The sequence below is a fragment of the Falco peregrinus genome, chromosome 2 (assembly GCF_023634155.1).
Source record: "Falco peregrinus isolate bFalPer1 chromosome 2, bFalPer1.pri, whole genome shotgun sequence".
In the NCBI taxonomy this organism is placed as follows: domain Eukaryota; kingdom Metazoa; phylum Chordata; class Aves; order Falconiformes; family Falconidae; genus Falco; species Falco peregrinus.
Window position 1 is genome coordinate 96,341,499 of NC_073722.1, and position 211,776 is coordinate 96,553,274.

The 211,776-nt window shown below is 45.6% G+C and overlaps 6 protein-coding genes and 1 long non-coding RNA gene across 37 annotated transcripts; 4 read left to right on the forward strand and 3 right to left on the reverse strand.

The window, feature by feature from the left end:
* Window positions 1-862: 862 nt before the first annotated feature.
* On the forward strand, window positions 863-7,713 carry OGFOD2 (2-oxoglutarate and iron dependent oxygenase domain containing 2). The gene is made up of 7 exons (XM_055794525.1): window positions 863-1,052; window positions 1,133-1,189; window positions 3,135-3,245; window positions 4,246-4,345; window positions 5,485-5,609; window positions 6,109-6,366; window positions 7,032-7,713. Exons 1-7 carry the CDS (start codon window positions 930-932, stop codon window positions 7,305-7,307), a joined length of 1,050 nt encoding a protein of 349 aa, XP_055650500.1. The 5' UTR covers window positions 863-929; the 3' UTR covers window positions 7,308-7,713.
* A 1,148-nt stretch (window positions 7,714-8,861) lies between these two features.
* Window positions 8,862-15,005, forward strand: ARL6IP4 (ADP ribosylation factor like GTPase 6 interacting protein 4). The gene is made up of 6 exons (XM_055794526.1): window positions 8,862-8,982; window positions 10,720-10,922; window positions 11,280-11,627; window positions 12,096-12,213; window positions 13,683-13,752; window positions 13,955-15,005. Exons 2-6 carry the CDS (start codon window positions 10,733-10,735, stop codon window positions 14,009-14,011), a joined length of 783 nt encoding a protein of 260 aa, XP_055650501.1. The 5' UTR covers window positions 8,862-8,982; window positions 10,720-10,732; the 3' UTR covers window positions 14,012-15,005.
* A 71-nt stretch (window positions 15,006-15,076) lies between these two features.
* PITPNM2 (phosphatidylinositol transfer protein membrane associated 2) lies at window positions 15,077-156,491 on the reverse strand. 16 transcript variants are annotated; one of them, XM_055794498.1, is made up of 27 exons: window positions 156,136-156,488; window positions 140,190-140,289; window positions 86,712-86,885; window positions 70,077-70,291; window positions 68,328-68,449; window positions 66,413-66,646; window positions 58,806-59,129; window positions 55,679-55,774; window positions 51,572-51,676; window positions 50,626-50,696; window positions 47,225-47,469; window positions 46,550-46,739; window positions 45,368-45,487; window positions 44,792-45,003; window positions 39,786-39,961; window positions 39,218-39,388; window positions 36,356-36,505; window positions 31,186-31,347; window positions 29,162-29,365; window positions 27,234-27,382; window positions 24,196-24,312; window positions 23,336-23,452; window positions 22,802-22,950; window positions 21,784-21,933; window positions 21,512-21,695; window positions 19,798-19,926; window positions 15,077-19,517 (listed from the first exon to the last, which is right to left on the reverse strand). In XM_055794498.1, exons 3-27 carry the CDS (start codon window positions 86,787-86,789, stop codon window positions 19,173-19,175), a joined length of 4,215 nt encoding a protein of 1,404 aa, XP_055650473.1. In that variant the 5' UTR covers window positions 86,790-86,885; window positions 140,190-140,289; window positions 156,136-156,488; the 3' UTR covers window positions 15,077-19,172. The 16 variants fall into 16 exon arrangements, 14 of the variants coding, with proteins under 14 accessions (XP_055650473.1, XP_055650469.1, XP_055650470.1 ...); XM_055794494.1 differs by having other exon boundaries at window positions 31,186-31,350; XM_055794495.1 differs by lacking the exon at window positions 156,136-156,488 and adding an exon at window positions 144,960-144,980 and having other exon boundaries at window positions 31,186-31,350.
* On the forward strand, window positions 152,625-158,259 carry LOC114010434 (uncharacterized). The gene is made up of 2 exons (XR_003551854.2): window positions 152,625-154,809; window positions 156,902-158,259. It is a non-coding gene; the product is annotated as an uncharacterized LOC114010434 (long non-coding RNA).
* Window positions 158,260-158,784: 525 nt separating this feature from the next.
* On the reverse strand, window positions 158,785-190,466 carry MPHOSPH9 (M-phase phosphoprotein 9). 9 transcript variants are annotated; one of them, XM_055794511.1, is made up of 25 exons: window positions 190,335-190,465; window positions 189,107-189,463; window positions 187,734-187,866; window positions 186,710-186,860; window positions 185,288-185,377; window positions 181,746-182,248; window positions 179,689-179,812; window positions 177,325-177,415; window positions 175,965-176,071; window positions 175,410-175,535; window positions 174,155-174,591; window positions 173,062-173,220; window positions 172,012-172,099; window positions 170,996-171,211; window positions 169,845-169,892; window positions 169,410-169,474; window positions 167,517-167,621; window positions 165,779-165,916; window positions 164,875-165,050; window positions 163,887-164,051; window positions 163,433-163,553; window positions 162,543-162,646; window positions 161,511-161,722; window positions 161,012-161,080; window positions 158,785-159,862 (listed from the first exon to the last, which is right to left on the reverse strand). In XM_055794511.1, exons 3-25 carry the CDS (start codon window positions 187,838-187,840, stop codon window positions 159,761-159,763), a joined length of 3,504 nt encoding a protein of 1,167 aa, XP_055650486.1. In that variant the 5' UTR covers window positions 187,841-187,866; window positions 189,107-189,463; window positions 190,335-190,465; the 3' UTR covers window positions 158,785-159,760. The 9 variants fall into 9 exon arrangements, with proteins under 9 accessions (XP_055650486.1, XP_055650487.1, XP_055650489.1 ...); XM_055794512.1 differs by having other exon boundaries at window positions 189,107-189,279; window positions 190,335-190,426; XM_055794514.1 differs by lacking the exon at window positions 189,107-189,463 and having other exon boundaries at window positions 163,980-164,051; window positions 190,335-190,466.
* On the forward strand, window positions 190,276-195,725 carry MTRFR (mitochondrial translation release factor in rescue). 3 transcript variants are annotated; one of them, XM_055794527.1, is made up of 5 exons: window positions 190,761-190,816; window positions 191,520-192,629; window positions 192,972-193,279; window positions 193,995-194,236; window positions 195,362-195,725. In XM_055794527.1, the coding sequence occupies exons 2-4, from the start codon at window positions 192,536-192,538 to the stop codon at window positions 194,205-194,207; spliced, it is 615 nt and encodes a 204-aa protein (XP_055650502.1). In that variant the 5' UTR covers window positions 190,761-190,816; window positions 191,520-192,535; the 3' UTR covers window positions 194,208-194,236; window positions 195,362-195,725. The 3 variants fall into 3 exon arrangements, with proteins under 3 accessions (XP_055650504.1, XP_055650503.1, XP_055650502.1); XM_055794529.1 differs by lacking the exons at window positions 190,761-190,816; window positions 191,520-192,629 and adding an exon at window positions 190,276-190,406; XM_055794528.1 differs by lacking the exon at window positions 195,362-195,725 and having other exon boundaries at window positions 190,759-190,816; window positions 193,995-194,377.
* On the reverse strand, window positions 195,665-210,897 carry CDK2AP1 (cyclin dependent kinase 2 associated protein 1). Of its 6 annotated transcripts, none has more exons than XM_027777942.2 (4): window positions 210,878-210,897; window positions 200,287-200,393; window positions 199,282-199,408; window positions 195,665-196,491 (listed from the first exon to the last, which is right to left on the reverse strand). In XM_027777942.2, exons 1-4 carry the CDS (start codon window positions 210,885-210,887, stop codon window positions 196,424-196,426), a joined length of 312 nt encoding a protein of 103 aa, XP_027633743.2. In that variant the 5' UTR covers window positions 210,888-210,897; the 3' UTR covers window positions 195,665-196,423. The 6 variants fall into 6 exon arrangements, with proteins under 6 accessions (XP_027633743.2, XP_005231221.2, XP_027633744.2 ...); XM_005231164.3 differs by lacking the exon at window positions 210,878-210,897 and adding an exon at window positions 209,924-210,331; XM_027777943.2 differs by lacking the exon at window positions 210,878-210,897 and adding an exon at window positions 209,311-209,610.
* Between the last annotated feature and the right edge of the window lie 879 nt (window positions 210,898-211,776).

Consider the following 211,776-nt stretch of genomic DNA (forward strand, 5'->3'; position numbering starts at 1 on the left):
TGTGGGGAAGGCGCCTCTGCCCCCCTGCTGCCCCCACAGCTCCCCCCACCCAGCCCCTACCCCCCCAGCACCCCCCCCCTCGGCCCCGCTCTCCTCAGAGGGAGGCCAAGGGCAAGGCAGGCGCTGCCGCTGTGCCCCCCCAGCCCCCGGCTGGCCCCGGGCGGGCTGTCCCGCCGGGCCCCCACCGTCGACGATGAATTTCTGGGCGCAGCGCTTGAGGTTCTTCCTCTTGATGGAGCAGAAGCTGGGCGGGAAGCAGCCCTCGGCCAGCAGCCGGTAGATGTCCTCGAATTTGCTGCTGGGGCCGCACGGCTCGGCCGCCACCACCTCCTCCTTGGCCACCAGCAGGGCCGAGTCCATGGCCAACATGGGCCGGGCCGGGCACCCTCGGGGCCGGGCTGTCTCCGCTGCCTGCGCGTCCCCGGCCCAGGCAGGGGAGGGAGGGGCGCGGCGGCGGCTCTCAGGGACGGTCTGCAAATAACCTTCGGCGCGAGCTACCGGCCCCGCTGCCTCGGCGCGTTCTCCGGTAAGGGAGGGGGGGTCCCGCCCACGGCCGCCGCCTTTCCCTGCGGTGCCAGCGCCGGGCCCGCGCCCCCCTCAGCACCGAGCCAGCCACGGGGCGAGTGTGCCTGTGCTTTGCCGAGGAGCGGGGCGGCGGGGGCCGCAGGGAGGCTGCAGGGCCCGGCCGCACCGACGCCACCGAAGTTACAAAAACCCGAAATGACACTCCCCCCACCCCCACCAGAAGCGTCAACCCGGAGAAAACGGACGAATTTCGCCTCCCTTCGTTTTTCTCCGTGTCCGGCACTTGCCGACGCGCCCTCACTGGCGCCCGCCCGGCCGGAAGCGGCGCTGCCTGCTGCGCGGCGGGGCCATTTGGCGGCCGGACCCGCGCCCGGCGCCGCTCCTGCCCTGCGCCGGCGGGAAACATGTCCGCGGGCCGCCCGTTCCTGACCTGCGCCTGCTTCTTTTCGGACAACATCTTCGTGGGGCGCTACGGGCTGCACGTCCGGTACCGGGACGAGGCGCAGCTCCGCCGCGAGCACGGGCGGGTAAAGGCAGCCCCCCCCGCTCCCCCGGGCGCGGCGTGGGCCGAGGCCGGGCGGTGTGTGATGGGCCGCCTATGTTGCAGGCGCTGCGGGAGCGGGGCTGCCGGAGCGAGGAGGCGTTCGGGGCCGTGTTGCGGGAGGTGAGCGCGGGCCGCGGGGGGGGCGGCTCCCGGGGGGCACCGAGGGCCTGACAGCGGGACGGGCCTGGGCAGCCCCCGCCTCAGGGAGGGGGCACCGCATCGGGGCTCCTCTCAGGGGCTCCCGCCTTCGCCGCTGCCACACAGGCGGGGGGCTGGGTGGCAGCGGGGGGGGGGGGGGGGGGGCGGGGGCACTGGGGAGACTTGCTGAAGCCGCAGGCCCCGGCCCTGATGGGCAGGCACATCTCCCCGGTGCCTCATCCCGAGCAAACCCGGTGCTGGGCCACGAGCGAAGGGAAGAAGCCCCCCCAAGGTGGGGGGTGCTGGCTGTTGCCTGCGATGTGCTTCCACCGGCGACACCCCCCACGCAAACGGTAACACCGCGTTAGCAAACGGCTGCCTGTGCTGCTCCCCAGCCGACCCCCAGCACCCTTCTGCTTTGTCTTTCCTCCTCCCTTCTTTTGTCAGGTGTTTTTAAAAGGTGCCTTCAGATGGATCACCCAGGGACCCCACAGAGCTCCCATGAGATCTGCCCGCAGGACCCCCCCGCCGGCCACTCCACAGGGAGGGATCCGTGTTTCTTTCCAGGCCAGGGACAGAGATCTGGCCTACAAACAGCTCCAGTTCCACCCGGGTTCTTTTAAGGATTCTTGGCAGAACAATGATGGCACTAAATCATAGTAACAATTAAAACTGTATTTTCTTAACAGGATATTATTACTACATCACAGAATTTATGATTAGACTGGCTCAGGATTTCTACAAGGAGAACCAATGTGGCACAATAAGCAGCATAATACTGAATTTATAATACAACTTAGGATTTCTAGATCCTAGCTTAATTATAACTTCTAATCGTCACCCGGACCCTCTGTACATTACGTCAGATCTTAACGCATGGTTTGCTGTAGCAATATAACCATCATCACGTAGACTCCAAAATCATATAAAAGAAAACAAGTCACTTAGTCCTTGGAGGAAGCAGACGATGGCGGAGGTGGGGGCAGACACGGCTCTCACTGCCCAGCAGCAGCAGTTCCAGTCCAAGTTCCCCACGTAGGACTTCCAAGTGCTTGATTTTACAGACAGTGCTCTGGGTGCTGTCCCAGTGTTCTGTGACTCTGTCATCAACACCACCGGGCTGGCTGGGTGCCTGGGGCCTTCAAGGCCAGCAAGAAAATCAGCCTGGCGCCCAAGAACATTGAAGCTGGTAGGGAGGGGAAAAAGAAATATGTTTGGTTCATCTACTTGGTTCACAGGACTGTCAGGGCCTGATAATAAGGGAAAGGGAATGAATACATGACCCGCTTGGTCACAGAGAATGGCTGCCTGCCTTACAAAATGGCATTAGTTATGCTAACCACGTTACCAGGGGTTGGGAGCAGGAGGTACAGATCACACCCCCCTTCCTTTTTTGCCAAGAAACGTTATAAACTAATCTCACGGGGGGGGTATTAAATAGAAGGAGCTGCCTGAATCAGTTTCTGTTTCCTCTGAAATGACAGATTAGCATGTCCCCACAACACTTAGCAGTAATCCCTTCATGACAAGTCCTGTCTTCCTCCCAGCAAATGTCTTTATTTTAGACAATACTTATATTGTCAGAACATAAGCCAGACTCTTTAAGCGTATGCTGGTGATTCATGAGGCGTCAGAATGCCCGAAAGGACTGAAACCTCACAGTTCCACTTGACACGTCCATAGAAAGACTTCAGTTATTATTTTAAGCCATCCATAATGAGATCATGTCTCAAATCCCTCTTAGGCATTTGGCTTTTCAGATATTTATTGGACTTGTCTTAGTAACAGAAAAGCAAAGGCATACACCCCATCTCCCAGCGGTGCCCGGAACAAAAATAACTGGTTTAAAACAATGAGCAAATTCCTGGAATTGTTTTTAGTTATTCCTTTTGATTTTCTAACAGTATGCTCTATTGTTTACTTGTAGATTGAGGCAGAAGTGCAGAGGAGAAAACAGTGGATCCATCAGTCAGTGGAACGCAAAGCCATCATCTCAGAGTGCTACAAACGAAAGCACCCAGAAGTGTACATTCTGCAGGTAGACACAGAATCTGTTTTGCAAAGAACTGCCTGAGAGCTTCTTTTTGCGGTAGCAAGCCATCTTCCCCTCAGGGCTGCACACAGTGCTAAAGCTAGAGTGAATTAAAACTAAAATGTAGCATATTAAACCTGAATTTAAAACTTTCACAGCATAGTGTATCCTCCAGGCAAGATTCCACCTGGCTTACAGCCACGTAAGGGTCGTCCTATATGGAAGCTGCACCAGCACTTGGTACCGGCCTCAGAATACCATTAGTACTTTAAACATAAAGCATCATTGCAGCAAACAGGGTTGGTGAGGTCTAACGAATATCCGCAGAAATCAGCCTGCATGGGCTTAACCCACAGACTAGGTACTAGTTACCATCAGCTGAAGGGGGGCAGCAAGGCTGCTTGCATGTCAGCACCCCACCACAAACACAGGGCAGCCCTTGTGGGCTACTCTGAATTTTCTGGTGTTTGCCAGACCCAGTACTTCCCAGCTGGGTAATTACCACAGATGAGCAGTGACACACCAACAAGTTCACACAGATTTACTGCTCTATGAGCCTTTAGTAATGAGTTCTGCCGTGGTCTGTTCTACCATTGCCTGTCATGATCTGTGTGGAGAAGTGCTTAAAGCAGAGCGGAGTCACTCTTGTTGTGCCAAGGCCATGACAAGATGCTGTATCTAGTAGAAAAGACATTTAGGACGTTAGGAGCCCATAATGCGACCAGGCTCTTTGCTGTCACGCTAATAATAAATCTGACCAGTTATACTTAGAAACCCACAAACCAGAGCAAGCAGCAACTTTACCTAAACCACCAAGAAAAACACCAGTAACATTCTGCATGTCCTGCCACAGAAGTAACCCAAATGTGACCATCAGCAGCCTTGCTCCCTTGACTCTACATATTTTCCTGTGACTGCCTGAAGTCCATTTCCCTCCTGGGCTGTAAAAGATTTTGCAGGCTAATTGTGTTTCTGCGTATTTTTATCATCCTTCCCTTGACACCAGGATTCATTCCTGGCCCCAGGCTTTCTAGAAATCGTGAGATACTGCACGTCGCCGGACGCTCACCTCCATGGCCTCCTGCACTTCCTCGAGTCCTTCTCAGGTAAAGAAAACAACATGTCAGCCCCCAAGGTCTCCCCATGTGACACTGCAGCTTCAGTGATGACGGCTGTTTTCAAGCCCTGTCTTTAATAGCTCAGATTTGATACACGGCTGAGACAAACAGGATGTTATTTTCTGCTTGACGAGAGTCTCTGGAGAGGTAGTATGGTGCAGCAGTTACGCTCAGGATGACATACTGTTTTCCATTTTTCCAGTCCCAGCCTGCTGGTGTCTCATCGGAGCCTCTAGCTGCAGCAGGGCTGGGGTTTTGGTTGTACCACAGCCTCACAGGGGAGCCTGCTGGAGGAACACTTTTAGCCTTAGGGAGCTTGGTTTTCCCTCCCCAGGTGCTTTACCATTTCAGACAATCCCTGCTGGTTAGTCTGAGCTGAAATAGTTTCAGTCTAGGTTTCAGTCTTTCAAAAAGAGATCTGGGTTTTAAGCTTCCCTGGAGGCATCTGTGAAGCTTGCTCCCTACCAGAAATGCTGACAAAATGCAGAGGGGAAGCTGCAAAGTTGCCTCCTTTTCTGAAGGCCAAAAGAAAGACACAAATGTTGTCTGTGTGCAGGGCTCCTGGATTTGTCCAAGGCATGATTTCCAGACACACAGCCTTTTCATGCTGCATTTATCTCTATATCCTGTATCCTTCTATATCCTCAATACTGAGCTCCCCTTACACAGACCTTTAGGGCTTTACCTCGAAAGGCAGCTCAGAAGGCCTGGTCTTCTTCCCAGAAGGTTGGCATTGGATGAGTGAAGCCTGCATCCCCTAAACGACCTTGAATCTCCTTCTTCCAGGAGGCTGTATTGGGACCTTCTGTGATAAGTCATTGATTCACCACCCTCCCTCTATACTCTAAAAACATTTCCTTGGCACTTACAGCAGGCATTTAAATCAGTGCCAGATCTCCTGACTGGATAGGGAAGCCTGGAACTGAGGGGCCAATATAAAAAACAACAAATATATCCCAGAGCTGATCCCAGGGAATGGTTCCAGCCCTTTGAGCAGCCTAACCACAAAGTGAAGCATGTGGGCCTTGCGTTCTCACACCAGCACAGTATAGCTAGACAGCACAACAGCCAAGAACACTCTCATCTGTTACCTTCCCCAGCAAATGGTGTCTCCCTTCTCTTGACAGATAAGAGGATCTATCGGCTCCCAGTGTTCACAGAGGAGTTCTGCCAAGCATTTGTGAATGAGCTGGAGAACTTTGAGCAGTCGGATATGCCTAAAGGCAGGCCCAACACTATGAATAACTATGGGGTAGGTTTCATCATCTTTTGTGCTTCTTCAAGGGGAGCGTTCACGAGCAGACTGTGTTTACCTCCTTGCTTCAGAATCCCTTCCAAAATGCCTGTAATTTGAGCACAGCAGTTTGGGCACAGCACAGTTTGATTACAGCCCCCTTGAAGTGAAAGGGTTGAGGGAGTCTGTGTTACACAGACAAAAGGACAGGGGAACCCAGAGAAAAGGGATGGGAGCTGGTATCTCAGAGCAAAGAGCGCCCTGTATTTAAGCAATACACATTTAAATCAAGGAGTCAGTTTTTAAAGAACACTCAGCTTTTGATCTTACTCTGTCTTTTCCCCAATCACTTTCCACCTTGATCCCCCTTCCTTTGCCTGTAGCTGGAGCCTTTGCTCTAAAGTTCTGTAGCTAAGCAAGGAGCAGGGTTGGAAGAGAACAAGGCAGCTCTGCAGCAGCTCTGATGAAGCAGCAGATGTAGCTGGTCAGCTGTTCCCATCTTTTCTCTTTGAGACAGGTTTTGCTAAATGAGCTTGGGATGGATGAAACTTTCATCACACCCCTACGCGAAAAATACCTGCAGCCCATAACGGCACTGCTTTATCCCGACTTGGGGGGCACTTGTCTGGACAGCCATAAAGCATTCGTTGTTAAGTACTCGCTCCATGAAGACCTGGATTTGAGCTCTCACTATGACAATGCGGAAGTCACCTTAAATGTTTCACTGGGAAAAGACTTCACCGAAGGCAACTTGTACTTTGGGGATTTCAGGCAGGTAGGGAGCATATTCCTAATCTGGACCCTGATTCTATTCCCCTCTACCTCCTCACCCCCCCGAGTTTCAAGGCATTAATTGTGTTCCAAAAAAACAATTATTCACTCCTGACAGTCAAACCGTCTTTGTTCCTTCCCCCCTTTTTAAAATGTCTTGATTACACAGATTTTCTGCTACAAGCACATTACCAATATTCAGGCTTCAAAGAGAGGACAGACAGCTGTTGTAGTAGAACCTGGAGTGAAACAAACCAGTCCAGCTCTCCACAACTGAAATAGTGAGCAGGAAGGTGCTGAGAGAGAGAGAGAGAAGAATTTTATTTCAGATGAGACTTGTAGCCCCTACTTCCAGGGGACTCCTCACATGAGAGGGGTGAAAGCTCCCATACACCGGTGAAATAGTCTTTTTGATTGAAACTCTGTCTTTAAATTGATTCCCTCTGGACCTGGCACTGGGAATGTCTTACTGGAAAAAAAAAAAAAAAGACTTGTACAAAACTGCTGCCAAGCCCCCACTGAAGTGGCTGCATTTCAGAGGTGCAGCGAGTCCTCTCCATGTTGCTTACTGGGTGCTGTGGGTGAAAAGGTGACAGGTTTCAAGTATTTAAGCATTGCTCTGCTAGGGACTTTCTGATGTAACACCATATCCACCTCCCTTTGTTCCAGGATCCTACCCCTGTGCCAAAGTACATAGAGATCGAGCACGTGGGAACCCAGGGGCTGTTACACCGAGGAGGGCAGATCCACGGGGCACTTCCCATTGCCTCTGGGGAACGCTGGAACCTCATTATTTGGATGAGATCATCTGCCATCCGCAACCAGCTCTGCCCCATGTGCAACAAGAAACCTGAGCTGGTGGAAGCAGAGGGGTTCGGAGACGGGTTCACAGAAACCCTCGAAGATGATGTGCCCGAGACTGTGAATCTCTGCTCCTTGTGGTAGCAGACAGTAGAGCCTGGTTTCTTCAGACTAACTTGCCTAAAGCTCCTTTCTGACGCCTCAGACCGCACTAACAGACTCTAATGGATGCACAAGTCATGGAAAAGGTAGCTGGTGCCTTGGAAGGGGATGGAAACCCATTCCTGCTGGGGTTAGGGAAGCCAGCCACCGGGCAGCTGAAAGAGCCGGTGCTCAGCTCGCCAGGGCTCACACTTGCTGGCGAGCTGGAGGGCTGCTAGTAAGATGTAGAAAGCCTTTGCTTCACTGCAGGGGCTCTAAATATTTTCCAGGTGTACAGGGAAAACAGGCAGAGCTGCTTGGCCTTTGTGAAGACCTCTGTGCCAGCAGCAGCAGCACGGGGCCTGTGCTGGAAAGAATGGTACAATAAAGACCTGCATTTCACACCTCTGCTGTTTGCAGGGACTCCTGTCCTCTGTCAGGGGATGGGGAAGAGTTTTTTGTTGCTGAGTGATACTGAAGGATCTGCTCAAAAGTGATCCTCAACAGGCTGCTGGGAATAACCTGGAATTACTGTTGCAGCAGGTTTAGCTAGCCCAGGCTCAGAAAAATCCACTGGGAGCAGTGTAGGGAGAGCTGATCCCTGGGAAGAGCTCTCAAGGGCTCTGTCAGCTCTTTTGAGCAGAAATTTCCCTGTCAAAGATTCTGTGGGCTCTATTAAGGAGAAACAGGCTTCAGAGACAGAGCTCTCGGAGCCCCCTGCTGCACAGCAAAACTTTCCAGAGGAAGGCAGGAGTGTACCTTTAACTCCCTTGCTTACGCCAACAAGTGAAAATATATAAACCAGCTCTGAGCCTGGGCACCACCGGTGGGCCTGGGACTGCTTCATTTGGCACCGCCTGGCAGCTGGTGTGGTGGAGGGTCAAGCGCTCTTCTCCCTGGCTCGCTGCCAGCTGGCCGAATTCGTGGGCATCTACACAAGAAATGAAAGAAGCCAAGTGTCTCTTGATTTGGTGGCCGCATTTGGCTCTATGGGAAATTAATCGTATATATTTGATAGACATGTATGCCACTGCATATATAAGGGGCCGTTTCATTCACTTATTCAACTGCAGTAATTACAGCGTGCGGACTTTGCCTCGTTGCTAATTGGGAAAGGCTGGCTGCACTGGTACAGCTCGCACAGTGCTGATTTACGCCTTCCCAGCAGATCTGCTGCATTTTTTGGGTGGGTGCCATTAGCACACAGCGCTGATTAGCTTCTCATTAGCAAAACCCCTTAAAACTGCATCTCGGGGAAGGATCACAGAGAAGAATCACAGAATCATTTAGGTTGGAAAACGCCTCTGAGACCTTCTAGCCCACCAATTCCTGCAGACTGCCCATCCACCCCGCAGCCATGTGGGTTTTAAATACCCCCGGGGTGGTGGCTGCCCCGAGCCCCGCCGCTCCTCACCACACCGGTGCTCCAGGCCCTGCCAGCTCCCCGGCCCGGCCACCGGCTGTCGCATCCGTGCGCGGAGCCAGAGGGCGGCCGTGAGGACACCGGCCCCGCGGCCTCGCTGCCCGCCTGGACCGGGGTGGCCCCGGAGGGCCCCGGAACCAACGGGCGCGGCCGCGCTGCCGGCCGGCCCCGCGTCGGGCCGGAAGTGGGGGCGCTGCGCGGAGCCGGCGGCGGCGCCGCTCGGGGCCGGCGGGGCGGGAGCCCGGCCCGGCCGCGGTGAGTGCCCCTCCCCCCCTCCGCTCCCCCACCCCCCTGACCTGCGGCGGGGAGCTGCCGGCACGGCTGAGGGCACCGGGGGGGGGGAGGGGGGGCAGACGCATGCGCGGGGCCGCGGGCCGCGGTGCGGGGGGGCTGTTAAAGGGCCGGACACGCGGGGCCGCGCTCTTAAAGGGGCCGCGCCTTGCGCCGGGCTCTTAAAGGCCAGGACAACTGGTACGGAACTCTTAAAGTGCCAGCGCGCCCTGCGCAGGCGGCTGAACGGTCAGAACGCCCCTTGCCGAGCTCTTGAAGGGCCAGCGCGCCTCTTGCCGAGCTCTTAAAGGGCCAGCGCGCCTCTTGCCGAGCTCTTGAATGGCCAGCGCGCCTCTTGCCGAGCTCTTAAAGGGCCAGCGTACCTATTGCCAAGCTCTTAAAGGGCCAGCGCGCCTCTTGCCGAGCTCTTGAAGGGCCAGCACTCTGCAGCTCCCTGTGTTCGGACAAAGAATGCGGGGCGGCCCTTCCAGCTGCAGCAGGGGCAGAGCAGCAGCCAGGCCCCTGGCTCCCTGCCGAGGGCCTGGCCCGGCTGGTGGCCAGGAGGAGCCGCCCCATGGTGGCCACGGACCTGGCAGGGTGCGGGCGAGACCCCAGTGTTGGGGCGCAGCCAGCCTGGGGTGCTGCCGCCATGGATCCGGGGCTTGTCCCCTTCACATGGCCTCGACCCGTGGTCACCGGGACGCTCCTGCCTGCGCCCAAGTTGATGAGGGACTTTCATCCTTAGAAACTTAATTGTGTCCTTAATTGTCTTGATGTTGGTGGGTTTTTTTTTCTGATCAAAATTTCTGTTTGGAAGTCAATCAGAAAGTTGATTCCCTCGGGAGTGGATCGCGGATTGGGAGTGTCGAGGTGATCAACGTGTGGTTAATTAAATGCGGTAGTTGGAGGGTGGCTGAGAGAAAACATTTCCCGGATACTGCTCTGCCCATGGTGCTGGTTTGTTTTTTAAATTAATGACTTTAAAATAATGCCGTCTCTGGCCTGTGGCTGCCAGCAGCCGGTTGGGCTGATGGACGGGGATGCCAGCTTTATGCATAATCTGTTTTCAAAAAGCAAATTGGAATATTAAAAATTCATCCCTCCCCTTGGCTTGTGCCCGCTCTTGGCGCTTTAAATAATGGGGTGATTGACTCCGTGTTCAGCCTGGGGAGGATGGTTTCATGCTGCTGTCACCACAGCATCGATCACACCTTGCCAGTGTCCATCTGTGGGTGCCGCGTCCTCCCGGCCGCTCCAGCCCCGGGGGGGTGCCCCATGGTGGCAGGTGGCTCAGCCGTGGGGCATCACAGACACCAGCATCCAGCCCCCAAGCAGCCACCCACGGTGGGGATCAGCCCGCGTCCCAGTCATCACATCTAGGGACAGATAGGAGCACGGAGAAGACCTGGTGGAAAACCTGCTTGGGGGGTGGGTGTGGATGAGGGCTGCCCGGGGGCCCCTGCGTGACCGCAGCTCTCCGCTGAGGGCCCTGTTTCGTGGGACGGTGGCGTGCAGTGGGCACGGCTGCATGGTGGGTACCCCCAGCTCTCTGCGCGGTGGGAGCTCGGCGAGAGCGGAGCGTTAACAGCCCCGTCTTCCAGGGCTGGTTGGGTCGGAGTTGGATTTAGGGGTTTGGGGGCTGCTGGACATGTTGCACCGAGTGGGGGTGGTCGTCCCCCCCCCCCCCCCCCCCGTGGCACTGATGTAACCTGTTCCTTCCAGGGGCTGCTGCACGATGGCCCACAGCCAGGCTCGGAAGCGGTCACGAAGCAGGAGCAAAAGCAATTCTCGGAGCAGACAGGAGAGGAGGGAGAAGAAAAGGAGGAAGAGCAGCAAGGACTCACAGCAGGGCAGCAGCTCCCCTCCGAGGAAGCAGACCTCTGGGTCTCACAGACACAAGTCGAGCTCGGTGGCAGCTGGGGAAGGTAGGGGAGAGGCCCACGACCCTGTTTTCCTGGGGCAGGTGCACGGAGGGGGCGCAGCTGGGAGAAGAGGATTTCTGCTTTTAGCTACGTCGGTCTCTGTCGCCTTGCCGGCCCTTTGTGCCCGTTATAGTCTCGTTCTGACAGGCGTGGAGCCCTGCAGTCCCCCTGTGTGCTGCTCTGGCAGCGTGGCACCGCACACGATGTGTTAGAGTTGTTGGCACAGGGGGGTCTTTGCCCCAGCGTTTGGGGGCTTTGGTGTTGAGGCAAGAAAGGAACCAGGCTGGGAGGGGGAGAACCAGCATCCCTGCTGCTGGGGGGCCAGAGCTGCTCTGCTCAACATCTTCCTGTGCATTACAGAGAAGAAGAAGAAAGGAAAGGACAAAAAGAAGAGGAAGGCAAGTCCCTCCTCCTCTGAGACAGCATCTTCATCCAGCGGCTCCTCGTCTTCCTCTTCCTCCAGCTCCTCTTCTGGTGACTCCAGTGACAGCGACTCCAAAACAAAGAAGAGTCGACACAGCAAAAAAAAGCAAGCAAAAGAGAAAGACAAAAAGAAGAAGAAGAAGAAGAACAAGAAGAAGAAAATAAAGAAGAAATCAAAAAAGAAGTCAAAGGAAAAGGCTAAGGAGAAGAAAGCCAAGGGAGAAGCAGTGCCCGGCCCCTCGCTGGAGCAGTGGCAGAAGGAGTCGCTGGTGGACACCGGCCCAGGTAACGGTGGTGGTTCCCTCCGGCCGAAGCCAGCGCACACAGGCCTGGCGCTGGGGAAAGGCGCTCACACGCTGTTCCTGGGACCCACGGGAGGTGTCTGAGGGAAGCAGGGCTGTGTGCAGGGCTCCAGACTCTCCTCCTTCGTATGTATCGTGGCAGCCACACCGAGTAAATGTCAGGAGCCACACTGAAAGATTCATTTGTGAAGTGTTTAAATGTGGTTTATAGCTGTGAGTGGGGAGCAAAGGTGGCAAATGGAAGGGCACAGGCAGCAGTAACACCCAGGCAAAGCTGGTACAGGCTTTGGGATGTGAAGTGACCATTCCTTTGCATGGTTCATCCCTGAACCCTGAGTACCGCTGGGAAACAGGTGTGACCCGTGTGTCTGTTCACCGCGGGCGTGATGCTGTGCCCCTCAGCCAGGAGCCGGCCCCACAAGCACGGCTCTGACTAACTGATGCATTCCAGTTCTGACAGACGAACAAAAATCGCGAATCCAGGCTATGAAGCCAATGACAAAGGAAGAATGGGACACAAGGCAGAGTGTCATAAGGAGAGTTGTGGATCCCGAAACAGGGAGAACCAGGTATGACCTCTGGGCAAAGGGGAGGCAGGTGTCCATCCCCGTCCATGTTGTGTGGGTTGGAGTCCTGGAGGGTGCCCGGCCGTGGCACTGCAGTGCCATGTGTAGAACCAGGTCCCCTTCAGCAGCAAAAGCCCAAGGCAATCCCTCGCAGCTCCCCTCCCGTCAGACCTGGTGTAACTTACCCAGAAAGTGACATGTTTGACACCAAATTATCCACTTGTGCTGGGGCTCCACACGAGGGGCACCAGGCGGTGTTCCAGCCGGGAGCTGTAGGATGCAGACACCAGAGCACCCTGCTGCTGGAGGCAGAAGGTTTGTTCCTTGTGCTGTGAAGGGTCCAGCCTGTCCCCGTTAAATGGGACTCTGCAACCAGGGGCAGGGCTGGAAGCTGAGCGGTGACTGATGCCTCCTCACCCCACTGCTCCGTGCACTTGCCTTGTAGCTCTGAAGCGCTCAGCCCCAGTTATCACCCGGGTGCGAGGAGGGAGCGCGTGCCACTTGGGGTCACAGACAGCAATCAAACCCAAGTTCATTTAGCTGCCCAATAGAAATGACCCAGTTTTTAATAAACTGCATCTTCTCAGCAAAGCAGAAAACATCACGCTGAAGAGAATTGGGGATGACAAGCGTAGTCTTAAAATAGAAGGCAGCCTGCAGGGCTCGGGGAGGTGTGGAACAAAGGTCGGTTCCCTGTAAGGCACATAACAAAGATGATTAAATTTCTGTTCACGTTTGGAGGTGTGAGCCACCTCGGACACTGCTTGGAATTTGCTCAGCAAACTGCTCCTCAGGCTGGCTGCCTTTTGGGCCCAAACTGGCTCCTGTCCTTGGCTCTGTAGTGTCCTGGGGCAGCCAGGGCCACGCCTGAACTCCCGGTGAAAAAAGGAAGAGTTTTTGCTGGGGTCGGGGCTGCTGCTGTTGCCAGCGCAGCCTGCGCGTGGTGAGGTGGCAGGCGATGCTTTTATTAAGTGCTTTCTCCTGCCGTGTGCAAGTGTGGCTGGCTCTGCGCACAGCAGGCAGCGCCCGCAGCCTGGGGCAGGGACGGCTGGCCCATGCAGGGGGTGCTCATTTCTCAGGGGACCCCACCTGTCCTCGCTGCGGTGACATTCATCCCACAGGAGCAGTGGGGAAGCCTGCTGTGCTAGAGATACAGCCAAAAAAAAAATACCACAGGATGGACCTTCAGGGACAAGCCGGGCTGGTCTTGCCTAGAGGCGCGTCAGCCCAGCACCGGGTCCTGGGCATGTGTCGCTGTGAGGGGGCTGTGGGCTGTGTGTGGGGGCTGTGGGCTGTGTGGGGGGGGCTGGGGGCTGTGTGAGGGGGCTGGGGGCTGTGTGCCGGAGCTGGGGCACACCAGCAGCCTTCGGGGTGGGCTGAGGGCTCAGCTCCCTCTGTGGCGGGGGAATGGCACGGCTGGCAGGAGCTTGCCAGTAGCCCTCACAGCTCACGGGCCTGTGTTTGTCTTCCAGGCTTATTAAGGGCGATGGAGAAGTACTAGAAGAAATCGTCAGCAAGGAGAGACACAAGGAGATAAACAAGGTAGCAGGAACGCGCCAGCGGGTGGGCGCAGCTGTGGAGCTGCTGCACCCAGGGGTGTTGCCCTTCCCCCCTGGGGACCCCGCTGACCCCAGCAGGGCAAGCCAAGCCCTGGCAGCTCCACAGGGGCCCCGACGGGTGGGTCCTGGTGGTCCTTCATTCTTGGGCAGGCGCTGCTGTGAGCACCCACTCTCTCCCTCTGCAGCAAGCCACCCGGGGGGACGGGCTGGCCTTCCAGGTGCGGACAGGGATGCTGCAGTGAGCACGCGGGTGCCAGCCGTGCCAGGAGCCTGTCCCGCTGCTGGTGCCAGCCCAGGCCTGAGCCTCCGTCTCTGGACCACAACGGTGACCTGCGCCAAGACACTTCCCCAGGGGCAGTTTCCAGCCGCTCCGTAAGTTGCTGACAGGGAAGGAGAGTGGCTTTAATGGTTCATCTCCCAGTAAACAGCTTCTCTCCTCCCTCTCCTGAGGCCAGCGTGGCTGTAACGCACGCGAGCCCTGCTGGCCCCAACACCCCTCTGGAGGCTGGTGGTGCTGGGCAGCACCCAGGGGACAGGCTCGTTGGTGCTGAGCACCTCAAAGTGGTGCTGTCCCATGGCTCTGGGTGGGCAGGAGCCAGTGCTGTGGCCTGGGCAGTGCACGTACCAGGGCTGCAAAACACAGCTGGCTGCCGTCGTCCCTTCAGGGGCTGCTCGTGGCCCCTTCCTCGCTGGATCTGCGTGTCCCCTGCTTACCGGGGGCTGCAGCTCGTGGGCCCTGGGCACTCGCTGACACCCCAGCAGCCATGGCCCTGCTTGGGTCAGCTCTCCTCTGCGCCTTCAGGTGCCACCCTCCGCTGTGCCCCGCGGCTTTACTCAGCCTTTCTGCAGCTTCATCTCATCAGGTGGTGCTGGGGGGGGCACTGACCGGGCTGGCTGTACAGTGGGGGGGTGGGCAGGCGCTTTGCAGAGGGGGGGCTTTACCTTGCTGTCTGTTCCTGCACGCAGTTTGTGTCCCCTTCCGCACAGCGCAGGCCCTGGGCAGCAGTGGGGCTCAGGGCTTCTCGGGGCAGTGCCCGTGGCCACTGAAGCAAACACCTGGCCCTTCCCCCACTGCAAAGTGGATAAATTTACAAACGGTAAAAAGAAAAAAAGTGGGGAAAAAAAAAAAAAGGGACAAACACATTAAAGGACAAATGGGTCCTGCAGGACCGATCTGCGCAGAAGGTTTCCACGCCCCGTTCGTTGCTGTAGCCCCATTAAACTGGTGTCTGCTCATGTCTTGGATTTTGTGCCTCGTCTGTTTCTAGAGTCTCCCCTCCCCCCCAAAAAGACCAAAAACAGCCAGAGAAGAGCCTTCCCATTTCTTTAATCTGTGTAACTCACAATGATACTGTACACAAAGCACACCCAGGCATTGGAACGATGCACTAACAGCAAGGAGGAGAAGGAAGTTGTACAGAAGGTTTGTCACACACAAGCAAGTCATCGGCACGGTACTGTACACACAGGGGCGTCCCGGCCTCCGCTGGTTCCCCACACACCTCTCTTACCCCTAAAGCAATTTTTTATAAATAAAATATTGTTGGAATATAAAATCGACAGTTGAGGGTATCAACAGGCAGAGGGTGCTGAGGAGGGGGAGGGGGCTGTAAGGCTTCTAGAACTAATAGGAAATGCAGCAAACAGTGGCGATACCTGAAGAAGGGGCTGCTGCAGCAAGCGTGGTGGCTGCTGGGCGGCGCAGGAGCTGGCCAGTCACCCTGTGGCTAGTGACTGCTCTCGGCTCGCGTATCGGACACTGTAAACGTTTTTTGGTATTAGAATTTCGCCTCATCTGACTGAGTGATCTAGCAAACCCAGGAAAACAACTCGGAGGGAATGCACGGGCTCCTCTTTTTATTTTTTAAAAGACTTTAAAGGGACAGCGTCAGGTAGAAAGTCTGGTCTGGTAGCGCAGTAATAGAAAAAGCTGCTTTTTATAAAAAATCTGAGCTCCACAGCAGAGTTTGATTCCCATGGAAACAGTTTTTTAAAAAAAAAAATTAACTACTGAGGCAGCCTGCGCAGCGCGGGCTGCACTGTGCTAGTGTGCGAGAGCGGGACGTGGGCTGCAGCAGAAGCAGTGCGGCCACGCCGATGGCTGCCCCGATAACGGCAACAGGGAGGAGGACAAGAAACTTCCTATTCCTGCGTTTCAAAGCAAACGTGTTATTAGTAACAAAGGTAAATGAGGTCTTTAACCTGACAGTGCCCCTTTAGTAAGGATGGAATATACATTCATCTTTCCCTCACTGCATCCAAACGGATCCTCTTCCATAGAGGTGGAAAGGCATTGGGTCACATGCATTGCTCTCCAGAACAGCTCGGAACAAACAGATTATAAACACAGAGTTAAAACTATTGCTATTGTTCTTTGAGTGAGTAGCACGTTGATCTTTGCTTCGGAGAGATGAGTGCCAGATGGGGGCGGCTGAGGACAGGTTGATGGAGACTACGATGGACTGAATCGGTGGAGAAAAACTTACTGGCATATTTCCTGGTACCTACACCCACCTCCTCTAGTATTATTGCAGCAATAACGGTCCTGCACTACAATTGCTTCTCCGCGTTGGATCCGTAGAATGGCAACAGATGGGGGGGCCAGGGAAAGAGCTCGGGCAAGTGTCAAGAAGCTCAACAAAGGATGAGGACGGAGGCGCTATGATTGTCAGTCTAACCGGTTAGTAGCTGTTTAAAACATGAAGTGATGGAGAGGTGAGTAGAATATTGCACTTCTGCATTCATTGACAGTTACATCAAACTTGGTCCATAAAATAATTGCTTTGTACATAATGCCTGAAATGAAAAGCTACATTTTAAAATATTAATAAACCCTGAAGGTTCCAGTCCCTCCAGACATTTTTTTCTCCTCTACATAAATAAATAACTTTCAATTCTTATATCCACTTCTTATGTTGAACATTTACATTCGCCTCTGTTTTACACTATCTACACATAAGAAAATGTGAACATCTCATCAGCATCGGAAAATGTACAGATCATGCCTCGGTGGTGGACTTGGAGGGAAGTTGAATTTTGCAAAGGCCATATCCAAATTTGTAGAAATTATTTTGTGATGTGGTTTGGTGACTTCACAGGATGGATTGTGGCTTGGCTTCCTACTCGGATGGCATCTGTTTGATACGACATTCGACTAGCAAAAAAGCTGGGACAATTCACATTGTTTTTAAACCCAGTAAGCTCTGGATGTACATTCAGAGAGCTCAGGTGAGTCGGCAGAAAGGGAAGTCAGTTTTTGGTAACAAAAGTCATCGGATACATTCTGTAATTGAAGAATTATCAAAGAGAAGCAGTGGAACGTTTTGCAGTCGGGCTGCACAACGTGGGGGCTGCACTGGGCGGCGGGTGGGCAGCGGGGTTTGAGTGTGCCACCGGCTGGGCTGCTGGCAGCACTGTCCCTCCTCTGCCTCCGCGTCCACCCTCCAGCGCCAGGAACACGGGAGAGTTCCCTTGGGTGTCTGAGGAGTTGGATTTGCCTACCGTGGCCCAGAGCCCGTGAGCAGAGCAGCGTTCACAGTGCTGTGTATCTCAGTGCGGCCGTCCTGCACTTCGTATTGAAAGGTAATAAAATGAAGCAGCCAGTCTAAAAAATTCTTTTGTTATAAATAAGATCCTCGTAAGTAGAAAGTGATACAAAGACAGGAAGGGGTAGGGGGGGAAGCAGGGTTACACGCACTGGGGGAGCTCGGTAGGACTATAAAATCTCCACGTGAAGAGGCCAACGGGAGTCTGGAAACGGGCACTCCAGCTGCGCCGGGGGGACCCCCCTCTGCTCGGGGAGGTGTGTGCCAGGGGGGAACCTGCCCCGGCAGGGCCAGCACTAAGGGGCTTTCTGGCCAGCCCTCGCTCTAGGCACTGCTCCCCTCCGCTGCTGCAGAGCGAGGTGCTCCCGTTCCTGTCCCGTGCACCACGCGTGTCCCCGTGTCCCTGGGGGGCCAGCCCTGTGTGCCCGCAGCCCCCCTCTGCCACGCACCCAGCCCTGGCTGGCTCCAGCAGTGCACAAACCATCCGCCCAGGCACATCCACTGAGAAACACACCAGGAAAATTAAGATATGGCCTTTTCTTAAGGTTGCCTGACATTGTTGGCACACTTCCTTACAGTCTCCTTACTGCTGGAAAAACTTCTGCGCAGAATTTTTTTTTTTTAAATATATACATATACATATATATACGTGTGTGTGCATATGTATATGCATATATGTATATATATATACACACACACCCTGGCTTAGCAATATTTCATTGTCATGCACTACAAACAGTTAGGTGTAGCTACATGAGATGGTAACAGGTTTCCATTCTAAAAATCATCAGTGCAAAAAACAATGAGGTTTTACAGTTCAGTAACTACAGGTAAAAGAAGCGAGTCTAGTTCCCATGAAAGCTGCTACTGAACTTGGAGAGAACCTGGGAAGAAGAAAACGTCTCAGAGGTGGGTATTGAGAGAGTCAGACCCTGCATTTGGATGAGAACTGCAATGCGATATAGCTGCTGAGTGCCTTCAGCTGCTTCCAAATATACGGTGGTTACTTTTGGAAAGAATATATAGCGAGGATATTTGGAGACTTGAACAGCAAATTAAGTGTCTGAGGTTTGTAACAGCTGAAACAAATAGCTTGTATTCCTCTTTTAATCAGACAATGCATTAAATTCCATGGGCTTCTAAAAGGTCTCTTTAAAAAATAACAGTAATAACAGTAACGACCCCACTTTCTCAGGCGTGAATCTGCTGACGTTCTGCCTCTCCCAACAGCATCGATACATCTTTACGCTTGGCCACTGCACGTACTCCTCCAGCAAGAGGCTGAACTTGAAGCTCTTTGTACAGGTAAAGCTCCCGGTTGCTCTGCCTGGCACAGCCCACAGTGAATCCCTCGCCTGGGGCTGCCTGTGCATGCTCACCGAGCCCCACACCCGCCCCGTGCCGGCAGCGGCACAGCACCTCAGTCTGACTCCTGGGACAACCAAGAACAAGTTCCCCCAGCCTCATCCCCTGTTCCTGCAGCTCTGAGGACAGCACTCGGTCACGTGGATCGGAGCGATGGCTAACAAGGCGAGGAGGCACGTATTTACAGTCACTAAACCTGGATAAGAGAAGGAGGCAGGAGAGAGCGCGACCTTCACCTGGAGACTTCCCCCCCGCCCCCCCCCCCCGCCCTGATTTCCAGCTGTTCCTTGGGCTCCTGCTGCACAAACCTGACGCTCCCGCTGCAAGGCCTGCACGTTCTGCGTGGGAAGCATCCCATCTCTTCCCAGAATACCATGATGTTATTAGAGTAGCACCATATTTGCCCTTCCAGCCCGTCACGCTGGCCTTGTCCCTCTTTCCTTTTGTCTTCTCCTCCAGTGGCTGCAGCTGACAGTCGCTGGCTCTGGCCCGGCTACTTCTGCCCCAAGAGGCCAGACTCTAGCCGGGATGCGGCGCTCCGACCCCAGCACCCTGTGGCGATGCTCATGCTTCTTTGGTTTCGTTCCCTGTCCCTCTCCTTGTCGCTGTCGGACTGGCTTTGGGTGCGCTCGGGGCGGTGGCCGGCGCCGCCGCTGGTAGCCGAAGGCTGGGAGGAGATGGTCCGCAGCAGGTGATTCCTCTTGCGCAGGAACTCGGTCTGGCTGGGCAGCCCGAAGCTGCCCTTCCGCAGCGCCATGCGCGTGGTGTTCTTGGCCGGGCGCGAGCGGTGGTTGTACTCCAGCTGGGCCAGGTGGGCTGCGTACCCCTCCGTGATGAACTGCAAGACAAGAGGGAGCAGGGCAGGAGTTAGGAGGATGGGACACATTTCCCTGATAGCCACCGTCAGCTGAACGTGTTTGCCATGCCAGGTTCTCCGGGGTGATGCCCAAGACAGACACAGGCTCGCTCAGCCAGATGTGGTCCTGCTACACAGCACCATTCCTGCCCTCTTGGCAAACACCAGCTCAGTCACCAGCCTCAAGATGACCAAATTCCCACCGCCCTCCCATGGGAAGCCCCCGGCAGCGCCTCCCAGGCTCAGACAAGCTGGGTCCTACCTGACACTGGTTCTGCAGCTTCTTGGTGGGTCGGCCAACGATGTAGATGTGTGTGGGCGGGAGGCTGATGGAGCTGTACACAGAAATGTCCTTGGTAGATCCATATGCCGCATGGATCCTCATGTGGAGCTGCAGGGAGACAAAGCAATGTGCCATCAGAACATATGGGCGTCCCGTGCTGCTTCAACAGGCACGGCTTTGTGGTTTTTTTTTTTTTTTTTAAAGAGCATTATGTGGGAATCTCATGTCAATAACTTATGTAAGTTCCCAGCTGGATAACACACCGCTGTGCACAGCGCTAATTAACAAACCCAGGGATGTTTACAGGCCAGACCAAGAGGAGTAACAGCAATACAAAAGCAGATCTCTGCTTGCTGAACCACAGCCTTTCCTTGAGGTCTGCGGGGGGGGGGGGGGTGCGGGCGGGGCGGGCAGGGACGCCGCACACTCCACTGTCTCCGTGTCGCTGGGGGAGAGGAGCAGTTTGCAGGCCCCCGGTGCAGTGATCACTCTGCCAGCCATGCTGCCACACACAACCCTGCCGCTGAACTCTGCTGGGCAGAGGGAGAGGGGACAGGCAGCCACATGTGCTGCTTTGCAGGGATGCGTCTGCCTCCAGCGCAGGCAGAGAGCAGCTCCTGGCCCACCCCTCCCTTAGCAGGGTGCAGCAAGGGCGGCAGGGAAGGCATGGGCAGCGGTGCCACCACAGACCAGCCGGCTTTGGCCCTGGAGCCACAGGCAGGCCAGGGAAATGGAAAGGAAATCACAGAATCACAGAATGGTTTGGGTTGGAAGGGACCTTAAAGACCATCTAGTTGCACCCCCCTGCCACGGGCAGCGACACCCCGCACCAGCCCAGGTTGCTCTCAGCCCTGTCCAGCCTGGCCTTGGGCACTGCCGGGGATGGGGCACCCACAGCTGCGCTGGGCAGCCTGGGCCAGTGTCCCACCACCCTCGCAGTGAAGAACTTCTTGCCTGTATCTAATCTAAATCTATGCTCTTCTGTTTTAAAACTATTACCCCTTGTCCTATCACTACAGGCCCTACCAAAGTCGTCTGTCCCCATCTTTCTTACAAGAAAATCTCTGACCCTCGTGACAGACTTGTCCTTCTGGAGGACAAGGGGGAGCCGGCCGCAAGTAAAGGCCAGCTGCTCCGGCCAAAACCAGAGCCCAGGAGAGTTCATGACGGCTTTGTCCTGCTACTCAAGGCAGGGCACAAGCGCTTGGGACATTGGCAGCTGACAGAGAAAACCTTGGTTTATTTGGAGCTCCTCTGAGGCTCTGGGCTGAGCGGCATTAAGGGTCAAACACTTGGGAAGATGCTCTGTGGAGCCTCCCATCAAGGCTGTGTGGTGCAAGGCCATGTCTACAGCAGCTCCAGGCTTGCTTGGACCTGCCGGTGATGCCACAGGCAACCAGAAAGCCACCACGGAGGTGAAAAAAGTGCACACGTGGGGCGGAGAGGCACTGCTGCATCTGCTTCCTGAGGCACTTGGTGTTGGAAGGACCGGTGATGAAACAGTGCAGAGCAGAAATGACAATTTAACAGCGCAGACACTTTTGTAGAGCAATAAAAGGATGAAAAGAAAATAAAGAGATTAATCTTCCACTGCAGGTCACATCCTGCCAAGAGACTGGTGCTGACAGGGGCAACTGGAGAAGGAGCAACTTAAACCTGTGCTACGGTTGTATTTCAGCAGGGCCAGGCTTACGTCGGTGATGAGGGATTTCAGGAAGTTGGCCTTGTGCCGCAGCGGGTCGTGAACGAGCCCATCGCAGAAGGAGACGATCCCATGGGGGAAGTTGTGCTGTGCTAACCACGCCACCACCCTCTGCTTCTGCATGTCGGGGCGGCCCGTGACATAGATAATGAGGTAGCCGAGGTCTTGCCAGTGCCTGGAAGGAAAGCCACACGTCAACGGATGGCGGACCTAGAGCAACACCAGCGTCAATCAACCTGATGGCCCCAGCCCCGGCCGCTGACCTTACGACGTCGACCGCTCCGGCGCGGACTTTGGGGTCGCTGCCCATGATCGATACGCTGGCTGCAAAGGAGCCGTCGATGCTGAACACCACGAACTCCGTCCCCTTCGGCAGGACTGTGATGTAGCTGTCTGCGTACGTGTGGTCACCCCTGAAAGGGATGCAGGTACTTATAGGCATCGAGATATTCAGGAGGCATCACCGAGTCCTGCTGTGCACCACAAGCCCAAAGCAGCACCCAAATCTGGCCCGAGGGCTCCAGCAGTGATGCCCCCTCAGTTACAGTGGTGACGGGCACTGTCGTGTATGATGTGACACATCATCACTACTGTCTTCTTGGAATTCTGCTTGCTTTATAACACTTCCAGTGTGATTCTGTCGTATTAATATATCAGTTAATTCAGCGGTGTTAACAGGAGCTTTTAGAAACAACTGTTAGAAGAATGTCTTTATCCCATTATAGTCATTGCATGAGGGCCTCTCTGTTAAGGTGGGGATGGAAACAGCACTCTGTGTTTGAGTCAATGACACTAGGGTGTCATTGACTCAAAAAAGCCCTGCAAAAACGCATTGCTGGGTTCACCACTGAGAAGATGCTCGCCTCCTCCCCCTTCCAGAGCTCACCACCAGCAGCTGGAGCTGAGCTGGAGCCCCTGCGCTGTGACTTATCACAAGTAAAAAGTTTTGTCCTTCAAGGACAAGTTTACAGTCTTTAAAATACACCCAGTTGTGCAGTTTTGCAGATGATGGTGAGGCCATACATCTGTGGTGCAGAGGCTTGCTCCTGCAGCGGGAGCTCAACTGCCACCCTGTTGGTGATGCAGGAGCCAGAATAAAACATAGATCTTCCCCTTAGCAGCTGAAGAACACAAATGGGTTTGTCCCTGTTGCTGGCAAACCAGGCTCTGGATGTGCCCAGCAAGCAGAGCTGCCCCACAAGGAGGGACCATGATCTACAGTCGTCAAACTCCTCTTTCGTTGCTCTTGCAAACCAAGCCCCGCACCCCGAGGTACCGCACCTGACCACCATTTTGACAGGGTACACGCCAATGCCCAGGCGCCGGTTCTCCGGGATGACGTAGGAAATCCTGCCGCTGCTGTTGCTGATCTCTGTGTCAAAGTAAACCCACTCTCCCGACGGCGGCTGGGTCATGATGTGGATGTCCACCTGGGAAGACAGCAAGGCTGGGTCAGCAACAGCATTAAAGACACAGATGCGTAGAACAGGCAAAGCGCGGGGGTCTTCCACTCAAGCCTCTTCGGATGGCACCAGGTTTGGGTCCTGCCTCCACCCTCGGCGCTTCACGGATCGGAGCTGGGAAGCTTCCAGGCGTCAGGATGCTGGGAAGGGACCCGGCTCGGTGGTGAAGGCCTCCGTGGGCAGCGCTGTTGCTGGCAGGAGGCACCACACAAGCCTGGGCAGGGGAACCTGGCCAAGACGCCAGGGTAGCAAACCCTGTCAGGGACCAAGGTGGCACCGCTCAGCACCGCCTCCGCCCCTGTGCCCCCCACCTTTCCCCACAGGGTGTGCTGCCCCACAGCAGGCAGCGTACCTTCTCTCCTGTGAGCGTGACCATATCCAATGGCCCGTACATGAACCTCCCAGTTAAGGTCTGGGGCCCATCTTCGTTAGCGATGGTATCATTTATCCGGTGGTTGGCTGTGACGTTCTGCACAAGTCAAAAGGAAAAGGAAGGGGGGGGAGGAGAAAAAACAGAGGAGGAGGGGGAAGAAAAAGTTTGCCATGCTGGACAGCCTTACAGGGAAATGCCAAATATAATGGGACAAACTGGAACACGGGTTTCTCAGGGCCCTGACTCCACCAGGAGCAGCTCTCAGCTTTGGGAAGAGCATGCCCCATGGCAGAGGTGAGGCTCCGTGCCTCACCGATGGGGTGGGTCCGAGCGGAGGTGGCTGAAGAGCCAATTTTGATGGCAGTTTGGATGTGCAATCCTGATGCTATTAACTCTTACGCTTTGGATTTATGAGGCAATACAAAGAGCTGCCAGAGAAATTTGCTGACACTGTTTCAGCTGTAGCAGAAAATTGCCCTCTTTTGGGAATTTGAGACATTTACTGGGAGCAAAGGGCATTTACTGAGCAGAGAACTTGCATTAGTGGCCTTTGAAAGATGTTCCAGCTCTTTCTCTGACCCACAGCTAACGCTTTCTGTATTTTACGTGGACTCAAGGCCAAGAGGAGATCGTGCTGGTCCAGCTCGTTTGGGGCACTGTCACAGCCACATGGGCAGGGTGTGATCGCTAACTTACCCCAGCTAACGGGATGCTCTGGCTCTGCTGTGTACAGCCACAGCCATGCCCACGCTGGCTGCTTCAGCGCTGCCCTCGCAGCCAGATGGAAGCCCCTCTGCACTCCCCTCCTGCCCCCCAGGCAGCCCCACAAACCCCCTCACCCGCAGCTTCACATGTGTCCTCTTGCGAAGCCACTTCTCACGGGGCTTGGAGGGGGTGAAGACAGACACCTCCTTCCCATCCAGCTCCAAAACACTTGAGTTCTCGTGCCTCATCACCTGTGGGAGGACAGATCCCATCAGGACCATCAGCTGCTTGTGAAGTGACCCCCCTCCTCCTGCCCACGCTGCTCTGCATCTCCCCAGGCAGGGGTTGGGACCGAGGTGGCCCCATGGTGGATCCCACGTTTGTGTGGCGGCTTGCAGGTTTTACAGGCAATCTTCCCCTTAGCAGCTGAAGAACACAAATGGGTTTGTCCCTGTTGCTGGCAAACCAGGCTCTGGATGTGCCCAGCAAGCAGAGCTGCCCCACAAGGAGGGACCATGTTCTACAGTCGTCAAACTCCTCCTTTGCTCCTCTTGCAAACCAAGCCCCGCACCCCGAGGTACTGCACCTGACCACCATTTCGACACGCCAATGCCCAGACAAAAAAAAAATAAAAAAAAAATCCCTGCAAGGACAAGTGGTCTCCTTTGAACCAGCAAAGCCTGCGCTCATTGCTGACTTCATCCTGGCTGGGACACAGGTTACGTATTGTCAGGAGGTACAAAACTGACTCTAAGACACCAAGACGAGCTCTGCACGTGATATCTGCCCTTCCTCCAGACATTCCTTACTCCCTTCCCAGGGTCTGCGAGGGACCAGTCTCCCCATCTGACCACGAGTCTTCTGCCGTTCCCGTACCAGATCCAGCCCCAGCTGGTGGGACCGGCGTTGTGCCGACACGCCGTTCCTTCTGCTCAGCTCTTGTTTCTATTTAAACATTTCAGCCTACTCTTGTCTCATGGCTTTAGCTCCTCTCACTGATGTGACCTCGGCAGAGGCACACGTGGGTCCAGCTTGGCCACGTGCGAGGCAGCGCCCAGGGTGCCTGTCCCTCCTGACCTCCCCGCTGAGGCTGACAGAGCTCCAGGACTTTGTGCCGGTGGGATGTCACCACACCGGCGCGAGGATCAGGGAGGGGGCAAGGGGATGCCTTTGGGGGCAATTCCTGCCTGTCTCCCTGACATGGGCAAGGATGGAGAAGCAGGAACCTGGAAAGAGGAGGGTTAGATCCTACCACTCTTAAGCTCTAGAAGGGAAAAGGAAGAGTAACGCCCCAAAGCCAGGGGACATCTCCAGGACTGCTCTAAGCCTGGGAGGTGATGCTGCACACAAACCTCGGAAATGGGCAGGAGTCCTTAGTGACCACGTCCCGGCAAAAAACTCAGAAGCCTCTTAGAAGTGGACTCTTTTACAAGGTCTTGCGCATATTTTGTGTGGTCACGGCTCCCCAGCTGACCTAGGCTGTAGTGGTCTGACACGGGCCAGCTCACTCTGCGGAGCTGGAGGTGGTTTTCTCCCAGGGAAATGGAAAAAGGACCCCAGGGAGGATGAGCTTGCTGGCAGGGAGCTCATGGAAATCCAAGATAAACAAAACAACAAGTTTTACTGAAAATTGTTTCAATCAGGAATCTATTTCAGGTCCTATTTGGGCTTGTTTTAACAAGATTTAATCTTTGGAGGCTAAAACTATTCAACAGCTTACTCTTACATTTTGTCCAGAGATGACTTTCAAAGGCGATTAGAAACAAGTCCTTATTAGGGGAAGAAGTGGCACGGTGCTCTGGAAGGACAGCAAGAAGACGGAGGACAAGAGAAACCATGGTCTCAAGGGTGAGCAGGGAGAGGCACGGGGAAGGGGGGTGCTAGGCTACCCAGGCTACCACAGGCTTGGAGCCGCAGGGCAAGCAGCACCACAGCGCGCTGCAGACCCAGCGTGGGCTGAATCCTGAGCAACTGGCGCGTTCTGTGCATGAGACCATCGTGCCTGCTCCCACTCCTGCACGATTACAGCTCGCTGCCTGGCCCGTGGTTCCATGTGGGGCTGGGCTGTGACAGCAGCTGGTGCAGCAAGGTGCGTGCAAGCACGGAGGTGGCTCGCTGGGCTGGGTACAGCCCAACAACCAAGGGTGTCACCGGATTCCTGCTACTGCTCAGCTGCCACCAGCGCTGACATCTCTGTTGTTCATGATTGCCACACTATTTGGAAGATAACGCTGAAAGAAAGTTTGCCAGCAGAATTGTAAATTATCGAGAGCTGCAGCTGAGGAGGCTGGAAGGGAGCGGGGACGGCTCAACAGCTGAGCTGGCACGAAGCAAACCCAAGTGCAGGGATGGGCAACACAATCCACAGAGTTGCTTTTAGTTTTGTTCTTTGATTCCATCCTGCTCTAAGTACCATTCCTTGGGGGGCTCATACTTTGTAAGGCAAATAACTCCCCTTCATCCCCAAACAACAGAAGGAAAAATACTTCTTTTAGGAAAAACACATTTTAAACAGTAGATTTAAATCTCAGGCCGCATGTAGGTTGATAGAATCTGAGGTGTCAGACTCCAGACACCAGCAATCCCTATTTACCTAGCCCCAGCACTGCTTTGTACTGGAGGAATGAGGACTAGATCCCCATGGTCTGAGTTCCTAGAGGAGACCACCATAAATTAGAAAGCCAAAACAGAGAACCAAACTCTGCCTATCCACTCCTGTCAAATTCATACAAAACTCCTCCTTCAGTTTTATTGTATTTTGGGGCTACTTTTGTTTGTACATCAAGAAGTTTCCTTTAGTTTCAGGCTGGAGAACTCACACAGAGAACAGCTCACTTGAAGAAACAAGTGGACCTGACTTCTGCCCCTGCGATCTGATAGGGAACGGCCTTGGGCTCCCTGCGAACCCATCTGCAACGTGCTCCGAGGACAAAGCCTGGACCCAAAGGAGCCAGGTATGACAGCACGTTCCTGAATTTCACCGGTGTGCTGCTCCCCTAACACCGCAGGTGAGGAACAAACAGAAGGGGAAGAAAACAGATCGACAGAGGCAAAGGGTATTTTTTAATCTCGATGCATTGATGAGCGTTATGGAAGGTGCAGTGGAAAAAGACCAAAGAGCCTGAAATATTTTTCAGCCCAAGGGAGACCAGGGCAGGGAGGGTGACCGTACCTGTCTCAGCAGGAAGGAGACGACGTCTGTGGACTCCCAGTAGCTGGCATGGAAGAGGTGCGGCAAAGCAACCGTTGGGAAAGCCGTCAGAGCGTCAGGACAGTAGAGAGCGTAGTCGATCCTTTTGGTTCCCCACCATTTGGCAGCAACTAGAAGCAAAAGACGGGTTCAGACAAAGGGGGTTCACACGCGTGTGCAACAAACGGTCTGTCCAGGCTCTGGCTCCTGGCTCCAGGTACACCGGGAGGTCACTCCCTGGCTGGTCACGCTGCTAAGAGGAAACAACCGACCCAGGGCTCAGCGTCTGCTCAAACCGGAGGAGGACACAAGGGCACCCGCACTTGAGCTCTCCTTTAATTAATAAATAGGAAGGCACTAGAGGGCAGGTATTTACCGGCCGTTAGCCCAGACCTTGGGGAAGGGGTCCGAGGCTCATGTGCAGTGAGCATGGGAATCCACGTGCCAACACATAAGCAGAAACGCGTCTCCCTGGAACCGTGGGAGGAAGGATGCGTGCGCTCTGCCCACCACAGTACACGCCCACCTCCGGCCCCGCTTCCACCTCCTCTAGCTTTCACCAAGGAATAGCATCCAGATGTTGGCCACACTAAAGAGGATCTGAATACTGGAAGCCCACGTGAGATGAGAAAAGGCACCACGAGGCAGGGTACATGGCACACGCTGCTGGTATCGGCAGTCCCCAGCAAGTCCTTTTTGCCCTCCCAGGCTACCACACTGCAGGCAACTGAGATGTCCAGCCCAGCCTCCCCGGGAGCACAGCCTCTGGTAGCCAGCAAGGCGAGAATCTGGGAGTTCTGGGATTTCATAGCACGGGGGACTGAAGAACACACTGGGGTTTGGGGTGGGTAAGGTTACAGACAATGCAGAAGGGTTTCTCCCTCGGGGAGTCAACAATTTTCACACGAGTGTCCGACAGCCACCGCTCACCCAGGGGGTACCAGCACACTTCAGCGCCACCCTGAGCGCTGCCCACGCACTCATCCTTTCCACATCCCTAGCAATGAACACGGCTCGGACCCCAAAGGTGTGAGCTGCTTTCCCAGCAGTGAGGAGTCCTCAACCCCGAGATGCTCCAGCCTGGAAAAGCAGCCATGGAAAGAGAAGATGAATCAGATCAAGAGAGCAACAGGAGGAGCTGTGTTTGCATGCAGGTTGCAAGCTGGAGCTTTCACAGGGGCCTTCTCAAGCTTGTTTTTCCTTTGTGACAATAATTCCCTTTTTATGGGCTTCCAGGAAAGCTACCAGGTGTAAGGTATGATCCAACAAATCCCTCTTGTTAAGGGAAATCTAGCTGGTGAGGAACACAGATGATGAACTGGGGAAAAAACGGACCCACCAGCTCCTTCCAGAGACCTGCAGCAAGCTCCCACCACAGCAACATGCGGAGGGTTACGGGACCAGCACATCCCCATGACCACGGGAAGGTGCCCAGGTCATCCTTATCCCTATGGTCCTTGCTTTTCTGAAAGCCACGTGAAAAAGGAGGGTGTTGATGGATCAACATGGCTTTTCCAGAGCACAGAGGCACCTCCTCGCAGCCATCTCTGACTCCCTGTCCTTCAAACTGGCAGCTTCGGGTCGTGTCCCAACCTTTCATTTCTCATGCAAATCCCCAGCTTGGGTTAATTTCAGATTCTCTAGGAAGCAGACAGGATTTACTCTTCCATGCTCAAAAGACAGAGGTGGAGGCAGAAGCACCAGCCCCACAGCTCTGCCCAGAAGAACTCCTGCTCTCGCCAAGGTGTTAGCTGCGTTACTACCGATCTTCAGAGCAAAGGGACAGAAATACTTGTTAAAATGCCACAAGAAATTGCAAGTGCCTCAGTGAAAGCGCATAGTTTTGTTGTGAAGTTCTGTGACTATTGAATGAGAGAGGAGCTTGACCAGAGCGGATCTCTCCAGAATACCTGTCTTGATGTCCAGGTGGGGTATCCGAAGGGCACAGCCTGCAGCCTGACTCCGCGGCCCTTTCAGCTTCCTTCCCTTCGAAGGGATTTCATGTTTATGCTGCCTACAGCTCTTGGACGAGGTTTGGGTAGGGGATTTGTGAGGGAGGGCAAGCTGGGACAGAAGGCTAAACCCTCTACAATGATAAAGGTGGTGTTTGGTTTCTAAAAGGAAAAATAAAATTAATAAAAAAGCAGCAATCACACTTCTTATTATGGCAGGTAAGATGGATTTCGTCCTCCAGAAACGCAGAGCACAAGGGGAGCGGCACCCCACGGAGGACTCCCAGGATGGAGCTGTGGGTCTGTGGCACCCTCCGGACCTTCTCCGGCTCTCCGCATGGGATAAGCCCGGAGCACATCCAACCCTCGATGCCACGGCTTCACCACACTGATAGGGCTGGGCACAGGAGCTGCGAAGCCAGCGCAGGGCTCAGAGGACACGTCGGCACGTGGGAAGCGGAGGAGGGATGCACAGCCCCAAGCCCAGGCTCTTCCTCGCTGATCCCAGAAAGGGGTTTTGACGGCTGTGAAGCACGGGGAGGAATACATGACACGAACCAGAAGCTAAACAATCGCGAGAGCATGGGGCAAGCAAGGAGAGGCAAGCGTTGTGTGGGCCCGATCCTGCCATCAGCTTGCAGGGGCAGGATCCCTCCGTCGCGCCATGCAGGTCTTTGGGCATCACCTGGGTATAAACCCCTCCTGGCAAACAACCCCCAGCTCCCACTTCCCATCCTGGCTGGCCCAGCCCGGCAGCTCTCCGTGGGTGTGCAACTAGCACGAAACACCTTCTCCCCCAGGACCATTCTTCCCAAGCAGATCAGTACTTGGAGAAACATAAGAAGGCACATAGGGAGCGTGGCATCAGCTCTCGGATGTGCTTCGGGAAAGAAAACCTTGTTTGTCGGAGCGCAGGTGGTTTGTTCCTGGCTGCTGAGTGCTGTCTCAAAGAGGGTAAGAAGGTCGGGCAGCCCCTGGCCAACGTCCGCAGCACCACAGCTAACGCTTGCCTTGGGGAGCATCATTAACCTCAGCACCCAATTTTGAAGTGAGCTGCACAGCTCTGTCATCTAACGTGCCAGGAATGCAGCACCTCTAAATTTCTGCCACCTTCTGGGACAAGAGTTTGGGCTGAAGGTTGGTTTTGGGTATTTTGGGGGTTGGCGGCAGTATTTTTAATTTGTTTGGTTTTCAGCCTTTGTTGGTCTGGGTTATCAGAGGTCCCTGAGGACAAAGACTGGTAAAACTCACATCTCAGCTGAAATGAGGAAGGGGCTGAACTATTAACAAAGGCTGTTGTTCTCCGCTGTATTAGCTGGGAAGTTATACAGGTCTTGGGAAAAACAACAAGAAACCCCCTTTTATTCCTCATTCAGCTCTGGGATATGGACCATAACTGGCTGACTCTCTGAGCTGCCCTGTGGGCTACAAAAGAGCTGAATTTCTAATACAAATAATAAATAACCCAAGCCTGTTCTTCCCTTCCAGCATTACAGAGGGGCTTACTCATCCCCATTTCTGTGGACCACATCTAAGCGATCTGCATCAAGCCACATGCCACATCCTGCATTATCAATCTGGCAGCTGATCCCTACCAGTTCTGCACAACTTATCAACGGCAGCACAGAAACAGCCCTTCAGATTAACTCTTGCCACGCACAGCACCCAAACGGTGCTCAGAGTTATCAATTATTATATTTTTTGGGCACAATTTATCACCAGCGTGGTCCAACATGCGTAACACAGCGGGGGGCCCTGTATTAGAATCAAATATATTCCTCCAGGGGATATGAAAAGACGTGGCGCTGACTATGGCAAAACCGGGTGAAGGCAGGATTAATTCCAGCTTTTTCTAATGAATGGGAAGCACAGCCCCAGACAGACAGACAGACAGACAGAAGCTGCGTGGCTCTGGCCCGTGCGTGGTGCTGCAGGAGCGATGCGGCGGCGAGCAGCAGTCTCGGCGGGGGTGAAACACTTACTGTTGGCTATGTTGGAAGCAGTGTAACTGTCTGCCATTCCTGAGACCTGGCTGGCAATGCTGATCTCACTGGCTCTCCGGAAGCCCCTGAACTGAGGGGCTGAAATGGGGGTGGACAGGGACGCGTTTTCCATGAAGACGGCACCATGAGACTGAACAACATCTGCTACAAAGTTGAAACAGGGAAATCAAAATATTAGACCAACAGACAAGAGGCTGGGCAAGATGAACTCGAGGGGAGGGAAGAGGCAAACAAGGCTGGTAAGTGCAAAAACCTTTCAGAACCGATTGGAATGAAAAAAAAACAAACCACCATTTCATCAGAATTCTGATTTGAAAAGAAAGCAAACACCACGGCAGGCAGAGAGACGTGTGGCTGGAGCAGCAGTCTTAGATTGAGAGAAGCAAAATAAGTAGCTCAAAGAACAAATCCAAAACCCCAAAGAAAAACCCAGGCAGATTTACTCAAGCAGCGATAACAGAAGCATGTGTCACACACAGAGATGTGAATATAGGCAACTTTATATATTCGCATCCAGACAAAATTACCAAGGAGAACAACAAAAAACAACCTCAGAACGGGGATATTTGTTTTCTTGAAACGTTTAGTCTTAAATGAACATCTCCAAGATAGAAGCATTAATGCACACACACAAAAAAATCAAGAAAACACTTTCATGCCTGGTAGGGACTAAATTTGAACTCGTATTTTATTGCTAATGGATAGAGCCAACACTCGTTAAACTAAAGTAAGGGCTATCAAAAGAAAGGAGCCTGGTGCTGAGCACTTGCATCTCCAATTGGTGTTGGCGGATCAGGGGGTGCTCAGTCTTTGTGAAAACAGAGCTGCTTTTGTACAATGCGCAAGTCTGGATTTTTAGATCCCAGCCTGAGGTTTACCAAGTGTGGCCTAACCCTTTAGTACATAAATACAGAAGAGGAGGATTTAAAGTCATGCTCACATGGACCTTATGCATGTATGGGAGGGAAATGGACCTAAAATGTTCAGGACTGGCAAACTGAGAGATGCTGAAAGTCACGATAAAATCTCTGCATTTCAGTTTTCTCCCTAGAGCAGTGCTAAGAGCATCCACCTTTCTGCAGATGCCACGTGGCCACATTAATTGCCTCTGCGACATCCCAAGATCCTGCACTGCAGAGGGTTTGCAATGCCAGGACCAAGTACTTCATAGCAGGCAGCACCCGTATGACAGTAACGTGCAAAAGCAAAGGTACTTACTATCGGTTTACTGTTGCCCATCCCTGCTGCACCTGAGGGGCAGCACCTGAACTTTATTCCCAGGTACCAGACAGGGCGCAGGTTTGTGCCCAGTCAGGCAGTAGATGCCATGGGGAATGCAAGTACATTACTCCCACACACACCACCATCCTCCACCTATTTCAGCTGGTTTAGATATCCTTGGATTTAAGCCCAGTACGCGGCTGACACAGAGCGTTGTTTTGGCAACTGGTTTATTTTAATATCAATCTTTTTTTGCTTGGGCTACTGATTTGCTTCCTCCCATCTCTCAGGTCGCAGCAGCAGTGTCTGTGCCCACACAAATCCTGCTGCAGCAGAGGCAGAGGGAACGTACAAAGCCAAAGACGTGTGGCCAAGTGTGGGGAAAGAGTTCTGTTCTCCGCAGGGAAAATCAGGCCACAAGCTGCTCTGGGTAAAAGCTTTGCGGGCTGCAGGATCTGAGCCTTAGCAGGAGTCTGACCTGATGATGAGCTGCCCACGCTGTCCCTGAAAGGCCATTACCAGCATCACTTTCTCAGCACTTTCCTCTTCTTCTCGCCTCACCTTGAGCTACTGGCTGTCAAGGCTGCTACCAGCATCCACAACCCAGCCAGCCCCACCAGGACAGTAATTTTTCACTGCAGAAACCGCCAGCACAAGCAAGAGGAGGCAATTCAAGTGCAGGCTGCACTTGGAGAAGAGGAGCCGAGCCAGGAACTGCAGTCAACTCCACAAAGGTCTCAAGGGTAAAGGTTCTCATTCCCATTGCTGCGTGACCTGGGACAACCCTCTCATCCCTCCTCTGGTTACCTCTGCCTCTCCTTGCCCTCACCTGTCAGGATGGGAGATGCTTATGGACTTGTGCCCCACCAGGGGAGTGCCCCCCATAACACAGGAGACCACCACCGCCTTCCCTCAACCTGGCCAGAGGCAAGGAGCCGTGTGGCTCCATCCGTGCTAGGAAAAACCGCCAGGTTCAGGTTTAACTAACACTTCCCAGTGACGTTTAAACTTCTTCCTCTCCCTTAAACATAAACCATCTGTGGCTTGAATTGGGAAGCAGCTGGAAGACACACAGAAGAGTGTCACAGTGATGCTACACCGGAGAAAAGCCTGGACCAAATGCGGTGCTGCCTGGGTTGATCGTGGCTCCGGCTCTGTTAGTATGTCCTCACTTAGCGCTGTCTGAATTTTATCTCTTTTGAGAAAGTGGAAAGCAAATAAAGGAAGAAACAGTGGTATTTCAGGCTTGCTTTTTTTAGCCAGTCTCGCTTTCCTGCGCCTGACAGGGGATTCTTTTAATACAATGAGTTTGAAGAAAAAATACCCAACCTCAGCAGCCCTTCTAATACCACCCTAGCTAGTGCCACCAGAGGAGTAATTTTCACTCCTACGAAAGCCTGAACTGTTCCAGCGTTACTGAACTGCTCAGTTTAATAGCACCCATGTTGGGGGCAGGGGTTTGCTCTGCAGGGGATGGAGTGCCACCTGACAGCAGTGCTCCCACTTGGGTGGCTCTCGTGTTTCTCCCTTTTCCCAAGCTACACACCCCGTGTCCCTGAAAAAGGACAGTTTCTAAGACAAATGAGGGCCAGGAAAAGGGAGGGCAGGAAGCATGTGGACAGAAAACCTGTTTTATGTATTACTGCCCCTTTTAGCCATGCTTTCTCCACCCCAAAGCTGCAGTGACAGCGACTTCCAGGTAAAACCCCGAGACCTGACTTGCAGAAAAACCCCCTCTAGCAACCTATCTCCTAAAGTCTGTGTTTTCTTTGCAGCAAATCCCCTGTGCAGCACCGCTCTTGCAATTCTGAAACCAAGAGGGTTTTCCTGGGGAGTGCAGTGACCAGGGTGGGATGTCACAGATGCTGCCACGCTGGCACAGACTGATCCCAGCACCTGCAACCGCTCCTGCTCCAAAAGGGAGCGATCTAAAGCCTTCTGTGTTGCAGGGATGGCATCCCTAGCCACAGCTCAGGACCCAGCAATCGTGGGGAAGTTTTTAAGACAAGCACTTCAAGCCCAGGGTAAAACTGGATGGCTGGAACAGGCTCGGCAGAAGCAAGACCTCCATCAAGATCAGCCCTTCCTTGATGTCCCCAGCTAAGGACAGAGGTGCCCCTGGTTCACTGCACTGGCTGAGGCATACTTGTACCACGTCAGAGGGCTGGCTTTATCAGGACAAGGAGACTTTAGGAAGAGGAGACCTGGCTCCAGCGGTGCCCTGAGCACCCCCTCTCCCAGCAAAGGACCCGCCGCTGCTCAGGCTGTAGCAAGCATGTGTCAGGACAGTGCAATGAACTGAGATTTAACTGCACTTCCAGAAGAGGTGACGTAAGAAGCAAAATAACTTTTTTTCCTCCCCCCCCCTCCCCGAAACCTACCTCTGGATCTCTAATACTTATTTCAGTGCTGTGCCTTTTCATTTATGGACTCGTTTGTCAATGTTCTTACCAATTGTTTCCCACTAAGTGAACGGCACGGGGCCATCCTCCTAATGTACTGTTGACACTGCGTTAAGTCCTTGGGGTATCTGAATGGCAGATTTCAGTATGTGCTATTTTCAGGCTGAGCTGTGGCACCGAAGTGGGAAATGCTGAAAGCAATCAAAAATACGTAAAGTTCAATTACAAAAATAAAATAAATAAAAAAAGCAGCCAGCCAGCTGCTCAGCACAGGCCAGACCCTGCTTGCACTGGAGGCACTGGTAAGTGCTAGGCACTCTGCAGTTGCTATCCTGAGATCAAAAGCAGCATCAATTTCTATTGTCGATACTTTTTTTACGATTCTGGAAATTTCCTGCAGTCCAGTGGGATTTTCAGCACTTGCCACAGTCAAGCCAAGCACTGCTTGGCCACACTGTGCTCTTGACACACAAGGTAAAAAGCAGAGAACCTTCTAAAGGCTCTGTCCTGACAGCAGGAACTATCAGATGACAGCTAAACAGCATTTCATCAGTGACCTCCAAAGGGATTAATTAATAGTACCAGATCCTTTCCCTCTGCTTTGCTACAGAACAGCACAGGCAACATGGCAACTGCATACCTAAAATCACCTACAGCTTCAAAAGAGAGACTATCTGGAACAGTCAGCAACGTTGCCATCCTGGGTGACCACGTAACGGACCGGACTGCTCATGAACAGCAAGGGTCAGCTTGTTACAGACAAGGCAGCAGAGCCAAACTCTCAGTGCAAAACACTGAAAAAGGGGTGAGAATGGGCAAGACACACAGCCAAGAAAAAAACTAATGCAAAGTCAAGTCTCATTAAAATCACAGACACAGCACCAGCCACAACTGGAATAAATGAGGCCATGCAGCATTTAGGATGGAAACTAAAGCAAAAAAACACCCAAAAAAACAAAGCATCAAACTTTGCTTTTAAGGCAGAAGTCAAGAAATAAATTTTAAAAAGCCAAAATGTGTAGCCACCTTGGGGTCTGAAAGCCTCAGTCGCTGTATTCAGCAGAGCCACAAGAAGTGTCCAAACACAAGATCCTCAAATGGACAAAATCTGGTCTGACCCAGACGTTGTGGCCAGGGTGCAGCACGGCTGGGTGCTGGGGAGCCACCCAATGAGGCAGGCAGCCCTCTCCCACGGGGTCCTGCACAAGCAGGGCCACCCAGGGACTCAGGCTTTCTGTGCCAAAGCCTCTTCCCAGCAGCACAGCCACCACGGATGGAAAAGAGTCAGCCCGTGGCAGCAGTCTCCCCTTCCAGCATCGACACCAGAATGGGACAGTTTGCAATCCCAACTCGTTCTTTGCATGGTGGGTCTCCCAGACCCAAGCATGATCCCAAGTGGATATTTCATGTGGCACAGCCTGAGACACAGCACGAAGATTTCGACTCCAGGAGGCAACAGCGTGATCTCCAAAAAAGCACCCCAAGTACCCAACACCACAGACAATACAAAAGTGTAGATTACACACACTCAGCAAAACCAGCACTTTTATTGGAAACATCTTGCCAATTCAGTACGGGAACGGGGATACTTGTTTCCATGAAGCTGTCCTGGTGCTGGAGAGCACCCAGAGGGCTACTTTCCATGAGGAGGATGGGATTGTTCTGGATTGTCTCAACTAGAAGCAGATGGGAAAAAAAAAAACAACAAACAAAACAAAACAGGACAAAGAACAACAGACGTGCGGCCACGAAAGTGTTAACGTACAAACAGTTACAACCGAGCACTTCAACTATGAGTCTCCAATGAAAAGACAACCTTCAAATAGAGTAAAAGAAACAAAACATGGGTGACTTTCCAAATAGACCCACATCAGAGATTAACTGGTAGCAGAGGAAAGCACGATGGTGTTTCAATAACAAAAGCAAAGGGAGTCCTCTTAACCAGCTTCTCCAATGAGCCCCAAATCCATAAATACCCAGCAGATGAAACTTTTCTACTATGAGGGGAAAAAAAATTATGCTGTAAGGGGAGATTTACTTGCATCAGACTCACAGCTTACACAGTGCAAAGCACAGGAGTAAGCAGGGATGTTAATTTGATTTTACTCTGCAAGTTGGTTGTAATGAAACAGAGATCCAACATTTGGTACAGATGGAAAAAATGAAGGAGAAAAAAAAAAAAAGGAGTTTTTTTTCTCCCCTCCCCAGAAAAGAGGCTTTCTGAATCATGGACTTTAAAAAAAGCTACCTATCTGCATGAGGAAATGTGCACAAACAGTGTTACAGAAGGTTTTGTACATAGCTTATTATAATTGAGCACCTGAATTTTACGTGCTCACCAAATCGTATAGCTTAATTATAGCAGCAATTAACTTTTCTGGAGCACCCTACAGTGAACACTAACTTCAGTAGCAGCTTTGCAAATCATGGTTAGAAAATTCCTTCTGGGTAACGTGTAAATCACAACCCTGAAATTTTGACTAACGGAAAGGAATAGCTGGCTCCTTCATCATAAAGCGATGAAGAGGCTTCGTCTTACGTGAGAAGAGAATTTAAAGCTGCTTTTTTTTGTCACTTTTATTCATCAAGGCAGAGCAGCATCAATTAAAACAACAAAGCTCAAGCCTGGAGAGGGTTTCAAAATCACTCTACCCTTCTCATGGTCGAGTTAATTGCTGGTTAAGTCCTCTCCACGACATAGCAAGTGTCTCGGTGAACACAGCCCACTCAAAGGCTTGGGAGGCACAGCCAACTAATAAGATCCCTGCTGTTCTTTTGATTCTGCTGATCCCTAATCAGGTTGCTCAGTGTCAACGGGGCTTCCACCTCGGGCTTCAGTGAGAACAGGGGCTTGGAAATGTATTTAAGAGGAAGAAGGTAAGATGTTTAGGATTTTTTTGGTTTTTTTTTTAAGAAGCCACTTGCAGCTGATACTTAGAATACACCCAAAAAGCAAATTACTTTTCAAGTTGCTATAGATTCTCTCAGCTGTTGTAACTGGACTGGGTAAAAATGTAATTGTGGGTGGATCCATTCTTGAAAAGTGTTGCTGCAAGATCTTTGCTAAATTTGACAAATGAGCAGGGCCTGCTGAAAGTATTTTATTCGCTTTATTAAACGTGGGTCTTAGTTTATGCCCATTTAACACATCAGACCTCTAGATTCAGCAATTGCAATACAATCTTTAAAGACACTGATTCACAGAAGATCACTGCTTTGGATTTTCAATTTAAAAATGATGCAGGGTGTCACCAGAGTCGTTCAGCTCTAGATACATATTCCTCTTCATGTAGTCCTGCATGATTTAAATATTAAACAAATGGCAAGCTACCAGAGCTTGGGGAAAAAAAATAATTAACCACCAAATCCCAATCTTTCTAGCTGGTGGCTTTGATATTCCAAACTCTGGTTTGCCAGCATGATTTCTTGTGTGCTGTAAGTCTAGGTCTGTAGTAGTGACTCTTAGCTGCAACGTTGACTTTAAGTGGCTGCAGACCACTTAAATCTTAAATCTTTAGCAAGGGAAATACTGTGGTGCAATTGTTCTTCCTGCCCCAAAGGCCTGACCCCACAGGGAACCAAAGCTTTAGGTGAAGCAGAAAGGTCAAATTTAGTTCTGCACAGTGGTGAGCTTCCCCCAGAACTCCTTGCAATGAGAGCCTGCACTGAAATGGCAACAGACCATGAGAGTCTAGGCACAGAAGTGAGGTGAAGATGGTAGGAAATATATAGATTATTTTACTAGATCAACTGCAAGAGCACTGATGTAATGGGAGCTGAGGCAGGGCATGGTCAGGACACAGCTGCTTCAAATGCAACCCAGTAAGACAAGCGGGCATGCACACAGCCATTTTCCATTTTGTTACTGCTGCAACCAGGGCAGAGCAAGGGAAGAGGCCACTGATGGCAGAGTTATCCTAGGAAGGCAAATCGTCTCATTGGCAAGGTGGCCAGGGCAAGGCACTGTCACCAGCCCACCGATCTGCAGCAGCCTGTCCCATGAAAAAGCAGAGGTTGCAACCAAGTAAATCATCTCATTATCTCCCTGCTGACTCTGCTCCTTCCAGCCCGCACTGACCCTTCCGGGGACTGAAGCCCTAAACTCTGCCCAGTTATTCGTGTTTCACTCAGTCCCTCAGACCTTCACAGAGAGGTCACCACATCACAACTCTCAGCAGCTGACGGCCTTTGTGTGACAAACAATGGGCATAAGGACAAAAAAAAGGCACTGATTTTGGTGGAAGAGAACTACTTTTCTGGTAAACGGGGAATAAGGCTAACATCACAGGGTCAATCGTCTTTCTTGAAATTATCAAAGCAATCAGGAATGACATGCCAAGTGTGGATACAACCCTTTAGACAGCTAATACGGATCTGAAGTGACTTACCTAGAACAGCAGAATTGCCATCCCCCAGCGGGAACCTCTGGTAACGGGGAATATTAAAGGGGGGCAAAAGGTAGAACTTCCTCTCCAAAAGAGGCTCAAGGCGCGAAGCAGATGGGTCTGCAGGGTGGAACAGGTTATAGACCTGCTGACAAGCTGGTCTGAGCTGAAAGACTAAAAAGATGAGAAAAACCCCTCAAGTATCGAAAAGTTATTTATTAGAATACTGTAAATATTTGTCTCTAAAAAGGACAACTATTGTGTTAAAAAAAAAAAGTGCTAAGGATTTATCATCTCCCTCATCTTCCAGTTCAGTCGATTGAAACAATTTATTACAATATTTATAGACTCAAGAATTGCCCAGTATTTTTAATGTTTGGAAGTGCATTGCAAATAAATTGTATGATCAGTATTGGCTAGAACACACAGTGATCTGCTTCCTTATGGTGCAATAAGTGTTATATATAAATGTTTGGGTTTTACCAGTTTGTCTCATCAAATTACTCCATTTGTAGCAGGAGGTCTTTACACCATCCACTAAGTGAGCTCAGCAGCTTACGTCAGGACTTACTGTCAAGAGCTGGAATGACTGTTTTTCGCAGTGCAAGAACCAGACCCAAGGGAGAACCAAAGAGGAAGAAGTCAGTGATCTCAAATTCAAACTTCCCAATATTTCCTCCATCCAACATAGTAGAGCTACTAGATCGCCTGGATCCTGGGTCATTTCTCAAAACACTAGAATGTAAACTGGGACAAGAACAGAAAAAAAAAGTCAAAATTTTATTCATGCTGCGTTTTTATAATTGAAGGGTGGATTAGTGAGTGACACTGAATATAATTTCTATCTCTTTAGTGAAGGAACTATGCCAATCAACCCACCATGCCTCAGTGCTGTAGTTTTACCAGCCAGTAAAACATTCCCCCCAAAAAATTACCCCGTCACACTGGCAGAATTTAGACTGTACAAATCCAAGCCTCAAGCCAGTTCATTTACATGCTCCTATCTCCTCAAAATGTTATTAATTTGAGGAGTCAAATTCTTGATTGCTGCTGGTAGAAGAGTCACTTGCAAGATAAAATAACCAGCAAGCCAAAACTGCTGAAGTAGCAGGGAAACAAGCAGGTTTACAGTGATTCACTCCATGACACTCGTTACTGCTACGCTTTATGGATGTCATCATCTGAGTTCCTTCCATCACCTTATTCTCAAATGTTACAGAAAGCTGTGCTTACCCATTTCTTCCTCGTGGAAGTAGGTGAACAAATGTTATAGGATTGAAAAGGAAAAAGAAAAAGAAAATGGGAGGGGAAAGAGAAAAAGAAAGATCAAAATCTGCAAGAGGGTTTCTGATCTTTGTGCACCAAGTTTGCACCACAGCTTCCATGGGAATGAGAATTCATGGTAATTAACTCAAGTGGCTGTGTGGTAAATTGTATTTATCATGCACCCAGGACTCTCCCAGTTCTCCTCTGCCCATGAAGCTACATCTGTTGAGCTATTACCAAACCACCTCTCAACCTCAGCCCAGCAACTCCAGATAACTGTACTTAAAAAGAATAATGATATAGAATGTGCCTAGCTTCCCTTCCTATCCCCTTTCAGGTGCCAAATCTGTTTGCAAAATTCAACCTGCGTGCAGTGCAGGATGGACAACACACAGGTTTAACAGAGAGATTTAAATGCAAAAATCCCTTAGGCACTGAGGAAGAAACAGCAGGAAGCCTCAGATGAAAATCCCAGGAATCCACCCCCATGTTAGAAAGAGGTGTTTCTTTGCAGTCTGGCTCTGGGGTTAGACAGCAAAATGACAGATGTGTAACATTTGACCTGGTTCTCAAAAGGGTTTCTGAGATTCTTCTGCTACCATCCAAAAGCAATAAGCTGCAATTTCTTTTGCTCTCCCGGTTCTACAGATTCAGATGGCAGCCTGGCTGGGCTACCGTTGCTCTAATTAGAAGCAGAGAGTTGAAGACAGAGTAACCAGCAGTGACTCAACAGGGTTTTTTTTGCAAACATTTGAAAAAGCATCTGAACAGGTTCTAGAAAATATGTAGGATAAATGGATACCACAACAGTTGGGCTGGAGAAAAGCTTTACTGGCCCGGAGTTGGGAACGATGCAAATGCAACAGACTCTTGACAGCTCTGTGGCCCCCAGGCAAAAACCCAGGTGGTCACCGGCACTTGCTGTGTCTCCGTGTGCAATAGCACTTGCTCATCAAGGCCACAGCGTGCTGAACACCCGAGCAGCTGGGCAGTGACACCCCAGCACTGCTGCGCTCGTGCAATCGGGGATGCTCACTCCCTACTATCTGTAGCACCGGAGCAGTTGATTGTGCACGCTCCCCCTCTGGGAGAGCCATTTCATAAATGACCAGCTGCAAACTCACACATTTGAGAAGAAAAAGGGGTTTCACTCAGACTTTTGTCTTCCTGCTTTGGTAAATTAATGTGCCATCCCAGAGACAGTGCTTCTGCTGGATGTCATTCCCAAAGGATGCTAAAGTACCTTCTTCTCATGCTGCACTGCCACATATTCTCTAAAGATGCACGCGTGTATATGCACGGCGCTATTCTCCCGCTTTCCAACTGCAGGGAAATGACAAGCTCACTTATGCCAGACATACGTATCGGGGAAAGTCGAAACAGTGATGTCAAAAGTGAGAGGAACAGGAGGTTACAGCAGTGACAGTTAAAATGAGCATGTCCCCATTTCTGTGATGTGAACGAGCTTCCCTGAGATCGATCACACTGCCGAGACACGCCATGCTGAAACACGTTTCTAAACAAGCCCCCTTCAGCCCTTCAGCGAGGCTACAATTATTTTAGCTGACAGGACTGCAACTGATTAAGTTTGCTGTGTGTAAGGAATACAAAGTTATTTAGAAGATGTTCAGTTTTGCCAGTGACGGGGTGACAGCAACGTAATTCCAACGAAGGCGCAGAAGGAAAGACTATCCCGAGGCAGATGTGTTTTCCCAGGACAGGTGCAGGGCATTTTTGGTGTATCCACCCATCTTCCCACAGCATCTCTTTGTGGGGAACAGCAGACAAGAGCACTCATACTGCTAAGCGATTTGGACAGCTTCTCTCCTTTTGCTGGGAACTCGATTGTCTTTTCAGCAATCAAAAGAAATAAGAGCCAAGGGGAACTCTTAATCCATCACGCTCCGAGCAACCTACAGTGCCCCGCTCTCCCTTTAAAAAGCAGCAGATGTACTGTGTGCATTAATTAAACAAGAGCTTATGGATTTCAGAAGCAAATCAACTCATTTTACAATAATACAAGTACGGCACAGCCAGAAATAATGTAGTTGTGCAGAAGGACTGAATTTTAAAATAAATGTGTGATTGTAATCTCTAGATGCTGCTCTGGCTCACTGGGCATTATCCCAGAGAAGCGGGTAGGTCTGATACATGAATAAAAATGAGAAAAATGAGTCTTTGGCACAAGCTGAGCTCCACAGTCGGCACGGACAGAAAGGCCCCCATATGCCAGGCTGCCTGTCTGCCGAGCCCGTTAGGAAAACTTGGCTCTATTCTACCCATCTCCTGCACGAAGCCACGTCACACCAGGGCTTGTTTTCTGTATGGGAAAATCATTACTGAAGTGACAAAGAGGCCAAAGGGACATTCTGCTGTTGGCTGCGCTGCTCAGTAATGACGGCTGTAAGCACAAGGTCCAGGGACAGCCCCTGTGTGATGCCCTGCTGGCATATGGGGGGGCGGGGGGGAAGAGGTGAATCACTGCACCCCAGCGCGGAGCAGGAGAGGTACGGAGAGAGCTCATACAGCAGCTTCAGCCTGCCCCTTTCCCGAGGGAATCTTGCTCTTCGGCTGTGGGAAGAGAGACGTTTCTCTAATCTCTAACTAATTTCTCAAGGTCTAACAGTAGATTAAAAAGATAAAAAACTCTAAAAGAAAAAGATGCACCAATCCATCAGCGCGTTGAACACTGACAACCCTTGCCAGGGACCCCCAAGTTCTTCATGTTGGGAGTGGGCAGAATCCTTTGGAGATGGAGCAGGAAGGACCAGGACCAGGACAAATCTATTTGAAATGATAAACTGTGCAATCCATTACCCATGTCAGGCCCAGCACTTAACTCTAAACTAGATGTAAAACTGCATCAAGATGCCAGCCCCCTTTCCTTAGCTGAGGCTGTGCCCCTGGGGTCAGTAACAAGGAGGAGAAACAGCACATTTCTGCACGACTCATATTTTCTCCTGTAATACAGGAGGCTGTTTTGGTAAGGTAAGAACAAGAAACTGATTGCCTTTTATTAACCTGCTGGAAATAGCCAAGAAGCTTATTGTGGTTTTTGTAAATGCAGCTGTCTTTCTGAACACAGTATCTCTGTGCAACAGCTGCATTCCCTTTGATACTTCCTCTCTCCCACAAATCTTTTATATAAAAGGGCCCCTGACACGGCAGGACAACACGAGTCCCTGCGCTGAAGCAGTGATTCCAAGCAGCAAAGGAGGGGCAGAAGTGTGGGACAAGCCTTCAGCTTGGCACAGGGCAAAAGGAACAGCCTAGGGGACAGTTGCATTGCCTGTAACGGTGTTCGCTGGTGGGGGGACATGCTCCCCAGTACCTGAGACATGGGGGAAGAGGGGTTAAGAGGATGCTGCAGTTCCTCCGGGCCTGCAGGAGGAAAAGGTCTGGGCTGTCCAGTTCCACAGGCTGAAGATGATGATTCAGTCAGAAAAAGCCTCTGGGCTTACAGAAGTAATCCCTGAACAACCAGCAGCAACGGGAAGGCTGCTATGAAAATTCTATTGGTTATGTTAGCGGGTAAGTTCCTGAAGGTCCATTCAAAAACGCTTAGGATTACAATACTGGGGGCTTCAATAGCAAGTGACAAATTTGAATCGTGGCCTTGGTACAACCCAGCAGCTGCGGCAGAGGACAGAGTACAACCCCCTGTCCCCGCTGCACACAGAGGGCTTGGGCTCCTTTGTCAGATTTTCCATAAACAGAACAATCCTCACGTGCAGCTGAAGGTTGCTCCATGAACCAGCTGAGCAGCTAGGGTTCAGGGTGTCCCATCCAGAGTATCCTGCCACCAGGGCAGCAGGAAAGGGCACCACAACTCAACCTCACACTTGAACTGGGCCAAAATGAAAGGCTACTCAGCTCACACCCACCTTTCCCAAGAACAGGCCAGCCAACTCAAAACCACCTTTCGCACACGCTTTGAAATAAATACAAAGTCCTGCTCCACCGCCTCCCCTCACACCACTTCTGTGTTTGCTGTATGACCTCCATCACACGCTTGTGGCACAGCAAAAAAGCCGTGACCTGACTGCCTTGGCTGTCGAGCAACAGGGTGAAGGTGTGACTGTAATACAGATGCAGCAGAGCAACTGGATTCTCTCACTGCCACTCAGCAAGGCAGCTGTTAATTATTTTTTTTGCATTCACAACACACCGAGATCTATACCCCTCTACTCTAAATTAAACACTATTTCTTACACCGTGCTTGTAACAGGATGACAAAGCAACGTTTGGGTTTCACAGATGCACCGATCTCAGCTCCAGAATATTGCTGGTTCTGTTCCTTCAAAATCTTACCTTGAAAGAAAGGCTTGATGCTGCTTTATCGTGTCCAGTTCGTAGGTTGATGAATCACTCCTTTTCCGTGGCAGCTGCTTCTTTGGATCTTCTCCGTTGCTACGGGGAATATCAATGTTACTCCTGCTGAGGTGTCTGCTGGCTTCCAAGTTAGAGCCACTGGAACAATAGCTGTTGTTCACCGTTATTCCAGGAGACAGGAGGTCAGTATCCTGGGATTTGAAATATACAGATTTAGCACTCTTAACAGCTGAGTCAGGAATACACCTGCATCATAACCTTCTCCTTCCATCCTCCTTTCCCTATCTACCCCAAGATCCAGTTCAGGGCAAGACGGTATCTCAGACCAAACCACTTCCTAAGGGTGTGGGTGACACTTCACACCAGAGGGTGAAGCATCCCCATTCAGAGCAAACACACCCAAACTGAGACATATATGCACCTTAAGAGACATGTTTGCCACTGGTAAGGAATAGTCTTTGTTGCTTGGTGAAAAGATCCTTACTAAAACGGGGGGCCATGGAGGCGCTGTGGCCAGCAGACCCATTCCCAGTTCACACTGGGAGCCAGCATTACCTGGACACTCACAACGCTCCCTCGCCGACTGCTGTTCTGGCTCTCGGACACAGTCTGATTGCTGTAGCATAAGGCATCAAATCCCAGGATTCCTCCAACACAGTCCCCTACCAAGCAGACCTGAAAAATGCAACAGAGGCAGGGGAAGAGAGAGAGAGGGGGGGAAAAAGGCTCCTTGATTTCAGTTCAGAGCTGACATTTAAACGGGATGCTGGATGGTACCTAGGAAAGCTGCAGTAACAGGATGCCCAGTGCTTTCATCAGTAAAACTATTCAGTCAACAAACATCCCGTAATACCCTGCAGACTCTTGTTATCTAACATCGCTGATACTGATGGACAGACAGAGTTCTGGCTGTCCTCACCAACCGACTGAAGTGAAAGCACCAGAGCACCGATCAGAGCACTAACTCCAGCCTCAGAAAACCAAGCTTGATTCCCTCCTTGCCAGCTGTCTGTGCTGCCTCAGGCAAGCTCCCCTGTGCTTCTGCCCCGCATTCGGACCCTGAGGAGGTAACACTGTCCTGCCTCCAAGGGTACCGGGCAGGTAGGCACCGAGATCCCTGCGTAGGAGGGGGCTGCCTGGGTCCCTGGGCACAGTGCTGGCTGGGAAGAATCTCTGGGTGGATACATGACACTACAGCAGTGCAACGTGACAGCTAGTCCGACGGCTCAAACCTCGTGGGGCTAGAGAGTCACTCTGCTCACAAAGGTGTGAGGCTCAGTCAGGGTCTTTTATGGGGTGCAGCGGCCACACGGTGTCAAAAAAAGAAACCCACTTCTGCGAAAACCCCAGCACAAGCTGCTGAAGGTCCTTCAAAGGTGGGAATGCTTAAATGGGGTTGGTTTGCAGTGAGAGCAGAGATCCTGTGTAGTAACAAAGGTAGCATTCCTGATTCGGAAAGGTGTGTCAAGGTGAAAACTGATTAACTTCACAGCTTTGTAGCTTCATTTCTGAACGCAAGCTCAGGCTTTCCTTGGAATCCCAAAGGTACAAGACAGAGCATAAGCAATAATCTCTCTCTCAGAAAGAAAGAAATGGAAACGCACCACCTTCTTATTGCAGCCCAACACCGTCATGTTTCCATGCCTCCTGAGAGAATAATGGACAAAGAGAGCTTCAGGAGGAAATTGCTTCACTTGCTCTTCCTTTCCCTGTGGCTATCAAGAGCTGCTGGCTCACCTGGCCGTTGAACGACATGCCCTCCTGGGATTTGATGAACTCGCTGTAGGCCTGGTTGGCTCTGACGATGACTGTGGCTACTGCTTCTTGGTACTGTGGGGATGATGTTGCTAGCAGAGGGAGCGCAGCGAGGGGAATGTGATCCTGGCTGTTGGACAGGCAGCCTTCGTCATAACTGTATGGGCTGAGGCTGAGTAGGGCAAGAGACATTGAAAATGTTCAGCCTAACATACAGATGGGGAAAACCATTTGCAGACAGCGCAGTCAGTATTGTGGTTCATTAAAAAAAGCCTCAAGATAGAAAGGCTATTTATTCCGCTGTGAATGGGTGAGGGCTTAATAAATCTTTCCCTCCCATCAAACCTAAGTCTTCAAGGACAACATATTTACATTGACAGAACAACCCTCAGACAAGGAATTAAAGCCTTAGTATTTATTGAATTAATTAGAATAAATCAATCTCAGAACTCTTGATGCATGATTACTGTATTCACTACAGCTAAGTATGAAATCGAGATTGAATGCCTCTCTAGTATATTAGTAAGTGCATTCTCAAAGTGTGGTCAGAGCTTTCAATACTACATGCAGAACATTTCAGAGTAGCAAATAAAAAACCTAAAAACCAAGACTGAAATTTTATACGTGTATCTCCGTGACAAAGTAGCATCGACTTACCTGGACACCAGCGAAAATGCTTCGGAGCAGATGGCTGGGCAAGGGACTAGCCTAATGGCAATGTGTCCAAGAGCAGCTGGGTAATGTACCCTCATCACCGTGTCAAACACTGTCGTGATGGTGTTGACATCCCCTTGCTTAGAGCTCTGGTCACCGCTTCCTGAGTCCAAGATGTTCCCTCCATGGAGTACCAAGAGGAGGACATGGATTTTACTTGGCTGCATTAGTGGCTGCACCGACTCATCCTAGGTGGGAACGAAAGCACAGCAGAAAGGCTTATTTTGCAAAGAGGGTTTATATGATCCAAGTGCATGTTATGCAAATGTTATCACCTTTTCTTCCCCAGGCTCACACATGGTGCGTACAAGAAATGCACTATCCACATCGAGCCTAGTCAGGGATGAGACAAAATCCCTGAAGCGAGGTATTTCCAGCAGAAACAGTATCAGCCATGCTACAAGGCCTTGGAAGCAGCATGGAGACTTTCTGCAGGCAGACTGAGATGCCTGCTCTCAAACACAGTAAAGAAAGCTAGGCAGGGGAGAGAGGCACTTCAGTCAAAGGAAGTGCAGGCGCAAGCACAAGAGTCTAAACTGATCCTGAGTAAGTGCAAACCAAAAATCAGGCCTCTAAACACAGGGGATGGGAGGGTTTAGCGTAACATCTGCAGGCTTGTGGGTAAGAAATTAAACTGTCTTCAAGAAGGAGTATTCCTACTTTATGGAAACTGGCATTAGATACGCCTGGATACAACAGCCGAGAACCTCACTACTCCTGCCAGGTCTCTTACCCTACACATGTGCATGCACAAATGCACACACACCGCCTCAGCCTCAGCGTAACCGGCTGTCCTAAGCAGAAGGAATGCTGAAAGTTAAAAAAAAAAATTTGCATAAAACTGTATCCAGGTGAAACACGGCAGCAGCAGAGACATTACTTGTGTGCATTAGAGTGGAAAAATAAATAAAAGACGGGTTTTGCTTTCTGTTGGGGTGCCAAGCTCAGCTGCGGCAGTTGACAGTCAAACACATTCAGCACAATTAACAAACAAGATCAAACAGGTCAGCGAGTGGCGAGTGACTGGGGAAAAGCTGTAGGAAGAGATCAGTCACTACATCTATTTGCCTGCAAGAGAAGTTGTAAGTAAGACCCCACATTTGCTTATGCTACTGCAAAAGAGGGACTGAAAAGATAAAACTTCAAGACCCTGTGACCCAAGGACTGACCGACATCTGGCTGGGAGCCTGCTGCATGAACACAGTGAAGTTTTTACCTTGGCTGTCCAAGACATTTGCTTATTATGTTGAATAGATTCCTTGCCTAACGAGACAGGCTGTAGTTTGGGGGAAGGAGGGAGTTGTACCTGCAGAGCGGGTTACCATCAAGTGCCCTGCCAGCACGGCAAAGCCCAATCCGGATGCCCAAGGAGCAGGGACAAGAGCATCCATTTGTACTGGTCGCATTTGATAACACAATGGAGCAGTAATTATTTTTAATATCTATCTGCTACCAGGGTTTTCAGTGTTTATGGCTCCCATACGGACTCAAATCCCCCACCCAACACCTCTGAGATACGTGACAGCACGTTCTGATCTTTCCCCCTGTGCCTTTATCCCTTGCGCTAGCAGAGACGGTATCTGAGAACATCCAGGGCAACTCCCTGTGAGGCGGAGAAACAGCCACTGGGAGGGGGGAGGCGGGAGGGGTGGAGGGCAGCAGTATTTTCCATTTGGCAAATTTTTCTAATTTTAGCATCTTTAGTCACCTGTTGTCCCTTGAGCAGTGACTGAGCCCCTGACAAACCTGCTGGTGGGAGGAAAGCATGCCCAGGCACACATTAGCAACCTAACAACTAGCTTACATTTTTACCAGATAATGTTAAAGCATGTCTTAATACACAGCCCACCAGAAGTATTAAAATTCACATCCAAGTCGGTAATAAAGATTTTCCAGACCTCCTGCATAAGAATGGCCTTTAATTATTTAGTACCATTACACCGTATTAATGCCTGCTCTTTAAACCTTCTGCGATTCCAGTTTACAGCACCTGCAAAGTGAACTTCTGCCTGGCTGGAGGCACGGAAGGAGCACTCTCAGCACTGCTTTTGCTTTCAGCCAAGTGTTTTAAGTGCTCATTCGGAGAACAACATGAGTCACCAAGCTCAGGTCATCCAGAAGTTTATCAGCAGTCATTTGGAGGCACCTTTCCCTTTCAGTTCATTAACCTCTGCTCTTGAAGGAAGTAGGGAATGGTTAGTTTAGGGGTGGAGGTGGCTATTTAGAACTTTCTTGTAAGATCTGGAGTCTCTTAAAGACACCTGATTCCTCAACTACCTTTTGGTGATGGAGGCTCTTCACCTGAAAGTCACTGCAATGGTGGCTAGGAATTTCATACTATTTTAGTAAACCGTGAACAGCTACAAATAACGGTCTTTTTCACTTTGAAGTCTGTTCTTTGTCTAAAACAAAGGCAGAAAAGGAGGGGGTTGAGTTTGTACAGCCTTCTGACGAAGACAACAAGTTCTCCACACCATCCTGAGCTCTACGAGAAATCTTCGGGCTGTGACTTGCTTATCTTGAGTTGACCAGAGCTGTTCCTGACCGCAGCCACCCACTCTCCCCGTGGCCCTTGAGCTCTCAGTCTAATTTGAAAAAGCCAAACCACCAGGAACTTACAGCCTGGCACACAGAGTAATACCAAAACCAGGCTCATGGTCTTTGATAGACCATGACATAACTTAAGGCACTCTGCAAGCACCTACATCATCCCTGCAGCACAGACAGGCCGATGCTTTAAGGGCAGGATGAGGACGGCCGCTCCAAGATGCACTGTCTCGCTGGGACGCCAAATTGCAGAAGCCTGTATCTGCAAGCCTAGAAAGCTGGGGTAGGTGCGTGTGTCATTATTTATTTCTCATTTCACCCAGAGTGCTCGTACAGGCTCTGCTGTAACTGGTTTCCAAACAAGACCCTGAAAAGCTCCAAAGAGGGGGCTACAGCCGAGCTGTGTCACTTGGACCACCGCAGCCTGCACCTTGGTGCTGCAGTGATGTGGCTCCCCCTCTCCCACGTCCACGCCAGCTCGTTTGGCATTAGCAGGACAGCTCTACCCATCAGTGCCTCGGGCTGCAGCTATCCCCACAGGATTAGTTTGGGGTTTTTTTTCAGCTGGATACATGGAACTGTCTGCAAACTACAGAGTATTTTCTGTATGCTGTTCAAAAGACAGGTGAAATAATCCCTTAAACCTAGCCATGAAGTACACAGCACGCTAGCGTGGCTCAGAAGGACACACGAAGACGAGATAGTGCTCACAGCAAAGGGAGGCGTTTATGCCACTTACCCCACACAGACATCATCCAGCAACAAAGGATCTCACTGCAAGAAACGGAACCACTTACTTCAATGATGCTGAGCCTCTCCACGCTGGAGCCAACATGGTACTCTGCTGATGTCTCGTGATACAAGTCACCTGGAAGCACAGAGGTTTAAAACATCAGCACTGCAAGATGTCATTTGGCACAGGCACTGTTTGTGCCAACACCCCTCAGCCTCTTCTGCCTCATTGCCTTAATTATCTCATCAAATTGCCCTCTCCCTCCCCCCCACCTCCTTCCACCTGAGAAGCCTGGGCAACGCCGGGTCACTTATTTTCCAGCAGTTTATATCTCATAACCTCGGTAAGCACTGAAAACATTAGTGAGCTCTTCTCTCATTACAGCAATCCGCTGTCATCACTTTATTAAGGATGGCAACAATGGGAAATCCCTGCACAACTGTCAGGAGGGATTGGTTTGTGGGAAAATAAAAAGAATTGCTTGAACTGTGCTGGGGGAGCAGAGATCTGATACGTTCATACGTCTGCGCCTACACAGATAGACTTTGTACCAGAAAGCCTGAGTGTCATCTTCCACCGTGCTGCTATGTGAATCAAGCCGGCTGAGGAGCTAGCTTCCTTTCACAATTTCATAATGATGAGCATAACATAAAACTGAGGCAGATACAGACAATAACAAAGGATGGAGCGAGAGGAAAGAAGAGTCAGGAGAAATTCAAGTCATTCCAGATGGAGCTGGAATATTTCATCATTATACAAGAGAAGCCTGGCTGGCACATAAAGGAGCCTAAACAAGGTGGAAAATAAAAGAAAATCAAGTGTTATCCCAGCTCCTACTGGGCAATTCTTTTTTGGCAGCACTGAGCAGTCATTTTTATGCTCAGTCTCAATTTTTCCTTTTGTGAGATGAGGATAACAAGTTTTACCTTCTTCAGATGGCAGCTGTAACAACTGCCTAGAAATACTGTGAAATATCGCATGCAGTTTTTACTTAGAAAAGACAAAATTACCCTGGACATCATCGCATTCGGGGGTTTCAATTTTATCCATCAGATCATTGGAACTCCATTTGGTTATTTCTTTCGGGAACATTTCCTCATTGTCAGACAAGTCCTCTTTAAAAAAAAAATAAGTTTTTTTCAGAGTCACACACACAAAAATATGTATACATACAGGAGCACAGAACAGAATTTTAATTAAAATTAAGGCCCCATGACTGTGAAATTTCATAAACATTTGGATGGCTTAAGTCATAATAAAACCTGATACTTTACCAGCTTTTGTTATATAAAAAACAAAGCACTTTTGGAAAAGTAAACAAAATGTTTTAGTTGCATGTTTTGAACAAACAAAACTCCTAAAGCCTGGAAAAAATAACATGGATTTTTAATGTTACCATTGCAGGTACTGAGTTTGACCGTTTTTTTGCCATACTTTCTGATGATGCTAAAGCAGTCGGAATGTTCCAGGTACAGGAGAGGACACAGCAACATTTGCCCCTGGGATCCTCCCAGAGCTGTCTGAAAGCTGCGGGATGTCACCGGGGGAAGCAGGAACAGGGATCACTATTGTTAATAGGACTGAATACCTAAAAAGGCATGAGTAATAAAGGAAACGTGAACTCCCTAGGCTATCTTTAGCCTGATTGCCTTAGGAGATGAGACTTTTTTTGATCATACTGAGTGCACATATCTGGCACTTCTGTCTCAGGATCTTCTGGATCCTCTGGCTCAGTTTTGCTACAGTTGATAAAGAATAAGGATCCCCAAAATATTATGTTCCTAGAAGTGTAATGAAAAGGAAGAGACATATAAAGGAGAGACCCTACAGAACACCCCACAGGAGTATCCAAACATAAGAAAGATTGCCGGCCTTGCTCTGTAGCAGACATCAGAGGAGTTATCCAGGTTAGGGGAGACAGGAGGGCTATGGGGGGGTGACACTGGAAGCCAGGCTTGTGCTCTGTGCCCACAGCACACAGTGCTGGGTGGCAGAACCCCAGTTCACTGCAGCGAAAGACTGACACAGGCAGGGTCCAGCCTGGCCCGTCCACGGGCCTTTGCTGGTACATCCACATGGGAACAAGCAGCTGAGCCCCACGGACACATCACCGAACAAGCGACGAGCAGCCACAGCGCTGGAAGAATTCATCCCAGTGCCCAGGCCCCCCCTACCCCCCATGCCTCCTGGCCAGGGCTAGGCTATCCATCTCGTGTGATGAGCTCACTCCCAGCCCAAGCCTGAACGCAGGGCAGCCAGCCTGGAGCTGAGACAGGGCTTGCAGGAATGTTTACAGCAAACCAGAGGTTCTCTGGGACAGCAGCAGCCTGATGGAGCCACCTGTGTCGGGGAGAGCGCAGAGCCACTGTGAGCGGGGCAGGGCACCAGGCAGCCTCTGCGCCTCCTGCCCAGTCCTGGCAAGGTCCTGGGAAGGAAACAGAGCCCCGCAGCTCCTGCTTGAACCCACAGGAAAACAAACAACGGCAGTGCCAGTCCTACAGGATCAAAACACCTTTGGTTTGGGTTGCTGCTTCCTTTCTTTCCCCCCTTCCTTTCTCTTTTTTTATACTGATGACGCATCTTTTGTTACAGAAGTTAAGTGCTTTCTAATTTATTTATTGTTCCTGCACTTAGTATTTCTTCCCTGAAAATACTGGGCTTGTAAATTTAATAAAGAGTTATAAACATAATAATAAACAGCAGTAATTACAGATGTCTTATAGATCTAAAAGCTGTAATTCTTCAGAGTCCCAGCCTGGGATTCCGCTTGTCTTGTTGCTGTACAGTTACTAAAAATGATTAGTTGGAAGAATACTAGGATGGGGAACAAAAAGGTTATGAAATATATCCATCTTTCCAGCAAATCTGAGCAATAGCTTAAAAAAATAATATATATATGAAGGGAGCTAAGTGCAGAGCCAAGCAAAGACCAATTATTTTTAGGAGCTTCTATTTACACTTTGACCATAAAAAGCGAGCAACCTGGAAACTTTGCATCAGCACGCCATTTCCTTTCTCAGCTATGGAAAAAAAATCTGAGTAAATCCCCATTTCCCTGCACAAGGGAGTGCAGAGCTACCTGTTCAGAGCAAGTGGAAAGCACAAGCATGCAACACACAGGCTGGCAGAGAATTAAGAGGAAGATTACACTCAAAGCTCCTCCAGCAACTTAATCTAAATATTAAACTTATTTCCTTGAGAGGTTTAATTACAGCCCTTATGGCTGCTCAAGCGATCACCGAATGGGATATTACTCCCATTATTAGCATTTATTACAGGATAGATATTAGATATTACTGTATTTGTCACTATCTCTACCAGAGTATGCGAGTGAATGAAGATGAGGGGGAAGCCGACGATGAGAAATCTTCCCGGGCCCAGGTTACACCCACTGCACGGCAAGGAAACGTGCGTGTATAGATGGGAAGCACTTCCGAGGAACTGTGCTTGGTGTCGACTCACATCCTGATCTGTGCCAGTTCCCATGGCACCGACCCTGCCAGCCTGCCTTGCAGGATGAGCTGCAAGCAGTGCTTCATCCCTGCTCGCAGACCCAGAGCTGGGCCATGTCCCTGGGGGCCAAGGGGCAGTAAGAGGTCCCTCCCAAAGAGAGGGCTGTGTCAAACAGCACACGCATCCAGGCTTCAATTCACAAGCCAAAATCTCATCAGACCAGGCAGGCAGACTTTTCAAACCCACTAGGCGGACTGCAGAGGACAGGCTGTACATCAACGGAGACACGCCGTGTGCTAGCAGAGGAGGAGCTGCTGCTTCTGTTAGCAAGCTCCTAGAAGTATTGCAACAGAGGTGCTGATGCTAACTGTGGCACAAGGCTCATTTTTGTTAATTCTCCTTCCAAGGCCTGTTAGGAGCACGTAAGGGAGTCCCTGGGGCCCTGGATGGAGGCAGAGCCGCCTCTATCTCAATTTTATTACTCAGTAATTAAAAAGGCAAAAAACAGTGTGGATAGCAATGATGCCATTTTGATGACTCACTCCTCTTTTCTTGTTTGTATATTGCTACAATAAATTCCTTACATAGTTTCTGTAGATGCTACGTAAGTTACTCAAGAGAGACACTTAAAACTAAGTTGGCCCTTCTCCTTCCAGGTGAGAGAGACAATCATTCCTTGCCTTGCACACATCCTGGCCATTTCAGCTGCTATTGTGCAAGTCACTCTACAATAGCATGCCACTTTCATACCCCAGAATTCGAGATGCATGCCCAAACACTTGATGCAGGAACTCCTCTGGAACACGATACTATCAATTTTTTGAGACTGAACTCTAGCTGAACATCAGTGAAGTTCCGCTTTACAAAACTGGGGTGTCATCTTCTAACAATTGCATTTCACAGAAAGGTCACCAACTTCATCAGCACGCACTGCGCATCCAACTTAGATTAGCATTACAAGCCAAGAGAAGAGTCCATCTGTCGTCAATAGAGACAGAGCCCTTCAGGCTGAAATACGTATTAAGTACAATATATAAAATGAGTGCAGTGGAACAAAGCTTCTTCACATGCACAGAGGAAAAACAACAACACAGTTTCTCCTAATACAGACAGTCAAAATTACTTGGAGAATTCTGGAATCAACACTGATTAATTTTGGCACCTGAAGCACCCTGTTGCATTCACTACTGTATTTCTTGGAATGGGAGAATAAGGAGTTAATAAAGGCAAACTTGGGTTTTTTCAGGCCCAGACAGGGCAATGAATCATACCTCCTCCTGATTAAAAAAATAAATGAGAAAAATAATCAGTCATACTGAATCAGAATCATTAGGACACACCCACAATCCAGTTCGTATTCCTGAATTTTACCCACACTCACTTGCACCAAAGACAACACAGCTCCAAAGGTTAAGACCGTTCAAGACCCCTTCAAATAGATCACACTGAAACTGAAATGTTGCTGCATTAAATATAAGAGTCTGCTAGGTGATGCTGGAAGAAGCTGCACTGATGCTGCACGTCTCTTGGTTAGAAAGGAAAAGACTTCAAACAAAGCAAAACAGGTCTCGCTTCCTTCCCCACTTACCCCCCACCCTCGTGCCTTCCGTTCTCTTACCCCACCGTTTCAAGAAACAAACGACGGTGATTTAGGCTCCACATACCATGTGCATCAAAGAATTCATCATCTGAGCTGTCATCTGAATCTCTGGCAATGCTCTGCATCCTCCACTCGGAGATACTATGGCGTGAGGGACTTGCTGGAAGAAACAAAAAAGCCTTATGTGATACGCTACATCGACAAGACGGAGAGTTCCCAACATGATCCTGGCTGGAGGAAGAGTCGTGTGTTCTCTATGAAAATTCACTGCTGCAATATCAAAAACACAAAACCCCGATGATGCTGGTGTGATGTCAGCGTACCGCTTTACAGATCCTGTTTGTTTACTGTTGTTAGAACCTGCCAGCAAGATGCTACATTAAAGCAAGCTGTTTGTATCACTCTTATGCTATTTTGAATGGCAGCTATTTATAATTGTTAGTAGGACGTGCAAAATCAGCTGGGTTTTAAAGTTTGCAATTAGGAAGGAAGCAGGCTGATTGGAAGCTTTCTTCGTGCCTCTAATCAGCACACAAACCATGCCTCTGCTTCGCTAACTTTCGGGTGGGTAGCTAAGCAGAGCAGCCTGGATAGAAATGATCTGTTTTCTGGAAGGAAATTGCTTCCACACAAATTGGATTAGAGATCTATTTAAACTTTAAACTTGAATGATTTAAACAAAGTGCTATCCAACTACTTCATAGGGAGCTGTCAGAGCCACTGTCCTGATGGAGTGAAGAGAAAACCCGATGGTCCTTTTTGGTTTGTTTGCCCTCCTGTTCTCACACCTCCCTGTTCCCTTTCATTTTCGCCTCCAGAGTTCCCTGCACTAAATATAAATGTATTACAGCTTTTTTTTTTGCCTTTTTTTTTTCCCCCACCAAATATAATTTAGCCATGACCCAGCCCGAGCTCTTGGCTGAACCTATAACAGAACAGCCGCCTGCTGAAGGGAGCACTGTCCAGAGAACGACGAGAGAGGTTTCTCCCCTCTTTCAGAAGGCTCTGGCGTGCCACACAGTGCACACAAAGCACTTTCAGCAGCCACCCACCCCAACACAGCAAAAACCCGAGGAGACTGACAAATTCTCGTTTAGCATACACAAAGACACTGAAAGGCTCTGGTTACTGTGACAGCTGCATGAGCCATTTCATACTATTGTTGTAGCAGCGTTAAATAGATATAAATAAAATCCTTTTCATTTTGCTACCCGGTTGTCACATGGAAAGAGGATGGAGACCCCGCGTGGAGTCCTCTCCTTGCAGCTCAGCGTTGGCTCAGCAGCCCCCAACCACCCCACCACCCACCCTTCAGGGAGCAGCCAGCAAGGAGGTTGGCAGAGCAGAGCTAATTCGTGCTGGAGTGACGTCAAGGCACTAGCATAATAGTTGCTAAAAATAGAGCATATAATAACATATGGGATGGTGACAAGGGTCCTGCTATCACCAGAGGTCTTGCTCAGATGGTACAGAAAGGACCGAGATCTTTTGGAGAAAAGACGTTGCTTTTTTCAGCTGGAGGTAGCGCTAAGTGGAGACAGCCCTCCTGGCTTCCATATGTTAATATGCTGCCAGCATGAAGAAGGATTAAAATATCTGCATGACGTACTTCCCAGCACATCACAATTCATTTCTTTCATTACTTTTTCTTGTAAAAGCTGAGACATTCTGCAAGTTGTTTTTTTTTTTTAAATAAATAAAAAATTCATGCTTTGCTACCAGCAGAAAACCTTCAAGCGAAATCCTGAGAGGTCTGAAAACCACAGCTTCCAGTGAACATGTCAGCAGTGGAAGAGGGGGGTCATAACCAAGAGCATAATGAGAGATGGGCACATCAACATAAAATCCTGGTGCAAGCAAAGCAGCCAGCATTTTTATCTTTATACAATGATTTACGAAGCATCTGGTAGGTTCTTCCCTGGGGCTCACTCCAGTGAGTCATCGCAAGGTACAACTACTGCTCATCTCTCATTCACCCCGCGATGAAATCCGTGATGGAGTGGTAAATGAAAATGGAGACTCAACCCACAGCATTTAGTGCGTATGAGAGATGAAGAAGCTTCACTCACCCAGATGTCCCCTTCCACCGTCACTGGAAGAAATGCTGCCTCTTGGGGTTTCCAGAAAAAAAATCAAGATTTTTTTTTTTTTGCCCTCTTGCTGTGAGAGCTGCTATTACCCTGTGATCAGCTGTGCTTAACTAAAAGGAGAGGGAATTGCTGAGGGTTCAAGCCTTCTGTCTGTGCCTCGCTGGGGATTCACCCCTTTGTACAGAATGGTCCAAGGGAGGGAAGAGATTAGTACAGCAAAAAAAGGTGACTGCCTAGGGAGAGGTGCATGACAAAATTCAGGACTGAGCGAATCCCTAGAGGGTATCCACAGCACAGGGCTTTAACAGCAAAATCCTGAAAGCTTCCTGAATGGTATGTCAAAGGCAACATAAACGTAATCCATGGTCCCACCTAATCCCAGACTGCAAGGTCTGGTCTCCAAACAGCTACTGCATGTTATCACCAGGGGAAGGCAGTACCCCCACTCATTTTTTTGGGGGTACCTGCCTTCAGCTCCCCAGTAGCTAAGGGGGTTGCTTTGCTGTGTGAGCTGCACTGCAGCACCCACGGAGCCGAACACCCACTTTTGAAATGAATGGCACACAGCAGTGTATACGCCTGGCCAAGGAGCACGGGGTGCCTGCTGCAGCTGCCTCCTGCAAAACCAGAGGCAGTTAACAGCGACCCACAGCCCAGCCGGTTCTGTGACACAGCAGGCGTGCAGAAAGGGAACCCTGCTGAAGGGCCAGTTCTCAGAAAAGCCACCAGTGGTTCTTAGGTAACAGCAACCAACTCTCCCTGTGCTGCTGTTTGTCTTCTTCTGAGACCCAACGCTCCAGCCAGCTGCTACCTGCTCTTCTACTGTTTTTTCATAGGTTCTCCGCTTTTGAGATTGGCAAGAATTCTGCCACGTGCCACTGAGTCACAGTTAGGTGATGGCTAGAAACATTCCCAAATCCCTAACAGGTCACCTGAGAAGCCTGAGCCTGCCACACCAGCAGAGAAGGCCTCTGATTTAAAAGGACTTCCAGGAGATAAATGCATTGTCCCAAAGGTGCCAGCCAAAGCAGACACAGTCCTACCCCCCAAAAGCCCACCTCCCATGCAGCTCAGAAGAGCAAGTCATCCGCAGCATCTTACCTCCTCTCTTTGAAGACCGTGACGACTTGGAAGAGGTGGACCACTGTTTGGTGAGTGATCTCCCAGAGACTGTTTCGCTGTTACCAGCAGCATCTTCTGTGTCAACAGGTGAAACTGCTTTGGCTTCAACATCCTTCTCACCAGGAGCGTCTTTGACGCCGTGCTGTTCAGTATCATTTTCACTGCAGAACTGGGCCATCTTCTGAGCCAACATCAACTGTGCCTCCTTCTCCAGCTGCCGGATATCCTCAATGGTGAGCCCGTACCATTCATCCTGCCAGCACCAAGCCTGCCGATGGGCACGGACCATAACCTTCCGCAAGCCTGCAAAGCCAAAATGCCCCTGTCACCAGCGCTACAAGCTGCAAGAATCGATGTGTTCCCTTCCCCAAAACCTCAAGACACCATGGCAAGGATATTGCAGTGGCATCAAAACCACAATGCTATAAGCTGCAGTGAAGGACCTTCATATAGCATCAGGATGGCAACTGGTCACTTTGTGTATTTTTATCTCCTCAATTCTTGCTAACCAACCATGCACTGAAGAATTAGCCGGTCCTCTGCAACTGCTTTTAACTTGGGAAGGGGTTTCCTGAGTCTGGATGGAGGACTTTGTGCTGTGACTGTCTGTTCCACCAAGGACCACAGCTGCAAGTCCCACGAAGTTCTAGGAAGTTGCAACATTTGGATCTGGCCTTCAGAGTCAAGTATGTTCCCCCCCCCCCCCCCCAAAAAAAAAAAAAAACCAAAAAAAACCCCAAAAAATAAAAAACCACAAAACCAACATCATCAACAAAACCCACTGATTTTTTTTATCTCGGAGAGTTTCAAGTGGTTCCTTGATGAACACTACATAGCTCATCACAATTGCTGCATGACAGAAGCACATCCCACATCAGCAGCACTAAGACTAAAACCTCTCCTTTCCTTGGAAACCTGGTTTCTGCACCTGGTTTCTATATATTGGCAAAACAGCACCACAAATATGAGTGCCTGAGATAATGGGATGGGAAGCAACGTAAAGGAGGAAATAAAGGTACTTCATTTTGCAGATACCATCTGTCTTCTGCTGCATGAGAAAAATGGAGTGGGTAAAGCCAATTGAAAATACTTCAATGCATCACATATCTGAAAGGAAGAACTGTCTTACCATCAACACACCATGCTCCTGACCAGGCAACAGAAACTGTCCTCCAAAAATTAAACTTGTTGGCTAACATCACCATACCACCAAGACTTTTAAGACAGTCTAGTCACTCAGGATTTTCAACCAATATTATTGCTTAAAAGCTCACAACAGGTCAAAGCTCCAAACTGGTCTTTATTACTGATGGGAGCACACAGCAGTAATGGTGCTTTTAAAAGCTTCTATAAATACCGACAAACTAGTCCTCAGGAGCCCTCGGGGGGGGAAGTTAAAAAATCAATGAATATTGTCCTCCCTTTAATGACTGAGAAACTGAGGCAGAGATGGGTTGAAGGACATGCCAAAGGCAGCAGTGGTATTTGTTGTCAGTGGGATTATGGATCCACAATCCTCCGTTCCTAAGCCTGGAGCAGAACCACGCTGTGCCAAAAAGCTGTGCCCGTGCTCCAGTGAAGACCCTGGCCGAAGCCTGCAGGTCACAGCCATTGCTACAACGAGAGAGAGAGCGATCAACAGGCTCCATTCAAATCATTTGGGTTTTGGGAACTGCAGATCAAGCTCTCCAAGCACCACCAAGAGGAAATCCGGCCCTCGTCAGCCACCCTCCATCTCCAGGAGCGTGGCCAAAGCTGGACGGTCCCACTGTGCACAGGGTTTCTAAGGTGTTTCCAGCAACGTGCTTCACTGCTGTACTGGAAATCTTCGAACCCACCACTGTCACGGTTTCTACGATGTTCAGCCTAAATATCCCTTTTGTTTTCAGCAATCACTTTTTGTTTTGGTTTTAAACGTACAAAAAACCATTTCCTTCTAGGTCTGGGTACTTTCTCATCTGCTCTGCTCTTTGGTTAGTTCTTAATGCCACCAGCCTTCGCAAGTCAACCCACCGGGAGGGAACAGCCACTGAGCTCAGCAGCTAATGCGATGGACCAGCCAAACCTGAACTTCATTTGCAGAGGAAGATTAAACCTATTAATATTTTATGTGTTTCTCTGCCTGCTTTTCAGAAGGGAGCTCTGAGTAGGAGAGGCAAGTTTGAGCCAGCCACCTGTGACCTTCTGGGGGCAGAACAAGGGGCCTTGGCAACTCGATTCTGTTCAACCTTTGCTGAGATTCAGAGTTATTTCCCCACCAGATTACTTTTTGCAGAACTACAGGAGAATGTTTTAGCCTCTTCACCTCCTATTACCACTGACAACCAGCAGAGCTTAACGACAAAGATTAAACTCCCACCACATCCAGGCCAAAAGCCAAGAAAACATTTCCCTTGCTGGAATTCAGTCTCCATCACCACCATCCTTTGGACTTCCACATCCACAATGTCAACTTCTACCTTGCTTGAAACACCTTGAAACCAGACTGCGATCAGACAGAAGAAGCGAACAGCCCCCTCACCCTCATCCCAAGGTTTCCTCTGTCCCACGGCTCAGCAGCCTCCGCTCATGCTCCTGGATCCAACCTTGACATATCAAGGCACCAACTCCTCAGAAGTTCTCCGTGTTAAGGCATGGATGCCACCCACCACGTACCTTTGTTTTAACGGACTAACATCACAGGGGACATGAAAACCACTTGGGGGTAAAAAAAGCCTCCTGAAGTTCCCTTCTGCCTTTTTTCCCCTTAATCTTTTAGATAACAAAAATCGACTGTACTGCTTCCTCCCAACCCACAGACTGCCCCATCTCCACTGCTCACATCACTTTGATCAGACATCCCAAACCACACTTCCTTAAAGCCGCCTTCTTTTGAAATCAGGAGGGTATCACAGTGCTCCACAGCTGTTGTGCCTCTATCACTCCAGATTTGTTACCAAGTCAAAAAGACGGAGATTATTTTTCTGGCCTCTGGCCTTCACCTGGAACATGTCAGCAGTGCTGCATTTCTCTTTCTTAAACACTGGGAGAAAACCTGGGAAAGAATGAGGCTGTCCAGGTATGAAAGAAATGAAAAAATAAAAGCCATGGCTTGCAGAAAAACATCTTCACTGCTAAGGATGGAAAACTTGAGCAGTCCCTGAGTGCACAGCAGTGAATATATCACTGAAATAATCTTCAGTCTGCAGTGCTGAAGCCTTCCAGTAGGCAGCAGAGATCCAGAGGACACGCCGGGTACCCCCTGCAGCTACATGGATTCACCGTACAGCAACAAATGACTGACCTCACCTACCCAGACACTGCTTCCCTCCCTGTGCAATGGAGAAAAAAATAATCAAGTCTTCAAGTGTGTGTTTTTTTTAATCAAAATGTTAGAGAAAACCGAGCTTTTTATTTGAAAAATGAAAAATTAAAATTTTATTTGGAAAATGAAAAAGAGTAGACTGGTCAGACCCAGCACAACTGGGAAAAAAATTTTTTAACAGATTACAGATGCCCATCAGCACAGTGGTTGAAGGCATCTGTGGTCCGGTTTGTTTCATTTTTCTCTGTGGAAGGAAGAGAGGTGCAAACATCTCCTCCTCTGCCCGAGAAGTCCCTGCCCTGCACCCAGTCCCACACGCTGTGCTTTCCAGTCGTGCCCCCCAGCTGGCTGCAGCCCACGTGCAGTTTGCCTTGCAAGCCTGCAGCATGCTCGCCCTGGGTAGGGGCAGCTGGCCGGGGGACAGGCTGGGCACAGCATCCCACCAGTCACCTTACTCCAGGTGGGACAGAATGCAACCAGCCCAGTTGGGGAGAGGCTCCGGCAGCGTGACACCCCTCCACCCCCTGCCACCTCCTGCTGTGGGGGTGCGTGGTCCCTTCTCACCCCCAGAACAAACCAACGGCGCAGCAGGGAAGAACTGCAGGGTAGGAGACGGTCTCAAAAATAAGTGACTCTGCTGTGAGGAGACAACCAAGTGGCACAGGAGAATCAGGGAGAGTTTTAGAGGAGGTTTTCCCCCTCCACCCAGCATGTACCACAGTCATCTGAGCCTTTGCTCCCAGAACCGGAGGATAACCCGGCCGTCTCAGCAGGCAAGTCACCAACCGAACTCCATAGAAATAACAGGAACGTTTTTTGCATAAGGATGCAAATACCAGCTGATTTCAGTAATATCAGTAGTTAACAAGTCTAGTATTTCTCTAGAGCATGCTAGCCTTTGGTTTAAAAAAAAAAGCCCAAGGAAACCACACACGCACACACGTACACATGCAGATTGAGTTCAGAAGTATCTGTCACTGTTGCATTCATTTAATTACAACATTTCCCACTGTGCTGCACAGAAAGATCATCTGTGAAGAGTCTAGCAGGGCGCAAACATTTACATCACTTGCCTTTCAAACTCACCACCTCAACAACTCAAAGACTGGTTGAATCCATGAGGTGCTGATTCTTGTAAATGATTTGCCTGCGGACTGTGGTGTTGAAGTTAACCTTACAAAAGGAAGTGTGAATGACCATGAGACAAGCCAGGACAGTATTATAATAATGATTAGCTTAATTTAAAAAGCTTTTGTCTGTAGTTCCGGGTTTGGTTTTCAACATGAAGTAAAAACAATAAACGTAACAAAACCTCAATGCACGTAAAAATCCAAAACCAATTAAAACCCCCACCATCAAATCCTGCCCCCAACCCCCTCAACTACCCATATAAAGCAACTGTTCAGATACCTATCGACTATGTACCCAGTGGCAATATCCCGAAGCATTTTGTAATGCACTCCCACAATTCCCCAGCAGCAGATAGAGGATGCCTGGTCTTCCCTGTGCAACACTCTTTCCTTGACAGTCACAACAGATCCCATAATCTCGTCAGCACAGTTCTGGCTATCTGAAGGTATCCGATCAAAGGCAACCCGCGGTTATATCTGCTTGCTTCCTTACCCTCCCTTGCTCAGACCACTCACAGAGAAAAGCCCGTGCTCACATCCACATCACTGCAACCTGCCTACCCTTGAAAAGACACCACTCCACCTGCAGCCCCCAGCAGGCAGTGTCCTTCTGGATGAACCTTCTCATTTGAATGCTTTAGTGAAGCAAAAGTTCGGCAAAAGAGCTTTCTAAAACCACTTCTTCTTCACTGTGCAAGAATTGGAGTATATTTAGCTTAAGACGCAGTGGCTTAGACAAAGCTCCAGTTACTGGGATGGGAACACACTTTGCCGTAGTATATAATCAATAACCCATACACAGGCAACACACTTGTTTTAACAACAAAAGAATCATAGCCCACGTGCACCATTACGAAGCAAGTGGGAGCAGAACATTATGCAGTGCCAGTCCAATTAAACTTAAATTCTATGGGAAAGGAGTAAAAAAGCACACAAATATTACAGCCAAGTAGACTAATAGCCCACAATTTTAGTCTGTGTCTCAGGCTGTCAAAGCACTGAGTAACTGTCCAATTAGTCATCAGAAAAAATGGCTGTTGCACTCAGCAAGACTGAGAACATTTTCAACACCATCCCCCAGAGTTACTCCCTCCGTGCTCAGTAGCCTCTCTACATATCCTAATCCATCCATCACTTAACCCAGATGTGTTCTTCTTTCAACTCGTTCTCCGATTGCAGTTTGTGCTGGGAAGTACTGCTCCCCGCCTCGGCCAGAGTTTGGATCCCACTCTTGGTTTCTGCCTCCATTTTCTGACCCTGCACAGAGCGTGGCAATGCCCCAAGAAACAAACCTGCAGGAGCCGGGAGGAACAGAGGAACCAGGAGAAGAACACCAAGGAGGGGCTGGCCCACGAGACCACCTCTAGCACCTGCCAGCTGGGTCTACCACTGGCTACACAATGCACCAAGGTCTCCATCTGCTTTCGGTCACCAGTTGAAACCCCAAAACTGGTGTCAGCGTATAAGCCTGATCAGTCATGTTGTAGCCCACATCTTCCCAACATAAAACATTCTCATACCTTGCTGTCTCTGGTGTATGTGGCACTCTTCCCACTCACTAACGGCTTCCCCACAGCTATCCCATCGCAGGGGGAGGCTACGCATCTTCTGTAGTTACCCAAAGCTTTTGCTTTCACTTTTCACTCACTCAACTTTGTCTTGCCTTAAAGACTTTTCTGATTTTATGCATCTTAACCACTCTGAAAAACAGTATTTGCCATCATTATAACAGAGTGGAAAGGCTTTTGAAAGGCAGACAATGAGCTGGCTCGGCTCTCTGCAAAGCCTCAATCAAGAGGAAAATGGCAGGCAATCTTTCATGAAATACAAAAGAACTGTTTCTAAGGGACCACAGTTTAATCTATGCCAAACACCTCTGAACAACTGGAAGAGTCACATGCTTCCTTTTCATTTAACAGATACAATGGAGTTGTTATTCTGCCCCCATGTTTTGCAGTATACACTAAATTAACCCATGTCACCAAGACACCAAGGGAGTTCATTGCAGAGAGCCACTTGTAATACATTCTGAAACAGGTAAAAACTTCCATCTGTGGGTAAAGCAAAACCAAAGGAGCTTTAGGCAAGCAACCTGTGACTATTCTGAGAGCAGCGCACACTATTCTCCACTGCTCTATCAATGTTTTCCACATTAGCTCTCAGGAGCACAGTATGACGGAAAAGAGCTATAAAATTACTTACGCTAGCATGAGGCACTTCAAAGAAGCTTTGCGTACAGAAAGGACAGCTGTAGAGGTCACGCAGGAGGATTTACTGTGTACAGACAGTAGGTAGCATCCTTTACACAGCCTTTCTTTGGCCTTTTCTTTGCCAGGGGACAGCCATGGCTCTGCACTTTTTTTGAGATACTTTCAAGAATGCTTCTTTAAAACATTCTTCAGGTTTTCCACCTGGCCATAGATCCTGTCTCTTGTGGAAACTGTATCAGTTGTGTTACAGAATTTCTGCAAAGAACAAATTACGACCTGCACTGCCTCCCCTTCGTTACCTCTGGGACACAAACAGGACCTCCTTAAATGCACTGACCTAAGAATGATGGACTGATCAAAGCAGCACGTTTACTCGTTAACTGAGAGCTGTCAGTGGGTGCGTCATAGCACAGTGACATGGAGAGCCCTGACCACCACAGCCCCAGGGACAGAGATGTACGGCCACACAGAGAGCCACCAGCCCTGTCACAAGGCAGAGAGAAACTAGGGATGCTCCAGGGACTGGTTTTCTGGAACCACTTCGGGCTCAGAAATGAAGCTTATTTCTTTGAGCAGCATTTCAAGACTTTGTTCACAATAAGAAAACTGGCAGATTTTGAAAATGATCTGGCAAAGTTTAACCGACAAATACTTATCTAAAAAAAAAAAAAAAAAAAAAAAGAGAGAATGCGAGATCTTGCCTACACAGCACTTCAACCCCTTTCACCGGCTACACATGTTTGGATTCATACATACCACAATCATAAGTGACAGAATTTTTTCTGAACCGACTCACAGCTCTGAAAAAGAGTGGTCAGATCTGAGAATCTCTTCACAGACGTCCTGGGAGATGATACATTGCACATACCTCACCTTTGTGTTTCAATTCAGAAATGACATTAAGGAGTTGAGAGTGAACTTCGCAAGATTATAAATGCTCACCAACGTCATGGATAAACCGCTCGATTTTCGACTGCATCCCCCAGTATCTGAACTCGACTTTACACAGTTTATATGCACACATGATGGGGTATTTCCCAGGGTTGTTCTTGTACTCTTGAATCCAGTCTTCTGAGAGGGGGCCTCTTCTCGTCTTCACCGATTTATACAGCTTTGGATCCTCCTCAGCTTTGTATTCATGCGGAGGGATAGGATCTTTAACAATATCGATAGGATCTATAGGAGGAGGACAGAAACAGACAGTCATTTCAGCTTCCTGAACAAAAGAAAAAAAAATTACCATTTTTCAGGAGTTATTTCTGGTTTAGTAAGTACCAGAAGCATTACAGCACTTTAGTTTCTTTTTACTTACACATAAACAACGGATATTTAAATTGTTTATACATTGCTGCTGGGCAGTGATCAGCTCTGCCAGCGGAACTAGGAGTACACACAGTTCCAGCAAACAGAAGCTTTGCTCCAAATAGATGTTTTTGCCCACAGCAACTGCAGATCCACAGCACTGGCAGATCTGCACACTCTGTCTTTCTAGCTCCCAAAAGGTCTTTTGCACATTCCATCTTTCAGCTTTTTCTAGTATCACTCACAGTGCTACAGCTCTGCCTCATCTGAGACCGTTAAATGAGACCTGCTCTTTCTTAGCACTGTGACCAAAAAGACACTACCCATTCAGTATCTTATCTTTGGAGTTCATCAAGCAAGGTTACTCGTAGCTCCTCACATGCTACTGTTAGACCAGATGTACCAGGGAAGGTAGAAAGTTTAACATAAGCCCCAATTAACACTTCCAACAATGGAGGAGTGGAAACTGCAACGGGAGCAGAGTGAACGAACCTATTTTAAAAGATCTGCAGCCCTCAGCCCAGACCTCAGCAGAAGCATCTGAAGTTTGGATTGAAGGGCAGGATCACACTTCCCAAGACAGACAGCAATTCCGACACTTCCCCGTGAGGCAGCAGGACTCAAGTCTATTTGCTCCATATCAAAAGCCCAATCAGACAGGCTTAGGAACGAGGACAATCAAACTCCACTTCGGACCAAAGAAGTTTAAATCATGTCAGGCTCAAGTTAAATCGCATGGGGTCACTGCCATGTCCCGTAGGTCCAGAGCGCTCGGAAAGCCAGAGCAGCCATGGGATGTCCTTCCCCAGAGCCCCGGCTGTGACCCACACAGCGTGAGGCTCCTGAAGCCAGCCTGAGCTCACCACTTCTCCAGTCCCAGCAGCTTCAGAGCATGGGATGCTTCACCCCCCTGCACGGCTGTAATTGCCTCTGCTCCCTGCCACATGCCATGGGCAGGGACCACGACAGACAGCAAGACAGAGGAATCACTGTGACACTTGCCATTCTCTGCCTTTTTATTAAGATGTTCCCTTTTCTCATTAAACCTTTACATATGTAAGGCTCATTAACCCAAACCTCTAAAGACAGCTGCAAAGCTGAAGTGTTAACCTGCATGAGGGCAAGCCTGAAAGGAGAGGAAGCAAAAATGAAACACATGTTCACGTTTCAGAAGCGCAGATAGGAATGATTTTCATACACGCAAAGGAGCTACACAATTACACAATGTTTTCCTCTTCTATGGTTATTTCCACATATTAACGCCAAAAATCATTAGATGTGCGGCTCCCAAGGGGGATAAGACAAGTAAAACAGGAAAGCATCAGCTTCAATTTACAACGGGAGATTCAAATGATTTCCATGTGATTTACATCAAGCCTAGAAGAGAACTCAGGTGTCCTCGCTCCACTTGATGTAACCCTACCTCACAGCCTGCCACCAACAGAGATGCAGGTGTGTGTCTGGGGGGGATTGGACAGGCAGATGGGACATATCAAGTGGGGGGAAAAAAAAAAAAAAAAGGGCAGAATACAGGAAAAAGGAAGAGGCTATTCACCTAGAATGGTTTGTCTTTTTTCTGCAGGAGAAAGGTTGAACACATTGCCATGCTCTCCTGGATCGGTTTTGTAGTATGTCTCAATATCAATAGAGAACTTCTCCACAAAAGGACACGTATACCTGAAAGTGAGAACAACGCAGCTTAGAGTAAATCCTGCTCAGCTCAGCAAACAGAGAAAAAAGATGTACAAAATCAGTCTCAAATCCAAGCCGGCCTTCACTCACGTTTTACTTCAGATATGCTTGAAAACCGACTGTACAGATTAAAGAGATTTTCTTTAATAACTTCTCAAGACAGGAGTTCGCCTTGTACATGTGCCTTCCCTGGAACAGCTCTGGTTTAGTAAAACCCCCCAGCCCACAGCAAAGGGGTGTGCTCCCCGCAAGGGGTGACACGGGTTACAGGTGAGGAGATGCCAATGCACGCCACACAGTTACTGCAGACCGGGCATCCACACTGACCAAGCAACAGCTTCCCAGCTGGCAACAAGCAAGCAGAAAGCCTGAGGGGACCACCAAGTCATCTCACTTTGCAGAGACACGGACAAAAACCTGCAAGTGAATTTGACAGTGTCTCCTGCAGGATACTGTTTGCAGGACAGACTTTTTAAAATAGCAGTTTTCAGTAAGGAGAGAACTTCTCGGCTCACTATACTAACAAGTTACTTTATGACTCGGATAGCAGTACAAAGGCACCCTGGAAATGCACCTCTACCAGGAGGAAAGCAGAGCTCTTGCCAGGGATCTATGGCAGAATGAAATACGGACTGGTTTTGTGCAGCACCAGGTTTTCTGGCCAACTGATTGACTCACGGGCATTTCAAGATAACAGATAAAAACCAGACTGCTGGAAGTGGACTTTAGTCACTTGAAAGTCAGACAGCTCCATTATATTTAGTTATGGGCAACCGCCTGCATGCAGACACTGACTCCCCATCTTTCCCCAGACCAACGTGATTTGTAGCTAAACCAGCTAAACCAGAACTGTGAAACTTTTCCAGGCTTTTGATAAAAATTAAAACAGCTATTAAAAACTTTTTATTACAGAAGATGACAGCAGTATCAGGCTTGTAAATCTGGAAAAGGGTAAATGCTCTAAACCAGAGTAACTGGCATAAAGGCTATTTATTTCAGGGTATCTGAAGTACTCCCAAACAAAATCAGCTGAAACAAGGTCCCAGAGGACTCCGCAGAGCCTCTGGCTCTCTTCCCTTCTCAGGGTGAAAGCCATAGGATGTAGGTTTGTTATTTTCTAGCTAGATGACAGTAAGCCAGTTCCCAGAAAAGAAGCACGGGAATTATTTATTTATTAAGATTTTTCTCTCCCCACACTTTCCCCTCCTTAGAACAAACAAGTTCTATCTTACTTGACTGTGTCTGACATGACAACTGTCCCATCATCGTGCACATTTGTAACTTCGCTGAGCTAGTGGGTATCTGCATCACTAAGTAGAACATGCAGCGCAGGATACAAGACTAAATAAAACCCATTCCAGATTTCCCACGCTTTCATGGACAAAACAGCTCACATTTTAGAGCAACCAGTCACAAATTCTCCAATACATATGCAGTCAGCCCAGGCAACACTCACACTCTTGAGATTAAGCACTGTGTAAGAATTTTAGGACTTGACCCCGGTTTCTCTAAAGGATGTTACTGGTCAGGGAAGAGATGCCACTGCCACACAGTGACAGCAACTCCTCTCCCTAAACAGGGAAACAGCTCTAAACATTTTGCTAAGTTTTACCTTGTCCTTGTATAAGGATAGGCATTCCACGATTCCTCTTCGACTCGAAGAGCTGCCTTAGGCAATATTGACCGGAACCAGCTGGGTATGTGCATACCAATGTGGTACACTTTGTGAGTATACTGCCCGTTGCCTCCCGGTCCATCCACGTATGGCCTGTTCTCCAGGATTTCTACTCCGCTGCCTTCGCCACATGTCTCCTCTCTGCTCTTTTTCTGAAAGGGAAAATATATCACATAGTTAAACCTTCCAGTGCATTGCATATACCACGGTCTCAAAGCACAAGAACATTGGGAATGGTTTCTATGAAGTCTTTTGAGCAGAGCTTCCTAGAGAAGCTTCCAGCAGAGCTATAGCAGCACCCTGGCAGTAAGATCACCAAACCTAGAGATTATAAAGGAAAGATTTAGAGACTAATCTGGCCAACAGAGGAACACAGATTCTATTAGGGGTCCTGGGGAAAAACAATTGATTTGGACACTAAAAGACAGTTTTAATGGAGACCTAATGACACAGCAATTCCTGCTCCTACAGGAGCACATCACTCCCTGAGAGCACGCTGAACCTTGGCTCCAGCTACGAACCGCCCAACGGCATAAAAATCTTTTGCATCAGCACATGACACGGTGAAGGGGAGTTGGTCCAACTTGGCACATTCTTGTGATGGTGCAGCACAAAGAATCATACACACCCTCAGCGCAGTATCGCAGTGCTAAAGACTATTTACAACCTAAAACCACGGGATTTGGGGGCTTGTTGCTTGTGGTCTGGCATGGCAGCAGCTCTCTAAGAACAGCTTGGAGACTATGCTCTGCTAATTAAGATATTTAGAAGAAACAACTCAAGTTTGCCAGGATGCACGCAGCACCCCCTGGCAGCCTCCGTATTTTGGCTTATTTGTAGTATTGTCCCTCATCGAGAAACCTGGCAAAAATTCCTTCAATAAAAAAAAATAAAAATACTAAATTCAGTGCTTCTAAGAAGAGCTAGAGGCAAACCAAATATTTATTCATTTCTAACACATTTCAGCAGATTGGATGATGTATAACCTTCATCATTCCCAAACAACAGATTCATATTGTTAGTATTTTGAGATTATTGTTTGTATTTGAGAGCACAGTACTTTGGAAATTAAGAAAAAAATATGGAATTTTAGACAAGAATCAACTGTGAAATAGAACACAATAACAACTTCTCATTTTCGGCATACAAACAATTCAAAGGATAACATGGTTTAACAGAGAGTGATTAATAAGATGCAAGAGATCAGCTTCTCATCTTTTGAGGACAGAACGATAAGCCAACACAGCTATTTAGAAGTAAACAGCCATCTTTTTAAAGAGCTCTCAAGTGAATTTAAATAGCTGTAACCAACAAATCTAAATAACTGACAATCTAAAAAGTCATTTTTTCCCCAACCCACAAACTGCAACAGCCCTGCAAAAGAAAAGCACTTTTTTACAGTTTATTTCTATCGTTCAGCTGGCGCTTCATTAAAACACACATCCTCTTAAAACAAATTACTGTCTTTCAGCTCTTATATAAGCACTGATCAAGTCTTGTACAAATATTTATGACAATAACATTAAATAATCTTGATGACCCAAAAATCTGGTTAATTCAAAGGTCTTGGAAAAGGCAGTAATCCAGCAGGCACAGCGGATGTGTCAGACAGAATAACTGCACAGCATCTGGTCTGAGCGTTCGGTACAAATGACAGAGATCTAGTGTTTTATGTTATGGCACAGGCACGTGGGGATTATAAGCAGAGGAAAGACAGGTTCTCTTCATGCCAAGTTATCAGATGTAGCATCGTACATCAGTGGGATTTAAAACTCCGTTCTAGACTGCACAGTCACCGGCAATGCCAGTCAAATCTGCAAGTCTTCAATTATGTTTTGGTCCCAGATGAGAAGTTTTTCAATTTCTAAAGAAATCCACAGCACTGAGTGGACTCAGCACCTCCTAGGACTGCACCAAGCCGGACCTACACAGAATGAGGTCCCCGGATTTACAAACACCTGAAGTAGAAAACCAAACCACTGAATATTTATTTTGTTTTAATAGCCATGGTTGATATGAAAACGGATAAACACAGCCTCTAGGCTTTCTTTCTCAGAATGCCATTTCATACTCTTCCTTTCAGAGCTACACCCGAGATACACCTTACGCCTTGCCTTCCTCCTATAGCTCTCCACCTCTTGGAGCTCTGCAGGGAACCATGCAAAGGGCCAGCAGCTTCCACGACCAGAAGTTTGAAGTTTCAGCATCCTGTGATGCCGATTCTGACCTCACCTCCCATCAAACAGCTCCGCAGCAGCCAGGGAGCTCTCCTGCAACAGGTGTTTCCCTTCATCGAAGCCCGTGGCACCCCCACCCTGCAATGCCATGTCACCCTTGCTTAATACAGTTCCCCGAAGAACTCTGTTTTCTTCTGTTCCATTCCCTGATGGACGGAAGCTGGACCAAAGCAGGATGTTTCTCCCCAGTTTGATCCATTTGAGAAGACTAAAGACAAGCACCGAAAGCAAAGCCAGGCTCTGATGGTCTCCTGAACTGTGGCCTAATCCATGAGAGGAAGATTCAGGCTGGGGCAAAGGACACAAGACACTTGCCGATGCCCTCAGCCCCCAAACAGAACGGTTACCACCCATGTCCTCATCAGCATTACCCATCTGGGGGGATGAAACACCTTTCAGCTCTGCACAGGCTTCACTTGAGGGATCTAGGTTTTTTTATTTCACCACAAGAAGAAATGGGTTAACATCCAAAGCAATCCAGAAGAACAAACACCAATTCATTCATAACCATGGGGCTGGAGGAGGACCTCTGCTCAAACCACCCTGATCTGAAGGCAGCGGCTGTGACAGCCCAGACACACAGAGCTGGCACCGACATTCTCCACTTTTCTTTCCCCATTTAGCCAGTTTTGACAAAAAACCTCTCCACATGAAGAAGAGCTGCCTGGTTCTCATTCTATAGCTAGAATCCTGGTGAACCTGCAATATCAGCCAGTTTTTTCTTTACACAGATACTTCCATAAGCAGCTTTCCCCACAGCCTGGGACCGCTAACACTCAGTTCTCAGACACAGCCGTCCGCTCGGGGGACACGTGGTGGGTAGCATAGCGCTATGGTCCCACCACTTGAAGGAAGAAGGGAAAAACCCAAATTAACTGAGACTCTTCGTGGAAGTCAGTGGTTTAACAGACTGGTTTCTGGTTATTTTATTCACTTCTGTGCTCCTGCAGAGACCGCGAACCCTGTTCTGAGAGCAAGACATGCTTCCTCCTTCAGCCTTTCTAGATGACCACCTCCAGCCCACAGCCTTTTTCACCCCTTTGCAAGCCTTACACCAATTTTGGCCCAATACATTCCTCCTGCTTGTCACTTACCTACATAAGGTATGACAAGGGAAAGCAAGAACATTTTCTTAGATGAATGTAACACAAGAGCTGCATCTCTGCATGACAAAGAAGCCAACAAAAAAATCACAGCTGAGCAGTTTATACCCCAAACTATCTTTTGAGTTCAGCCAATTTGTACTCAGAACACAACGTAACTTATTACTGGGAAGGACAGTTTGATCAAAGAAAAACTCCACGTGATAAAGCCACGGAAAGCTGCTTCCCAGCCCTGCATGCTCTCATCCTTACCAATTCCCTTGCTGAGAAGGCAACAAGCCGCAGCGAGGTCAGGAAGGACTGAAAAACGCAGGTTAGACAGCGAACAGTACAATTCTTGACTAGTCACAAAGACAAAAAGAAGATAGGGTTGGCAGACATTAAAAATAAAGACATCAGGCACATGCACTTGAGAGACCAGGATGACACTCCGTGCCTAAGTGGTCCTGTGAAGGCACACCACTTCTGGACGTGAAAAGCAAATTGCTCTTCAACCATATAGCCTCTTCATGTCTACTGTGACTCAGCTACAGCGTGGAGAGGACTTGTTACGAGGAAGTGGTCTACAAACAATAATTAAAAAATACCCATCAATGAGGAAAGCATTTAGCTTGAAACGTGTCTGCCAAGCCCTCTCCAAAGAGTGTCTGTCTGACAGGAGTGGCAGCTGTGCCAGCATTTTAGGGTCAGTCTTGAAGGTTTCAGCCTCATAGACCCGTGCCTGTATGAGAATTAAGATACTTTATTTAGCACATTACCTTTGTTATTACTACTCGCTACTAATTGACAGCAGTATCTTTGCTTTATATAAATATGAGGAGCGGTCCCCAACAAAATTAAAGAGTAGCTAACAGCCTTGATATGCAACTTATCTAAGCTGTAATCACAGTAAACCATCTTACATTGTATTACAACAGGAAATCCAGTCATCCCTTTAGAAGCCCCTCTCTTCTGCTGATGACACTCCATGTTCTGCACAGCCCCATCAATAGCTTCCCAGGACAGATGGTGACACAGATCCCTTCTAGCTAAAGTAATAGCATTAAATTACTCATAACAGGGAACCCAGAGAAGCAGATGCAGCATGATTAGCAAGAATGCCAGTTACTTAAAGGCTCCTATTAAAATAAATCTCTTGGCACAGCAGCATAGCATGGGACACAGCACATGACCTCACCATAACAATCATAGATGAATAATTCCCATGAATGTCATCTAAACACTGGGCTAGCCTAACCCCATTTATCATCTGCCCTTCGCAACAGGAGACAAACGGCTGTAAACAAAGTCTTCCACTAGCAAAGGCAGGCTGATCACTTCTGAGAGCTTCCATCCCCGTCCCCAGCCAGCCGTGCGCCTCGCTACCCCCATGGAACACATCTCCCAACCCTGACCTGGCACAGCTGCGCTGGACCGGGTGACTGAACGCAATGTGTCCATTTTTCTAGCAGGGTACAGCTCAGTAAGGGAATACTGGCTGACGGCAGCAGAAACCCCCCCAACTTTAAGAGTCTCACCACCGCTGGAGGAACAGAAGTCACAGAACAAGAATGCACGATGAAACAGTTAAGATACGCCTTATTGCATCAGCTGGAGAAAAACCCAAGTCAGGCTGTGGAAATTAAACTAGTCGTCTTCTGCTTTTGGTGAATTAGAAGAAAAACCAACCCCACCAACGAACAGAGTGTTGCTCAGAAGAACATTGAGAAGAATATTATCCTCAACCAACAGAGCCCTTCTCCTCGTGTTTTAGCCCCAGGGTAAAGCACAGGCTGCACGCGGGCTCAGGTGCATACACGGAGAATCTCTGCAAAGCCCACAGCAGCAAACAGCTCAGTCATTTAGTTTCTTCTAAAGGTTTGGGGTTTTTTTAAATTGTAATTGACTACTTTCAGCACTGCAATGGTACCGCAGAGAACAGTAAAGCCAGGGTAGGTTGCATGGTGATAATAGCAATCCAGACATTGTTCTAGCTTTTGAAAAATAAGATTATAGCCATAATCTTACCTTGTTTACCACTGATTATTGTCTGCAGTACAACCCCTCAATCTAAGTAAGTTAGATAACGATGACAAAAGGTTGACATGTTCTACCTTCACGATGAAGTTTCTTGGTGCATCACAGCAATGTATTTACACAGTACCGGTGGCCTACTTTGATGACCTGTGACAGTTTCGAGATTATTCGAATTATGAAGACTGACAGCGCTATGCTTGGTAGACCTATTGTCCATGAATAATGAAGACACAAATAATTGTCTGGAAACAATAACCAGAAGGGGTTGGGTTTTTTTCTTTTTTTTCCTCCAGCTCCCATTTGGCAACAGAGTATTTTGATAGTCCAGACAAATCCTTCTGGGAGAATCCATTAAAATAACACTGAAGTCTTGGGATTATTTTTACCCCATTTAAACACAGATATGGATACAAGAAGTTTACAGCTGGTTGATGGTTTCAATTAACAATGACAGCAAACAAAGGCATCTATGTACCCACTGAACAAGAACACGACAGCAAATATTCCCAGAGGATCTGGCTAACATACTTGCTCGTACTGTTGTGGCAAGGGAGGCTAAGAAAACATCCTCTATGGCCAACTAGTATTTTTTTTATTGGTTTGGATGCTAAGGCTACCACAAATGCCAATTAAGTCCCCAGAAACAGACCCGTCCTTTGGGAAGCAGAGACAGCCTAAATTGCCTCATGCAATCCACCAGACAACAAAAAAGCCTGAAGCTAGTCAGGATGGATGACTCCTGCCATCACTGAATAGCTTTTAAGACCTGGTTTCACTAATCAGGTGTATTTTTTTTTCCTGTTCATTTTTAGAAAGGAAGTACAAAGGCACCTAAGATCTAAAGGGTTGAGTTAAGCTGGGAGTGGAATATACTACTCGTTTTCAAACTCTTCCACACATTAAGGGAAAAATACTCCCAACTATCCCCAGTTGGACATTTTTTAGGCTGATGGAGATTTCACTCTGCTAATTGATTTTCCAAAGCATTGACTTCTTCCCCTCGCCAACTGCCTTCTCAATGTGCTCCAGGCAGCTGCCTACCAGCCACCACCATCTCCTTACCCACAGGCACTGTGCAAGAGCAGAAGCCACATGTACTGAGAAGGTAGCAGTTAAACTATGACTGGTGCTGCGCACATGATGGCTTTCTACAGAAGTGCTGGGAGAGGTTATAAGCAAAGCAGCCTCTTAGCCCCAGCCATGTATCTGGGCTTATTGTGGTGCTACTAGCATTCAAACACCACAAATAAAACAGCACGACAACAGATGCACAGTTTTAGCCAGAGCTGCTGCAAGCCAGAATTAAACAGCACCTACAACCTGAAAGCAAATGATAGATACACTGGAAAATACCAGAAAGGTCCTGAAACTAATGCATGGTTTATTCTTCAAACATTGTCCCAGCACAGGATTTTTGCATGTGGATAACGTGTACAGTGACAACGTGTGTGCACATGGGTATATTCACTCTGTCTTCAGCTGTCTCCTGCTGCGGTATGACTCAGCCCTGTGCTCTGTTAACCACTCCTTTCTGAGCATTTGAATTGACATCTAATTCATTACAAGCAATCTGTTTTCACCACCGGCAACCTCCTGCCCACTGATACAGACATCCGATAGACCAGGCACCATTCACGGTCAGCATTTACTGCAGGTAATCAAAAATCAGGTCTTTGACTATGAAAACAAAATGTTGGTTTAGCCTAAAAGTACAATAGAGTCATACTTCCCAAGCTGGTTTTTGTTGTTTGTTTTTTTTTTTTCCTTTCCAAAACGTGTGTGTCAAAGACCTGAAATACTCAATTAAAATCATGTCACCATAATCAGGGAGCTTTTTTTAGTGAAAGAAGGGAGCAGAGGCAATGGTACTATACCACTTTTATGGAAGCCAAGAAGGAGAACTTCTGATCAGATCAAACCCAGCATAATTTTATCGGCGCATAACATGTTCTAAGAGCAAACAGGAAGCTACGTGAATGAAATTAAAAATAAAAATCACCTTTACTGTTATTAATGTAGTAGAGTGCTGAAGTAGAACAGCACACACAACTTCTGGCTGTCAAAGGCTTTTGTGCCACAGCCAGAACAGCCGCATCCTCTATCATTAGAGATGACGGAATCAACAAGAGAGCACCACTTTAAAGAGGGAGAAAGTAACCTGAAGGCACAGAGCTGCCGGCAGGGCTACGTTTAGTACCCAGATCCTTCAAGCCCCATTTCAGCACGCTAACCACCATGCAGCAGTCTTCTTCATTGGGCTTGAGTAGGGACCTTGAACCAAATACAGCAAAACAGTCCTCAGAGGGAAGACAGGGAAGCTTCTCTACTCCTGTTTTGTAGGAGCTGAGCATAGTCTTAACGGTTGTAACGAAAAGACAAGATTAAAGGTAGGCAGAAGCTGGGAACCCTGTTACCCCAAGGATGGGTTTCAACAGCACTTTTGTGCCTGCACTTTGCAAGGTACAAATCAGAAACGATCCACATCACGTCAGACTGAGCGTCCCTCAATGATGAAACTGCTGGAGGACCATAAGGGACTTGTGAGTTTCGTTCTTGTTTCTCAAAGGCAAGGCTTACTGTATCTCATCCCGCACAGGTAAGTCAGCACTACCTGAATGGGAAACCAAGCCCAACGGCAATGGGATCTCCCACTCCCTCCAGCAGCACTATTCCTACCCTTTTCCAAGCGGTTGACACCACAGGACCATGTTTTTGTTTACACCATGTGCACCACATTATGAATGCAGGCAACTTTCAACTGCAACATCTGTTTCCATGGCAATGGGAGACTGCATCAGCAATCCACTGGGTTTAGTTTAGGCCACCTCCACTCAGGCTTCAGCGCTGCAACACAAATCATTGCTGTTAACAGCAAATGAAGTGATGTCACCAGTAACCATGGTGCCCACCGCTGAGGTTTCCGCGTGCCCTTTGCGCTCCAACATGCATCCTTCACGCATGACAATTATTTTAATCCAATTAGTGCTGTTAAAAAAAAAGTATAATACATGAAGGGCCAGTGTCAATACTTATTTAGCAAAGGAAGGTTAGTATGAGTCAACAAGATAATGATCAGAATATGAGGCTTTACCATAGCCCTTTGACTCTAAGCAAGCCTCGTTGCACTGTGCACATAGGAATGACCTGAAAGCCTGGGGAGAGGGGGAAGAAATCTGTTCCTCATCAATGGCTTTATTAATAAAGGCAAAAGAGCAGCTGTTTTAAACATCCTCCTCCTGGGCTGATCAATGGCTGGGCAACGTGCAGTGCTTCATTCTGTCGAGGCAATACCCCTTCCCCCCCACAACGTGCTTTGCCAGCTGAACATAAAACCTGCTCTTCAGTGATCCCACCACCCAGCTGAAAACAAGGGTCCTAAAACAAGAGTTGTGAAGTGTGTGTGGGGAGGGAAATCAGAAGACTCCCCATCCTGGAGGAAACAGCCATAATGCCATGGAAAGACTGCCACCGTCCAGGCTGTTGCATCAGGTGGCCAAAGAGGAGACCTCTGTCAGCACAGAGACATCTCACAGAGACCTAACACTTTGCTGACCGTGAGCACAGTCCCCTCCAGATCCACTCACTTTACAGGTCAATGAAGCACCTCCACATCCCTGTCCAACACTGGGTTTGCATGTGATGCATCCTCCTGGCAGATCAGAAGTCCCAGCAACTCAGTCTCAGCAGGAGTGGGACTGTCCCACACACTCTGTGGCTCCAGGATTACGCTCAGAGCCATCAGGACAGCCAGGTACCTTTTGCCCTTCCCCATCACGACAGTCTGGTTTCACTGGGGATATCCAACTACATTAGCTGATTAGGCAGAAGATTTTTATAGCAACCATGTAGTAGTCAGCACCTATCTTCCCAACCCAGCGCTGATTAGCTGCAATTTCCAGGAGGGTTCCCCTCTGGGTCCTTCCCAGCTCTGCAGGGAGCTGCCATCTGATCACCCTGCTGCCTGCAGCAGGGATATTGCAGGGCTCTTCCCTGAAGTTCATCAAGCAAGAACTGGGACTATCCCACAGGAATTGCTGGCCTTTTGCCCTGTGCCTCAATCCTGTGTAATGCTGCCTTCAAGCACACAAGGAGAAAGAAGAGGATGTCACCCATGAAGGGTCATCTTGTCAGAGAGAAGCACATGCAGAGCTGCTTTCTGATGGAGCTACATTAGTGTCCAGGAGGTCCTGGCTCTGCTCGTGCCACCCCTTCGCTCTACCAAGAGCTGTTTGAGGTGGGGATCACAGCCCTTTGCAGCTGCAAGAACCTCCTCCCTCTGGGCTTCCAGCCCCAAATCCTGCAAGACTCCCAGCCAGGAGAAGCAGAGCAAAGCTGAGCGTGCTGAAAGCCCTGAAGAAGGGACCATTCTCACCTGAGCGAGCGCACGTTACCTGCGCCGCAACTGCGGCACCATCAGTCTGGGATGTTCTTCTTGTAATGTAAAACACATTCCTAAAAAAAGCTGTAAAAGTTAAAGGCAGGACAGGTTGTCAGCAGCTCTCTCACAAGAGAGAGCAGAAATATGCACAGCATCGATTTGTAGAAATGTTGTATGCACTGCATTATTTAGATTCAGGTCTAGATATTAATGAAGCTGTTTGTAGGAAACTAGGATATTTTGGGGGGCAATCAACTGTGCAGGACTCTAAATAATTTACAGCATTAAGAGAACCATTCTCATGACCACTCATTAATCACTTAGCCTTACAGACACCAAGTCACACTCCTATGGAGGAGGGCTGGATGTGCCAGAGGCACATGAATTAGGAATCGCTTTATTACGGAGATACCTCAAGCTTGTTTACCCCACATACTCCATCTTTCAAAATGTCTACTACACTTCCAGCTCAGTATTTCATCCTACCTTAGGTATTTCCTTCCCTGTCATTAAATGGATTTTTCACTGTATTAACTATTCCGCAAACGCTATCTGTGAGAATTGCTGTCCCTAGTTTAAAGGGAGGTAAAAGCAAGTCACCCATTATTTTAATGTAAGTCAGAGATGAAATTTCGGCTCAGGGTGATTTTGGATCAATTCTTATCCTCTGATTACATCTCTTAGATTTAGGAAGCCAGTGCAATTATTCACTAACAACAGGCTGTATGCTACAATACTGGAGGACTGGCTTAAAGAAATCCCCACTGTTTTCCTAATCTTAATTCATTACTTGCTTTCAGGTATTTGAAAGAGTGAGAACCTAATCTGGCTCTACAGTCGAGATTTTGTCTACATGTTAGAAATCTTTTATAAGAATAAAAAAATAAAGCCACAAGCTCAGCAGGATTATCAGTGCTGTATCCTGTATTAAAACCAGTACAAATCTGAAGTTTAAAATATTTTTTGTGTTACAACCTTATCTCAGCTTCACTCAGTTGTGGTGAAGAAAGCAAGCACGTGTGAACTGCCAAGGAAACGTAGTTCACTACTCTAAAAATCAATCTTCTTTTCACCAGGTATGGAATAACAGCCAGTTTAAGAACTGTTCCAGGATAATGACTACAAAACAAAAAAAAAAGTAAACGTAGAAAAGATGTTTGTTATTTCTGTACATTTTCCCAAAACAGTAACCTGTACAGGTGCCACTGTCACCTGTGCAAATTAGACTGTAAGTCTGACAGCACCGCACGTACCTGTACCGCCCTTGTTCACCCAGCTAAGCAATTACAAGCGTCTTACTCTCCCCCTTCAGAGGGATGCAAGTCCTCATGACCACAAAGAAAAGGTTATGAAAACCAGAGGGAGAGAACATAGAAGTCACAGGTTTTAATGCCACAGCATAAAAATTGGAGGAAAAGCTTCAAACCAGGCTTTTGCTTTCAGTCTTGTGAATCTTCCAGGGCCTCTAGAGCTGTCAGCAGTGTCATCTGCTTTTAAAATTAAAGCATATATATGTCTGTCTGTCCAGATGGCCAAGGCATCTGCAAACGCAAGAAAAATAATCAGCCATCCACTTCTTCAGTGTCCAGAGATGAAGGGTTAGTTTGTTTTCCCCCACTCAATCAATCTTTCACCATCTGCTGAGCCTGCTGGCAACTGCCAAGTGTAGCTCACAGCCTGAGGGACACAACTTTTTCACTGAGGTATCAGGACATGGCCTCAAGAATTACTGCCACCAAGCAAGTTTTTGAAGTCTGTCCTCAAAGGTGCTACCCGAGAGGTGCACGCAAATGAAGAAGAAAACAGGACAGGACAGTTACAGGGGTCTGGACACTGAGATGATGGAGAAACCATGATCCTTTGGAGGAGGAAAGCAATTTAGGGTACTCCAGCAGCAGCCACAACAGGTAGCTACAGCACACTGCAGATACTTGGAAATACACTCTGATTTCTCAGGGAAGGCAATAAATGCGAAGCCCTGAGGGACTAACATGAGAAGAGAGGCTCATGTTAGAAGATAAGAAGAGCCTCGATTCCCAGGATCCCAAGTTCAGCAGACAGTGCTGAGCAGATGGATTATCTTTACCAGATTGCCTCAAACACGGGCCAGAGTCTCTGCTCAGCTGTGGACCCTCAAAGTGCTGAATAATGAAGTAATAATGTTATTAGCTTACAAGGATGCCACAGCATCTTAAAGTAAGTCTCATCCTCAAAAGGCAATCACTAGGTCCAGAAGAATAGTTCTGAAGTATACTGCTATCCTTGGAGGAAGGTCACAAGTACTCAGAGAAAACTGCACAGAGAAAATGAGGGCTGCAGTTATTTACAGCAGAGAAAGTAAGCTATGCACACCGATATAAAAATAAGATTTAATAACAAGAGGAATTCTCTCATCTCATGTAAGGGTCAGAAGGGCAACGGTCTCTCGGAATCTCATGGCATATGGAATGACAGTAATGAAAGTTATTAAGAAGATAAATGGACTGACCTTTGGCTAATAACATACTGATCTTTCTGACAAACACATTCAGGTCTTGAAGCACAAGTTTTTATGAGATAGAGACTTAACGTTAAAGCGTGCGTTGTTTCCGGGGTGAGAGGGATGTGTACAGAAAGGCAGGTTCCCTAAACACGCAAGAAAAGGAAGCGAGCGCTGCAGGAAAGAACAGCTGTTGAGACACAAATATGCAGAGCCCTCAATAAGATCTATCTAATGTGTAACACAGTATAACCCCATCCTTTGCGCCAAACAGGGACCAAAGTCCTCGCAGAGACAGAAATACCGCACCGTCTTTAATACGATGCGTAGAGTCAGAGAAGGCATCCAGGACAGAGTCCTCAGTTCAGCATTTCCACAGGGAGAAAGAAATCCCGACAGAAGGTTACAGTTGTCCCCTCCCCAAGTGGTTTGTGCATCATGACACCCACCTCAGCACTCACCTCCAGTTGCTTTCTGCTTACAGTCAGGCAGAAGCCTGCAGTTTCCCCAGACCAAACTGCAGCTCTCCCAGTCTATGGGCAACTCTTGAAGTTGAGTTTATCTAGAGACCTCTCAACTTTGGAAGTAGGACAGGCTTTTAAATGTGTGTACAGATCTTAGGAAAATGGTACACTACAAAGCTATTGTCTAGGAAAGAGGTACAAAGAATGGCTTCACCGTTTTGAAATATTCTGCCCATTTTATGCACCAAAATAAAAAACCCAGGTCACAGAGGGAAGAAAGATCACTGGTTCTGAGCTCAGATATAAAAATCACTGGTTTAATTTGCATGGAAAAAGAGACAAAACCTCAGCAACGATGCAAAAAAACCCTTGTGTGTGTGGAAAAGCTAAGACCTAACTGCTCTGGCAGCTAACGCTGCAAGGGCTCCCAACCTGAAGACACTGACAACACTGCGTGAGAGGTTTCCCATGAAAATACGGATATTGATAGTCTAAAATTTAATAGAGAAAAGCAACTCGGTTCAGATCTGCTAAGCTTCAAGCAAGTCAAGGATACATTAAGCCCTTCACTGTAAAGTAAATTAACTTGTTTATCAAAGAATTTAAGTGCTGCTTAAAGTACTGAAACCACTGTCTGTAGATAACATTTCAGATGCTAACAGAAAGCAACACTTAAGAGACTTGTTGTTCCCTCGCCTCACCCTCAGATTTTAAAAAAAATTAAGAAGAAAACCAGCAGGCCACTCACCTCTGTTTTCACAGCTTTATACACCAGCCTGGAGAACTTTAAGAGGAACTAGAGTAACAGGGGCATGTACACAAAGATTTATTGCATGTCTTGCCTGCCTAGTGGCGCAGAGAACCAACAGAGATGCTGGATTATATACTGCACAGTTTTAATTCTCCCATCCAGCAAACATAGGAAACACGAGTACAGCCTGCCCCAGTTTAAGGGAAGGATCCTTTGCTACTTGGGTGTGATGCTGCTTACATAAAACCCGGTGGAAATTTTTGTTAAGACTTCTAAGGAGACAGTGTTCTCTCATGAAGGGAGACTGGAGGTCTTTCTGGTGCAAAGCAGAAAGGTCCATGAGAACACCTTTGAAAATGGACTGCAGGGCTACAACCCGAGTCTGACTATCCCTACCCACGTGGTTCTGAGGCACTGCTTCCACAGAAAGGGTCTCCAGAGCAACTGCGTGGGCCAGTTGTGTCATCCTTCAGGTCAGAGGATCCTTTTGGAAAACTTTCCTTTGGAGGATGCTGAAATCTAGGAAAATTATTTTATTACTCTTAAAAGAGCAACTTTATACCAACTGGTTTGGCATTTAATGGGAATCTGCACTCATGAACTTGAAGTTAAATGAATGATTAACTTCAGGTACATGCTTAAGGCTCTCTAAAACCCTTGAGGAACAATTGTGACATCTCCTTTTTATACTGTTGGAAAACTGCTTCTTAGAAGACCAGGCTGACTAGTGTTTCCAGCAATAATGACACCATACTGTACAGAACAAACGTCTTTGAAATGAACCTTCTACTTTTAAGAATTGCTTCTCTCCCCAGAAACTACTTCAAATCATGCTGTTCTATGTTTCAGCCAAAGGTTTCTAAGAAATACCTCTACAGCGCTGTTTTATACAGATATCTCAGCTTGTTCCCCTAAGGGACTTCAACATACGGAACTTACTTCTCCTGTGGCCTCCTTACGCATTTCAGAGGCAAAATAAAAAGACAGACACGAAGCACTTTCTCATTCTCTGAAAAGAATGGAAGTCATGCTCCCCACTGCTCTCTTCCCAGTGCCTGCCTCAAAGACAAAACCTCCACTTTCAAATCAAACCGGGGAAAAAAAAAAAGGACATTTAATATCATGGTCTAGGAAAAGCTCCCATTGAAGTCGGCAGGAATCTTCCCACTAATTTCAGGAAGAGTTGAAGCAGATTGCTACCAAACACTAAGAAACAGAATATAAACTCTACGTTCTACCTTAAATGGGTTTTCTGGTTTTTTTTTTTTTATTATTATTTTTCAAATTCGAGCTGAGACTAGTATTTTCAACAAAAAACACAGCTAATTTTTTCTCTTGTACTAGTTGTACACATAAAGCAGTAGAGTCACTTGCTCACCGTGCATTTCTCTAGCTCACCTGGCTCTTGGGCTACCTCTTACATCTTTTACAGCAGCATTTACATCTTACCCCCCTGCTCCGGGGGAGTGGAGGGAGATCAGCGGTCAGACTCCACCCCAGCTATCGCACCTGACTGAAGGGGAAGCCTTATTTTGCTGCCTAGCAATGCCCTAGAAAATCAGAGCAGGGCTGAAGCAGGGCTGGATAGCAATTCGGAGGTGTCGTTTCTTCAGTTGTTCCCTTGGCCAGTGAACTTCCCCTTGCATGGAACCTTAACGGCTTATCACGTCCTTTGACATTAAGCTGTGGCCAAAATCACTGTCAAATGAACAAAGTGGAACCCAGTGTTCTGCATTAATAAAATAACAGTAAGTATTTTAACTTCTGAAAGTGAACAAACCCAAGCCCCTGACCAAGTCCTCCACAACCCACAGGAAGCCCCCCCAGAAGCTCCCCAGTTAAGATTCATCCTGTTAAATCAGGTGGGCTCCTCCTTCTTAATCAGATCATTCTCCTGTATGCTCTGCTGCTCGCTGACAAGTTCTGCATAGTTGATACACCGCTTCCATGAACCAGCTCTTCACTCAAAAAGCTGAGCCAAATTTGGAAGAAAAACTTGTCACAAAATAATTACAACGATATTCAAAGCAGCTAGAGCAGCAGGAAAAGACACTGAAAAATGAAGTCACCTAAGCAAAACGTTTACTCATTTATGCTAACATTTAGGTTTAACACACAAAGATGATACATTTGTGTCAGAAAAAGGAATTTGACTGTTATTACTGGAGAACACACACCGCACACTGTTTGCGTACACTTGACTGTACTTGGACTGTACAACAGTCAAGTCCAAGTGCATGGCTCCTTGAAGGAATCCAGTTAGATGGTCAGGTGAGAAACAGGGGAGTTGTGCTTTCTCTTTGGTTATGGAGGTTGGTTGGTTTGAGTTTTTTTCCCCTTAACTCATTTTAGGTTTTAAGCCAAAGCAGATTTTTCTAGCATCACTTCAACCTGCCGCAGAAAGCAGGGTTCTGCTGCAAACTCAGTATTAGATATGCATTTTGCTGCAGGAGCAAAATTAAATTTTATTTAAAGCGTGGGACAATGAAATAATAGTTCAGATTCATTTCCTTTTAAAAATGCTCCTGGATGGATTTCAAACTCTGGGAGAACATGGGGACAGAGGATCTGAGTTGCAAAAAACTCCAACATTTTAATTAACTGCTTTATTGAAGACAGGGAATTCAACAAAAATTCTCATCAGTATTCAGAAACCTATTAAAAATAATCGAAGTTTCACGGTGATTTGTAACTGTTCCATGGTGGTACAGAAGGAAAGAAGTATTACATCTAGATTCCCTATCCCCCCCAGTTTCAAAGTTATACCTTAATTTTACCCTCTCAAATTTATACTACGCTGTTATTTTCCCAACAAAAGCGCACAAGCCCTTGGTTTGCAGCTGGAACTGGCATGACCAGCAACCGCAGCGCAACCGAGCAGCAACAGCTGCTTAAGCCCTACAGGTTGATCACCCCCAGGTAGGTACCCAAGCACTTAGGCTCAGTGCTCCTTCCCACAGGAATAGCCTATCCACGAGCCTTTGTTTCCCCAGGTAGGTCACCCAGACTGTTGCATTACTTCCCCCCCATCAGCACACACAAACCTCACATTTAAAGCATCTAGTTCTGCAGCGATACTCCACTCTTCCACACGAAGCCCTGCGTTAGCCTGCATTCATCCGCACGGGCCAGAACGTTACTGACCTGTATCATGTACAGCTGCGCAATTCGGTACTCTTCCACGCTCATCGGAAGAGGAATACGATATTCCTTTATGAGCATTTTGAATACAAAAATCTTTTGTCCGCTCAGAAACACAATCCAGAAGCTTTTAGTAAAGGCTCCTTAAATAATGGCAGGCAAATGCATTGAGGAACCCTGAAACAGAGTGAGAGAGAGAAAGGAGAAGGGAGAGAAAAAAAAAAAAAGAAAAAGAAAAAAAAAGAGAAGCAGTTATTTTCCATTCTTATTGCAGAACAACCTATTAGAAAAAAACAAAACCAAACAACAGGCAAACATTAATTTTTGTAATAGCTATATGCTTAATAGTGGAGAGAAGAATCCCTGGAATGCTACCAGATCCTTGGTATCAAATTCAACAGAATCTTTTAGAAGACTTTTGATTTGATTCAGGGGATACCATTAAAGCTATTACCCTCCTGACCTCTGCCATCGTATCAATCAGACTTTCATATGCAACAGCATCTCCATGGAAGAGATGTGACAAAAGCTCAAAATGAATAGGCAGACCTTCTGCTGCCAGACAATAAAGCATCTCTCCAATGTCAGCAACACACCAGAGATGCATCCACTCAAAGGCATCAGGTTTTATCCTCCCACATTCATTTAGCAGCAAGAAAAAGCTTAAATTAAGATTTCCTCAGCCTTTAGTAGCGCCATGATGAAGAAAGTAATTTGGATTCTAACAATAAAGACAGCAAAAATGTACTTTTCCTCCCTGCTTTATTCTGAATTACTGACTTGGTAGGATCCCTTCTCTTTCACCTCCAAAGTAGTCTACAGGCAAAATCCTCCTGCCACTGATGTCGATGCCAGACTCACGTTTACACTCCTGCTGCATAAGAATACAGCAAGATCAAACTGCAACACCAAAAAAAAAATAATCTCATCATACCCCACCTGGATGCAATCTAATTGAATTATTGCTTAATACAGGGAATACAGCATTTACTACACCAAGGGTTAAAGCAGTAACTTTTCAAATATTCTGAAGACTCCCTATGGACTGTGAATAAAGACAATAAAATCACGTAAGGAAGAGGGGAGGGGAGGGGAAGATGACTGATGAGGAAGAGAGGACACAAGAAGTGAAGCCGTCTGCTATCAGGCCAAGTGACGACCACTCTCCCAGCACAAAAAGCACGTGCCTGGCTCCTCCTCATCACCAAAATCCACTCTTTTGCCGTGTCCTGCTTATTGAAAGTCTTCAGATAAGCTGCTGGAGCAAAACCAGCCCCAGATCCTATGCCTGGGGGAGAAAACCCAGAATAAAAACAACCAACCTATCTAGTAGATTAAACCGTGGTCTGGGAACCAGGAAACCACACTGCTATCAACAGGTCTCAGCGCTACCCAATGTTTGCACAGCACTTCACCAACCTTTTACAAGGTTTAGAGAGGTTAAAACATGCCCATGGTCACAAAGCAACCTGGGCTGTATAAATGTGTATATATAAAAACTGAATTAAATTTAGTATTTATAACCCAAGGTCTACAGATCTCTAATCTGTGTAGCACTCCAAGGGCACTGCTCACCACATCCCAGCCGAAGGGTTTGCCTGACCCAGGCATGCGGAAAGCAAATCCATCCCCGACCGAGTCTTCTGGAATAGTTCTGTCTGGTGCTGCATCATCTAAACAATTTATTCTCAAATTCAGTTCTCTGTTTCATTTTATTGCTATCAGCAATCTGCGTGTGTGGAGTGGGGGGTGTATAAAAAAAATAATCTTTGCCACAGCAAACCTTGGAGAGAATAATTCTGGGAAGTCTGCACTTCCCAACAGTGCTGTGCCTATGAGGAGAAGTGTGTGCATCCACATACACATGCAGGATTTCCTCCATCAAACTACTTCTCCGTAACAGGTGGAGGTAATCTCATTAGGTGGTTTTTAATTAGCGTCATGGCAAAGAACAACAGTAACCACCAGAGGATGGATCTCAAGCACTGGCCCCAGATCCGCATTGGTACAATCCCAACTCCTGGAGTAACGGCAGCGGGGGATTCAGCTACCTGTCCTGAGCAATTTGTTATGCTTTATAGAGATCTTCAAAAATTAGATTTAAAAGCTCCCCCTGCCCCCCATTCCTCTTCCCCAAATGCTCTGAAAGCAAGCAGAAAGTGATTCTGCTTCCACCATAAGGACATCAGTCACATCCACCTTTGCTGCTTGCTAACAACAGGGTATTTCTATCGATTGGAAGAGATGAATAAAACAAAAAATAGAACCTTAAAAGCAATAAAATGGCAGGAAACCAGTATCAAGATGGAAAAAATGTGTTTATAATGAAGTGCTAGGCAGGTAATAATTCAGGCAGCCACGACACAAGAGGGCTTATTTTATTACAGCCTAAAAACCCCAACCATTTCAGCCCCGAGCAGGCACAGCAGCGGCCTCGAAGCACACGGCATGCGGAGCGTGTCCAGCCAGGGCAGCGGCTCCTGGCCCCGCTTCCAGCTTCACTTTTACCAAAGCTGAGGTTTCCCAGTACAGTTCCCCTTCAGGTTTATACTTCCCTGTGGTCAGTGTTTAAAAGCTGCATTTTGGCTGAGCCCACAGCTTTCCAGGCAGCAGCAGGTCCTGATGATGTGCCTGTTGGAAAGGCAATTTTCCCGAAAACTCCTCTGGCAGCTGCCCACTCCAGCTACTGCAACTAGTTCCCAGAAGCTGGGGAGAAAATAACCCTGGAAACATACTGGGCAACAGCAAGAACCAAATTGCAACCTCAAACAGAGGGGGCCAGAAGAAAAGGCACCCAGGACCAGTAGCCTGACCTTGAAGGAGGCACAGAGAGAACAAACCTGACTTGCCTTTTTTTTTTTTTTTTTTTTTTTTTTTTAAAGCTAGACTGGTTTAAAAGAAACAATACTATGTTCGCAGCTTAGGCTGCCTTTGAGCTGAAAATAACCTGCCCTAACACGTCTAAGAGCAGCGGAGCCCAGGTGGCAAACAGTGAAAGATAAACACGGGGTTTCACCAGATTCAGATCTTGGGGAAATCCGCAGCAGATGGGACAGAGGTGACAAAATTGTGCTTTCGGACAACTCACTGAGGACAGCAGCCTCCTGCCAAAGTCTGGGAACTTCCCAGAGTATCAAAGCTCACCAAGGCTGCTTACCGTATTGTTGGAACAAACCACAGAAGTTTGTCTGCAGACACGATGGCTGCTATGCAGAGAAGAGAAAGCCCTTCTGGAAGCACGGGAGCGACAACACAGCTTTGGAAAACAGATGTCTAAACACCAGCTGTGTCCCTGGCACCCACCCACACCCAGCCCACTGCCACCAGCAGCCAGGGGTGTTTGAACAGAGATGCTCAGCATCCCGGGATTAGCAAGAAGCCAGCATTTTGACGGCAGGCTAGATTTCAGCTGTCCAGCCGCCCAGCACCAAGCTGGACTTTCTATGGGTTTGCCAAACCTCTGCGGCTGCACAACCGCGACCAGCAGCAGCCCAAGGCTGTTTGCAAAACTCAGCTTGCAGCCAGCTTCTCTCAGCAAAAGGTAAATAATGGTGACGCAGGACATTTCCAGACTCGCTGCTATTTCTGCTATAGCCAAGTGGCACATTTGTACAGGCCGTTATTCAATTTATACACAGAGCTGTAGTAACTGTGAAAGCCAGGCGCATAATTTTATACCTCAATTATTTTAAAATCAGGTTCTCAAAGCATCATAATTACGCTCCAGAGTCAATATCCTGCTGCGATGAGTCAGGTCCACCTCTGAGCTATTGCTTCAGGCTGTCTGAAAGCTAAGGCACAGCGTGCTGCCTTTACTTCTGATTTAAATGGTTTCCCTTGCAACAAATTCTTTAAGAAAGTGTGATTTCTTTGAAGGGGGGGGGGGGGGGGGGGGGAGGGAAGGGGAGATAGGGAGACTATCAGGATCTGCAGGAGCTGAACAAATCAAGAGACCCAGCAAAAGCTCTCCATTTAGCCCATGAACTTGGTGTCTGGGGTCGTCACTTGGGGAGCATCAGGGCCAGCCTCCCTGTTACTAAAGAAGGTAGCAGAGGACTGATGACAACTGACAGTTTGTAATTAAGGAATAAGAGTTAATGCATGAAGGGTGTTAAAACTGCTGCCAGAGTCCTGGAGGTCAAACCCCAGCCAGGCTTCACCAGCTGTCCCTGAAGGGTACAGACATGCAGTATGACAGCGAAAACCCTGGCTCCACGACACATCATCTGAGTCTGGCACAGGAGACCACTCATACCGGGGGGGTCAGGCTACAAAAGGGCTGCCACCCGCCCTGTTCCCAGCCGTGCTGTTACAGCTCTCCTACCTGTCACCTCAACAACTAATTTTTGATCAGCTCACATTTTCCATGCCCAGGCTGCCGAGCACAGGCTTTTTAGGGCTGGAACGAACTATGGCACAGCAGCGACAACCCACCCCACGCCACAGCTGCTACTTCCCATTTTCAAAGGGGAAGAAAAATCCCCAGATGCACAGAGCAACTACAATGAGCTTTTTCTAGCCTCACGCAGGAGGTTCATTTCACACTATTATAAAGTTAAAAGACTCACCCTATGAAGGAAAAACCCATCATGGAGGGTTGCACAGGAGCCAGCAGCAGAGGCAGGCACCAGCCCTGGTCTCAGGTTTTTAATCAACTACTGCCTGTTTAGGGCTGTGCTGACTTTTAAAGTTGAGAAAAATCTCCCTTATGAAAGATGACACTCGCAGCTGAAGATCAATACCCTTGACTCGGCTATCAAACAATTTTCTTTGCAATATTTTCATGTAACTAAGGAACAAAAGATAATTAACAGAAACAACTGTAAGAAAACCAAACCAAGCACCTAAAAGGATGAGCAAAGGCATTACCTGGAGACCTCACCCACCTCCCTAAAGACTTTCTTTAGGTTCTCTACATCTCCTTCATTCCCCATGAGATGCCTCCTTGAAGAAAGCGGTATCAAAGACATGTGAGCATTGGTCTCAAGTGTATCAAACAGTCGGACCTTGGGAAGCAATATCAGGCTTAGCAGCCTGGCCACCTTCCCTCCTCTGCAGTGTTCCCTGAAGGAGTATATGGTGCCCTCCCGCAGCTGGAAGCACCGCATACATACGGCGCTTGGATTTATTTATGCCGTTAGAAGCAGCAGCATAAACATGAAACATATTCCTAGGACCTAAGTCAGCATTTTTTAAATGCAGCCTCAACACTTACACCTTGATTAATGCAGCACTCTCCCTCCTGGCCCAAAAGCAATCTTGCTCAGTTTTATCTATCCAGAATACCACTGCTGTAAGGACCATTCCCTTTATCCATCACTCTGATCCTGTTTGTCTACGGTGTCCCTGCCTTTCAGGAGCAGCTTTCCATCAGCATCTGCAAAACATCCTCCTCAGCCCCTGCTCGCCAGCCTTGCCTACCTGACCCCTGGCAAAGGCTGCAGCACACGCAGCCTGCAATCCATCGTGTGGACCGGCATGGCCTCATCATTGTCCTGCCCACATCCCGCTGCTGTGGGACAGAGAGGAACGTCCCGTTTTGTGAATGCATGATGCTTAGCATGATACCAGCCGGAACACAACTGCTTCCTCCAGTCACATGAATAACTATGGCTATGCAAAAGGGTCAAGGGGAAAATTCAATTTATGAGGGTTTTGTAAGCAGATGAATATTGAGTGCTTGTATTTTAACATTCCCTTCTCTCCTCTCTTCTCCCAGCCTCACCAAAGTGATCTGTCCAGTGGGACTGTTTCAAGCCATGTTCACACTGAAAGGTTAAAAAAACCCCAAGATTTCTATTTAGTAACTTTGTGGCTACTGTTACTTGCCATAACACTCAAACACTACACACAAAACAGTCTCTCACACACATGCACATGTGCAATAAACTGAAGAGACAGAACGAGCTTTTTAAAATCAGCAGTTTTCAGTTTTCGTAGTGTGGGCTGTACCTTCTGACTGACAGCTAAGCAGATTTAACAATCTGCTCGAAAAAAAAATAAATCAAAACTTAAAGCTCCTTAAAAGTGCACAGTTCACACGCTCACTGCTTAAAGGCTACGGTGTCAGTAATGTTCTTTGTACTTGTACATCTTAATCATGCATCTAATCTGTCACAACTTTTTGAAATAGAAGTTTTTACACAGATGTTTACACGCCCGAGTTTCACAACTGAGCTTATATCACACCTGACAGTGAATCAGCAGCTAATGAATATTTGCTCATGTTGCAAAACCATGACACAGTCCTCCCCGCACTGGAGTAGGTGCAGCGTAGCCGAGGCTGGCAGCTGAGCCGGGGGTGCTCCCTGTGCCTGACTCCTCCAGGTCTGGCCACAGCCTACAATACAGCCAGGGAAAAAGGCAGGGGGAGGAGAGGAAGAGGAAAATGCAAGCATGCATGGAAATCAATTTTCCTCAGGTGTAAACCTCAGGGTAAACTCAAAAGATACCACAAACGCAGAGAGCGCTGCACCGGGCTGAGGATAAACCACTGCTTGATAAGACACACAGAGCAAACAAGTCGCATTTACAGCACTTGATCTTTTTTCCATTATTAGATACAATTTGACGTCACTTGTAGAATTTAAGAGCTCATTGTAAAGAAGACATTTATTACAACAGAAGGATGGAATCAGTCCAAATACAATATAGCTACACTAGAGCTATTAAATCCTGTTATAGTTCACTGGGCAGCCAAATACTAGCTTGAAGCAATGACAGGGAAAAGGGTGGAGAAAAAAAATAGGGGGGGGGGGGGGGGGGGAAGCAACACCACACCAAAGTGTGCGCACACACACCCACATCCCACCTTTTCTCCTTAAATATTCCAGGATATTGTACTGTTTCTTCATACTTTCCATTCAGAGCACTCCTTTAACATCTGGGGAGAGGAAAACTTTACTCCTTTCCTTCTGCTTTGCAAGCAATGCTGTGGTGCAAAGCGAGCCAGCCCTCTCTATTCACATGCTGACTTCAAGGGGACCAGATGAAGTCCGTCAGCTGAACTTCAGTTGGAAAATTACCATTTCAAGTCCTGCCATGCCTGGAGGTTATGCAATAATGAACTAATAAAGAAGCCATTAAAAGAACTAATATGCACACTGAAGTCACAGATGAGTTCAGAGGGAAAGACAAACCAGCCTCTAATCCTTTTGCTGATGCTGGGGATAAAGTTGAATATTAAAAAGAACGCGTCTGAAATTAAAGGTTAAATGTTTCCAAGTAGTCAGACGAACAAAACCCAGCATCCTGTGGCCTCTGCATAGCTAGATGTCTCCATTCAGCTGAGCTAAAGGGGACAGACCCTGCTTTTAATGGCTTGCACTTAGCCCAAGTCCCTCAGCACTACATGCTCAAAGCAGGCAGACATTACAAAAGGCATATGAATACATATATAGATGTGTAATATGTATTTTATATATATATTTTCATAGAGAGACACAAATACATATACACACACAGGGAAACAAAACTAAAAGCAGCATTGACAACGTGGTAAGTGCAGCGTGTTGGCTGAGAACAAGACTGAAAATTGCTGGTGGCTGAGTAAACTCCTGTGAAGAAAAATCTATGCAATGCTACAGGCACACAGCAACGGACAGCACCTTCCCTTCATTTGTGGCACATCCATTAGCTGAAGGCCACTGCCACTCAGAAGCCTGCACACTCCACGAGCAGCAGTGACAGGGAAATGGGATGCTGGCCAGATTTAAAAAACCAAACCAAACATATCTAATTTCCAAGGTAGCCCCCCCAAGGAGGCTATCGCATTTATACTTCACACCTCTGGGTGCTATGATCTCTCTTCCTGATGGAATTCAAGAGGAGAATGAGCAGAAGTGCACTTGGTGCAGTCCCCACCACTTGGTCAAGGCTTCGCTTGTAAAAAAGCCAACAACAAACCCAGCCATGCTCTTAACGCCCTGTGGAACAAACCTGCTAGCTCGTAACAAAGGTGCTGGGAGCAGCGAGGCATGGGAGAAAGACGAAGGGTGAACCAGAGTCAAGGGATGACTTCACCCATCCAACTCAAGACGGCATCCACATTGTCCCTCTTCTCTCTCTCCATTAGTTGCTGCACAGCGTTCTGTTATAGTAAGAGCAGGAAGCCATGAGAGCTCCCACTCTTTAATCTTACCAGTCACTAAGCACGAAAACAAGAAATGGAGGGTAAGAAATTTCGAGAGGTGCAAGAGCTCTGCAAACCACTGGGGACCAGCCCACTCAGAGGCTCCTCAGGCACACAGCCGAGCGCAAACACAGCCCAGCCCTACCACACTCAGACTTGCTTTGAAGACAAATGACCTTATGGCTAAAACCTTCTCAGGAAACAGGACTATTTATCTTTTTTAAAACAAAGAAAAACAAGAATGAAGAAAAACCACTTCAAGCTGCAGAAACAAGGACTCTCGGAGCCTCCAGATTGTTTACAGGCATAAAAGGCTTTTGCTGTCCAACCTGAGTCACCATCACTACAGTTCTAGCTCCTCTCATGCTAATCTCAGGAGAGGCAGCAAATGGTTTATTAAATATTTTCTTCCGCAGTTCCTCTTTTTCATGTTCAGAGACGTGATGCCTCTCTCCCTTGCCTTTCTTCTTCACCCCTTCTCCCACCCACCCACACCTTGAAGACTGGGGTGAGCCACAGCAGTCCCGAAGAATGAAAAGGGTAACTTCACACCTTTCCCACGACTCTTGTCCATGTACCTCTGCGCGGTATTTGCCAATAGCTTCAGGCAGTCGATGGCCACTCAGTCCGACAGCCACCGCAGCCTTGTCTCACTTCTCAGAACGGCCACCACACCAGCCACCCCTCATTGTATAGCTTATTCGTGGGCCTTGGCACTCATCTTCTCCAAATTACAGGCCATTTCAGACCATTTCTCAAGGTTATTTTGGATTTTTATCTCAAAATACTTGCATATCCACTAAACCTGTTTTTGAGACACAAAAATGCAATTTTTGGATCTAAGTCAACACTGAACAGGCTCTGGATTGCTTCCTCAGTAACTCCCCATTCTAACTGAAACGGGACATCAACAGCTACTCGTTTTCAGGAGTTACAGTCTAGATAGAAATAATGTTTTATGACCTCACTTATGCAAATATCATGTGGAAAAGGGAATGAACATTCATAGCTGGTTTAAAAAGACCATTTCATGGAGGGAAACACTGTATGATTGCAAAGTCAGTGTTATAGCACCTTAATACTTCACGCTGGTTTCATTAGGCTGAGCTGCACCTTGCCTAAAGGCTAAACAGGGATAGAGAAAGTCCTCCTCCATCAGAAGAAACTTGTAATGACAGCTAAAATTCTTGCATGGGAAGCCAAATGCAGCAGTGGAGGTTGATGAATAACGTTTCAACCGAGATCGAAAGTAAGAGGCCATTTCGCACAAGAGCAGTAGACGTTTAATAATCTCTGTTGCGTCTTTCATCTGTAACACCAACAGATTAACAAGGTTTCTGTGGCTGTGTAATTTCTTTGGAGTTTTGATCTTGGAAATAATTTCACTAAATATTTCATAAGTGCCTTTGAAAGTCTTTCTTTTTTTTAATAAAGAAAAAAGAATGGCTAGCTGCTCTGAGATTACAGCGGGATAATGAAAGCGCACAGATAATCAATAACCATTTTCAGTTCATTATTCAGCACATTTGGGGCCGCTGTTATTTTTTCCCCGCTACCATTCCACATCCCACATACAGAGTGATGTAGCGTTTTTAAACCATCAGATCTTACTGCTTTTGCAAATCCTTCTTAACACTGACCATAACACGGAACCCCCAGCCTCTAATAACACCTACATAATTCATAGGTTTCCAGGGTGTTTTCAGCTAAGCAGATTGCAGGCTGAGGCAGGGGAGGCCAAACTGAACCATATGCCAGACCAGCGCAGTTTCTTCTTTGGTCTGGGTAACAAATCGCTGGGTAATTTCTGTTGTTTATCCCTCAAGAAGTCTAAAGAGGGGGTAAAGTTTCTGTTTTAAGCCACTTCAACAGCCAAGGGCCACAGGACAGGTAACTCCAGGCTCCTCCACAGGGAGCCGCATCTGATGGGGCCAGGCCCTTCGCTTTGTCCCAGATCCAGCTGTTGCACAGGGGCCACAGCTGCACCTCCATAAAACTCGGGACCTTTGCAGGTTTTTCCAGGACCTGTGGGAATGTATCCCAGGAAGAAGAAACGCTCTCAGGTTGCTAGTGGTAAAGACTAAACAGATTCACAGTGGTTCTCACCGAGGACAGCAATATTTCCATGCGCTGCTGGAAGAGGAGACACCATTCAGTCATGCAAGGGTTAAATCAGGAGCCTACTGGAAGTGGGAGAAAGTCTTCCCGGAGGAGGCTAACATCTGCCTCTGCCTTCCCACTGGAGAACACACATCTGCAAAACAACTGAGGCTGAAGTGGGTTTAAAGCCCTAAAAGAGAGCAGCTTTTCCTACAGACTACACAATATGGCTTTATGTAACTATTAAGACCCAAGACTGGCTCGAGCAGCCTAACCCCACTGCTAGAAAAGTTATTTTTCCATTATGCATCCAGGAGGACGTATACATCCCAGCCCATCTCCCATAGAGTTTGTATAATGACAAAGACAGTTCCTGGTGGTAATTCTCCCTCTAACGTGGTGTCTCATTGCTGCAGGGCTGCTGGCTGCCAACCTTTTCCTACACCTCTACCCTGTCACCTCCAGGGATGACAAGCCCAGGACCGGCGCCGTCGACCCAGAAGCTGCTGTGACCGCTGTGCTTGGCAAGAAGAGAAGCCCTGAAGCAAGATGTAGGCCTGAGGCTCCATTTTCACTTCTCTGCACCAGGTTAAAGAGCCCCTTTGCAGCTGGGGGGTGCCTCACATGCTTCTTCCAAACCAGGATGGTCAGTTCAGGCAGTGAGAGACCCCAGGGATACTGCAAGCATTAATCCACATCCCCCACTCTCACCTCCCCTAGGAAAACCCAACACCCTCCCACACCACCACCCCCCAAAAAAGCCCCCAAGGGACAGACTACAATCACTTAGAACATAGCCAAAGCTGGAAACTGAACCCAGGACTCGGGAAAGAGAAAGGCACATGGATGAATCCATCAAACCACGCTCACTTTCCTAGAGCATAAGCAGAGGAAAAGCAGCTACCACGCAGAGACATGTTCTCTTTAACAAAATCAAACCCCTGTGATTACAAAGCAGAATGAAACTGAAATCTGCCCAAGACACCAGGATCCCCACTGTAGCCCCCAAACTCCTACAAGATCTTGAGTTATTAGTTTAGCTAGAAAACTGGAAAAAACACACTATTTATTGGTGCCTTCCCCCCCCCCCCCCCCCCCAAATAACCAAGTTTTCATGGCAAAGAAATGGAAGTGGACAGTCTATTATATAGACATAATGTGGAAGGCAAATATTGAACATGTATTTTGCCGTTACACATAGGCTGGAGAGACAACAGAAACAAAACACAGGATGCCCTGCCATATCGTATTGGAAGGGAAAATAAAACTCAAGTTGTGTCTATAACTTTAATGCAAGCAAACCCTAGAAATGAAATTTTAAAAGCCTCAACAACAGATACCTGTAAAGTGCTATTTAAAAAAAAAAAAATGAAACAACAAACAAAAAACCACACACACATTTGGTTTCCCCTTCTTGCGATTTTTTTTCTTTAATCCCCTCTTCAATCCCTTCTCTGAACATACCAACCACCGTCTCAACAGCCCTGATACTTCTCTACCGCCGCAGCCATCCATCTTCCAATTTCCCACAACATAGAGAAACCTCCACGAACTTCAAGGCTGAGGACACCGGCAGTCAAGTCAATCATAACACAACACCCAGGTGCTGAGACAGAATGGGACCAGAGGAGGCTGATTACACCGCAGAGTGACACTGTCACTCCCAGGAGGGAAGCCAGCTGCACCTTTGTATATTTAACTTTGGTACAAGCTTTTCTGAACACAAAGTACAGTGTGTTTCTACCCTTCTCTAGATTAAACTCAGGGCCAGGTGTATACTCTTACATTTGTTTGGTTTTCTTGACATGCAATTCAATTAGCATTTCCATCATTTTGCAGACTTGTTGTGAAATAAGATGAGATGTAACAGGGAAAGTGGCACCACGAGAGGAACACGAGCATCCCCAGCCAGCCTGGACGCCCTCAGTGGGAAACCTGCACATCCCATCAGGGCAGTCTCCCAAAAAAGTAATAATAAATGATGAATTTGCTGCAAGCTAATGACAGGAGAGGTGCCTAAGGAGATAAATGCAGGTACTGGCAAGAAAAGAGGAAACAACAGTATTTGACTGAGTCACCCAACGTGAGTAAGCACAGGCATAGCAGAGTGGCTGCTCCAGACCTACAAGAGCAGTGGTACCTGGCTGGTGCCCAGCTGTACTCCTTGCAGCCATCTCGCTTCGCTTGATAGATGCATTAAAGCTCTGCCCTGACCTCAGGAGCATGGGCAACCATCATTATCCCTCATTTGCGGGGAAATTCAGGTACAGAGAGAAATCATTATCTGGTCCAACATGCAAGAGAGAATTGGCAACGGAGCAGATTCAGGAGTTTCTGGGTCCAACCTTTGCCACAAAATAATTTTTTTTAGGTGGAGGAGGGAGTGGAGTAGCTCAAGGAGATTAAGTTTCCCTGATAACTAGCCCAATTCTGCAAGAATAAAATGCAAAAGAATTTTTTTTTCTTCTTAGCAACCAACTTTAGAGCTATCAGTAATTTTTGCAGAAATTAAAATAATCCCTAGAAATTATATCACATCTAATAAATTTCTCCAAGAACACAGAGGTTCTCTGCACACATCCCACCCCCTCTCCTGTAGCACACAGGCATGCCCTTTTCCTGCAGGAAAGCACCTAGAAGCTCCAAGAACTTTGCTGTTTTCTTTATGTCTGGGTAGATCCAGACTTGCTTGATGCAGGAACTTGAATGAAGACTAGTAGAGCCGCCCAGGCAGCCTGCCACCACGTGCAGCTTCATGGGACTCGGGATAAGCACGACCACAACCAAACGTTCACCCCTCCCTCTCCTACACGGGCTACAGACCTCCCCGTTTCTACAGATGACAAGAAAGAAACTAGTCAAGTTCAAAGGATGCTCAAACCCTCGCTTAAAGCAGTATCCTCAAACCCTTGTGCAAATAATCTTTGCTGTGGCTAACATTATCAGATGTAATTAAGTTGTACTCTGAATCTAACAGTGGCATTAATATCTTGGGAATCACAAAACAAACTAACCTTTCAGCTGTCAAATCCACAAGACGAAACTGCGAAGAATTCCTTTGGCCTTTTATTCTGACCCATTTTGCCATCGAACCCCTCCCATAGCCTCTCCCCACTGCCATTGGCTTCAAAAAGCCAAGACGTGGTTGTGCTCAAACTCCTCTCCAGGAAACAATTCTCTTTCCTAAGGAGAATTTCTGGATGTAACAAAGCGTTGAAAAACCGCACACCACAAATTGTGGTTTCAGCCCAACAAGGCAAGCTTTCCCAAGGGTGGATTTCTCACGCTCCTTGAGGGCTCATGTGGAATTCCATGTCTTTTTATGCCTCAAATTAAATGGGATTTCAACCCATTTACAATGCAACTACAAATTAAATTTCACAAGTTAGTCAGGGTGCCCTGCAACAAGGTTTCATTCTGCAGATAGGGGACAAAAGAAAGCAATTCAATGAGGATCAAAACTAAAGAAACAAAATCTGTTTCCTGACCTCCAAGGCCTGTTCAAATACACTTTCCTTCTCTGTTCCCTATCAAATATCCAAACCGTATCGAGAATGTAATTTTTTGAAGCATCCTTTACAAGAAAGCGTTACAAAAGCAAGTCCACAAAAGGTTACGGCACAAAATTTTCCTTTTCATTAGATGCGCCATAGGATGGAAACCTTGTTCCAGGCCAACAGCAGCTGAGGAAGCAAAGCACAGAGCAGAAAATGTCAAACCCTATCAGTTCAGGTTTCAGGGGCAGCTCTGAAGGCCTCGACTGAGCGGTGCGGTCTCCTGTCCTGGCTTTATGGTCAGGCCAGTTGTTCCACACCTTGAGAATTTCTCCGTCCTCGCTGTTCCAGCTTTGTCTGTCAGCTATCAGATGGCAGGAGCGCCGCACAGCTTTTGCAAGAGCCACACATGCCCTTCATTAAAGGGCATTACAGCTGTATTTATATCTGACATAAATCTGCTTTGTAAACAGTGACCTGATTTGTGATCTGGACTTTTCTTAGATGGCAACATCAAGAGCACATGCGTATGCTGGCCCCTACAGACAGCACCAGACCTGCCTCACCACGAGAGGAGATGCTGCTCACCCTCCTCGCCTGCTGCAAGCGTGATGGCATCTAAAAGCCTCTGGAACTGGCAGGTGGAAAGTCAAACCCACCAAAAGCATATCCAGAAAAGTAATAGTGCCTTGCAGGCAGAGAAGCCAAAAAGCTGGAACATTTCAACTTGATCACAACAGGGCATGAAGCAAAGGACAACTATTCTGAGTGATAAAAGTTACCTGGGTTCTACAGGTAACGCAAGCATCTGAGGGACAGCGAAGTTTGGATAGTTTAGTCCAAAATTCACTGCAAATGTTGGCTCACAGTCAAAACAGAAATCAGTAGCTGAACTGAAAATAATATCCAAGTTCTCACTTCAGGCACCAGACCCTGTTTTCTCATCTCATTTCTATTTTCTTATTTGCTGCCAATTCAAAACACTGACAAAAAAAGTCAGCCCATTAGACTTGTTCTTAGATGTCTTAAGCCCTTATATATGAAGTTAGTGTTATCAGAGTCCATAAATTGCAGCTAAAGCACATAAAGGAAGCAGTCATGACATAACCCCACTTTAATCTCAATCAGGTCACTACAGTCAAAGAAATGTTTTTCAAAATGTTAATTAATTTTTAAAAGAATGGATTAGAGGGGGTTCTCAATTAATAGAATACTTTAAGGAGACAAGCTAGAGAGGATTGTCCATTTTATTAATACAGCAATTTAAGAGCTATTCAACATCTAATAACTTCTCATTAAAAGTCAACCCTCCCCCTTTTCCAGTAGATTAGCTACCCATTTGTCAGATACAATACAGCTTCATTAGCCTAAAAGTTCAATTTCTGCTTTTCTACAGATTTGCTTTTATTTTGCTTGTATCAGGAAGCTAAAATGCTGAATGACAGCAAAGTCCAGAAATCAGTAATTGTGCATTAGTGTCTCGCAAGTTCTAGATGGCATTTTGATGTAGCATTCCCTGCAACAGCACACACAGTCAATCGCTGCAAGAGCCAGGCAGGAAAGCCCTAGATCTACCTACACAACGCTGCCCAAACGCACAAGGCAAAGGCTCTGCTCCTCATCTGGAAGAGCACACAAACGATGCCTTTTCCTAAGACCTTTTCCACCTACGGACTACCCAGCAGCACCTAACAGCCTGCATGGAATTGGTGGGTGTTATTGAGAACAGGACACAGAACAACTCCCACTTTTACCAGAAGGTTCCCACTACAACCTTGAGTTTTCAGATCAAGCGTGGTCTTCACATATATAACATGCAAGTAGACACATTCTTCTGGGTGAGTATGTTCAACCTGTGCTGAGGGTCTACAGACCTTGGAGCGGGGCCAGCTGTGTGGGACAGCCCTGCCGGCTGGAGCTCAGGCAGGACAGCAGGGACAAGTCCCAGGGTAGGGCACCAGCAACATGCAGATCTCAACACCTCTGACGAAATACGCGCCTAGATATCTTGCAAACCCAGACAGGAGACACATTAGCAGAGCAAAGCTCCTGTAAGGACAACCCTAAAATAGGGAAATAAATAAAACCAGCAAAGCCCTGTGACTCCAGTAGGAAAGAGTGAGCACTACCAAGTGGAGAGGCACCACAAGAGCAGCAGCCGGGTGCCCGCTGTCTGGCCTCATTACTGCAACCTCACACCTCAGTGCAGGAGGACTCGATCTGTATGGACTCACTGCAGGATCAGAGCTCTAGGAAGTCTGTAGAAAAGACAACAGAAACTGAAAGAGGTTACAACTAAGGCTAATACCACCCAAAAGCTAAAGCAAACAAAAACATTCCAGTCTAACAGCTTTAGCTGCAGCGACTGTTCAAGCTACTCGGAAGACCGTAACAGCTGTATGCACAGGCTTTAATAAAAAGGGACACCTTTCCTCCAGCTCCTGCTGTTGCAATTTTAAGGAATGAATCCAGATATCAGCAGAAAGGGAAGTTCAGGATATATATGGCATCGGTTTCCAAGAGAATACTTATCATGTCACGTGAGAAGAACATTTTTAGCCAGCTGGGCAGAAAATAGACAAGCTGCAAAGCTACCCTAAAAATACCCGTCATGATAATTACAAGCAAAGCAAAGCATAAGCAATGGCAGCACTAACGATCCACAGTTTTAGTGACAACCTGCTAACAGTTTATTTTATTTATTACATACACCACTTCTAAAAGATTGTCTCAGTTGCTCAGGTGCGCAATTTACATGTTTAGTTTCATGTCATGCAATTAAGACACAAGCCAAGTTCATTCCAGACTGATGCCTTACGGCTTCATCTATGTGATTTACTAATATATTTATCCCTCTTCACCTCTCCAGCACAGTGCTGTGAACTTTCCAAACTGTGGAAGACAACTGCCCCCAACCAACACATTCATAACACTCCCAGGTGCAAGCAGGGCACCAAGCCGTGATGGGATGAAGAAATCCTGCAGAGATTGGGGGGGTGGGGAAGACAAATTGCGATTGTTCATCAGCTCCACAGTCCATCTCACCTGGTGTGCTGTCTGACAGCTGTACAATCAGTGCTTCAAAGGATGCTTTACCTCTCACAAGCCGCTGGTTACATCACACCTGCCCGTACAGGAACCCTCTCCAAACCCCAACCTGCTGCGGGCAGGGTTATGTCTCACCGTAACATGCGATATAAAGCTCTGTTTCCTACCAGGAGTAGGAATGCTACCTGAGGAACAGCAAGGCAGCTAGAAGGGAAGTGAATCAGAGCGTCATTATCTGGGAACCGAAGAACTTTGGATCTGAGGGAAGGTCATGGGCTTGCCCAGACTGACCACTCCAGTGTGGTGGCAGCTCACATCAGGTGGAGAAGCTGCCCAATGTCTCTGAACTCTACTGGAGGCAATTCCTTGTGCAAAAAAATAAAATAATAAAAAACAGAAGGCAGAAAAAGCAGGAAAACGTCATTCGCAATTGTGCTTCTTGGGAAGGTGTGTGAGGTTAACAAAGTCAAAGGTCGTTAACCACTCTCCTAGCTGCTTTTCCCCCGAAGGAGAGTGCTGCATACCATAGCCTGTCTGCCCTGCTGATGACTTCCACGCATTCACCATTATTTTTAGTGCAATTATACAGACAAGAGACCAGAGGAGAGAAACCACACACACACACACACAAAAAAAGGCATCAACAATTATGTAAATCCAGGACTTACCCTCTCTGCTCTCCCACTAAAACACAGGCTTTGGCCAAGAACCAGATATCCATCCTTCCCCAGGACAGCACTGATTCAGCTGCAGCATTTTTAATAAAAATTATAAAAGATCAAAAACTAGTAAAAAAAAGCTAGTAAAACCCGTAACCACTTAGCCCTAGGCTTGAGGTGGAGAGGTGAGAAGCTGGCTGAGTGGCCCAAGAGGAGCCACACGCGGGTGAGATGCCTCCCTGGCCACGTGCCGGTGGCAGTGGCTCTTCCCAAGGCACGAGCCAGAACACAAACCAGCTTCTGCTCCCACAGTGAGTAACTGCAGGGCTTGCAGGAGTCAAGGGTTCTAAGAGAAAACTTATTTCTGTCACTAAAATCAGCAAGGGTGACTCACAATAGGCTCCGGGAGCCTCGTTGATGAGTTTCATTGTTATGCATTCACTTTTCACCCTTAATTTTCAAAAATACCCTGAGTGACAATAATGACAATAGAGTATAATAGCAATAATTAGCTAATGGGAGGGAAAACTTCCAAGTTCTAAACTAACCCGAATTGCTACTTCTAAAAATGCATCATAAATGAGTGATGCAGTTGATGCCTGTTGATCACTGAAATTAGAAAAGAAAAAAAAAATAAATCTAAGGAGCTTTGTCATTCCCTTTGCAAATTCAGCTACAAAATCCCAATAGCCCCATCAGGAGAAAGAACAGGAGCAAGCTGTTCAGAGGGCTGGCTTTGAGGATGCTTTACTGCTAAACACATTAGAAGCATCTCCCACTTACAAAATAAATATGTCTAGCTGTATCAAACCCAAGCAAATCATCACCTTCTCAAGCACAGGTTAATGCATTTTTTTCCAATGGGACTAAAGAGGAAAAAAGGATTATGGTAAGCTTTGAAAATTACTTGCCAACTAACTGATGGGTCAATACCTACATTTTGAAGAGTTTTCCTTACATTTTACACAACTGAAATCACTGTTCTAAGGTGACTGAAAGCACCAGCAACACTGAGAAGCTGATGCGAAACTTGCTCAGCTGGCTTGATCAATGCAGGAAAGTGGACTTGTTAAGCTAGCGGTCAAATTTAGGACAACTACTGCTTCTTAAAGCACCAAAGTTGGCTGGAATCTTTATTTAGGACTGAGGTCCAGTAGCCTTCCTCTGAATAGGGGATAACATGGAAACTATTCTCCTTGTGGAGTTTATTTTGAGCTGAAAATATTTTCCAGTTTCATGGTGACAGACAGGATTGTAACTACGTTGTGTTACAGAATAATGACCGAATTTTCAAATTGGTACAGGGGAAAGTAGAGAAAGCTGCATTTTCCTCTTTATAGAATTTGTTCCTGCAAAAGTTTTCACACTTTCAAAATAAGGTCATGTGCTCCTTTAGCAGCAAAGGATCCAAATAAACAGAGCACAGATCCCATCTATCATCCCAGGCAAAATGAGATAGCCAGATTAGTCAAACAGTTATAAACTGACCATATCTGAAGGGGAAGGAAGTAATTTTCTCACATTCCTCTCCCTGGCAATCACTTCCCAAATTTACAAAACAACAGCATCAGCCTCCCAAACACTTCCCAGTACTGAGCTCCTCTGGGATTCAGGGACACATTCCTTCAGCCTCCCATGAAGGCCCAGGTTAGCTTGTCACAGTTATTGGAGAAAATTATTTGCTAAGATGACCTGGTAAAAGCATGCATTAATACCTCTAATTTTATCCACACCTCCATTCTTTGAATGGCTACAGAAACCCCCCTGGGAGAGGCTCTTCCCCTCCCTTCACCCAAGCCAACATGCGCTGGGTGCAGCACAAGGGGAGACAACAAGGACAAAGTGGATGATCTTCTGTGTTCCTCCAGCACCTTTCGCCCTGGGTAGCCCAGCTCCTCTTCCTTCAGAAACGCTGCCAGACCAAGGGCAACAGGCACATCCAGGAAGAAAGCTAACGAACACAAGGAGGTTGTAAAGCTCCCACCCAAAAGAACAGCGTGAACTGCAAAGTGTGGTATTTGCACCAAAGGCAGCAGTTTCCGAGATCCCACCTCAGCCCCTTGTTTATGGTTTAAGGTGCCCTAGGACCAATGCTGAAGTTATTACTTAAAGTTCTACTCAAAGTGGAAGGGGGTTAGTTAACTAAATGCACTTCTACCTTTCCAGTTCAGTTCTTATACCCGAAGACATCGATGGTATTTGCCACCTGTACCGAACAGTTCTTTGGAAGAAGTTCTCTGAACCACTACGGCAGATGAGCACACACAAAGTCGCGGTAACACAAGCACAACCCACTTCAAACTCTTCAGCTGTGAAGGTGATTGACAGTATTTCCAGATTAAAAGCCTTGTTCAACACAGAACCATCAGCTAGACAATACCACATGCTTTCTTTTTTTTTTTTTTTTTTTTTTGTGAATGGCAAGTTGCTAGTTTGGTGGAACAAGGTGCCTCATTTATCTCCCTAAGGCACTACCAACCCTGTATGCAGAGCTAGTATCTTTGCTGCCCAGCCTGGTGTTCCCAGTGTTGAGAAACGGTGGAAAACAGAGTGCTCTGATTCACACTAAGGACAGTTCAAAGAAATGTCAGCAGTTTTTATTTTAAAATGCATTTAGCTTTGTGCACACAGCTAGGAACACTCCCGGTTTGTTTAGATGTTTTAGCATGTACAAATAATTCTGGAAAAGGTGGTAGAGTCAAACCTTTAATTCCATAGAAGCATCCTTCCCGGGGTGAGCCACAGAAGCCCCTCTCTTCCTTCACCCCCTAAATCAACAGTCCCACCTCTGGGACCGTTCCTGGCATGCGTCACACGCCAGGGACCGGTGACTGTGAGGTCCATCCTCCAGCCTACCTGGCAACACCAGCCTCTGCAGCTTTTTGGCTTAATCTTCTCAACTCAAGGGGACAGAGAAGGCATCTCTTGGATTGCCGATTCTGGAAGTGGCACCTCTAGTTAATGTCAAACACCCTCTGCCCCTTCCCTGCAGCACGATTCAGGAACAAAATTAGCACAAGCTAAGCAAGACAGAGAGTGACTCTACTGCAGTCATGAGGGTTACTACACACCACCCAAACCCATGACATTTCCATAGAAACCACAGTGGGAAAAAGAAAAGCCTCAAAAAGCTGACAAGATAAAAAATACATGGTGAAATAAGTAATTCTGGTGGGGAAAATATACATGTGCAAGATCCACCCCAGTTCCCCAGCAGCTTGGGCATTCAGAGGTAACACAGTTAACACCAAACTGATGCCAACAAAACTTTTTTTCAGATCCCTCAGGCTGCCTTGGTGGCAGTAACCATCCTTTCCCAGCAGCGGTATTACAGAGGACAAACCTGTTGGGCATTATAAGCGACTTTCTTCCCTGTTACTTATGGGGGTGTTCTTGTTGTTAGTGTCACTAAACACAAAGGAACTTCTTAACTTTTTCTTACATCGGGTAAAGCCTTCCAGAACATAAGTCTTCCTCATGAGCAGGATCAATTAAGCAAGTAAACACTGGAATGTGCAAAAGAAGCAATTGATTTTTTCGGTCAAACAAACCTCCCCATAGGTAAAGAACACTCAACAAAAGAAACACATTACTACCACTAACACACATTTTCAGCTTTAAGCTAATAAGCCACACCTAGCAAAAAAGAAGAGTTTAAATATGTTCCATTACACACCTGCCTACTCCAGAGAAGTGGTTTTGTGTGGCATCAAAGAAAAAAAAAAAAAGAGAAAAAGGGGAGGAAAAAACCAGTCAAGAATGCTAAATGATGGCTTTTAAATAATTTGTGATGCTCTGCTCTTGTTCTGGAAAACTAGTCATATTCCAGTGCTTGGCAGAAGCCAGCCAGCTTTACCAGGAGAGACGTGAGCATGCAGGGAAGGAGGACGTTTGTTACAAACCAAATCGTTCAGTGAGATGTCTGATACATCTCCAAACCCTTTCCACAGCTTGCCCAGTGCTAAGCTCCATTGACTACACACTACAGTACCTCTCTACAAAAGCCAGAAATAAAAGCCAAGCCAAATTCCAGAAGGTTTGGACGCAAAACTGGACACAAACATTTTTGAAAGATCAGAGATGTTTGATTCAGCCTCATTAGCTCAAAGAACAACAAATTTTAGCGTGACTGTCACCAGGACCGTACAGAAATTCCCACAACAAGCACGACCCTCACGCAATAAATAGCAAACTTGCATGCGGTGGCATAACTTGAAGCTGCCTGCAGTGCTTCACGAGAAGCTGTTCTGCTCAAACAGCCCACCTCAAATTAACGTCGCCTGCTGCAGGCATACATGCACTTAAATCACGTGCAAGTTACGCTTAGCAGCTCACACCACCGAATCTTTGCTTTCCCCCCGCTCAGCTTACACAAGTCTACGAACGGCACCAGTTGTCAAACAGGGCGCTGCAGGAGCAAGAATGTAACGTGTGCATCTTGCTCTCCTATTATGGTTGTGATGTTATGAGCAGATTGCCCCTGTTTTTCCCTTTGGTAAGCCAAAGGTTTACCACTAGCAACTTTCATACCTAGCACATGACTTTCTGCTTAGGAAAAAAAAAAAAGAAAAAACACAACCAACCAACCAACCAAGATTGCTTTTTGGGTCTTGAAAAATACTTTACTCTGACGGATATGGTTTTTTTCTGCGATTAGTTTCTAAATACATACTCTACCTACCTCTTCATCAAAAGCGGAGTTAAAGTCAATACATTAAATGGTTTATCCTGTTAAGAGGTTTTACAGCTGCTTAATAATGAGTTCTGGTAACTGCTGCCTGTATACATGTATTATTGTAGAAGAGTCTTTAAAAAAAATAAAATCTGTGTAATAGCATAACCTTCCCTTTCAGCTGCATAAAAATGCCACACTCCAATCAAGATCATTGTTAGCAAGAAACTAAAAAAAAAAAAAAGAAAAATCAGAAGAAGCTATGAAAAACAGTAAAAATCACATTCTGATAACAGCTTTACTGCCACCATATTTTACAAACATCCTATTTAAAATTACATGTGGAAAAAAAATGATACATGAAAAAGCAAATCTGGACAGGAGATAGAGCAAATACGTTGTGTTCTCTGACAAGCGGGATAATAAAAGCAGAATCGTAGACTAGAATCTGACCTTTAAGGGTCAGTCACATTTTCCATGTGCTGTTAAATATCTCTTGCAAAAGCCGGGGGGTGGGGGGTGGAGGGGTCAATTCATTAAAAAACCTGTCAGTGTTTACATGAAGTAACTCATGAGAAATTATTATTTTACAAATCAGAACAAGTCTCATTACATATCTGGACAAGAAGAAAGTTTAGCCTCACTCTGCCAATATTTTGGCATTTAAAGGTTTTACACATCTCAGAGTTTAAGCCTCAACACAGCCAGGCACTTCCATCGCACAAAATAACATGCATTCCTCCCTCTCCAAGCACAGAGGCACCGAAGGGCACAGCAGCTGAGTTCACAGAGCACGAGAAGAACGTAAGCATTTCTTTAGCCAATAAAAACAAAATTCAAAACAAAGCCACAAATACAAACTCAACCTGGACTGCGAGCCCGCTGCCTACAGAACAAGCTGTTTGCCCTTTAGCTTTACTTACCTCCCTGAACAGAAAGTCATTAGAGGATGCTCACACACAGAATCAAAGTTGCTGCCACCTTATTACCTGGACTAAGGAGCCATAAGCTCATACCCCAGAGCCCCCACCTCTTCACCACTTCCAACCAGTAAGAAATTTGACATTTAGTAAGAATATCTGGTTATTAGGATTCCACATTAAACAAACAGGTTGAAAATTGAGATAAACTTACTACAGCTTAAAAAAAAATAAAAAAGGAACAAGCCCCACTGCTTTTTCTGCTTGCTCATTTCACAAAAGCTTGGAACATCTGCAGGAACTACCTCACCAAATATATCCCAGGGCGTACTTACTATTTATTCCCAGGCAAATTTCAAACCACCACCCTTTGCCAGAGCTGGCTGAAAACATGCCCCTGCGGCCGCCCACCTTCAGGCTGCATGCCTAAGCAAGGACGACAGCAAGCGAGCAGCAAGGCTGTGGGTCCTCTGCAAGGTGCTGGCCACCAGCTGTCCTCTACAAATGCTGCTTATCTCACCTACAGCAGAGATTTCCTTCATTCGGCTTTTCTGGTCTGAGGCTACTTTCAGTCAGACTCGGGTAGATGAAAGAAAAGGAGATACAGAGGCACGGTTAGAAGCAGAAGTAATGAAGATGCTGGAAACCAAATCAAAACAGAAGATACCGGTTTTAAGGAGCCCACCTCTATTAATCTCCCTTTGAGAGGATAATAAAAATGTTTCTATTCTAATGATGATCTTTGAGGAAAAAACTCAGTATTTGGTACAGGGAGAAAAATCAACTTTCAGACTGAACAAGTGAGCAGTACTTCCATTTATTTCCATTCCATTAGCTATGCCAGGTAAAGTTATCCCCACTGCATGTTTCCACACACGACTCAAAACCCAGAAAGATCCCTAATTTAAATCTAAAAGAGGGATTTGAGACAGCTTTAGCCAGGTGATGGTCCCCATGAAGAGCAAATACAGCAACACAGCAATTCTCTGAAAAGCTGGGGGGTTAGGGTTGTTTTTTTCCAGGAATTCTGTTTAATGATACACTTTTTTTCTTTTTACCTTTCTGCCAGCTTCTCTAGAAGAAAACAAAACAAGCCTCCGTGACTAATCCTTAGCTTTGCCAGCTGACAAAAACCACTGCATTACCACACCGCTTTTAAAATAAAAAGAAAATTATAATTTCTCTTTGGGGGTGAGGAAAATGTGAAGCACATGCTGGTCCTCTGCCTTCCCCTCATCCCTGAGGCATCGCTCTGTACCAGCATCCTTAATGACCCAGGGCTGGCGCTGCTCCCTTCGCTTCAAGGAAGCCTGTAGAGTACAGCGATGCACGTGGACCGGGCAGAAAAGCCACATTAAGGCAGAAAGAGAAAGAACTGCCTCTCCGCGATACAGGAACCGCTGTGAGAAGTTGCCATGGAGAAAAGGGAACTGCTGAAGTGTCTTGAGGTACAACTGTGCCCAGAGACATTACAGCAAAGCCAGAGGGAATACAGAAGCAAATGGATTTAAGTGCTCCCACAAACCTGAAGCTTCCAGACGAGAAATTACCAGTAATTACTAATAATATAATTTTCATTCAGCACTCATCAGCATGAACCAGTTCTGTCCTCACAACAAAGAAGAACAACAAAAGCCACAGTTACCAAATGAGCTTATTAAGATCTCTGGGATTTTTTTTTTGAACTTTCCTAACCATCAAAATTGGTCTGAATGCACAAATATGATTACAATAAAAAGGCCCAGTATCTTCCGGACACGGCGGCATCAGATACATCATCATACTGCAGAAAGCATGGACCAAGGAAGCTCTCTTTCAAGGGAAATGGGGCTGCTCCCCTGGAGTCACTCCCCGTCCTGCAACGCTGCTCCTTTGCAGGAAGAACTGCTGTACAGGAGGGATTTTTATTCCTGTTTCAAACACGGTCCTCTTTAAAAGAGCACACACTTAACAAATGGCAGAGGTAGCTAAGCAGACTGTCCAGACCACAGCTCATGGGGCGGAAAAAATAACCTAAACCAAATACCCCCAAAAAACCCAAAAGAACAGCACAGTTGAGAGGTGCTAACTGAGAGCCCAAAGGCTGCAGCTCATTTTCCTCCTGTGCCTGGCCCTGTTTCCCATCCAAGTAAGGCAGTAAGCCCAACCACGATCAGATCCTCACTTCGTGAAGATCCAGGCACAGGCAACACCGCCTATGGTCTGTCCAGCAGGACCCACCTACGTCAAAAAATTAACCTCTAGGATGAAAAGATCACAAGGCCACTACTGATGGCCCAGTGAAGAAGATGCAATCATTTCGAAAGCAACTCCTAGAAGAGAAGAGAGGTGCAGCAGGACAGGAGGGCTTCGTCCGGCTCTGCTGAGCCCTTCCAGTGCCTCCCGCTGGGAACGGGGGCACCAGGAGGGCAGAGGAGCCCTGTGGAGGCTGCTGTCCCCAGCCGGCAGGAGCAGCAGCCAGACCAGGACACAGCTTATTCCAGAGTTGTTTTTAGCATGAAGGAGGAAAGAGAGCGCTAGCTATCCTGTATTACTGCATCCACTCAGTTTGCAGAATTTCAAACTCTATAATGATATGGTTCCTGGAAGAGCACTTTAACCGAATTAAAGGACATCTCGTGAGCACGCCCTTGGCAGCAAGATGTCCATGATGTGGAAAGACTCCTGACTGCATGATCCAGGCGCTCCATAATTCAGTTACATGCCCCTTTTAGCAGAGGTGAGAGGCAGGTGTTTGCAAAGCAGCTTGCTCTTAAAGCTTGTGTTTTGTCACTGGTGTGGGGTTTTGGGGTTTTTTTTTTGGTTTTGGGTTTTGTTGTTTGGTTTTCTTTAATTTTGTGTTTGTTTGGGTTTTTTTTCTTTGTCCTCCCTCCCCCCTTGTATCTTTTAATTATGAAAATGAATTGCTGTTCTTTCTCCTTTACCAATATTGGTTGTGCTGCTGAGAAAGCCCTTGTACCAGAGAAATACTCGATTCAAGATGAAGCACGGACTCAGTTTTCTTTTGAGCAGGAAGGACAGAGACTCTTAAAGCTTCACCCTACACTAACCAGGTTTGGCATTGCCCAGACACACTTGCTGAAGGAATTTTAATGCAGTGGAAGAAGAGATTTTCCACTGCAACAAATACTTTATACCGTTTTCCAAACTAAAATATCCATTTGACAGTAGATTCAGCCCATCTTCAGCTTCATTCATGGTTTGAAACATGCCCTTAAAAGGAGAGTTAGTTGTTCTCGTGCATTAAGCAAAGCTGTGTTAAAATGTTTGTTTCTGATGGAACAGGGAGACAGACATCGGGAGGAAGCAAGCTGTGTCTGAAGAGCAGAATTTCTGGCAGATGGGTCAAGAGCAGCAGCTGTCTTCACAGAAAACACATGCATCTTGACATACTTAGGGTTGCCACTTGGAAAACATCACAAGAGACAGTGTACAGCAAGGGGAAGAGGGACCGTTTTTGAGAACAGGTGTCGGGATACTGTTCTCCTGAGCCTTTCCAGTGGGTGCAGCAGATGGATGTCTCACTGGGCAAGGAGAAAGTCAATATTAATAATGATGCTGTACCGGTTCATGACTACCAGAAATACCACAGCTTTCCTGCAGCACGATCACCACATGCATGAGAACCGCCCTTGCTTGCCTGACTCCAAGTTGAGCCACTGCTGTTCCCAATCAGGCTTGAATTTCCTTGGCAGCACTGTTGCCCTGTGCACATCAGGAGCACATTTCTCCCAGGGAGAGGGTGGAATTTACCTACACAATGCACAAGGGATTTGAAAGAGAAGAACTAAAAAAAGTGACGTGTTTTGGCCTATGTCCTCGATGTGAAGCAGATGCCTAGTGGAGGGATGACCAAGAAAGACTGAACCTGAGTAGCCAGAGTCCAACAAGGCTGAAATGAGAGTTCGTGCTTAATAAACAAATGACCAGGTTTTACAGTGCTCATTACACACCACTTTCTGCAGCAAAGGCAAAAAGCAGCTCCACAGACTCTCCACGAGTCAGCCAGGCAAGCTCGGCAAAGGCAGAGGGCTGCTGCTGGATTTACTAAACTGTGTCACGGAAAGAGCCACAGATGCCTTATCACTGAAATGTTACAGAGATAACGTATGTGTGTTAGCTGCCTCCTGGAAATGCAGCAAAGGGTGCTTTTATGCTTATTCTTCATTGAAACCAGTGTACCAAATCTTTTGTACTAACAGAAGTTCCAGACACCCAGCAGAAAATGAGAGCATCAACGTTACCACCACATATTTTGAACTGCCCTGGCCTCAGAAAGCTCTCTCCAGCCCCTCTTTCAAGATGTTGTAAGTGGATTGTGTTCCCCAGGTAGCAGCAGGGAGACCCAGGAATTGTTACAAGCAGAACGAGTAATGAGTTTACCAAACCCCTTATGCCAGATGAACTTAAAATGCTGCCCTAAACACACTACATGGTAACAGTAATTAAATAATAATCAACATTGTGCTCCCAGGATTTTTCCATTGAAGGAAAGCACTTAAGGAAGCCTTTGTCAGGCAACTGCGTAGGTCCAGCTTTGCTCATTCCTTCTGGTGAGGATGGGGAGGCAGCACTCCGTTTTCAGAGGAGCACCACACAGGTTAACAAGCACTCTTGCTTTCTCCATTATAGCTCAGGGATACAGAAGAATATGAAGTGTGATGTGAACATGTGGTTTAGTGAACACACAGGAGGGCTGCAAAAAGATGAGGAAGAGCATTAGAGATAATCATGTCAAAGACGGAGCCAGTCCTACGAGTCTTCTGCAAGTGAGTGCACAAAGGATTAGTCCTGAAAAATCAGCCAGCTGTAGAGAAGAAAGCGGGGCAGCAGAAGGATATCTCAGTCAGCAATGCTGATTATAAAGGAAAATAAATCATCATTTCTATTGCAGGTACCCTCGGCATCATTTTAAAAGATGATCACCTCTTTGGCCTGGTAACATCAGCAGGATTCAGGAAGAGGAGGAGATCACCTCTGGGTGCCTAGTTGAACTTAATTCTGCAGGGCAAGTCCTGTAACAGAAATACACTCTTACTGTCAGCCCTGCCAGCAACCAAAGAGCTGACAAGCAGGAAAGCTGTTTGCTTCATCACATATTCAACAGGGTCATCTCTTCTCAATTGTTATTCCGAGGACTCAGTCCTTCAACTATTTGCTATTTATGCACATTGTTCATCTGAGCGTGCCTCGTACTTGTAAGCATTCACCAGCCTTCAGATAAGGCTTGCTCTATTCATAAATAGCAGAGCTCAAGCAGAGAAAGATCCCAGTATTAGTCAGAAGTATTGAGAGAAGGGAAATTACGTAGCAAGTACAGACAGAAAGCCTGAGTATGTGTGTTACATATTTAAATGGTGCTGACATTTCTTCAAAGCTTCATTGGGTTTTTTATGGCTTGGGGAGGGCATTCTTTGGGGCATTTTCTGGTTAATTTTTTTTTTGTAAGTTTGCAGTTGCAAAGGTAAAATTCTTACAAAAAATGATCAAGCAGCTGTTACTGTTGCAGTGGAAGAAGAGGGTAGGGAGAGGCTGAATACCATATAATCAATATTTAAACTCACTGTGGAACAACAAGTATGGCTCAAAGGAGCAGAGAAGTCAAACTAGAAAAAAAAACCCAAACACCCACACAACAAAACCCCATGCACACACAATCCATAAAGTTTAGATACTTAACGTATTGTCACAAGAGACAGATTGCTTAGAACCAAGTACACGCAGAGGAGGGACCCATGCAGCGTGCAACATGCTCACACCAAGGAGTAATGCCCGTTTCACTCTGCGCTGCTGTGTGCTCAATGAGAAATCTGAAGGGGTTCACACTTCCTCAATACACGGCCCTGGCTGAAGGCTGGAAAACACATGGCTTCTGCTAATCCCTTAATTTATTAAAAGAATTTCTCATCACAGAAAAATCCTATACCCACTGGAAACCACACTCGGTGAACACAGCAACTAATAAATACAAAGACAACTCAAGAAATTTACAATGTTATATCTTCTGAATTCCTTACCTCATTAGCTAAACTATAAACTAGCATTTTTCTTCTTCTTCTGTTAAGATTCCCCCTCCCCATAACTGACATACTGCATTACTGCTCCGTTGTTGTTTTAACAGATTTTCCACCGCCCCTCGCAGTCCAAGAATTAATGTGCCACTTTAAGCCCCAAACCTGCGCAAACACAGGTGGGCAGAGAGCCTTCCTGAACTCCAGGCTACAAATGTATGTAGGTAGCACAGCCCTCTTCTGTGCTGCTTCAGGATAAAAAACAAGAGTGAAAACCAAACACCAAACCTTTACAGAAACCTTTTTTTGCTCCACCAACCACTTGGACCGAAACCAGCTTCTCACAACCAGGCTTTGGCAATCCCCCACTCTCTTACACGAAGAGAACCGAGCCACCTGCAGCGTTACGCTGCACCGCAGACACTTTCCTTCCAGAAGCGCCCACTCTCCAATTTTCATCCTTTGATGTACGTGGACACGATAACCTCTCTTCAGGCTAAAAACTGCATAAAATAGTTATAGGTTGAAGAACATGCAGGAACAGCAAAATAAAACGAGCATTTCTGACATTATTACACTGGTGAGTCATCAATTAATTCTTGTTTGTCAGCTCCTATAAAGGCCGAGATCCTCAAAGGCAGCTGAGGCCAACAGACCCTGGACTGAGCTGGCAGCCAGGCTCGGGCCCCCATGCCCAGAGCCAGAAATGCCTTTTTCCCCCGTTAACTGTTAGCTGCCAACAAAAGCAGGAAAGGATCGGAGAGGAACTTCAATTGACAACATCCTTCCCTCCAGCCCCTCTCCCAACTGCAAATGCCACCACAAGACACTCGGTACACAAACCCCAGCAGTATTTTAGCGAAGCCCGACTCTGCCAGTCAGTTCTGTCCCTCCAAGGAGAAGCCGCTCCTCCACCACGAAAACCCAGAGTTTAGTTTCTGTCCCTGATGCAGTTTTACTCCAGATTCAGCAAATGACCTTTCATCACTCAGCCAGAAGCCCTTCGCTGCAGGTGGCACGTCTTAACAGATGCCCAGACCTCAAGTAACAGCAGCAGCAGATCAAAAAGCACCATCACACTGACACGGAGTAACAGAGGCAATACAAAAGGCAGCTCACTTCAAGCTAAGGCAGAAGTGGTTCAGGGAATTTGTTTGCATAGTTTGCCCTTTATTAAGATCCTGTTGGCTGGGATGCACAGGGGAAAATCAGGGATGTATTTGTATTTGATGGCATGGACCACATAATAATTTGCAGTTTCTATACCCAGCTGACACATATATCACTTGTATTGAACACATGCTTTATTTCCTTTATTCTTACTTTCCAATTTTTCTTTCCTACGGCGACCCACTGTGTCCTTAATATACTTTTGCTTTCTCCCTTACCACGAGCTCTGTTTGAACAAAGTTTTGCAGAACAGAAAAATCTGTTCCCTGCTGGAGCCAGCCTTCCTCAGCCTCTTTTGTCTGAGGAAACAGCATTTAAACATTAATAGTAATCCTCCACCACTCAGAGCTAGGATAGCTAGTGATCAACAATACCAAAACCCCCAAGTCAGCAGGGACCAAGAGTCAAGTTTCTTATTCCTAAAAGCCATTTCTACACACCCCTGTTGTGTTGCAAATTTAGATCAGCTAAAAAAGAAGCACCACAAAGGGAATGGAGCTTGTTCAGTGGCCAGCATGGCTTTCTCCAAGTGGGATCACAGCTAAAGCATTCAAAAGTCCCATTAAGAAAGTAGCAGCCTTTTGATGTTAAAGTGACTTACTGCTTTCAGAAGACAGGGCTTGAGTACATTGGTGATCCACTATGGTATTGGGAAATTGTGTTTCTGGTGCCTAAAAGCTTGTGGCTCTTGGACAATTCAAGTTACAACATCGGATTTGAGCAATAGAACCTCACACTGAGCAGCTTGAGTTTTCCTTTGCTAATTACCAAAAGCCAATGTTGGCAAGGAATATTATACGCTTATCCAATTGATTCAATTAAAGACTGCCCATTTGTGCACATTTTGAAAGGGCAACCCCTTCTGCCTCACCTCTCTTTCACTGTTATATTTAAATACATTAATATTTTAATCTTCTAAAAGTACAAGCAACCTATCTCTTCTTTAAAAATAAATAAGGTAGGGAATGTGATCATTTTCAAAAAGCAATATCTAGAGAAAGGTATTAATGTAGATACAAACATGTTTCCATATCCCTAAAGCATACAGAAGGTCAGTCCAAAGTCACAAGGGACCAGCAATTTTGGATGCCCAAACCGACGCCTTATTTTAAAAGAAACAGTTTTTAAGAGATAAACATGCAACCACCTACTAATCTCCTGAAAAAACAAGAGGAGCAAACAGACTTCCATCACTTCAGAGAGCTATTTCCTTCCATGGTTTACAATTTTAAAAAGATAAATTAATAAATAATATAATAGTAATAATAATAATAAAGAGACAGGAAGAGACAGACAGACATCTGGGTTATGTTCTAAACGTAATTAGAAGCCTGACAACAGGACAGAATCATGTCAAACAAATTACCAGCAATGTGTTTTCATTCACAGGGTGACAAGTCAACAGGCAGTCAGTTAAATTTAAGACTGATGACATACCAACTCCTTAAATAAAATAAACACACTTACATACACGTAAAGCAACAGGGAGCCCAAACACACCATCGATTTCCCTTTGGGCAGGGCTGAACATCTCTGTTCTATCTGAGAAGTAATGAGTGTAAGTATTTTAAGGGGGCGGGTTTGTTTTACAAGCAACTGCCAGTTCTTTGCGGGTGCCCAAGCCAACATGCCTTGGGCCCCAATCCTGGAGCTGCTGAGCACCCCTCAAGTCACTGCACACCGATGCAAGCATATATAAATGCATATATAAAGTGACACTACAGAGTGCAACTCCCACTTGCAGCACTGCCCGCGGCAGGAACCTCCAGTAGAAAAAGCCATAGAGGCCTGAACAAAGGTCTTCGGAGACCAGGCACCTTCATGCCGCATCAAATGACTCCTTCTCCCAGGTTCTCCAGCGCTCCCAGACACCGCAGACAGGGAAGGGTTTGCCAGCTGAGCTCGGGTACACTTCCAGGGGCTGACTGGCACATCCCCTTCCCACTCGGAGGCTCTCAGGCTTTTTTTGGTCAGGGTAGGGAGACACAACCCCACAAGCAGAGGGGAACTTGCTGGCTGAGGACTTTTTGGGGGGCTTTTTTGGTCAGGGTAGGGAGACACAACCCCACAAGCAGAGGGGAACTTGCTGGCTGAGGACTGCACACCCCTAAGTAACCGTCAGCCTGGGCAGTGATGGTAGAAACAAGACTTCTAAGTGACATGGCTCTGCCAAAAAGCGCTGCAGAGTAGACCAAGTCTCAAAGACTGAAAGTGGTGCCTGTCAACACACTGAGCAGAGACAAAAGCAGCTACAAAACACTCCACAACAGTCCCCACGCTAAACTTTAGGGTCCCGCTGGAGGACAGGTCTGCTGTGTGTAAAAGGACCTAAGGAGGGCTGCCAGCAATCCCTGGGCACGCGGGGGTGCGTTCGTGCAGGAAAGCAGTGCCTTTGCTTTCCACTGTGTCCAGGCAGCTCCTGCCTGACAGTGGGTTTCCCAGCACAGAGCTGCACCCCTGCTCCAAGGGACACATTCTGCTTCCCACCTCAGCACCTGCAGGGACCAATTTACACAAAGCTTCAACTTTCCACTTCCAAGGCAATTAAAAAAATCCCAAAAATAATAATAATAAAAAAAAACCACCACCACCAAACAAACAACAAAACCACACCTGAAAATCTTAATCTCCTGAGTACCACGGGGGGAACACGTACAGCCTGGGGAGAGAGCAGTTACAGAGACCAGCTCTTCATTTTTCTTGCAGCAATAACTACCTATTTGTTTGCATCACGGTTTCACGGGAACACCAGTGCAGAGCCAAGAGATGACAGCTATGACATAAATAGAGGGGAAAAGCAAACAGACTCAGTGCAAAGCGTTTAGGCAGCAATGGGACATGATGGTGGAGACGCCAGGCTGCAAGGAGAAACAATGCAGCACGACAGAATGACAGATGAAAAAAGAAAGGTTACAAAAGCAGAACAGACTAGAAAAGTACTTCTAGGATAATAATCCTTGCCTGTGTTTCTAATTATATCTGTAACACTTAAAGCTTAAAGGATTTTAGAAGGCCAATTTACTTTTCGTCCTCTGTGCCATTTTCTGTTGGCATTTGCCCCGAATACCTGAAGACAAATGGTTGGTTTCAGTATCTGCTAACATGCGGGTGTGCAGCTGGGGTGAAACACTTCCTGGGAAACTAAGGCACAGAGCTGAACTGGCTAAAATCCCTGCATTGGGACAGGGACCAGCTGAGCAGCCCCCATCAGACATGCACCTGCTCTCAAACCTACCCATGGCAATGCGAACCCAGCACTGCCACTGCAGGAACTCCAGGCACCTTCTGGTGAAAATTTTAACAAACCAGAAAAACATCAAACAGCACCAGACTGCAAGTTAGACATCAAGTCCAAATCCTTTGGGTAAATAAATATACACGCGGTTTTCGATGGGCTATGCAGAAGGCTGATGAGACCAGCTGGAATGATGACAACCCAACAGAACTGTGCCTGGACAGGAGCAGATACAGAAAGCGGGGGAGTTATCCTGTTAAATTTCTCTGAACTCTTCAAGCAGTTCTTTAGAGCTTTGTATTAACCCATTAATACAGCTATGCGCTTACAGCTGTGAACAATTTCATTTACATTAGACATGAAGCATGAACTGGCCCAAACTACTCAAATTTGAAACAGAGGAAATAACAGGTATTAAATTAACCCAGCAAAGATGCAGCAATTTTAGTTGTAGAGCTATTCAGAGTAGAAGTACTCTGGAGAGGAAAAAAATACTTCACCTGTCCTCTCAGGAGTAGTAGTGCTTAGGTTTAACCTAGAGTGTTGTCACTCTGTACAGAGCTCAGAGAATTTTCATGTCATATGCCAGACATCAAGAAGTCAACCTAAATTTCAGGACACCAAAGCCTTTAACAAACCATCAGGACAAACATCGTAACTGGAAACATTTTAAGTTTGGAAATACACATGATGACGACTGCAGCAGCGCTACCAGGGCACTCTGAGAATTAATGCTGCCATCTGAAGGGAAGGGGAACATCGCAGCCTTCACTACCTGCTGCATGGTTCAAGAGCCTGGCACACTTGCTGACACCTGAATCTTTCTGCTAAGAAGTCTCTTCTACCCAGAAACAGGGGGAAGGGAAAGACTTTTGGATAAGAAAAATTACACCAGAGTTGTTGTTATAACAGTTCAGAATATTTCGCGTAATGCTTCAAGATGCTGCAGTGAGAGATCTTACCCAACAGCTTTTGGAAACAAGGTGGTAATACTTATCATCATCACCCTCCCCAGCTCAGTATGCTGAAAGCACATAGAGAGGGGGAAAAAAAACCACCAAAAAACCACACAGCCTTGGAATAGTTAAGTGTTGGGGGGGGGGGGAATGGAGGGACGGTTGGGGGAGGATTTGTTGCTTTTTAAAAAAAATTACTGATAACTGAATCAAACCAGAAAAACAGTCTAAGAGCACAGCCTTTGCAAACTACACTAGACCTTGACCCGCAGCAAAGACAAACACACTTTTAAAAAAGGACAAAACTGCTCCACCATATTGAGCAGACATTCTTGAGATCTCTAAAATTATCTTTCGGAGTGTCAACTGAAGAGGCTGAATCCCAGACTCCGCATGAACAACATGGTCCGAGACTCAGACACAAAGGCCTCCCTGCACAGGGAGGTTTGGAATGCCAAGAATATGCCTGTTCTTGGGAAGGGCTCTTCCAACTGGCATTTTCTAGAAAGAGCCAAGAGGCAGAGCCCAAACTGAGGACAAGTGAGAGCCAGCCCGAAACCCGTAAGAGAATGAAGTGTCCAGCGGCAGCTGACAGTGCTTCTGATGGGGTCCTGAGCCAGCTGCTTCCCACCGCCAATGTAGAAAGCACCAGTGCTACCATGCTGCTCCTGCAATTATTTTAAGCAATCACCTTTAGAAAAACACTAATAAGATTCATTCCTCCTTTCTCATAACAGTACAACTTGTACTTAACCTTCCTGTCACTTAAGAAATATTCCATTTCAGAAAGCAGCACAGTATCAATTTAACAACCGAGCAAACAATACCTTCACGTTGCTATGCCTGTTAACCTTTGATTTACAACTACATTTTTGTCAGTTTTTGGTTTTTAAATTAAGCTGCTTATATTGTGAAGGTTAACAAAGTTCACTCTATTAAATTAACATCTGCTATATAAATAATGCATTACCAGAGGGGCAAAGAACATTTACAAAGCACTAAAAACAGGTGACTGAGCATTAAATGCTCTTTTCCCTGAATAACTTAAAAAGAGAATAGACACCTGAAAACTAAACTCTTTCTTTGCACACGTTTGTGGTATAAGAATCACCAGCTCCAAATAATTTGCTTTGCAGTTGCTGTCAGGAGAGACCTGAGCAAGGCAGCGCAGGCTGGGCGCTGCGGGCAGCAGCTGACGTGGAAAGCAGAAGCTTCCAGGGACGGACCGTTTGTTGACCCCATATGTAGGTTGTAACACTGACCGATCTCCCAAAGCAATTTTCATTAAGAAAAAGTTTCCAAGACCTGTCTTCCTCCTTCCGTAGCCCCAGAGGAAGATTTACACAAGACTCCTGGAGAATAATCCTGCCCCCACCCCCCTTTTTTGTGTTTTCTTTTTAGGTTTTTAAGATGAGAAAATTAATTTCAGCAATTTCTTGTGCTGTATGGGTATGGGTAACAGGAGAAAACAGCCAATCATATGGCATTGGATTCCCTACCAACAGGAGCAGTACGTGCTCGGTGCAAAGGTTGTTTTGGGGTTTTTTTTATTTACATGAATCCATGGAGCTCACTCCATTTCTGCACCATTTTAAAAAGGCAAAGAAAATAAAAGGCATAAATTATCTTCTAAAACAAGCACTTTTTTTTTGTACTGAAGTCTTCAGTGAAGAAATATAACACACAATTGCAAGAAGAGCTCAGATTGCTGCTTTAGACTCTAATGGCTTCGTAACAGTAATTAAGGCTTCTTCCTGACTTCGTAACTATGCCATAATGCATTTATCAAAAGCACATTACCACAGTGGACGCATTCACTCTTTCTGCAATATTTCGACAGCTCCCTTTGGACACTATCAGTAAATAAAAATCTTACGTGGACCAATTAAAGAAAGCATAAATCCAAATCACTTCTCTGTGGCTATCTCATTGCGAACGCACTGCTGTCAATTTTTTAATGGAAAATGGATAAGCACTTCGAATACAGTCAAAAACTTCCTCCCCAGAACAACTCCGGGATGCAGAGCCTTTCCTCAGAGCCACAGGAAGGAAGGAAGGAGTGTTTCTCAGGAGCTTTGTTTTTATCACAGGAGGAGGAGAGGTTTTGACAGCAGAGAGACTATTGTCAAGTGCATTTGGACTCACGTCAAGTCTCCAATTGACAAATTGGACTGGGAGTCCTTTCACAGCGAAAGTGCATAGGAGAACATACCATGCAACGCAGAGCCACTTCTCCACTTCAATGAAAAGCAGAAGGGAATTACAGAGCTCTCTTCCCCTTCCTCCCATCCAATTGCCTCCAACAGGCTGCAACAAGCACAGCACAGCAGCGCTCTGCAGGGACGCATTCACAGATGTGAGCATCCTCCCCCTAGTCCCTTACCCACGCAAACCTCACTGTTTTATTGTGGGGAATATAAATTGCTGCTGCCAGCTGAGCTCCAGGAGGAGCGGCACATGTGTGAAGCTCACACTGTGTAATGACTGCTACCGAAAGTGCAAATGCAAGTGGGTGAATATTGGCATAAACCCTGCAGAGTGTAGCTAAAATTAGGGCTAGCAATATGGAGAATCCATAATATCCCCTGCACCTGGGTAGCTCAGTGCACTCTAGCCCAAATGTTCTTTAACTGGAGGGAGGGTAAAAGGGGGGAAAATGCAAAATACCCATGACCTTCCCTGTGATTTTTTTCCCACCAAAAGAGGTTTTGCATTAGCCATCCTGCAGCAACAGCTCCAAAGATTTTAGGATGGAGATAACTGGGGACCCACAACCCTTTATTTGAGCACACAAAAGATTATTTTAAACCAAGCAGGTACTCTGCTCTAGTAATGATTTTCAACCTTTGCCATACTCTGTTTTTGCCATACACTTTTCCCTCCCGTCTCTTAACTGCTACCATGGGGAAAATACGGCAGTTCATTCAAATGCAGGATTTATTAGTATTAAATCAGTATTCCAGCTGTAAGTAACAAACCGCACTTCACATATGAGATGCAGAGTGCTTAGCACCCCTTACCAGTTATTCTGTGTTTTTTACCCCCTTGGTGTGGAAGGTTTTACACTGAGGAGCTCTGGCTGCTGCTTAATGCAAATAGAGCTGCGGGCAGTAACCTGACCAGGACTTCTTCTGCCCCACCCCGATTTTAGTATCCTTTGCAAAAATCACAGAATTTCTCTAGCACTATCAGAGAGAGAAGCAAAGCAGCCAGGCAGCATACGGAAGAGCTCTTAGGTTTTTGTCTCTGGATTGCAGGGGGTGAGGAGAAAAATTTGTCAAGAAACCTTCTAGAAACCCCGGGGGGGGGGGGGGGGGGGGGGGGCGGAGAAGAGTACTGGAATTGGCTACAGTAAATGAAAAGCATAATTCAAATGCTGACGTGTACTTCACAATGCCATTCTTTGAACTACATGGGAAAGAGCTGCACCAACCTCCATTTAAAAAAGAAAAAAAGGGGGGCGGAGGTGGCGGGAAGCTTAGGTACAGTGTTAGTCAGGAGCTGTTCCTGATGCCTCCATCCAGAAGCAGACTACCAAGCTTTCGTTCAATATGGTATCGCTACAACAAAACTACCTCCTGAGTGCTATAGTCTCTTAGTTATAAACAGCCTCTTTAAATAAGGGAAAAAAGTGCATTATAGAGGAGTTTGCCACATTTCCTTCAATAAATCCTTCCTCTATTCAGTGCTTCCCAACAGGAGCTGGTCTACCAGCTATCATCACTGGTAATTCTCTCCCACTAGAGGGAAAGTAAAATAAAAAATTCAGACCATAAAAATATCTCTTATCATAGGAGAAAGTTATTATAGCTTTCATGCTGCCTAGCTGATGTCTGTGCACACTGATGGTCCCCTTTTTCCCCATTAATTGTCTGCAGAGGGAGAAAAGAACAAATGCTGACCAGGTAAGGTGCATCCAGAGACTCAAGGTAATCACACTCATTCCGTTTTATTTATAGTAACAAGTATTTTGTTTACATTAAGAACGGGTCCAAAGGCTCCTGGCAAAAGCATTCCATTAGGGCAGCTGGGTAAGTTGTCATCATGCTGTGCCAGGTATTGCTCTTCTGAACCACCTACTCTTGGCATATGCCAGAAAAAGGAGGGGGGAAAAAAAGAAAAAAGAAAAAGATTCTCCTCTAATTTCCCAGAGCTCCTGACAGTTCCTACCTGCCTGGTTTGTCCTCTGCCAGCTCCATGTCACTGCCAGCTTCAGATTTCTTGGCCAGCACCCTACTCCAGAGAATGTCTCTTTGGGGCAGCCAAGTCGCTTTCTAGTGGAGTCAGAGCAGAGGGGCTGGCTGCAAAAACCCAGGAAAAGCCATCAGTGATGCTGTGCAAGGAGCACACCTATCGAGCTCCTACCCAGAGTTCAAAACTGCTGGAAACACCCTTGATTTCCAGACTTGCCCAGCCCAGCACACACGCCAGAGACAAGAGATGATGTGCCAGCTCTCTCCAGGACTGCTCACACGTTCCAAGTCCAGGTAGTGACAGAGGACCACACGTCCCATACCTCAGCACTGCCTTTGCAGCAGGGCAAGCACACGCCGGTGTGCGAAGCCTCCCAGCTGTAAGACCCCAGTGCCAAAGAGCTCACCAGGCAGTGATGAGCCCGAGGGAACCAGCACTGCCCAGCCCACAGTCCTCAATGCCAGAGGTTAAACTGATCGGGAGAGAAGTGGCTTGGACTAAGCTGGATTTGCCTCCACAGGGAGCTGTTAAGGCAGGGAGCAAGATACTTTTTTCCTTAAGCAAAGCCCAGGCAGAGAGATAGGCAACTGTCACCCTCCAAACGCATAAGCTTATTCCTCATAAAAAGTTTACATAGACTAAAGGAACTAACACTAATAAAGTTTTATCACTTCCTATACCCAGTTCTCAAGGGAGTCCCAACAAAGTTTTGTGGGCAGCTGCAGCAAGAGCCTGGGACTGTGCTACATCCCATCTGAAAGGGGAAAAGAAATTCCTGCTGGCAATTCAAAGCATCAAACAGATATTCAGGATCTATTCAGCCTTGAATCAGAAAAGGAAAAAAAAAAAGAAATTCATCCACGCTTTTAAGCTGGTCACACCCTTAAGCTCTCCAGAGAAGTTTTACAGCTTGTAAAACTCTCATGATTCATTTGGAAAGAAACCGCAGTCTGTGCTGCAGCCACGTAAGTGTAAGGTTTCATGGGGAGAAAGGGAAGCCTCAATGAATGGGACTTCAAGGGGGTATGTAAAGAGCACTAATCCATTTCAGGGCCCAGCTACAAACACAAAAGAGAGGAAAACAGAAGGGTTTCTGCCCCATATCCACAAGACACTCTGTGCAGAGAAAAGCACATTGCTTTATTTATACAGGAATTTTCTTTTCAGTGTGCACCACTTGGTTATCCATTATCAGCCTAAAAACAACAGGGCGCAGGAGACTAATGAGCAGCAAATACAAAGATGTGGAGCAAGATTTAAAGCACAATGGTTCAGGCACTCTTGTATTTTACAGAAGGTCATTCACTGGGCCTTTATACTTCATTTATCAAACTATATCTGAACCAGTGCAGTCATCCAGATTCAAGAAACCATCAGGCATCTTTTCTCTTCAAAAGGGAAAATAAATACTTCATCTGTAAAGCATTTTGCATCAAAGGCTCTCCAAGTCCTTCCCCAGCACTTTGTCTCATAAAACCACCCGGGCAGACAGCTGCTCACCCTACGGATGGCCTTCAGAGGTAGAAAGAAGTTAACTGTTTTGCCCATACTGGCTTGGGCAGTCACACAGTCACATCTCAGATCGGCACCTTCCTCAAGATGCACCTGACTGAGCCAATTACCCACGTCGCTACCCCTAACGAGTAGGATTTTATAGCCTCTTATTTTTCTAGTGGTTCCCTTGTCATCATAAACATCCCAGTGTTTGCTCACAAGTTGTTCCATTAAAAACAAATATGCTGCCACTCCACGGCAGCGGAATTTGCTGCAGAAAACCATCAAGAGAACAGCACTGTCTTGCCAGCCACCTGCACCACCTCCCCCTTCAACTCAAACCCAGAGGCACGTCACAATTACATTATTCCAACTAAATAAAATTATTTTCCCCTGTTCCAAGACATAAAACAACCACATTATTATGGCTATAGCCACTGTGATTTAATAATTTAAACAAAAGACACACACAATGATAGGAACATAGTAAGTAGCACAGCACTTCATTACGGCTGGAACCAGTATTTATGATCCCTGAAACCAAAGATGGTCTTGAAAATTACATGCCCAAATGCGTCACTTCAAAATTACAACTTAATCATATAACGCTCAACACAGAGCTTTGAAAAACACTGATCATCTTTTGTTTCTTTCCAGGGGGAAGAAAAGCTCTGAGAGATAATAAATCATTCAACGTATCGATGGAAGCAGCTTACTTACGAAACAGGATTTGCAATGCAAAAAGTGAATCATGAAGCATCACCTTCACACTTCACCCTTCCTCACGCACTGCTATTGAAGACTGTCTCTCCAACTCACCCACCGCCTCCTACAGCAGGTCAGCGACAGGGCCAGTCGCCCGTTTCTCCATCATCCCTCTGCAGGAAAGGGCTGGTCGTGCTCCCCGAGCTCTGCAAGGAATGAGCTCAAACGCAAGGGAGCCACCCAAGAGCTGCAAGCGCGCCGAGAGCTCTAGACCATGCTGTACAGAGAAGTTGATGTAGGAAAAACGCTTTGGACACGTAGCCACAGCCCAAATGCAGTTCTTCGCCAAGACTGAGGACAATATGTTATTAACTAAAGTTTAATTATATCCACAAACATACATTTCTAGCTGAGGCATACAACTACATCTCTGTAGATCTGTTTGTTCTTCTAGCAGTCCCATTAAGAAATTAGTTTTGTGTTCACTTTCATAGCCCAGAACACACATTTATCTGGTATTAATTTGCTCCTATTTTGTTTCCACAGGAATTTTACTTGTTCCATATTAATTAATTTATGTCAGAAACAGACAACACTTCACAAAGGACCCTCTAATCAGTGGCTAATAAGGGCGGGCTGCAGTACAGCGTTTATGTAACATGGGTAAGATTGTTTTCAAAAGACAAAGCATGGTTTCAAAGAACAAGCTATTGTCTCCCCACGAATCGACTGTGGAAATTAAGTAGACCTTAATTATTACATTTGCAGTGCTTTGTATTAGGTGAGGTCAATTTCCAACAAGTATCATTCCCTGTAAGAAAGACGACTCTGCTTACTTGTAACACATAGACAATGCATTTTTCTCTAAAGAGAAAGTCTGCAGGAAGAAGGAGCCAGCAGCAGACACCCAGCCAGGTCTCTACAGCCGACCAACAGCCGCTACAGCCGACCAACAGCCACTACATGAGCTTCAGCAGGGAAACCCTCCCCTTCTCAGAGACCCACATATTTGACAGTCACATTGAAAGCTGCCCACTCTCCCCACAACAACCCAGTAACCCAACTGCCACAGAAGCAAGGCAAGTAGCTCTGAATATTTTCTCTCTTCCCACACTTCAGTGCATCAGCTGTACGTGCAAGCAAAGAGCACATGCTCCATTCTAATGGAAGAGGCAAAATTCAATTAATGACACCAATCTTTACAAGTCAGCAGAGACTGCAGAAATGGCTCATTCGGGAAATTTTTCTTTCTGAAAGCTTCCGTGCACTATAATAAAGCAACTATTGCAAGCATTTATTTATTAATACAGAAAGATTTATTTATGAGAGACCTGCAATCAGCTTAGCCTCTGAAAGCGCAGCTTGATGTAGCTTAGCCCCTAGCCAGAGTTTCTCATCTGCTTTTACATCAGGAAGCAGCATCCATTAGCTGTCCCTAACCCCGAGGCTAGTTGAGAATAGCCCAGGCGACACCTTGGCAACCCCTTAAGACTCAGGGCTGCCAAAACCAGCGGGCAGCCTGCACTGACCCAAGCTCCGCTTTTACGCCAAGGCTTCGATACGGTAGAAGGAAAGAGGCTGACTCCACAGGCAAGGAAAGCTGGTGAGGGGTCCAGTTAGGGTGTGTATGACGGTGTTTGTGAAAGGAGCTGGAGAACTGCAGCCTTCCCTTAAATTAGCATGGCAGGCAGAAATATGAAAGGCTGTAAGTGTAAGGTAAGTTACCCAAATCCTGCTTTTCTATGAGAGGAAGACCAATTCATATGGCTGCAGCCCAGAAGATGCAATACCAGCACACCGACATGTCTCTGCTGGGCAGAATACCTCCCAGAGCTACCAGCAAGAGGAGCTTTGGCAACAAAAGAGCCACTTGATTTAAAGCAACTGTACTATTAAGTTAACATTTTTGTTCATAATACAGGCTAGCTTATACTTAGAAGAAAGGCAAAGGGAATGGCACAGGGAGCCATTTCAATTCGTAAGAGGCAGTTATTAAGACAACCGTAAGAAACAGGGAAGGGAAGCTTTCCCAATGGTTTTGCTACATTCTTCCATCATGATTTCACAAAGCCTGAGGAGTCAATAAAAGTGTATTATAGGTCTTCAAGGAAGCAGATCCAGGTACTGCTTTGACTCTCCATTACAAGAGACAAACCCAAACAAAAGCATTGCCCAGTTCCCAAGTATCAGGATCCTAGTCCTCTTCAGCTTGTCCTTTATCACTAGTAAACAGCGATGGTGATAACAGTAAGACCATACAGCTCTCTAGATGGCAAATGCTGCACTGAACGTACCATGGAATTAAGCACAAGCCTTGCCAACACAGAACAAGAGCAGATTTAAAAGCAAGGGCAGTCTTTGCACCAGCAATAGCCCAGGATCATGAAACTGCTTCCTGCTGTCCCACCCCCTGAACTTCCTGCCACCCTGTCCAGGGAAAATGCCTTTGTCCCTGACCGTGACCTGCAGAAAACAGCCATCCGTCCAGGTGTGAGCATTAAGAAGTCCCTGCAGCATTTGTGGTGCTTTGGATTAGGTCATCACAGTGCTGGGACAGTCCCTTCTGTCCAGGTTATCAGAAGTTCAGCTCTGTAGCGCAGTAGTGCTCTACCCACCACAACCTTGAGAAGGGACACCCTCCGTGCCCTGCTGCTTCTGGCTCCTCACAAACAAGATCACTGGGAGCAGGCCAAAATTGAGCTTCTGTGTCCTCAGAACACAGGGATGGAGAGAACTGCTCATCACTGCTTCTGACAGAAAACAGCACAATCAATTACAACAGGTGACTTTTTGCATATTAAGTATACAAGGAAAAAGATTTTGAGATGTTAACACCTGTCATTGCTGATTCTCCATCAGAGCCTCTTCCCTAAATCCCAGAAAAAGCATAGGATGCTCAACACAATGGGGACCATCAGCCATAAGGTTGACTTGAAACAAAAAAGAAATGGCTCAAGAAGTTTGTTCCACATGCAGAGGAAATGACTAGAAGGGAGAGGAAGTAGCATCTAAACAGTGCACCTGAAAGCACAGCATCAGACAGCTGCCTAAGAGACCGTACAGTCAATACAGTCAGCTGTCAGCCGCTGGTATCACACGACTTGTAATATCTCTGCTGGGACTCAGGTGCTGCACTTTCTTATCCAGAGGTCTCATGCACACACGAGTGTGTTCTTGGGCACCCACCTCCACCATCCAGGCGACTACCCCTCCATGAAACATCTCCCTCAGCTCTGCAAACCACAGGAACACCCTTGACTACCACTGCTGCAGCCACAAAAGGGACAAGAGTGCCTACATAATCCTTCAGGGGTGAGCAGCCATGGGGCTGTAACCTCCTGGGGTGCTGGAGAGCCCCTAAGCCACTCAGACAAGAGCATCTGTGCCCATATCCTCTGCTGCCATTTCACGTGGTCGTTTCTTGCCAGCACAGCTGCTGATTAAAGCTTCCACTGACATCTGAAGACTTAAAGGCAAATAAAAAAACCCTACACTACTTAATCTGATTCATGCTTTTTTAATGACTGGAGTTCCTATCATGTGGAAAGCATCTTTTGCAAGGTACTACTTGACCACTGCTGTTCAGAAATGTAAAAAGACTTGCTAATGCTCTGCTAAACTTCTCACAGAAGTATTTATACCAGCACCCCCCTATTTTTTCCAACTATAATCTAATTCATGTGCCTCTCATCTTAGCTATGGAACAGCATGTTAAATCCAAGATCAGAGCTCATTTAGATAAATGGAATTGGGCACATCCAGCAAGTCATTCCTGCTGCGACATTTCTACTATTGACAGAGTTATTTCCAGGCCCAGCGTAGGCAGGGAACTGGGAGGACTCACAGGCTTCAGCACAGTCACTGCCCCTCACTGAGGATGCACAGAACAGCCAAAATTTCCAAAGGGACTCTACCTGGGTCTAGTCACATGTTAATAAGCATTCTGGCAGCATTTCCCAGAAACAACCTTCAAGTTACCTAGAAACATATTCCATCAAAATAAACCTCAACATAATAAAAAAGAATAAAAAAGAAAAGAGCTTTTACTGGTAGATTGCATTCTAGCTATATACAGAAGAATTAATGGATAAACTAGAGTGATTGATCAAGGGGATAGCTCAAATGAATTTTGAGGTTATTTTCTTAGTTCTTTCATAAACACAAATAGTGCTGTCCAAGTTTCCCTTTCCTTGTTCTTTGTTACTCTTCATGAGCTCTTAAGAATATAGCTGAATCCTATGGGCCTCTATAGGACTTAAGAGCACCCAGCGGACCTTAAACACTTAGTAGGTGATGAGGTGAAGTGAGCCCACTGCTCTAGAGTTTAACAGTTAAATCATCCAGAATAGATGCAAATTTCCAATCAAATAAATCAAAAGATCTCCTTCAGCACTGAACAGTTCCTTTTTTTCTCTAGGGCTCCACCCCCATATTCCTTTCTAATCTGAATAAATATGGTATTTGCATCCCCTTCTTTTTTTTTTTTTTAAATAAACAACTGCTGGGATGATGCAGAAACAGCACAAAGGATTTTCTTTAGACATTCAGAGCACTGCTCATCTGATTGATTTCAACTCATCATTCTTCATAAACAGAATGTATACACAAGAGCCTGTCAATACATCTGCTTGGTGCATCTTTCTCTCCGCTCACAGCCCATGCCCAGAGGTTAACGCAATCCTGCACTGCAGAACACACCACCTCCACAAGAACTGGTACTTTTCAGCCACCCTCCACTCAAGCTGAGGTGCAATTAGCAGGGGTCACAACCACGCAGCCACACCCGCCAGAACACTTCTAGTGCTAGGGCTCAGCAGAGGTTATCTCACTGATAACCTACATACACCCTGGGGACATCTGTGCAATATGCACGTCCACACACTGACGATTCAAAGGATGTAACCCAGAACTTGGCTGTAGCACGCGATTTCTCAGCACTGCCTCAGAGAGCTGTGCGAGACGTGCTCTGCTCAGCCTTCAGAAAGGAAGCTGGCCTTGATTTAGAGGAACGTATGTTCTTCGTATAAATGCATACATAACAGCACGCTACTGACCATTAACGATTCCTGGAAATCCATTAACCTTCCTGAAAATCACATTTTCAGCCAAAAGAAACACTTCCAATTATTAAGACAAGGATGCCTATACCATATACCCCAGAAATTAATCATTCTTGTACTCCACTAAGACACGTCACAAGGTAGCCTGCCTCTGGAAAATTAACTGCTATGAGTCAGTCAAAAAGATAAAACAATTGAAGGATTTTCATACATTCTCTTACTCAGGAAGAATCCTCTTTCCAACCCTTCTCTCCACTTGTCAAACATTTAGTGGATCTGGCATAAGTATTCAACACATCCTGCTTGTTAGTCTAGTTGGACAGAGACAGTGGAAGTTCCACGGAAAGTTCTACAGCAGGTTCTCTTCAGATCTATAAAGTTTTGCTTTTGGCCTCAGTGGAAGCAGGATTAGATCCTAAATAGGTCCACAGGGAGCTTCAAATGGATTAATGAAGACAATACAAGGAAAGAGAATCTCAAAGCAGGATAGCGTCATCAGATAATGGTATATTCTATGCAATGAAAAGAAGATAACATCACCCTTATCTGCATTACATCAAGTATCTTTTGCTTCCAAAAGCCCTTAAGGCTGCAGAGTTTTCAGTTACCTTTGCTCCCTCTATTTCCACTAGCATTAACACTCTTCCTTAGAATTCTGCTGCCAGCCGCCGCGCGGTCTCTCCGGATATCATGAATTAAATTCTCGTTTCTTCTGACTCCTTCCATCGTTAGAAGGACATTTATCAGGTTAAGCCCAGATTTCTTCCCCTGTCTTACCAGCGGAGTTGTGGATGACTAATCAAAAGACTGAATATATTTTAAAGATCTAATTCTCCCTTCACTATTTATACTAGTCAATGTCACTTTGACACTATTCTGGCTTTCAAGTGCAAAAAACTTTCAGACTTAAATTCCCTTTAAAATTAACATGCTCTCATAAGCAGACATGAGTGCTATTCGCTCCATCCTTCCCTCCCCCAAGTTAGCTTCAGCTGTCACCAAAAACACAGTAAGCATTTTCCTTCTTGGGAACTATGTGTTCTTGCAGTTATATTCAGTGGACCAGAAGAGTCTGGCATCGGAAAAAGAACTATCTGATTTCTTGGACTCGCTGCAAGAGAACCTGTCTTGGCCAGATACAGTTATCACCACCAAGAACCAAGAATACAGTTAAATTAAAGATGCCCTAAGCAATGAATATTGGCTATACAAAAGTGATCAAGTATCCACCCACTACAGACACAGCTTTGGGGCTCTGGCTGCTCTTTAAAGGGTGTTTCTTCCTGCAGTTATTTGTAACTGTGAGCGAAACACTCACTTTGTAAGTTAGCATAAAGATTTTCAGGATTTCCATAAATGGCTACCACTATTTTACTAAACGGAAAGTAGTCAACAGCTCTTGAGAACCTTTCACATTTGTCGGTTTGTTAGATCCGAACGTGCATTTCAGCTCAATTCAGACTGAGCATGTGAGTCAAGGTCAAATCTACTATTTTTGCCATTATTTGTATTGCCATCTTTCACCTGTATTCCCTGTAATTTCTATTTCTGTGCCAAGTCATAAAGAGGGCAATATAGCCTGCAAAAGCAGCTGCACCTCAGACCCACCTTGAGATACTGAACCTGGGAATGCCCCTTTATGTCAGGGAAGAGACCTGCCACGTTCAGATGGCGAATCCTTCCATGACAATACTTCGACACTGAAGAGAGCACTACCTCTGGGCAGCAGCGAGAAAAATGTACAAAAAGACAAAACAGATACAAAGCATCTTCCTAAAAATCTGCTCAAGGCAACGGTTTTCTACAGATCATTTCTACCACGGTTTCCATCTTCTGGCTCGCCACATGCAAGCCCAGTCTGCAGGCAGAGAAAGCATCTCTGACCACTTCCAAGGAAGTAATTTCATTATCTCACTTCATTAATTGCCCCTCTCCACCACACGATCCAGGTATGGTAAAAGCAGGTCTGCGAGCACATCTCTTGCTGTCCCCTCCAGGAAGGGTCCTACCTCCATTTCACAGGAAGGGCACCAAAGGGAATTTTATTGAATGTCATGGTGAATTGCATAGCATCTGCTCTGTGCTACGCCCAGGACAACCTTCTCTATAGAGCTTTTCCATGAGGGGTTGTTCATCAGGTCTTATTTTTAAAGAATCTGGGCCAAGTCATCCCTGCTGTAGCTTTAATGACGTCAATGAGCTACAGCAGGGGGGAAAATGGGCCATTATTTTTTATGTCCATATGTCATGTGCCCATTAAAGAAAAAAATGCAAAAGAAGATCAAGGAAGAAAAGTTATTGAATCAAAAAACTATCCTGCACAGAGAGTAACATCTAGATGTGGAATGTTTCTCTTTTGTTTCTACTGTACGTCTAAAAATATACAGTTTATGGAAAAAGAAATACTTCTGCAGTGTCAAGGTATAACGCGAGTTCTGCAATGACAAATTATATTCACATTTTGTATCCTGTTTTGCATAAAAAGTTAAAAAAATCTTTACTAGGAAAAGGCCTCTTCAAAACTCAACAAAAGCAAGCGGCAGAGTTGCCAGCAACTGCTAGTTTCTCCACTGTAAGCCAATATTAATCATACTCTGCATACCACCACCCAGTAGTAAAGCCCAATGGACCTTTTTCTGAGCTCATTTCTTATCAAATCCAAATCACTATTCCACAAATATCAAAAGCAAAAAGACAAAATGTAAGTTTAAACCTAAGCAACGTTTTCTGTGTCTATTCAAAGCCTCAAACACCAGCATGGAAAGGGACGCAGCTGAGGAGACCAAGCCTGCCAGATGTAGGACACCAGCTGTGAACAGCAGTAGCAGCCACCGCAACACATCACAGTTCTGTGCTATTTTCAGCAGGCTGAACTGAATCATTTATCTTGAGCGAGTTGCATACACATTTTCCACCCACCGTGCCCCAGACCATCAGGTACTGCCCCAGGCTGCAAGCAGCAACCCAGGGGAGCCAAACCGCAAGGTGCCTCCCAGCCAGTGAGACCTGCAACCAGAACTTCTCAACTCCGGATTTAAAAGCCCACTTAACTGACATTTAAGCATATGAGTAATTTTATTCATATGAACATAGGTAAAATTACTCACCAATATGTTTATAGAGTCATGCCAATATGCCTTGTGAAGACAACAGATTTTTCAGAACCATCCAGGAACAGCAGCAGATCACAGCAGCTTCATGTTCCAGGCCTCTACTTTGTAGAGGACTTATTTCAAAGCTTAGTGGAAGATTCCTTTGAAATCATTGACCCTAATTCTCCAAGTCTCAGCTTTAGTCAACAAGTCAGTCATCTTCGTAAAGGCCTTTTTTCCAATTATTTTCTCTTTGCATTAATGAGTTCTTTTTCCCACAAAAAGCCAGAACAGTTTGGGGGTTTGTTGGGTTTTTTTATTTTTACTTCTGTCCTCCCCGCCCCCCCCCCCCATTCCAGCACTGGAATCAAAATAACTTGAGATGGAAAACGTGTGACCTCCCAAGCCTTTATTTACAGTATCACAAACCACAAGGGAAGGATCTATCTAAGTTTTCCAGCTGGAATGGGAACAGCAGGGAAAAACGTGCCCTCGTTTTTGCAGCCGTGATATTTAACACATCACAGGGGAGAAAGATGGGGAGGAGGTAGCAGAGTTAGAAGCAAGTAATGATGCCATGGAAATGTCAGATGAAGAGGTCTCAGCCACACAGGTAAGTTTATGTGATTACATCCTTTCTCCCCAGAAATAAACAGAGCTTTCTACATGCAAATGTAATTGCAAAACCAGTCAGACACAGATTAAAGGAGCTACTTCTTGACTTTTACGTAATACAAGACTGTAACATACAGAAGCCTTCTGACTTCACCTGAATTTGTATTAGTGCTGTAATGATCTCTCCTCGTGCCACCATCTCCCAAATTCCTACAACAAAGAGTCCATCAAAACCAGGAAGTCTAGAAACAGCGGAATCGTCCTCAGATATTTAGACAACGCAGACAAACACAAACGAACGAGGTTTAGATCTATAGAAAGCTACTTGCAGCAGGAAACTGTCAGTTTGTGGTTACAACCACACCAGTGTCACAGCTCTTTCCTCCCAGTTAAATACATATCTCCAAACAGTTCCTCATGTCTAGTGTTTCTCTTGTAAGAGGAGGAAAACAACCACAAGAAAATCTTGCTAGTATTTCCACTAAAAATTTCACGGCGCCAGGAGACAATCATCTTTGAAAAGTGATCCTTCTGTACCTTTCCAAACATTTATTTATGTCCCAGACTGTCAGGTCTAACACAGTTTACCTGTAACTATCTCCCACCTTTATGAGATCCCATTCCCGCCCCTCCCCTTACCTGTCAGCAGCTCCTCCTTCTCCCTGCCTGGCACTGCAACAAGTGCCACACTAACCCACAACCTGTACGCACCGAGATAGGCGAATGCCACAATTGTACTGCTCCGAAACGCTGCCAAACAGGGTTCCGCTCCTTGCCAGTACAAAAGAAGCCATCACAGCTTTCTGAAGTGTTATCACCTTGATCTAACTCATTGTAAAGTGTTTTGCAACACAGTCTATGAAGGATCCAACACGAGGATAGATTTCTCCGCCTTCAGTCAGTTTCCATAAACTCACCCCTTACAGTAAGGGGTACAAATCTCATGTCACAGGTCACACAGTAAGTCCCCTGGTAAGTACAGGATGCAGAAAAAGTAAGCCAGCCCAAACTGGAGTTCATATAAAAAAGCATAGAGCTCTGGAAGGGAAAAAGCTTGTCACATTACACAGCCAGGTGTAGAAATGTACCTAAAAGTCACAGTACAGCATGGCACAGGCACAGACAGGTGCTGCAAGCAAAGCAGGGAGCACTAGAAAGGCATGAGAAGGAACCAACTGCAAAGCAAACCTGTGCTTCCTTTTGACAGGACACCATTCATTCCTTCAGTGATGTGCACAAAGTGTTTAGAGGGGACACCACTTCCCCAGTGCACAAAACTTCTCCCCAGCCCACCTCACATGTTCTCAGGCTAAGACACCCTGTAATTCCAACTCCTTTCACCTCATCTACTTTCCCCTCTCCTATATATCAGCCTCCTGCCCAACATCAGCTTCTGCCTCTTCTAACAGAGAGAAGCACTCATTCCTCATCCCATCCAGGCTTCTGCAGTTACAGGACCAGTGGAAACATGAAAAGGCAGGGCAGTGTTCCAGGACAGCTAGAAGTAAAGGCTACTGAAAGACAGAGAAGCAGATACCTCCTCATTCTGCATCAGCATCCTCCATCTCCCCTATCACACTGTTTACCTTGCCGGCTTCTTGTCCAGGTCCCACAGCCATGCTTTGAATATCACAGGCACTTACAGCTTGTGCATGCACACATGCCCCTCAGATTCTGCTCACACCAGGGACTGAGAACACTTTCCTAGATTTTGAAGTAATTCTATGCAAAATACTCCCAGGTATGACTTGTAGAGGAATCTTCTCCCACCATTTTCACTCTGTCCAACAGTTTGGATTCAAAGCCTTTGGGTCTGGAAAAGCAAAAGGCTGCACAGGAATGCTGGCAGAACGAGGGGAAAATTAGCCAGTGCCTACAGCTTTTTCCTGGACATTGCTATTGAGCTTTTTGTTTTCCTAAATGCTGCATTCTCTGACAACACTTAAAACCCATTTTTCTTCCTATGTTCCTTACCTGTCAATCCAGGGACATTACTTTTCTCTAGTGACGCAAGCCGCATGTATTCATTTTGTTGTGAATACAATTCTGAAGGCAGCTTCCCCCCACCTGCCCAAGGAATTAATGAACACTTGGGCACCTCTCTCACCAAAGATCATCAGCCCTCCTAAGTCCTTCAGGCAAATGAAATTGAGCAGAGCCACAGCCCCAGGGCAAAGCAAACCCTAACCACTGCTAAGGATTGCATTTCTTCTTTGCTGTTACCACTAATTCAGAGAAACACACTCTCCTCTACAACAGCCGACAGGGGAGCAAAGGTGGAGTGCGTGACCTAAAGGCAAGGAAGGCAAAGCTCTTGGGGCACAGCTGCTCTCCTCAGCACAGCAGCACAAATCCACAGGGCAATTAATGCCTCTATGAGCATAAACTCCTCTGTTAGAGCCGCTGACAGCAGCTTTTGCTCCCAAGAGACCAGTCTGCAGCTCCTTCAGAGCGCTGTGGTGGGCAGAAGAGAAGCCGCCGGGCTTTCTCCCAAGGAAATCAGGTATCCCACAGAGGGACAAGCCACGGCACTAGTAACAGCCCACCTGGAGAGAATTCAGGAAGGGAAGAGACATGGGGAATGGCAATGAATTCATTGGGAGCCAATTTACCAACAGGAGACAATTAAGGTATTAAAATCACCCTTTGTTTTCAAGGATTTCTGGTAAAGATATTGCATGTTAATACAGAGCTGGTGGCACTGCGGTTTCAGTGTAACTGCTGCGACCCTGAGGTATAAATCCAGAAAAATTAAAAACACCATTTCAGCTTGATAAGTGAACAGACTCTGATCCAAACTCATTAATCCTTTCTCTGTTCTTCCCAGCAATTCATTGCTCTTAAGTAAGAAACCGTAGAGTTTGAGTTTTAGCATCCAGCAGCAAAAATTCAAAGTTGCTATACCACAGTATCACCACAAAGAGAAACATTAGGTTGAGTTAAGAGTTAAAAACACCCTTTCTGACAAGAAAAAAAACCCCAAGTGGTGAGGAACATACTGGAGGAAAATAGAAAGATGCAAAACTACAGAGTCAGTCTAAAGGCTGAAACCCCATCTATTGAAAATTTCCTGTTCAGCCACTAATTTTGAGGGCAGATTTAAATACTATGATAAATGTTTCTAGAACTCACACACAAGAGGTTTGGTGAGAGCTGGACACATACATAGTGACCCACAAGCAGCACTCCAAAGGCTGCAGCATAAGGGAGTAGCAAGTCCATACATTCATAAAAAGCATACAAATCTCTTCAAATTTACTTGTTAAAAAAGTACCACACATGGTACCCCGCTTCCCCATCTACACTCTTTACTGGGGAAATTTTGCATGTCAATCCTCCTGGCAACATAAAGCAAATTAAAAGTTCAGAGGACAAAAAAAGGTAGAAATTAACAACAATTTTCTGGTAGTACCAGAGGCTGCACACTATTTATTTCAATACAAATAAAATGCAACAAGGTTAAGATTTTTTGGGGAAAAAACCCATGCAAGATTTAAATATGCACACAAAACCTTATGTTTGGCTGCACAGGATGTGCAATTTTCTCCCTTTTAATTTATTTATTTGAAAAATATCAAATAAACAAGGATGCCAACTAAGCAGAAAAAGGGAGAGAACGTGTGGGGTTTTTAAAAAAACAGGTTTATTACCAATACAAGTCTATGCAATTTAAGCCAACTATGTCCTGTGACTGCCAAGCCCTTCTCAAAGGCAACTCATACAGCCATTCTTCCAGACTCCATTTTATCGTGTTCCACCCCTGAGCACCTATTCAAGTGGAACCCAAGCTAAGGTTAATCCCCTCTCACCAGCAGCGAGCTAGTACCTGTCAGACTCATTACCATTCTCCCTAGTAACATCTAATTTATTTTTTTCTAATACAGAAGAAAAAGAACAGCCATCCAGCTGAAATGCCAGAACCTACCTTCTGCAAAAAATCTCTCTAGATGCTTCTGAATGCAGGAGGGAGTAAAGACAGCATTGCTGAAAAAGGATGTCACTGTTGGTCCACATGTGTCAACATCCTAGAGAAAGATAAAACACAGTTCCTTAACTGCCATGCCCATGGGAAATCAACAGCAAGAATAAAGCTGCATTATTTTCACAGTTATACCATGCTAATGGCTTCTATGCAAACAACATAAAGCTACAACATTTTATAATTGCACATCAGAGTTTCTCTGCAGACATCCCTCCGGTATGTCAGAAATTCAATACGTGATAGTAGGCGGCAATGAGCACCTCAGGGATTTAAAGTGCGTTCCAAGCCATGAGTCATCTCTAACTCATGGAAATTAAAAATAAAAATAAAATTTAAAAAAGAGAGAGAAGAAAAAACACATGCACGCACGTTGCACTGACCACTCTCATGTGCTCTCTCCATACGAGACCGTAACTTCCCCCTAAAGCGTTTCCCTTTTAAATAGGGTGTTGAACAATTTCCACAAAGGGAACATCATCACAGACAAAACACCACACCGCAGCCTGCTTTCAGCTAGCCTCCCAGACACCAGGCAGGATCCCCCGTTCAAGGGTGGAAGCAGAGCTGGAGCTGCTTGAATAAACCCTGCAAGCCCTTCCACAGCTGGAGGAGCGAGGAGGAGGCATCTCCCATGGCCGCCGCGGAGGACAGTGCTGCCCGGCCGGAGGGATGGCCAAGACAAGGGTGGTGAACAAGTGGCACCCAGCAGGGCAGCCCCAGCTCCCTTCCCACACAGCTCTGGAAACATCAACCCCAGGCAGACCGTTTACACTTCAATTTCCAGCCCATCAGCTACCTGCTTTCCCCTGAGGCTGATTTCTGTCAGGAGAGCTGAGGGCCAGAAGTATAACTTGCAGCCCGTGTGGTTTGTTTCGTTAGGCCACGCAGCTCGTTGCCTTGTGAAGAGTCTCACCGTTTCCTCCGACCACTGGAAAGCTGAACATTGCCTGCCCTGCTGTCCTCCAGGGGACAGCCAGAAGAGAGCAAAGGCTCTGGGACGGAGAAGGGAAGCCGTTCCCCTAACAAGTGACCCACGGGCGGCCAGCACGGCTTCAGGACGTCAGCAGAGATCAGAAGACAGCCCGGCTATGCATGCAGGGGACGGGGCCTCAGCAGCTCCTGCTCACTCCTGAAAACCACCCCCTCAGATTAAAGCTGCCTTTAACTCCCTGAACACCCCGGCCACAGAAATATTCCCTTCTCCTTCGGGTCAGGAAGGGCACAGTTGTCCTTCCCAGTGGCAGGAGCTGTGTTTTGCATCAGAACACGCACATCTGAGTTCACATCCACACCAAAAAATAAAGCAGCTCCTCAATAGGGACCTCGATCCAAGCCTTCAGACCAGCACCCCCAACTAAAGGGTTATACCAAAAAATTAAAAAAAAAAAAACACCAATACCCTCTCCTCGCTGCACCAAAGAACCTGAAATGCTTGGAAAAAACATTTGATACCTTTAGCTGTGCTACCCTGTTACAGTTAACAAATTTATGTCTTACCAACAATTTGAAAAAAAAACCAAAAAAAACCAAAAAAACCCCAAAACGTAACTGCTCTTTACTCTTGTACCTTCCTGGACAGCAATTTAAAAAAAATAATAGCGCTGCACAAGTGAGATCCATCCTGGACGAAAAGCAAATGCGAGTAACATTTCAGGACCATTAATCTCAGAGATCTCACCAAGAGCAAGCAGGCAGGCAGTTTAAAAATATATTTAGTCCACAAATGCTTATTAACGTTGAATTGCTGATGCAAATGATTGAATATATATTGAAAGTGAGATGTGGGCTTCCTGTTATTTCTGGAGGGTTTTTAAGTTAACCCATATATTGTTTCCCTGGATTCATTTTTTCAGTACTCTGTTCTGTGAATATATCAGAGGCACTACTGTTCAATTATAATTTTCATGCTTATTTCATTTTCCATAATTGTTAGCCTTTCATAAGATACATTATCTCTAAACTGCTAGTGTTGCAGAGCAGCTTCATTTTATGTGATCTTAATTTGCAGAAGATTTTTTTTTAATACCTTTTGCAATTAATGTATTGATTTATATTGTGGTGGACTTCGCAGCGCTCGGTTGACGGTTGGGCTCAGTCTTAAGGTCTTTTCAAACCTAAACGACTCTATGATTTGCTGATTCACAGCTAAGCCAGCTGCACAGAGCCCAAATGCCACTTCTGCTTTCCCAGGCTGGGTTTAAGAAAAAAAAAAAAAAAAGCTGAAAGTGTCGAGCATCAACACTTTCTCAACATTTGCTTAACTTATGTCAAAACCTTCTGTGATGCAACTATTAGATGTGGAACTATCTGAGCTGGAAAGTACAGGTCCAGTCAGTAGTCCTGTGGTTTAGGAGTCTGCTCTGAGTTTTCAAAGCGAGGGGGTTCCACACACCAGGTCTGGCTCACGTACAGCTTTCCACTGTGGCCTCAAAGCAGCCACCACACATCTGCATCACCACATGCAGAGCACAGGGAACAAGTCCTGCCACACAACGGTCTTACAGCATTTGCTTCGCTTTGCCAGGCACTTGGAGAGTTGAAAGCACCAAGTACGAACAGCCAACCTGATCCAACCATCCACGATCAGCTGCGACTCAGTATTTGTCACACACATACACAGATGCAGTTGTCTTACACACTCACTAGATGCCATTCCTTGAAGTCCCCCAAATCTGATTGCAATGTGCTACAAAGCTGAATCTTAGTTTTCTTTTCGTTCATTGACTATCGCTCTTGTTCCCAATATTAATACAGTCAAGACAAGATCATAAATAAAATGGACTCTGCAGGCTGACAACAAAATTAACAGTGCAAATCATTGCTACTTTTAAAATTACATCTTTAAATCAACTGAAGAAAAATATTACAAGATTTGATAGATATAAACCTGTCAAGAATCTGTGCGCGTACTTTGGGGCAGAATTAACCCACTAAATTCTGAAGGAATCTTTTAAGTAAAAAAATTTTCATAAAGGGAAATTTAAATTGTTTCTTCCCCCCATGTTATATACAATGTGATGATTTAAAGCCCAAAGGATCTTCTCTCTAAATTACCTATTCAAATCTGTAGGATGGAAATCTATTTAAATACAAGATTTTAATCTTGCTTTGCATGTGAACTGTTAAAATGATTTTTCCAGGAAAGCAAGTGTCTCATTAGTCCTTTTAGCTATTCTACCATACTGATCTGCAAGTAAACAAAAACCCTCACATTACCTTTCTTTTTAAAAAGGATTAGTTATATCTACAAGTTTTTTTAACCCTATATACATCTAGTCTGATTGAGTCTTGCCACTGTTAACACAATAATTCACTCATCAAGTGCATCAGGATTTGTCAATATCTATTCTACATTTGTTTTGTAAGCCAGACAAGTTTCTGTAGAAGCTGGATATGCCAGACAACATCCTCTCAAAAGAAGCGTCCACTATAACCTACAGTTAAGCAAATAACTTCTAAAAATCTGTTGGCCCAGAGCCCCGGTCCCTTGCACTGCCTTTGCAGAGCAGAGCACAGCTCTCTGCGTCAGCAGGGGCCTGGACTCACGGTGTCAGAAGGAGTTTCGCTGTTCAGCTGACCCACTGCGGCAGCAATCCCGAAAGCCTCACTGGGGAACTTGGGCAAACCTGGAAAAGCAGACACAAAGCCTCCCCCATTCAAGAGGATCAATCTTCCTATCTGCTTTATTCTTTTTTTGTTTCAGTGTTGCGTTTTTTCCTTTTCTGTAGATTGGGGAAGGATGACAAAACTTCTTGTTTTCAGTGAAAATAAGAATAAATGGTCTGAAACAATTACTCCAAACAGAGATACAGAGTTCTCTACATGCTTGCTAACAATACTGAAATCAAAAGTGATTAAAAGCAAAAACATATCAGAAAAACAGAAACTGAAAGTACTGTATTTAGGAAAACATAAATACCAGCATTTTCTCTACAGTAAACACTGAAAGTTAAAGGTAATTAATACCATCTAGGCCACTACCACATATTTATAGAACTTGTTTTCTGGAATAATCATACACAAGTCACCTGGACTATATTCCCAAATCATCACTTTTTAAAGTCACTGCAGTTTGCAGAGGCCTCACTGATGCTATTAATTTGCTTATTTTCACATGTGAGAACAGATTACAATACAAAAGTTAAACTTAAAAACTGTCAGTTTTAAGCCTCTTTTAGATTGCTACTAATTAACCCTGTCTGCATTTCAGAAACATTTGGTGATAAGTGGTAATCAAATATATAGTTAAAACTGTTTCTATTTATGATGCTACTGGATTGCAGGAGACTTTAGCATTATTAAACAAGGGACACATTTGTCCCAAAGCAAACCACCAGGAAAAAGCAACCCAACAAGCACATTGAGAAGAGAGAGTTAATGCAAGACTTCCCTAAAGGCTAGAAGAACATTTTTATTATGGGTGATTTGCAAAGACGAGCAACTTTACAGACTTCCTCCCTTCCTCGAAGGGCTTTCAGGGAAGCACCTCTCCAAGGAAGTCTCTGGGCATCAGAGCAGCTCAGAATCAAACCCATGCAAAGACCAAGTCTGGGATCGGAACAGCAGGAAAGCAAACTATAGCTATTAGCAGACAGATTCACATGCAAATACATTTTGCAAGGAGGAAGAGGTGCCACCCAGCTGGCAGTAAGCAGCTCATTTTTAGCACAAACGCTGAAAACACTATGTGACACTAACAGAACTGGCATTTACCTTTCCACGGAGGACGATTCATTACAAGATGCCTTCTGCTGGCTTCTGAAGGCTTCTCTGCTTAACTGATGTGCTGCGCTCCACTTCTCAATCTTTCCTCCTAAGAGGTACCATCATCACCGCCACCACTAAAACACTTTATATTGGTGGGACAGGCAGAGTTCCCACCTCACCATTACCCGAACAAACACACTTGGTGATGACCACAGACCAGAACACACTGGCCCCACGTCCAAGATCAGAGCCCTGTCGAGCAAGTGCAAAGATAATAGAAAAAGAGATTCACGTGCTGTTTCTGCAAAGTCAGAGACAGTGACAGCACTATCTTGCAGGGATAAATGAACTAGCAAAATTGTTCCTAGCGAACACCACAGCTGTTTTAGCTCAGCCTACTGCTTTTGCACAATCTGCATTAGTAAATACTAAACCCTAACAAGTGTCAGCTGTGGTCAAGCACTGCGTGGCCGTGGTTTGGAAGCATCAGTTTCAGGCCACGGGTAGTCACAAGAGTCCTTTTATCCTCAGAGAAGGTGTTTTCTGTTCTCCTACCAGTTAGTCACCCTCAAACAATAAGGGCATGTAAGTGAGCAACTGAAAAGCAGCAAATTGGAGAGAAATAAAAATCCTGAAGAACTCTGTAGGCAGAAAAACAGGCTCTAGGATGTGCCAGGAAATTAATTAACATGCAAGATAAATGCAGCAGTTAACTAGAAAATATGAGCAGCTCTGAAAGGCACCTAAACCATTTTCCCCTATCTGATGCTTGTAGCATCTGGACCCTCCGAAGTCCCCCTGGGGTTACATTCCTTAAGGAGCACTGGATCCTGGCCTCACTGCAAGCAGCCAGACCCAAGGGGAAGGGAGAAAAAGCAAACAGCAAAATGTTGCCAGAAAGCTGCCTGGGTTCTGGATCTTGCTGTAGCTATAATGAGCTTTTCATTTGCAAAGCCTTCTCCTTCCTTTCTTAAAAGTCATTACTCCCTTATATGAAATGGGAAGCATTACAACCCTGATTGCTCTGATGAGGCTGCCAGAAAAATACATTAAGGAAAAAAAAAAAAAAACAACCCAACCTACACACTATATGCAACCTTACAAGACTTTTATGAACCTCCCATCAGTCTCTGTAAAGTGGGAAATCACATTTAACATCACACAACAGCAGCTGCAAGCTGTTCTCGACACCTCCAGGACACCTCACCTTCCCAGACAGAGGATGACCTCCTGCCTCTGTGGTGGCATCCCAGAATCTGCGAACAGCCGCATCTGCTCCATGCTAGTACGGTATTGTTTTGAGGGAGGCAGCTACAGATTCAGATCTGAAAAATCAGCGTTTATAAGCATCCATTTAGAGTAAAGCTTCAAATTCCCCTCCAAGAGAAGTATAACCTACAAGATATTTTTTTCCAGGACCACAAAAGTACGGGGGGACGGGGACAGGATGACTGACACCCAGAAAAAGCCTCTTGGTGGGTTCAGCACCTGTGTATGCAAAAGGCGCTTTATCTTTTATGCATGACATGCTTTCCCCCCTGTGAAGACTTCTAAGTGAATCAGTTAGACAGGGCCTCTACAGCCTGCTTTTAGGAGGACCTTTTTTTTCAAAACATTATTTTAATTCAACCATTTGATTTATATTACTTTCCAGTCATTTCTAGCTAAGTATATTTCAAGCAGAAAACTCTGCATCAGCTTTCACCTTGCCCCTTTCCCATATAAATGTGGCAATTAGCACAGAAAAATTAGTCAGCTATGCAGTATTTCACCTTAAATAAAGCAGCTCAAGAAATAATACGCCATTTAATTGGTAGTTGACAGCCAGGGAAGAAACAAAGTGTCTCAGTAACATGCTTAAAGAGGGTTTGAAATCCATTGGTAGACCTTGATGGAAGCCTGTCGTTGTCAATGGAGCCCGCAATCCCTAATTGCTCAGTACTGTGCTTTTATTCTCTGTTTTATCAGAGCTCATCTGCTGATCAATGAGGAGTCCCATGGAATAGCACTCTGAATTTCAATGTCAACACAGCAGTACCATGGTAATGATCGAAAATATTTACATATTGCCTCATTGATCGTGGGGTGTTCTTTTCCAACCATCTGGCTACTGGGCACTGATTTTTTTAATTTTGTTTTATTTTTAGGGCTTTAAATAGTTGTCAAGCAGGTCAGTTGAACGTCTTTACAGCTAACATTCAGCATTCCACCTGAAACAGGTTCTCCTGTTATTTTTAACCCAGAACATTAGCAAAAGCATTAATCAATTTCATCCCATCTCAGGGAGGGAGCAAAAAATAATTCTCTTAATGAGGACAAAACCCAGAAAAACAACAAACACCTGCTCCGTGCTTACCAGAATGATGCGCCAATTCAGCTACAAGGTCTCATTTTTAATGTGACTCGAGGGTGTCAACATTTTGACAACAGATGAGTCAAATGGAAATATGTCATTCACTCTGCGCTTGTTGCCAGCCTCGAGATAGAGGAACCCTGTAGGGGCTGCTTTTTCCACCTCCAGATGGAATACCTCATGATAACGGCAACGCTAAGCCCCTGGGCTCTGCAGCGTTCGCCTGTGTTTATACTGCCTTTAGTAACTGCTCAAGTTATCAAAGCCAGGCGGTTCAGGCCAGCTGCTGCCATACAGCCTGCAAGGATAAAGCTTAAACAAGCACCAGTTAGTGTCCTTTGCCTTCCCCCGGCCGAGTCTGTGCACCCAGAGATGCACCCAGCTTGCCCTTGGCTGTCACCGGCAGGTGCGCCAGGCTGGGTACACCTCACCTGGCCATCACCTCTGGCACTCAGCGGGGCCAGAGATACCTGCCTGGGCTACATAAAGCAAGGAACTGCGGTGAGAAACAGGACTGAACCTCAAGAAAATCCAAACGAAAGCACCAAGCACCTCTCCACAAGGTGCTCCGAGCACCAACATCTTGCACTCCCCCAGCACAGCACAAGCAGCTTCAGTTAACTCTTGCCTCGCTGTTCCCAGGTTTCCATGTAAGAATAAATTTTTTAAAAGCTTTGAAAAGCTCACCTGCATGCATTCTTCTAGGAAGCTTAAGAGCAAGTTAAACAAAATACGCAGGAAAGACTGACATCTACAAGTCTGCTGCAAGAGATGTCTGCAGAACTTTCAACAGGAATATTAAAAAAGTGGTTCTCAAACAGCTGAGAAACTGATGTCAAGGGTTTTTTTAGCAGCTCCAAACCTGTTCAAAATCAGAAGCTGACTCTCCTAGCTGCTGGTAACATAAACTTGATTTAAGAAGAACAGGAGGTCTATTAGTCAAATTATACTTGGCCTTTAAACCAGGAATAAAACCACTCTCAACACAGTTTAGCTGATGATTTTGGTAACAATGTGTAAGATAAAACAATACCTCTTTTTTTCAGTTCTACTTTTGTAACAAGGAATAAAACACAAGTTCTGTCAGCAAAATGACATACGGACAACAAAAGACAGGGCAGCTCTGACATACCTATCTTTGATAACACAGATACCTCATTAGACAAAACCTCCCTTTTATGCCAAGCTCCTTTTTCTGCTGGGGCAACTGTATGAGGGAGAGGGACAGAAGCAGGACATAAGGCGGCTCTTTCCCCTCCATCCTCTCCACCCAGATGTTTTTGCAGTCATGACGCAGATCCGGCTCTTGACCTAATGAGGTCCACTGAAGGAAAAGCACCTGCGAAACATGGGGAGCAGTTTTCCTTACAGCTTTGCATAAATAGTTATTGCTGTTAGAAACCAGTTTATAAATAACTCTGAAAAGTTTTACTCTCCAGAGCCTTCTCCCCTGCACCCTGACACAACAATGCTGCATTTCCAACACTACTATTTCTGTCAGCAGAGCATCAAGGGGAGATACCAAGGCGCATACCCTCAGCAAAGCAAGTCCAACCATGTCTTGCTCTTCTAAACAAAACGATACATTAAAACTGAGAAGCCAGAGCCACACACAGAAACTACTAAAAAAGTTCAATCCTTCAAGTAGGCTTGTCTTTCCCTCGCAGGAAGGTAGGGTGTTAGATAAATGTGCCTTTTTGAAAAGCCTATTTATAGGCATTAAATGTAAGCAAAAGGCGGCATTAAAAATTATTCCCCAGTCCCAAAACAGACAAAAGACACATTACGTCCGCACCAAACATATTTTTGAGACTATTTGATGGGAGACGTTTACCATCTGTTAAAGTTAAAACCTGGAACAATATTTTACAGTCCAGGTACAGGTTAGACAAATAACAGGTCCCAAGAGTCTGGATAAACAATGCTAAAAAACAAGGGAGAGAAGGAAAACAAAACTAGCTATCTGCTCTTCTCCATCAGCTTGCTTTGGGGAGCAGAAGCCTAAAAGCACCATGCTAGCCCTACTGAAAAAAATAACAGCCTCCCTGGAAACAAGGAAGACAGAGCAAAAGTGGAGACAGAAAACTCTGGGATTTTCACTGTCTCTTTTATCAAATTGTAACCTGCAACTTTTCAGATGTCTGCTACTGGCTTACCCTTACTTAAAACAGGAGCAATCCTCCACCCTTCCTTGTAAAGAGCACTGAAAGTCAGCCACAGAGAGTGCTACTGAGGAGATGAGGATGGCAGAGAAAAAGCGAGCGAGAGGCCTTCCTCCCCCTTCTGTTCTTTTCCACAAAATATCTCAAGAGTTATTTACATACTCGTATCCTGAACTCCCCCTCCAGTTTCACAGTTTGCAGTTAACTCTGTGTTCTGCTGGAGATAACACATGTTTAGCTCTCAGCATGTTTAGGCTAGAACACCCTCTGAACGTAACGCCAGGTCACCAAGCCCACGGAGGGAGGTATTTCCAGATGCAGAGACTGGCTGCAAGATAAGACAGAAATACCAGGCTCCATCTCTCCACCACCCTGAAGAAATCAACCTACTCAGTGAAGGAGACAACTAAACAGCTTGGCAACGCCTACAAGTGGTGCTCAACCTCAGATCCAGTGAAAAGATGTAAATATTTAGATTTCAATTTCATCTGATACGATAAATATAGAATGTCTATTTCCTTCTTTTTTAAAAAAAATCAACATTAAAATAGGTAAGCGAACCACATAGAGAAAATGATTCTGCAGTGTTTCCACCTTTAGGAGGAGGTTCTTAAAGTTATGGTATTTATCTCGAAACAAATTACAGTCACAAGTGAAGTCACTGCTATTGAGTTGTCTTCTGACGTATATAAAACATAATTACATGTCTATATATAAATACACCCATAAAATTGTTTTGCTGTTCATTCCAAACATCTAGCGGCTGATGGCAGTGCTTTATTTTTTTTACCTCCTAAGAAATGCCCATGGCCCTTCAGGGCTCCCTGTGGAGTGATAACTCTGACTCCAACCCAAATCATCTGAAAAAAGCCCCAGAGCGAGCCACCAAGTCCTGAAGCAGGCTCCTTACAACGAACCCATGCAAGACACAGCATCAGCTGCACTGGTTTACCACGGCTGTACTATAAAAACCTGAAGCCCTTCCATAACCTCTTAAAGCACATAATGGAATTAAGGCCCCACTACACATCCAGAGTTAAGTCACGCAAATATCAAACTTCTCTGGAGCTGGAGATAACGCAGCTGCACCCTTGAAGCGCCAACATATTTTGAAGTGCTCAACGCGCTGACGTGATTACACACTCCCACCCTCTGCATCAGTTATTGCACCGTTAAAGCAAAATGCCTTCTCAGGTCACTGCTCCCTGAGTTAAGTCAGCTAGTATGCTTGAATTAGTGTCCCAAAGCTCTGCGATCATTATGCAAGTGCCAGCAAACCACACAAATCAGAGTTAACTTCCCTATCCCTTACAAGAATTGCTGCTGCGATGACTAATTACGAAACTTTTAGCTGTTCATGATTATCTTTCCCAAGTGATCCTAGTTACACTACAACGATCAGGTGTGCCTTCCCAGCAAACGACCTCTTGTTTCATTACTGGATTGTCTGGACCTCTGCTCCCCCCACCCATGGCGAGATGACAGAACCCGGTGGAAAAACCCTGAGTAGCAATCCCAGTATCTGGTCCCTGACAGGAGAAAGAGCTGTTTAAACAAACAGGGAAGTATGAGTGGCAAATCACTCCTCCTAGTCGCATCAAGGGAGTCTCTCCAACTCACCTAAGCTCAGCTGCCTTCCTGCAGAAGAAAGTTTTAAGATTCTGGCTTACACCGTCACAGCACTCACCAACCTCAGCTGTCCAAACACAACAAAGTCAGGATGGCAAAAGCTGCACAGAGTCCTCGCTATCCAAGATACTCGGTGCTCAGGGGTTGGTTTTTTGTGAAAAAAAAAAACGGAGGTCCACAAGAATGCAGATTTCTGGATGCTGCAGCTCTTCAAATCTGTCTGAGCAAGACGCTCTGGAGGCTGTTTAAAAGCCAGAAGAAAAAAAAAATCGAATTTGGAGTCCTCAAAAGCACTAGCTCAGTAAGAAGCTGAAGATTAGCCTTTGCTGCTGAAGGGTTGTGGGAAGCCCCAGCACTCCTCAGGGTGCCCACACTCCTACCCAGACAGCTGCCTTCTGCCCAGCACATTCCTTACTCAGAAGAGGTGTTTGCTTCCCGATCCTGCCCTCCGTGGCGTTGCAGCTGCAGTCAGAGCGCTGGCATGTGCCCTCCTGCCTGGCAGCAGCCTGGAGGACGCCGGAACAGTGACCCCGACACCTTCACTCCTGAAGTTGGGAGCACCCTGCCAGGGCTGGCGGCTTCGCTGTAGCTTTCCACACCCTTCACTGACCCAAGCTGCATTAAACCACCCAGGATAACCGTATCCTTGTTACCAGCCCTCGCGTATGGAAGCCCACGTGCAGGAGATGCTGTCTGCCCTCTCATTTCCCCTTCTGGATGGTCTTTGGTTGCAAACCAGCACCTCCTTGCTGGGATCTCCTCAGATGTGCCCAAGCTCTCCGGGGCAGGTTTTAGCCCTACGCTTATTTGATTTTTTCCTGCTCTTTCATGGCAAATCATGCAGCTCCCTGCACCCACATGTGCTCAATAACTATTCATCTCTACTTGCCTAAGCAACCTCTTATTTCTTCTCCCCTCTGATCCTGATCCTGTGTCACACACACTCAGGAAGGGTTGCAGGAATGGGAAGCAGCTGTCTCCAGGCAGTGCCATCTCTCAGGAGGTCCCCTGGATCTCCACAGCAACCCCTCAAAAAGAAAGATATCTTCTTCCCAACTGGTTTCTAAGTTCCCCAGTGGGATTTACTGAAGCATTTTGCTGTGAGCTTCTAGGGATATTATTTTTAATTAAAAAAAACACCAAACCACTATCAAAACAGTCACACTGGCAAAAGCCTATGCCCATGGAAAATACACAAACACGACTGGAGGAGCTCTGCATACTGACTTGGCATCGTGCTGATTAAAAATCCCTGAAGTGACAGAATCTGAGCTAGCCCCATGCTAAATTGTTCTGTTCGTCTTACATTAAGAACATCTAAATACCATTCATTACTTTCTTCGTTTAAAATTTTGTAGGACTCTTGGCATGGACACCATGACTAGAGAAGCCACATTCCCCTTCAGTTCGTCGGTGAGTTCAGACTGACGCCTCTGCCCCAGTACAATGTTGTGGCATTTGGATTTCCTCCAACACCCAGGAAACAAAGTTAAAAATAAAGTGTTTTATTTACTCCCTCCCCCCACATTAATTATTCCATTTCCATTCACACTGAATACTACAGAACATTTGTTTATAAGATGCTTGCAGGCTCAAAATTAAATTTAGACATATCTTACCAATTTGGGGAGATAAGCAGAAATATTAATTGCATCATACCCTATGTCAGCCAGCTTTAAGATTAAATTAGAAGGCATCTTCACCATTTAGAGAAATTGGCTATTAAGAAAACCATGGGGTTTAGATGTTGCTTTTTCCTTCTAAGAAAAATGAAAATAAAGAGCAGACCGACATCAATGCCTGTTCCTCCCCTCTCCTCAAAATGAGGTATGTGTCTTGAATGAGAGAAAGCCTCAAAGAAAAATGTGAAAAAAACGTTTCTCAATGGATCATGCTGGTCCTAGAACAGGACATTACCATGAATATGCATGAATGGCATGAGTCAAGCTACACTCAGGAATAAGCATCAGCTTTCACTTGCCATTTTCTGAAGCCTTGCAGTCAGACTGCCAAGACAGCAACTGAATAACAAGGTTTTTATATGAATGCAGGGGGTAGATTAATGCTGTTTTGGACTAACTGGAGGAACCATCTTCAATTCAGCTTGCCTGAAGGATGTGCTGCTTCTCTATTTGGCCAACTCATAAAAGCAGTAACAAACAATGAATAAAAAGAGACTATGTGTTTAAATTCAAAACCCCTGAGCACCACTGTCAGTTGTAAGTTTTGATAATTTCTATGGGAAGAAAAAGAAAAAAAATCAGGACAAGGTCTTTGCAAACTGGTTGCTGTCAACTAAAATGAGAAGTTAGATAAAACTCCCACATGCCAGATGGTAGATCACAATAAATGCTCAGGCTGTTAGATGCACAACAAGCGACAAACGCATTGAAATACACCATTAAAAGCAAACCCAAAATAGAAAGGATATTTTAATAAGAAGTTATTGTTTGAGGGAAAGATCCTCATTAAGCTCATCAGAATCGGAAACCGTACATGGAGGGTTTTTTACTTTCCTCACCACCTCACATAAGCATGAGGAACAATGAACAATTTTAGCAGAATTATGTTAGGCTAAGGGCTACTGTCAGTGAGAGCCTTGGAGTTCACTATTTAGACATCACAACTCTTTCTGCCAAGTTACTTAAAAAAATATTGTTAAAGGATACCAGGGAATTGTTTACTCAAACCACTACTGTTTCCTCAACACAGATGCAAGAAAAAGTTATATTAAGAAGATAAACAGCTGCTACTGTATGCTGTTTAAATGGCAACAAAAGCATCTAAGGGCCATAAAGGGAATAGTGAGGGAATTAAAAAGCATTTTTATGCATGAAGATGGCTAACATCCGTACATTCATTAAAGTGGTATCAACCATGCTTTTAATTAAAAGTTAGTGACAGAAACTTAAATATGATTAATGAAACCTAGCAGCCTACCACAAGTCTGCTCTATCAAAAGCAAGAAGCACAGCAAGCTGCATTTCCAGCCCTTGCTTGTTCCATTTCTCTTTCCTCCTCAGAGATGCTGCCACAACCAGAACATGTTGTGAGGACCATGCAGCAACATTCCCGTGAAAAACAGCAAGCCAGAACAAGCCTGCAGCCGTGCTTTCATGCTTGGCCATTCTTTATTTTGTATACCCCGAGGAGACACTGCAATTACTGAGCAGCCTGGGGGCCAAGATGACAAGCTGGTTACCTGTCAGCAAAACCGGCTATATGGCAATCTATCGCCTGTTGTGGGCACGAGGTCTGCCAGAGGCTGGGGAAAAGGCTGCCCTACAAACAGCAGTCTCCTGTTCAACAGTGGAAAAAAATCACTCAGAAACTAGTGCCGAACTCTGCAACGCAGTCAGTCTTCTTGTATTACTCGGGAGCACAACGCAGTCGTGACAAAAATAAACTAAGCGATAAAAATACAGCACGAGCAAAAAGATGTGGGCACGGGGAGGGAATTAGTACGCAAGAGGAAGATAAGGAGTCTTACAGGCCACAGACATTTCAACACACAATCAAACCGCCTGCTATTTAAGTCCTGATGCATGTGAAAACTAATCTATTGCTGTTGTCCCGTCAAACTGCTGTCACGTACCAAGCTAAGCGCGCGCAGATTATGCCTTCAAAGACATTTTCTGGCACCGTGTTTCCCCCTTAGCTGCTTCCAGACACACGGAGCGCACAGAAGATGGAAGCCCTCACCTCGCAGCAGGTACTAACACAGGAAGAAACTTTTTTTTTTTTTTTTTTATTCCAACCACCCAATTTAAGTCAACTTTGCCTCAGTCGTGGCGTTTTAACAGAAAACGGGGCTGCATGGCATGTCAGAGCACCGAGGGACTCCCCGCTGCGGCTCGGCCAAGGACGCCCCAGTACCGGGGACGCTGCTCTGTGCCTGCAGCTCTTCAGAGGAGCTCGGGGGCTGGGGAAGGGGCGAAGGGAGCGACTGAACCTACAGCTGCAGCACAAAAAGCTGAAGTTGTTCGTGCCGCGGCCCGCCGGGCCCCTTCCCTCAGGGGGCGCGGAGGCCAGAAGAGCCCCGAGGCCCAGCAGGGAGGGCCCCCCGCAGCCCATCGCGCAGCTCAGGAGCGGGCACTCTGCTCTCTACAACGGGAAAAATTCCTCCCTCTTGCCCCGCCGAGGGGCGGCGCAGCCCCAGGAGCGCGGCCGACGGGCTCGCTGACCGCAGGGGGTCTCCAGCCCCGCCGGCACACGACGTTCCGCCCCAGCCGCTGCTCCTGTGAGGCGGCTGTCTCGCCCCCCTTGCCCTCCCCTGGGCCTTCGCCCCCTCCTCAGGGCCGGGCCGCTCCGAGGGGCTGGCAGGTCCCCGCCCTCCCCCGACAGCGCCAGGCTGGCCGGGGCTCAGGCCGGAGGGATGCGGCGGGCGGGCCGGGGGCGCTCCCCGCGCAGGGTCCTTCACAGACTGCGCCCCACGGCCCCGCCGCGGCCTCCGGCCCCGCCGGCCCAGCGCGCTCCCTCTGCCGCCAGGGAACGGCGGGGCCGGCCCGGCTGTCAAACGCCGGCGCCCGCACCCCGGGCGGAGGGGGAAGGCGGCAGCTGCCTCCCACCCGCCAGCGCCGGCAGAGAAAGGAATAACGGGGGGGCGGTGACCCAGCCGAGCCCCGTTAGCGCACCGGCGGGGAGCGCTGCGGCGAGGAGGCGCCCGCCGCTGTTCTGCGTGCGGCACCGGGGGCTGAGGCAGCGGCGCTGCCATAGCTGCAGCGCGCGGCCCCCCACACCGGCTCCTCCGTTCGGGAAACTTTTCCAGGCGCCGCTCCCCGCCGGCCGCGGGCAGGGGGACACCGCGCGGCCCCACTCAGGCCCCGCCGCACCGGCCGGGCACCCGCCCGCAGGGGCCGCTCCTCCCCCGCAGCCCGCCCAGGCCCCCGGGGCAGGCTGCAGCCGCCCCGCCGGCCCCGGCCTTACCCCGCACCCCCCCGGCCCCGGCCGTTCCCTTCCCCGCCGAGGCACGGCCCGGGGAGCCGCCGCGTTCCCGGGGCCCGCCCCGCCGCCCCCCGCGCGTCCCCCCGCCACGCACCGGCTGCTCCCGGCGCGGCGGCCGCGGCCCGGGCGGCTGGTGCTGGCGCTGACGCTGCCTACGGGGCGCTGCCTGCCGACATGCCCGCGCTGCGCTGGCATAATCCCCGCGCCGCTGGGCCGGGCGCAGGCGGCTCCTCGCCCGCCGGCTCTGCCGCGGCGCGGGCACGGCGGAGGCGGGGGGAGGCGAGGCGGGCGGGCGGGCCGCCGCAGCTCCGCGCTGCGGGGGGGCGGGGGCGGCGAGGAGCCCCGGCGCCGGCGCTGCCCCTGCCCTGCCGGCCGTGCTCGCCCCGCTAAGCCGTGCCCGCGGCCGCGGAGCCGCCACTTCCTTCCCCGCGCCGGGCCGGCGCTGCCGCACGGCGGGCGGGCGGAGGGGGGGGGGGGGGGCGCCGCCTGCCGGCCGCGCCGGGGGCCGGGGCTGCGCCGGGGGCCCGGGACCGCCCCGCTGTGCCCAGCCGGGTGGTGCAGCCGTGGGGCGCACCCGGGGGGGCTCTTACCGCCTCCCTCCGCCGCTCCTGCCGACTGCCTGCCCCGCGGCACGGAGCCCAGCTGCCGCGGTGATGGGCGCCCGCCCAAGCCCCTGCCCCCAGCCTGGAGCAGCGCTGGGTGCTCCTGCAACTTCACTCTCTGCAAAGCCCGGGGTGGGGTGGGGACAGCACGGAAGGTTTAGCAGTTATTTTATGCAGAAACCTCGGGAAAAAAACAGCAATAAAATTTGCTGTTCCCTCTTAACCATCTGTCACTCTCCTGCCGTTTTCTTTTTTAAGGATGCATCGCCCCGCGGCTTCTGTTCTGCTCTGCAAACACACACCGCCACCAGCAACCAGCCCCTTGTTACGGCCCGGTGGTTCCAGTTCTGTGTCCTCACTCTCGAGGGCTCCCCTGCACCTCCCGGAGCCCTGCTCCCGCTTCTGCTCCTTTCCAGGTCCCAGCCCCAGTACACCTGTTCATTCTGTACAGTTCCTTCGAGAGACAAAGCTCCAAGCGCCAGGCAGATTATACTTAGAAGCTATCCATGGTACAAAGAGACACCATTTTTTTTTATTATCATTATTTGGTTTTTAGAGATGTGGACAAATTACCTTTCCCAAAAGTTAAATCTGAGAGCTGAATGTTTCGTAAGGTTTAGAGTCAGAGAGAAAACTATGCATGGGAGTGCCTTGCAAGGGCAGCCAGAACCAGAACAAAGCCTGGGGCTCCAGGCAGAACCCAGCAGATCTGGAAAGGCGATAAATGATAAATGCCTGCCTAGCTGAGAGGTGTCAGGTGCAAGAATGCAAGAGGAAGATGATTAAAACCCTCCTCAGAGAACACATCGCCTTCTGGTTCTCTGCAAGTCCTTAGTTGTGCCCCACTACAGAACACGGCAATTTGCTTGTGTTAAGGGGAAGAATTTTGCAAGGGATTAAAACAAACAAGCAAACAAAAAGACAGCATCCAGCCAAGTGCACAGCAAACGCTGTCACGTTTCCACAGTCAACATGTGCGCAGTGTGCCCCACTTTTTGATGCTTCAGGTCTGATTTTCAGAAGCACCGAGTGTTCAGGCCTCCCACTGATTTAATCTGGAACTGCAGATTCTCTGCCCCTCTGAAGAATCAGGCCAAAGGCAGCACACTGAACAGGTCACCCCAAGTCAGACGGTTCTTTGAAAAGGTTGTCCTAGAGGTTTACAAAGAGCAACACTTACTTCTCACCCCCCACCCCCCCTTCAGCGTTTGAATAGAACCGAAATAAATAGCCTAAAGAGCTCCAACAGATGGAGGAGGGCTTTTGATTATAAAATAAATTCTGACTCACAATTTAGTTCTCTGGATGTAAAAAAAAGAAAAAAAAAGTATATGAATAGTGCTGGAAAGAATGGAGCAGAGATAAAGGGAGGTTATATGGAAAAGCAGCGAAATAGCTGAACTGATTTACCTACTCCTTTCTAACGTCTGTCAGGAAAATTCAGTTTGGTTTTGCTGTAGTGCTGATGAAAGAAAACAAGACCACTAGTGGACTCATGACATTTTCCTGTGATAGATTCCCTGGAAAAATCCTGCTGACTGAACAGTATTTTTGAAGAATATTTTTAAATTGGACCATTAACAACTTAAAGTGGCGGGAAAACTTCTTCAGCTAAATAGCAGAGCTGCACAGGGAAGTCAAGATTCTTTTTTTCCTCCCTCAATCCCTTCTAAGTACAAAGTACAAGTAAAAATATGGGATACCATCAAAACTGTACATCTATTCCTGTAGCCTGGAAACACGTTCGAACAAGTTATCTCCAAGCATTCAGGCCCAATTTCTACCTTTTAATGTAAAGGGGAAAAAATGAGTTACTAACATCCTCGACTTTTCCCCAACTCTGATCTTCTATTAAAAGAACCCACAGGGCAGAAGTGGCTGCAAAAAATACATTTTTTTCAAAAAGACTGTGCAGGGGTATAGTTCTTCATCAAGTATCTTAAAACACAGCGCTCTAATTTTAGAATCAGACCTTCACAAGCTTCCTTTACGACAGCTATTCTGGCCTTATAATCACGTCATTGGTGGCTAAACATCTTGAACAAGGACAGAATTTGAAACACACAATATGATTAAAACCTACATTATCGCTGATGTAATATCCCAGAACCTATTATTGGTCTTGGGCAGGAGGAAAAAAATCTAATTAAACATTTATTTAATATTAAAATACAAACTAAAATATCAATGTCAGACAGGAATTCAGCAATATGCCAACCAGCAAATACGTATTTTTCACCAAGAAAAATGCATGTATGTTCACAAATATAGCTTGGATTTGATCTGGAAATGTATATGACCATAACACTGGCATGGCACAAAACCCAGTCTGGAAAATTAAAACAGTAACTTCGGTTAAGTAGTTACAGTCCTGCAGTGTCAGCTGGAGTCAAGTCGCTCACCGGGAGGCAGAATGGCTGCTGTCAGTCTCATGAATCCTGGTACCCCTGGTATTAAAACACTACTCACTGTGACTGTTGGGAGACATCAAATAATTTAGAGCAATATTTTCCTAACACAGCCAGCAGCACCCAAACCAGCAACACACATACCAATTTGCAGCCAGCCAGCCATAATGCAAGTATTGCTCACTGTTGTGTCACGATGAAAAATATCCACGTTCTAAGGTTTAAATTAAAAGGATTTACCGTACAACAGTAGTTATTTTTAACACAGGTAATTCATGTTGCTTTTTGTACTAAAGTTCAAAATTTCCTATTGGCTAATATTTACATCATACCATAAATATTTATAAAACTGTGAGGAAAACGAAGTGCAAAAAAGGGTAACACTATCATTTTCTGAAAACAAGCTGCCTTTTAGTTTCTTACTCTTATTATAAATTCAGTATCACTATTTAAAAATAATTAATATTTCTAAAAATATTACAATACAGGATAAACATCGATTTCTCAAGTGTAACAAAAATATGTTCAAAATATAGGCGGCTGTTTGAAGTACAAAATATTGCTGTTTGTAAAGGGTAACACAGCTGTAAAACTACTATTGAGGGTTTATAAAAATACAAAACAATTTGCATTTACTGAGTGCATAATTACATATTAGTGCAAAAAAGAAAAAGAAAGAAAAAGCATATCTGCATTCAAGAGAGAATTGTCAAAGATTTGCAGAGGTACGTAAAACATGAAATCTTTTCAGAGTCATACGTATTGATCCTAAATCTCTATTAATCCTCTCCAAGCGATCTTCCAGGGCTTCCTAAAAGAAACAGTTAAAGAAAAGAAATTCAGAAATGGAAAACCATAAAGGATTTAATAACATGCAACAAAACCCAATGATCCTCCTAAAATGAAGAAACTACTGCTACTGCTACATTCAATTGGAATCCTTTTTGATGCGTCACTAGCATTGTGTTACCACCGAAACCCTAGAGTAAGACATCCAAACTTTTCGTATTATTTTTATGTATGTGTGTGTATTTGTGGGTTGTTGGCTTTTTTTAAAACAGTTTCAGGTACTTTGGGGTTTTTCCCCATGAGATAAACTTGAGAAGAATTAGGACAGGCTGGTAATTAGGGAGAGACATTTAGGAAACAGCTGATCACCGCAGTAAGTGGCAGTATGGATTTACTGGGATGCACTTTTACTTTCAAATTGATAAACTGATAACAAGCCCTGGGATTACAATTTAGGGAACACTGTAGTTGGAGTCCTCATAGAGACCTCTACAACTTTGAGACGCTTGTTTTTTATTGAAACAGTCTGTAAAGTTTTCCAAATAAGGTACTCTCCTGTATTTCACCTACACTACTTATTTTTGCCTACTTATTTTCTTCTTTATACTTTCAAGCAGACAAAAACCAACCAATGAACCAAAACCTAAACTTTGCACTTTCTTCTACAGCAGAACATCCTCCCTACAGCTTCAGGATCTATGCCATAGTCACTGCATTTTCTTAACATATTGCCTTTATCTACCTCTTGCAGTGATTTGGAAATATGCATGCCGTGTACAAAAAGTAGAAGATATACACTGCGCAGTACATACATATATATGTATACAGACACCAACTTTTTCTTTATACGAAATGTTTGCAAGACTAATTATTCTTTTCTGAATCATTTGCATACAAATTATCCAGACTTACACTCTGACTTACTATGTAAAAGGTGTGTTTGTAATTTACTGCATTAGAAGGTAAGTGGGAAGTTACTGCAATTTAAGTCTAGAGAACATCTTTCACAGAGATTCAAAATTCAGCCATATTCTGGAACAATTCTCAGTGGTATGGAAAAACTCTCATACCAATTGTACTTAGTATATAGCAAAACTTTAATCTACACTATATAGTCTCAAATTGTGGAAGAACAACTTAAGAGAACAGTCATATGTAGAAGCTTTTTCACCTGATTTAATCTTGCTTGCAAGGTCATTCTTCCACCAGAACAAGGTATTCGACTCAATGCAGCCTCAATCTAATAACAGAAAATAACTTCAGCTGTAAATGATGGTTTCAAGAGGCAAAATAAGCCTTCCTAACTCATCTTACAGAAAGAGAGGCGAGGTATACAGATTACAGAGACACATCTAGTCTTGTTGGTAAACACTAATTTACGTTACCATCATACTGTGCCACAAAAACTGATACAAAAGTTAACATTCGTAGGCAAACCTTCCCAAGGGTCATTTTGAAGAGAGCACTCCCACTTGCCAGAATGAAGTAGGGACAGAAAAGGACTGGAGTATGGGAAGTAGAGCAGGGAATGATAATGGCACATTCCTAGAGGAACACGAGAAACTGCGCATGAATTTCAGCCACACATTCCATAGGTATACAGCTACATCCCTCATCTCTCATACAACAATTATGTTTCACCACAACTTTAAAAAAAAAATAATCTTTGCCTGTTGCTTTTCTTGAGTCAGCTCATCAAAAAGCCTCTCTGTTTCAGCTAGAGTCTTAATCCTTGGTGTGTATTTGAAGTCTCCCTCACAAGGTGATAGCACTGGCTCGTATTTCTGTGCTACGTTCCTCTCGTCCCAAGCTGTTGTTTCCTTCATTCCAGTATTGACGGATTCAGCACAAGAGCTGTGTCTGACACCCGAATGCTGCCTTCCTATCAAACAAAATGGGGGTCTTTTTATTTGTTTTGTAGTTGTCTGTGAAATTATTGCATAAGACAGAAAAAGAAACCACTAAGAAGAAAAGCAGCATGGTTTTGGAGGTGTATCAGCTGTGACAGTGACTAGCAAAGCCTCACTAGCTTGCCTTAGAGCAAACTTCCCAGAAGAATGCAAGACATTTGCACAGGTCATCTTTCAAGTGATCTTTGTAATACAGCATATTTTTTGGTTAACAAACAGATAACTGTACTGTGCTAATTAGGAATTACTTTTACTGGTTTCTAAACATCAGCTGTCATGAAAACACTAGTCTAAATAAATGCATTAATAAAAACAAAAGCAGAACATTGTGACAAGGATTACAAAAGTGAGAAAATATTTAGTTCAATCAATCATTTAAAAAACTCTGAAACAAATGGCTTTATTATACTTAGTCTTTGCTATCTGTAATGCAATGTTTAGCAACAGAATTTTATTAGTATGACTGAGTATGTCCATCTTAATATGGACCCTGCTAAGATATGCATTGCGTAACTGAGTTAAGCATAGGAAAACATATTGGCCTTCTTTCTCAATTTAATTATTTTTGTTGTTCCATTGTCTTTGTGCACACACATATACATAAAAATAAAACGCTGCATGAATGGTATTTCTCAGTCTACAGGAATAAGACAAGATACAGAGGACTTTTTAAAAAGTTGGACTTCATAGAGTAAAGGGTCAGCTTTCTATTTCAGCAGGTGCTACCAATGTGGAAGAAATCACGGTTAAAAAAATAATGAAGAAGAGTTTTCCCCCCCATTGACAGATTACCTTCTACATCATCTAGCGAGAGAAACTGGAGCCTTTTTCTTGTATTATTGTGCTGTAAAGTAGATGCAGGCCCAGTTTCCAGATCATCCAGAAGTATATCAAACCTACAAGGCAGGAAGCACACAACTACTTGCTAGAAAGCATGTATCAAACAATTTTCTACTTTTTCACCTTTTGGTTAAATAAACAACTTTTTTTATAAAACAGTTTCTATCCCACAGGTGTTGTGGTTCTCATTGCTGCTCATAGTCCCGTACCCCAATATACTCCTATTTGCATACACCAAAATACCTCATTTGTGTGACTTTCTTCCCAAACACACCGAGTTCCTATGTTGTCATCCTCAAGAACCATCAAAGTGGTGCTAGACATTTCTTCTTCCTCATGCATGTGTCCTACACTTTAATCTTGCAACTAAGTCTTTTCTCAAACTCTACAAGCCTAGCCAAGCCAAGATCTCTACAGAAACCATAGCATCTAGTACACTTAGCAGAAAGTTGTTTGTGTCTTTTTTTAACATGCTTGTAGGCGCCATGGCAGGTAGGGAGATACTACTTTCAACTTTTATTTACTCTCCTGATAAGCAGCATGTAGATCTGGACTTACTCCACAGAACAATGCTTCTATAATTTCTTTGTCACTAATCAATGCTGTGTTTAAAAAAAAAAATTAGCATTCACCAAGATGAGATGCTGGGTTTACTAAAGACGGGAGATCATTCTAGATTTTTCTTGCCAGATTTAAAAAAGTAAAACCTGGCTTTATATTCAGAAATCTTGACATGACTCATTTTCCAGGACTTTTAATCAACAAGAAACGGCAGCATTAAGCCTGCATAAACTGCTGTTACACTAATGAGCAGAATGCAATTGTATTCACAAGACTCATACCTTGTCACCGTGTTTTCATTTCTGCTAAGCAAATGGCTAAATCCAGGAGAGAGGTTTTCTTTTGGAGATCGTTTTGGGCTGTATGTCACAGACACTGGTGCCAACATTATCTCTCTTCTTGCTGCAGAAGACAAAGTTTGTTTCACTACCTAAAGCTTCTCCCAGTGCAGTATCTCCCACTCACGTGATCAGATGCTTACATCTCAAAAGAATGCTTTTTCAAAGCTGTCTACGTGTTTATTTAAAGTAGATGAATAGTGCATCGTGACACAGAAAAAGGAAAATAAACTTAGAACTTTAACTTTTTTATGATTATAGATAAGCTTTTTTTTTTCCCCAGACTGTTAGAATAATGCAGAAATCCTATCTTTATTTTTCTTTCTTCTAGAGCAGCTTTTCATTACTTGCTTCTACATTTTGAATAACACAAACCAAACTTCAGAAAAGCACTGACTTGGAGTATTTGATTTCCTGTTGGAAGGAGGAAGGGACGATGACCTCTGGCCAGAAGGGGAGTTGTACCGTTTTGGTCTGTGTTGGTCTTTACCTTTCTCCGGGGATCGGTTAGCAACTAAAGAAGTTTCAACAAACCCAACAGTTTGACGTCGATTTGATGTTTCTAATAAAAAAAAATAAATATTATATTAATAATATAATAGCCAACATGTGGATATAATATCCAAATCAAATTTCAATCTTTTTTCAGTACAAGAACTCACAAATATTCTCCTGTAGTGAGCTTTTACTGCACAAAGACTGCACTTAGTCTGCCTCACATCAACATATTTGCTGTTCTGCTCAAGTCTTGCTTCCTGCTTATCATAGTCACGAAAGTTTTAACTCATGAAAAAGGATGCTTTGCAGCATGTGTGGGAGCAATGATTTAATAAACACCAATTTAATAAAGAGAAAGTGGAAAGCAGGACAAAAGCATCTTTTGGGAAGGGGGCTGGAGTACCTGCCTGAACCAAGAGCACAGGCGCTTAAGAAAGACTCAGAGTTTTCTAATTACAAGGCTTTCTAAATAAATGTTGTTACAACAGCTCAGCACAGTCCTACAGTACTTGTGCCAGCTTTCTTGGTAATGCTCTGATACACCACCATGAGAACAAAACTGAAATGGATGTACAACTAATCAGAGCTTTATTAGACCTCCAGTAACTGTTTATAAATACTGAGATATTCTTAGAGAAAGGACATTAGCTACCCTGTAGCTTGAGACCTAACAGCAACCTTTACATTCCCTCTATTTTAAACAAGTCACTTAGCTGTATAATTTTGAATTTTCTTAGGAAAACTCCAGAAGTTTGCATGCTAAAATTGTTTTTTATCCCATCACTCAAGCCTGATGGACTTTAATGCCAAGATTAACAAATCCAAGAGGCATGCAAACAAAGGAAAGACAGTAAAGACAAGCTGAGGAATATAAAAATAAAATTTACTAGCTGATGCGTCTTCTTTTTCTGTCTGTGTACCCCAATCTTTAAATGCTTTCCCTTCTTCAAGTTCTTTGAAGGCTTTTATAATTGGTGCTTCTGACACATCATTTTCTTTCTTTTCTGTTGTGTTTGTTGAAAAGTCTTCTTGTGAGGAATCTTTTTCAGGAGGAGAATGGTACCTTAAAGAACGTGAGGTGGTGGAAGGAAAAAAAGGATCAAAGGGTTTTTTTTTTTTACTTTATTTCATATACGCAAAGAGCAGCTGAATAAACAAAAACCTGGAGAAATTTCATTTGAGATTTACAGCTATCAAACCGAGAATTTTAAGGGTGTTTTTTAATTTCAGCCAAGAACCTGAGGATTGCCTTATAGCCAATTCAAGAATCCAAAGCTGAACAGCGTGAGTTAAATTTGGTGACCTGACATGTACTTAGAACCAAATACATCCTGACAGAGGCTTTAGAAACTTCTGAGTAAAGCAGCAAACTACTAAATTATACCCTAAATTACACCTGGAGCTTCACACTGGTAGAAAGCGCTGCAGCCAACCGCTACAACAGCTCCCATCCAATGTAACACAGCAGACTCTGCCCAAACTCAAGAGTAGAATTGGACACAAACACAGAGAGTATAAAGACAGCAGCTCAAGATGCAGCTGAAGCTTTCTGGTATTTCAAGGAAGGTGCTGCAGGCTGTTGCTGCTTATTTCATACCAAGTCAGTGAAGGAAGAAAGTTGTTTTGTTTTTAAGGAATTGTATAGCATCTACAACATGGAGATAGTTTTTTTAGAACTCTTATTTCACAAGTACAAAATCCAGAAATATGAATCTAGTCCATTCTGGATAAAACTCTTTTTAGAAGTGTTTGACTTTACATAATGGTAGATACTGAAGGAAACTAACTCACCTAGAGGGAATATAGGTTCCTTCTAGTCTGTTATCTTTGGGGCTTTCCGGGACTTCCAAAGGCTGGCCAGTGAAGATCGAATACTCCGCTCCTGGTATCAACCACTTTCGCCTGCTGACATCAGGAGTTGCCAACTTGCTGTGGGAACAAAAAACTTCACTATTATGAAAAGCTTTGGATTTTTTTCTTTTTTTTAATTAATTTAGGAAAAAAATTAAGAAAATCCAGCTACTTATTCTAGTTAAACAGAAACACTAACAAGTACACAATAAACTTGTAAATACTGTGGAAAAAAATAACTGCTTTTTAGAACACGTTTTTAAAGTAAAAATCAAATATTTTAAAAAAACCAAACCAAAATTATATATGTTGAGCTTTCAGTCTAAATTATGCAATATGCTCAGAATGCAGGACTCCAGGAAGATCATCTTGTATTTAATGCTGATTACTCAGACCAAGGTCTGAGTAACAAGTAATTCTCAACCAATTAAACAAGAATATTTTGGTGTAGATTACCCCAATAGTTCAGAGCATCTCACCCCAGCTTTCCTTTTGAAACCACTTATTACAGAAATAAAAAATAAAAACCAAAAAACACAAACAAGAAAAGTCACCGCTGACGACCTGGAAGTGATAAATATTAACTAATAAGCATCAATGAGTGTACTATTATCTTGAAATAAAAAAAAAAAAAGTAATTTTTATACACAGGAAAGTAGATGATAATTAGGAAAAAAACAGGTTTTGTTTACACAAGCTATGAACCGTAACTACTTTTCTGTTAATCTATCCTGCTGTGCATTCAATTGGAATGAGCTTGCCTTGAGCTTTTGAGATCCGTTAGGGAGAGATTAACTTCCCAATCCATACTGGCTCCTACATCCTCCTCCCTGATGAACATGGCCTGCCATGTTCAGGTCTTGCTTTTTTCTATCCATTGTTGAGGGATCTTGTTCATAAATATTAAAAATGGCTCTCAACAGAAATCCATTGCTGTAATATATCAATACATCTTACCTGCATCTTCACAATCATAAAAATATCAGATCCCCCCCAAAATATTACTGTTCAATACATACATGGACATCCACAAAACAAGTTACATTATCATTTTGGGCTTCACAGCATCAGTGCTGAACTGGGAGACACAAAAGAAGCCTTGGCTAAGTAATAAAAAACAAAGAGGGGAACAAAGCTTTTTAGGTCTTTGAACATTTAAAAAAAAATCTATTAAAAAACATCCCACAGGCCAACTTTAATTTCCTTCACATAAATTCACAATTCAAACTAGAGCATGCATTCCAACTGAACTTCCACCCTGCTCTCAGGATACCTGTACAAACTATATTTAGAAATATAAAAAGTAGTAACCAGCCTTTCCAATCCATGACAGAGACACAAAGAAAATCTCCCATGCCTACTTGGGACTATTAGATTTTATTCCCAAGATCTTTGTCAAGTATGGGAATCCTTATTCAGCTGAGCAATTGAGACCCATCAAACCCTCACTTGGGAAGACTAGATAGAGACAGTCTGCCAAGTCACACATATATTATCTAAAGTATTTATTTGTTTTTAATAATTTCTTGGCATGTGAAGTCTCTGGATTATGTCACATGTGCTTAATCCAGTTTAGCCTTATGGACTGACATCATCTTGATCCATTTTTAGCCAAAATATGTTTAAAAGTATTCTAAAACACATGACCTGTTTTCACACTGTTGGAATATTCACTTACTTGGTGGTACAAGAGGTTCTTAAATGACTTTCGGTAACATGGCGAAGTTTCAACATATTTTCATGTTCTACCTGCTTGAGCTGAGCTTCAAGTTTTGAAATTGTCCTAACATGGAAGTAGCAAAGATACATTAGTATATCATTTAAATGATCTTATATTTAACTTATTTTTATTTAAATTATTTAAATGATTATTTAAAGATATATCGTATTTCTTAGAGTTTCTCATTTTTATTCAGATATCCTGGGTGAAGCAGAAGAACAATAGCAACTACTACATTTTTACCTATCCATCTATATAAATATGTATATAAACATGTATTTGAACTCCAAGTTAAGTAAGTTAGGTAACCTAGCTAGAAAGACAAGACCAGGAGATACTGCCATGGATCAAAGCATTCACCTCAGAGGGGCTGGGAAAAACAGAACAATTTTCCTCCTTGAAATGATGTACTTATGGAAAGGTCTCCCTGCCTCTGGATTTAATGAGCGGCTCCTTCTCCTGTGTGTCACTTGGGTAACTGCACCAATCTGCTGCTCAGGCTCTTCACATGATTTTCCTCTCTCCCACATCTTCAGTGAGCTAGCCCTTGGCAACAACATAACCTTATGCATTCCTCACTTGGGGAACAGAAAAACAGGTTTCTGGAGCAGGATACAAATGTCTCCTTTTCCACTACAATTTCCCCAGTCTGGAATGGTCCCTAGCTAGCAGCACTGAGAATCAGGCAGGAAAAAAATAGAAGCACTAATAGAAATACTTGACTGAACTGTCCTTCATGCTATCTTCATTTCCTCAACAGTCCCAACATGGCAGAGTGGTTTTGGCTTCCTTTATTCCTTTCTAAAATTATTCCTATTCATTCTTTCTAGACTTTCTGAAAAATCAAATCATCTGAGCAGTAAACAAAAGGATTGTGACATCTCCCGAGGATCACCTTCGCTATTTTCCTGGTTTGGGCTGAAGACTATGCACAGGTTAATGCTCTGTGCTATGAGATTTGGAGTGAATTTAGAGGTGAAACTGGTAGCCACATTTCTAGAAGAATCAACACAAAACACACATTTAAAAAAATAACAATTCTTCTTCATGGTCTGGGTTTCAGCTGCTCGTATAAAAAAATAAAAGGAAGTTATGAACAGCACAAACCAGCAAAAGAAGGTCAAAGGGAGATGAATGATGTGAAACACCACCTCATTATGATGTCTGCCCTCTCTGATGCTCTCTCCCCTCACCTCTCTAGGCCTTCTTACGTAACTGTGCTGTTTAACACCCCTGACAAGGACTGGCTGAGAAATCCCAAACTAGAGCATCTGTTTATAACCAAACCCCTCAATGGTCACATACATCTTGCCTAGGGACTACCCAGAAAATATAAAGCTCAATGGATTTCTGTCCTCCCAACCAAAAAGTAGATCCAGGTAGCATGAGGCACTACCATCCAGAGGAGATGCTATTCCTGCTCTACACATGGAACACCTTTCTGTCCTTTGTTCATGCCTAGGAGCCATAATCTTAAAGAACAAATTCCTGGCTGCATCCTTGCTCCTGAAAACCAGAAGAGAGGCCACTTAGCTGAAGAGGGGGGTTCCTTAGAGGACAACTGCAGCAGTAACGGCTTGAGCAGTGGACTGGCTGGACTAGCTGAGTGACAGCTGTCAGAAAGGAAGCCGTTAATTATATCCCACTGGAAGACATGATTGAGGAAGTAGAAAAAAACCACATTATCCTAAAGGGGATTTTTACAGTGTGTACAAAGTAACATAAAGCAACATGAAATGCTTCATAAGATGTAATTAAACTTGCAAGATCTTCGTAATCTAGGAGTCAGTGTTTAGGCCATAGCCTGTATTTCATATTGTTAAAATAGTAATAAGACAGTTTCACATTTACCTTTTCAAATCAGAAATCTGCGTGTTTGCATCAAGCAATTTGTTTTCAGTTGTATTTAATGTATCCTACAAGTACACAAGGAAAAAAGTAAAAAGCCTAGAAACTACAGAAGTGTATTAAAAGAAAAAAGAGTCACTCTGCATCAGTCTTGAAAACAATACATTAAATACACCTTCCTATTTGAAAGAGAGGTCCATTAAATTTCTCTGGCTTTGACTGCAGTACTTTTGCTATCTATGACCAGAAAACAATATATCCAAAACTCCTTCCTTTTCCCTCCAGGCCTCTGAAGATACAGTAAGAAGCTGTAAGTTAAAATAAATATGGAACTTTCCGTGTTATCTTTTTCAAAATACTCAAGTTAGTTCAGTTAAGTCTATGGCACATTATCACGTTTTGCATGCTTGTTTTTTTAATTAACTAATGTGTACTTACCTTTACTCTTTCATGTTCCTTTCCAAGGGACTCATATTCTCCTAAAAGCTAAAACAAAACAGAAAAGAACACACAAACCCACACTGAGACCATACACAATTAAGTTTTGTTGATCATTGTAAAATCATCTAAACTGCTTGTCTAACATACGCAGAAGCACTACAGGGGATACAAAGTGTACTTTAGTAGTATTTAAGGCTTAGCATCTTCTAATTGGACAAAAAGTTATAGACAGGACAAGAGGAGACAGAGCTATACACAATGTATTTCTCCTTTTCAAATGACTTATCTCTAAAGAAACTGAAGGAGCTGAATGAACCAGTCAAATTCCTCGCCGACTTTAAAGCCGACTTTGTATTTTTAAATTTTAATTGTAAAAAAGGTATTAAAAGCATGAAGTAGCTTTTCCAGCTAATACCCATTTTGCCAATCCATTTAAACATTCCATATATCTATTACTGAAGAATCAGAGCAATTTGGTTCAGTCTAAAAATCATAGAATCACAGAACGTTTTGGATTGGAAGGGACCTTTAAGGATCATCTCTTTCCACCCGCCTTGCCATGGCAGGGGGGGACACCTTCCATTAGGCACCTGTCCAACCTGGCCTTGAACACTGCCAGGGATGAGGCACCCACAGCTTCCCTGAGCAACCTGTTCCATGCCTTACCACTCTCATAGTGAAGATTTTCTTCCTAATATCTAATCTAAAACCACCCTCTTTCAGTTTAAGAATCACACACAATTAACCGTTTTAGCAAGTTGTGATGACTTATGAAAAATTCGGTCCATCCCCACTACACTTAAGAGAGGAAAAAAATAAGTTTCTAAAATAATTTCCTGTAACGTCTCTGAAAATAAAATGAACTAATAGCACGTAGAGTAATAAAATACCCGAGACAGACTATGACAAGTGTTACCACATCAAATACAAACTTGCTGCCTTAAATAATGGTTTTTAAGTATCTATGAGGTCCATAGTATCACATAACACCTAGCCTACTACACAGTCAGCTGAATAATTTCTGTTCTCTTAGCTGTGCGTTAAGACTTCATGATGGCAAACTGAGTAGTTTTCCAAAACAATCAGGACTTGCTGTGTTCGTAACACACTGTGCAACCGTGAACACCATTGCCCATTTTCTTACTTACATTTTGAAACATTTTATTTTCTTCCTTTAGCCTTGTATTTTTATTATCAGATAACTTGTAAGCCTTTTCAAATGCTTCCTCTAGATCTTTAAGCCTCGATTTTAGTTGACTGATAGTGTTATCCTTCTCTTTATTATTAGTGCGCATTTCTTCAATCCGTTCTTGCAAAACTTTGGAAGTATTACTGACTGCATAAAAGCGTTCTCTCCAATCTGCCTGCAGGAGAAGAAAACATTCATTATAATGCTTAACCAGCATAGTTTTTATTTCAGTACAAAGCAGAATCTAAATTTGTCTAAATAGAAAACAAAGGTACATGAACGGAACAAGTTTTTTTGTTTAGTCTTCATGAAAATGAAGACTAAAACCCCCAAAGATGTATTTATTTTATAGGACTTAAAGTATCTGGAGGTTAGGCCTCTAATCCCAGCTGATTGTCTTGCTTCACAGCATAGAAAAATGGCCAAAAAAGGTGGAATTAATTAGTCTTGACTTTATTCTAAAGTTCTAACTTTATTGACAGAGTGTCCTGTTCTTTGACCAATAAATGCAGCTACACAGTCATAAGCAAACTGGGCTGACCTACCCAGCACGGCTGTATAAATATACTTAGAATTAGAGTATTTTTGCCCCAGTGCAGATGAGATTTGCTTTTATCACAGCTCTAATAAGAAATCAAAGACAAAGTAATTTAAACAAAATAAATTATTTTTTTAAATAAATCTAAAGAGAGATATCATAAAACACATGTATTTCACTCAAACTTTGTTTGATCCCTTCTACCCTGGAAAGGTTGTTCATAAGCAAAATTGATGGTGATTCAAGTATGCAGCCTTCAGAAACTCAGCTGGGAAAGTCACTGGTGTAACATACTGATATATGGTATCATATATTAAAAAGAAAGGTTGAAAATAAAAAGAGAAAGACATGGAAACACAGATCAGCTTAATAATGAAAAAGTGCGTTCTTTTACCCTTTTAGTTAAAAAGCAATTTGATTTAAAAATACATACTTACCACTTGCTTTTCTAGCATATTATTCTTATTTTCAAAGGCTTTTATGCGAGCACTTGCTTCATTCAGAGCAGCATCTAATTGGTCGCACCTATTTAGAACATACAAATTAGAAAAATCTCTTGACATTTTAAAATAATACATCTGCATTTTATAGCTACCTTTTCTTCCTCAAGCATCACCACAAATTTTGGTGTCCAGCCTCCTCCCATAGTCTTAGGCCACTGCAAACTGGGAATGCACGCAGAGGCTCCAGATTGGTCACAGCGTAAGAGCTGCAGAGCCAAACACAGCTGAGATGCACCAGAGCAGAGTTCCACTTCAGCTAATTGATGACGCTGTGTGATCATTAATGACTGAAAACATATTCCAAGCTACTTTAACTCAATAAATGATGCTCAGAAGTCACTTTCAATAGTTGGAACGCACTAGTGCTGGAAGATAAGTACAAGAGAGTCCCAGCTACTCAGAGGCTTTCTCAATTGTTCTGAAGGGCATAAATTTTGATAGTATTTTAGCTGTCTAAATTGGCAATATGTATTTTGACTAGCAATACCTATATAAAAGTCACATTGAACTTCCATATATAGCAAACATTCATGCTGTATCTGATGGAATGTATAGGTGAGGCGCACAGACTCCAGCATTAACTGGCAAATTGGCTTTGTAAAGCTGGCAATGACTAGCATGACAGGTGAGCACTATCTTACAACTTAAATAGTTCCATTACAAATTGCTCAGGACTACCTCCACCTGACAGCTTTTCTTGAGCAAAATTTATACTGGCTTCAGCAAAAATCAGGTCAAACAAGACCTCTGGTCCAAACATCACACTTGCTGCCTAATAATAATTTTAAACTGATCTTAAACAGCTGCATTAAGTAATGCAAAATTTATATTTAATAGAAAACATTAATATCATAGATGCATGAAATCTTCAGAGTTGAAGAGTGACATAAACTTTTCAAGATACTCTAAACAAGCATACTCAGTTTTTGAAGTGGAAAGAAAACCATGTAATAGAGGAAGAGCACAAGTAAGGACAACCAGTACCTCTCGGCAAGATTTTGATTGATTTTCTTCAAGTCCTCAGATGAAGCAGTTTTATGGCTTGCCTCCAGCTGCTGTTTTAAGCTATGTATCTCAGAGTCATAGTAAGCTCGTAGATCAGCTATGTGTCGGGCATGTTTTTCCCTCAAGTTCTGCCTAATCCTATTTTCAAAATTGAGAACAACAAAAAAAAATTTCAGCTATCCACATAACCATGCACTGCTACATTCATTTGCACATAATGAACTCAGCATATAAATCTCTCTTACAGAATTTTGCTGCATTCAGATTGAAGCAAAGAAAGCTTTGTCATCTGCAGCAGTGGCAGACAACCTAAGGCTTGCACAGAAGTCCTCACATTACACAAATACACATTATTATCTACAACTACAATACAAAGCTTTACTCTCTCTTCTCTCCTCTGCTCTGCACTAGAAACTATGCATGTAGAATTAAAATAGGAAAACACAAAACACTGAACCATCTTGAAACCATGACCCCAACATAAACCCTCACACACAGAATGTACATCTGCTGGCCCTTGTGTAAATCATGACAGCTTCAGTAGTGAATGGAGGATATTTATTTTTCCTAAGTACAGTAATTCTGTGCTTCTCCAACCATTTGACTCTAAATAGGACAACATAACCCCCACAGAACTTTGAAATTCTCTGCCTAAATTAACTCCCTCCTACTGCCTATGAAGTATTTTTATTTTAATGTATAAAAAGGAATAACCAAATAAAACATAGAAAATTATTTTGCCTTCCAGTTAAGGCTTTGACATCCAAGGAAGACAGAGTACAAATATTATGCCTTAGATTAAATAGTATGGTCTAAAGAAGATTAAATAGTATGGTCTAAAGAAAGGCAATTGCAAGAAGTGGAAGATGACTGTTCTATTCATACGCCATCTGTACTTCAGGGGAGAAAAGAAAAAGCAGGGGAAATTAAAAAGCAGCAGTGTCCAGCTATGTTCTAAGCAAACAGAACTCACATACTTTGTTCATTTTACTAGTATTGTTAAGTTTCACTTCTTTCGTGAAAGCACCAACTCTACGACTTTTAAAAAAGAAAGGAAAAAAAAAGTACTTACTTTGACATTATCACAGGATCTTCAACAGATGTCACTGAAAGACTATATTCTGGCAAACTGTTGTCAGCACACTGAGTAACAGAAGATGGAGTCAGAGTCAGTGTTTCTTCCTCCTCAGTGTTGACTAAAAGATCTTTATCAGCACCCCTGTATGCCACCGGAAGGGGAGAGCCGGTCTTGTTTTCATTTTGGAATGGGTAATTTCTCCAGAGGTCCGAATGCACAGCTCTGCTGCTGGCAGGATATTTTGGAGAATCATCTAACTGAGATGAATTACTTGTCTGTGAAAAAGAGTCTGTGTCACAATGACTTGAAAAACCCGGCTCTGCCATAGAGTCTGGAGAAAAAGGAGTAGTCTCTTCAGGAATATTGAAAAAACAGCGTCCTGGGTTCTGCTGACCTGGTTTCATATGCAGAGTTGGGTCCAACGTCAAGATCTAGGCAATAAGGTACAATGCCAAAAAAAAAATAGTAATTGTGGGTTAACTTTTGTTCTTCTAAATGGAGTTTATCTGAAGACATTAGTAATCCATGTAACACATTGCAGGAATCATACTGAATATTACTACAATCATTTGGCAGCAACAAGCAAGATGAAGGGACCTGTAACAGCTTAGATGATGATAGATATTCCAAACATTTGCATCTTGATTTTCTGAGTTTCCATTAAGAATAAAAGATACGTCTAACATCTGTAGCTGTCTCGAAAACCTTTGAAACTTCATCATGTAAATAGAAGGACTCTGATGTCTGCTTGTAGATTGAAGCAATAACTTTGCACCATTACAAAAATCACTTCATGGATTATATCGAGAAGCTATCACACAGTAGCCATCATTACTAGATTGTGTACAAGACTGAAAGGTGTATAAAGAAACAGATATGATAAAGAATATTTCCACAAATCTGTGCCTCTTCTTTTTCATGGGTGGAATGAAATCGTCTTGTGGGAAACAGTAAGAAAACCCCGCTCCTGCGGCTGCAGTTCCACTGCATTTCATCAGCTGCAGCCTCAGCGTAAGCAGATTCGTGCCTGCGGCATCCTCAAGGTTGTGCGGCAAAGGTGCTCGGCTACCCGGGGTATTGGGAGAGGTTTGTTCAGCTGGATCCCTTCCCAAACTGGTTCCTCAGAGGCTGCACACACTGCTGTTCCAGCATAACACTGGAGATGGCAGCAGGGGCCCATTAATTTGAAACCAGCTTGTAACCCAGCATCGCTTCAAACTGACCGGTGAAGGAAAGAAATTCATGTTACCTCTGGTGGGTGACTTGACTGGGAAGAAGGCATAAAATTCTGATCTGGCAGCTGCTTGTTTTCCCTTTGTCTTTTATGATAAATATCCTTCAATGACGATAACTTCGTTTCATCAGCAGAAGACAACTTCAACAGGCAAAATTGCTACATTACTTTTCTGAACACAATCCTCCATCCCCAATACAGATAAGCAAGTTCTGGGGTGGGTTCAGCTAATAAAGCAGTTCAGAACAGAAGGCAGCTTTATTCAATGCCCCTAGCTTAAAAAAGGGTCTTTAATGAGGCACATGCACCTTCAACATGCTAGTTAGTCTCTTTTCACCTCCTATAGACAAAATTTCTTTTAAATGACAAAAGGAAGTCAATACGTTCCAAGTGACGTTAGTGGGGTAAATGAATAATGAAGGAACGGAGTGTGAGAGACTGAGTTAACAAAAGCGTTCTCACAGAAAACTTAGCTTCTGGAGGGCTGATTCCATCATAGAAGAAAGCAAAGATGACAAGCAACTATGAGACAAATTTTAAAGCATGTACAAAGTTTTGTAAAACATGTACCTGGTCTGGTGATACTGTTGTGGAGTACACGCCAGCAAACTCGCTTCTGAAATTCTCTGGTAAAGAGTGATACAACTCCTTTTCATCTAATTTCCAGTATGAAAGTCCTGATAAGAGGAAACATTGAAAGGGAAAAAAAAAATTAAAATATCAAGCTCATGGTTATAGAACAGGAATCCCCAAATCCATTAGTAAAACGTTACTTGTCAGCTAACAAGAATGCTGTATTAATTATTTGCATCTATTGCTCAAGGATCTCACTAAAGTATTTGTTACCAGAAGTTAACAAAAATCTCAGTGCAAAGCACAAGCAGCAGCAGTATTACATCACATAGCACCAGTAAGAAAACCTATACATCAGTGAACATGTAGATTTACTATTTGGTGTTCAAGGGACAAGGCCTCATTTTCCACAAACCTGTATTTCTCATGATTCCAGTACAGCACTTAAAACTTACATTACCCAAGAAAAAATCCTAGGCAGCCACTTGATACTATAAACTCTTTTGTTTGGTACTGAACAGCATGCAAAAGGCAGACTACCAGCACCAAGAGGGATGGCACAAGAAGAACAGATACAGTCTCAATCCCACTTCAATTTCTTTACATCTCCCTCTCTCAATGGGTTGTAAAGAAGCAACAAATATACAGAGTTTGCAGGGCTGCATCTCTGTGCCCCTGTTTGTTACTGAAATTAATCCACCCTGTTACAATCAAAATATGTGAATTAGTTGTTTGGCTTTCACAAAAAAAGACCTAAGAAACCAACCCCCCCAAACCCACAAAAAACCACCAACAACCACCCCTCACACACAGCCCCCAGAACGACAAAAGCAAAACCATAGCAAAACACAAAAAAAGCAACCTCTCCTCCCGCTAGTTAAAGAATCACCACATTATACACTGCATTATTTTGTCCTTGTCTATTCACACAATTATTGCATCATGCCCTTTGCTTTACTGGAATTCTGTCTCTATTACCATCCACCCCTGCGATTACTAGACCAACGATGCTAATATTTGAAAGATCATTTGATAGCCTATCACAATTTTAATAGTAATTACATTACGAAACAGTTTTAAACATAAATCTCAGCTTTGAAATGTTGAGAAATTTGAAAAGGAAAAAAAAATTGCTGCATGTCCTACCATCCACCAGCACCAATACACAGGAGCTACCATCAGTTTGAAACGCAAGAGCAAGAAAAGCAGAATTACACCACATCCAACTTTAATAGCTTGTCAGTGCTTAAGACCTCCTCGCCTTTCCAGACTTACTGGAGATACAGTCCAGCAAGAGTTTTTAAAAAAATGAGAATTCAAAAGAAAAGGGAATTTAAGTACAAGAAATGAACTATACCTGAAGCTTCAGACACTAAGGAATTCGGACTTTCGTTCGGTTGATTGAGGTAAAAAGTGTAAGGTGGCAAAGCAGCATCAGTAACATTTGTCTAAAATTACAAAGGAAAAACAAATTTATAAGGAAAAATCACAAAGCAAGGGAAAAAAAAGCAAGGGTATAATTTTAAAAAATTGCATGTAAGTGTTATTAGTCTGCTTAAGCAAAGAAATTAAATTACATGGCCTGACCCAAAGCTATACTATTTATATTCAGGGCAATCACAGTCAAAAGGGGAACTAAGCTAAGCCACATAATTAAAAGATACTAATATTTTCTAAGTCACGTGCCTGTCTGCTTGTGGAGCATTTTTAACTGTTACAAAAATACGTATTTTTGACAGTCATCTGAACTTTCTTGCTCCTTAAGAGATGCAAGTATATAGAGGGATGATTTACCAATTAAGTGTTACTCTTTCCTCATCCTAAGATTGGAATTTCTTAAATTCAGCTGTTACAACTCCACCTGCCGCAATCTGGAGGTAAACACCATCATCTCAGACAGACAAGACCCTACATACCCTTCTTCCCATCACTCCAAACCTTCTAAGCAACCTCCCCAGCTAATTATAGAAACAACTTTGAAAATAGTGGGACCAACACATGGGGTGGAAAAATGACATAGTTTTAAGATTTGCCACAGCTCTCCTCTTCCTTCATCAAAGGAAGAAGTGTCATTGATACAACACAGTGATACAAGAGCAACTGAGGAAGGGCAGATAGCTTTAAAACTCTCATCTCACATTGCTCTTTTCTACTGTACTCAGGGCTTTTTGTTCCATGACAGCAGCTTAACAGTCATGCTACTTGGTAAATTTATTACAATACAACTGAGGACTAAAACAGGATAGTAACCATTGAGTTAACAGAAGTAAGAAAAAAATCAGAACTAAAGCTTTTGAAGTTTTTGCATGAAGTACCATCTCACCTCAAGGCTATTTTGTCCCTCTTAATGTTTTTATTTAGGTATTCTCCTTTGCCTAAGGAGGAAGAAAGGAAAATGAAGGAGTATCAACTGAATTCTTACAGAGGAACAGAAAGATAAAAGTATTTTCAAAATCTGAGTTTCTGGCACTAATTTCCTTAGGCACCCTCCTGTAGCAGAGAGAGAAAAGAAACAAGCCACAACAGATAAATTTGACTCATGGTTTGAAATATCCCCTTAGAGGATCATCCTGTTTAGCAGACTAAAGAGAGCAAACCCCAACAGCTACTTTTACGCTCTCTGGGTCACTCTCAAAGTGACCACAGGAAAGAAAACAACCCTGCCTTGAATCAAGCAATTTGTATTTGCTAGTTCTCCTATTCTCCTGCTGGTCAAGCCATTCACAGAGTTTCAGGAATTATTTCCTTAAACATAGTATAAGGAGAGAGGGTTATGACAATTAATATACTGAAAGTAAATCCAAAACTTCATCGCTGTATGTATGGTGATTACTCCTACAATCATGTTGCATAACATCCTTTTGGATCCGAACTATTGTATGTGATTAAACTTCCCTCCCCAAAATAATCAGATTTATGGACATACATAATTATTAACCAAGAATATGGGGGAGTGAGAACCCAAATTCTCTCAAAAGAAGCATTTTGAGCTGATTCAGCAGTCACAGCAACAGTAGTTACTACAAATGGTTCTAAAGAGCCAGTTAGATCTCCTAAGTGTTTATTATGGGGGTTACTTACTTTTAGTAACCAGTGTTGTAACTGTGCTTAGAGTAGTTCAATTTAGCCAAATCATTATCACACACAAGCATAAAAGAACGTATTATTCTTATGGAAACAATAAAAAAAAAAGAAAAAATGTTTGGATTTTAGCATAAATGACTGCTAAGAACACTAAAAAAGCCCAAACAAAACCAAAAAAATCCCTGCAATTTAAAATCCCAATCTGGAAGAATACTGTTTGTCCTGAACAAAGTGGCTAATGCCTTAATAACACACAAAGAATTCTGTGCGCTAAGAGAGACATTACCAGCTGAAATTAAGGATCCTTGAAAAAAATTATAGGGCACAATAAATTACTATGACTTGAAGCTTCAGTTGGAATTATGACTATTATCTCTATAAGGAAAGCACATGTGCCACTGGGGTGAGTTAAGACAAAAATGAGGCAAGGAACAAAAACCGAAATAGCTACATGAGTATCGAATGATCCAAGAAGTCAATTCTGCCCACAACACTTCACACATGTGAATGGGAACCACTACTGCAATGCTTAAAGCAGAGTATGAAAGCATATGCTGAATCAGAACATACAATAAATCTGAAAACCACCTGTGACAAGAATAAAATTAGAGAAACATAATAAAATAAAGAGACTTACATTCTCAAGTGGTAATTTCTTTGCTTGCTCATTTTCTTGCATAGAGTTCACACATACTTTGTCTGCATTTATTCTTTTCGGTTGGTTTTGTTTCAACTTTTGTGCCCACGATGTTAAAGATTTACTAGACAGTAAGAAACACACACATACACCTTAAGTACAGGTGCCCTTTTCAGTGGGGACACCAATTTGTTCTTCAAGGTGAAACACAGGCCCCAAAATTCTACTGCCTTTGTGCATTTTTGAGGAACAATATGAAGTAATGGATGTGGAGATGTTTTGGGGCACTTTTTTTTTTTTCCCAAGGCAAACAAAAACCACCAGCAACCCAAAACACAAACAAATCACTGAAAGTGAAAGGTGCTAATGAACTGCATCCATAATCAAAATGGTTTTACTACTTTGTTATGAAATTCTTTGGTTTTTTTCTTAAAGAACTCTATCTTTTTGGCCAGATAACCATTTTTTGGTCTGTTCAAGCAGATACTAATTAAAGCCACAAAATTAAGCTGGAATGTAAATGCAGTGCATTTTCTTATTGTGTAAACCAGTCTGGTTGTAAAGATGATGGCAGCTAAGACACACTAAGGATACCCTTGAAGATTCTCTTCAGTCGGCAGGTAAGAAAGATTGAAACAAGATACAGAACAAAACAGGGGAAAAGGCAGAACAGAAACAGAGACATCCTGAAATTTTTCTTAGAGGCAGATGTGAAAAAATTTTCCCATTTTATTAAAAAGTGACACTATAAAAAACTACGTATTGTCCCAGACTGGGACATACACTAGAAAGAATGAAAAAAGGTTTCAACTAAAAATTTAAAACAGCAAACACTAACCCCCCCCCCCCCCAAAAAAAAAAAAAAACAACACAGTTTGGGTTAACTGGACTATTTAATTTTGGTTTGAACCCTTTCTTCCCACCAGCTGGGTTCACAATACAAAGCAGAATGCAATTTCAAAGACAAAACTGGCCTTTTTGTTTGTTTGTTTGAGGTTTTTTAATAAAAAGGACAAGAAGCCATACGTTAATTATTTCAAAAACTGGCTTAGAAAGGTTTTTCAAACTGCAAAACACTCTTGAATTGAGTTTCTCCAGCTCTAAGTTACCCGGTACCCACCCCATGGAACTGTGCAACATGAATCAAACACTGGAATAAATCCCAACAGAAGGGAGGAAGAGAACATATGTATCAATGTGTGGTAATGATGCACCCTATATCCTGAGACAACACATTTCCAAACCAAATCCTCTTAACGAGAGCTGGCTCTGCATTTTATTTCATAGTAGCAAAATGCAAATTCATCTTCATGATTCTTTGGGTTTTTTTCCAATAGCGAGAATGTTTTGTTTTTTTCCTCCACAAACTACTATCAGGGACTCACAGGCAATATGGTGCCCACAAGACCTACCATCCTGCTCATGACCGCATGAAGCCACTGCATTACAGTCCAGGCTGACAGGGAGAGCAAAATACACTGTTAAATCCTGTGCAACTGGAGCAATATTTGGTCGGCATTACTGCCAAAACAGCTAGCCCACCTTTCAAAACAATCTTGGTAGATCCAACCACCTACTGAATAGAGCAAACCAAAGATCAACCAAACAAAAAAAAAAAACAAAACAGCAGAAAAACTCAAACATGTTTGGCTGTTGTCTGATACAATTTATTACTGTAATGCATGCATATAAGCTGGCAAAAAAGACTGGTTGAGCACAACAACAAAATATCAATCATATAAAATTGGTAATTGGCACCTAAAATTCTGGTGCACTGATAAACACTATATGCAAACTGTGTCTTGGCTCATATTTGCAGAAGAAAGTAGATTTTCATGTATTTCCCAATGTATGTACAGCAGATGAATGCTGCAGACAGAGATAAGCATCACACAGAAACATCAGGCTAAACAAATAAATTGATCTGCCAAGCAGCAGAGTATCTCTTACAGGCAAGATGTTCCATTCAATTTGTACATGTTTCCAGTTACCGACAGCTGTTTACTGACTAGGGACCACCTACAATAAATTAACATGTTTGGAAGTTTATCCCTTACCTGGGTTTTTTTCCACATTGAGCTTCGTCAACTTTATGTTCAAATTCAGCAGGGAAAACTAAACCATCATTCCTTCCTGACGAACAATTTTCCTCTACTTTTTTCGGTAAAAGTTCTCTTTTACTTTGAACACTTTGCAAGACTTCTCCATCACTTTGTCCTTGCGAAGTTTTCTCCATGTAGTTCGTACACTTGCTAATGTCGTTAGATTTGCTAGGGGTCAGCCCAGAGGCAGAAATCGTACCATACCCACTATTCATCGAAGCATCGTTTGCAAAACATTCCTGATGCAGATCAGATGTATTCGGCTGACTTTCCGCTTCGTTAGATCTAAGTTCACTAACAATGCACTCATGCTCTCCAGAGATTTCAGAACACATCCCCATTTGACTTTCTAGCGATGAAAAAGTGTCTGGAAGCTTGGCAGGCAAACTTCTGTTCTTGCCGGCACCCCGACTGCTGGTCTGCAATTTCACTAACTGCCTTATCTCATCCTGAATTAGCTACAGAAAGAAAAAGCAAAATTCCTATGAGCTCGAGCCAGAAATCTCATTTCTATTTTGACGCATCTTCAATTCATGTTACTAGCGACAGAATTAGAGTACTTCTTTGAAATAACTCATTTTTTTCACTGTGTAGACAACTCATGCATAAAGTAAAGATATGCATACTGTGCATAACAGTAAAATGTCCACGGTAACGATCCCTCATTCCATGCAGTGAATTACAGGTCCCAGTAGTCATTTGTTAATGTAAAAAAAAACATGCATGCGTGTATTCACTACGTGCCTTCAGAACTACAGGTACCTACCAGCCAGTTAAAGAAATAATAAACTACCCAGGGATGTAATTACAAATGGACAAAAGTCTTTTGCTAAATTTAGGTCTGAAAGGTGTTATAACTTGGATACACATTTTTAAAGATTGCAAGGATGCCTTAATGGAAGTATAAACCATTATTCAATTAAACTAATAGGAATAATGTACCTCTGTAAGATTATTTGCATAAAACTTGACTTTAAAATAACTCATTTAGCTAATATGTTATTAGGCGGTTCATATAATACAAAGATCTACGTTTTGACTGTTTTGGTATCTGATGGAGTGGAGCAAACCTAGAACTAGATCACCAGATTTAACAGGTTACTCTTCAGTCTACAAGATCGGCAAAGAGTTATTTCAGTGTATGAGAGAAACAGAGGGCTTGGTTTTGGTTTTTTTGTTAAGTTTTACAGTTGTGCACTGGTATACCGAAAACAGCTTTGAGAAACTTCTAGTGCTTTTGTCAAGGGCTATGAAAAGGCTTCATGCTGGAGCCCATAGCTATGTCCTTTGGCCAGCGATCAGCACTGCTGCAGCGTTACACTGCCGTTACTGAGCTCTGCATCAGCGCACAACTCTTACTACACCTTACAAGACCAGAGTATCTGGTTGTTTTCAAGAACACATATCAAACTAATTCCCTTGGGGTGGGGGGTGGGGCGGAGAACTTGCAATAATTTCAAGAACATGGAACTCTACTAATGTTTTTTTCACAGAACTACAGTACATTACTCACATATGAACAGCAAGTGGAAAGCACAAATCGAACAAAGGTAATTTGTTCTCTTAAAATAATAAATAAAAAATAAGACTGAATTTCAGAGGAACCTGTGTGTAACGCTAGTCAGAACCAAGCCCCATATGTTTCATTAGCTTGCACAGAATTAACAAATTCAAATCAATCTTTCTATTAAAAAGAAAAATCCACACCAAGACAAAAAACAACGATGAAGCTTTCTGCCATAACAAAGTATTTTGTTGTGCTAACGATTTCAATCATGACTGCAGCCATCATTTGCTTTTTAATTCTGTGATTCAACATTGTTGAGGAAGGTAGAGAAGGGAAAACAAAAGGAAAGAAACAGAACTGGAGCAGGGGGGAATTATGATCAGACTCTCTGCTGACATTTAATCTTTGCCATTAATACCTTGTGTGGGAAAAGTGAAAGAAAGGCTACTATGCCAATTAAACAGCATTTTTACTTCTCTTTGCATAGTTACAAGTAATTCCAAGAGAATAAAAGACCTGGGAAAAAGAAGATGACACTTCTGTAGTTTGGGAATTGTAGGTAACTGTTTTTTACAAAAATCCTCTTCAATGAAGTCTGATCTTAGGATGATCCACAGATGGTGACAGTTTTTCTTGCTACTGTATAAATCATGTAAGCCAAGGACTGAGTCCACCGATTCCAAAATGAACTCAAGGTCTTTTGATCCATATTTTCACATGGATGAAGATGTATTTTTGTAAGCACAGTTGGTCTTGAAACACAGCACAGAGCAAGCCTTATCTCAGTCATGTCAGTGCTAATGCAGCCTCTTGCTTTTCAACCCCAAATAGTAGATTTTTTTTTTTGTTGTTTATTGTTTTTACTAGAATGTGCTGAATTGCCTGTACTTCAGTATTTTCACTAGGTGACTGGCATACCAGTTTAATTTGGAATAGCTCCATCTATTTTATCTAATGCACTCATACAACTGAAAGTAAGTCATAGCTGTTGATTTTGTATTTAGTGTGGCAATTCATGCAATTAGTAAGTCCCTGCTGATACCACAAACCTAACTCTTCCAGAGGTAGCTTTCCTATTGAGAAAGACAAAAACCGGCAAAGCCAACACAATGGATTAGTCAAGACTACAATTAGCAACCAGTGAACCGAAACACTACAGTAAGAGGAAGGAAATACAAGGGTAAGGAAACACTGGCAGGACAAAAATAACAAGGTGGCAGGGAAAGGTGGGGAGATGAGGGGGAAGAAACAGAAGATAGGATAAAAGAACAGTACCTCTTGTTAATTCAGTTCAGGAACTGCTGATTACTACTAGTGTAGAGGGCATCAGGAAAGGGAAGGGAAAAACAGCAACCAAAATGATGAAGATATTAAGCATTATATATTTATAGAATTACTGTCTTATACATACATAAACATTTCCTCTGTTTTAATGGATAAATATGGTACAGCGAAAACGTGAATCTTCACATGGGTCATTTTTCAGTCTCATCTTAGAAAGGAGACTGGTCAACTGAAGGGTGAGATAGTGTTCAGCTATTACAATGAATGTTTTCCTATGCCATATACTGTCTAGATGAAGGAATGAGAAGTTGCGTAACATTTTCTAATGAAAACTACAATGTCTCAAAATTAGAAACAATAGCGTCTAACAGTTAATAAAAAACAGCTTGTACCTACAAAATCCAAGTATCATGTGGGCATTCTGAACCAAATGTTTGTGAAAACAAAACAACCAAAACAAATAATCCAAGAATCTTCACTTCTGAAATGGTTCCTACCAGTTACATTGTTAATTAGCCATGGCTGTCTCAAATACGCATCCTGTAAATGGCATTCCAGTCATCCACTTCCATTAAGTGCCTGTCTGAATATACTTACAGAAAGTCAAGAGTGCATAGTTTTGGAGGGGGGTAGGGTTGGGGTCGGAGGCAGGGGGAGAAAAGAAACACTCCACCTAACCTACCTACATGAACAAATTGTTACTTACTTGGATTTGATGGTGGAACTGCTCTTGCTGGGCAACTATTTGTTCCTGACATTGTTTTTCTACCAGTCTCAACAACTGTAGCCACCTTGTCTATTAAATCACAAAGTAAAATAATTAAAAGCACAGTCATACTGCATCTCTTACCTTTTACTCTAGCTACAAAACAGTTTTGCAATCTTATACTTCGGTGTTGACATAATAGCAAGTTTACTAACAGCACTGTGGTTATCTACCCCCCAATACACCAAGCCCCCTATCATGTCAGGCAATGGAAACAATTCACTGTGGACACACTTAAAAAAAGTCCTTTAGACAGCAAGAGCAAGATAACACATCTCTACAATTTAAGTTTGGTTTAGGAAAAAAAAATGAAAAAGGAAAAAGAATTATTGTGTTTTTAAAAATTCAAATGTCTAAAAAGTAGAAACAGCTGGCAGGGAAGTACAGTTAAATTTTGGAAAGGTTGATTCCACTTCAATAAATTATAGGCAATTTAAAAATTTGTAATTAAACATCCCTATGTCCAGTGAACCACTTGCTTCAATAAGAAACTCTTCCCTTCAACAATCCAGCTGAAGGCCATGATGCGTAACTAGCCAAAACAAAGATAATATTTTTTTTAAAATTCAATACATAGGGTTCCTAAAATGTAGTAAAATCTGAATTTTAACATATATTTTATGCTAATGTTTATGGAGCTTGATACGTGAAGCATAGGACACGGGACATAGAACGCATGTGCCGAGACAGACATCTACATTTTTTTCTTGGAGCTGTTAAAGAGCACCCAAATTAAGCATCTGTCAAAAGACATTTTGATGGACCACAGCCAGAAAGCTCAAAAATTCTGCAAGAACAAACCCATGGTTTGGAAACCTGATGCTCCTTATGGTGACTAAAAATAATGGTAACATTTAAAATAAAAAGGGACAAAAACATTAAAAAAAGTTTGAGAGAATTAGCTCATGGAACCTACATCATGATTTTTGTGTTGTTTTAAATCTAGAAACAAACTAATCACCCACACATCTTTACAAATGGAATAAATAAATTACTCAGCTAAACCAGAGCCATTTGTAGAAAGCAAACTTCTACTTTCCAGGATCACTTCAGTCCAGTTTGAAGTGCTACAATTTAAAGGTTTACATTTTTCAGTCCAAAAGCTTACAATCTGTAGGTATTGCAACTTTGAAAACAAATATTCATAAGTGTATTGTAAAATACTAAGATAAAATTGCAATAAAATCCATCCACATGATTAGTTCATACACTGTAAAAGGATTTGTCCCACCATGAAGAGAATAAGCACGTACATATATAGATCTTACTGCTAAACTGTATCATCATTACATTTGTCTTCCAAAATGCAAAGCTGATACATTAATACAATATTTTTTTTAAATAAACCTTAACATCAAATACCTCATAGTTCGTCACAATTTCTGAGTCAGTATTTCCAATGTTCTGGATATCTTGTATAACGGAGGCAAGCAGCTCAACAGAACCAGTCTTTAATGAGGACCTGGTATTCCCTGAGTAACCAGAAACTCCATTAGGATTGGATGAGGGACTTCTAGTGAAACAGGAGGAAAAATATTTCAATTATTTATTGTGCCAGTTGTGCAACATAATGGCCAAAATAACATGCTACATATGGTATGCAGCCATAAAAGAATGATACACCTAATTTACATTGTGACCCTCATTGTGCTGAAAAAAACCCAAACTGCTAGGTCCTAAGAATGAGGCTGTTTTTCAAGAAAGTCCCAAAGAATCCACAGCATGTTTCATCCTTAGTTTACTATTAAAACACAGTAGCTTTCCAAGAAGAGACACAGCATGATCAGCACAGATATTACTCCTCACTAGCACAAACGCCAATAAATACAGCTTTCCATCAAACCTGTGTGCTTCTTCATAGCTTCTGTGTAACAATGATTTATAAAGTCCAAGACCACTGCCTCCTTTTAAGAAGTTACACGGGCAGTAAGCAACTTACAGTGCTCATCTTAAGAGGTCAGTCAAGAAGCACCTCTCCTTTTGCTTAGGCCATTAGTCTTTATTTGCCCTTCTCATTCACTGGGAATACCTTTGGCATGGAACGGAAGAACAATTCAGTTTTTCTAATCTGCTGTTCTCTACAGATGACATAATGTATGATCTTCCCCAAGAACGATCTCTTTACAATTTGTCCAAGACAGGTTCCCCTCCCATTCTAAGAGATGTGAGGCAATGGAAGTTCCTAAGCTTTTAAGGAAGACTTAAACAGCTCTTTCAGTAAAGCTTTTCTCATTAAGGATTATACCTGTAAATGTTAAAAAAACCCCTAAAATATATTGCAGAGTATTACGCACTATTTTACCTTAGTAACAACGTTACTGTAAAAGCATACTAGGCAAAACAAAAATAATAAAAATATTGGTTAGGAATTCCTTCAGCACATTACCTGCTACAATTCAAGCTACAGACAGGGCTCTGGGTATTTCCAACATCAAAGTCTGCAGAAGATGAAGGGATTTCTTGCACAGTATTCACCACGTCACAGTTTTCCATATCTTAGTCCCAAGTATGACGCTACCCTGAATATATAATGAATTAAGCATCACTCTCTTATTCTAAAACACTTGACTTTGGCTGAAACAACTGTCTCTTTAATCACGTTCTGTTTCTTCATTTAACAAACCACCCCAGAACGGGCTAGCATTCCACAACCAACACCTCTTCCTTTGCCTGTGCTGTGCTCGCAAACAGGTGCTGTTTAATCGTCCTCGTACTTGGCTGGGACTCCTACAAATGAGAGATTCCTAACTATACCTCATACACGTAGACTGGGCTGTAAAGGGAGTCTGAATCCAAAACAGTACAGGTAGAATAGTGTTGCTGGGGTTTGGTTGTTTGGGGTTTTAAAATCTGAGGCTCCACAGTCTGTTTTTGAGAATTCTGTGAAAGGGCCTACTACCAATGTATTTAAATCTGCTGAATGGGGATCTGTGCCTTCACTGGAAGAAACACCCCCCAAAAAATAAAATTGAGACCCACTCAGACTACAGTCGACCAATTCTGCCATTTGTGTAATATCTGGTGTACTTTTTTTCACATTATTTATTATTATTTCTATGTAACATTAATTCAAAAAGCTTTGAAACTATTTTGAGCTACATTTCTTTTCAATTAACGACAAAAAAAATTTAGTCAAAGTGGAATCCCACAGCAGTTGAAACAGCAGCTGGTTAACTGAAAGCACCATAAATAAATCAATGCTAAATACTTGTGCAATGGTCCTACTGCCCTCGAAGCAGCAGTTTACAAGAATGGCTTTAAGAGAGACTAAAATATTCTGGCAGTTTCCATACTTGCACTAAGAAAATACTTGAAATGCATCAATTCATCAGTTCTTCTATACCGCTTATTTCAGCACCCTGGTGAATTCATCCTATGAATCTAACATCCTTCTTCTAATACTGAAGAAAAACCTTACAAACATTTCAGGGATGGAAGGGAAAAAAAAAAAAAAGAAAGAGACATTAAGAAACAGCATCCTAGTAGCCTGTGCTAATACTAAGAATAAAAGCTTGCTGCCTTAAAGCAGCACACCACCTTCAAAGCTCGACCATTCTTCTTTACAGAGCTTACAATGACATGCCTCTGGCTTTTACAGATTTAAGTTTTCATTATTTTAAGTACATAGAGATACATCTCTAACCGCGTTTCAGGAGCAAAAAAATTATTTCCACCAGAAGGAAACTGAAGGGCAACTGTCTGATTTTTCCCTGTTTTAGTGGAGCGTGGCTTTAGCAGAAATGTTTTCCAGGTACTCACTCAAGCTATCTTCTTTGGATAAGGCTGAAAATGCAAGAACTGGAAGGAAGTTATCACAGCTACACAAATTCCTTTAGCAGAGCTTCTCCGGATAAACAGAAGGAGGAAAAAAAAAAGCCTTTCTTATTTTCCTAGTGACCAGAAGCCTGGGTATCTTGAAGGTTATCAGGCACCTAACCCAACGGATAAAGCAGAAGCTGCATGTGTCTCTGGAGCAGCTGGATGGCAATGGTGGGGGCTACATCAGTCGCCCCCATCTCCCCAGGATGAAATCATGGGTGGCCTATCTCAGCAGCACAGGAGATGGGTGGGACTTAGCTGCGACACAGTCTCGTTTCATAACCTCATTAGAAGTGCCTGCTCTCCATAAAGCAACAAAATACATTAAGTGAGCTATGACTGGGCTGAGGGACAGCTAAGCTCTCACCTATTGTCCCCACTGCACAGAACTATCCTTACACGGCCAAGTCCCTACATTAAGGGGTAAGGGGCTGAGTAAACCCGCGGCAGGTGCGTGGGCTGGTCTGGATGCCAACCCCTGGGCCAGCACTGAGTCGGGCCCCTGCGGCCCGCACCGGGCCCCGACCAAGCCCCAGCGCCCGCGGCTCCTCCAGCCAGCGCAGCGGTGACGAGGCGCCCCGGCCCCCGCCTCCCCGAGGGCTCCCCGAGGGGGCCGGGCCAGGGACAACGAGCCTGCGGGCTCTGGAGCCCCGCTCCCCTCAGGATGCGCCCCCGGCCCAGCTCAGCCCCCTCCAGGCCCCCCTCCCCTCACAAGTTACCCCCTCCGACCACGTCTGCCCCCTGGGTCGCCACCCCTCGGCCAGGACCCGACTCCGCGCCCCCGTGTCCCTCCCCGGCTCCACTCCTGAGCGACCCCCTGCCCCCTCAGGAGCCGCCCCTTACCCTCAGCGCTGCCCCCTCAGGGTCCCGGCCCCCACAAGCGCCCCCCCCCCGCCCCCAGCCCTGCCCTCCTCCCCGCACTCAGAGACTCCGCCCCCACCACCTCCCTCGGGGCGAGCTCCGCCCCCACGCTCCCATTGGTCAGCTGCCCCTCGCGCTCCGGGATGTTGACAGCACCGCCACCTCGGATTAGCTAGCGGTCCTGCCACTCATCGGGGAAAGAGGCGGGGCAGCGGAGGCAGCCTCGCGGCTCTGGGACGGGGCCAAGTGCGGCGGCGATGCTGGCTCCGGCCTTGCCGCCTGCCCCCAGGGATCGCCCGGTTCCTACCCGCATGTCTGGAAGCCCGAGAGGAGGCGTCCGCACTGCCCGAGAGCTGCCTCCCTCAGCGACCGTTACGCGGTAAACAGGCGCGGCCCGCCACCTCCTCCCCGGCGATTGGCGGCCGAGTTTCGAACGTGGTGGGGCAGAGGGCGCTCCAGTCAGGGCGCAGCTCAGTGATTGGCCGCCTTGACGGCGCGCCAGGCCGCGCCTTCCCCTCTGATTCGCTACGAGGAAAAGTACGCGCGCCGCAGTGAGGGGATTGGCCAGCGCGGCTCCGCGCTGCACGGTTCCCCAGAACCTGATTGGTAGTGGCTGGAAGGCGGGCGGAAGCCCCCTTCTTGCGCTGCGATTGGCTACCCGAGTGCCAATTAGGCCGGCGATACCGCCTCCCCGTCGGACTGGCGTTGCGAGTGCGCAGGCGAGGCGGGGCTGCGCCTGCGCAGTGCGGGCGCGCGAGGGGCGGCGGCGCTAGCCCCGAGTCGCCCGAGGTAAGAGCGGGCGGCGGGGCCGGGATGATGTGGGGCGTGGGGCGGCGTTGGGCTGGGCCGCGGGGAGCGCTGCCCCCGTTACCGGTGTGTGCCCGGGGCTGCAGGCGCGCTGCCGGTGCGAGCTGTTCAGCCAGCGGCCCTGCCTGAAACGCACGGGGTGCGCGGTGCCCGGCCACGGTCCCCGGGCTCTCCCGGGCCAGCGCGGCGGGCACCGCTCGGGGCATGGCGGGCTGGCCTGGCAGCCTTCAGCAGCAAAGCTCTTCCCTGCCCTCCCCTCCTCTTTCCCCTGCCCAGATTAAAGCATCATTACTTCAAGATCTTTTCCGCACTGTAAGGCCTGTATTTCTTGGAGCCACTACGTGAAATCTTGATAAAACTTCCTACAGTCTTCCAGGCTTACTCCTGGTGTATGGCTGTAGTGTCAGGCAGTAGGAACAGGCTTACAGCACATGTGGTTTGCCACCCCGCCGTACATTGGGATCTGGCATCTCTGAGAGCGTCAGCCTTGGGGTCAGAACAGGCTCTTTCAAACACACAGATCCCACGGAAACCTGCTGGTTCTGCTCGCTCAGAACTACAGGGGGGTTCTGCTCCTTTTTTCTGCACATTTTTTGCAGCAAACCCACCCCACGTTACTGCCTTCTAGTACCACCAAGTGGTGCCACCAATCAAAACTTTCTTAAAATTATTTTTATTTCAACAGCTATTCAACTTTCCTGGATGTCGATTGCAGTGTGCCACTTCTTCACATGCTGAAGTGTCTTCTTCTGAATCAAACAAAACATTTCAAGCATAAGAGCATATATTGCTTTAATTACTAACCAAATACCTTGTTCAAGAGCACCATTTGACAGCAGTGGAACCTGCATTGCTCATGATCCATGAGGATAATCCATACTTCCACCTGTACTTTACCTCCATTAAGAACTTGACCTGGGAAACACTGGCATGTGAAGGAATAGTTGCAAAGCTGGTGGTCTGCTTAACTCCTTGATTCTTTTTCCTTTATCTGATAGACTGTAGAAAGCTGTGAGTAGAGCATGCTGGGCAGGCTTGTGAACAGGATCCACGTAGGATACTTCTGAATTGAAATGGCATTTAACCACACTTGCTGTTATTAGACCACTCACCAAATCCTATGCACGCTAGAGCCTGACCTTGAAATCTGGAAACGGCTGTAACAGAGCGAGGTCAAAAGACAAGTCTAGATCATCATGTAATCTGTTTAGAGAAGGATTACTCTGTTTCCTGCACTAACCTAGCATTAAAAAGACATCCCAGAACTCAGAATCAGAACTGAGTCTGTAACTAACTGTAAATAGATACACCAGAGTGCTGCTGTGTCCCGTCAGTCAGCTGTTTTGACTAAGCAGCCACGCATCATTCCTCCAAAGGGAAAAATCCACCTCTGCATTCTGCTTGGCTTAAGCTACTCGAGCTCTGTTCTGTCAGATCTGATTTCCAATATCCATATCCTTGGGACAGAAATGCTCTGCATACAGTCTTATTCTTTTTTATTTTGTGTGTGTGTGTTGTTTTCCTTCCACCTCCTCTTTGCAGTCTTCCATGACTGTCAGCCAGTGAACACGGGAAGCCAAGACATTATTAGGCCAGTTAAATTATGTAGCTGCTTCTTCCAGCAGATTTCTTTCAATAGTTTAGAGCATTGTTTAAGGCAACCTCGGAGCAGGATTCCTGCACCCTCACCTGTCCAAGCATATGTCGGCACATGAACTGCAGGTACTGTTGGCAGCAAGACACAACCTGGGCACGAGCGGAGTGTCCGCAAAGGTTTCCCAGTCAGACTCTACAGGTCAGGCTGCAAGACAGAAATATCCTCTCTTTCCTTTTTTTTTTTTTTTTTTTTTTAATAATGTATATTTAGTGTTTTCCAAGTGCTGGTAGGAGTACTGATTTATTTACTGTTTTCCAGATCTCTTTCAACAATAAAATAATAATCTTGGCTATTTTTAAAAGTCATTGCAATAAGAACCAGAATTCCATTCATAATGGTAAATATTTCAAGGCAAAACCAGTTCAAATATCCTCGAAAATAAATCTGAATATTAAAATGCCACTGAAGTCACGCAGCTAAACTAGATCATCTTAAAAAAAGGATTCTCACGGTAAACTCCATTCCCCACTTCTATTTCAGGTTTCATTCCAGAGAAACTGCGTCCTCATTTCTGTATGAATATTCCAAGTTTATTTCATTTCACATTCTTACTGAGAGAAGTACGAACACCATCATGGAGACTGTGGATTTTGAGGAAGCAGCAGTTTTCCCTGCCCAGAGTGCCCTTACTTCAGGCAGCGAGGAAGAACTCTTTCAATCTCCTTGGACTAAATGAGGCAGAATTAGAAGAACAGTTTGTAAGAGGTAATGGCCCAGGAGGTCAAGCCACGAATAAGACAAACAACTGCGTTATCTTGAAGCATATTCCATCTGGGATTGTAGTGAAGGTAATCGTATTTTATTTCATGAAGTCGTCAACTGCATGATGTCTTGCAAGTCTCCTGTCATAGTAAAGCACAGTCACAGTGCTGATGTCACGGAGGAAAAGTTTATATGTATAGAAAAGAATCTCAGGAAGAAGTGGTTTTGGTTATCAGTATATATAAATAAACTTGGGGTCATAGCTGATCTTTCTGGCTTTGGCATGTAGTACTGCTTTGTAGTTTTTGGTGCATGTAGTACTGTTTCGTAGTTTTCAGTAAGTATCTTCATTGTAGCTGCTTTTCAGTGGCAGCTGTCACATTCCCTCTTGTGCATTAGAATGTCTCCCTTAAGTTCATCATACTCGCAGGTTCATTTTAAGCTCTACTCTTACCTACTGCTTGTGGATTAGTACTTTGAAATTAATCTTTGCTTCCTTATCACAAGAGGAAGATACAGTTAAGTTAAACTCAGAAGAAGCTTTCCAAGGTAGTATGGAAGCATTAAAGATTAATGCAAAAGCCAGTCTGACAAGTTACAGTAGCAAATCATTCCCAGGCAGCCTCTCCAAAGTATCATCTGGATACAGAAGTTCCTGCAGTTCTTAGCAGGACTGTGCTCTCGGCTTGGAGGGAAAGAGAGTTTCTTTACAGTAATGGCAGGAATATGTAGACTCAAAGGGAAAGCAGAAGAATAAACAGGCTGAAGTTCCAGTAAAAATGTCCTGTTGTATTTTTCCAGTGTCACCAAACAAGATCAGTGGAGCAGAACCGAAAGATAGCCCGAGAAATCCTGCAGGAAAAAGTTGACCTTTTCTACAAAGGTGAAGAGAGTGATGTTTTTAAAGAGAAGAAAGCGTCAGAGAAAAAGAAGCAGGAGAAAAAAAGAAAAGCAAAGGAAAACTTAGAAAGGAAAAGGCATTTTAAAGAGATGCAAAAATTGGATAAGCAATAAATGCGTGAAATGCCAACCTGCCTAGTCGGGTAAGGGAAGCATTTGTCTATACCTAAACATGGTGTTGAAACTCAAAGATGATATAGGGCTCCATAAGCACAACTGAAATACTGAGTAGTGATCTGCTATTACTGTAAAACTGAGGTAATAAAAGCAGTCGTGTACTCCTGCTTCTGTCCGCCATCATCTCATTAATCACATTTAGAAATCAAGTTTTTCTGCCAAGTTCAGAAGATGATAAACCAATCCTTGTTAAAAAGGAACTATAAACTTTCCACCATTGCTAATGGAGGGAAAATTCAATAATCTCCTTCTGCCTGGATGGTACCTTAGGATGCTTCGTCGGAGTTCCAGTGCGTGAGGAGACCAGCCCTAAAAGGTTGTGACTTTCCATCGTAACTCAGGCAACACTTCCACTGACATAAATCCTTCATCAACAGTGACCAGGTTTAGATACTGTTTCTGATGGTGTAAACAGACATGCTGACGGGAGTGACACCAGTCACTGGCTGCCTCCTTCAGATCTGTGCACTGAACAAATGCTGTCCTACTCGATTTGGAATAAAGTTTAACCAGAAGCTTTACAAATCTTACCTGGAGTGGTGACGAGCCTTGAGGTGGAAGCTGCAAGGAAGAGTTGGTCAGTCACGTTCTTCCAGTTACACATTAAAATTGGGTCGTTACAGATAAAGAACACCACGTGCTGGATGCTGCCTCCCAAGGCAACAGAATCCAGTTCCTCCAAGCTGTGAAGTAATTAACTTTGTCTCTTAATACTGTATTTTCAAGTATCCCTAGCTCCGTATGTATTAGATATCCCAGATACAGTATTAAGAGACAAAGTTTGGGGTATTTTCTTCAAGTATCCCTAATGCCATATGTATTAGATATTGCAGATATCCCATCTGCCTTAGGATTTAAATTCAAAGGTAGTGAATTACAGCCATTTATTATGTTTATGCTCTGCTGCTGTTAAGCTTGGCCATTTTGAAACCTTCCCTCATTTTGACAATTTCCTATTTCATGCAAATACATGCAGCTGCATTTCCTTTGTCCCTGTTACTCTAAAGCCACCAGTGCAGGATACGTTCCTGTTTTAATCCTGTTAACAGCTATAATTGCTTAACCAGAACGTTTTGTTAATTTTTGGACAGCACCCTCGTTGGCTGCCATCGTTTTGGCCTTCAACAGTGACAGGAAAGCCCTTGGAGAACCAAAGCCATGGGATGTATTTTGAAAGCACTGGAGACTACTAGCAACTACACCGCCTCCTTACAGAGATGGACTGCCGCTGGGCTGTGCCGGGATGGAGACTCAGCAGCACCCTGCAGCCCTGCTCCCTTCTCTGTTCCTGAACTTGAGCTTCCTGCACAAAGGTTAACTTTTTATCTGTTGAGATTTTTTGTTCATGGAGTATAAATCTGATTGAAGTGACTGTACATAGTTTTGATACAAACTGTTAATGAAAATAAGCTTTATTACGTCAAGTAATAAATACATACAAAGATGCAAATAACAGTTTTAGTAATTTATCCAGAATTTTTTTTTTTTTTGGCAAACTTTAAACTGAAATCTCCAGCCTTAATGTAGAAATTAGCTTTCCAGGACCTTGTTATTATTTAATAGGTTTCCCTATTTTTCATATAACTCATGCACTTTAAATGGACTTCAAAGCACTAACAGTCATGCATATGTTTATGCAAAATGAACAAACAAGGAAAAATAAGAGAAGGGGAAGGTTATTTCTAAGCAGGGTCTATGCTGTATGACAAATTGTGACTTAGCAGACTACTAGGTACAGCATGCTATTCTGCACTTATTTAAAAAAAATCCTTAGAGCTCATGTCAAACTTTGAAAGATTGACAGTTTGGGGTTAAGTGAATATAGTCAAAGGAAATAAACAGAATGAGGCTGTGGCTGGATAAGAAGAGAACTGAAATATAGCCTGGGAGAGAAGGAGCATTCCTCTGCATGCAGTTCAGTTTTCATGTTTTAGAAACATTTTAAGGAGTTTTAACGTCTTTACAAAATGCAAACCCTCAGTAAGTTGAAAAATCCTCGTTTTCTCATTCTTAACTATATATTTTTTCTAAGGGCAAAACAAGAAAGGTAGAACATTCAAAATAAAGGAATTTGTCTGAATGTTTCAACAGTCAAAAGGAGTGTTACTTTTTCTTCATTAAGAGATGGAAAATCTTGCAACTGAACCAGAGGGCTAGGATCTTGCATTTCGTTCCGTCTCAGCCAAGCATTCCCGAACTAATCCTCTAGCATGAATAATGCCTGCAAAAGAATTGGACATATTTTAAATCATCTCACTCAGGTCATACTTGCAATGACAGTGCAGAGAAAGGTTTACTAATTTCTGTCCTGAGTTGCCAAGGCTACTACAGTATGCCTCAGAAAAGGGAGAGATCCCTCACTTTTGAAACATCAGCTGCTGCTAAACAAGTTTGCTTACCCAAACTGGCAGGATAAATTGAAAAGGGACTAAACCAGGAATCAGAGCAGGGCAAGATCTATAGGTCTGCAGTGACAGGTGTATCTTGATGTGTAGTGTAGACCTATTTAAAATCAAGAGGCTTAACAGAAAGAAAAAAAATTAAAAATTCACCTTACCTACCTGCGAGTTATTTTGCTACAGTGGCGTGAAACAAAATATGAAGTTATATGGGGAGCCATTTTACCAAGCTTTAAAAGTCTTAATACTTTGGGATAGTTCTCTGAAAGGATGCATCAAAATCCAAGCCTTCATAATATTGCTTAAACACAAGTTGTGTCTCTTGTAAGAGTAAGAAGGAATTTTTTATGGTGTGTGCAGAAAGTTATCTCCTAACGCGGGCTCAGCTCCCAGTGTAAATCATCACCACTTTACATGCTGCCATATCTACTCTCATCTGATAGACATAATGTGGAATTTTCCACTACAAGTCCTGTTGCCTTGAGATCCAGCAATCTGGACCTTGATTCTCAATCCTGGGACTAAATCTAGATTCATGTTCACAGAGCTGCTGAAAGAACAGAGCTTGAGATTTTAAAACGGGAGATGGACAGATTTCTCTACCACAAATGAGGTTATATTTTACTGACAGGACAAGGTAGAAGGCGATTTCTCTGCTCAGTTGTGCTCCTTAACAAGGTGGAGAAGGGACAATAAGGCAATAGATGAGGTTTAATCTCTGTTTAGAGATAAAGGCTTCTTGTTCTAGAAGGCTGCTAGCCCAGATCACAGCAACAGCCTTTACATCCAAGGAGTACTGATTTGGGACTTGACAGTGCAAGGCTTTGCAGAGGGTTAAATCGACACAGACGAGTAAAGCTGCATCCCGCAGCTGTGGGATGCAGAAATGCGTACTCAAAGCAGTGCATCAGACCTGGATCTGGTGGCAGGATGCCCAGTTTATGCAGCAGAACTACCCTGAATTATGTAGAACACTGGGAATTTGGCCAATTTTAGAGGTCAGTAGCCACTGTACTTAGGAGCAGGTGGAGCTGGGGACAGGGACTTTATTCAGGAATAACCTCCACATGGCCACAGAGGCTGCAGTCACGTGGTTACCCTCAACCACTTCTGCTCTCACACTTGCACATGCTCCTTCATCCATTAGGCTCCCAAAATGGAAAGAGAGGTATGTTTGTGACCAAAAGATGGCAGCAAAAAGTATTTATTTGGGATATTTCAACACTGGCAAGTCACAGTGGCAGCACTGAATGTTAAACCTACCTTAGCCACCAGACTACACACTGCAAGCAGCAGCAAAACAACTTTTCCTGACCAAACTGAACCACTCAGTTCAGAGGATGTCTGCATCTCTGCTGGTCTCTCTCAGGTTGTCCCCATTAGCCTATTGCCATTCATGATCTATTAATACTGACTCAGGCAATGCAATAAAGAGACTCCAGCAACATTGATTTTAGCTGGGCCAGATTCCACTTACCACTCATCGGCAGGCTTTATTGCATCCTTTCCCAGAACAGCTACTAGTCATTTTATTGCATGTCATGGCAGATATATTACTCTCCCATAATGGTTGAGCCTTAAATAAAGCTTTGTAGTCTTGGGTAAATGTAAGGGGGATTTGTAAGGTGGTGCAGTTATTCTGTTACAATAACATTCCCGTTCGGCCCTGAATGCATGAGCCAAACTCAGCACAAGGACCAAGGCAAGGGAGGAAAAGATAACTACGTTATACTGGTGAAGGACAGAACTGCCAGCACAACTGTTGTCAATGGCCTTTCGGCGTCATTTCAGGAGCTGGAGCAGTGGAATGTCCCACTGCTCCTTCAGAAATATCCCTTGCACGTCCCCTGCTGAGGACAATGCCAAGCTGATGTCAGCAGTGGGGCACGCGAGGGTTTCTTTTACGCTGCAAGGAAAGGGCATTTATTACCCCTTTTAGCTGACAAAGCAAAGCTGGAGAGACCTCATCAGCCAGGCCTAAAAGCTTCTAAGTCCCTTACTAGTGGACTCTTAATGACACCCACTTGACAAGAGGTAATGGAGCCTAAGCTGCCCAACACCACAGCGGGGAGGAAGGTGTGTGTTTGACATCTCAGTCTGAACAGCCTTCCCTGATGACCTTGTTCTTTTTTGTAGCTCTTCTCTCCACCAGCCTCAGTGTGAGTTACCACAATGCAGTATTTCCTTAGGCAAAATGCACTTTAGTATAAAGACTCCTGGGTCAAGGAGATGGGTGATGCATATCAGAAGTAAACAATGCTTGGCTGCGTATTTTGGAGGCTGGGGAGAAAAGGGAATTGAAAGGGCAAGTAGGTCACCAGGAACCTCAGAGAACATATCCACTAGAAACCCTAAGGGTTCTAAAATAAGGTTTGAATTATTAACTGAAACTCCCCTTGTACAAATTAAACACATTTTATCACTGGTTTATCTATCAACTACAGCACGAACAGAGTACCCCAAGGTTTCAGTTGCTTGTTAATACACCTAGTTTAGTGATGAGCTCAAGACAGCTCTAAGGAAACTGTTGTCACAAAGCTGTACACAAAGCAGTCAGTGCACAAAGTATGTGGGACACAATTTTTTTTTTTTTAAATAAATTTAAACATTACCTCTTTTTAGCCTCTCCATCGCACTTTTACTCCCAGCGTACGTGGGTCTAATCTCTTTCCCTAATTCTTCTATGATAGCTAGAAGTTCTGCATATTTGCTTTGCGGTACTTGACTGCTGCTGGTACCCTGTAGTTGAAAGCAGATTAATCTCAATCAAATACTACTAAAACCAAAACAATTACAACAGCCAGCAACTACAAATTCGTGGACGACCAGAAACAGCCCTGGAAGCCATTTTTTTAAAAAATACAATTTCAGATTTACTATATAATCAAAAACTTTTTTTTTCCAACCCTGTAGCTGAAAAAACTTTTTGCAGTTGCTGCTGCAGTTGGACATGGTGCTATGTGCCCTTCACAAATCAGGATCAACTGGGAGAATGCAGCTGCAAGACTGGGACCTTCAGTGGAACAGAAGTTAAAACAGTCCTGCAAGAACAGCAAACCGGGAACTGCTTATGCAGCTCTGTTTCTGCTTTTCCAGTGTTTATTTTGGTGTGTACGTGGAGCAGTTAGCTAGGCAGGGAGAACGAGAAGCAGATAAAACTGCCTATATAATAAGGGAAATCCTATTAAGTCAAATACATTTCACAGAAAGTTTACCACCGGATTCCTGAAGCAGCACATAGGACTGTCTGCGACACATGCTTCATGAGACTAAAATTTAGAGGATAAATTTGCTGAAGAAAAGCAGTATAGAAATGCTAATTTTTTAACAAATGATGTTAAAATATGTTACAGACCTTACTATCAGAACCTAAGTCATGTTTCACTGTGACTCAGATGGGATGGGACTAACAGTTAATTAGTAACCAATCTCACTGAGTGCTCTGCTTAGTCTAATTTGATCCCGAGACATGTGTGATGAATCAGTCTGCTACTTGGGTTTGATTTCAGATCTTGGTGGGAGGGAGGAGCACCTCAGATTACAGGCCACAATCCACGCTACTATGCAAGCGCAGGGTCAGTGATCTGATTAAAGTAAAACAACAAGCAGAGCTATACCTGCATCCCTTGTGTATAGCCTAGAGATGGGGGTCCGTAGTCATTTATAAGCTGTCTATATTGCGCAGATGTTGCCATACTTGTGGAGGGAGAGTGAACACTCCCAGCTGTAGAGAGAGAGGAGAGAGAAAAAAAATCACCTGTTATTACCTGAAGATTAGTAAGTCTGTTACACTGGGACACACTCTAATCACTTTTTTCTAAAGCTGTGACCTCTCACCTTTGGTCTGAGCTCACTAATGACATTTCAGCGTCACAGTACTTGCTAGGAGAGAATGGTTAAATTAATGCTTCTCTAATGTTTGCTGTACATTTGAAAATAGCACAGCCTGCAACATTATCAGTGCAAATTGTTTGCCTAAAAGTGAAAGAGTGTCGCGTGACAGGTTGTTCTGCCTAGACAAACTGTAAATATTAAGGAGCCCTATTTTTGCATATATACATTCCACATAGATGAGTCTAACGTACTGTGCTATTTTTACTTTTTCAGTGCAAGTTATCTGAAAGTAATTTTGCAACTCAAAGTGTCATCACACGGTCAATGCAAGTTACCCTCAGTACTATCTTCAGCCAATGCCAAAACTATTCACAGGCAACAGTCAGTTGAGGTGCATCAGATCTGCTGTTCATTGTATGACATCGGAGGTGAGGAGTGCTACCATCATTCCTCTCTGTCTGATATCAAACGTTTTTAGCCAGTCAAATCATGCTATATGGTGTGTATATATAGGATATAAAGAAAATAACATCACTTTGGGTTATGGTTACTTTTTCTAATGTTATAAAAGATTATAATCAGATCTACACGGTTTGGAGTCAGCTAGGAGTTCCAGAAACAGACTCTGATCATTGACAAACTGCTCCAGAAACGAACAATCAAAACACTTTTTCCCCCCTCACCTCACAACAGTAAGAATTTGGGTTTGAAAACAACTTTTTAGATTTTTCTTAGGGGCCTTAATTACAGTGCCCATCTCACAACTGCGCTAGAGGACCTGCTTGTTATAGACCATGCACTTGGGACTAAGGCAGCGTTCCACCATTCAACTTGTTCACTCTTGCAGCTGAAGTGCCCCTGCATCCACTGATGCTGCTGTCTTTGCCTGTAGGCACAGACACAGACTGCCTGCTGTCTGGAAAAGTCTTCCCCCTTACAAACTCCTTTGCTGAAAATTCCCAACGACCTTTCACGGGAGGAACAGGTCTCATTTAGCAGCCTTCATTTAAATCTAAATTAAACTGATGCTAAAAGTCACTGGGGCTCAGAACTACGGAAATCTCTAGCTTTGTTTTAAAGTTGCAAGTGATTTTGCTCATGTTCTCCCCTCACACAAAAAGAGCAAGCCAGCAGTTACACTGTAAAAAGCACTGCTGAACATAGCGGAACAGACTCTTGTCCTCAGCTGACAAGTCTCTTTCCACTTGAGAATATCAGATAATCAGATAATCACAGGGTATCACTGTGGTGGTGCCTTCATCACAAGAACAGAGTGTGTCCTTACTTTTTACTAGTTAACCAGATGTGAAATCTTAAAAAAAGGCAAATTGGGCTGGTGGTCACTAGGTTGCCTTGAAAAAGTAAGGTTTCTCTTTGTCTTTAACTAAGCTGCTAAATTTTATGGCACATTACAATCTGCACTTCCATCGCTAAAGGTTTCACATGGAGCTAATCATTGCATTTTGCTAAAGCACAGTAAACCCCAAAAAACTAAACAACACCCATAGTGTACAGCACTGTGAAGGAACACCACAGTTGTCAGCTGCTCTCCTAATTAGTCCTTCACATTATCAGCTCAAAATACAAGCACAATTCTAAGATTTCTGTATGTACAACTCAGTATTTCAAGTCCAGATGACTGAATTTCAACAGTTACCAAACATGACACAACAGCAAACCGCATCTTGCCTCCAAGGACTTCAAAATGCTTCAAAAACATTAATAAGCCCCTTGTGCTGGAAGGTAAGAAGGTTTAATTGCCTCAATTAAGCAGAAAAAGACTTAAGCGGGTTTTTTTCATGCACAGTAAAACAGAAGAGCCATCCTGTGAAGACTTGTTCCTGAACTGTTACTGGAAGCAGTCACATACAAGACCTGGGAGCTCCAAACTGGTCCTGAATTAAGGCAAGGACTCTGATGACCAGGCTCAGGAATCCTGCTCTATGCACCAAGCAAACCCTAGCTGCAGCCCAGCAACCCATGCAAAACAGAAAAAACAATTCATCACCATCATATCGATTAATGATAATAGTACAGATAATTTAGTGATTGTTTAGGATTATGTAGATTTAAGCATGACACGTGCTTTGTCTGCATGAAATAGCACGGCAGGATACATCTAGATAAGAAATAAACCCTACTAGAAACACGACGTGCCAAGACAAAGACAAAGCAGTGAATCTAGGGGCTGACCAAGAAAGTTTCACAGCTGTGAAAGCCAGCAACACACGGCAAGGCGGTGGCCAGTAGCTGGTGTCAGCATGGGAGCTTGAATCCAGCAGCGACTCACTCAACACCGAGTGACAAAAAACAAACAAGAACTCTGAGTAGGCAACTGTGAGTAAGAACCTGCGGGTGGAGTTGGAGCATCGCTCCCGATGTGAACGAGCAGTCAGATGAGCGGAGTGGGGTGCTGTATTGTCTGCTGTACCCACGGCATATGCAGAGCTGTGCTGCAGACACTAGAGGCCATCGCTGAGTACGGCATGCCCTGCCAAATGACAGATCGTGGTAACCATGGTGAGTTTACCCGTTTCTTTGCAGTCTGCATCAAAAATGTAATAAGACATAATGCCATGCGCCGACCACTTTATCAGCAGCAGCAGGCCCGGAGAACAAAGAAAAGGATTTGACTTGGCCGTGGTACCAGCCTCCGTACACCCATGTCAGAAGTTGTGCCAGTCAAACTCAGCTGCGGGGGGGGGGGGGGGGGGGGGGAGGGGGAAAGAAAAATCCTTGAGTCCACCCCAATTTAAGACGATGCAATCATGAAAATGAAATTAATTGGGGGGGTATTAGTATCTCACAGGGTAACGGAACTTGAGCTTTTCGACCTTTCACTTTGTATGTTAATCTCAAAGAGAAGCCCCTGGGTCCTGGATGACTATTACTCAATTAACCCAAAATACATCTGCATGTCTGAACATCCAGTATATCTCAGATTAAAAAAAAAAAAAATCACCAACTATTGCTATTACAGTTACCAAGAAAAATTAGGCCAGGAAGTCTCACAGTCAATACCCAGTCAAAAATCAGTGTGATGGTTAGGCATTCACTAGAGGGGGGGAAAAAAAAAAAAAGAGGGGGGATCTAAAATGAAGCTTGCTCTCTCACGGTAAAATGACAATGGAGACAAGACAGTTAAGAACTGGCAGAATCGAAAAGGGTGTGTGCTTGGTACTGAATTTAAGTGACACCCTGTATCACATCCCGAATTGCCTTACCGGTTGCTGCTGTTCAAAACCTAAATTAATATACACTTTCCTCCCTCCACTTTCCTAATTAAATGTACACAAAACCTTTTATATACCCATTTATTCTTGTGCCAAAGTCTTTTATTTCTGTATTCAAACAGAAGACTGCCAGAAGCATTCTTCCCCACAAAAATATAGTGATTTTCTTGTTAATCAATATTAATCTTTATTAATTGAGGAAGGGGGTGTCTAAGAATACAGCAAACAGAAATGAGATTATCTGTGTCAAAATCTCTTCTTTCCAGCAGTCTCTCTGAGCCCAAATTAACACCCTGGGAGACAAAGGATCTTGAATCACTCTTTGTTTGCCTAAACTCCCACTGACCAGGAATCTTCCCATTAATTTCTGACAGGTTTGTAGAGGTCCCTTTAGCTCCTTTGCTACTGTCTCCAAGCCTGAGCAATGATGCCGATACGCTGATCTAAGTTTTAATTCTTAATTCTATTGCTGCTGCTTGCTGAAAAAATAACTGGGAAGGCAGTTTGCTGCACACCCTGCAAGGAAGCAGTGGGAGCAGAAACAGCAGGGTACGCTCACCTGATCCACTCCCAGCAGATGCTGTGGCTCTACACAGCTCAACTGCCACTCTGTTTCACAAACAGCAAAGTAACATCAGGACTGGTTACTCAACTCACCAAGTTACTCATGAAGAACCGACTTAAGCCAAGCCAAGAGCCAAACCCATTGGATATGTGTTTCTTTACCACCCCATACTTTATAAGGTCCTATAAAACTGCACAGGTAAACTCCTGCCATTTTACAAAATCCTTCTACACATGAACATGATAGCATGTTAAGAAGAGGTACCTGTAGCCTAGAATTTATCCAAGGTACACAGTACAGCCTGTGGAATCTCACTGCTGCTACCTGTATTTCACAGTCTCTTCAAGCTGAGGTTGCTTGCAACATAAAGGCTGTTGCCATTTAAATGGCCAGTGGTCAGCACCTCTTATACAGAACCCAGAGCTGTGTATTACTGCCTCTGCCACACCACTGGAGGACATTCCTCGTTGCTTCAGAGGATGGCAGTTTGACAGCATGCAGTACGAGATGACCAGGCTGGGATATTTTAACTGAGAGGATATAAATTCTTCTGTCCTAAACTGGACAACTTTGCAAGAAAACACATGAGAAATGTTCATGTAAACTGCTCTATCAAGGTACATTGGGAGGCACCTTCAAGCACAAGGGGAGCGGTAACACCTTCAACCAGCACAGCCATTTCTGTAGCAAGGGCCTGAACACAGCCTGAATCACAGTTGCAGTGTTTCGGCAGCTGACTACAAGAATATTTGATTCCTTAGCCCTTGACGCACTTTGGTTTAAGTTCAACAAGAACTCCTTGCCATCCACGGGACACCACATGCATGCCTACACAAGTAGATCTACTGCAAGCCACACACTGAACTCTACAGGAGTTGCCAACCCAGAGCAAAAACAGAAAGCCCTCATTTCCCCCAACTTCCCAATGAATTTTTTAATTTAAAATAATGGACCCCATTCTCATTTGCACAAAATATTCCTTACAGCACTGGCTGTGAAAGTTTTATTTTCACCCACTATTTTTCCCTTAAACAGCCCTTGTGGTAGAAACAGACCTTTCTTTGAATAAAACTATTTCCCTTTAAAAAAATTCAGTGCAAACACTCATAAATATGTTCTCAAGAACTAGGACATTCTTTATCGTAACAGCCAGAGGCCTTGCTCTTTTGATCTGTCACACTCTGGGCCTTTCCTCTAGTACTCTCGTTCTATTTAATCTTTCCATGTGGATAATGGTCATGTTTTATGTCTCCTCTTCCTACCCCCCTGCCTTTTTTTCTTTTTTTAATCAGAAAAAAACAAAAGTCAGTCACTCGGACTCCCCACCATTCCTCTTTTCTAGCTTAAGAAACAGGCTATTTCTACACTAGCAAGTTATTTGGCACAACAAGGAAAGGATGAAAAGATGAAAGCATTTGGTACACATACACCACGTGTCATTGGGGTGAGGGGGTATGACTTAAGATTAGATTTTAGTCTGGTGCCCCAGACTAAGCGTCTGTATCGTAGGTAGGGTTCAAAGCTGTCTAATCTTTGGTTTGGACCCTCGTGTTTCCATTAAAAGGGAACAACCTCTCGATACAAACCACAGTATCAAACATAAGCTGTCTCTATAAAGGGCAACAAGCGAGCTATTTGCTTGTGCAAGTCTGCACTGCAGTCTTAACAACCTAAAGGAACGGCCTAGTGTGCTCAGTATCATTTCTCAGGGTTCAGTGAAATTGGTCTCTCCAGTTGCAAGCTACAGCCACAGCCAGGGACATGATTTCCATTTCACCTCGCAGAGAATTTGCACTTTTCACCAAGAAACTTCTGGTTACTGTGAGGTGTGGCAGGTGCACTGACAGCCCTGTTGGTCCTCAGCTACAGCAGCACCTGCTGTACAGGTCACCACTTGTTCATGTGGAGCCGAGACGCAGCGCCTTCCCTTGTCACAGTCTGCTGGAATTTGTTTTTCCAGATCCTACATACAACAGGTTTTAAACTTTATTACAGGAACAGGCTTTTGTCTTGAAACCTGACATTTCTACAAAAGGACAATCCCAAGCTGTTTCTGCTGGCCTTCTGTATCTTCAAACTACTTTTCCCTGACCTGTCCATACTCTGAACAAAACAGGAATGCTGGTGAATATCCACACAGCCAGAAAACACACTGAAACAAGGGGAAAGACAAACTACAGACCAGTTCACAGCTGCTGTAAATGTCTCTGGTTCCACTTAAGTCAATGGAGATGCTCTACTTCAGCCCAGCAGCTGGCCCTCTTAACAGAGAAATAGTTAAACAACATGAAACACAAGACAGATGAGGATGAAAGAGTACTTTGCAGGATTCAGTACAATAAGCAAAAGAATACATACAAATCAAAACATGGCTGTTAGAAAGGGTAACAGAGGATCCCCTGGGACACTGTGGGCTCAGGTGAGGCTGGGAAGGTTGAGCTGCAGCTCCCTAACACAGCACCTTTTTACCACCCAGGCAGAGAAGGTGCTTGTGCACCAGATTAAATAGGGCTCCCCAAGCACAGGCAGTTGGGAACTGACAGTCTGGGGTGCCACACGCAGGGGCCCAACTGCCAGAGCACAGGCCCTCCAGGAAGGTGACTGGTAATTTGGACAAAACAACTCAAGGCTGGGTGCAGACACACTGGGCCAAGTGTCACCACTGACCCAGGCAATGGGGAAGAGGAATAGGCACCAAATTCCGCTGTGACAAGATATTCTCCTTCCCTCAGCCTGGTGTAAGGCAGAGGAGTCAGCACCCGGATGCTTCCATCCTCCTGAGTCACTTGCGGAGCAGCTGCATTTTCCTCACCCACAGTCATCCCCAGATCTGCCGACAACCCACAGAGGCTTCCTCCCCCCACAAACAGCTCCTCTGCCTCTGCACCTCAGTCCAGGCTTCTGAGTCCCCAGACCTGCTCCTGCACAAGAAGAGAGCACAGTCACCCATCAACCACAACTGCTTCACCTCACTGAGCCACTTACTGACTGCAGTTTCGACATGATTTTGCAGAGTGGCCACTCTCAGCCTAAACTTGAAAGGAGTTAGCTCTGCAGCAAGGACGCAGCCCCAGGAGCTGAGTCGACACTGCCTTTCCAAATACTCCTGCACCAGAAGCCCTGCACTGCAGGGAAGCAGCATTACCTCCCAGAGGAAAATCCCTGTGAGATCCACAGCTGCCCAGAGCCCTCCGTCGGCCGAGACCAAAATATTCAGCATTCATACAGAGAGCCTTCTCTGCAGGGCTGATTTCAGGCCAAAAGGGACAGATTTCCTGTTTTCCTCTCCTCTGCAGGACGGGGCAGGAGGGGGGTCCTTCATCCCAGGTTTGGAAGCAAACCTAGGATCTATTCTTCTGGCTGGGGGGGCATTTAATTTAAGCACAATAGGGAAGCAATCTCCTTCAAGTCAGAATTAAGCTCCAGAAAGGAGGGGGCCATTTGCAGTCATATCACTCTGAATGCGATATGTGCAACTGCAAGGACTGCTTTGTCTAACTCCCTTGGCCTTAGGCCACGGTGCTGGCAATACCACTAGCTAGAGGAAGAGCTGGTGCGTGAGGATAATGGCAGAAGACAGGGAGGGAAGAGAGAGCCCATTTTGGATTCAGAGGAGGACGTTCTCTCATTGAAAAGATTCTGGGGGTGTTGAGGATGATCCGAACTCAGACGAGAGGACAACTTAAGACAGGAATAGTTCTAACATGACAGCAAACTGCTGCTAACTTGCCATTACAAGGGGAAAAAAAAAGAAGGGGGGGGGGGGGGGGGAGATAAAACTGCATGAAAAAAAACTAAAACCCTGATCGCAGCCGGAGCGTTAGAAAGCACAGACAGACAAGGCAGCAAAAGGACCGGAGACAGAAACTTCACCACTCAGCTCGCATTGTGATCGGCATGTCTGACCCAGGATTTTGCAGTCCTCACTCGCAGAACAGCTAGACTCAGATCCCCCCCATAGCATGACCTAATCCCCACCCCTCACCCACCATCGCAAAATACCACCTTTGTTTTCCCTGCAATTTTACGGCCGTTCCGGAGAGCAAGGCACAGGTTCTCGTGGGAGCCGACAGGAGAACGGTTTCCCTTGCTGGGCTTTGTTTTGTTTCTTTTTCTTTCCTCCGGTGACACTTCTGCTTTTTGTCAAAAATCCTCAGCACATCCCCTGCTTCCTGACCCCTCGGCAGAGCAGTGCTCGGGCCCACGGTGCTCCCCACACACAAGCCAGGCACACCAAGCCTTTACACGCCCGCAGCCCCACCGAGCTCAGCTTCACGCAGGATCAAAGTGCCTGAGGCACGGGGACCTCGGCTCATCCACCAGCTGGTGACGATTCCTTGCAGTAAAACAAGATTGCCGTTCTCCTGGTGGCTAGAATAGAGGTGCATCTTGTTGATCCCTTACGTTCATGTTCATCAATCTCCCAGGATTACAAGCACAAACGGCGCTGTAAAAATCACCCGGGCAGATTTCCCTCCCTCCTAAACCCAACTGCAAAACTTTTTCCTTCTCCGATAAAATAAATAAATAAATAAATCTGCCTGATTTCTGGCTGCGGATGGTCTGATGCCAGCCCTGCAGGCTGGGACTGCGGGGGAGACGGGAGTATTATTTGGAAGTCAGAACCAACTTCTCCATTTTGGTTCTGTTTCATAGACTAACCGGCGGGCTGAGATTAGCGTGATCCCCTCCGAATATCCCACCGGGAAGCGGCTGCTGCTGCGGCTTTGTTTCCCCGCAGCGGAGCCCCGCTCTTACCGCGAACACCTCAGCGCAAGGGACAGCCCTGGCCTGCTGCTACCTTCGGCACTGGGGGGGGGGGAGGGGGGGCCGGGGGAATGTTGTGGTAAATAAATAAAAAAAAAGTTCATGCCATGAAGGAAACTTTTGGAGAGGCAAGTTGGGAACACTCCCGGACAGATCCAAGAAGAGGAATAATTTTTTTAAAGGGATTTTGGAAGAAAGAGAGAGCAATTTCTTTCCACCACCACCACTACAACCCCCCGCACCTTCCAAAAATCCCCAGCGAGCGGGGGGAGCTCCCGCGCAGCCGGTAGACCCCGAGGGGGGCGCGGGGTCCGGGGGTCCCCCTGAGGCGCTGGCGGGCCCCCCCGGCGGCGGGGGGCGCGGGGCCGGGGTCCCAGGGCGGCCCCCCCGCCTGAGGAGCGCGGCCCGGGGCAGCCCCTCCGCCTGAGGAGAGCGGCCGCGCGCGGGAGGCGAGGCGCGGCGCGAGCGGCACTTGCGGCGTCCCGCCAGCAGCGGTCCTCGCTGAGGCGCCGGCGGAATATTCCTGATCCAGATCAATCAGCCGCCCCGGGGAGCCGAGCATGGAGGAAACCCGGCGGCCGGAGCCCCGGAGCGGCGGCGGCGGCGGCGGCGCGGGGCCGGCCCGGCGGGCGCGGCGCTCGGGCGGAGGGGCGGCGCGACGCGGGCTGCCGGCGGCGGGCGGCGGGCGGGCGCGGGTAATGGCGGCGCGGAGCCGGCGCGGAGCCGCTGCCCCGCCATACCGGACTGGGCAAAAAAACTCGAGTCCGGGGCTTCCCCCCAGGTGCCGGTGCGGCACCGGCGGCGCCCCGCCGCACGCCTCCCAAACTTGCCACCCAGTTGCCGCCGCGGACTTACCCGGGTTGAGAGGAGTCCCGGGGATGTGGGCGTTCAAGTTGGGCTTGTAAGACATTCCCAGAGACATGGCCAGCGGGAGGAGGAGAAGCGTCCTGAAATTCAGTGAAGCGTCTCCGTGTCTCCCAGACACTTTGGGTTGTTTACAGCAGTAGCAGCACCGGCAAATATGGCCGTCAGTTATATTGACACCCACAATGCAATATATCATCCATACATCATGAGGAGACGCGGATCCAAAAACTTTGGGGGAGACGAGGCAGCCACCCGCCGCGGCGGCCCGGCGCCCCGCGCACCTCGGCGCGGAGGGGGCGCGGAGGGGGCGCGGCGGCGGGGGGTGCCGCGGCCATCCCCTCACAGACAATGGAGCTCCCCTCAGGGACGCCGCCGCGAGAGGAGCCGGGCGGGGAGGGAGGGAGGGCGGGCAGCCCGGCGACAGCGGAGGAGGGAGAGGGGGGTGGCGGGGTGGGGGGGCGCGTTTTAATTAACTTCCGAAAGTTTTGGCACAACTTCTCATTTAAATGGGCTCTGCCCGCGCCGAGCGGCGGGGGGGCCGCGCCCGCCGGCCCCTGTCAGGGCAGGGAGGCTGCGCGTCCCTCGGGGTGGCCGAAGCGCCACCGCCCCCCTCACCTCCAGCCAGGCGTTCGCCTCCGCTTTATCCCCCGTCTCCCCCCGCGAATTTCGATGGAAAATACCTGTTGATAATTTTAGAATGAAAGATTATATTTTTTCCTAGATGCCACCACAGAAAAATCTGCCTTTTTTTTTTTTCTTCTCTTTCAAACCACTATTTCTCTGTGCTTGAAGGTTGAAGGTTAATGTAGATTGCTGTTTCTGAGGGATTAAAAAATAAACACGAATCTCGTTGATAATGCGCTCGTTTTCAGCTTGCAAGCAGCAGTAAAACTTCCCCACCAGAAAAAAAAAAAAAATTGCAGGTTACATTATGAAGCTTACCAGCCTGCATCTGCCACTTCAGAACTCATCCTTTCCACTGCAGGATACTCAGGTTTGCTCCTTCTGTCGATTAATCTCAAACATGCACCTCAAATCGTTAAATTACTCCAGATTTATAGCAATATAACTGCTGGGGACCTGAACAACCTCTCCTTCAGTACACAGCTCAGCCTGAGACCCACCAGATAAGACCCACATGTGTATCTTAGCAGAAGCCACCCTGAGATCACTGAGGTACTTGGTGGTTTTATTGCACGTGCTAATTAACGTCTATCCAAGGCTATGTATCGCTCTTAATGCCGGTGACAGCACACACAGAGAGCCTGATCCCTTGGAAGTCAGGGGCAAATTCCTTTTCAGTGATGCTGATTGAGGCCCGTAGTATCTGTCACTATGGGCTGCTCTGCAGAGGGAGGCAGGTAGCATCTCCATCGCAGAGACACGGAAACAGTCACGGAGCAATTAGATGATTTCCTCTGCACAAAGGAGAATTGAGGCAGAGTGGGAAAAGCCAGCCAGCCTTTGAACCCACCTGCTCCCCAGCTCATGCCCTAGCAACTGCACGCTGCATGAACAAAACATCTAAAAATTATGACTGGTACCAGATGAAATACATGATCTTGTTACCGTTTTGTATTTTATCTCCAGTCCAAGCACACGACTCTGGCATTGTGGCCAAGCCCAGAGCGGCACAGACTAGCCTTACAACAACTGATCCACGCTCCAGTCTGTTCGAGAGGGGACCTGAGAGCCCCAGGCACAGAATTACATGCTCAGTGACAATATTTTCACACTGGTGCTTGAGGCTTTAACTGTGTAATTCTTATTAGCGTCCTGAAAGATTGCACTGGTAAGCCCTCACGGCCGGCGCTGTGTGAGTGAGAACTTTGCGTCCCTAA

What these genes read in the sequence shown, in the direction of transcription:
- OGFOD2 (XM_055794525.1), top strand. Translation starts at nt 930, where the DNA reads ATGTCCGCGGGCCGCCCGTTCCTGACCTGCGCCTGCTTCTTTTCGGAC. An exon ending in TCGGGGCCGTGTTGCGGGAG is followed by an intron (nt 1,190 to 3,134) that starts GTGAGCGCGGGC and finishes GTTTACTTGTAG; the next exon opens with ATTGAGGCAGAAGTGCAGAG. An exon ending in CAGAAGTGTACATTCTGCAG is followed by an intron (nt 3,246 to 4,245) that starts GTAGACACAGAA and finishes CCTTGACACCAG; the next exon opens with GATTCATTCCTGGCCCCAGG.
- ARL6IP4 (XM_055794526.1), top strand. Translation starts at nt 10,733, where the DNA reads ATGGCCCACAGCCAGGCTCGGAAGCGGTCACGAAGCAGGAGCAAAAGC. An exon ending in CCCGAAACAGGGAGAACCAG is followed by an intron (nt 12,214 to 13,682) that starts GTATGACCTCTG and finishes TTTGTCTTCCAG; the next exon opens with GCTTATTAAGGGCGATGGAG. An exon ending in GACACAAGGAGATAAACAAG is followed by an intron (nt 13,753 to 13,954) that starts GTAGCAGGAACG and finishes CTCCCTCTGCAG; the next exon opens with CAAGCCACCCGGGGGGACGG.
- PITPNM2 (XM_055794494.1), bottom strand. Translation starts at nt 86,789, where the DNA reads ATGCTCATAAAGGAATATCGTATTCCTCTTCCGATGAGCGTGGAAGAG. An exon ending in AAAAAGACAAACCATTCTAG is followed by an intron (nt 66,647 to 68,327) that starts GTGAATAGCCTC and finishes CTCCTCCTATAG; the next exon opens with ATCCTATCGATATTGTTAAA. An exon ending in AGCTGCAGAACCAGTGTCAG is followed by an intron (nt 19,518 to 19,797) that starts GTAGGACCCAGC and finishes CTTGTCTTGCAG; the next exon opens with TTCATCACGGAGGGGTACGC.
- MPHOSPH9 (XM_055794509.1), bottom strand. Translation starts at nt 187,840, where the DNA reads ATGGAAAACTGTGACGTGGTGAATACTGTGCAAGAAATCCCTTCATCT. An exon ending in GATCCTGTGATAATGTCAAA is followed by an intron (nt 173,221 to 174,154) that starts GTAAGTACTTTT and finishes TTTTGAAAATAG; the next exon opens with GATTAGGCAGAACTTGAGGG. An exon ending in AAAATAAAATGTTTCAAAAT is followed by an intron (nt 169,893 to 170,995) that starts GTAAGTAAGAAA and finishes GTTTTGTTTTAG; the next exon opens with CTTTTAGGAGAATATGAGTC.
- MTRFR (XM_055794528.1), top strand. Translation starts at nt 192,536, where the DNA reads ATGTCGGCACATGAACTGCAGGTACTGTTGGCAGCAAGACACAACCTG. An exon ending in TTCCCAGTCAGACTCTACAG is followed by an intron (nt 192,630 to 192,971) that starts GTCAGGCTGCAA and finishes CTTCTATTTCAG; the next exon opens with GTTTCATTCCAGAGAAACTG. An exon ending in CATCTGGGATTGTAGTGAAG is followed by an intron (nt 193,280 to 193,994) that starts GTAATCGTATTT and finishes GTATTTTTCCAG; the next exon opens with TGTCACCAAACAAGATCAGT.
- CDK2AP1 (XM_005231164.3), bottom strand. Translation starts at nt 210,131, where the DNA reads ATGATATATTGCATTGTGGGTGTCAATATAACTGACGGCCATATTTGC. An exon ending in CGGGACTCCTCTCAACCCGG is followed by an intron (nt 200,394 to 209,923) that starts GTAAGTCCGCGG and finishes CTCTCTCTACAG; the next exon opens with CTGGGAGTGTTCACTCTCCC. An exon ending in GCTATACACAAGGGATGCAG is followed by an intron (nt 199,409 to 200,286) that starts GTATAGCTCTGC and finishes TTTCAACTACAG; the next exon opens with GGTACCAGCAGCAGTCAAGT.